Source organism: Selaginella moellendorffii, unplaced genomic scaffold (genome assembly GCF_000143415.4).
Source record: "Selaginella moellendorffii unplaced genomic scaffold, v1.0 SELMOscaffold_72, whole genome shotgun sequence".
NCBI classification, from domain to species: domain Eukaryota; kingdom Viridiplantae; phylum Streptophyta; class Lycopodiopsida; order Selaginellales; family Selaginellaceae; genus Selaginella; species Selaginella moellendorffii.
In genome coordinates, this window is record NW_003314333.1 from 92,245 (window position 1) to 359,736 (window position 267,492).

The window sequence follows — 267,492 nt, forward strand, 5'->3', positions numbered from 1 at the left end:
GACTTATGTGAAGTTGTTAGTAGGAGGAAGTTGGTTGAGTCTTGAAAGTTTGCATTCCTGGACTGAGAGTTATTCTTTCTCTAGGATGGAAAATTTTCCACAAATTTTCTTAGACTTTTCCAATGGTTAATCTATTGATCACTTTGCTCGAAAACCATTGCTTTTTCGTAAGCCAATACAAACTAGTGAAGGGGTTGGAGTTGACCTTGGTTAGCTTAGACCTTAGTAGGTGGTTTGTATGATGCGACCCGAAAGGGATGCTGACTTTTGAGGCTAAGGCAATTGAGTTGGATAGAGTCTGGAGTTGGTATAGAAAAGTGGCTGTTGCGCTTTTCTAAGAAATATGACCCTTGTACCTTTCTTCTGTAACGTTGTGCTTGGTGGCAGGTTGCACCTTGCATTTCATTAGGCTCTATGAGAGTAGTGAGCTCTCACTGATCTTGACTTGGTCTTGGTAACCCTGCGCCTTGGCTGAGGATAGTGATGTCCAACTTAGTTGTTTGCGGTTGAGATGTTGGTACCAGTACTATAGCCTTGTTCATGAGGAGGTTGTGTATCAATATGTGTCCATTTCATAGTCTTCACTTTAGTTTCGGCTGAGTGTTAATCATGCATAGTTAGCCTCTTCAAGGCATGCTCAGAGTTATTGGCTAAACAAGTTGGTGAGCTTATTGCGGTTAAGTTAGATTTGAGTGGTCATTTAGTTCGTGCTTGTCTATGAACCTTTATTTCGTACCTGGGGTATTACATTCATATTGGACAAGTATATGACTCGATGACATGAGTTTAGTGTTGGGTCTTGTGAAGGTAAGTTAAAGAGTGATTGTTAGTTGCTTTGCGACTAGTGATTACTTGTAGACTTTGCTAAAGACTATTGACATTTGCTTCACTCGATGATGATTTAGCAGTGATGGACTTGCTTTACCGAATGGTGTTGCAAAGGATTGTGTCATGGCTTAGATGGTTTTTCCATGTTGGCATGTCGATTCCTCTATTGATATCATTTGGCTACGTTTAGTCTGTGGTGTTAGATTTCATGGAGTCTTGGATGTGGTGAATCACTCCTTGATAATGTGTTATCTGAAACTGAGTATTTTTGGAGGATTAGTTTCGGATATTGACTAAGATATCTTCGACTTTGGTTAGCTTAGTTGCTAGGGAGTTTTGAGTGGTGATTCACTCTTGCTTTCTATTAGCTTTGCTATGGTGTTGATGGCATTGAAGTGATGCCCTATCATTGATATTATTGATGTTGAGATTCAAGTGAGATGAGATGTCTTTCCATAAGATTGATATTGAGTTTCATTAGTCTCAATGATGATAGTGTTAATGATTTAGCTATGGCTTTGTGTTATTGGCATTCATGCAATTGCTAGTTAACAACTGTATTGACGTTCAAATGAACTGAGTAGCAAGTTGAGTTAGTTGTGTTCTAGACAAGATTGTTTAGTAGAGGTTGAGCTTTGAGCCTTTCCTTGAAAAGTGATTTGGCCATGGACTATGCTAGTTTTACGAGATGAAGAGTTAGTGATCAATATTGATATGTTTGAATCTTTGTTGGATTTGAGTTGGGGATATATTGATCATTGATGATTCTTCTTGTGCTTGTTATGAAGTGAGTTACGTCTTGCTATAGATGAATTCATGGAGGATTGGTTTGGTGATCATTTGTTGAGCATAGATTTGTTATGCTTAGCTTTTGGATTGATGTAGATATGCTCTTCATTAGCTTTGGCATTATGAAACTTGGCTTATGGATATTTTGAGGAGGATATTGTGGGTTATACCATGATTTCTTCTTTAGCATTGAAGTTAGTTCATGCAAGACTCGTGATCATTGTTATGCAAGACTTGGCTATAGACTTCTTCGAGCTGTTGGTTCTTTGAGTTTTATGCTCATTGTTCCATTTGTTAGAAGTTGTTGGGGAAAGCATTTTGGCTCCTAGCTTCGATGATGAAGTTAGTATTTGCATCTAGCAATCATTCGTGATGATTGACTATCATCTAGGATAATTGATTATCCTTGTCAAAGGTTTTGCTTGATTATTGTTGATGTAGAATGATTTGCCATTCTTCGGGATGGTGAATTCTTTCTTTAACGATGATTATACATCTCTCTATTGATGGGATGATTGATGATCTTTCATGATAGTTAGTTGTTCTCTTTGATAGCTTTTGGTTTTTCGCATTACCACATATTCTTTGTGATTTGCTTTGGATTGGTCTCTTAGGTTTGAGATATCGATAGGATGTTGCTGACACTTGCTTGAGCAACTCTGGTTCCTTGGCATTGTTGACCGAGATCTATTTAGATTGGCTAATGTGATAGTTGGCATGACTGAGTGTTTGTTGGTCTTACTGCATTCATTTTATTCTGTTGATTATTGCTTAAGTTAGTTCTGGTAGATTGGGATGTTATCTCCTTTAAGTGATACATTCGCGAGCATTTTGCTTGCCAGTCAACGATATTTTGTGTTCTTTAAGTTCTCTTTCGTAAATGGTTTGGCATGTTATCTGAAATCTTTGATAGTTAAGTTTTATCATCAAGTATTATTGATGGTATACTTGCTATTGAATTTTATTGGATAGTGAATCCTATGTTTTCCAACTCTAATGATCTTGGTGGTTCTTATACTTTACTACTGGTTTATCGGATGATAACTTACTTGAAATACTTTTGTGTTCTAATTTAAGATTTAATCAAGACTCTAAGATATCATTGTTTATGACTTTGATATTGTCCATCTATTGATCTTTGAATTTAGGCCAGTATAGGCAGACTGGCTTCGGCACTTCGTGTGCATGCTGAAATCTCTAGTCATGGGGTAGCTACTATCAACTGGTCACATCACCCGCCTCTCTGTCGATGTTCCTTATGTTGTTAAAAGGGCATGATTGTGTAAACAACTCTAACTACCTGTTTACAGTAGTCTATCTAAACCTTACCCACGGGTTTGGTTTCTTTGCTTAGGAGGGTTGGGGCCTCTAGCTTCTTTCTCTATGTCCTTGTGGGCAGGGACGTATCACACTTTTGTAAGCTGGGTGACTCCCAGAGCAGTAAGGGTGGCTGACTCCGTTGGTCATTTCCTTGTTAGCGACGGCCGGAAGGTGTCTGAGCTGGTAGCGCATCCGCGTTAAACAAAGAGGTTACCCTTAACTCATTTAAGTTGGTGCATTTCTCACATAGTGTGAGTACCGTGAACTTTTTCTGGAGTTGTTTCCTTGGCTGTATTCTAGACTTGAGTATGCATAGACGAGGACGTCGATCTTCCCTAGGGGGGGAGAGTGTCGTGAATGTGACTTTGGGTATTGAAAGATACCTGTCGGCTAGTCCTTACGGACACTCTTACCTTACTGCCACGATGGCAAAAGATCGGTATTGCTGGACCCATTATCATTTTCCCACTTGAGCTAGTTGAGAAACTGGTCAATGAACATGCACTTAGATTGGATAAACATAAGGTAGAAACCCTATGTGTTTCTTGCTGAGCATACTCGGCCTGGTTTGAGAAACTTGTGTCATTGGTTTGCACTTGCTAGTATCAAGAACCACCGCGATATTGAGATTGGTCCCTCAACATCGCTAGATGATAGCTTACCATGTCTGCCAAACACCCTCACTATCATGCCCTTTGTGTTAGTCTCATTTCGGTCCTAAATGCTATTTATGGAAAGTGTCCAAATTTGCTCATTTGGCATATGTACGGAATGTAAAGATTAACTTGAACAAAGTTTCAAGCCTGTCCTAAAGACTAACTCCTGATAATAAGGGAGGCTTGGGGTGAAAGCCCAAAGCGTGTGTTCCATATGGGGGGGGGGGGGGGGGGGGGCCTTTGGGGGTTTCCAAATGTATAAAAGGGAAAGGGGGGGGGTCAGGCATGGCCCACCAACCCGAGGGAAAATCTAACCCCCCCTTGGAGGGCTATCCTTGTTCCGCGCCCAAATTGGGTTTAAACCCAAGTTCCCCCCCATGGTATTTGGGGGGGGACCCATATCCTCACGTTAGCCCACCGGTATGCCAAAATAGCACCAGACTCCGTTTGGCTCCGTTTTGTGTGCTGGTCCTAGCATTGGGATGCTGGTTGCTCTAGGACTGTTCCAAGTCGCTCCGGGCTCCTGTCCCTTCACTCCTTGGGCTGTATGCTCAGGAGTTGCTCCGTGGTCCGGTTCCGTCACTCTTTAGCTCCAAGCTTGGGAGTTCGGCACCGTTCCTTCATTCAGTGGCCCAAGGCCCTGAACCTTGGGTTCCACTCCGCTGTCCTTTGGACACATGGTATATGACACGTGGCATGTGTCACGTGGCATAAAGAGGGTTTAGGTTCTGCTTCGTGGTGTTATCCTATGGTAAATCACCATAGGATAAAGGGTAAAAACCATGTGCGCTACACATATGCTCGATGATGGGGTTGAGAAAGTTCATGTCCAGAGATTTGCTTGTGGCCACCTCTTCATGTGGTCTGTCTGCACTGGTTAGATCTCTAGAGCCTAGGAATCCACTTGCTTCCTGTGTTGCTTTGTTCAGCGCACAACTTTGCTGTACAGGGGAGCCATGCTATATGGTTGGTGAGGCCGGTTGAGACATCCCTGGCCTAGGTCCCTGTGCCCTTGAAGGCTCCTGCTCTATTGCTCTGTCCATGCTACTACACAGCTCCCCTTCTGGTGTCTTGTGCATCACCTTTCCTGCACTTCTAGGCAGGATCGCTTCTTCCAGTGTCATGTCTTCTTCCTGTTGGTTCCCAAGAAGTCTTGAGCTGGTCTCCACGATAGTATCTGGTGCTGGTATCCCCTCCTTGGTGGTCAAGCTATCTCTGTGTGCACCACCATCCTGTTCCAGTGGGACTAGCTTTTCCAGCGTGCCCATTGGTGTGTCCACAAGTCCTGCGAGGAGTTTGCAAGTGTGTTGAGCCCTGATCATCATCTCCCTTGTTCCCTGCACAACCTCTTTGTGGAGATCCATGGCTGTGCACTCTGCAAGGTGATCACTTACTGTGTGGTGTGATTTCTGCCTTGAGCCTGCTTGGTCGCTAATAGTCTGCTCACTACTTCCTGCTGTGCCACTCGAACCTAGCTGCTCACTATCCTCTAAAGAGCCCAGTGAAGCCCTCCTTCCAGTTTTGCTGTTGGCAGCTCTTCCCTTCAGCATCCCTCCCTAGGGCAGTCAGATGCTAAGGCCGTGGCCTCTAGTGCCTCTTCCAAGTGCGAATGGCTGAGGCTTGGTTCTCCCTCCACTGCTGCTTGGTGCAGGATGACATTCCATCCTACAGTGTAAAACAAAAAACAGAGAGATTTTGGAGCGATTCTTCCCTGAATCTCGTGGCAGATGCCCCCACTGTCGGTAGCAAGTGCAGGGAGATTGGGCACTCTCCCCTTTGCACTCTCCCTCTTCTAGCCATGCCTCTAATCACAGTAGCCATGGTGCTGGACACTGTGCCCCTCCACGCACTAACATGCCAATCATTTTTTTTTAGGTCCCCTTTGTAACACCAAATCGATGAAACATGTATGTACATTCCCCAATGTCCCATAGGGACTAATACAAAAACTGGGCATGCTGCCCGAAGCTCGTGCTACTTAGTGGATAACTCCCTCATCCAAAGTGTGACTAGGCCTGAAGTAGAAGTGGCTGCAGTCGCCCCCGTCATATCACATCCAGATCCAAGTCCCTGTAACACCAAATCGACTCTGTTTGCCATTGGTCCCAATTGTGGCAACAGTTCCTACCACTAAATCCAAAAATCCTCCCTTCCCGATCATCCTGAAAGCAAGAAACCATGCATGGTCTTCCAAAAAGCTCTATTTCGTTAAAGTGGGAATTGTCATTATCCCACTTGTAAAATAAGGTTTCCAAACCTTTATATAGTATATAAATATAACAAAATTCGAGGCACATTCCATTTTATTTTAAACAAGGAAATGTCTACTCAATCACTTCTCCTCCCCCTGCCACTGCTTCACCTCTCTCTTCTCCTTATCATCGTCGTCCAATTTCTTTCCATCCTTTTAATATTGGCTCAGTTGCTCCGAGTCTAGGTGGAGCCCAAGTCCCCATTCAATCTTTACTTTCCCCTTATTAATAAAACAACTTCGTAGACTTCCAATAACATGCTGAAACACTTCTAGTATAATGCAAATCCTCTCAAAGAATTGTCTTTTAATATTAATACAATGGCATGGAACCCCATGCCATAATAAGTTACATTTTTAAATAAATACATGCCATATCAGATTGTTATTTTTTGCCTCCAACGCCTATATAATAATCTTGGAATTTCATCACTCTCCACACTATTAAGATTTAAACCCAATAGTAATGCCATCTCTTCTCTAATATGTCCACGCTCATGTTCAGTGGTCGAAGAACCCATCCGGTTGAGCAGATTATGGAGATGCGGATAGTGCTTGGCTAGACAATATACATGCCATAAATGATGACTGATGTCTGTCCGATCAAATGGCTTTTGATATACCATTCCATCTGCCATTTGGTTGATTTTTGCAGCCACCTCCTGGTCTGGCCGGTTCTCTATCACCATCGCTCCAAGCCGTTTTGCAAGGTCCCCCAGAACATACGGTTTCTTCTACGACGATTCGGAGTCGTAGATCATATAATGGACTGAAGATTCCACCTCCGCAAGTCCCACCATTAAGTCAATGATGAAGCTGACTTCGTCTGCATGAGTGATCTCCTCGTTTGTGAAGTCCATCACATAAAAGATGTTCTTGACCTGCTCATCTCCGCGGGAAATGATGCTCCTCCACCTTTGATCCTCATCCGAATTCACGTATACCTGGTAAGGTTCTCGATAGGCCTCTGCTGCGGGGTCGAGCTGTTTCTGAAGCCGGCGGTCGACATCCCTCTTAATGAAATTTGGATACTGATCCAACTTCTCAGCTTTACTTTTTGTGGCATCCCGCAGCAGATCGATGAACTTGGGGGCCCCCTTCACGTACTCGTCGATGTCTTCATTTGACAACTCCAGCTCTTCCATCATCTCTTGCGTGGTGTCGATGCTCACCCTCTCCACGGCCACTTGCTTGAAGATCCAATCCTTCAATAGCGCACGAGCTCTCAGAGTCGTGCACAAGTCCTCGTATGTCACAATATGGCCGGGAGTCATTTTGGTCTTCTTGAAGACTACCTCACCACGTAGAAGAGCATTAGCCACTGTTAGAAGGTCGTCGTCGTCTAGAGACCGTGAGAAACGCAAGGCGTTGAGCTTCAAATCATTGGGCTTCCGGCCGTCCTCCACACCCATTAAGTTTAGCAACTCCCCGTCATGGTACCTCCTCAGCACATCTACCCATTTGTCAAAAACAACTTTTGTCGCGAGTAGAATGTTATGGATGCTGAGTGTGTCATTGACCCCCAGTGTTTTCGAGAGAAGACTCGAGAATTCCTGCAATGGAAATGGCGTGAGGCCACATGCTATGCCACATGCAACGAGGCTTACCTGCCAGGCGCTAGTTGCTAGTGCACGTCCTTGTCCTGGTTTTTGTGGCTTCTTCAGTTGAACCCAGAGCTTCCGTGTTCGTGCCAATATCTCGTGCAGACCCGATTTGTAGCACGTTTCTTGCTTGACATTCTGCGCATGGGAGATGTATATGATAGATCGGAGGGGCGAGTTGCCTTTTATCAGGCGGACAACTCTTGTCTTGAAGACTTTCTTCACCTCCTCGCCCACCATAATATCCACAACTATCTCTTGCATCGCCAAGCTAGAATGCTGCCTGGAGACGGCATAGAACCGGATGTTCTGATCGTCCAACACCTTCCTATTGATCAAGTCTGGAAACCTCGTCTCGCCCTTCATTGTTTGGTAGTAGCAGATCACGTCTGCGATGTCGGGTGTTACTGGACTTGCCAGCATCTTCTGCTTCAATTTCTCCACCCACTCATCAGATACTAGCCTGTGGTTGTATTTGCTTTGGATGTCGATACGGCTCACGTCGATTGTATATACTTTGTTGGAATAGTAATAAGTACTATTATCTGCGACGATTTTTGCTGCCTCTTCTTGCTCTTTCTGCTCTTTGCAGCTCTTCTTTTTGGTGGGTGTAGTGTTCGAACCCGAGGCAATGGCATCACCGAGTAGCTTCTTTTTTGGAGCAGGAGAGTCGGATGTCGGCTTGAGCTTGACCACCCTTTTCTGCTTCGGGGTAGTTTCCAGATCGACCCCCTTCCCCTTCGCTTCGCGAACTGGAGGCACTCTCAACGGCTCAATGTTGGAATATAGTTTTTGAACATCGCCGTAGGTGAGGTCCGTGGATTCCATGTGATCTTCATAGACCCGCAGCGTCTTTGAAATTGTGGGCCTCCTAGACAACCTCTCCCTAGCTCCCTCTAGGAATTCCTCATAGCCGCTGCCCCCCTCCGGAAAGCCGCTAGGATGTGCAAGGTGAATCTTGAAGGCGGATGCTGTTTCTACCACAAGTGCTAGTCCATATTCTTGCATGGAATTGCATGGAGTGTCTGTCACTTCGATGAGGATCCCCATGCATTCTTTTCTCCCACCATCTGTGTTGTACAGCCTCAGATCCTCGCCTTCCATCCCGAAAGTCCAACTGGTGAGCTCCTCCCCCTTCTCTGCATCCACATTGACAATGGCTGGAAGAAGAACGCAATTCCTCGCCTGTTCAGAAATGCACAACAATTAGAGCTGACAGATGAAAAGCTAGCAGCTGGAAATAATGTGAGGCCACACACCATTCACCACTGCATCAGATGTCTTGAGGCTACATCCTAAGATGGCGTGAGGCTACACGCCATCTGTAACCGAACTGCACTCGAGAGCCCAATCGGTGCATGCCAATGTTGCTACTGAATGGCATGTGGCCTCATGCCATTTTCTACTTGGCCTAAAAGACTTACCATTTGAAGCCGAATGGAGGCGTGACAACCGAACTCGCTGGCGAATGTGCACTGTGTGTGCAGCGGATCGTAGCAGCAAGGCTACTTTGCCACTTACAGTTGGAGAGTGGCACTGAAATCTCCCGGGACGCCAAGTGGGCTGCGTGTGGGTGGCGGAGTGGGCAGCGGAGTTGGCGGCGAAGTTACAAACTGGGTGTGTCTTGAAGTGGATGCCAATGCACACGAGCGTGATGCGAGCGCGAGTGTGATGCAAGTGCGAGTGGACGCTGATGCACACGAGAAACCTGTAGAGAAGGTAGATGAGCGCGAATATGAGCGTGATCGCGAGTGGGAGCGCGAGTACGAAGCAAAATGCAAAACCTAACCTCACACGCGTGAAATGTCACGACGGTTGGTAATCCCGCAACGTCATCATTCCTCGGACTTGGGCGCCACCATTAATTTCTGGATCGCCGCGCGCATGCATGCACGTGAAATCCAAAAGAAATCTGCAACGTCATCATTCCTTGGATTGCATGCATGCGAAATCCAAAAGAAAGATCATGATTGGGATATCATTTAATACCCTCGCTATATTTATACCATGCATGATTGGATATTCCAAAGCATCTTGTATTTCCAAAAATGCCAGATGTTCAGCTAAATAAAGAATGGTATACAAATCCCAAAAAATGCACCAAAAAATGCTTGGCGTCATCTGGCGTTATCTCTTGAATGGCGTGGGGCCGCATGCCATTTTCAGGGGCACATAAGAGTATATTCCTAGAATATTCTGACACGCACGAGATTTTTTTGAGTTTTCTGGAGATCCAACTATTAGATCGCAACTAGATTTTACAGAATGGTATACAATGTCCTTGTTGATGACCCTGCAAAGAAGCATCTCGATCGGACACCACATGAGACCACACGAGCCTTACAATGTTTCAGGGGCATTTGCCATAGATCCAACCGTTATTTTGCTCCAAGATTTTACAGTTTGGTGTGCATTGACCTTTCCATCGACACTGCAAAGGGACATCACAATCAGATGTAGGATCACAAGAAACTAACTTCACTAACTCTGGTTTCACCAAGATCTACGTAAAGAGTTATGAAATGAAAGGACCCTCTCTATTGAAATGTGTTTATGGTCCTAGGGGCATTGTGACATATCAAAGGATTTTGCATCAAGTTCTGTATTTGCATGTTTATCAAGCTACTGAATTGCTAAACCCTAAACCCTAAACCCTAAACATGTGGCAAATGCTGCGTGAAGAAAGATGCCCTTTCTGGGCAAATGCTGTAAGAGGCAGATGCCGAGCAGATGTATCTCAGGCTAGCGAAGGGGACAAACGAAAGCTAGCTATAAACATGACGGGATGCAAATAGATTACTAGGCTGGTCCTGCGAAAATCAAAAACCATAATTGAAAACATTGAAAATGCAAAAAGAAAGGTTTATAATATTTTTGAATTTTAAGCAACCAAAGGAATGTAAGTAGGGCATGTGTTTGTAAGTTTAAAAATGCCTCAACCACTTAAATTCCCAAGTAAATAAAGCTGTTTCTATTTTTGGTACAGGTAAACTTTATAGCGTGTGCAATTTTGAACCGAAAAATGCACCAAAAAATGCTCGACTAGCATTATTCTTTGAATGGCGTGTGGCCTTATATTGCCATAAATGGACGTACACACACAGCATAATTATTCCTTTACACGGCGAATAATCTTGGCGCGGATCGCTGACATGGCATGGCAAAGTTCGAATCACTGACATGGCACAGCTGGATCGAGGCAAGGACATGATGTGACAAAGTTCAACCTCCGACAGCAAAGTCTAGAAGCTACTCAGTTTGAAATTTGTCAGAGGAATCATAAGATCTGGTTTGTCAGAGCATTTGATGTGACGTTCAAGCGTGTGTTATTTTTGAATTCTCGAACTCATTCCTAGGTCTATCATTTTTGTGTGCTGTGTTCTTGGTTCCGCTGAGCGCAGTGAGCGCTGCTTGTGTAAGCGGCGTTGTGAGCTATGGTTTATGCGTCTACGAGCGGTTGCGGCATTGCAAGCGCCATTGCGAGCGGCAGTTTATGCGAGTGGCAGTTTGTGCGAGCGGCGCTACGAGCAGTTGCGGTGTTGCGAGCGGCGCTACGAGTAGTTGCGGTGTTGCGAGCGGTGCTACGAGTAGTTGCGGTGTTGCAAGCGGCACTGTCTTTGGTGTGGCTACCGCTTCCTCTTGATATTCGGCACTTGTGCTTCCTGGTATGTTCACCATGGAATGGCTTAGGACCACATTTAGAAATGGCATGAGGCCACATGCCATCTTAGGCCCTTGCAATTTCATGGCTAGCATATTGTCATGTATGTTTTTACTTGCCTGCAACTGTGTGTATATCAAGATGGCATGAGGCCTCATGCCAATTTTGTGAATGCGAAATTTCACGTGGGTGTCAATAGCATGTTTGAATAATGGCATGTGGCCTCATGCTATTGAGGTTGTTTGGTATGTTATGATTTAGGCCATTCTCCAATCATTTTTTGTATGGTCTTAACTTCTTTTTTGCACTTTCAGAATGGCCTCTGCAAGTGCGACGCATGTTCCCTCCGTGGATCTTAAGAACCGTGCTACATGGATTCAGGCAAAGGTGTTTCTAAACAACCCCGAGGGGGAGGTGGTAGCTGAGGGCTTAGCCACAGTTGTCGATCCAAGAGATGCGGTTGCTAATCAAGAATTGGGCTGGGATGATATTGGAGTTGCGATTTTAGAGGTTGTTGACACAGAAGAAAACAGTCTGACTATTGGAAGCATTGTGCGGTGGAAATTGAGGCACTTAGTGTTTGAGAATGTGAAGGATTCACAATCAAACACCACTACAACTGATGACAGAACATCTCTTCATGGGAAAAGAAAGTACACCTTCCTAAAGCGCAGCCAAAGGGATCTGAGCAACGAACCGAAAAGGCAGAAAATGGCGATGGAGGTTCGAATGGTCTCGACAGTTGCTTGTTGCAAAAGGAGGTGCTGTCAACATGCTGATTGGGATGCTATTGAAGAGGAGAGAGCAAGATACAAGACATTGTCCTGGAAGGCAGCTCGCAATTTTGTGTATGAGGCATTACGGTCATCTGTTGATGCTTCAAAACATCAGGTGGGGGGCATGGTCTTCTAGAGGGGTTTGGTCTGCATGAAGGCATGGAGAATCATTTATGGAGTCCCTCGAACCACATTCTACAGAATCAAAACTGAGTTCGAGGAACAAAGGGTTCAACAGGCAGTCCATGGGAATGATGGTACTCACAAAACCAGGGGTCATGTTGTATATGGAGAGGCAATCTTCAAGAGGTTTGTCGAGACATGTAGCAAGCAGCAACCACATAAAACCCGCCTCTTGGAAGATGGAACTCGAGACACCCAACGAGTTCTCCCTTCCATGTATACCAAGGGGGCCATATTGGAAGATGTGAATCGGGAACTCCAGAGTAATGGCTACAGGAAGCTGAGCCAATCTAGATTTAGTAGATTGTGGAGCAACAGGTTCAGGGATGTGAGTATAGGAAAGTACTCCAGCTTTTCAAAGTGTGACGAGTGCACTGCTATCAAAATGGCTTTGTCGAAGAATTCTTGCATCGCTCAAGAGCGAGAGATGTTGGTTAGAAGGCGGCTCGACCATAACATCGAGTAGAGAAGCTGCAAGACTGCATATTATCATAAAAGGATTCTCTCCATGGAGAGACCTGACTCTTACCTCTGCATCATCCACGACAAAATGGACCAGAAAAAGACGTGCTTACCTCGACTCAATCCTGCCCCCAAGGCAATCTCTTCATCCATGCAGCTGCCTATGTCTCTGTTTGGCCATTTACTTGATCACCAAATACCTTTTTCCCTTTGCACTAGTATATCTTAATACCAGTCTGAGAAATAGAATGGCATGTGCCCTCAGGCTTTTTACTAAATCACTTTTGAAAGAAATGCAAGCCTCTATGTCGTAAAAAAAAGGTACTAGAGAAATTCCTTAATAATATGAATGTTATTTAGTTTCATGAAAATACACTAAGGGTCAAATGAGTTAAATGACTTCTCCAGACTAGCAATGCCTCTTGCTACACCTTCACAATTAGATTCGTTAGAAAAAGATAACATTGAATAATATCTAAATGTTCTCATCATTAAGTTATATGTCTGGCTAATAGGAATGACGTTCATCTTGGAAAGCTCACCACACGCTCAATGAACAAACAAATAGTGTGTGCGCGCATGCCATCGCTCTTCTTTAGCTTCAGATTCGGCTTGTTCACCTTGACAATGAGATTTATTATACAACCAGATGGACTCAGTCTGGACACAAAGTCACCGCGCTAGTCACCATGCCCCAGATATGTCTAGCCCCTGGACAAAAAACATATAATTTCACGTCATTTTCAAATACTTGAAAATTTGTACCTAGTCCCATTTTACTGAATAAATCCCATTTTAACGAAATAGAGCATCAAAGAGAATCCAAAAAGCTGGGAACTTTTTCAACTCCCAACTGCTCCAAGTCACCCCTAAAGTGACATCTAGCTCCACCAATCCTTGACTACTACCGACTTCATCACATGTCAAGGCAAGCAAAATCACATAGATCTTGGCAAAGAGCTCCATTTCTAGAGCTTTTGCAACTATCTGTCCACCATCGAGATGCTTTAAGAGCCTCCTAGGACCATAGTGACCCACCAACCCTAGCCGCCAAGGAACCCTAGCCCTAGAACAGGGTGAACCCTAACCTTAGCTGCTAGAAACCCTAACCCTAGCCACAGCCCAAGAACCCTAATTCCAGAGCATGAGCTAGGGTCGTCTAGATCTCTTGGACCCCAGATCTGAATGAAGTGCCTCTTCTAGGAGTGCTTCTTGCCACTCTCTAGATGCTAGCCGTGAAGTCGAATTGGGAAAAAGAGTGAAACCAAGCCATGAGAGAGGAAAGAGGAGAAAACAAGTGGGGCATGGATTTCATAGGACCCATCAACCCTCCAAGCAGTCACTGCAACTCCTACATTTTGGTCATCACTGACTACGTTACCAAGTGGGCCGAAGCTATCGCATTACCTGACTATAAGGCATGACGAGTGGCAAACTTTCTCTACCAACACATCGTTACAAGGTATGGTGTACCGTTGGAAATCGTCAGTGACTGGGGTACACACTTCTTGAACGAGGTGATCAACCATCTCTTCACGGCGTACAACATCAAACAGAAGTTATCAGCACCCTACTATCCTCAAGCGAATGGACAAGCGGAAGCCACCAACAAAATCCTGAAGACCATTTTGGCCAAAATCGTTAACCAGTCCAGGAGGGAGTGGGATGACAAACTAACCTCTGCTCTGTGGGCTTACTGCACTTCTTACAAAACAGCTACAGGACAAACACCGTTCCAACTCACATACGGACTGGAAGCAATTACACCCATTGAGTTCATTGTTCCCTCACTTCGAATTGCCGTGGAGCATCAGCTCTGAGATGTCGAAGTTCTTCAACACCGTCTCCAACAACTCGAGGAGTTGGACGAGAAGCGCTTGGAAGCGTACTACCACGTCCACGCTATGCAGTTAGGGCAGAAGGCATGGCATGATCGTGCAATGCACAGTCATCAACGGGATCCTATTTGTGATGGTGACTAGGTATATCACTACCAGGGTAAGATCAAACCTATTAGTCATAAGTTTGTGCCCAAGCGGAAAGGTCCGTATGTTGTGCGTGAGGTTAACCTCAACGGCAATGTACGACTTGAGGAACCGAACGATCCTGATGCTCAAAATAGCACCAACATCAACAAGCTGACCAAGCTGTGATGTAACCCTCCGCTCTTACTGCCCGAGACGGACGGTCAGGTAAGTCTGGGAGAGCCTCTACCAGCGATAGATGAAGAGGAGTCCGAGTCAGAAAAGGAGTGAGAGGAAGAAGAAGCTGAAGTAGAAGCCTGGCGTACGGAAGTACACTAGGAGGAATCGAGCGATGAAGACACTGGTGAAATGGAAGTTAAGATGAAATTGTGGGATATGTACGAAAAACCAGAAAAGGAGTTTGATTGGCATTGGATCTGTTAGGGCGTGGCCATTGAGAGAGTGAGAGAGCGAGAGAGGGAATATTCTGATCCTCAGAATATTCCCTATCTTCCTTGTATAAAACCCTTGCCTCAGAAGGGCAAGGGGGGGCATTTTGCGAAGAGCATTGAAGCATTTTTCGTGTTTGAGCGAGCTTTGGGGGAGGCGCCCCTCCTTCCCCCAACAAATGGTGAATCCAGCGTGATGCGCAACACTTTTTTAGGTGTCATTTTTCTCTTTTTCTTTTGGGCCGCAGACTTTGGGAAGGAATTCCTTGTTTGTCTTGTGGTGGTTTTGTTTGATCTTGGGCGTGTTGGATAGATCTGGAACTCTTCTTTCCACTAAGGTATGGTGCTCATCAAGCCGTGCAGTATTTGAAGAGATACAATGTTTCTTGGCTCGGTCAGAGGAACATTTTGGGGTTTTCACTTTCTCACCTGGGTCCTCGACCCAATTTCTCAAGGTAGTGCATTTGGGCTTGTAGATCTAGCCTAGATCTACAAGTAGTGGTGATTCTTGGCACTAGATTTGGGCAAATTGGTAGCATGCAAAAGGATTTTCTTCTCCAGCTACATTGGGTAATCTTTGCAGCAGGAGTTCGTGCTTCTCTGGGCTTTATTTTGGCTGCCGTTTGTTTCTAGAGGTGCTCCTGGTCCCAGAATTTCCGAAAATACCAACGATGCCTTAGTATCGATCTACATTAGTGACATGGACATGTTTTTCCACAATATTGGTGTTCTAGGCTAACTCTTCATGGATTTCAGGGGATATTGAGGCAGCTTCTTCACAAATTCTTGTGATAAGAGGGTAGAAGAGGCTGAGCACTTTCCAACGAGCCCACCAACAGTGAAAATGGGGAAGGATCAAGACTAGAGGACTCATTTTTCTCTTTTGGGCTAAACTTTGTTGGAGGTTACTTGGGAACGAAACAATCTTCAAGGAATAGGTAGGCATAGAAATAAGAACAGGGGGGTGCAAGAACAAGGGTTGGCGTAGGAGCAGGGACAGTAGGAACAGGCATAGGAGTAGGAGTGAGAGCAAGTGATTACCGGTTACAGGTCCCCGGCTACTGATTACCGGTTACCGGTTACCGGCTACTCCAGTGGCTACCCCGGCTGTTCCTCCAGCAGCTACTCCAGCGGCTATAATGGCCGTTCCTCCAGTGGCTATACCATCTATTCCTCCGATAGCTACTCTGGCAGTTACCCTACGGGTCAATCGTTACGTGTGCTTGAGGCCTACATCTCCTTCCATTTCGACCCTTATTTCTCTTCTTCATAAGAAGTTTGGGCAATTTTGAGTAGCTTGGGCACTAGTCTATAGTCTTCTTGCTCCTGCCAACCCAGTTGCCTTGACTGGGCATTTGCAGTGTTCAGTTTATTTGATGCCGATACAAATTAGATGTGCAAAAAATTGGCACCCTTTTACCATACCTCAAGGCCCTAAGGTACGGAGTAAACTTTCCAACATCCAAAGGCAGCTCAGGTATGACACTACACCTTCTAGAGCCGAGTCCTCTTCATCCTCGACAGATTCTAGAGACTTAGATCTACGAGCTATGGCGCAGCCACCTTTAGCTTGACCTCAACTCCATGTTCTGCAGAGGGGGAGTGATCTGCCAACCTTTTCAGGTGTTGGAACAGTCTCTCCAACATCATATATCAGTCACTTTAATTACTACTGCACCACAAACATGATTGTCAGGAATCCCCCAATTCTTGCCACATTCCTGACTCTTGCCGGATTCCTGACCTGCAAACCACATTCCTGATTCTTGAGACACTTCCCTATTCCTGACTCTCGAGACACTTCCCTATTCCTGACTCTCTGATTTCCTGTACGATTCCTGAGTCTCGAGCCTGATATTGATGTGGCGCCTCCTCGACCTCAACTATATTTAGGCCGTCCTCGATCCAAGAGTGGTGGAGCTTCATCAACCTATAGTATATATAGGTTAGCCTTGTTCCATTTCTCCACAATCTGAATCAATGCCAGTCTAAGGCTTCTTCTTTGTTTCCACTAGCTTTTCTCTTTGTCTTTTGCATTTTCCAATCTTGATCTTGTTGGGGGTTTTGACAGTTTGATTTAGATTATGCTTTTTGCTTTTGCTTTAGCTCGTTTCGATTGTTTGATTGCCTTTGTCTTCTTCCTTTGTTTTTTCTTTCTTCTTGCCGATGGAGTCTCCAAGCCATCCTGATTTCTTTGCCGAAGTCCTTGCAAAAATCCAGTCTGAGAATACTGAGCTGAAGGCGACCCTTCTTCGCATGCAGCAGAAGCTTGCTTCACTTTCGGCTCAAGGATCCAGCAAAGTTCCTGAACTGAAGGTGAGTTTCCTGGCGAAATTTTTAGGCAAGCGTTCGGAGCTTCGCGGATTTTTTGAACCAAATGGAGCTGATCTTTGCACTTCAACATCGGCGGTACCCCACTCTCGAGTCTCAAATCGGCGCGATTGGGACGTTGCTCGAAGGTGCAGCTTTGTCATGGTTTTCTCCTCTTCTGGAGAAGAGCATGAAAGGGGTCATGGTTCCGGAGCTAATGGATCTTCAATTGTTCAAAGAGAAGCTTGAAGCATGTTTTGGCGAGACAAATCGGGTTCGGGCTGCTACCACAAAGATGAGACGTCTCTCTCAGGGGTCTCGTCCTGCCTCGATCTACACTGCAGAGTTCCAACTCCTTGCCTTGGACACTCAGTGGGATGAGCGGGCTCTGATTGACCAATTTCGTTTCGGCCTCAACAACGGTGTCAAGGATTTGTTGCTCACCATGGAGGATCCCAAGGACCTGTCGGACGCCATCAACAAAGTTGTTCGATGTGACAATAGTCTCTTTGAACGTCGTCAGGAAAGTCGCCGCACCGCTGTTTTTCCGTCCCAGACTCAGGAATCCCAGCTTGAGTCTTCGGGGCATACTCCTGAACTTATTGCTCCGGTCGCGATGGATATTTTTGGTACTCCCCGACTCATTAGAGGGAAGTTGAGTCCTACTGAGAAGCAACGTCGAATATCTCATAATCTTTGCCTTTACTGTGCTGATCCTAATCACAAAGCAGCTGTGTGTCCCAAGAAGCCTCCTTGACTGCTCGAGTTCACTTTGCCTCAAAGTCCACCTCTGTTGCAGTCGGGAAACGACCCTGTCCAAACAGAGTAGGAGTTGTCTGTTTGGACTCCCCGAATAAAAATCACTTTTCTTCTTTATCAAGCTCCTCACCAACTTTCATCAAAGCCACCACCAATTCCCGCAACTTCCGCGTCCCATGCCTCCTTTCTTTCACCGGACAATCAGGACTCAAGGCTCTAGTGCTACTGGACTCGGGTGCAACTTCCTGCTTCATGGACACGGACTTTGCTGCCCGACATCACGTTCCTCTTTCTCCTACCATACGGGATCTGAGGGTTGAAGGCATCGGCGGGCATTTTGTGTCTCCATCTTCTGGACTTAGGGAAACGTTGCCCGTTCGAGTACACATCAGGTCCACCATCACCGATATCACCTTCAACATCATCAACAACAAGTCCTCCTTTGTGGTGCTCGGTCTTCCTTGGTTCCAACTACATCAGCCTCAGATTTGTTGGAAGGAATTATCCCACGGCTTCCTCTGCTGTTCATCGAGTTCGAATCAGGAAAAGTTCCCTAAACTCAAATTGGGGTTTTGTTCCTGACTCTACGAAGTTTTCACCCTCTTCTTTTTCCTCTCTTCCATCTTACACTGGACAGTATCCTCGTCTCATCATTCCATTTAGTTGTACACCTCCTCCTATCTCTACAATCACTATGAAAGAACTCCTTCATGAAGAACCTATTTTCCTTTTTGCTTTGCATGTTTTTCCTGTCAGTCTTCCTGAGAAGTATCATGATTTTGGGGATGTGTTTGACAAGAAAAAAGCTAGTGTACTGCCTGTTCATCGGCCTTATGACTGTCCCATTGATTTATAGGAAGGAGCGTCACCTCCGTGAGGCCTATCTACGGGTTATCCCCATCCGAGCTTACGGCCCTCAAAGAGTACGTGGATGAGAACCTTGCCTCGGGGTACATTCAGCATTCGCAATCCCCAGCTGGAGCGCCTGTCTTCTTTGTCAAGAAGAAGGATGGGAGTTTGCGGCTAGTCATCGATTACCGAGGTTTGAACAAGGTGACTGTTCAGAACCGTTATCCGCTGCCCCTGATCTCGGACCTGTTGGAACGCCTCAGCGGTGCCCTCTTCACCAAGATTGACCTCCGTGGCGCATACAACCTGATCCGGATCCGGCCTGGTGATGAATGGAAGACTGCATTTAGAACCCGCTATAGCCACTTCGAGTACACTGTCATGCCATTTGGCTTGACAAATGCTCCAGCAGTTTTCCAACACATGGCGAACGACGTCTTTCGGGAGTTTCTTGATCAAATGGTGATCGTCTACCTCGATGACATCCTCATCTACTCAAAAAATCAAGAGGAGCACGACGAACATGTACGCAACGTGCTGGCGAAGCATTGAGAACACGGCCTCTATGCCAAGCTTGAGAAATGTTCCTTCCATCAGCAGTCTGTGGAGTTCCTTGGGTACATTGTCACTCCTGAGGGTATCACGATGGATCCTGCCAAAGTCAAGACTATTCTTGAGTGGGAGCCTCCACAATCAATGTCGGACGTTCAAGTTCTCCTTGGCTTTGCCAACTTCTACCGCAAATTCATTGATCACTACTCTGACATTGTCCTTCCTCTCACGCATCTCACTCACAAGGATGTTCCCTTCTCTTGGTCTGCTACTGCCCAGCATGCCTTCGACACACTCAAGGCAGCCTTCAATTCTGCTCCCGTTTTGATCCATGCTGATTCCTCACAACCTTTCTTCATCGAGGCTAACGCCTCTGACTTTGCCATCGGCGCTGTGCTGTCTCAACTCGGAGCGGATCAAGAACTTCATCCAGTCGCTTTCCTTTCTCGGAAATTCCAGCCTGCGGAGATCAATTACGAAATCCACGACAAGGAGCTCCTTGCCATCGTGGATTCCTTTGGAGAGTGGTGCCGTTTCTTAGAGGGGGCGGGCCATCAAACAACAGTCTGGACGGATCAGAAAAATCTCGAGTACTTTGCCACTTCCCGAGTTTTAAGCCGTCGTCAAGCAACGTGGGCACAATTCCTGAGTCGGTTTGACTTTGTTATCAAGTACAGACCTGGAAAGCTTCAAGGCCTTCTTGATGCTCTTTCAAGGTGCTCTTATCTCAGTCTCAGGCTTGGTAATCTTGCCTTCAATCAATAGGATCAAGTTATCCTCGGTCCTGATCGACTTCAAGTTATGGCAATTTCCCTGGCCCCTCAGGACTCCTCCTTGATGGATGCAATCAGAAACGATCTTCAATCCGATGATCTCACTAGCGACATTTTCCCCCATCTTTAGGCTGGACACCCAGTGACTCCCAACTGCCGGCAATTTGACGAGTTCGAGTTCTTAGATGGCTTATTATACCGTGGGGAGCAGCTTTACGTTCATGAAGGTGATGCTCAAAGGTTGGTCCTGATGGCGTGCCACGATAGCCCGACTGCTGGTCACTTCGGCATTGCGAAAACCTATGAGCTAGTTGCACGGGACTCTTGGTGGCCTGACATGGACGACTACATCAAAGCTTTTGTTACCTCCTATGACACTTGTGCCCGGAATAAGGTACCTCGCCACCTTCCTTCAGGTTTGCTTCGTTCCCTTCCGGTCCCTTCAGGTCCTTGGGAATCCATCTCCATGGATTTTTTGAGTGATCTTCCGAGTTCTGGAGGCTTCAACAACATTTTAGTCGTGGTGGATCAATTCACAAAGATGGCGCACTTCTTGCCATGTACCAAGGAGTTTTCGGGCGAGGACATGGCAAAACTGGTATTCAGGGAAATTTTCCGACTTCATGGGGTTCCTACAGATGTAGTTTCGGATCGGGGGCCTCAGTTCATCTCTCATTTCTGGCAACGGTTTTTGCAGCTGCTTGGAGTGAAGGCCAACCTCTCTTCGGCATATCATCCTCAAACTGATGGGCAGTCCGAGCGAACGATTCATATGTTGGAACAATTCTTGAGGTGCTTCATCAACTATCATTAGGATAACTAGTTTGATATCCTTCCCCTTGCTGAGTTCTCCTATAACAACTCTATTCACTCCTCTCTTCGAATTTCCCCTTCTTTGCAAACTCTGGCCGAAATCCCCGATTCAATCTCTCACTTCCTTCTCCATCCGAATCCTCTCATTCAAATCCCCGCTCTGAGGCATTTGTCTCCAACCTCCAGGAAATCCACAACTCCATCTCCTTCCACCTCCATTGTGCTTAGGAATCTCACAAAGCATTTGCCAATGTCCATCGTCAGGATTGTCCCCCTTACAATATCGGGATAAAGTCTGGCTCCTCAGGCGAAATATCTCCACCACCAGGCCTTGTCCAAAACTTGATTTCAAACGCCTCGGTCCTTTCCCTATCATTGCCGTCATTAATCCTGTCACTTATCGCCTTGCACTTCCCTCCTCATATCAAATTCACCCCGTTTTTCACTCCTAAGCTCTATTGTGGGAATTGTCATTATCCCACTTGTAAAATAAGGTTTCCAAACCTTTATATAGTATATAAATATAACAAAATTCAACTGCATTGAGGCACATGCCATTTTATTTTAAATAAGGAAATGTCTACTCAATCACTTCTCCTCCCCTTGCCACTGCTTCACCTCTCTCTTCTCCTTGTCATCGTCGTCCAATTTCTTTCCATCCTTTTAATATTGGCTCAGTTGCTCCGAGTCTAGGTGGAGCCCAAGTCCCCATTCAATCTTTACTTTCCCCTTATTAATAAAACAACTTCGTAGACTTCCAATAACATGCTGTAACACTTCTAGTATAATGCAAATCCTCTCAAAGAATTGTCTTTTAATATTAATACAATGGCATGGAACCCCATGCCATAATAAGTTACATTTTTAAATAAATACATGCCATCTCAGACTGTTATTTTTTGCCTCTAATGCCTATACAATAATCTTGGAATTTCATCACTCTCCACACTATCAGGATTTAAACCCAATAGTAATGCCATCTCTTCTCTAATACGTCCACGCTCATGTTCAGTGGTCGAAGAACCCATCCGGTTGAGCAGATTATAGAGATGCGGATAGTGCTTGGCTAGACAATATACATGCCATAAATGATGACTAGTGTCTGTCCGATCAAATGGCTTCTGATATACCGTTCCATCTGCCATTTGGTTGATTTCTGCAGCCACCTCTTGGACTGGCCGGTTCTCTATCACCATCGCTCCAAGCCGTTTTGCAAGGTCCCCCAGAACATACGGTTTCTTCTCCCTAGTTTCCATACTGCAAGAGATGGGGTGCACTGCATATGTGTGCGTGTTCGCTGCAGTTTTAATCGGCGAGTCATCGATGATAAGGATTTCACTTGACCTAGCAGTCCGGTTCATCACTACAGCCTCTGGCTTGACGAAGATGGGCTTGCTACCCCTCACATGGACCATAGTTAAGCAATCCTCCTGCGTTAGGAGAATGTCAAATGGTAATATTACTCGCGTCTAATCGTGCATCATCTGTAGCAACGTTAATGCATTGTGGCGCATCATGGATGTCCAAACTTTGGAGGGTGCAGTGACATTCGAGGACGAGCCACACTCATGGGAGAAAAGGACACCGTTCAGATCAAAAACGATACAGTACTTTCGCCATGACTCTGAAATGAAATGCGTCAGCATAAAAAATGGTACAAGTCAATTTTACCATCTACAATATTAGCGAATGGTGCTCCCGATGGTCGTTCAGAGGGTTTTGGTCGAGGAAACGTGAAGGGCGGAAATACTCTCCTCTGCAATGTGGGGTCAATCGCATCCGATGGCGTGTGGGCACATGCCATTTCAGCTGTAGACTCTGGTACAACTGGCTCAACAGTGGCATGGGGTGGTTCCGATGGCGTGTGATCACACGCCATTTGAGCTGGTGCCTCCGTTGGCAAAGTGGACATGACCGAACAGGCAGTAGGGGCGGTGTAGGGATGTTCCAACGGCGCGTAGTCAGACAATTGGGCACACGTTGAGTCCGTTGGAAATGAGGATACGACCGGCTCGGCGGCTGGGGCGGCCTCATGCGGGTCCAATGGCGCCTGGTCACCGTCAGTTGGATACGTGGACAAGATTGACTCAGTGGTATGGGCAGCATCAAGTGGAGCGTGGTCAGCTTGCTTGGCGTTGATATGGATAGTAGCCTCCACCAGCTCTGATGACTCTTGCAGGCAAGTAGAGTCCACTGGTGGATCCATATGCATGTCCAAATATCTCCCTTCGATTGAGATGGTATCCTCCCTACTGACTACTAAAAATAAACTCATTAGCACATCTGCTCTTCTTGCTCATTATCTTTCTCTGGCTCCTCATCCCCCTCCTGCATTTCTTCCATAGGCTGCTCAGGCTGGATGGCTTGTTCTTCCAGGACCATCTTGGGAAAATCATCTGGCCGAGTCTCCATCTCAAAATACAAGACATCCATAGCCTGTTTTAGTGCGTGACCTAGGACCGTATCCTCACCCGACTGTCTTAACATGGTTTCTGCACGTTCTTGCACCCTTCGAAGATGACGAGATGAGAAAAACATGGCCCTGACTTGAAAAGCATCCCTCATCCATTGTACCTCTCCATTAAGATTGGGGAAGGGGAGTCTGCCATAGGAATCTGAGTCAGGAGGTGGTGACCGCGAGGCATTACTTATCATCTTTTCGTTGCCCTTCTTCCTTTTCGAATCAAACGCCTCTGATCCCAACAACTGTCCAACGTGCTTTCGCTTTTTATGACCACTGTCAGTTTGAGCTTGGCTGGTGCTTGCCTGTTTTGCCTTTGAAGAAGTGTCTCCTGCAAGGAATGGCATGAGACCACACGCCATTGCAAATATAATTTGTACTTCCTTTTTTCCTATTGCTTGTCTGTTTGTCCTTCTTCGACGCGCCACCAGTGCGCTTTTCAGTCCTCGTGTCTGAATATTCACAACGATCTATAATCAAAATGGCGTGAGGCCTCACGTGACCTTACCTTGTGCAGGTTGTGAGCTCGGCCCAACAGTAGCTATTAACGCCGTTTCAGCATCTGGGGGTGGCCACGCTCCTGCATACAGAGCTTGTGAGATAACATTTAAACTTAAAGTGTGTACTCACCAGGTTCGCAGAGAAGATACTGTTTTTCTTTGGCAACTATAATTATATGCTTCATTGAAGTCACCTCTTCAATGGAGTTTGTCACCGCAACACACGGGACACCCTTGAGTAGTGCGGCTCGAAAGAATAGTCCGCCGCAGTTGTACTCGACAACGCATTTGCCCTTGGAGTCGGAAGCAGGTGCTATTGCGTTGAAGACCCAGCTGAGCATTTCCCATGCTGCACCTGGAGCTTTCTCTGGATTCGAAAGCTCCATAGCCGTCTTCAGTTCCTCAGGCACGGGTAAATTGACCTCCCTCAAATCAATTCGATCGGCCTTATCGAACGAAGCTGGGAAGTCACTCCAGTCCCACTCTGCTGCAGGACCAATAACAAGGGCGAGTGTGAAGATGCGGACATTCGTCGGTATCTTCTTCTTAGCCATTATCCCATGGATCTCCTGCATCTCCTTGCCTTTCAACCGACCCTTCACCTCATTCAAGGCCTTCCAGAACTTGTGATAGGATTCGGAGTCGTAGATCATATAGTGGACTGAAGATTCCACCTCCGCAAGTCCCACCATTAAGTCAATGATGGAGCTGACTTCGTCTGCATGAGTGATCTCCTCATTTGTGAAGTCCATCACACAAAAGATGTTCTTGACCTGCTCATCTCCGCGGGAAACGATGCTCCTCCACCTTTGATCCTCATCCGAATTCACGTATACCCGGTAAGGTTCTCAATAGGCCTCTGCTGCGGGGTCGAGCTGTTTCTGAAGCCGGCGGTCGACATCCCTCTTAATGAAATTTGGATACTGATCCAAGTTCTCAGCTTTACTTTTCGTGGCATCCCGCAGCAGATCGATGAACTTGGGGGCCCCCTTCACGTACTCATCGATGTCTTCATTTGACAACTCCAGCTCTTCCATCATCTCTTGCGTGGTGTCGATGCTCACCCTCTCCACGGCCACTTGCTCGAAGATCCAATCCTTCAATAGCGCACGAGCTCTCAGAGTCGTGCACAAGTCCTCATATGTCACAATATGGCCGGGAGTCATTTTGGTCTTGTTGAAGACTACCTCACCACGTAGAAGAGCATTAGCCACTATTAGAAGGTCGTCGTCGTCTAGAGACCGTGAGAAACGCAAGGCGTTGAGCTTCAAATCATTGGGCTTCCGGCCGTCCTCCACACCCATTAAGTTTAGCAACTCCCCGTCATGGTACCTCCTCAGCATATCTACCCATTTGTCAAAAACAACTTTTGTCGCGAGTAGAATGTTATGGATGCTGAGTGTGTCATTGACCCCCAGTGTTTTCGAGAGAACACTCGAGAATTCCTGCAATGGAAATGGCGTGAGGCCACATGCTATGCCACATGCAACGAGGCTTACCTGCCAGGCGCTAGTTGCTAGTGCACGTCCTTGTCCTGGTTTTTGTGGCTTCTTTAGTTGAACCCAGAGCTTCCGTGTTCGTGCCAATGTCTCGTGCAGACCCGATTTGTAGCACGTTTCTTGCTTGACATTCTGCGCGTGGGAGATGTATATGATAGATCGGAGGGGCGAGTTGCCTTTTATCAGGCGGACAACTCTTGTCTTGAAGACTTTCTTCACCTCCTCGCCCACCATAATATCCACAACTATCTCTTGCATCGCCAAGCTAGAATGCTACCCAGAGACGGCATAGAACCGGATGTTCTGATCGTCCAACACCTTCCTATTGATCAAGTCTGGAAACCTCGTCTCGCCCTTCATTGTTTGGTAGTAGCGGATCACATCTGCGATGTCGGGTGTTACTGGACTTGCCAGCATCTTCTGCTTCAGTTTCTCCACCCACTCATCAGATACTAGCCTGTGGTTGTATTTGCTTTGGATGTCGATACGGCTCACGTCGATTGTATATACTTTGTTGGAATAGTAATAAGTACTATTATCTGCGACGATTTTTGCTGCCTCTTCTTGCTCTTTCTGCTCTTTGCGACTCTTCTTTTTGGTGGGTGTAGTGTTCGAACCCGAGGCAATGGCATCACCGAGTAGCTTCTTTTTTGGAGCTGCAGGAGAGTCGGACGTCGGCTTGAGCTTGACCACCCTTTTCTGCTTCGGGGTAGTTTCCAGATCGACCCCCTTCCCCTTCGCTTTGCAAACTGGAGGCACTCTCAACGGCTCAATGTTGGAATATAGTTTTTGAACATCGCCGTAGGTGAGGTCCGTGGATTCCATGTGATCTTCATAGACCCGCAGCGTCTTTGAAATTGTGGGCCTCCTAGACAACCTCTCCCTAGCTCCCTCTAGGAATTCCTCATAGCCGCTGCCCCCCTCCGGGAAGCCGCTAGGATGTGCAAGGTGGATCTTGAAGGCGGACGCTGTCTCTACCACAAGTGCCAGTCCATATTCTTGCATGGAACTGCATGGAGTGTCTGTCACTTGGATGAGGATCCCCATGCATTCTTTTCTCCCACCATCTGTGTTGTACAGCCTCAGATCCTCGCCTTCCATCCCGAAAGTCCAACTGGTGAGCTCCTCCCCCTTCTCTGCATCCACATTGACAGTGGCTGGAAGAAGAACGCAATTCCTCGCCTGTTCAGAAATGCACAACAATTAGAGCTGACAGATGAAAAGCTAACAGCTAGACATAACGTGAGGCCACACGCCATTCACCACTACATCAGATGTCTTGAGGCTGCATCCTAAGATGGCGTGAGGCTACACGCCATCTGTAACCGGACTGCACTCGAGAGCCCAATCGGTGCATGCCAATGTTGCTACTGAATGGCATGTGGCCTCATGCCATTTTCTACTTGGCCTAAAAGACTTACCATTTGAAGCCGAATGGAGGCCGTGACAATCGAGGCCGGACTCACTGGTGAATGTGCACTGTGTGTGCAGCGGATCGTAGCAGCAAAGCTACTCTGCCACTTACAGTTGGAGAGTGGCGCTGAAATCTCTCGGGACGCTAAGTGGGCTGCGTGTGGGTGGCGGAGTGGGCGGCGGAGTGGGCGGTGGAGTTGGCGGCGAAGTTACAAACTGGGTGTGTCTTGAAGTGGATGCCGATGCACACGAGCGCGATGCGAGCGCGAGTGTGATGCAAGTGCGAGTGGACGCCGATGCACACGAGAAACCTGTAGAGAAGGTAGATGAGCGCGAATGTGAGCGTGATCGCGAGTGGGAGCGCAATGCGAGCGCGAGTACGATGCAAAATGCAAAACCTAACCTCACACGCGCAAAATGTCACGACGGTTGGTAATCCCGCCACGTCATCATTCCTCAGACTTGGGTGCCACCATTAATTTCTGGATCGCCGCGCGCATGCATGCACGTGAAATCCAAAAGAAATCCGCAACGTCATCATTCCTCGGACTACATGCATGCAAAATCCAAAAGAAAGATCATGATTGGGATATCATTTAATACCCTCGCTATATTTATACCATGCATGATTGGATATTCCAAAGCATCTTGTATTTCCAAAAATGCCAGATGTTCAGCTAAATAAAGAATGGTATACAATGTAATTTTGTGCTCATGCAATTTTGATCCCAAAAAATGCACCAAAAAATTCTCGGCGTCATCTGGCGTTATCTCTTGAATGGCGTGGGGCCGCATGCCATTTTCAGGGGCACATAGGAGTATATTCCTATATTCTAACACGCGCAAGATTTTTTTGAGTGTTCTGGAGATCCAACCGTTAGATCGCAACTAGATTTTACAGAATGATATACAATGTCTTTCTTGATGACCCTGCAAAGAAGCATCTCGATCAGACACCACATGAGACCACACGAGCCTTACAATGTTTCAGGGGCATTTGCCATAGATCCGACTGTTATTTTGCTCCAAGATTTTACAGTTTGGTGTGCATTGACCTTTCCATCGACACTGCAAAGGGACATCACAATCAGATGTAGGATCATAAGAAACTAACTTCACTAACTCTGGTTTCACCAAGATCTACGTAAAGAGTTATGAAATGAAAGGACCCTCTCTATTGAAATGTGTTTATGGTCCTAGGGGCATTGTGACATATCAAAGGATTTTGCATCAAGTTCTGTATTTGCATGTTTATCAAGCTACTGAATTGCTAAACCCTAAACCCTAAACCCTAAACATGTGGCAAATGCTGCGTGAAGAAAGATGCCCTTTCTGGGCAAATGCTGTAAGAGGCAGATGCCGAGCAGATGTATCTTAGGCTAGCGAAGGGGACAAACAAAAGCTAGCTATAAACATGACGGGATGCAAATAGATTACTAGGCTGGTCCTGTGAAAATCAAAAACCATAATTGAAAACATTGAAAATGCAAAAAGAAAGGTTTATAATATTTTTGAATTTTAAGCAACCAAAGGAATGTAAGTAGGGCATGTGTTTGTAAGTTTAAAAATGCCTCAACCACTTAAATTCCCAAGTAAATAAAGCTGTTTCTATTTTTGGTACAGGTAAACTTTATAGCGTGTGGGCTCATGCAATTTTGAACCCAAAAATGCACCAAAAAATTTTCGACTAGCATTATTCTTTGAATGGCGTGTGGCCTTATATTGCCATAAATGGACGTACACACACAGCATAATTATTCCTTTACACGGCGAATAATCTTGGCGCGGATCGCTGACATGGCATGGCAAAGTTCGAGTCACTGACATGGCACAGCTGGATCGAGGCAAGGACATGATGTGACAAAGTTCAACCTCCGACAGCAAAGTCTAGAAGCTACTCAGTTTGAAATTTGTCAGAGGAATCATAAGATCTAGTTTGTCAGAGCATTTGATGTGACGTTCAAGCGTGTGTTATTTTTGAATTCTCGAACTCATTCCTAGGTCTATCATTTTTGTGCGACGTGTTCTTGGTTCCGCTGAGCGCAGTGAGCGCTGCTTGTGTAAGCGGCGTTGTGGGCTGTGGTTTATGCGTCTACGAGCAGTTGCGGCATTGCGAGCGCCATTGCGAGCGGCAATTTATGCGAGTGGTAGTTTGTGCGAGCGGCGCTACTGATATGCACACAAAAATATATACAGTTGCAGCAAGGCAAAAGGAATATGGCAATAGGCTAGCAGGGGCCAAAGATGGCATGAGGCCTCATGCCATCTTGATATACACACAGCTGCAGGCAAGTAAAAACATACATGACAATACGCTAGCCATGAAATTAGCAAGGTAAAAGGAATATAGCAATAGGCTAGCAGGGGCCAAAGATAGCGTGAGGCCTCATGCCATTAGTGGTACCACTAATGGCATGAGGGCTCATGCCAATTTTGTGAATGCGAAATTTTACGTGGGTGTCAATAGCATGTTTGAATAATGGCATGTGGCCTCATGCTATTGAGGTTGTTTGGTATGTTATGATTTAGGCCATTCTCCAATCATTTTTTGTATGGTCTTAACTTCTTTTCTGCACTTTCAGAATGGCCTTCAGGGTTGGGGAAAAGGTTTACATTTTGAATGGTGGGAAGAGAGTTGCAAAAGGGACCCTTGTGTCTATGGATCGGAACTTTGTTATACACTGTCAAAGGCTTGGGGAAGGCAATGCTGCTGTATCAGTAGAGACTGTCTTCGATGGGAATGTGGTCGCTATTGAACGAGGAGAGATGGTCGTCGGGGTAAATATTGTTGTTGCCTTGAAAAATCTTCAGAAGAAAGCAGATGTTGGGGACAGCACAAGTGCGACACATGTTCCCTCCATGGATCTTAAGAACCGTGCTACATGGATTCAGGCAAAGGTGTTTCTAAACAACCCCGAGGGGGAGGTGGTAGCTGAGGGCTTAGCCACAGTTGTCGATCCAAGAGATGCGGTTGCTAATCAAGAATTGGGCTGGGATGATATTGGAGTTGCGATTTTAGAGGTTGTTGACATAGAAGAAAACAGTCTGACTATTGGAAGCATTGTGCGGTGGAAATTGAGGCACTTAGTGTTTGAGAATGTGAAGGATTCACAATCAAACACCACTACAACTGATGACAGAACATCTCTTCATGGGAAAAGAAAGTACACCTTCCTAAAGCGCAGCCAAAGGGATCTGAGCAACAAACCGAAAAGGCAGAAAATAGCGATGGAGGTTCAAATGGTCTCGACAGTTGCTTGTTGCAAAAGGAGGTGCTGTCAACATGCTGATTGGGATGCTATTGAAAAGGAGAGAGCAAGATACAAGACATTGTCCTGGAAGGCAACTCGCAATTTTGTGTATGAGGCATTACGGTCATCTGTTGATGCTTCAAAACATCAGGTGGGGGGCATGGTCTTCCAGAGGGGTTTGGTCTGCATGAAGGCATGGAGAATCATTTATGGAGTCCCTCGAACCACATTCTACAGAATCAAAACTAAGTTCGAGGAACAAAGGGTTCAACAGGCAGTCCATAGGAACGACGGTACTCACAAAACCAGGGGTCATGTTGTATATGGAGAGGCAATCTTCAAGAGGTTTGTCGAGACATATAGCGAGCAGCAACCACATAAAACCCGCCTCTTGGAAGATGGAACACGAGACACCCAACAAGTTCTCCCTTCCATGTATACCAAGGGGGCCATATTGGAAGATGTGAATCGGGAACTCCAGAGTAATGGCTACAGGAAGCTGAGCCAATCTAGATTTAGTAGATTGTGGAGCAACAGGTTCAGGGATGTGAGTATAGGAAAGTACTCCAGCTTTTCAAAGTGTGACGAGTGCACTGCTATCAAAATGGCTTTGTCGAAGAATTCTTGCAGCGCTCAAGAGTGAGAGACGTTGGTTAGAAGGCGGCTCAACCACAACATCGAGCAAAGAAGCTGCAGGACTGCATATTATCATAACAGGATTCTCTCCATAGAGAGACCTGACTCTTACCTCTACATCATCCACGACAAAATGGACTAGAAAAAGACGTGCTTACCTCGACTCAATCCTGCCCCCAAGGCAATCTCTTCATCCATGCAGCTGCCTGTGTCTCTGTTTGGCATAATCGCTCATGGGCAAGGTGCCCAAAACTATGGGAACTTCTTTGTACCTCTATGGGGTGGCGGGGGTGCAAACATGATGATTGCGTCCCTAGCAAAACACTTAAGGTCTCTGCAAAGTGCGCAGACTGAGCTGAACGGCCAACCCTTGCATAAGGCCCTTGTCGATCGAACCCCATACAGGGTTCAGCTGGAGGAGGAGCAAAGGCTTGTAGTATCGCGTGGGGCCCCATGCCATCCAAGTGAATATGTTGGCCGTCAGATTGTAGGGTTATCACGTGAGGCCTCATGCCATTCCGACAAGGCTGGTTGCCCGGTGAATGCACAGCCTCATCCAAACGAAGCAGAATCTCAAGGAAGTTCTTGCGGCCGATGTGGCCTTCCACCCCATCTTCTGCTCCAAACAGACAATGCTGGCAGTGAGAACAAAAACATGTACGTCTTCGCGTACTTGGCGATGCTTGTTGCCAAAGGCATATTTGAAACGGTTACACTTGGCTTTCTCATGGTTGGGCACACTCATGAAGACATTGATGCCATGTTCAGTCACCTGGCAGAGTCCCTCCGGCGATCCAATGTCCTCACCCTCCCACAACTCTACGATGAATTCCAAAATTGCATCAAAGGCACTGTTGAAGCTGCACTTGTGACAGAGGTTCCAGACTTTTAGGGGTTTGTAAGAGGCTACATCAGGGACGGATCTGAAACGCTGATTGGCCACTCCAAGCCTCTTCATTTTCATTTCAGCATGCGTGACGGTGCTCCAGTGATGAGGTACAAGATGAGAGAATGGGACACAGTGTGGCTGCCAGTGGACGGCATTGAACTCTTCAAGAGAGATCCCATAACTGGGGAACCTATGTTTCCTCAGGGTTCCCCACGGCCGATGCACCCGGATGGACTCAAAGACCAGGAAAGTATAGTGGCCGGGATTAGACAGCATATTGCCTTCTGGAAGAGGGGATTAGTGTTTGGTGGAGAATCCTATTTTCAGAGGTGCAAGACTTTGATCGAATACTGGGAGAAGATTATATCTGCTATCCAAAATGGGCCGGTTGTATATGAAGAATTGGAAGAGTCCTTTTGGCCAGAACCCAGAGCACTAGATAGTAGCGGAACAATGTCCTCTGGAAATGTAGTGACAGATAACGATGTTGAGGATCACTATTGTGGGCCGAGGAACAAGAAGCCGGATTCAGCATTCAATCCAGTACAGGTCTGCAAAGGAATGGTCGTGCTTGTCAGACCCAGTAATAAAAAACAAATGATATGGGTGGGGCGCTGCATCGCTGATGCAGAGGAGGACGTGGAAACTAACTCCTTCAATGTAACTATGGAGTGGTTCAAGCCAAGTTCCGGATGTACGAAGGATTGCCTAGAAAAGAGATGGGTGCTGAATCCAAGGGATCCCAGCATGAGCATATCGGTGGATAATGTTGTGCATGGTTGGATGCGGAAGCAGAGTGCCACCATCACCTTGCCAGACCATGCAAGAGATGCAGCAAGCGCATTCATAACCCGGGTTCAAGGTGAGATTCATTAATATTCCTTTACTAAGTTTCTAATGTATTTTATTTCAAGGTGAACAATCCGAATCTGAATCAGAGGAGGCGTGATGGCATGTGGCCTTACGCCATTCCTAGGTGAGATGATACAAATAACAAGTGTAAATTCTTAGTTGTTCTAGCAAATCTTACTTAAAGTTCAAGGTGAACAAGCCGAATATGAATTCATCGGATTGTTATAACAAATTGCGAGGTGATGGCATGAGGCAATATGCCATTTGAGAGTGGTAGCCATTCCTATATGAGCTGAGTGAAATATTTATTAGAAATACCTCATTCAATTGTGCACTTCTAAGTCTTGGTCCACTCAGTACTGTTTGCATGTTTTTATTTTAATTCTTTCTCTAAAATGTTATTTAGCATGTGGCTTCATGCCATTGCTCTCCTTTTCTATCCTTGCATAATACTTCTCCATATATATAGCATGTGCGCACATGTGATATGGTTCATTAGGCCTGATATAGTGTGTGAGGTAAAACAAAGATGATGTGACATATGCATTTACCAATCACACGTGCATAAATCTAATAATATGGCGTGTGGCCCATATTAATGGCACATAAACCCATATTGTGGGCTTACGTGCTTTATGTACCATCATTCCCTTGCAGCGTGTGTGTTGGTTTCCTTTTATAACACAACGAACTCCATATTTTAGGGTGAAGAGCGTTCTCATGGCAAGCACAAAATCTGTAAGTGAGGCAGAAAAGGAGACGGAGAAGGAGATAGGTGAAGATGTAGAATATATAAGTCTTCCAAACTCCCCGTACTATACTCCAGGTGATCATTTTTCTGAACAAATGGCAACATTAACAACTATCGAGAACGCCCCAGTAACGTCAAAGACAACAATTCAAAGCAAAACAACTGACCCGGAGAAGGATGATAGTACCGTTGAGAGTACCAAAAAGGAGGTGTCCACTAGCGCTTAGGCTTATAATGGTGTGTGCCCTCATGCCATTTACTTGATCACCAAATACCTTTTTCCCTTTGCACTAGTATATCTTAATACCGGTCTGAGAAATAGAATGGCATGTGCCCTTAGGCCTTTTACTAAATCACCTTTGAAAGAAATGCAAGCCTCTTTGTCGTAAAAAAAAGGTACTACAGAAATTCCTTAATAATATGAATGTTATTTAGTTTCATGAAAATACACTAAGGGTCAAATGAGTTAAATGACTTCTCCAGACTAGCAATGCCTCTTGCTACACCTTCACAATTTGATTCGTTAGAAAAAGATAACATTGAATAATATCTAAATGTTCTCACCATTAAGTTATATGTCTGGCTAATAGGAATGACGTTCATCTTGGAAAGCTCACCACACGCTCAATGAACAAACAAATAGTGTGTGCGCGCATGCCATCGCTCTTCTTTAGCTTCAGATTCGGCTTGTTCACCTTGACAATGAGATTTATTATACAACCAGATGGACTCAGTCTGGACACAAAGTCACCGCTCTAGTCACCATGCCCCAGATATGTCTAGCCCTTGGACAAAAAACATATAATTTCACATCATTTTCAAATACTTGAAAATTTGTACCTAGTCCCATTTTACTGAACAAATCCCACTTTAACGAAATAGAGCTTTCCTCTCTCCTTGAGCCTTATATTCCCAGTCCTATTCCCAATCGGGTCATTCCTCCACCTCCACCAGTGCAGCTCAAGGATGGGTCTAAGTACGAGGTTCAGGACATCCTTGATTCCAAGATTTCACAGTCTAAACTCTACTATCTGGTCGACTGGAAAGGTTACGGACCTGAAGAACGCACTTGGGAACTTGCAGACAACCTAATTCATTCTCCTGACCTTGTTCAGGACTTCCACCGCCGCTATCCTTCTCGTCCCAGTCCTCATTCTTTTTCTCCATCTCCCATCCCTCGCCGCTCATCTCATCCTCCTCATCGTTCTCATTCACATCCTCGTTCCACTCGTTCTTGAGGAGGGGGTGCTGTCAGGAATCCCCCAATTCTTGCCACATTCCTGACTCTCGCCGGATTCCTGACCTGTAGACCACATTCCTGATTCTCGAGACACTTCCCTATTCCTAACTCTCGAGACACTTCCCTATTCCTGACTCTCGAGACACTTCCCTTTTCCTGACTCTCTGATTTCCTGTACGATTCCTGAGTCTCGAGCCTGATATTGATGTGGCGCCTCCTCGACCTCAATTATATTTAGGCTGTCCTCGATCTAAGAGTGGTGGAGCTTCATCAACCTATAGTATATATAGGTTAGCTTTGTTCCATTTCTCCACAATCTGAATCAACGCCAGTCTAAGGCCTCTTCTTTGTTTCCACTAGCTTTTCTCTTTGTCTTTTGCATTTTCCAATCTTGATCTTGTTGGGGGTTTTGACAATGATTGTCAATGATGATCATATATGCCGTGACTTCTTGCAATCTCTCGAAGGCAAAGCGGCAACTTGGGCAGATTCTCTCCTTCCAAAGGACCGGACAGACTTCCAGATACTACTTGCTTCTTTTAGAGAACGTTTAGTGGAAGAAAAACCCACAAATCGGCTACTTGTCAACCTCTTTTCGTTCTGGCAGGGTGCTCACGAGTCTGTTCCTGACTACATCACCTAGTTTGGAGCATACTGGAAGCAGTCTTGGGATCGCAGAGTGGTCCAAGATGAGCAACAGGGGATCACAGCATTCATAGCAGATCTGCATGGGAACTTGCAGCGGAAACTTCTTAAGAAGACATTTAGGTCTTGTCGCGAGGCATTTTTGTTTGCCTCGAAGCTGGAAAGAGAGCTTCTTGTTGACCTGGGGATTGCTAGAGTTGATTTCAACCAACCCATCACCCCGTCAGAGTCACCTTGTGCAGTTGTTCGCCTGTCCACAACAAAGCCCATCGCTATTGAGCATACACCTCCGGCTATTGAGAACTTTGCCAACGAGATGCGGCAGCTGAAGGAGATCATTCTTCAGCAACAATCACACCAGGACAAACTTGTGAGACACAAAATCCCTAGGCCCAAAGTGGAGCTGGAAGGGTGCCATGTGGTGGTGGCCAAAGCGAAAACCAAACGAGCATAACACGTTTGGACTAAAAGCTCCGACTTGAAAGGTCGACAGCGGGAGTGGAACTCCCAACGAAGTGCTCAAGGAACGAGCACGAAGCGAGCAATAAGCAAGGCTCCAAAAAGGGACCCAAAAGGACCAACACGTGACACCTGGAAGTGTCCGAGATGGACCCGAGTTGGGGTCTGAAGTGGAGTCCGAGAAGGACCCCGAGATGGAGTTCGAGATGGAGTCCGAGATGGAGTCCGAGGTGGACCCGAGATGGACCCAAGATGGAGTCCGAGATGGAGTCCGAGATGGAGTCCGAGGTGGACCTGAGATGGACCCGAGATGGAATCCGAGATGGAGTCCGAGGTGGACCCGAGATGGACCCGAGATGGAGTTCGAGATGGAGTCCGAGGTGGACCCGAGATGGACCCGAGATGGAGTCCGAGATGGACACGAGATGGACTCCAAGATAGACTCTGAGATGGACCCGAGATGGAGTCCGAGATGGACCCGAGATGGAGTCCGAAGTCGAGATCGAGACCGAGATCGGGACCGAGACCGGGACCAAGACCGAGACCGAGACTGGGACCGAGACCGAGACCGAGACCGAGGCCGAGTCCGAGTCCGAGTCCAAGTCCGAATCCGAGTCCGAGTCTGAGTCCGAGTCCGAGTCCGAGTTCGAGTCTGAGAGGGTGAAAGCCCAAAGCGTTCGTCTCCCAGACCCTGGGGGGTTTGGTGAGCTCCAAAAGTATAGTAGGGGGGAGGACTGCAGTGGAGCCAGTTTGGCCAGGAAAGGCCAGTTTGGCCCAGGAAGGCCAGACCCAGTGTTGGGTGATGAGCTGCCCACTGGGAAGTCCAAGACTAGAGTGAACATGGACCGACAAGCGGGGTAGCTTGGTGAAGTGTTCAAGAGCCGGCTCTAGTTCCCCCGGGAGATCGACTGGCCGATGCTCCCAGTCCAAGTGTGGGTGGCACTACCTACTTGGATACCTGTCGTGGCTCAACGAAACCTCGCTCTAAGCCCATGGCTAGAGCACCTAAAGGCGAAAGGCGGGGAGAGTACCCATGAGGCTTGCATAAGGCCACGGTGTTCCAAAATGTTGCCCCAAAGTCCCAAACATTGAAAGGGAAGAGAAGTAGGCCTCTAATGCAGTGACCAAGGATATGGTCACATGGTGAGGAAGTCCCAAAGGATAGTGGGACTTAGCGGTCAGGCCTACAGGCCTTGATCCAGTGGCAGTGTTGGCGAACACGGTCATGGACTAAAAGGGACTTGGTGGGGACTGGAAAAGAGTTGTTGGGGAAGGCTAGTCCCCATGTCTGCGGGCATCCTAAGGATGCTAAGGAGTGGATCTGGGATGATCGCTCATGGACAGATGGCCCAGTCTTTGAGAGACGGGATTATGATGCAGGTGGCATTAGACCACCGGTGTGACCAAGGTGAATGGGCATGGCCTAGCGTAACGGGCTGGTATGTCGGTGGTACCTTGCGGTGTCGGTCATGGGATCAGACATGTGGAGCACTTGGACCAAGTGCAAAGGTTGAGTGGCATGGATGCCATTCTCAGGGCTGGCAAGCCCCAAGTCCTAACTGGGACTTATGGAGGTTGTGAATGAGACTCCTCCAAGTGGTCGGAGGTGCAGTGAAGTGACTAAAGTAAAAAGGAAAAATTAGTCACTTACAAAACTGCTCCAGGAGCTGGTGGAGTCCAGGAAAGAGGCCACTACAGCTCAAGAACACAGATTTAAGTCCCGTTGGTGCACTCACTGTGAGACAAACATACACAACACGCAGCGCTGCTTCAAGCTTCACCCAAAGCTTCGGCCTCCACCTTCCCAACATGTCCAATAGCGTCCCTTTGCTGATAATTCCACATCATCTCAGGGTCCCAAGACATATCAGGAGCAGTTGGAGCGACAAGCAATTGAGGCAGCCCCTTCATCAAGCAAAGGCAAGGCACCAGCCTCATCAGTCAACACGATTTTGGTAGCTGAGGAACTCTATAGGCAACAGCAGGAAACCGCAGCCACTCGAGCCCAAGCAAAGAAGAAGGCAGCCGCTTAGCCTGGGATCGATCCCCTGGCGTCGGTTGAGAGTGAATCTCTGTCGGCACCAAATCTAGTGACATAGAGGGTGGCTTGTAAACTCCCCTTCAAGTCACTACTCTCTTCTTCTTTTGATATCTCACCAACAGCTACTCCTATTCTGGAGCTGGTTCTTCAACAGTTGGTCGACACTCCCGTCACCTTTTCGCTCCGAGACATGTTGTGTCTTGTCCTAGGATTCGGCCAGCGTTTAGAGGAGTTTGTACAGTCAGGAACACTAGAGAGCACTCCCAAGAGGACTCCTCAAGAGATGCACATTGTCGACATAACAAGATATGGTGGAGATCCTGGTCCGTTCTTCGTCCCAGTGCAGATTGGTACTTCCTCTTGTAAGATGGATGTTTTGGTTGACTCTGGTTCTGGAAGCAACATTATCTCTCTCAAAGTTGCCCTTTCAGCACAACTACAGATCACTGAGAGCTCCTCCATCGTGCTCAAGACCTTCGCCAACCACACTATTCCTCTAACGGGCATTTGCTGTGGTGTCAAGGTCTCAGTGCAAGGTGTTATTTCTAAGGTAGATTTCCTCGTGGTTGACTACCAACGTCTAGGAACGTCCTCTTTGAAGGACTCTATCATCCTTGGCCACTCATGGCAAGTCACAACCCATTGCACAATCGACAGCGCAAAAGGCGAGATGGAAATTAGCGATGGAACCCATAGCGCCACCTTTCTCAACAACCACGGCAGAGCTCTTTCTCAGCAAGCCCAGTAGGCTCAGACTAAGATGGCCTCCACACCATACTTTCCTCCTGAGCTCACAGAGGCTTTTCCCGAGCTGGCCGTGGAGTCGACCATCTATAGGATGGATTCTTTCTCATGCAACGCGATTGACATGGTTGGAGGTGAGCCAGATAGCTCAAGAAATCTCTCAACCTCACTCTCTTTATTTGAGAGTAAGGCCGAGCCTCTAGCCACGCCCTCTTTATTTGATGGCGGGGCTTATAGAGTATGGTTTCCTACATCCAGCTTTCTGGAGTGTTTCTCGATAGAGGAAGGGCTTCTCGATTCATTCCTTGCATGGGACAAACTCCCTCTTATGGAGCTTGACGACACAGTCACTCCAGACCAGACCCATCTTTCGCAGGATACAACCGAACTCAATCCTCCTCAGCAACTATCTGAGGTGTCACACAGCCAGCATCTTCCTACTAAAATTGTGGTAGCTGATGACTCCAAGCATATTCTGTCATGCCTTTTGTTGGAGATGGAAGAAGACATCCAGACACACAACTGGCAGAAAGAATCAAGCCAATCAGACGTGCTGCATGCAAGTTATAGCACTTTGAGTTCAAAATTTCCTACCATGGAGCCCCCAGTACAGGTCAAAGTGTATTACACTGAAACTTCAGCACCAAACTTGGACTGGACTTCGGTGGAGGATCTTCACTTATAGAGTACTTGGCTACAGTCCTTGCATTGGACATTGAGGGCTCAGAGCATCAGAAGCAAAGAGAACAACAGCCAATGTCTCCGGATCCCACAGCAACGTTCTTACCAAACTCACCGTAGACGGTCTTGCCGGATGTGGTGTGCCCAGCATCTTTATTTGAGGAAGAGGACACTCCTATGATTACGGCTTATTTTGATGGTGCTTTCTGCCCCAAAAACCAGGTTGCCGGCATCGGAGTTTGGATGATTGATTCTGCGGAGAACAAAGTAGCCGACCTCTTTATCACTTTGCCAGCAACATCAACTAATGAAGTAGAGTATTTGGCGGCTATCAGTGCCATGAAGTTGGCCACAGATCTCAAGTTTAGGCGAGTCACTTTCATTGGAGATAGGCAACTCATCATACGCCAACTTACTGGAGAATACCAAGTCCGCAAAGAGAACCTGAAAGAGCTATGGCAGCGGGCGGTCAACTTGAAGGATGAGTTCTCTCAGGTGGCTTTTCAAAGTGTCCCTCGTGAAGAAAACTTTTGGGCGGACAGGTTATCACACCAAGCAATCACCATGATGTGAGAGGCAAAAGGCACTACCTGCTCTTTGGTTTCCAAAGTCAGGGAGGAATCTATGAGAGACGAGGTCCCTGAGCCCAAGGTGTCTCCAGACTCCAGGGTTCATGCTGTTTTCCTAGGTGATGACAAAGACCTGGTCTTTATTGCCACATTGCTTGATTCAACAAATGCAGCAAAGCTCTTGGATCTCCTCCACTGGTGGACGTGTTTGCTTGGGACTACAGCCAGCTTCTAGGAGTTCCCATGGACACAATCATGCATAGTATTGTGCTTTCAGAGAAAGCCAAACCAGTCCGTCAAAAGATGCGACGTTTCAGCCCGGTAGCTCACTTTGAGATGTAGTTGGAGATCGAGTGACTTTTGGCAGCCAGCTTTATTTACCCTTTGGAGAGCTCAAAGTGGGTAGCCAATCTTGTCCCTGCACGCAAGGCAAATGGAAAACTCCACCTTTGCATTGACTTTCGAGACTTGAACAAGGCAACTGCAAAAGATCACTTTCCAACTCCATTTATCGATGTGATTGTGGATGAGATGGCTGGACACCATTACTACTCTTTCATAGATGGCTTTTCAGGGTACAACCAGATCTTCATTCATCCCGATCATCAAGATCTTACGGCCTTTCGGACACCTTGGGGCGTCTTCGCTTTCAACGTCCTCCCGTTTCGCTTGTGTAACGCCGGAGCTACGTTTCAGCGCTTTATGACCCACGTCTTTTATGACTTGATTGGAGGCACCTTAAGGGTGTATATGGATGATCTGTGCACAACCTCTAACTCCTTTGAGGACCACCTTGTGCACTTGGAGCAGATCATCACTCATTGCCGACAACACAAGTTTTCATTGAACCCAGTAAAGTGTAAATTCGGGGTGACTGAAGGCCGGTTGCTGGGCTTTGATGTCTCATAGGAAGGGATCAAGCCCCAGGTAGCCAAGGCTCAGGAGATTCTAGATCGGAACCCACCAACCAACGTGAAGCAACTTCGTAGCTTCCTTAGGCAAACGGGTTTCTTTCACTGTTTCCTCCACAACTATGCTGCACGTTCACGGCCCTTGATAGCTTTGCTACAACACAATGTTCCATTTGTCTGGGGTGAGTCCCAGCAACAAGCCTTTGAATCACTGAAGCAGTCACTCCGCACGGCCCCGGTACTCCAACCACCAGAACGACAACTTCATTTTGACATTTACATCACAACGGGTACAGAGGCTTTTGGAGTATGCCTTTGCCAATGTTCACAGCATGGCAAGCCACCACATGCAACATATTATGCCTCACATTCGTTCAAGGAGACTGAGAAGAAGTACGTGGATGTAGAAAAGGAAGCAATGGCTGTTGTTTACACCTTGGAGTGATTTCGTCACTTTCTCGCTAGAGCCCGTATCCATTTCCTCGTCTATTTTAATGTGCTGACCTTTCTTTTACAGTGACCGGTCCACAGTCCTCGTACTTTATCCTGGATTGTGACCATCCAAGAGTTCTAGCCAACTTTTCACATGCGGCGGAAGTGTGTGATGGATCCGAACAAGTTCCTAGTTGCCGAAGCTACTTCCTTTGTGGTCCCAGCAGCATTACAGGACATTGTGGTGTACCTGGATTCAGGTCAGTTCCCAGCGGATTCCTCACCAGTACAACAAAAGGCATTGGAGATCCGAGCATGGGGGTTTTGCCTTCTCGACGGACACCTTTACAAGAGGACTTCTCATGAAGTTTTATTGCGGTGCGTGGGTGAACAAGAGGCCCCTGAGCTCCTTCACGCTTTCCACTCTTGTGCGGGGCATTTCTCGGGACAAGTCACAGCACAACTCCTCTTGCGCCATGGCTACTTTTGGCCTCGGATTCACTAGGATAGCTTGGCCTATGCAAAGGCATGTGAGCAGTGCCAACAGTTCAACCCCCAGAGCCATGTTCCATGTCTTCCTTTCCAACTTATTATTTCTCCGGGTCCCCTTTTCCAGTGGGGACTTGACTTCATCGGCCCGATCAACCCACCGAGCTCAAAAGGACAGCGATACATCATCGTGGCGATAGACTATTTCACAAAATGGGTTGAGGCCACCCCTCTATGACAAGCAAATCAACACTCTACAGCAAAGTTTGTCTACAAGTACATCATTTGCCGATTTGGAGTTCCTGCTGTTTTGGTTTCCGATCGTGGCAGCGGCTTCCTTGGACAGGTAATGCAGCATCTTCTCCAGCAGCTGCAGGTCAAGCATGTGAAGAGCAGCAGCTATTATCCTGAGTGCAATGGCCAGGCGGAGTCCAGTAACAAGATATTGAAGACAGTCATCTCAAAGCTTGTGGAGGATCACCCAAGTCGTTGGCACAAGCACTTGGTTACGGTGTTGTGGGCCTTTCAGACGTCCTTCAAGACATCCATCTCCGTGACCCCATTCTCCCTTGTCTATGGGACAGAGGCCGTACTTCTAGTGGAGATCCAGGTGCCATCACTCTCACTTTCACTTTGATACGCAGCAGCGATGCAGCTTAGCAATGAGAACAAGCTTCATGCACGTGACTTGGAGGTTCTTGCCTTGGAAGAGCAGCGATGATCCACATTGGAACATCTCCTTCGAGGCAAGCAGAAGCTCAAGTCAGTCATTGATCACCAGCAGTCTACCGAACCATTCGAGGATGGCAACCTCGTTCTACTCAAGGAGTTTATGCCACCTTCAAAGTTCTCCCCTTGCTGGACCGGCCCCTACTTTGTCCAGCGACACATCGGAGGTGGAGCATATGTGCTAGTTGATGCTAATGGACGTGAGCTCCCACATGCTCACAACCACTCTCATCTCAAACGCTTCATCCGGTGAGTCGGTGAGGCGTTTCTCTTCTCTTCTTTTTCTTCCTTTCTTTCATTTTACTTTCATGGCTACTTTTCTTACTTTCAGAAGGTGTTTCTCCATTGGACCATAGCCCATACCTTGGATTTCGCACTCAGGCTGCATTGCCGTTTGTATGAAGGTTCCTCGCTTGGCTCAGTCTATGTTCCAGGTTCTTTGGCCCTTCCCTTACCATTACTACACCCCACACATTCCCCTCACTCATTCCATATCATTTACACTCACAGTTCCATCACCAATCACTTCCAGCAGTGTTGCCCACTGAAATGAACAAGAGAGCGAACCCTAGGCCAACCTCCCAACCCTTAAGGCATTATGGCCTTAAATCCCACAGGCCATTCTCAGAATATTCCTGTGGTTCGTAGATTGCATGTGAGAAAGCCATATTGCTTTCTTTCTTTCATGGCCATTTGTCGCGACGTTGGTGTTGCCATTTGCACATCTTTTCTCCATGGCTGTATTGCCTTGGACTGCCTTCATGTGAGGCTCGTTTAGCTTCTTGAGGCTGCCGTATGTGGCTGGGTCATGAGGGAGGGGAGAATGACAGTACCATTCCATATTTAGTAAGTTTTGTGATTATCCCAAAGATTAACCCCTGGTAATAAGGGTGGCTAAAGGTGAAAGCATGTATTCCTCAAGGGGAGCGTTTCCAAATATATACAACTTAAGCCCAAGCTCCATGCTACTTTATTCAATGGGGTACTTTCCTTCCTGCATTAGGCCATCAGTATGCCAAAATTATGCTAGACACCATTTGACACTATTTAGCATGCAAGTGTTAGATATGGAAAGCTGGTGCTCATGGGATTGAAAGTGTACCAGATGTAAGCTCTTGAGTTTGAGCTTCCCAAAAAATCACCCAATTTAGTACTTTTCAAACCCAAGGATGTTTAACCCCAAATATTTCAAAACCCTTAACTAATTGGAAAAGGGGGTGCACTTTTGTTCATGGGCCTTTTCCTTTTATATTTGAACTTTTATGGATTCTTTTTCGAGTCATTCTCTTTGGTTGCTTACACCAGACCTTTGTTTCGTAACGCAACAGGCTTGGAGTTCAGCTCCAAATTCATGTGCACTATAGATAGGATCCTAACACTCTAGCTATACCTCTGATCATGGCACTAGATGGTATGCTCCTCCATGCTCTAAGTTGCTAATCAATGTTTTTTTTATAAAACATAATTTGGCTCACTATTGAGTATATCTATCTTTGTTTTACATCTGTATGGCATATGTGATTATAGGATGAGATTTGAATATACTATCACCATAGGTCTTAGAACTTTGGGACATAAATAGGGATAAAATAGCCATTAAAGGCTCTCTCATCAAACAATTACCCCTTTTACAATTAAGTTTAAGAAGAGAGAGATATAGTGCATTACAATCTGGCTTGGGTCTAAGTATAAGTTCTATACCATATTAGCTAGTGGAGTGCTTATATCTTCATGTTAGGCCACCATTATACTAAAATAGTATTAAACTCCATTCGGCTTTATTTTATATACTCCATCAATGAAATACCCACTGTTCTTATATTTGGATCTTATGATCCTTCGCGTCCTTCGTAGGGTATAATATACCTCAGTTTAAATGCTTCCATTAGTCTTTTAGGACTATTCCTTGACTCCACTCAAGTTATCTAGCTTTTTGGACTTTGCTAATTCAACGACTTATAAAGTGCTAGCCTCCTAGCTAGTTTTGAGGTGTCAGTTTACTAAAATACATCTCTTTGTATTTATGTCCTACTCATAAAGACTATTTTTTGCAAGTGTTACTCTAACACTTGATTATTCTTTGTTCCAAGTGGGCTACTTTTGCCCCTTAGAACTATCTATCCATATGATGAAAATACTGACTCATCTTCTAAGAACACCCCTAACTCCTTATATAAGCATTTATAAAAGGTAGCCCCGACTACCATTTCAAGGACTCATATCCTCATCTGTATTTGACCTCCCACGGTCATTAATTCTGGTCTCAAATTCATGAGCACTAACCTCAATTATATGAGGATAATTTTGTGACTCCTTTATTGTTTTGGAGTCTTTATCGTTCCTATGATCCCAACTATAGTTATTTACCACAACTACATTAACCACTTTGTTAAGTCAAATGCTCATTTGGGTCACATCCTCAACTCTCTAAAGAAAACTTTATACTGTTCCCAAGATCCTAAAGTCATTCCTTTATTGGCCCTTTTCTACCCACCACATTGCCTACAAATTCACACATGAACTGTAGTGGATAGCTATCTTCTCCCGACCTACTACTCTTCAAGGATAGTCTCACTTTTAGGACCTTCCAATGCTAACACAAATGGTGATATACTTGACCACTAATAAAAAGCGGACTAAGGAATAGCTCCGATACCAAATTGTAAGTGATTACTTTTTTCATTCTACTTTAATCACTTAACCACAATTTCAACCACATGGAGGAGTTTCACTTACAACCTCCATAAGTCTTATTCCGGACTTGGGGTTTGCTAGCCTCGAGAATGGCATCTACACCACTCAACCTTTGCACTTGGTCCGCTTGCTCTACATGTTCAATCCCATAACTAAAACCTAAGTTCCACACCATGCTAGCTGGTGGAGTACCTATATCCTCGCGTTAAGTCACTGGTATGCTGAAATAGTACTAGACTTCGTTTGGCTTCGTTTTGTATGCTAGTCTTAACATTGGGGTGCTAAATGCTCTAGGACTATTCCAAGTCGCTCCGTGCTCCTATCCCTTCGCTCCTTGGGCCGAACACTCAAGAGTTACTCTATGCTTCGGTTCCTTCGCTCCTTGGCTGCAAGTTTGGAAGTTTGGCTCCATTCCTTCATTCAGTGGCCTAAGGCTTTGAAACTTGAGTTCCACTCTGCTATCCTTTGGACACATGGCATGTGGCATGTTCAAGTAGTCATTGCCGCACTCTCTCATAAACTTTTCTTAGATTGGACTGAAGGCAATGTGAACGCAAACTTACGATTTGGTCAAAGATGAGACCGAAAAGAGAGTCCTCAGAGACGAAAGATCAAACACGTAAATCATTTTCTTTTCTTGGCTTATAAAGTGTTGGAAAGGGTTATAGCATTCACTTGTTAGTGCTTATTAGTTGATCTATTAACACTTGGAGTAGATTATTGTATAGTGAAAATGTGAAGTGAGGCATTGACATTATTAACACTTGTATTAGTGAAGGTGGCATTGTTGTTTTGAGTGATAAAGAATTTTCTTTAAATCTTGATTTTTCATGTCAATTTTTTTGTTAGTGTTTTAACCTCGTATTGAATCTTGAAGGTGATTGAAGAAAAATATTAGTGCAATATGGATATTCAAAGATATGGTTTTTGTGATTAGTCTTGGATGTTTATTTTGCATTTTGTGGATGTTAGTGTTGGATTTAAAAATGTGGGCATAATGTTCGATACTTAAGCATACTATGGTTTATGAGAATTTGTGTCGAAGTGAACCTATATGAAGTTGTCAGTAGGAGGAAGTTAGTTGAGTTTTGAAAGTTTATATTCCTAGATTGAGAGTCATTTTTTCTCTAGGATGGAAAAATTTCCATAAATTTTCTTAAAGTTTTCCAATGGTTGATTTGTTGATCATTTTGCTCGAAAACCATTTCATTTTCGTAAACTAGTACAAACTAGTGAAAAGGTTAGAGTTGATTTTAGTTAGCTTAGAATTTAGTAAGTAATTTGTAAGATATGACCCAAAAGGGATACTAACTTTTGGGGTTAAGGCAATTGAGCTAGATAAAGTCTAGAGTTAATGTAAAAAGTGGCCATTGCACTTTTTTAGAAAAGTGATCTTTGTGCCTTTCTTTTGTAACAATATGCTTGATAGCAAGTTACACCTTGCATTGCATTAAACTTTATGAGAGTAGTGAGTTTTCACTGATCTTAACTTGGTTTTAGTGGCCCTGCACCTTAGATAAGGATAATGATGTCCAACTTAGTTGTTTGAGTTTGAGATATTAGTACTTATACTATAACTTCGTTTATGAGGAGGTTGTGTACCAATATGAGTCCATCTCATAGTTTTCACTTTAGTTTTGACTAAGTGTTGATCATGTATAGCTAGCCTCTTCAAAGCATACTCAGAGCTATTGGCTAAATGCATTAGTTAGCTTATTATTGTACGATTGGATTCGAATGCTTATTTAGTCTATATTTATCCATGTTCCTATATCTCGTACATGGGGTATTACATTTATGCTAAACAAATATATAACTTGATGGCGCAAGTTTAGTGTTTAGGTCTTATAAAAGGCAAGTTGAAAGAGTGATTATTGGTTGCTTTGTGACTAGTGATTAATTGTAGATTTCATCGAGGACTATTGACACTTGCTTCACTCAATGATGATTTAGCAGTGATAGACTTATTATATTGGATGGTGTTGCGGAGGATCATGTCATGGCTTGCATGGTTTTCCCATGTTGGCATGTCAATTCCTTTGTTGATATCATTTAGTTATGTTTAGTTCATAATGTTAGATTAAATTGAGTCTTGGACATGGTGCATTGCTCTTTGGTGATGTATTATTTGTAATTGAATTTTGCTAAAGGATTGGTCTCAGATATTGAATAAAGTACCTTTGACATTTAGTTAGCTTAGTTGCTAGAGAGCCTTAAGTGGTGATTCACTCTTGCTTTTTTCTAACTTTGTCCTAGTGCTGATGGCATTGAAGTGATGCCTTATCATTAACATTATTATTGTTAAGATTCAAGTGGGATGAAATGTCTCTCTGTAGGATTGATATTGAGTTTCATTAGTCTCGATGGAGATAGTGTTAAGGATTTAGCTATAACTTTGTGTTTTAATATTTGTGTATTTGCTTATTAGCAACTGTATTGGCGTTTAAATGAACTGAATGGCAAGATGAGTTAATTGTGTTCTAGATGAGATTTTTTAGTAGGGGTTGAGCTTTAAGCTTTTTCTTGAAAAGTGATTTAGTTATGGACTATACTAACTTTACAAGAGAAAGAGTTAGTGATTGATATTAAAATGATTGAATCCTTATTGGATTTGAGTTGGGATATATTGATTATTGATGATTCTTTTTATGTTTGTTATGAAGTGAGTTATGTCTTGCTAAAGATGGATTCATAGAGGATTGATTTGGTGATCACTTGTTGAGCATAGCTTTGTTGTGTTGGCTTTTAGATTGATGCAATTATGTTCTTCATTAGCTTTGCATTATGAATTTTAACTTATAGATGTGTTGAGGAGGATATTATAGGTTGTACCATGATTTTTTCTTTTGCATTGAAATTAGTTCATGCAAGACTTGTGATCATTGTTAGGCAAACATTGCTTATAGGTTTTTTCAAACTTTGGTTTTTTGAATTTTCATACTCATTGTTCCATTTATTAAAAGTTGGTAGGGAACACATTTTAGCTCATTAGCTTTGATTTTGAAGTTAGTTTTTGCTTCTAGCAATCATTGATGATGATTAACTATCATTTAGGATAGCTAATTATTCTTGTCAAAGGTTTTGCTCAATTATTATTGTTATAGAATGATTTGGCATTCTTTAAGATAGTGGATTTTTTCTTCAACAATGATTATGCATTTCTATATTCATGGGATGATTGATGATCTTTCATAATAGTTAGTGGTCCTCTTTGATGGCTTATGGCTTTTCACATTATTATATGTTATTTGTGGTTTGCTTTGGATTGGTCTTTTAGGTTTGAGACATTAGTGTGAGACACAAAATCCCTAGGCCCCAAAGTGGAGCTGGAAAGGGTGCCACGTGGTAGTGGCCGAAGTGAAAGCCAAACGAGTGTAACACGTTTGGACTAAAAGCTCCGACTTGAAAGGTCGAGAGCGGAAGTGGAACTCCCAACAAAGTGCTCAAGGAGCGAGCACAAAGCGAGCAATAAGCAAGGCTCCAAAAAAGGACCCAAAAAGGACCAACACATGACACGTGGAAGTGTCCGAGATGGAGTCCGAGGCGGACCCTAGTTGGAGTCCGAGATGGACCCGAAGTGGAGTCCGATATGGAGTCCGAAGTGGAGTCCGAGATGGAGTCCGATATGGAGTCCGAGATGGACCCGAAGTGGAGTCCGAGATGGAGTCCGATATGGAGTCCGAGATGGACCTGAAGTGGAGTCCGAGATGGAGTCTGAGATGGACCCAAGATGGAGTCCGAGATGGAGTCCGAGATGGAGTCCGAGGTGGACCGAGACAGAGTCTGAGATGGACCCGAGATGGAGTCCGAGATGGACCGAGACGGAGTCCGAGATGGAGTTCGAGATGGAGTCCAAGACGGACCGAGACGGAGTCCGAGATGGAGTCCGAGATGGAGTCCGAGAAGGACCCGAGATGGAGTCCGAGGTCGAGACCGAGACTGGGACCGAGACCAAGACCGAGACCGAGATCGGGACCGGGACCGAGACCGAGACCGAGGCCAAGGCCGAGACCGAGCCCGAGACCGAGTCCGAGTCTGAGTCCGAGTCCAAGTCCGAGTCCGAGTCCGAGTCCGAGTTCGAGTCTGAGAGGGTGAAAGCCCAAAGCGTTCGTCTCCCAGACCCTGGGGGGTTTGGTGAGCTCCAAAAGTATAGTAAGGGGGAGGACTGCAGTGGAGCCAGTTTGGCTAGGAAAGGCCAGTTTGGCCCAGGAAGGCCAGACCCAGTGTTGGGTGATGAACTGACCACTGGGAAGTCCAAGACTAGAGTGAACACGGACCGACAAGCGGGGTAGCTTGGTGAAGTGTTCAAGAGCCGGCTCTAGTTCCCCTGGGAGATCGACTGGCCGATGCTCCCAGTCCAAGTGTGGGTGGCACTACCTACTTGGATACTAGGCGTGGCTCAACGGAACCTCGCTCTAAGCCCATGGCTAGAGCACCTAAAGGCGAAAGGCGGGGAGAGTACCCAGGTGGCTCGCGTAAGGCCACGGTGTTCCGAAATGTTGTCCCAAAGGCCTAGACTGTGGAAAGAAAGAGGAGCAGTCCTCTGGGGAAGTGACCAAGGACACAGTCGTGTGGTGAGGAAGTCCCAGAGGACCGTGGGACTTAGTGGTCGGGCCTGTGGGCCTCGATCCAGTGACAGTGTTGGCAAACACGGCCAGGGGCAGAAAGGGACTTGGTAGGAACTGACAAAGGGACTTTGGGGAAGGCGATTCCCCAGGTCTGTGGGCATCCTAAGGATGCTAAGGTGTGGATTTAGGATGACCACTCGTGGACAGATGGCCCAGTCTTAGAGAGACGGGATGGTGATGCAGGTGGCATTGGACCGCTAGTGCAGCAAAGGTGAATGGGCATGGCCTTAGTGTAACGGGCCGAGATGTCAGTGGTACCTTTGGGTGTCGGTCTTGGGACCGGACACATGGAGCACTTGGACCAGGTGCAAGTGTTGAGTGGCATGGATGCCATTCTTGGGGCTAGCAAGTCCCAAGTCCTGAATTGGACTGATGGAGGTTGTGAATGAGACTCCTCCAAGTGGTCGGAGGTGTGGTTAAATGACTAAAGTAGAATGGAAAATTTAGTCGCTTACAATTAGTAGGATGTTGCTGATGCTTACTTGAGCAACTTGAGTTCCTTCGTATTGTTGACAGGAATCTATTGAGATTGCTTAGTGTGATGGTTGGTATAATTGAGTGTTTATTGGTGTTGCCACATTCATTTTGTTCTGTTGATTGTTGCTATGGTTAGTTCTAATAGATTAGATATTATTTTTTTGGATGATACATTCACGAGTATTTTGAAGGGGGGCGGGGGGGGGGGGGTTGTTCCCTTTCTGGAATATACACCCTTGTCTGTTTATAATAAATAAATCTATTGTGTTTCACATAATTTGTTTTCTCTTTTGTAGGCAATTTGCTTATCTAGTGAGCATCCTGTGCCTCTTGGTTCCTTAGCAACACTTCTTATGCTAGACCATTGTTCTTATACATTGTCTGCACATCATCCCAAAAAGTTGTCTTGACAAATTTCCTAATGAAAATTCAAAGAATATATTCCCATTATAAGAAGACGGAAGCTCTTCACCTTTTATATACTCAAACTCCTTCAATTCCAACCATAATTATCAAGATTGTCAAAATGCTTTATCCACAACTTTAAAAACTGATCTAGAAGATATTAGGATCCTATTCTTTACACCCTAAGCCAACTGGCTAAAGAAGTGATCGCTTTATTGCAAGGCCCTTTTTATTCTATTATTTTGACTTAGTGCCTAACAATCCTTCCTTTGCAGGGAATGATCATCCATGATCATACTTAGGCCACCCTTTGGTCATCATCGTCCTTTGTTTAGGGTTTACCAAACCTTGGTTCTCCCTCTACATCCACCATATTAAATATTCCTTTAGAATATTTCTACCCTATTTGTTAGCCATGATAATGGAATTACTCTAATACCAATATTAAAATTTTATCACTTACACCCTAAGCCAATTAGCTAAAGGGGTGATCACTTTATTATAGGGCCCTTTCTTTATCAATGTTAAAATCCAATGCTAAGGAAAGTACCCTTAGAAGAGTGTCATAATGGATCTTTTGCAAAATATGGCAGAGTGCCTAAAATGATAGGCTTATTCAAGAAAAAGTATCACTAACCAAATATAATTAAGAACGTCCAAGCCTATATAAAGCCATGTTTAATATGTTAGCAAATCAAAGCCATAACTAAGGCTAGTGGGGGCTTGTTACAAAGCCTCCCAATTCTAGATCGTCCATAGAAATGTCTGACGATGGACTTTATCACAGAACTCCCCTTAAGAGGGGTTTAATGTAATATTCGTAGTGGTGGACCAGTTTTTTAAGATGGCACATTTCATACCCACCACAACAAAAGTGGATGCAAAAAGTGTGGCAAAGTTGTTCTTCAAATAAGTGGTTTGAGTGCAGGGAAGGCCAAAGGAAATTATCTCAAATCAAAATAAGATCTTCATTAGTAGGTTTTTGAAGAACTCTCCTAGAACAATATTACACAAAGTTGAAATTCAGCACAGTCTATCACCCATAGACATATATTGAGTATTTAGTCAAGTTTAATAGTAATAACACTTCTTAACAGATGGACAAATAGAAAGGGTGAATAGACAATTAAAAGATTATTTGCAATACTATATCTCAGAAGACTAAACTAATTGGGTAAATCATTTGGGATTTGTAGAAATGTGTTATGACAATTCATCACATTTGAGTATTGGGGTGAGTCATGGGAAGTCATCAATGGGCAAGCTATCAAAGGTCTCATAAAACTTGGCATAGCCAAGTATCATAGAGAGTTATCTACAGTTTAGGCATTTATGGCGAAAAGACTTAATATTTGGAATCTAGTGAGGGATTTCTTGGAATGGGCTCAATAAAAGCAAACTAAATTCCCAAACTAGAAGTGCCAGGATGTAGAGTTCTAATCTAGGGAGAAGGTATGACTGAACACCAAGAACCTAAGGTTATAAATTAGGATCAGTTGGAAGTTGACTTAAAGGTAAAATGCATGTATTCTTGGAAATGAATTGACATTGTCTTTGTCCTTATCCTTGCACTAGGGGAATAGTAGCGTCAACCCTCATTGAAACATGACCATCTCCCACAAAAAGTGGAATTGAAGGATGTGTAACGAGAAGTGGAATAAGCAATGTCTCAAAACATTGTGCCAAATGAAGAGCATCGTCAAAGGTGGTTGAAGCAAATGTATGCCCAAGTCTTACAAAATCTTGGTGAAGTGTTAACCACAACATATTAGGCTCCTCATGAAGCAAAAAGTTTCAGAAATGAATATCAAATTATATCACAGACTCAGGCAGCCCTTGACAAAGACAATACAATTATTAAAAGGCATCATCACAATTGTTGATAAGTCCAAATGCACATTTGAAAACATATAAGAGAATGCTCTAATCCTCACGAATGGCTGTGCTTAAACCATTGTACTATTGCAGTGCTATCCCTTGGAGACGTGTGGGAAATTCACGCAAATGTTGAACATCATCTCAAAAATGATATATGGCAATCACTATGAAGTGATTGAACTAATAGTACACATTGTTCTTAGGATTCCCACGGAAGAACTCCGGCCAAACTTTAAGATTGGTAGCAAGAGTAGGAGGAGCTTAATGAATGCCACTATCAATTGAATCTGATTGTTCAATTGCAACCATATAGCATTAGGCAATTGCACCAATTGCTACTCTATAGTCAAAGGGGGAGGAGGCTGCTGATCTGCCATGAAAATGAACGAAAAAGAAAAAAGCAAAAGAGAAGAAATTGAAAAAGCTATAAAGAAAGGGAGATTTAAACAATGCAAAAACTAGATTTATAAAATAATTCCAAATCTAAGTGCTCCTTAACTCCACTAATGTGAGTGTATAAAATATGGAAAGAGAATATAAAAATATGCATATCAATCAGCCCAAAAACCCTAGCTTATATATAAGAGTGAGAGGTCCGAATTGAAGCCAATCTGATAGCTATTAAAATCCCACTATGCTAATATTAGTATACAGCATCATAACTGTACAATTGAACGTCACACAATATAATAAAATTATAAATATATAATTTGTAAGTGCATGGAATATGGAAAGAGAATATAGAAATGTGTATATTAATTAACTTTAAAACCCTAGCTTATATACAAGAGCAAATTGTCCAGATTGAAACCAATCTAACAGTTACCAAAATCCCACTATGCTAATATTAGTATACGGCATCATAGCCATACACTTGGATCTCACAAATCTAAATATAAAAACTAATTCGGAAAGAAAAATATAAGAAAAGACATGTAATTCATATATTTAAAAGCTGGGTTTATATTAATTTTAAGATGGATGCTGTAAAAAACATCTTGAAGACTAAAAATAATTTAAAAATTTATTTTTACTTATAAAAAAAACTATTATTTCTGGATATCCTCAAGAATTTCTTGTTTCAAATGTATATATCACAAAATATTTTTCTAAATAGTAGAAATTAAATTACTTTTCCAATATTAATACTAAGATGTATTTCACAAGAGTAGCAACATCTTTATATTTTCTTTCTTGCTTCAAATACCAAATCCATTATCTGGTTTTTAACTAATAACCTTCTACAAGCCTAATTTTAAATTCTTATATTTTAATATTCTGATGCACTATTTGAGCTTTGCATTATTATTAAACCCACTAAGTAAATTTATCCAAATTGCTACCACATTTATATTAAACCTCATGGCAAGAGAGAATGGTTCTTGGTATCTAATAGGTATAAACTATCTCATACAAATACAAATATCAAATGCATTTCTAATAATATGTCAAAAAATAGCTACTTCTTCTATATTTTCTCAACTGGAAAAGGGGCAATTGTTTGATGAGAGAGCCCTTAATGGCTATTTTGTCCTCATTTTTCTCTCAAGGTTCCAAGGATCCATGGTGACAGTATATCCAAATCCTTATTGAGCCAAGGGGAATCAACACCTCCATTTTTGCACTGAATCTACTAATCTTTCTATTGTATAGACCAATTATTCTATGTAAAGCAATTAGTCATCCACCCGTATTGCAGTCCCACAGTGGATACTTTCATCTAAGATGCTTCAGAAGAAGAAGGCAGTCCCATGGTGGATACCTTCGTCTGGGATGCTCCACAAGAGGAAGGACATACGCATAGATGTCCATCCTCTTGTGGAGCATCCCAGACGAAGGTATGATTTTTCAAATTTAGGAGTAGGAATATACCTTGCTCAAGGGTATATTATATTTTAGGTAGCTACTAATCAATGGGAATTGAACCCATGCCATTTGCTCCAATATCAACTGTAGCACACTTTATCTCTCTCCCCTTAAGCTAACTAAAAAAAGGTAATTACTTGATGAGAGAGCCCTTGGTGGCTATTTTATCCCCATTTATCCCCCAAAGTTCCAAGGATCCATGGTGACAGTATATCCAAATCTCATCCCATGATCATATGCACTACATCTACCAATAGCTTTAAATAAATTTTATATTTTCTTTCAATATTGACACATAGTTTATATAAAGTTTTTGATATTGCTTTCAATATTTTCTGCAATTATATTATCTCAATCCCTAAGAGTCTTCCACGACTGAGAAGGAGTGTTTAGTAATAGTTTAGGGTTTCAATAAACTTCATGCATATCTACATGGTTTTTAAACGTTACTAGAAAGTAATCATGCTGCAATTATTTCATTATTGAAGCAAAAGAACTTGGTTGGTCGTATTGCTTCGTGGGCTTTAAAGTTTCAAATATATAATTTTAATGTTGTTTATCGTTTGGGGAGTTCTATGGCTGATACTAATGCCATTTCTTGAGTTCCTCTTCCTTTTTCACTCTTTTATTATATTTCTGACGAGTTTGTTATTTCAGGATTTGTGGATTTTTTGGACAAGGATTCTATGCCATCGGTGGTTATTATACTTGACGTTTAGTGTCCACAAGGTGATTTACCTCTCTTGATAAGGTTCGCAAGGCTCAAAAGATTGAGCTATGGATTTAAAGACTTCGTAATGGGTTTGAGAATCTTGCTAATGATTTATTATTTTAGCATTTACATTTTCAATATCACCTTGAGGACAATCTTCTTTATTTTGTGGGGATGGGTCCTAATGATCATTTAATGATTAGTGGGGTTTTCACTATTTATTCCATGCTTTCTCTATGCTACCATGATTCTCCTGTTCTACGTAGGCATATGAGACATCATCGTGTGACCGAGAAGTTGCATAGGTCTTTCTATTGGCCGAAGATGCAACGCGATGTTATTCAATATATGCATTCCATAATTAAGGTGCTTAATACTTTCATTCCTTAAGAAAACTACATCAGTTTCCATCGCATTTGAAATCCCTGGTGGCTAGTAAGAAAAAAACCAAAACCACAAACCATACTTACACAATCTAGAATGAACACCCTTGCTTGGGCCTCCAGAAGAAAACAAACCACCTCCTCCAAGAAGTGACTAAAGGACACAGTCATTCTTGCAATAAACTTGATAGAAAAGGGAAGCTTACTTGTAACACGGTCGCTGTGACAGCATCACATTTGTTTCTCCAGGATTTTCCAATAACTCTTCCAGATACTTGCGTTCTATCCCAAGGTGGAAAATTTTACAGCTTTTACTCTTGTTTGGAATTCATGCATCATCTGTGAGTAGCACTCTCTCACAGTAGTTTCTAGTTGCTAAACGCATGTTCCTGTGATCTTCTTCTAGGAGCACAAGTTTGTAGGCAAGCTTGTAGATCTCATAGGAGATGAGCTTATTTTTGTGGCAGAACCTGGAGAAGGTACTTTGAAACTTTTCTCTTCTCGCTTGTCTATGATCGCTCTTTTCCATTCCAGTCGACAAGATTGAATTGGAGCATGCAAAGAATGCAACCGTTTCACTTGTTTTGATGAATCTCGAGTCTCGGGTTTGTGAAGTAGAACAATATTTTCTTCAAAAATACTTTTGTCTTTCCATAGAAAAACAAAATGTTTTCTTTGTAGGTGGTCGTGAATGAGGACATTGGTCGGCAAATTCTCACCTATGACTGCAGGTTAGAGAGCTAAATGGTTTGTGAATCTATTTGTGACCAGTTTATTTGGTGACAGAAAACCCGCGAAGGAGTTTATTGACACCGTTCGTGAGCTGACTTTGGATGATATTTGCAAAGTTGCTGAGAAGATTATTTCCACCCCAGTAACCATGGCTTGCTAGGGCGATGGTAAGCATCACAACTTCTCTGTTTTTTTGCATAACTGGTTTAACAAAATCTCTCTCAAAGTTAAAAGAGTTCCTCTTCGCAACAAAGTCTCCTCGCAGTTTAAATAACAAATACTGGAGGAGAGAAGTTTTGAACCAACCTTATCGTTTGACCATGAATTACGAGAAAGCAGGAAATCTTATTCAATCCTGTAACAACGTTACTCGTTCACTGTTGAATTCATGCAGAATATGATTTAAGATGCTAATAAGTATATCTCAGTATGTTAGTCTATTCACAAGTGCTTAAAAGGAGCTTTTTGCATGATTGCTGCAAAGGACCTGTTATTGCTGGTACGTGCCATTGTGGCACATTTGAAACAACTCAGTTTGTGATATATTAGAATTCTGCTTGATCAATGCATCATCTACCATAAGCTTTCTTATATTACTACCATCTTACTAAACATAATTAGTATCAAAGCTTACTGGGAGCTTTGAGGCTTCCCATGGCTCTGGCCCTGTCTCAGAGCAAGAACTTTTGGACCTTACCAGTGGACGTCTTTGGAAGCTCTCCAAACACCACGGATTGAGGAACCATGAAGTGGGGCATCCGAGCCCGGCAGTAATCGATGATCCCTCGAGTGCTGGTCGCACCACCAATGTCCTTGAGCGTCATGAATGCACAGGGCGTCTCCTCCCAGAAATCATCAGGCCAAGCGACCACAGCCGCCTGAAGAGCTTCTGGATGGCCATAGAGAACCGACTCCACCTTGATGATACTGATGTTCTCGCCACCTGAGATGATGATATCCTTGGATCGGTCATGCAGCTGGATGTAACCATCCGGATGGATCACTCCCAAGTCACAGGTATGGAACCATCCTCCCTGAAACACCGCCCTCGTCACCTCATCGTCTTTGTGGTAGCCTTTCATCACAGTGCTTCTGCAGACCATCACTTCTCCCAGCGTCTGGCCATCTCGGGCAACCCACTCCATGGTTGCCGGATCCTTGACATCGGCCTGGTGAAGCCCAAGGTGGACAAAGCCTTGCCAGCTCTTGAGCTTGGCTCACTCCTCGAGAGGAAAAGAGTTCCAGTGAGGCTGCCACGCGCAGACTAAAGCCAGCCCGTAAGTCTCCATGAGGCCGTAAGCCTATGTCATGATGAAGCCGAGCTCCTCCATGCTCGAGAGGATCGCTGCTGGTGGAGGAGCGCCCCCGACGATCACCACCACCTTGTCCGGAAGATCTCTCCTCTCGCTGGGCATGGAGCTGGCGATCATGTTGAGGACCGTGGGAGCTCCAGAGAGGTGAGTGACGGAGCTCTTGGCTATTGCATCAAAGGTGGCTTTGGCAGTGACATTGCGTAGACAAATGTTGGTTCCGCCCTGGGCAGCAATCGCCCACGTAAAGCACCAGCCAGAGATAGACTGGAAAAGCTCCCATCTCCCACAGGAGAATGCTGGCTATGGAGTTGAGGTACGCTCCTCAGTGAGTGTAGAGAACGCCCTTGGGCCTGGAGGTGGTACTGGATGTGTAGTTCAAGGTGATGGATTGTTCTTCATCGTCAGGATAGATGAGAGGAAAATCCGGGCTGGAATTCTCGAGCAACTCCTCATACTCTAGAATTCCACCATAGCTGTGAGCTGCTTGAGAAGTATAGGACTTATCTTTGATAAGGACGAGCTGGGGGAGAGGCTTGGACGATTCAGCCAGGAGCTGGAGAGCTTGCATGATGGGAGGGAAGAACTCCGAGTCCACGAAGACCGTGGCTCTGGGCATGATCCAGCAGCAGCGCAATTGTGCATGCGTCCAGCTGGAAGTTGATTGTGTTGAGAATTGCCCTGGCCATGGGAACGCTGAAGTGCATCCCATAGATCGCAGCAACGTTGGGGGCTATGACAGAGACCTGGAAGGATGCAAGAACAAGAAATGACAACCAAGAACATGATATTTCAATGGATCAATTGGCCAATTTCAATCGAGAGCACTAAAATCTCGCATACCACAACACCAAGATTGATGTTGAGCCGGAGTGCCAAGCTTGTAATACTCCCCATCATCTTGTGGAAAGACAGCTAGAGTCAATTGTAATTTCCTGTGTGTTTGAGTTTGTGGTGTTTGATCTGATAGGGCCTTTTCCATGATTGACTGTTAGCAATAAATATGTCAAGGGCTGGGTAGTTTTTGAGCTAAGCTCAAGTCAATGAAAGTTAATATAGTCCACCAAATACAATATTTAATGTTTAAATGATTGATTTCAGGACAAACCAACAATTCTATTCAAAACTTAAGACATATATTCTGTCCAAGAAAAAGCTAAATAATATAAGTCTAATAAGAAAATAAATATCATAACTCAAAGAAGAAACTTTATATAACCACTAAAAAATTCGATTAAAAAAAAAAACTAAACTTAGTCTTCCTTGGCATCCACATCCACAAAAGGAGGAGTTCGTATAGTATTATGCTCTCTAGCTGTGGGCTTTTGTTGAGCTTGTGCCATTGCTTCTGCATAACATGGCAAATTATAGCCCACGTCATCGATCCACCTAATATATACAACCATGATGGAATTACTATAATGAGAAATTTATACTTTATTATCACCTGTTATGAAATGTCCCAAGAACACATTCAAATGCACTCTCTTTCTCTAGTGCAAAAACTGCATGGCCAGTCTCTTTAGCCACTAGCACCATCGAACCAAAACCTGTTATAGTATCAAGCACAATCCCTTTAGGAGGACAAAATAACTCTAGGAGGATTTGCATGGCCTTTGGTGAATGGTGTCGATAGCCAAGGAACTCTATATGATGGTCCTCGTTGATGACATTCGGGATGATATCTATTTAGCTATTATATCCTGGCAATGCTAAACCTGCATGCTCATCAGCTCATGTAATACTGTGACGGCAAGAGTAGTGGCAGAGAGCATGGTAGTTCCATGCTAAAACCTACAATGAAAAGAGGCAATCAATTTAAGATATGAAAAATAAGGAAATGCAAACCTTTTGGATTTGGCCACCAGCTCCTTTTGTTTCGACCGGGATGTTTGAGAGTAGGCAGCCTGATGTAAACTCAACCAATCTAGAGTCATCATTCTCCGCCATCGTTGCAAGAAGACCTCCCCAAAATAAAGAATGGGGAAGAATGACTAGCATAATACCCTCGTATCGCAACACCTTGGATGCCACATCCACTGCTTGAGAAATATGGTCCGGTCGAAGGATGTTCCAGGATGGAGTGTCGCCTTGTAAAGGTGGTAACCCATCAGGCAGGTCGAAGAATGCGAGGTTGATGCTGAAAGTATTGTTCATTCCCAATCCTCATATCCATCGATGGAACATAGAAGACTCTCGGCTCACATTTTTGGAAAGCTGAAAGTAGTCCCCAATAACTATTTCCATGTTGCCAACATTTCCTTTAGAAGAAAGAGGGTGAACCTGAATAGTGTTCAAAACTGGGAAATATTAAAGTTAATACATGTTTTTTTCATACCTGTTTATGTGAAGCTGATGAAGATAACTCTTGGAGGTCATCCTCTGTAGCAGTGGGGAGGGATGGAAAGAATGCATTTGTATGTCAATGTATAGAGTGCTGGCTGATTTCTCTGACATCTACAACCAAATTACAATAAGCAAGGTCATTGGAAATCAAGTTCTTACTCTCTTGGACATCCTCACTATGGAGCTGCCTTTGCACATTTCGAGCTGTCGGGGCTGGACGAGTAGCGGCAATAGGATCTGGGGAATGAGCAACTGTTGTAGGATGAGATGGGGCAGGAGAGTTTTCAGCCGGGTTCTCCACTCGTTCGTCTTCAGTCTGCTTAATATGAACCTCGTCCCTGTCTTGAGGCATCTCCACTCCCTCCAAAAGTGCCTCTACAATAAAGTAGAAACATATACTACTAGGAAATTTTACTCATCAAACCTAGATGGCACTTGAGGTAGAGATCAAGCTCAAAAAGTGATGATGGCATTTGCCTCCACAACTCAAAGTACCATGGACAAAGTTCTTGCTCTCGTGCAGTGGGACAATGGAATTCTAGCTCATACATGCTAAATTTCTTCCCACCAATTAAGAGCTTGAGAAAAACACTTGCTGTGTACACTGGAGCACTTGGGCAATGATTTAAATACCTATAAAAATAAGCAAGTTAATTTCTTGCAATATGACTATATGCCATGTGGTGCGAGAAAAATGGTTGGCCCGGCTAGTTCTTGTAATCCATGGAGCTTGAGCTGCCATCAGGAAGCCATCCATCCCCAAGCTCTTGAAGGGAAGCTCGGACATATTCTGGAAGTGTTATGCTAGTGGGAGCACTAGTAAGGAATTTTGTATCCCATGCTTGAAGTAGCTCCTTAGCAGCAACAATACTTTGAGTGATATAAAGCTTCTTCTTCATCACATTCTCAAGTTTGCTCTCCAACCTCTTATCATTGTTACAATGCCAAATGTTGAGGAGCTCCAAGCAAGAGGCTAGGGTTGGTGAGTCACTATGGTCCTAGGAGGCTCTTAAAGCATCTCGATGGTGGACAGATAGTTGCAAAAGCTCTAGAAATGGAGCTCTTTGCCAAAATCTATGTGATTTTGCTTGCCTTGACGTGTGATGAAGTCAGTAGTAGTCAAGGATTGATGGAGTTGGATGTCACTTTAGGGGTGACTTGGAGCAGCTGGGAGTTGAAAAAATTCCCAGCTTTTTGGATTCTCTTTGGAAGACCATGCATGGTTTCTCGCTTTGAGGATGATCGGGAAGGAAGGATTTTTGGATTTAGTGGTAGGAACTGTTGCCACAATTGGGACCAATGGCAAACGGAGTCGATTCGGTGTTACATGGACTTGGATCTGGATGTGATATGACAGGGGTGACTACAGCCGTTTCTACTTCAGGCCTAGTCACACTTTGGATGAGGGAGCTATTCACTAGGTAGCATGAGCTTCGGGCAGCATGCCAGTTTTTGTATTAGTCCCTATGGGACATTGGGGAATGTACATACACGTTTCGTCAATTTGGTGTTACAAAGGGGACCTAAAAAAAAAAATGAATGGCGTGTTGGGGCATACAGTGTCCAGCACCATGGCTACTGTGATTGGAGGCGTGGCTAGAAGAGGGAGAGTGCAAAGGGGAGAGTGCCCAATCTCCTCGCACTTGCTACCGACAGTGGGGGCATCCGCCACGAGATTCAGGGAAGAATTGCTCCAAAATCTCTCTGATTTTTGTTTTTCACTGCAGGATGGAACGTCGTCCTGCACCAAGCAGTAGTGGAGGGAGAACCAAGCCTCAGCCATTCGCACTTGGAAGAGGCACTAGAGGCCGCAGCCTTAGCATCCGACTGCCCTAGGGAGGGATGCTGAAGGGAAGAGCTGCCAACAGCAAAACTGGAAGGAGGGCTTTACTGGGCTCTTTAGAGGATAGTGAACAGCTAGGTTTGAGTGGCACAGCAGGAAGCAGTGAGCACACTATTAGCGACCAAGCAGGCTCAAGGCAAAAATCACACCACACAGAAATTGATCACCTTGCAAAGCGCACAGCCATGGATCTCCACAAAGAGGTTGTGCAGGGAACAAGGGAGATGATGATCAGGGCTCAACACACTTGCAAACTCCTCGCAGGACTTGTGGACACACCAATGGGCACGCTGGAAAAGCTAGTCCCACTGGAACAGGATGGTGGTGCACACAGAGATAGTTTGACCATCAAGGAGGGGATACCAGCACTAGATACTATCATGGAGACCAGCTCAAGACTTCTTGGGAACCAACAGGAAGAAGACGTGACACTGGACGAAGCAATCCTGCCTAGAAGTGCAGGAAAGGCGATGCATAAGACACCAGAAGGGGAGCTGTGTAGTAGCATGGACAGAGCAATAGAGCAGGAGCCTTCAAGGGCATAGGGACCTGGGCCAGGGATGTCTCAACCGGCCTCACCAACCACACAGCATGGCTCCCCCGTACAGCAAAGTTGTGCACTGAACAAAGCAGCACATGAAGCAAGTGGATTCCTAGGCTCTGGAGATCTAGCCAGTGCAGACAGACCACATGAAGAGGTGGCCACAAGCAGAGCTCTGGACTTGAACTTTCTCAACCCCATCACCGAGCATATGGGACTTAGAGTGGCTCTCAATGTGGGGAAGACGGTTTTTGGAAAAACCAAAGGCAAGACATGCCCTAATCCAGGCAGGAACAGAAGTGGTGTCACCACTAGGGCAGTGGCAGCAGTGATGAGGGCAGCCACGGTTGCTGCTCTACCAGTAGGTGGCCATGCAGAAGAGCTGAGGGTAGATCTGGAAGAAGAGAAAGGCTTGGAGACACCAAATGACCAGATGAGAGGTAAAGGATCAGGTCCAGGGGGAAGAGTTCAGACACTGTCTCACCAGAGCCACAAGTGAAAGCCAAGGCCAAACCAAGAGGGGACTACTCAGCCAAAAGTTTGCTCACATGTGCCTCTCGGATCTGACCAACAAAGTGAGAACATCACTGCATAGCTCTCCGGTGAAGTCAGCAGAATCTTGACTCAAGAGCAAGATTTCTCTCAGTCACCAGCTTGACTGTGAGCCCCAGCCACTGGTGCCGGAACAATGTATGCCACACCAGACAGAAGAAGGAATGCTCCGCTAGGATCCCCAAGCCTTTGCAATGGCTCTGCGAGAGGCCACTCAAGACGAAGTACAACTCCACCAGGACATACTCATTGCAAAAGTATGGCACTAGGAGAGACACCCCGAGGGGGAAGACCGTGCTCTTGGCCCCACTTTCAGGGAAGCCCTTGATCTTGCGACAGTGGCACTGGTGGCACCAAAAGAGCAAAAGAACACAAACAGCCAGGAGGCTCAACAAACTAAGGTGCAAGAGGAAGTGACAAGCACGTGGAAGGCACAAGAGGAGCAAGAAGTGGAACAGCAAAGGGACCAAGGCAAGGAGATCCCAGAAGCTAGCAAAAAGGTGGAGACATGAAAGAAGGAACCAATTTTGGGGAAATGAGTGAAGCCGCTAGCGATACTGCTGGAAGAACAAGAGGAGGAGATGAAGCAAATGGGACAGGAGGTGGAAATAGAGGCCAAAAGGAACAAGATGGAGAAAAAGAAAGAATGCAAGGTGGTGCACAGGAAGTTAAAGGCCCAAAGTAGCTCAAAGGAGGCCCTCGTGTGGGCAAAAGAGGTGGAGGAGTTCCTCCACGAGGAGGACATGTGCTTTGAGGAGGACCAGGAACAAGAAATGGATAGCGCACCAAAAGGAAAAGCACAGGGAGCCTCGGCAGGATGTGGTTGGAAAAGGTGGAAGCCAAGTGTTGGACCATATCACACTATGGCCCAGAGGGCCCAGGAGAGCAAGGTGACTTGGAAATTGAGCGAGAGCAAGGAGGCTGCTCCACACAAGGAAAAGTGGTGAAGGAAGTCCCCCAGACAGAAGACTCTAAGCCAGATCCCCACACCGGAGAGTCAGGGAAACGAGCTGGAATAGCACCAGATGCCAAGGTGATGGCGAAGACAGTCAAGCTGTGCATGGTACTCAGCCAGGTGGTGGCAGCCAGAGAAGAAGAACTATGCCATAGAGCAGTGATTGCAGTATTCAAGGGGAAGTTTCCCACTAGTTACATGGCCATGGACTGGCTGAACGCTACGCTGGAGTAGGGGATTACAATCAAGAACTTGCTCCCACACGGACATGGATGCTACATAGTGGTGTTTGAGGTAGAGGAGCCGCGGGCTTGAGTAGAGGAGCTACATGGCCTCATTGACGATAGCTGGGCGGTGTCCTTTCACCCGTGGATTCCAAGGTTCACGGCAGATGATCAGGCACGATTGAAGGGTCCCACTTAATGTGGCACTGTGGGACATATCAATGGAGATGAGGATTAAAGAGGTGATAAGAGAGCTTGTCAAAAGAAGCATTGGGCAAATTGCCTTGGGCCTGGACACTGTGGATGCGGAGGGCATCCTGGGCCCTATCAAGCTTAAGGTCTTTGTCTCATCCCTAGCAGAAGTTCCAATAGAGATAGCAGTCCTGGGATAGTACGTTTGAATCCAGGTGGAAAACGCAGCACCATGCTATCGTTTTTGCCTACAGCCTAGCCACAGTGAGAATGCATGCACTGCCAAAAGGCCCAAGCTTGCTCCAAGACGTCCCTTTGAACTCCCAGAGGCTGTGGAGAAGCAACTGAAGCAGCGCCCTCCAAAGCAAGCTCCACACATCCGATTCCCAAGTGCACCACCTTTCTCTAGACCTGATACATGGCCTAGAATGTTCGAGATCCTGATTGCTGAAAAGGATGGCAAAGGCTTTCAGCAGGTTCTAACTCGGACAGTGAACATGGCGGTCAAATGGATCCCACCCAGGAGAGAGCTGACAATTGTTAGGGCGTGGCGACTGAGAGAGTGAGAGAGAGAGAGGGAATATTCTAGTCCTCAAAATATTCCTCATCTTCTTTGTATAAAACCCTTGCCCCATAAGGGCAAGGGGGGGCATTTTTGTGAAGTGCATTGAAACATTTCTCATGTTTGAGCGAATGTTGGGGAGGCGCCCCCAACGGTGTGATGCGTAGCACTTTCTGAGGTGTCATTTCTCTCTTTTTCTTTTGGTTGTAGACATTGGGAACCAATTTCTCATTCGTCTTGCTGTGGTTTTGTTGGATCTTAGGCTTGTTGGATAGGTCTGGAGCTCCTCTTTCCAGCAAGGTATGGCATTCATCAAGCCGGGCAGTATTTGAAGAGATACACGTTTCTTGGTTCGGTTAGATGAACATTTTGGGGTTTTCACTTTCTCGCTTGGATCCTCGGCCCAATTTCTCAAAGTAGTGCATTTGGGCTTGTAAATTTAGCCTAGATATATGAGTAGTGGTGATTCTTAGCACTAGATTTGGGCAAATTGATGGCATGCAAAAGGATTTTCTTCTCAGGCTAGATTGGGTCATCTCTATAGCAGGAATTCATACTTCTCCGGGATTTATTTTGGATGCTATTTGTTTTTAGAGGTTCTCCTAATCCTGGGTTTTCTAAAACTATCAACAGCGCCTTAGTATCGATCCACATTAGTGATATGCACATGTTTTTCCACAATATTGGTGTTCTGGGCTACCTCTTCTTGGATTTCAAGGAATGTTGAGGCAGCTTCTTCACAAATTCTTGCGATAGAGGGTAGACGGGGCTCAGCCCTTTCCAACGAGCCAACCTACAATCAAAATGGGGAAGGATCGTGACCAGAGGACTCATTTTTCTCTTTTGGGCTAAACTTTGTTGAGGGTTCCTTGGGAATGAAGCAATCTTCAAGGAACAAGTAGGCGTAAGAACAGGAACAGGAGTTGGTGTAAGAATAAGAACAAGAGGAGCAAGAACAAGAGTTGGCGTAGGAACAGGGACAATAGGGGCAGGCGTAGGGATAGGAGTTGATGTTAGAGCAGGTGCAAGAGTAGGAGCGAGAGTAGGGGGTTACTGGTTACAAGTTATAAGTCCCTAGTTACTGGTTATTAGCTACTAGTTACTGGCTACTCCAATGGCTACTCCAGCAGCTACTTTGGCGATTACCCCATGGGTCAACGGTTATGTGTGCTTGAGGCCTACATCTCCTTCCATTTTGACCTTATTTCTCTTTGTCATAGGCACTTTGGGCAGCTTGAGCACAAGTCTACAATCTTCTTGCTCCTGTCAACCTAGTTGCCTTGACCAGGCATTTGTAGTGTTCAGAGTATTTGATGTCGTTACAAACTAGACATATGACAAATTGGCACCCTTTTACCATACCTCAAGGCCCTAAAGTATGGAGTAAACTTTCTAACATCCAAAGGCAGCTTAGGTACTACACTGCACCTTCTCGAGCCGAGTCCTCTTCATCCTCGGCAGATTCTAGTGTAGATCTAGGAGTTATGGTGCAGCCACCTTTAGCTCGACTTCAACTCCATGTTTTGTAGAAAGGGAGTGATCTGCCGACCTTCTCGGGTATTGCAACAGTCTCTCCAACATCACATATCAGTCGCTTTGATTACTACTGCACCACAAACATGATCGTCGATAATGATCATATGTGCCGCGACTTCTTGCAGTCTCTCAAAGGCAAAACAGCAACTTGGGCAGATTCTCTCCTCCCAGAGGACCGGACAGACTTCCAGACACTACCTGCTTCTTTTAGAGAATGTTTCGTAGAAGAAAAACCCACAAATCAGCTACTTGTCGACCTCTTTTCATTCCGGCAGGGTGCTCATGAGTCTGTTCTTGACTATATCACCTGGTTTCAACCATACTAGAAGCAGTGTTGGAATCGCAAAGTGGTCCAAGATGAGCAACAGGGGATCATGGCATTCACAGCAGGTCTTCGTGGGAACTTGTAGAGGAAACTTCTTGAGAAGACATTCAGGTCTTGTCGCAAGGCATTTTTATTTGCCACGAAGTTGGAAAGAGAGCTTCTTGTCGACCTGGGGATTGCTAGAGTTGATTTCGACCTAGCCATAACCCCGTCAGAGTCACCTTTTGCAGCTATTCACCTGTCCACACCAAAGTCTATCACTATTGAGCATACACCTCCGGCTATTGAAAAATTTGCCAACAAGATGTGGCAGCTGAAGGAGATCATTCTTCAGCAACAATCACACCATGACAAACTGCTCTAGGAGCTAGTGGAGTCCCAGAAAGAGGCTGCTACAGCTCAAGAATGCAGATTTAAGTCCATTGGTGCACTCATTGGGAAATGAACACACAAAACATGCAGTGCTGCTTCAAGCGTCACCTTGAGCTTTGGCCTCCATCTTCTCAACATGTCCAACAACATCCCTTCGGTGATAATTCCTCATCGTCTCGGGGTCCAGAGACATATCAAAAGCAGTTGGAGTGACAACCAATTGAGGCAGCCCCTTCGTCAAACAAAGGCAAAGCACCAGCCTCATTGGTCAACACAATTTTGGTAGTCGAGGAACTCTATAGGCAACAGCAGCAAACCACAGCCACTCGAGCCCAAGCGAAGAAGAAGGCAACTGCTCAGCCTGGCATCGATCCCCTAGCGTTGGTTGAGAGTGAACCTCTATCAACACCAAATCCAGTGACACAAAGGGTGGCTTGTAAGCTCCCTTTCAAGTCACTACTCTCTTCTCCTCCTGAGATCTCACCAACAACTATTCCTGTTCTGGAGCCAATTCTTCAATAGCTGATTGACACTCCCATCACCTTTTCGCTCTGAGACATGTTGTGTCTTGTCCCGGGATTTGGCCAGTGTTTAGAGGAGTTTGCATGGTCAGGAACACCAGAGAGCACTCTCAAGAGGACTTCTCAAGATGTGCACATTGTCGACATGACAAGATACGGTGGAGATCTTGGTCCATTCTTCGTCCTGGTGTAGATTGGTACTTCTTCTTGTAAGGTGGATGCTTTGGCTGACTCTGGTTCTGGAAGCAACATTATCTCTCTCGAAGCTACCCTTTTGGCACAGCTATAGATCACTAAGAGCTCCTCCATCGTGCTCAAGACCTTCGCCAACCACACCGTTCCTCCAGCAGGAGTCACAGCCCATTGCACCATTGACAATGCACAACGCAACATGGAAATTAGTGATGAAACCCATAGTGCCACCTTTCTCAACAACCATGGCAGAGCTCTTTCTCAGCAAGCCTAGTAGGCTCAGACTAAGATGGCCTCCACACCATACTTTCCTCCTGAGCTCACAGAGGTTTTTCCTGGTTGGCAGTGGAGTCGACCATCCATATGAACGGTGGTGTTAAGGATGTGTGGTTTGGAGAGGGAGTTCAACCTCCAGTTGTTATGCTCTCTATTACATCTTTGAATGTAGCACACCTTATCTCTCTCCCCTTAAGCCAACTGGAAAAGGCGCAATTGCTTGATGAAAGAGCCCTTAGTGGCTATTTTATCCCCATTTATCCCTCAAGGTTCCAAGGATCCACTGTAACAGTATATCCAAATCTCATCCCATGATCACATGCGTTACACTCACCCCCCCTTTCAGAGATGTCAATGTCCTTATTGACTATTGACTAATAATCCCTATTGAGCCAAGGGGAATCAGCACCTCCATTTCCGCACTAAATCTACCAATCCTTCCATTGTGTAGACCAGCTATTCCATGTGAGGCAACTAGTCATCCACCCGTACCGCAGTCCCACGGTGGATACCTTCGTCCGTGGATACTCCACACAAGAGGAAGGACGTATGTATGGATGCCCAATACGTACGATTTCAAATTTAGGGGTAGGAATATACTTTGTTCAAGGGTATATTATATTTTTAAGTAGCCACTAATCAATGAGAATCGAACCCATGCCATTTGCTCCGATACCAACTATAACGCACCTTATCTCTCTCCCCTTAAGTCAACTGAAAAAGGGGCAATTGCTTGATGAGAGAGCCCTTAGTGGCTATTTTATCCCCATTTATCCCTCAAGGTTCTAAGGATCCACGGTGATAGTATATCCAAATTTCATCTCATGATTACATGTGTTACATTGAAGCAGGCTTGTTGTAATGAAAAAGCACTTTCAAGTTACTGCTATTTATTCTTGACTTGGGGGACCAAGGCATGTGTGGGGGAGAAGTAAAAGTATGGGATGTACTCAACGAGTTTTTTTATGTTTTTCCATCTGAACTTCCTTATGAGTTGCCTCCATTATGAGGTGTGGAGCATGGGATTATGTTGGAGCGGGGGACATAACCAATTTACAGGTGTTCATTTCGGTTAAGTTATGTGGAGGAGCAAGAAGTTTAACGAAAAGTCAAAAAGTTATTTGAGTTTGGATTTATTTAGCCAAGTAAGTCTCCATTTGGTGCTTTTAGTGAGACACATTTAATACTCCACTTTATCTCTAGATCCACCTTCACAAACTATGGCATTCCAAGACTGAGATCCATACAATGGATATTCGTGAGATAAAAAGTCTCCTCAAGTGTGGTTTTGCTAACCAACACTTCCAACCCCACTACAGAAGTATCAAAATGCTGAGCAGAGGTAACTACACCTTCCACCATATATGGAAGAACGCCTTGTGTCACTAGGCCATGCTCCACAACAAATTTTGCTAAAACAAAGTTGTCATCACTCCCATTGTCCAATAAAATCTGCACTAGACCGCCATGGAACACACCCTCTAGCATTAAAGCTGATTTACGAGTATCCTCGAGCTCCATCTTGTTCCACACACAGTTGAGTTGATGAGCAACGATTGAAAGCCTCTTCCTACGACTAGAATGGTTGTCCCCATCATCTTCAAGCTACAAAGTTTACAACTTTTTAATATCTGACTTACCATCAATAGAAGATTGGCCATTCTTCTTGCCCTATTGCTTGTTCTTCAACTGTGGACAATCAGCCTTGTAGTGTCTAAGCTCGCTGTAATGATGACAGCCTTATCTATAATTCTTCACAAAGAACTTTTGCTTCTTTGACCCTTTTGCATCTACAGTACTCACCACAGACTTCAACTTGTGATGCTTGTTACTATCCTTGTGTCCACAATGATCATCATGATGATTCTCAACAAAAGGACTTAGTGAACGCTTGCGAGACTTGTGTTTGTCATTGTCAAGTTAATGAGCCATATCAAAGAGCTCCTCAAAATTGTTTGTAGGCTGAGAATAACACAAGTGTTGCTGCATGCTCTTGTTATAAAGGCCATCAATGAAGTAGGACTTATTCTGATTTGGATCCTTCATTGGAACACTACTAATCGAGTGAGTAAGCTTCTCAATATAGTATTTTCCCTTGTTGGAAATGTCGAAGTTTGGTGCAAGCTTTCTTCATATTGTAATAAGGGGAAAAACATAAATGGAAAGCAACCTCAAACTCATCCATAGTAGACACTGGTGGTTTCTTATCCGCAACACGAGACTCCTCAAGCCAATTCCACCACTGAAATCCCACATCACGTGAAACCATTGGAATAGCCACTAAAGCCTTTGCATCTAGAGTTCCCCTAGCAGCAAAGAACTTCTTCACATTAGCTAGCCAAGTGAGACACTCGTCCACACCACCATCATTGGAAAAGGTTGGAAGCTTAAGTCGATCTACCAAAGAAGGCTTACTTAGAGTGCTATTACGTCCAGCCTCGAGTGCCTCAACACGCCCATGCATGGTATCCATCATGCCATGCATCTCATCTTGCATCTCTTGTTGATTTCAGTTAAGGGCTTGCAACTCATGAACAACATCTTAAATGGTCCAAACCTTCGCAACTCCATCGGCACCATCATTAGCACTACCATTGACAATAGGATTCTAGCATTTAGCTTGGTTAGCTATCACATCCAACTGCTCTAATACTAATGTTATGATTTGGCACAAAAAGACAAAGATATAGTCTTCCTAGACTACACTACACCTCCTCTTGAGGTTCTTCACCATCCAACCACCTCTAAGTTACCTCAAAAGCTCCACTGTGGCACCACTCTATTGTTAGGTTAAATCCCTTACACTAACATGCCTTAATGTACCCTTGAGCCTCTCTTTGACTGACATTGACCATGTGGTCAAAGCTGGCGCCTAACATTATGGGACAAAATTTGTTTGTGGGATTAATTGGAGAGAGCTGCTTAAAGCTCTAGAGTCCACTGTGAACAATCCCAAAGCTCTTAAGCAATATATACCCCTATAACAGCATGTCTTGTAAAGTGGCCTATGTAGCATAAGATCATTCTTCTTACTAAGCTAAGAAGGGTAAATGATGTTTACTTCCTCTTTAGGGTCTGGGTAGTTTTTGAGTTGAACTCAAGTCAATGAAAGTCAACAAAAGTCAAAGGAAGTCAATACAATCCCCTAACTAGCAAAAGTTTAATGGCACTACCTTAGTTCATCTCAAACTAAGAATTTTTAACTTAAAATTTAGGTGTTTAAGATATTTCATAAGCTTATGTAGATTATTGGTTTGACACTAATCTTTTAGTCTATAAAGAAAGAAAATAATATATTAAACAACATAATTAATATTAAAATGAACATATTTAGTTTCCATGTCAAGAAAGGCAGAAATGGGTATAGTGAAATGCTCCTTCACTATAGGCTCGTGTTGTATGTAATGTTGTGCCATGCATTTAGCATAAATAGGTAAGTGAAAATTGACTTTGATCCATATGATCATCCATATCATCAGGATCAAATGTGTGGACTAAAACACCATGTGTGACGTGTGAACCTAATGACATAGAAACATTTGAGAATAAATATTATATATTACTTCAAACACTAACATCATCTATCTCAAAATCTCCCAAGAATATCCTTAAAGGCACTCTTTTTCTCAAGTGCAAAAACAGCTCAGCCTATCTCTTTTGCTATTTGCACCATCGACCCAACCCACCACAATGGAAGTGGATGTGGAAGGTGTAGCGAAGTTGTTCTTCAAACAAGTGGTTCGAGTGCAGGGAAGGCCAGAAGAGAATCCTACTATAGCATCAAGCACAATCCCCTTTGGCAGAAAAAATAACTCCAACAAGATTTGCATGGCCATGACCGAACAGTGTTCAATAGCCAGGGAACGTTGGGTGAAGAACTTCCAAGTCAATCACATTTGAGATGATATCTGTAGAGTTGTCACATCCTGGCAAAGCAAGAGCAGCATACTTGTCATCTCGTCTGGCCTTACAGCAATTCCCAATGTGGCAGCATGGTAGTTCCAGGAATAAACCTAGAAAAAATAATGAATAGAGTTAATTTGTAAATAAAGAAGTCACTCACCTTCCACTTCTGTGTTTTTTGTGTCCACCACCATACTCAAAAGAAGGCAGGTAGATGAAAACTCCACAAATCCATCATTGTTGTTGGCCAAGTGTATGGTTGGTCCCGACTGTTCCGAACGCTGACCTGCTGACCAGCTGACCGTGGTTATCGACTGGCTGTGAAAATGCTAAACGGCCAAACGGTTCACAAAATATTTTTGATAAAAAAACACATTTTTAGTAAAACCACATTAATAAAAGTTAGAAAACTAAAGCATTAAACCAAACCAAACCAACTACTACTCATTTTCTTCAACATTTTTGGCAAGTCCTTTGACATCTCTAGCATTTTTCTCAACAATTACATCCTCATTTGGAAGATCTTCTTCGGCTAAATCTTCTATACCAAGAGATTCAAACCTAGCTAACATACATTTTTCCACAATAATTACATTTTCAATGCCCAGCTCCTTTGCTGGAAGCATAAGAAGTGAGCTTGGTAACATGGGACCATGCCCAATCAGGTGCCATTGCTCAATTGTGCCAGAATCACTAGAATCAAATGGAATCATAATTTCCATTTTAGGGCAAAAATTTCAAGCATCACGGACTGGGCGATTTGTGAGGCCTCAGCGAGCTGCTCCACGCTCAATCAAAAGCAGAGGCTGACCAACTAGAGAGTGTCGCCTTGTAGAGCTCGGTACGCACGCAGCTCCTATAGGCTATAGCCCTCTTTCTCAGATTCTATGTAGGCTTGCTGGGCTGGGCATTCGTGGATGGATGGATCGCTCCATAGCAGTAGGAGAACAGCAAAGTAGTGGAGATGCAATGGCGATGGCGATAGCCACAGCAGCATCAGAAATCTAGCCCCTGCCAGCATGATCACCATTTTTTTCGCCGAACAGAATCACCAAATGGAGCTGTCCGACTGCATTCTGCCAACCGCGTTCGGCGGTGGTCGGGATTCCGGCTGAACACAATCAGGACCAACTATGGCCAAGTGTGTGAGAAGGCCTTCCCATATTAAAGAGCGAGGAAGGATCATGACAACCACACCCTCATATGTTATGAAGCTACTCACAACTTATAAGGCTTGGGAAATGTGTTAGACTTGCAACACATTCCATGATGGAGTATCCCTATGCGGTGGTGACATCCCATCAGGAAGATTGAAAAAGATGAAATTGATCTTCTCATAAGGCATGAGCTGACTTAAGCTATGGATCCACTGATCAAGCATGTAGAGCTCCCGATTAGTAGCATCTAAAAGCTGCGTATAATCTCCAATGAGAACAACAACTTCTCCAATATTGGCTGTTGGGGATAGAGGGCAAACTTGCAAAAATAATTATTAGAACTAGAAGTTAGAAATAAAATTCATGCTTACTAATATATTTGTGCATAGCTGCAGAGGAGAGCTCTTCCAAGTTGTTGTTGTAGCCATACTTAAGGATGGGAAGAACGTCTTAGTCCATTGAGAAGACTAGTAGCTACTCTCTACAATGTAAAAAAAAGTGAAGTAAAAAATGTTTTAAAAAATGTTCCAAATCAAAGTCTTTACTCTCATCAAAGGCTTTATCAACCAAGTTTTACTTATTTAGTCTCTATAAAGCCATAGAGTCCAGTTTTGATATGCTCAAAATTAGAAAAGAGCAAAAGAAGGCCAAACTGAAGCTCGAGTCTGTATCTGTGGTGGTCCATGTAGTCAAGGTCCCTAATCGGGAGTTTGAGGGACTCAGGGAGGTACATGTTCTATCACTCTAGGCCAAGTGATGCTAGAGCCACATTGGTGGTTTCCAAGTCCATTCATCTTCACCAACCTCACTTCCAAGTCTAAAGAACTACCAAAGAGCATATTCCTAGGTGATTTTCATTCGTTTCCTCTTTTTACCAGCATGTCCACTTTGGATGCTAGTGCAACAATCAATCAGGACCAGACCTTTGAGATTGTTGCCCGAGCCGACAGGTTCTTATCATTGAACGTCCTGGTGCAGCAAGCCTTCCAGATCTCTACTAAAGTACATCCTGGGAGTGTATAGTAGATAGTGTCATTTAGCTTCCACCATTGATGAGGTGATGTGTGGTTATTTATAATGTCTCAAGGCACGCTTGGCAGGCTTTGTGGAAGGCAATTTGAAATTTTCACATCCTATGTTTTGAAACATCCAAGCTATAGAAGGCTTTGATCTAGTCGCAGTTGTTGGCCGTTTAGTGCTCTTGGATCATGGTATCAGCCTCTACATATGTGCACAGGCCCGCTTTGTGTAGGTCCCTGTAGGTTTGGTCCAAGCCTCTATCTTCCAATTCACTTAGCATTTTTACCTTGACCTGGAACCATTTGCTAAGGAAAATTGGCTGTTGGTCCAGTTGTTCCTTGATCTGCAGCTGTTTGCATTATAATTTGGACTTAAGTTGATACTAGACCTTGAAAAGCTTCCCCGTGGGAAGTTTAATTCTTGTTGTGTGTTGCAATGGTTCGGAAGAAGTCTACTTTTGATCCTATAAGCTTCTCATATAAGTCTTTATTTCCATTTCCAATCTCAACCAATAATCCACCTTCACCTCTACGTAACAATTTTCCTTTTCATTTTGAGGGTTGTTGTGAAGATTTTCCATTTACGACCTCACGTGCAATTGAACAAGAATTCCTTTCTTATGATGTTGTTGAATAGTTGAACTGCCTCTAATACTCCAAGAGTGATATCAACATTTTCTTCAAGATCTTGTTTCAAATATGGCAAGAGTGCTTGATGTAAATACTTATTATCTTCAGTATCCTATGTGCTACTTTTATTTGAACAAGACAAATGATTGCATGTGTTTGGTAAATTTTCTTGAGCACTATTGCAAATGTCCAAGAGTAAGTTTGGAAGGTTTGCAAACATTGATGTACAAGAAAATCAAAAAAGAATAAAAAACACATAGCTATTATGATTTTATATTGAAGAACCATATTCCATTGGTGAACACCATTAGTGAGTGCTAAATATAAGATATTTAGGCCACCCTTTAATGTAATATGAAAGTCATACATAATTTTTTCAAAAGTTTAGTTCATAATGAGTAAAGTAGAGAATTTTATATTTTCAAAAATGATAGTATTCTAGCATGTGTAAAGACATTATTATGTATACAAGTGGTTCTAACATTGTTATAATTTTGAGGTCCCATGTTTTAGACTGATAATTTAAACTTTGAAGAACCCCTAGATCTTTGCTTAATATAAATATTGACAAGGGATGCTTTTAACATTGAAAATTCAGTTTGTTTAGAGTGTAGGAATGGTTAGTAAAATGTTATTACTACTTGCTCTTGGTCCTCATGAATTTTGTATAAATCTCCACCTCCATCTTTAACTTTTACTAATATTCCACTCCACATAACAATTGTTGTAAGGCTTTTCCTTTTGTAACCTCAAGTGCAACTAAGCAAGAGATCCCTCTTCCAGATAATGTTCAAGATATTGTTACTATAGATAGATTGCCTCATGTGCTTCAAGAGTAATGCTAGATATTTCTTTGAAATCTTGCTTTGGATACGGCTAAAAATTTTGAAAGAATGAACATATATTATTTTTAGTGTCCCATATGCTATTTTTATTTGGATAAGATGAAAGGTTGCATAGGTCTGAAAACGTTTCTAGAACACTATCACAACTGCCTAAAAATTGGTGTGGAAGATGTGCATACATAGATGTATAGGAAAATCAAGAAAGAGTTAAGAATACACAACCATATCGCTTTATGGTGAGGAGTAATATTTTGTTAATAAATACTACATTTACAAGTGCTGAATATGGTATTTTTAGGCCTACATATCAATGTGATAATGATAGTGACAGTGACAATGTTAGTGTCAAAGATATTAACAATGACAGTGTTAGTATCAAAGATAGTTACAGTGTTAGTCTATCAAATTTCATAATAATGAATATTATAAAGATGTATTACTTTCTTCTATGGGATGGAGAGGCTAGTAGAGCTATAATACATATTGGTACGCACACACATCCAATATAGGAAGGGATACAAAAGAGTTCAGTCAACCGTTTCAAAGATGTAGTGCAAATAAAGATTGTGAGAAACTCATCTGCAACTCCGAAACATGTTCAAAAGACAGTATTGAAAGATTTTATCGCAAGCACCCTACTCGATCCAAATGGCAAGAAGACTCAATTTGATGAGGCTAGCTTGTAGGAGTTACTACAAATCATGCAACATGAAACTAGCCTTAGGAGGTAAGAAAATAATATTACATACTTTTCAATAATATCTCTCTTACATTTTGTTTTATTTAGGATAAAATCTTATATATATAAATCTCGAGAGGGGAAACTCCAGTAAAAAATTGATCTTATCCTTGAACTAAAATGGACCTGTCCCTACGAGTTTATTTATAGGAGATTATTTCTAAATCAAGTTGTTAGTGAGTAAGGGTGCCAGCTCTTTGGCTATTCTTTAAATCTTGAAGCAAGGCTAGCAGATGAATGGACATGGAAACCACCACTATGGCTTTTGCACCATTTGTCCAAAAGCAACGGAATGTGTACCTCCATAAGTCCCTTGAACTCCCCACCAGAGACTTCGACCACATGGACCATGATGGATACGGACTCAAGCTTCAGTTTGGCTCTGGCCCCCTCACCCCCCATGATAAAGGAAAAAGTCAGATGGAAGGAATATTTGGCAGCACAAGTTCAAACATCAAAATGCTGCTAAGTCCCAAATAGTTGGACTCAAGGTCTAACTGCCCAAGTTCCAACCCAACAACTCCAACTTCAGTTTCTCAGTGATCTCTGTTCGACACTCTACAACAGCAACTCTACAATAGACTCGAACACCGGACGGGTACAAATGACCTGGAAGCGGTTACCAGGAGCGGTTGCCAGATGACGACATCCGTACTGCAGACACAAACCCGAAAGGACCATGGCAACAAGCATGGACACGGTTGCCAAGGACTTAGTATAAAAAGGCTAGTTGTGAGAGTGGGAATTTTATCCCATCTCTACTTTGCACAAAGGAAAGCTTTGTAAAACTTTTCTTTATCAACTGCTTGTGAGATTTGACTTCCTACTCTGTGTTTTGGGATCGACACCAAGATGCATTTAGTTTTCACTCAGTTTTACTTTCTGTTGTACCAATGCATTCACTTGTTCTGGGTTTTTGTTGATTCTGTGGCCTGTGCCATCCTTACCCACCTTCAGTTCTGTTGACGGCCAAATTCTTAGTGCGGATCGATAAGTTGTACGACCGGCCAATCGTGTAGCCTCTCTTTCTATTCTTGTCGGACTTGTAATCCGACTGGCGACCAAATACTCAACTGAGCCAACCATTTTGCGATTTCACCATTCCAACCCTTTTTCCCTTTTCCCCTTTGTTTCCTTCTTTTCTACGTAACACCCATTTTTCCATGTTAACACATGGCGACCACGGTGGGATGGTTGTCACAGAATCTGCATTTTCTTTTTCAGTTTTCTCTTTCATGCATGCTGAAAAATTCTGGAAAAATCTCTTTTACTGATCAGTCGTTTTGAGGAATCGGCGAGGAAAGCCGAAGACCTGCGTAGAAGCCCGAGGAAGGAGCAGCGGAGAGAATTGGATTGGAGACATTTGCAACAGAGCATCACAAGCACCGTGACAAGCAGTTCTGATTGCGGAGTACCTGGCGGCAATGTGGAACGTCGTGTCTAGCAGTCCCCCTTACACGAAGAATTATGAGGTATGCGGGAAATACCTCCTGAGGTAAAAGCTCGACAGGAAGATGAGCGAAAAGCACATTCGAAGAAGAGAGACGCGTTGAGAGAAGTTGAAGCTATCAAGCTCTGAGAGAGAAGGTGACTCAAGGAAGAGGAAGCCAAAGAGCAGGACAGGATAACTCAAGAACAAGCTCAGCTTGACCAAGAGCGAGCTCAGGGAAGAACCGAAACCGGAATTTTAGTGGGGCAAACCCTAAAGAATATTCAGGATTCCAGAAGAGGGAGAGGACTGGTATACGAAAGGTACAAGCACAATAGTGAAGAAAGGGAGCCCACCAGAAGAAGGAGCTTTGTAGATCGATTTAAAGATTCATCTTTGGGGAGGATACTCAGCTCGGTTGGAAGTATCTTCGGGAGTGTTGGGGGAAGGAGGGGCGCCTCCCCCAACACTCACTCAAACATGAGAAATGCTTCAATGCTCTTCGCAAAATGCCCCCTTTGCCCTTGTAAGGCAAGGGTTTTATACAAGGATGATAGGGAATATTCTAAGGATCAGAATATTCCCTCTCTCGCTCTCTCACTCTCTCAATGGCCACGCCCTAACATGCAACTACGGTGGATCGTGCTGGCTCCAGACGCGCAAGAACCCGTTGAAGAGTGTAGAGTGTACCTCTGCTACTGATGCCAAGTGCTAGTAGCTGTGTGAAATAGTAGAAACTGTAGAAAACAAAGTGGAAAAGAAAGAAAAGAGGTAGGTGTGAAGTTTGGAGATAGGGAGGAAAACCCGGTGGGAAACCCTGTAGTCAAACTGGACTCTGAAGTTGAAAAAAAAGTGTAGAAAAAGTGTGAAATGAGGAGGAAAATAGAGGAAAAAAAAATTTAAAAAATGTGAGTACCCAAAGAACTTAACCTGTACCTGGATTTTGGCTCAGGAAAGTGTAATATGCAAATGCAGCCTCTTAATGACTTCTAGTATGCTCGAAGGATTGGCCGACTTCGAGAAAGAAAGAGAGGTAGAAGAGGGGATGCATTGCCCAAGGGTGGTAAGTATGGAAATGATGAAAGATGGAGTGATATGGTGGAGCACCGACATGGTGGTGGCACTCTGAAAAAGGTAGCCATTGATAACTGTTGACCCGTAGAGTAAGCACTGACCACTCGGAGTAGTTGGTAACCAGTAACCAGTAACCAATAGCCGGGTACCTATAACCGGTAACCCCCCCTACTCTCGCTCCTACTCTTGCGCCTGCTCCAGCACCGATATGGTGGAGTGATATAGTGGAGCGTTGAGACGGTGGTGGCACTCTGAGAAGGTACGTCCAAATGAGGTGGGTGTCTGTTGCTGCTGGTGTATGTATGTGTGTCTGTGGTATGGTGTAAATGTGACCTCAAGCGGAGATGTGAATAATGGTGAAAGAATGAAAAATGCAAGACGGGCATCTAGAGATAAGTTTGGGCAACGCTGTTGGAAGTGATTGGTGATGGAACTGTTAGTGTAGATGATATGGAATGAGTGAGGGGAATGTGTGGGGTGTAGTAATGGTAAGGGAAGGGTCAAAGAGCCTGGAACATAGACCGAGCCAAGTGAGGAACCTCCATACAAACGGCAATGCAGCCTGAGCTTGAAATCCAAGGCATGGGCCATGGTCCAATGGAGAAACACCCTTTGAAAGTAAGAAAAGTAGCCATGAAAGTAAAGTGAAAGAAAGGAAAAAAAAGAAAAAGAAAAAGAAAAAGAAGAGAAGAGGAATGCTTCACCGGATGAACTATTTGAGATGAGAGTGGTTGTGAGCGTGTGGGAGCTCATATCCATCAGCATCAACTAGCACATATGCTCCACCTCCTATGTGTCGCTAGACAAAATAGGGGCTGGTCCAGCGAGGGCAGAACTTCGAAGGTGGTGTGAATTCCTTGAGTAGAACAAGATTGCCATCCTCAAATGGTTCAGCAGATAGCTGGTGATCAATGACTGACTTGATCTTCTGCTTGCCTCGAGCATGGTCCAATATGGATCATTGCTGTTCTTCCAAGGCAAGAACCTCCAAGTCACGTGCATGAAGCTTGTCCTCATCGCTAAGCTGCATCGCTGCTGCGTATCAAAGTGAAAGTGAGAGCGATGGCACCTGGATCTCCACTGGAAGCACGGCCTCTGTCCCATAGACAAGGGAGAATGGGGTTGCGGAGATGGACGTTTTGAAGGATGTCCGAAAGGCCCACAATGCCGTAACCAAGTGCTCGTGCCAACGCCTTGGGTGATCCTCCATAAGCTTTGATATGATTGTCTTCAATATCTTGTTGTTGGACTCGGCCTGGCCATTGCACTCAGGATAATAGCTGCTTCTCTTCACGTGCTTGACCTGCAGCTGCTGAAGAAGATGCTGCATCACCTGTCCAAGGAAGCCGCTACCACGATTGGAAACCAAAATGGCAGGGACTCCGAATCGGCAAATGATGTACTTGTAGACAAACTTTGCTATAGACTGTTGATCTGCCTGTCGTAGAGGGGTGGCCTCAACCCATTTTGTGAAGTAGTCCGTTGCCACAATGATGTATCGCTGTCCTTTTGAGCTCGGTGGGTTGATCGGGCCGACGAAGTCAAGTCCCCACTAGAAAAAGGGACCCGGAGAAGTAATGAGCTGGAAAGGAAGATATGGAACATGGCTCTGGGGGTTGAACTGTTGGTACTGCTCACATGCCTTTGCATAGGCTAAGCTGTCCTGGTGAATACAAGGCCAAAAGTAGCCATGGCGCAAGAGGAGTTGTGTTGTGACCCGTCCCAAGAAATGCCCGGCACAAGAGTGGAAAGTGTGAAGGAGCTCAGGGACCTCGTGTTCACCCACACACCACAACAAAACTTCCTAAGAAGTCCTCCTGTAAAGGTGTCCGTCGAGAAGGTAAAACCCCCATGCTCGGATCTCCAATGCCTTCTGTTGTACTGTTGAGGAATCCACTGGGAACTGACCTGAATCCAGGTACACCGCAATGTCCTGTAATGCTGCTGGGACCACAAAGGAAGTAGCTTCAGCAACCAGGAACTCACTCGGATCCATCACACACTTCTGCCACATGTGAAAAGTTGGCTGGAACCCTTGGATGGTCACAATCCAAGATAAAGTATGAGGACTTTGAACCGGTCGCTGTAAAAGAAAGGTCAGAACATTAAAATAGACATGGAAATGGATACAGGCTCCAGCGAGAAAGTGACGAAATCGCTCCAAGGTGTAAACAATAGCCACTGCTTCTTTTTCCGCATCCACGTACTTCTTCTCTGTCTCCTTGAACAAATGTGAGGCATAGTATGTTGCATGTGGTGGTGTGCTAGGCTGTGAACATTGGCAAAGGCATACTCCAAAAGCCTCTGTACCCGTTGTGATGTAAATGTCAAAAGGAAGTTGTCGTTCTGGTGGTTGGAGTACCGGGGCCGTGCGGAGTGACTGCGTCAGTGATTCAAAGGCTTGTTGCTGGGACTCACCCCAGACAAATGGAACATTGTGTTGTAGCAGAGCTATCAGGGGCCGTGAACGTGCAGCATAGTTGTGAAGGAAGCGGTGAAAGAAACCCGTTTGCCCGAGGAAGTTGCAAAGTTGCTTCACGTTGGTTGGTGGGTCCCGATCCAGAATCTCTTGAGCCTTGGCTACCTGGGGGCCTGATCCCATCCTGCGAGACATCAAAGCCTAGTAACCGGCCTTCAGTCACCCCAAATTTACACTTTGCCAGGTTCAATGAGAATCTGTGTTGTTGGCAGCAAGTGAAGAACTGCTCCAAGTGCACAAGGTGGTCTTCAAAGGAGTCAGAGGTCATGCACAAATCATCCATATATACCCTCAAGGCGCCTCCAATCAAGTCGTGAAAGCTGTGGGTCATAAAGCGCTGAAAAGTAGCTCCGGCGTTACACAAGCCACACAGGAGGACGTTGAAAGCGAAGACACCGCAAGGTGTCCGGAAGGCCGTAAGATCTCGATGATCAGGATGAATGAAGATTTGGTTGTACCCTAAAATGAAAGAGTAGTAACGGTGTCCAGCCATCTCATCCACAATCACATCGATAAATGGAGTTGAAAAGTGATCTTTCGCAGTTGCCTTGTTCAAGTCTCGAAAGTCAACGCATAAGTGGAGTTTTCCATTTGCCTTGCATGCAGGGACAAGATTGGCCACCCACTCTGAGCTCTCCAAAGGGTATATAAAGCCGGCTGCCAGAAGTCGCTCGGTCTCCAACTTCATCTCAGAGTGAGATGCCGGGCTGAAACGCCGCATCTTTTGACGGACTAGTTTGGCTGTCTTTGAAAGCACAATACTATGCATGATTGTGTCCATGGGAACTCCTAGAAGCTGGCTGTAGTCCCAAGCAAACACGTCCTTGAAACAGTGGAGGAGATCCAAGAGCTTTGCTACATTTGTTGAAGCAAGCAATGTGGCGATAAAGACCGGGTCCTTGTCATCACCCAGGAAAACAGCATGAACCCTGGAGTTAGGAGAAACCTTGGGCTCAGGGACCTTGTCTATCATAGATTCCTCCCTGACTTTGGAAACCAAAGAGCAGGTAGTGCCTTTTGCCTCTCGCATCATGGTGATTGCTTGATGTGATAACCTGTCCGCCCAAAAGTTTTTTTCACGAGGGACACTTTGAAAAATCACATGAGAGAACTCATCCTTTAACTTGACCGCCCACTGCCATAGCTCTTTTAGGTTCTCTTTGCGGACTTGGTATTCTCCAGTAAGTTGGTGTATTATGAGTTGCACATCTCCAACGAAAGTGACTCGCCTAAACTTGAGATCTGTGGCCAACTTCATGGCATTGATAGCCGCCAAGTACTCTGCTTCATTAGCTAATGTTGCTGGCAAAGTGATAGAGAGGTCGGCTACTTTGTTCTCCACAGAATCAATCATCCAAACTCCAATGCCGACAACCTGGTTTCTGGGGCAGAAAGCACCGTCAAAATAAGCCATAATCATAGGAGTGGCATCTTCTTCAAATAAAGATACTGGGGACACCACATCTGACAAGACCGTCTCTGGCGAGTTTGGTAAGAACGTTGCTGTTGGATTCGGAGTCTTTGTCTGTTGTTCTCTTTGCTTTTGATGCTCTGAGCGCTCAATGTCCAATGCAAGGACTGTAGCCAAGTACTCTGCAAGTGAAGGAAGATCCTCCACCGAAGTCCAGTCCAAGTCTAGTGTTGAAGTTTCAGTGTAATACACTTGGACTTGTACTGGGGGTCCATGGTAGGAAATTTTGAACTCAAAGAGCTATAACTTGCATGCAGCAGGTCCGATTGGCTTGATTCTTTCTGCCAATTGTGTGTCTGGATGTCTTCTTCCATATCCAACAAAAGGCATGACAAAATACGCTTGGAGTCATCAGCCACAACAATTTTAGTAGGAAGATGCTGGCTGTGTGACACCTCAGATAGTTGCTGAGGAGGATTGAGTTCGGCTGTGTCTTGCGAAAGATAGACCTGGTCTAGAGTGACCGTGTCATCAAGCTCCATAAGAGAGAGTTGGTCCCATGCAAGAAACGAATCGAAGAGCCCTTCTTCTATTGAGAAACTCTCTGAAAAGCTGGATATGGGGGCCTGTACTCTATAAACCCCACCATCAAATAAAGAGGGCGTGGCAAGAGGCTCGGCCTTACTCTCAAATAAAGAGAGTGAAGCTGAGAGATGTCTCAAGCTATCTGACTCACCTCCAACAATGTCGATCACATTGCATGAGAAAGCATCCGTCATATAGAGGGTCGACTCCACTGCCAACTCGGGAAAAGCCTCTGTGAGCTCAGGAGGAAAGTATGGTGTGGATTCCATCTTAGTCTGAGCCAGCTGGGCTTGCTGAGAAAGAGCTCTGCCGTGGTTGTTGAAAAAGGTGGCGCTATGGGTTCCATCGCTAATTTCCATCTTGCCTTTTGCACTGTCGATGGTGCAATGGGTTGTGACTTGCCATGAGCGGCCAAGGATGATAGAGTCTTTCAAAGAGGACATTCCCAGACGTTGGTAGTCAACCACGAGGAAATCTATCTCAGAAATAACACCTTGCACTGAGACCTTGACACCACAACAAATGCCCGTTGGAGGAACAGTGTGGTTGGCGAAGTTCTTGAGCACGATGGAGGAGTTCTCAATGATCTGTATCTATGCTGAAAGGGCAGCTTCGAGAGAGATAATGTTGCTTCCAGAACTGGAGTCAACCAAAGCATCCATCCTACAAGGGGAAGGACCAATCTGCGCCGGGATGAAGAATGGACCAGGATCTCCACTATATCTTGTCATGTCGACAATGTGCACCTCTTGAGGAGTCCTTTTGAGAGTGCTCTCTAGTGTTCCTAACCGTGCAAACTCCTTTAAACTCTGGCCGAATCCCAGGACAAGACACAACATATCTCGGAGCGAAAAGGTGATGGGAGTGTCAACCAATTGTTGAAGAACCGGCTCTAGAACAGCAATAGCTATTGGTGAGATCTCTAGAGGAGAAGAGATTAGTGACTTGAAGGGGAGCTTACAAGCCACCCTCTGTGTCACTGGGCCTGATGCGAATGGAGATTCGCTCTCAACTGGCGTCGGGGGATCTGTGGCAAGCTGAGTAGCTACCTTCTTCTTTGCTTGGGCTTGAGTGGCTGCTGCTGCCTATAGAGTTCCTCGGCTACCAAAATTGTGTTGACCGATGAGGCTGGTGCCTTGCCTTTACTTGATGAAGGGGCTGCCTCAATTGCTTGTCGCTCCAACTGCTCCAGATATGTCTCTGGACCCCGAGACAATGAGGAATTATCAGCGAAAGGATGCTGTTGGACACGGTGAGAAGATGGATGTCGAAGCTTTGGGTGAAGCTTGAAGAGCAGCGCTGTGTGTTGTGTGTGTTCGTCTCGCAGTGAGTGCACCAACGGGATTTAAATCTGCATTCCCGAGCTGTAGTGGCCTCTTTCCTGGACTCCACCAACTCCTGGAGCAGTTTGTCATGGTGTGATTGTTGCTAAAGAATTATCTCCTTCAGCTGCCGCATCTTGTTGGGAAAGTTCTCAATAGCCGGAGGTGTATGCTCAATAGTGACGGGCTTTGTTGTGGACAGGTGAACAGCTGCACAAGGTGACTCTGACGGGGTGATGGCTTGGTCGAGATCAACTCTAGCAATCCCCAGGTCAACAAGAAGCTCTCTTTCCAGCTTCGAGGCAAACGAAAATGCCTCACGACAAGAGCTGAATGTCTTCTTAAGAAGTTTTCGCTACAAGTTCCCACATAGACCTGCTGTGAATGCTGTGATCCCCTATTGCTCATCTTGGACCACTCTGTGATCTTAACACTACTTCCAATATGCTCAAAACCGGTTGATGTAGTCAGGAACAGACTCGTGAGCACCCTGCTGAAACGAAAAGAGGTCGACAAGTAGCCGATTTGTGGGTTTTTCTTCTACGAAACATTCTCTGAAAGAAGTAAGTAGTGTCTAGAAGTCTGTTCAGTCCTCTGGAAGGAGAGAATCTGCCCAAGTTGCTGCTTTGCCTTTGAGAGACTGCAAGAAGTCGCGGCACATACAATCATCATTGACGATCATGTTTGTGGTGCAGTAGTAATCAAAGCGACTGATATGCGATGTTGGAGAAACTGTTCCAACACCTAAAAAGGTCGGCAGATCACTCCCCCTCTGCAGAACATGGAGCTGAGGTCGAGCTAAAGGTGGCTGCACCATAGCTTGTAGATCTAAGTCACTGGAATCTACCGAAGATGAAGAGGACTCGACCCGAGAAGGTGCAATGTCGTACCTAAGCTGCCTTTGGATGTTAGAAAGTTTACTCCATACCTTAGGGCCTTGAGGTATGGTAAAAGGGTGCCAATTTTTCACACGTCTAGTTTGTATCGGCATCAAATACCCTGAACATTGCAAATGCCTGGTCAAGGATAGTGCTCAAGTTGCTCACATTTGCCCAACATGCCTATGATGAAGAGAATTAAGGGTCAAAATGGAGGGAGATATAGGCCTCAAGTACACCTAACCATTGACTTGTAGCTGCTGAAGTAGCTGCTGGAGTAGCCGCTCGGGTAACCGATGAAGTAGCCGCTGGAGTAGCCGCTAGAGTAGCCATTGGGGTAACTGCTGAAGTAGCCGCTGGAGTAGCTGCTGGAGTAGCCGCTGGGGTAACCGCTGAAGTAGCCGCTGGAGTAGCCGCTGGATTAGCCGGTAGCCGGTAACTGGTAACCAGTAGCGGGGGACCTATAACCGGTAACCACCTGCTCTCACTTCTACTCCTGCGCTTGTTTCAACACCAACTCCTATCCTTGCGCCTGTTCCTACTGTCCCTGTTCTTACGCCAACCCTTTTTCTTGCTCCCCTTGTTCCTGTTTCTACACCTACCTGTTCCTTGAAGATTGCTTCATTCCCAAGTAACCTCCAACAAAGTTTAGCCCAAAAGAGAAAAATGAGTCCTTTAGTCTTGATCTTTCCCCATTTTGACCGTTGGTGGGCTTGTTGGAAAGTGCTTAGCCTCATCTACCCTCTTATCGCAAGAATTTGGGAAGAAGCCACCTCAATATTCCCCAAAATCTAAGAAGAGGTAACCCAAAACACGAATATTGTGGAAAAACATGTGCATGTCATTGATGTAGATCGATACTAAGGCGCTGTTGGTATTTTTGGAAAGTGTAGGACCAGGAGCACCTCTAGAAATAAACGGCAGCCAAAACAAAGCCCGGAGGAGCACGAAATCCTGTTGCAAAGATTACCCAATCTAGCCAAAGAAGAAAATCCTTTTGCATGCTGTCAATTTGGCCAAATCTAGTGCCAAGAATCACCACTACTCGTAGATCTAGGCCAGATCTACAAGCCCAAATGCACTACCTTGAGAAATTGAGCCGAGGATCCAGGCGAGAAAATGAAAACCCCAAAATGTTCCTCCAACTGAGCCAAGAAATGTTGTATCTCTTCAAATATTGTATGGCTTGATGAGCGCCATACCTTACTGGAAAGAGGAGCTTCAGATATATCCAACACACCCAAGATCAAACAAAACTGCCACAAGACGAACAAGGAATTCCTTCCCAAAATCTGCTGCCCAAAAGGAAAAGAGAGAAATGACGCCCAAAAAGTGTTGTGCGTTCACGCTAGGTTCAACATTTGTTTTGGGAAGGAGGGGCACCTCCCCCAACGCTTGCTCAAACACGAGAAATGCTTCAATGCTCTTCGCAAAATGCCCCCCCCCTTGCCCTTGTGAGGCAAGGGTTTTATACAAGGAAGATAGGGAATATTTTGAGGATCAAAATATTCCCTTTCTCACTCTCTCACTCTCTCAATGGCCACGCCCTAACAGGAGGAAGGACAAAGAGGCTGTCATCAACAAAGCCGAAGACGAAGGGGAGGATAGCGAAAAAAGAAGTGACAACACTGGCAGAAGTTAGAAGAAACTTGACTTCGATCAGTATTTCCACGCATTAGGGAATCCACAGGTAGTACAACCCATGTTGGTTTCAATGGCAGGAACGTCCAACCCCGTCATCATGAAGAAGGCTCTTCCTCCTACCTTTCATGGAATGGAGAATGAAGACTATGAGTGGCACTTGAAGCAGTTCAACATGGCATGTGCACTCAACAACGAGATAATGGATGTCGAGAAGATTGCACTGTTTCCTTTCACTTTGAAGGGAGATGCGGCAGAATGGTTCTACGACCAGAATGATACCTACGCCACCTTTGCTGCACTGTCTCACGACTTCAAAGGATACTACAAGAAGAAGTACGAGTGCCGTGATCTAGTGGTGAGATTGCAAGAGATCTAAAAAGGGGATACGGAGTTGGCAGAAGACTATGTTAGAAGGTTTAGCAAAATCTATGGCCAATGTGATGCCACCACTGTTCCGGATGTCTTAGCTATGAACTAGTTTCTCAACGGACTTTGGTCTGAGATGCAGACTCTAGTATGGCTAGAAGCACCCACCACATTGGACACTGCTTGTGCGGCTGCAGAGAAAGTCGACAAGATACTGTGCAAAACACGCAATGCACTCAGAAGGGAGCTTCATACGAAAGGTGGTGTCGATCGGTCAGCTGACTTGGTGAAGAAAATGGGATAACTGGAAGATTTGGATATTTGACAGCCCAGAAGAAAGGATATATTCTGCTCCATCTGTAAGAATGAAGGGCACTATGCAAATGAGTGCAAAACCCCCAGATGTCAGATATGCAATCAAACAGGACATGGAGCAAGGAGCTGTCGATACTACGTAAGACCCGAACCAGCAGCTGCACAAGTGGAACTGAGCGATTACTGGCTGCAACAAGGTCAGCGGCAACAACCGCTCCCAAAAGATTACCCACGCATGACGAACCATCCGAGGCAACGACAATGGTTCGAGCGACAACAACAACAGTAGTTCAAACAGTGCCCTCGGCAACCTCAACGACAGCAGAACCAAGATCATCAACAACTTCAACTCTTTCCTTACTGCCATGATGGCAAGAGGTCGGTACTATTGGTTCCCTTTATTGGCCCCTCTTGTCCAAGTGTTAGTAAACTGGACTTAGCATCTGTACTTGGCCAGATGAGCATAAGGATGGAATTCCTAAGTGTCTATTTGGCCAAGCATACTTGGCCCGGCTTTTTAGTTCTTTTTTTCTCTGTCTAGCACTGGCTTGGCAAGAACCTTCGCGTATTGAGACTAATCCCTCAATATCGCCGGATGATAGCTTAGCGTGTTTGCCAAACACCCTCGCTATCACACCCTTTGTGTTAGTCTCATTTTGGTCCCAAATACTATTTATGGAAAGTGTCTAGATTTGCTCATTTGGCATATCTATAGAATGTAGAGGTCGGCCTGAACATAATGGTGTTTGTCCCGTGTCCAAATTCGCAATCTAAGGACATTCCATATTTAGTAAGTTTCGAGCTTGTCCCAGAGACTAACTCCTGGTACTAAGGGAGGCTTGGGGTGAAAGCCCAAAGTGTGTGTTCCTCGGGGGGGGCTATGGGGGGTTCCAAATGTATAGTAGGGATAATGGTTGGAATGCATGTCCGACCACCTGAGACATTAGTTTAGCTCCTGCTGGGCTGTGTCGCTCCTTGTTCTGCATCCGGCTTGGGTCTAAGCCTAAGCTCCACACTGCTCTAGTCGGTGGAGTACCCTCCTCCTCGCATTAGGCCACCGGTATGCCAAAATTGTGCCAGACTCCGTCTGACACCATTTTGGGTGCACGTGCTGGATACGGGGAGCTGGTGCTTGTGGGATTGTACCAGACCCTCGTTTCGTAGCGCAATGGGCTTGGAGTTCGGCTCCAAATTCAGGTGCGCTACATTTGGTATTGGAGCAATTGTTTCAGCGATTCCTATCCAACATTTGTTGGATTTTCTGACTCAAGTTGCATACGCAGAGACTTTTCTAGTAGATCCGAAGCGACCTGTGTAGGATTAGTTGGATTGCACCATTCGGTAAGAATGTTGTAGGCATGTTCAATTACTGATAGAGGCATGCATGCAACTAGCAGAATGGTGAAGAGGAACCGTGTTGATGACGTAGAAACCTCTAGACGGGCGAATCGAGAGGAGGAAACTCCTACTAGAGATGCTGTGAAAGAGGCTGAGGCCGAGTCAGAAGAGGAAGAGCCAGATGCGGCAGCGCTGCAGCGTACAGCTTAGGAAGTCGAAATCGAGAATTTGTGAAGGGAGATTCACAAATTAAAGAAGGAGAACAAGAAAAGGAAGAAAGAAGCTGAGGCAGCTAAACCAGCTAAGCCTAAGCAACCGGACTCCTCTTGGAGTTCTGAGGACGATGAAGTTCTGCAGCCGCCCCCGATTGCACGAGTTTCAAAGTTCAAGCCTCTGAAACCACCCAAATTCAAAGGCATGCGGGACTATCAAGTTTTGGAGGACTGGGTCTACGATATGGAAAATTATTTCATAGCGGCAGATGTAGATGATTGTACGAAAGTTGTGTGCGCGCAATCCTTTCTCACCGATCATTTTCTAGAGGGTTTAAGTTCATTTTCTCGCAATGAGATTTTGAAGTTTAAGCCGAAGACGTACCTAGAGTGTAAGGAGGCAGCATAGCAAGTTGCCTTTAGTCACTCGCTCATGGAACAATATTAGCAGCCGTATGTTGGTACCTCGGATAAGAATAAGAATTCTGGGAATAAACAAGGTGATCGGAAACAGAGGGTGGAAGGCAAGTTCTGCTTTGGAGGCTCATAAGCAACGGTTAACAAAGGTGGTGGTGGTTGGAGACCACCAGCAGCTTCTTCTGATCCTAGGCCCCTTGTTCCTCCTCCTGGTGGGTACAAGCAGTAGCAACCTGCAAAACCTGCTCCTAGCGGAACGGGTAGTGTGGGTCATTGCTTCTATTGTGGAGAGTCGGGACATAGGTCCTCGGAATGTCCCAACAAGCATAAGACAAGGTCTCGAGTTAATGTCATGAGGGAAGACAGTGGTGGTGAAGCTGAAGGGGTTGACGAATTGATCAATGCAGACTATGAGGAAGAAGAGGTGAGTAACTTTCGTTGCTTTCCTCAAGCTTTTCTTGCAGTCTAAACCCACCCAAGGCCCCTCGGTCCCAGTCTCAACCTCAAGTCGGTTTGGAAGCCCCACTGGAGAGTCCCTTCTAGTAGGCTTTGTCCGTGGACACCGAATCCGAGTGATGATTGACACGAGAGCTACGTACAACATGATATCCGAAGACTTAGTTAAGTTGTTAGGATTGAATGCTAAGCAAATGTCACCTATGCACTTCCGGTTTGCGGAAGGTGGGCAAGTAGCTAGAAATTTTGTGAGTGATGTTCCAATAAAGATATCCAAGTGGAAAGAAAGAGTGGACTTAGTAGTGTTGAAGATACCAGATTTTCAGATGGTGTTTGGTATAGACTTCTTCAACAAATATATAAGAGGGATTTATGGTGCTGGACAAAGTTGTATCACGTTGAAGTCAGAAGGACGTCCCGATGTGTCCTTCCAATTGCAAAAGCGTTCCTCAAAGGATTGGGGATGCAAAGTTCCTAACTGCAAGGGCCGCTCAAAAAGCAGCAAAGAAGGGATGTCGGATCTTTTGGGTTTAAGTGATGGAAGCTAAGAGTGTTGGTGACTCAATTCGAATTGGTGATGGGGTTGATCCTGTACCACAGAAGATATTGGAGTTATTGGTGTGGAATCAAGATATCTTTCCAAAGGATTTGCTGCTAGGGATACCTCCTAGCCGTGAGGTTGATCATTTGATTGAGGTTATTCCAGGTTCTAAACCACATACAAAAGCTCTATATTGGTTGAACATCAAGGAGATGGCTAAACTCAAGAAGCAACTCAAGGAGCTTCTTGACAAAGGTCATATCCAACCCAGCAAGTCACCTTATAGAGCACCGGTCCTTTTTGTTTTGAAAAAGGATGGAACCATGAGGATGTGTATTGACTATCGGGCACTTAACAAGATCACGGTTAAAAACAGTTATCCTTTGCCTCACATTGATGACTTGTTTGACCAACTCTTAAAGGCTAAGTATTTTATGCGACTTGATTTGTGGTCCGGGTATCATCAGATACGGGTGGCGGATCAGGATGTGGAGAAGACAGCCTTTAAGACTCGGTACGGATCTTATGAGTTCCTTATCATGCCGTTCGGGTTATGTAATGCTCCAGCAACGTTCAGCACTATGATAGATAGAATATTCAGAGATTATTTGGACGCATTTGTTGTCCTTTATATCGACGATGTTCTAGTCTTCAGCAAAATGTTGGAGGATCATTTGAAACACTTCGAGCTGGTGTTTCAAAAGTTGTGCAAACACAAACTGTATGCTAAGGAAAGTAAATGCGCTTTTGGTCAATTGTGTGTAAACTTTCTTGGACATATAGTTGGTGGTGGCGTGATTGAAGTCAACCTATAGAAGGTGGAAGCGGTGAAGTTTTGGGAAGTCCTGACCACTGTATCAGATGTTCGTTCCTTTCTCGGTTTGGTGGGATACTATCGCAAGTTTGTCCGCAATTTTGCAAGAATTGCTCTTCTGTTGACTGAGTTGACAAAGAGTAATATTCCATTTCACTGGACACCAGCTTGTCAGCGTGCTTTTGTACGGTTGAAGGAGATCTTGACTACAATTCCTGTTTTCAGGATCCCAGATCTTGATAAACCCTTCAAAGTGCATTGTGATGCATCTAGTTATGCTATTGGTGCGTGTTATAGCAAGATTATGACAAAGCAATTGGTGTTATGCTAAGGTGACATGGTTGTCCTGTTGTGTTCTATTCCAAGAAATTGGATGAAACCCAATGAAGATGGTCAACGCATGAGAAAGAGATGTTTGCTATAGTGTCGGCTCTGGAACACTGGAGACACTACTTGGGTGGACACACCAAGGCTTATACAGATAGTAACACACTAAGCTACTTTGCTATGCAACCTAACCTTACGCCAAAGCAGGCTCGTTGGCAAGAGAAGCTTGGTAGATATGATATTGAAATCATATATAAACCTGGTAAAGACAATATTATTCCAGATGCGTTGAGTCGTCAGGCTCAATTCCAGGCAATATCGGCAATCAGTTCGGACTGGTTAGAGGACGTTCGGGCTTTGTATGGAAGTGATCCATTGGCGAAGGCAATTTTATGCCGTGCGGGGTTGTTGAAGTAGAGCCCTGGTAGCGAAGCAGCAAAAGTTGCTAGTCGCACTAATGCGAAGCTTCACTTCTCAGTTCGGGATGGGCTTATATTCTATAAGAAAGAAAGATTGTATCTTCCCTCTAAGGATCTTCAGCAATTATTTCTACGGGAACATCATGATGTTCCAGCAGTGGGACATGGTGGACAGCAAAAGACTCTGACTTCATTGAAAAAGGGATTTTTCTGGTCTGGTATGGAAGGTGATGTAGTGGACTATGTCTGTTCCTACCCTATATGCCAGCAATGTAAGCGCAAAGCTAAGAAGCAGGCTGTAAAGTTGTAGTGCATTCCCGCACTGGCATGGCCATTTCAGAGTGTGACACTTGATTCCGTCACTTGCTTGCCAAAGTCTAAGGGTTATGATACTTTGATGGTGGTTGTGGATTGGTTGTCGAAGATTGCACACTTCATTCCAACTGTGGGAACAGTGAATGCGAAACAAGTAGCAAAGCTCTTTTTTCATGAAGTTGTGCGAGTTTGTGGTCTTCCCGAAGAGATGATCTCGGATAGGGATTCGAGGTTTACGGGGAAGTTTTGGGGCATGCTGTTCCAGTTGTTTGGTACCAAGTTGAAGTTTAGTACGGCTTATCATCCTCAAACTGATGGGCAGACCGAACACGTGAATGCTCAAGTTGAGGATTATCTACGGTACTATGTCGCGGCGGACCAACGCAACTGGGTTGAGCATTTGAATACAGCAGAAATCTGTTATAACAACACTTTTCACAGCACTATAGGTTGTTCTCTATAGGAGATGCTACAAGGGAATGCTCGTGGGGTTCCTCAACAGATCGTTGTACCGAAACCAATGACCAAAGTGTTGGTCCCAGCCGTTGAAACTTATGCAGAGCAGCTACGCCATGGTTGGTCTAGAGCTACTGAGGCGATGGGTAAAGCTCAGGATAGGTATCGACGTGATAAGGATCAGCATCATCGGGATGTATCCTATCAAGTGGGAGATCAGGTGTGGCTATCTTCCCGGAACTTGAACATTAAGGGATCTTTATCTCGGAAGCTGTTACTGAGATATGTTGGACCTTATCGGGTGAGTTTGTCACAGAGTATGAGAATAGTAATAAAGACTAGTTTTTGTAAAAAAAAGAAACCTTGTCATAAATCTTGCAAATCAATAAAGTAATATATTTCTATCAATCAAAGTGTCGTTTCTCTCATTCGTTCGTACTTGGGTCAGTTTTGGCAGGCTGACTTCGGCACTTCGGTGCATGGGTCCAATCCATAACCATGGGGATAACTATTATAGACTGATCACAAGTCCCTGCATCTCTCTCGATGACTCATTTTCAAAAAGGGGTGTGGTCATGTAAACAACTTAATCTGCCAATTTATAGTAGTTGTCTAAATCTTCCCGACGGGGTTGATTTCTTGCTCAGGGGCAGTTGGGCCTGCGGCCTTCTCCCTATATCCCTACGGGCAGGGATGTATTATTCCTTTGTAAGCCGAGTGGTACTCAGAGCAGCAAGGGTGGCTAACTCTGTTAGTCATTTCCTTGTCGGTGACAGCTAGAGGGTGTCTGAGTCTTAATGTCTTTGGATGTAGAAGAGAGGTCGTTCCATAACTCATTTAAGTCGGTGTGTTTCCCATATAGTGTGCTTTCCGTTAACTTTCGGAGTTATTTCCTTGACGGTTTGCTAGACTCGGGTATACATCAACGAGGACGTCGATCTTCCCTAAGGGGGGGAGAGTGTCGCAAATGTGACTTCGGGTATTGAAAGATACTTGTCAACTAGTCCTTACAGACACTCTTTCCTTACTGCCATGACAGCAGGAGGTCGGTACTGCTGGTTCCCTTTATTGGCCCCTCTTGTCCAAGTGTTAGTAAACTGGACTTAGCATCTGTACTTGGCCAGATGAGCATAAGGACGGAATTCCTAAGTGTCTATTTGGCCAAGCATACTTGGCCCGGCTTTTTAATTCTCTTTTGCTCTGTCTTGCACTGGCTTGGCAAGAACCCTTGCGTATTGAGACTAGTCCCTCAATATCGCCAGATGATAGCTTACCGTGTTTGCCAAACACCCTCGCTATCACACCCTTTGTGTAGTCTCATTTCGGTCCCAAATACTATTTATGGAAAGTGTCTAGATTTGCTCATTTGGCATATTTACAAATGTAGAGGTCGGCCTGAACATAATGGTGTTCGTCCCGTGTCCAAATTTGCAATCTAAGGACATTCCATATTTAGTAAGTTTCGAGCTTGTCCCAGAGACTAACTCTTAGTACTAAGGGAGGTTTGGGGTGAAAGCCCAAAGTGTGTGTTCCTCAAGGGGGGGGGGGGATATGAGGGGTTCCAAATGTATAGTAGGGATAGTGGTTGGAATGCATGTCTGACCATCTGAGACATTAGTTTGGCTCCCACTGGGCTGTGTCACTCCTTGTTTTGCGTTCGGCTTGGGTCTAAGCCCAAGCTCCACGCTGCTCTAGTCGGTGGAGTACCCTCCTCCTCGTGTTAGGCCACCAGTATGCCAAAATTGTGCCAGACTCCGTCTGACACCATTTTGCGTGCAAGTGCTGGATACAGGGAGCTAGTGCTCGTGGGATTGTACCAGACCCTTGTTTCGTAGCGTAACAGGCTTGGAGTTTGGCTCCAAATTTAGGTGCACTACAAAAGGTAAAGCACCTCAACCTACGGCACGAGTGGTGGAAGTCCAGTCCGACATTGAGAGCGAGGATGGGATCGAGGTCGAGGCATATGCAGTCACACATGCTTGAAAACAACAAGCCGTGGATGAGGATCGAGATTGGGAGAAAGAGAAGGCTACCGTCCGTCCGTAAGGTATCTTGTGAATTGAGGAATCTGCAGGAAAAGGTCGTATAGCGATTGTCCCCGAAGAAGTCGGACACGCTGATTACAATCAAAGATGAACCAATGACCAGTGGTTTACAATTGGAGGAATCGCAACAGCAAGGCAATCCTCTGAATGAAGAACTGGGTGAAAGACTGGTGGAACTCATCATGGAGAGACCCGTCACGCTCAATGTTGGAGAATTGATCACAGTAGCACCCTACCTATGTGATCATCTGTACAACACACCAGGTCAGCAAGTTAGACGATTGGCGGAGTTGGAAGTTCACAAGGTTGAGGTTGAACCGGATTGGGACGAGGAGGTACCCAGCATCACCCTAAACATCAGGAGGAACGAGATCCGCAATGTTCCAATTGACGGCAGATCAGGTGTAAACATTATCACAGAAGAGGCATACCGACGATATGGGCTGGGACCAGCAAATCCAGCACCCTTTTTGGTCCGAATGGCAGATCAAAGTAAGGTACGTCCAACAGGGATTCTCCGAGGGGTACAACTGAAGGTTAGAGGTTTCCACTATTCAACCAACCTAATTGTGTTGAGGATGAATAGTATGAAACACCCATACCAAATACTCCTTGGACAACCTTGGTTACGTCAGGCACGAGTCCTACATGACTGGGAAGCGAATGCCTTAACCATTCAAAAGAATGATCAGCGGTTACTGATATCCTTGAATCCGAAAACACGACTACCAAAATCAAGTACCCCGCGCGACATTGAGGATTACAACTGGCAGTCCGGATTGAGCGACGAGGATGAGGATGCTTTGTTAAAATGTAATCCTGATCTTGTGCAGATTGCAGAAGTGGATCTGTACCAGACGACGGTGGATTCCACGGATGCCATGAAGAACTTGGGTCTCACAGAGAAGTTTGTGAAACCAAGTGTGAAGAATGTGCGAGAAGAATCAGTGGAAAAACTGATTGAGCAATGAGACGAGAAGTGCTTGGAAGCGTACTACCACATCCACGCTATGCAGTCAAGGCAGAAGGCATGGCATGATCGTGCGATGCACAGTCATCAACGGGATCCTATCTGTGTTGGTGACTGGGTATATCACTACCAGGGTAAGATCAAACCTATTGGTCATAAGTTTGTGCCCAAGTGGAAAGGTCCGTATGTTGTGCGTGAGGTTAACCTCAACAGCAATGTACGACTTGAGGAACCAAACGATCCTGATGCTCAACATAGCACCAACATCAACAAGCTGACCAAGCTGCGACGTAACCCTCCACTCTTACTGCCCGAGACAGATGGTCAGGTAAGTCTGGGAGAGCCTCTACCAGCGATAGATGAAGAGTCCGAGTCAGAAAAGGAGCGAGAGGAGGAAGAAGCTGAAGTAGAAGCCTGGCGTACGGAAGTACACTGGGAGAAATCGAGCGATGAAGACACTGGCGAAATGGAAGTTAAGATGAAACTACGGGATACATACGGAAAACCGGAAAAGGAGTTCGATTGGCATTGGATCATGAGGACACCGCTGCACAAGTATGCACAACATCAAGTCAACATCAATCAGGAGATCACGGAGTATGCGATCAGAGGATTCCACGTGGAGCAAAGGATGTTGTGTTTTGAAGGAAGAGAAACACCAGTGACCGAAGCAAAAATTCGAAAGGCATTTGACATTCCTCAAGTAGGAGGAGAAGTCGATTCTACACGAGAAATTCCAACTGACACCAAGTGGTTGGAACCGTATTTACGGACGAAGGATCTGGGGGGTACAACCCATTTGTCCTATGGCAAGAAGGCGTTGGCACCTGGCTTCCAAAGACGGATAGTCACACTGGCACATGCGTTGGATTATGAGGATGGACTACAAGGAGTTAGACTGGAAGTGATGTGGATCTTTCACCACTTCCACAACGAATATCCTATTGATTGGGTGAGCATACTTTTAAAGCAGATGGTTAATGCAGTGTAGCGGGTGCAAGAAGCGAGAGATATCGGGGGACGCATCCCGATCCAATCACAGCTACTCTACATTATTATTACAACGGAGCCCAAATTAAGACGATTAATTTCACTGCACGGTGGCCAAGATATTAAGTCCCAATTATTTTTCTGTGGGCAACCAAAGTGGGACCTCAACCGTTGGCATGGTCAGGATGAATCGTCGTTTATGGGAGGAAAAGCCAAAAGAAGTTCCGACGGAGGAAAACACGATTAGGGTTTCTAAGTCGGAGCCAACGGTTGCATTTTTGACAGTGTTCACCATCAGAGAAAACACAACCAGGATGACGGCAATCGCAAGTTCTTCTCTCCTACCGCTCAAGGCGAAGAAGGCAAGGTGCGAGGGGAAGAACACCGACAGTGCCTGGTTCAACGACCGCAAACTGGGAGGTAACTTCAAATTGCTTAGAGAAGGGTTGATCGGACCATCTCCGGAGGAAGAGCGGTTTTACTCGCAGATGATGATGGCGATGGATCCAAGCAGGGGAACCATCTGATCCTGTTGAATAACAAGTTCTTCAGCAAGGTGTTCGAGTTCCCCAATGAGGTGTATGAGATGGAGGAGCCGCTGTCGAAGATCTACAACGAGTATAGGCCATACCTGAAGTAGGGGACGACCTGGGAGGAACATCTCGCAAGGAGAATGAAGACCAGGGGGCTGCAGCTATCCGAGTTCTGTGCCGAGGTGGTAGCAGTACTTCGCCCTCTTAGCGTGATCATGGGTTGCAGGAACAACCCGAAGAGCGTCCCCGTCAACGTGCTGTGGGCGTTCATCGCAGCGGATCGGAATTGGTTCATGAACTGGGCTATGATTTTTCAGGGGTCGTTTTTCCAAGTAGTCAAGACGGCGAGGAAGTTGATGATGAAGAACAATGGTGGCGACACCATCCTCTACCCATTTCTGGCTCACATGTCTACATTCCTTGATCTGAGGGTTGGGGACTACTACAAGTTTCGGCCCTACAGAATGCTGACCGACATCCCGGATCATCGGACAACTATGGCGTTCCTCAAGCGTGTGGAGACGGAGGAGGATGGCCTGTTCCGACTTTTAAAGCTGGGGGAACCCACAGACCGAGTGGTCACGGGGATTGAAGAGGAAGAGACGGACACAGGTGAAGAAGATGGACCAGCCGCAGGATCAGGATGGGGTGGACTGTACATCGACACCTTGTCCAAGGAGGGAGTTCAGCTCTACTTCGACGAGACGGCCCGAACACATCCGGTTCCGCGACTGGATACCCCACCACAGATCATCCAGATCATTATGACACGTAAGCAGCAGCATGGTAACCCATCCACGCCAACTCCAAGAACGGTGTTGATGGACTGGGATTGCCCACGTCAGCAAGTAAATCAAGAAAGGCAACTTGCACAAGAAGTTTGCAGGGCGAGGACAGGAAAAGCACCAGTGGAGCCAAGGGCCAAGAAAGCGGGAGGCTGAGGAGTAGGTGGTTCAGCAGCAGTGCAACTGCCCGCTACACCCCGAGGAGCTCACATCGAGGTAATACCTGTCCACCCCGCTTCTGCAAACTCCCCAACTCCCCTATGGAGTTCTGCACCACCTTTCGAGATACCGGTAGTCAGAGCCATGGAGGTGACGGATACGGAGCAAGAGCACCACCAGGGAGGACGGGAGGAGGAAGTTCCAGCGGACCCGTGGGGTGGGTTTGCTCAAGAACCGGAACCGGAGCCTGCCCAAGTATTGCTCCATCCAACCGACCCAAACGCCGAAGAGGAGATGGGACGACATCAGGTGTTGGAGCGTGTACCACCGGCACCACTGCCGGAGAACGGACAGCAGGAGGCTGTACCCAACGTGCGACCCATGGAGGTGGAGCGCTTGTCAAGTCGGCAGGATGAGACACGCAAGCGAGCACGTTCCCCACCCCACAACGGCAAGGGTGAACACCACAAACACCGCGGTGATGGAGAAGAGGAACCACGCCAAGAAGCTCGACCTTCTCGTCGCCAACCGTACAAGGACACGGCGCAGATCTTACTGACGCTGGCCCACGAAGAGGAGATCGGCCAGAAGTTGGAAGGAAGACTCCGTACGATGGAGGAGAAAGTGTCCCAGTTCGAGGGGCATCTGATTGGAGTACAGAAGTTCATCGAAGAACACCACGAACAGCTCCTCACAGCCATCACCAATCTGTCGGAGCGCGAGCGTGAGGAGTTGCGCCAACTCTGAGAGACCAATGCACGGTATGAGCAGTTTTTCAGCAACATGCTGCGCCCTCCTGTTCGCACCAAGGGACACTGAGAGGGGGAATTCACCTGGTACAAGCTCACTTCTGTCAGGTCTATCAAGTTCCTTTCTGCTCGAACCTAAGAGAAATAAAGAAAACTATTTACATGAGAAAATTGCTTCACATAAAAATGAAAAAAAAAGTACAAAAGGAAGGCACATCGATCAAGCAGTCGACACACTCCGAGGACGGAGTGTCGTTTAAGTCTGGGAGCGTGATAAAGGAAAAAGTCGGACAGAAGGAATATTCTGCAGCACAAGTTCAAACATCAAAATGCCGCTAAGTCCCAAACAGTTGGACTCAAGGTCCAACTGCCCAAGTTCCAACCCAACGACTCCAACTTCAGTTTCTCAGCGATCTCGGTTCAACACTCTACAGCAGCAACTCTACAATAGACTCGAACACCGGACGGGTACAAATGACCTGGAAGCGGTTACCAGGAGTGGTTGCTAGATGATGACATCCGTATTGCAGACACAAACCCAAAAGGACCATGGCGATAAGCACGGACACGTTGCCAAGGACTTAGTTGTGAGAGTGAGAATTTTATCCCATCTCTACTCTGCACAAAGGAAAGCTCTGTGAAACTTTTCTTTATCAACTGCTTGTGAGATTTGACTTCCTACTCTGTGTTCCGGGATCAACACCGAGATGCATTTAGTTTTCACTCAGTTTTACTTTCTGTTGTACTAATGCATTCACTTGTTTTGGGTTTTTGTTAATTCTGTGGCCTATGCCATCCTTACCCACCTTCATTTTTGTTGACGGCCAAGTTCTTAGTGTGGATCAAGGAGTTGTACGACCGGCCAATCGTGTAGCCTCTCTTTCTATTCTTGTCAGACTTGTAATCCAACTGGCGACCAAATACTCAACTGAGCCAACCATTTCGCAATTTCACCATTCCAACCCCTTTTCCCCTTTCCCCTTTGTTTCCTTCTTTTCTTTGTAACACTTGTTTTTCCATGTTAACACCCCAATTTGCTCTTTTCTAGTTTTGAGCATATTGAAATTGGACTCTATGGTTTTATAAAGAATAAATAAGTAAATCTTTGTTGACAAAATGTATCTATACATTAATAAAGTCACTCGACCCAAACATATCCATTCGAGAGACAAGATTTACACTAGAGGCAAAGCCTATAGTAGACCTTTTGAAGACAAAGGGGCACCCTTACTAACCAATGACTTGATCTAGAAATATACTCCTATTAATAAACTCACTCTTTTCCAATTTTGAGTATATCAAAACTGGATTTTATGATTTTATAGAGAATAAATAAGTAAATCTTGGTTGACAAAATGTACCTATACATTAGCAAGGTCACTCGACTTAGACATATCTATTCGAGAAACAAGATCTACACTAGAGGTAGGGCCCATAGTAGACATTTTAAAGACAAAGGTGTTCCTGATCAATCTTTCTTTTGTTCCCTCTTTTTGTTAGTGTGTGTAGTGCATGTGGTTTTCACCCTTTCTCCTATGGTAATTTACCATAGGATAACCATAAAGTGGAACCTAAACCCTCTATATGCCATGTGTTACATATTATATACCATATATCATGTGTTCAAAGGACAGTGGAGTGGAACTCGAGTTTCAAGGCTTTGGGCCACTGAATGAAGGAATGGAGCTAAACTCCTAAACTTGTAGCTAAAAAGCGAAAGAACTAGAGCATGGAGTGACTTTTGAACATTTAGCCCAAGGAGCGAAGGAATAGAATCATGAAGTGACTTAGAACAATTTTAGAGTATCTAGCATTCCAATGCTAAGACCAACATGCAAAATGGAGCTAACCAGAGTTTAGCATTATTTCAGCATATCGATGGCCTAACGCGAGAATGTAAGTACTCCACTGCTAACATGGTGTAAAACTTGGGCTTAAACCCAAGCCGAACGCAGAACAAAGATAAACACACAAGTGGGAACTAGATTATATCTCAAGTTGGTCAGCCATACCCACTATCCCTACTACTATACATTTGGAACCCCCCACAGACCCTTAAAAACAAGGATTTAATCTCCCTAGACTATGCTATGCCTCCTCATATTTTATTTATAATAATACTATATTATTCTTATAAAGACAATGAAAAGATTATAATTATTTTTTAAGTTAAATACTATATCATTATTAAGTATATAAAAAATAACCTGTAATTACTCAATGTTGCCATCCATACCAGATTTGAAGTGATCATTTCCAATAAAAATATTCCTAAGTGTATAGCCCAAACTAATGTATAGACCAAACTTCTCAGTATACAGCATATAAAACAAAACCAAATATAGTTTAACATAATTTTAATATACTGGTGGCCTAACACGAAGCTATAAGTATTCGAACAACTAATATAGTATGAAATTTAGGATTAAACTTAAACTGAATGTAGAACAAGGATATACAAGGTGGTACAAAATAATACAATATCATTCTATTTTATTTTAGAGAAAGGAAACTTGCCAACCATACGTATGTGAAGTTATAATAACCAAATGTGTACCCACTTGGTTCTTTGTGTATACACTAGATAATACTCATTGAAATGCATCCCAACACCAAGATTAATATGTAAAACAGAGCCAAACATAGTTTGGCATTATTTCAGCACTTAATACAAAAATATAAATACTCCACTAGTTAATATGGTACAGAAATTAGCCAAATCAAATGCAAAACAAATGTACTAAACCCCAAATAATACCCTATCAACCAGACCATTTGAAATGTCATTAACCTTTAGTTTCAATTGGGTGACTTATCCTAACTTTTTCTACATAAGTATGAAAAGAAGACTATCATAATGAAAGTTCTTGCAACTTCTTCGGCATAAATAGCATTGCAATACTCAATTCAATCCAACTCCAAGCATAAAACTGTGTAGAGCTTGAACAAGCAGCAATGGGCTTTCAATGGGTACACAATGGCCACTACCATCAATTCGAACTACTTTCAAAGCGCTCCCCTTATCAAACGTTTTGAAGGCATACACCATCTCGCTGGCAATGCTCACGAACTTTTCGTCTGCCTTGCCCACCACCACCAGTAATGGTATGCTTGCTGTGTGCAATTGCTCCCATAGGCAGCTAAAGGAAAGAAAGAAAACAGGTGAGCAAACATAACACAAAGCACAACAAACTCACGGTTGACGTCCAACACTTAGTTGCGATAATGCCCCAGCTAAGGCCACTTCATTTCCCTTATGCATCGCAAGTCTACTTGCTATCAAGTTTTTAAAGTCGGGATGACGCCTTAGGCTGCACAGTGACGAAGCCCGTGAGAGAAAAAGTATGAGTTCTCGTTCTCACCTCTTCCACAGAGGCCGTTTGTACCAATTGACAACGAAATTATCCAGTCCACCTAGGCGCAACGAAAGGGCCAAACTATCATCTTGCGTGGCTCGAATGATCCTGGCTTGCTTGTCTCGTAACCCGGGGCTACCAGATACGATTACAGCTGCTCTGATCTGACATAACAATCATAGAAACAGTGAGATACATATACAAGCTGTGACCACCTTTTGATGTTTGTGCAGAGCCATATATAGAGCTATTCTGGCTCCCATTGAATATCCAGCCAAGACAATTTCACTGCCTTCACTTAGCTGCTCCAGAAGCTCGGATAGCGCCGCTGATAAAACGTCTAACCCCCATTCCGCCTCCAAATTCCCTGTTACTGAGGAAGCCCTCCCGTGTCCAGGAAGATCCACAGCAAGGCACCGAAACGAGGACGCGAGCGAATGCATTACAGGCAACCAGTCTTCGGCACTTCCAAGGAAACCATGCAGGAATACCACAGTTTGCTTTTCCTGTATTCAAAGTTAGAAAGGCTCCGCGGCGAGAAACCCACCTGGAGCATACTGGCCACCTCCACAACGCGGAACGTGAAGCAATAACCTCCAAGGGCAACTGTTGACGTGAAGCTTCTGGCACGAGGCTTGGGTGGGTTGAACTGCAACAGTGTTGAAGCCACGGCGTTCACAGCGCCTGCGGAAACTATTCCCTTGTTTACAATCGAAGAGAAACTTCTCCCGACCGCGTCGCGTTCGATCCAGGCATATGTTCCAAGGCCGTGTGCCACTGACGGCAGCGGACTTTGGCCATCAACGAAGGCTGCAAACTGTGCGTAAGCTGCGAGAGAAAGAGAGCTCTCGAAGCAAGCGCTGATGACCGGCCTTATATTGTGGTTCAGCGATAGCCGACATAGCATATAAGCATTCTCAAAGCCTCCCAACCGTCCCGGTTTGATCACCTGCAAACGAACCCCAAATCGTGAGGGATACCACGAGATAAGAGAACACTCACCGCAGCAACTATATTGCCCAAAGGTGCGCTTTCCAGTACTTTTTCAAAGCATGAGGGGTTCAAATCGATCGTTTCGTCCAAGGCAACACGTACTTGAGTCTGTTTCAAGAATGCTGGCAAGCTGGCATGGTTGTTCACCGGTTCCTGTGTCAACCGCAGTTGAAAGAGAGCCAAATCAGCAACGACTGCTAATCACCTCCAGGTACTGGATGTCACACTCTCGCACAGCCTCCGCAAACTGCACAGCTTGCGACAGTGTCCAGCGCCTGTTTGCATCAACTCGGAGATGAATGCTGCGGCCAACTCTTTGTCTAACCGCAACCACGACAGCAGCATCTTGTGTGGGGAGCGCCCGCCTCGCAACCTGCCCAAGAATCAGTTGACAGGAAGTGACAGCAGAGTACGTACTTTCATCTTTAAAGTGGTAAATCCCTCGTGAACAAGCTGTTCGGCGACGGAAGCTACATCATCTGGGGTTCCTTCCGACATGTCAATCAGTCCACAAATAGATACGTCACTTGGACGGCCGTTGCAAACGCTCAAGAGACTGCAATTGTGAGATGCTGCCAAAGCTTCAAGCGCCGCCATCTCCAGACCACATCGAACACTTGGAAAAATTGTCTCGGCCTGAAAGTCAAGGAGAGACACGTAACCGGTATTTATTCTACAACAGCACGACAATATCTCGTTACCTGTGGACCCAAGTTTGTGCGCAGCCACTGAGAGAAGCTTCCGTCGAGAAGAGCCACATTTTCGGGAAGCTCGACCCCTGTTAGCTTCCCACACAATATGGAAAGCTGCATCTCCACATCCAAAAGATCCTCCTCGTGGACACCAGGCAGGGGTGCAACCTAGCTTATAACACATTAAGCGTATCTCTATGTAGTTTGCTTACCTCGCCATATCCCGAGAAACCATTGTTAAGGACGAGTCGGAGGAGAAAGCCTTGCCTGTAGAACTCTGCAGCTCCGGTGGTGAGACGGGAGGTCAGGGGAAAACTGCGGACAGCTCGGCCATGACAGAGCGCACAAGATGGAAAAAGAGACGACACTTACCTGTATGGGGAAGTCTCTACTGCGACTATGATTTTCTTGTCAGCAGATACATGCCTTGAAAGAACTGGTAAAACCCGGTCCAAGTGACAATGAATTGCTTGTTGCAAAAACCTGCAAGCTTATTATTCGTGATACAGCCAGAGCGATGGATTCTTACCTGTGGAAGTTGGCATTCTTCTGTATGTTGCTTGCTACTTCGATCACCCAGCTTGAAGTGCTTGTACGTGAATCTTGTAAAGCCCTCACAAGCTCCGCCTTGGACTGAACAAGTATGTGGTTTATCCTGAGCACAGAAACACAACAATGGTGCAAGGTCTTCTCAGAAAGACTGGTACCTGTGCGCATGACAGAGCTTATCCAGGTGAACGTCGTGCTCACTAGAGATGAGGTTGCGGAAGGTGACCGCTGGCATGAGGCCAGCTGCAGGCAGCAGACTGAAAATACCTCCACCACGGTTGTTTACCACAACCAGAGTCACTGGAGGCTGTGCTTCCCTGGATCACAAGACACTGTCAGTCAGGAGTGTGCCACTTTCTTCCTGCCAAGCAATGCATCAACTTTCAGCTTGATCTTTACCTCCCCGTCAAGAACATCAATCCATTGGTGTCGTGTAGAAAGGAAAGATCGCCTATTAGCAGAGTGACCTGTGCAGCACATCATCAAGAAGAATAAATGCACATACAAAGAGTAAAACACGCTTTGAGTACCCTCTTGTTGCTACCGGCTGCAAAGCCCACTGCCGTGCTTATAACGCCATCAATTCCACTTGCTCCCCTGTTTGCACCAATGCTTACCATCGCCGGCAGGTTCTGGTCGCCCAGGAGAGATTGCTGGTCCGTGAGACCATCCGCATACATGTCCACGTCACGAATCGGCATACTGTTGCCGAGGAACACTGCCGACTCGGTAGTAATGCTGGACGAGACAATTCGGGCGATACATGGTTCCGTTAGAGTCGCTTCCGCTTGGAGTTGGAAAAGAATCTCGCGCCGGACCTTTGCATTTCAGACAGATATTTAGAAGTTCGTCGAAAGAAGGTTCAATTACCGTATCAGACAGGACGTGCAGCCACATGCCATACGAATGACATCGCTCGGGAAACTCCGGCTCCGTCAGCTCTTTCATAACAAATCGCGCGAATTCGCCAGCCGACGACTTTATTCTGTGGGTCAACCTGTGGCCAGGATCATGACGGTAGGGATGCTCCTCCACCAGAATATAAGCACGTGGAGAGCACTCCTGTAGAAACTGCGACAGACGTTTGCTAGTGATCCGGCTGCCAATCTGCCAAAACTTCAGCAAGAAATGAAACCGGGAATTGCTTCTTACCTGCAGGATGATGTCGGGTGCCACGGATGGATGCAGGCTCGGGTTAAGCAAGACATGATCCAGGTTGTGGATTATCTTGACGTCCATGTCCTCCTCTTTCGAAGCCAATCTGAGGCCTGAAAGGACGTCAGGAACGAGCGGCCACCTGAGATGTTTGGCAAGCTTGAAAACTGCCCACGTTGTTTGTGACTGGTTAAGCCCGCCAGCCACAATCACCCCGCGGCTGGCACTGGCAATCAGGCTTGACACCTCCTTCATCTGGCTGCTTGTATACAAAGTGGCAGTGCCATCCAACAGACTGCTTGTGCTGCTGGGGATGTATGTTGTGAAAGGAGAAGCGCTTGCCATCCACTGACTAAGGCCCTCCAGGCACTCCAGATCCCACTCCGTACGTACAGCTTCCAAGGGCTCTCTGAATGGACAGTTGACGTGGACTGGGCCGTACGGGTCCGTGGTTGCACGGAATATGGCCGTGTCTAAAGTCGTGAGAACCATCCTTGCTGGAACTTCATCGGTTGCTGGAGGAAGATCAAAATCAAACCGAACAAAACTTCCAAAGTGTTTGACCTGCGTATCATTGATTCTTAAGCAGGGAACGCAAAAACAAGCCTTACTTGGTTGATGCTCTGATTTGCTCCCACATCTCTCAGTTCGTGTGGACGGTCAGCGGACAGTATCAGCAGTGGAACACAGTCTTGACTGGCTTCAACCACCTGCAGTCACAAGCGTCACTAATGACTCTATCCAAGGCGCTGCTTTGAAACACACACGAGAACAGTACAAACTTAACCCAAGGAGTGTTTGCTCAACACACAGCTGGGAGGAGGTTGGACATTGCTGTCCCAGAGGTGATGACGACGGCTGCAGGCCTCCTCGCACCTCGACCATATCCAAGTGCGTAGAATCCTAACGACCTCTCGTCGACACATGATATACAGGTTACTCGCGGATTTGCAGCCGCAGCTTCTGCAAGTGGGGATGATCGCGAGCCTGGAGCAACACAGAAGTACTGAAGGCCAAATTAGATGCAGCAAACAACAACTCACTGTCACGCCCAGCCTGCAGCACTCGTCGACTAGGAGCCGGGCCCAGACCATGTTGATGTTTGCCGCATCTTTGAGTTGCTTGCTCGGTTGGAGCAGCGCTTCAAACTGAGCAGCGTCAGAAGCATTTCGTTTTTACATATCAAAGGAACCTACCTGGCTTGTTTTCAGCTCTAGCTCATGCCATTCAGACGAAGAATTGGATCCTTCTACAATGCCGACACCAGCGTAGAGGAACATATCCTGTCAGCGGAATGCCAAAGGTATCATTGGCGCTTCAAAGAGAAGGGTAGCAACCTTTCGCTCACTGTCATTGTAGGCAGCATTCATTCCGCAACCAGCTTTTCCTTTAAGCTTTCTGACCAATGCCGACCTTATGCCCACGGCAAATTCAGCACCCTGACCACCAAACCACCCCACTGGTCCTGCATACATGCCTCTGTCGAACTTCTCTGCGACAGCACAAACGGACTACTTTTAGCTTCGAAATGATCAGCTTGTTACCCGTGCATGCTATAACATCTTTGGCAGCACCCGAAGGATGGCCACAGACTGCAGGTGTAGGATGCAACGCGGCTAGTAGATCGTACTGCAAAGCAAACGTCGAGCTCTCAGACAAGCAAGCAAACACCAGCTGACAGCATACTTCGTCACGTTTGTTGTTGAGCACGCCAAGAAATCGCGTGCATAGATGTTGGATCCTTGGCTGCTTGATTATTCCTTTTACAAATGCCAACTTGACGTCGTTGCAAACGCTCTGCACATGTAATAACGTTAGTATAAAGCGCCTATATTCGTGTAAACAGGCTCGTACCAGCATAGCAGATTGCACAGCCTCTTGCACGATTTGGAACTCTATGTGGTCTTTGCAGCTGCCACTAAAACGTTTCAGACATACTAAATGGTTGTCTTTAAGGGTATCGACCTTTGGAGAAGTTCAAGTCCTATCTGGTTGTCCTCCACGCTTGTTTCCCCACGGGGCCGAGTTGCAGCCACCGCTTCACTCGTAACAGACAAGCCATGTCTTGCAAAAAGCTGTTCGGGCTGTTGATTGACAATGGTAAGCACGATTCTTTTCTGTTTGTATACTAATGCCAACCGCTCACCGTGTTTCCAATGAATGCACTCCCATCTGGTAGTTGCAAACAAAACTGGTATGCTGAAGGATTTTGGTCCTGCAATTCTTTCACCGCGCGGCTCAGTTAAGTCACACAGCCAACAAAACCAAACTGACCTGCAAGGACGCCAGGAGAGTGAGTGGAGGAACTTCTCCGTCGATTTCTAGCCTCGTTTGACGTGCCATTACGACCTGAAGGCATCGAAGATAATTTCACCACGATGTATTGGATCGACTTACCTTTTTCATTGTTTCACTCTTTGTTTCGAGCTCTCGAAGGACAGTATTGACTTTTGCGTGCCAACAGCGCTCGTCGGGCTTGTGTGTTTTCACGACATTACTGAGGTGGAGTTTGTTCAGAGAAGCGCTGACCTGCACAGAGACCTGCGGAAAACACGAGGTTAAAACGTCTGAAACACTTTCTTTTGCGGTGGGTTTGGCTTACACTGCTTAATGCCGTCAGCAGCGTTTCTGCGGCCTTTTCGTATGCAACGTCCCCCCAGGAGAGATTTGCTGCAAGCAGAGAGTAGTTTCCAGTTTCGCACAGTTCGATCTTGGCAGCCAGCAAAACAATCAGATGCCATGCCCCGCTGCAAGGCTCTCCTCAAGTACCTGAGGTATGAAAAAGTAGAAGGTGCCGAAAGCTTGCCACTCCTCCGAGGCTTCAACTTCGGGGTTGAAGCGAATGGCACCATATGCGCGAATGAGAGGCGAGTCCTCGGAGAGGAATCTGACGAAAGAAAACGCGTCATTCTATGGAAGTGGTGGATGGAGTGACTGGTACCTGTTGATTGAATTCCAGTGTTTTTTAGAGAAGGGCTCGTCTCCCCGGAAGCTTGCAGCGGATCCAACGCCGGCCACAGTCACTTGGATGCTGCTGCCACCTGCGTGGGGTGGTGTGTTGCTCCTGGGCGAGAAATACATCCGAGGTAGCAAAAGGCTGCACTCGGGTTGACATTGCAGCCAATGCAACGCCTTGACGTTGGGAGGAAGCGGAACCTGTTTGTGAGATGGGCGACACTCTACTCTCGGCAGGGAGACGATGGAATAGACCAAAAAACCATACCTGGACCCGGAGAATGCCTTGGCCGAGGACTGGAGGACGAAGCTGGCACACAAAAGATTTGAGCGCCGTCAAGGCATCGTCCAAAGAGAGAACGAAAGGTAGCGTATGAGTTTCACATGTTCCCACGTAGTGGTGAGATTCTTGGTGGCCGGGCTGCTGTCCGAGGCCTTGAGCAATGCCGCCGGGTGGTGCTTTGGTCTTCTTGCACAAGCAAGCCAAAACAAGCAAACGAGACATTCCAGACATGAAAGAGCATTCTTCTTCTTACCGCTTGTGCGCAAACTGGACGACGAGCAGCGGAGATATCCACCTGGACCAACCTGCCAGCAATAGTCGGCGAATGTGATGGTGATGATGGTGGCCACCGCATTTGGCCCGCCGCCGCCACCGCCGTTAAGGTGGCCGCCATAGCGCGGGTCCTCTTATCCTATCCTCTTCTTCGTCAATAACTAAGAGGGACTAGGTTCGCAGGAGTCGAACTCGTCACCTAGGGCATTTTCCTAGGACAAAATATCTGAGCCGCCACGGACGAAGCTGAGCCGTTGATGGAGCATCTGAGCCATCGGGACCGCACGTTCTTTTAAAGACCAATGCGAGGGGGCTAGGGTTTTAGTGAGGGTTTAGAGAGCGCAGCGCAGGGAGGAGCGATGGCGATGAGAAGGTCGGGTGTCGTGGGGCGGCGTCTCCTGCAGAACGCGCTCCGCTACGGTGGGTATCCCGCATTGTCTCATTTTCTTTCGCTTTCTCCGTGACCACCTCTCTTTGTTTGGGTTTTGGCAGAAGAGGAGAAGAGGGTGCTTTTTGGGCCTCTCGCGGCGCCTGGCAAGCTCTTCGCTCTGCGCGGCTTCAAAACCCTGGGCTACCTCAACGCGGAGAGGAGCTGGCCAAGTCCCGATGACAGCGGCAGCGGCGCCACAGGCGCCACCGGTGGCGCGAGCACCGCCACTGGGCCGGTTGTCCCCGAAGGGAGCACGTCCAGCCGGGAACTTGATGGTAGCAACGCGGCGGCTGGCAACACGGGTGGCGGTGCCGCTGGAGGGGTGGGGACTTACGGCTCCACTAGCAGCTGGTCCTCTAAGCCAGGCACCGGCAAGACGTGGCCCAACCCGAATGCTCCCAGGGACATTCCCACCTACACCCCCAGCTCCTACAGCAGCAGCTCCAAGGGTGGTGGTAAGCTGTGGGACAATCCCAATGGCCTCCCCTACTGGGACTCCAAGTGGGATGATCCCACCAAGCCGGAGCTGAGGGCCAAGGGATGGACGTGGGATCCTAACCCGGCAAACTCCCACATGGGCACCTGGCCTGCCGATCAGCCACCTCCCAACCGGAGCCCGCTTGGCTTCTCTACTCCCAGGGGTGGCGGTGGCTCTTGGGACCGAGGGCCGAGGAGTAACTTTGGCGGCGGCGGCGGTGGCGGCTTTGGCGGTGGTGGCGGTGGCAACTTCAACCAGGGTGCCGGAGGGGGCCAGGGCTTCCCACAGGGTGGCGGTGGTGGTGGCTTCCCGCAGGGTGGTGGTGCTCCGGGCAACTTCCCGCAGGGTGGTGGTGCTCCGGGCAACTTCCCGCAGGGTGGTGGCCAAGGCGGTAGTTTCCAGCAGCAAGGGGCGGGAGGTGGTTTCCAGGGTAATCAAGGCGGTGGTAACTTCCCAGGCAATCAGGGTGGTGGTAACATCCCAGGGAATCAGGGCGGCGCTGGCGGCGGTAACTTCCCGGGTGGCGGAGCTGGAGGCAACTTTCCGGGACAGGGAGGGCAAGGAGGTCAAGGCGGCGGTGGTAACTTCCAAGGAGGCGGTGGAGGTGGTGGCGGCTTTCCGGGTGGCAGATAGATATGTTTAGCTAAGATATATGTGTGTTTGCCCTGTGGTTTGCTTTTATTCAACGCGTACACACTTAGTTTACACGGGGAGAATGTTAGATAGAAGCACGTAGGACGAGTCATGGAGCAATGGGTCCATGCGAATAAGTTGCATAGCGGCTCTAGATCCCCGGCCCGCATCCTTGGATGTTTGACAGGAAGCCAGGAGGGTTTTCCACGCAACATTGTCGGGCGCAAACGGCATGCCACGAATGACTTCTTCCGCCTCGGCTCCCACTCCTGCTCGTCCTAGGAGATCTATCAAGCATGCGTAATGCTCGGCAGTGGGTGCCAATCCAAAGTCATGCAACATAGACAAGAAGTAGTCGAGGCCGGTCGCAAGCAAGCCTGAGTGGCTGCAAGCGTGCAACATAACAGTGATGGTGATCCCATCCGGTTGTACATACGCCATTGTCATCACTCTGAAAAACTCCACGGCCGTGGCGCCGTGCCCGTGTTTTGCAAGAGCAGCGAGGATGGAGTTCCAGGCGGCCACAGCCAGCACCGAGTGCCGCTGCATCCTTTCAAACACCGTGGTGGCGTCATCCAAGCGCCCGCATTTGGCATACATGCACACGAGAGCAGTGCCGGACACGGGGTGGCCGTCGAGGCCGCGAGCAGCTACCTCGGTGTGCACGGCCCTCGACGTGGCCTCGTCCTTGAGCGCGCTGCACGCTGCTACAACCACAGCAAATGTAGCCGCATCCGGCATCACTCCCTCAGCTCTCATCCGCTGGTGAAGCCGGAGTGCTTCCTCCGCCTCCCCAGCCTCGACAGTGGCAGTGAGCATGGCGTTCCATGACACCACGTCTTTGGGCGTCAGCTTGTTAAAGACTGCTGCGGCCTCCAGCAGGCAGCCGCATCGGGCGTACATGCACACCAGAGCTGTTCCAACCACGGGGTTTTGGTCGTGGCCAGCAACTCGGATCCGTGTATGGACGCCCCTTCCCACTGCCAGGCCTCGGCCTCGATCCTCAAGCTGGCAGCACGCAGCACAGAGGGCAGACAGTGTCATTTCGTCCGGCTGCATGCCGTCCAAGTTCATGACCAGGAACATCTTCAGCGACTCGTCACCCCGCTCGTGCTGGGCATAGGCCGAGATGATCGATGTCCACGACACACGGCTCCTGTCTTGGATGTTGTCGAACACTCTCCTGGCCTCTTCTAGGCAGTGGCACCTTGAGTACATGCTGATGAGAGCGTTCTGGAGCACGGTTTGGGAGGCAAAGCCGGACGCAGCCGCTCGCGCGTGGACCGCCCGGCCTCTTAAGACGGTTTGAAGTCCCGGTCCCAGCTCGGACAAGGCACCGACGACCGCTACAAAGGTCACTGCGTTTGGCTGCACGCCTTCCAAGTTCATGCGGAGGTAGATGAGGCATGCCTCAACGTTGAAGCGGTTGTGGTGGTTAGCGAGAAGGATGGCATTCCACGAGATGAGGTTTCTCGCGGCCATGTTCTCAAACACCTGCCTTGCCACCTGAGTATTGCCCGACTTGGCATACATGGTGACGAGGGCGTTTTGTAGCGGAATGTCGAGCTCATATCCACACGCAACGAGACGAGCATGGATGGCCTGGCCCTCTGCGCCTGCCCCTAGGCTGGAGCACGCGCTGAGCACGCATGACAAGGTGAACGCATCCATGTCTGCCTGGGCTCCCTCCAGGTCCATAGTGTGGAACAAGCAGAGTGCTTGCTCTTGTTTGCCGTGGTCGATATAGGCAGCCAGCATCACCGTCCACGACACACTGTTCCTTCGCTCTATGCTGTAGAAAGCCTTTCTTGCTCGGTGCAAATCTCCGCACTTGGCATACATTTGCACCAGCAAGTTCCCAATAGCGGTGTCTTTGTCTTTCTCTATTGCTATCAACCGGGCATGGATGCGTGCACCTCTTTCTAGCGCCCTTCCACTGATGCACTCCCGTAGGAGCGAAGTGTAAGCCTCACGGTTGTACACTTCTGGCACTTGGCCCCACAGGTCATGGTTCATGAGCTCCTGTAGCTAAGATAGTATGCCCAGTTGGGGCAAATGCTGGAATTCTTCTGTGAATGGCTATTTAGCGCTTACGGAGCACCGGATGTCTCTTCAAGAGAAGAGACATGTGCCCCTTCACGTGCAGCTGAGGAACAAGGTATGTGACCTGATTGCATCGTTGAAGTCGTGTGGCAGGTCGCGAGATTTGGAGGGAGGGCGACGACTTCACCGGCAAGCAGCTGATTGCGGGCTGGAGCACAACATGTACGTTGCGAGCAGCCTGGTAGATATGTACGCCAAATGCGGTAGCATGGCAGACGCTCGCAGCGTCTTCGACGGGATGCCCCGGCCTCCTGACTTGGTGCTGTGGAATGCACTTCTGTGGGGATATGCTACCAATGGCGAGGGAGAGATGGTTTTGCTGCTTCTTAAGGTAATGCACGTAAAGCACCACTGCTGCCCCCTGCCAGATGCCCAAACCTTCACTGCGGGTCTCAAGGCGTGTGCCTCTCTGGCGAATCAAGAAGAGGACTCTCAGCTAGGGGCTGTGAAGATGGTGTCACTAGAAAAGGCGATGTTTATTTCCTCTCGAGCTTCCAGAATATGCAAGGACGATGACAGGCTCCTAGCCAACACACTCATCAGCGTCTATGGCAAGTGTGGGAGCCCAGTCGACTCCCACATGGTGTTTGATAGGTTGCTGCGGCCAGATGCTGTGTCATGGACCGCGCTCATTCTCAGCTATGCTGACAACGGGGATGGCCAATCCGCCCTCACACTCTTCCAACACATGCAAACAGATCGGAGCTATCCACCACCAAACGGGCGCACCTTTGTTGCTGTGCTCAAATCGTGTGCCAATTGCCTGGCAGCAAACGAGGAGGTGACGTTAATCGATGGTAAGCTCGTCAAGCTTGCGGCTCTGGAGGTAGGCATGGCTGTTCATGCCCAGCTGCTGCTCGTCATAAGCTCCAAGCCCGACAGGTACGTGGTGAGCTCACTCATGGATATGTACGTCAAATGTGGGAGCTTTGCCGATGCCTGTCTAGTGTTTGACGCTGCCTGGTCTAGACGTAACGTTGATCTCGTGTCATGGACCGTGCTGGTGCTGGGCTATGCTGGTGAAGGCAAGGCAGAGGCAGCTCTCGAGTGTTTTGAGCTCATGACGCGATGTGCAGGCTGTGATTCCATGGCTTTTGCTGCTGCGTTGAGAGCTTGCGCCAATGTGGCAGCAGCAACCATCGAGCCAGCAGGCAAGTTACGGGGCCTAGAAAATGGGATGGCTCTCCATGCTCACGCAAGAGAGAGGGGCTGCGAGGAAGACAAGGTTGTAGCCAACGCTCTTGTGGATATGTATGCCAAGTGCTGGAGTATGGTCGATGCTCAAATGGTCTTTGACAGGATGCGGCAACCTGATCTCAACGCTTGGACTTCACTCATTTTGGGCTATGTTGACAATGGCATGGCTGACTTGGCGCTGGAATCGTTTGCGTCCATGACTGCCACCTTAGATGCGGGGCTTGCAACTTATACAGCTGCATTCAAGGCTTGTAGCAGTTTGGCAGCGGCCAAAGTGAATTCGAGGGGTTGTCAGCGCCTAGCAATTCTGGAGAAAGGCATGGCGCTCCACGCTCATGCTGCCAGCCGCCACACCCTTGCTTATCACACAGTCGTCTCCAACAGCCTTGTCGACATGTACGCCAAGTGTGGCAGCGCTGACGATGCAAGCCGAGTGTTTTCCACAATGCTGCAACCGGACGTGGTGTCATGCAATGCACTCATGTCGGGAGCTGCAATGCCTCGGGTTGCTCTGCACTTCTTCGAGCTCATGCTACAGAAACAATTAGATGGCTGTCAGCCAGATGCGTGGACGTTTGCCGCTGCTTTCAAGGCGCTGGCACGTCTTGCGGAAGGAGAACAAGGGTCGGGCATCTCCGAAACAGGAAGGCCTGGCGGCAAACATGTGGTAGCAAAGCTGGTGTCTCTGGAGCGATGCATGGCCGTTCATGCGCAACTTACACAAACAAAACTATCGGACACGGTGGTTGCCAACGCCCTGCTGGATGTGTATGCCAAGTGTGGAAGCGTTGCAGACATGCGCCGTGTTTTCGACAGCATCAAATATCACACCGACGTGTCTTGGAATTCGCTCATCCGCGGGTGTGCCGTGAATGGCGAGGCAGAGCTCGCCCTGGCGCTTTCACGACAAAGAGATAGTAAGGCGTCCGATAGTGGGATCCCCGCGGCAAGGGCGTGCGCGGCACCTCTTTCGGCTTGCTCAAGTGTGGGGGACTCGGTCGCAACAAAGGCCATACACGCTCGCTTGTGCAGGTACCATGATCATGGCCCTCTCGACGATGGCGGGATCCTTGTCACTTGCCTCGTCGATGCGTATGCAAAGTGCGGCCGCATTGCTGACGCACAGCACGTTTTTGACTCGGCTGCCTCCGACAGCATTGACATTGCTGGATGGAATGCTTTGATCTCGGGATACAGCCGCTCAGGACATGTGAGCGCCGCGTCCGCACTGTTTGATCTCCTGGAGGAGAGCGGGCGTCCTCACCCAGACAGCGTAACATTCATCTGCCTTCTCACTGCGTGCAGCCATGGTGGATGCGTGGACAGGGCAAGGCACTACTTGCGAGTGATGCGTGATAAGTACGGCGCCTGTGCTGGCATTGAGCATTACCACTGCGTGGTTGACATGCTTGGCCGGGTGAACCAGCTGGATGCTGCTGTGGAGGTGCTCGAGGCAATGCCCTTTCAGCCCAATGCGGTGACTTGGACGCTGCTGCTAGATGCATCCTCCAGATGGAAGTGTGCTGGAGTGGGCCGTGCTGCACTCACATCGCTAGTTTCATTGGGATTAGATTATGAGGCTAGCAGCTACGTGCTTTCGGCCAACGTAAACACAGGCTAGCGACTGCAGGTGTCGCCGCAAATGCCCACACAGGTCATCTGCTTCAATGCCAGGGATCTGGACTTCCCTACATAGAAATGGATATCGATGCCGCACCTCCAACGTGGAGCAGCTGGTGGCGCCAGTGTGGAGCCTAATTGCCGCGTTAAAATCCGCGTGCAGCACAAAGAACCTCGAGTTTGGGAAGCGAGTCCATGCCACAAGTGAGGGGACGCAGCTCTTCGCCTCCAACATCTACGCCGCCAACACCCTTGTCAGCATGTATGCCAAGTGCAGCAGTGACATGGCCGATGCGCAAGCGGCGTTTGATGCCATAGCCGAGCAGGAGCGCGACGTTATCTCATGGACCGCACTCGTGCTGGGATATGCATCCAAAGGCATGGGCCGTGTGGCCTTGGACCTCTTCCAACGCATGCAGCTGGAAGGCGGCTGCGAACCCGATGCCCGGAGCTACACTGCGGCTTTGATGGCAGTGACCAGCCTAGCACGCGACGACGTTACTTGCAAAAGGTTGTGGCTCGACATCGGCAGAGACCTTCACGTCCAGTCCGTTACCAGCGGATCATGTGGCTCGGACGTGTTTGTGGCGAGTGCCCTTGTGGACATGTATGCAAAGTGTGGGAGCATGACGGATGCCCGAGCTGTGTTTGACGCAATGCCGCACCACGATCGCGACGTTGTCACCTGGACGGCCTTGATCCTGGGATATGTGGACAACGGGCAGCCTGCTCAAGCTCTACACGCATTTGCTCAGATGCATGATCCGAGTGCTCTGACTTTCGTGGCGGCGCTCAAGGCCTGTGGCAGCCTGGGGGACCTCCACCGCGGGATGCTTATTCACTCTCAAGTTGCCAAGACTGGTTTGGATTCCAAGGACACGTTTGTCGGGGGCAGCTTGGTTGACATGTACGTTAAATGCGGCAGCCTTGCAGATGCGTGGGAAACATTCCACAAGATGCAGCGCCGCGATGTCGTGTGCTGGACGAGCATCATCCTGGGCTATGCAGAAACTGGAGATTACAAGGTCGCATTCAGCCTGTTTGCATGGATGCAGCTCGAGGGTTGTCAACCGGACGCCCGATGCTTTGTCGCTGCGCTGACGGCATGCTCTAGACTGGCAGCCGTGGAGGAAGCACAACCAGCCTGCGTGGTCTCGGATGGCAAGCATGGCTATCTTGGAGATGGTGGTCTAAAGCCTTCAACTCTGAAGTTGAAGGCTTTAGAGAGAGGGATGGGGCTCCACTCCCAAGCCTGGCAATGCGGCCACGACGGAGATATGTTCGTTGCAAACGCGCTTGTGGATCTCTACTCCAACTGCGGAAGCCTTTTAGATGCTCGCGGGACGTTCGACAGGATGTTCCACCGTGACGTGGTGTCGTGGAATGCCTTGCTCCTGGGATGCGCGGAGAATGGACAGGAGCTATTGGCTCTGGATCTGTTTGCGTGTATGAGGCACGAAGGTTGCAAGCCGGATGCTCGAACACACGTAGCTCTTCTCGTAGCATGCGGCAATGCAGCTATCAGCTATGGGAGGGAAATACACGCAGAGACATGCCGGAGTGGCCTCGAGGTCGAGGCATTCGTTGCAAGCTGCTTGGTCGGGTTCTATGGTAAATGTGGGAGCATCGGCAATGCCGTGCGTGTGTTTGAGACGCTAGACAGTGTGAGCCTGGTTACATGGAACGCGCTCATGGCTGCTTGCAGCTGCAACTGTGGCTCTAAGCTCGAGCAACAAGTCACAGTGTTCACCCTGTTTGAAAGGATGCAAGCTCAGGGTGTAAAGCCAGACGGTGTCACTTTCCTGTGTGTGCTCACCGCGTGCAACCATGAAGGTCTAGTAGACAGAGGCATGGCCTGCTTCGAGTCCATGTCCTCTAAGCACGGCCTCGGCCCAGCCATTCAGCACTACCACTGCATGATTGACATGCTTGGGCGAATGAACCAGCTGCATGCCGCCTTGGACTTGGCTAAGACGATGCCTGTAGAGAAAACATTGGTGACCTGGACCATACTGCTGGATGCATGCAAGAAGTGGAAGAACTTGGCAGTGGCACAAGAGGCATTTGAGTCACTACTCAAGCTTCCTGGCGGGAACTTGCAAGCGTCCGCATACGTTGTCATGGCAGGATTGTATGGAAGCCTGGGCATGTGGCAGGAGCAGTCTAAAGTGCTAGCCATGGCTGTCAAGTGACGATCGAATTCCATCACAATGAGTATGCGCAGTAGCATTGTCACCTCCGCCTCCCTTGCTCATCCCCAGGGAGAACATGTCCGACTTCTCCTTCCACATGCCCACACTGCCGTAGATGTTGCCCATGAGAACGTAAGCGGCATCCTCCGAGTCGTCCAGCTTCATCACACAGTCGAACGCCAGCCTTCCCAGCGCAACCTCCTTCCACTTGTGACAGGCGGACAAGACGGTCATCCACGTCACGAGCTTCGGCTTGAACGGCATTGCCTTGACCATTGCCACCGCCTCGTGAAGCCGGTTAGCCCGGCCCAGCATGTCGATGGCGACGTGGTAGTGATGAACGTCGGGGTCAACCCCATACTCGGCCGGCATGCTGCGGAAGCATTTCATCCCCTTATCTACGAGGCCTGCGCGGCTGCATGACGTGAGAAGTGCCGTGAGAGACATCTTGTCTGGCTCGACTTTCTCGAACACCATTTGATGAAAGAGATCGAACACTTGAGCCGTGGCTCCCTGGCAGCTGTAGCCCGATAGCATGGAGCTCCATGACACCACGTCCTTTCTCACCATCCAAGCGAAGACGAGCTCGGCAGCAGTTAGGCTGCCACACCGGCTGTAGCAGTCCACGAGGCAGTTTGCCACAATGGTGTTGCTCTCCACTCCTTGCCTGCAGATAACGGCGTGAATCCTCTTGGCGGCATCCAGTGCAACGATGTTACCGCAGGCAACCAACGCCGCCACAAACGTCTGGGGCCGTGGACTGTAGCCTTGCTGCTCCATGCACACGAACATGTGAAGAGCACCCTCGGCTTCTCCATTCTCGGCATAGCCAAGCATCATGGCAGTCCAAGTAACAGCATCTCGCGCTTGAGTGCTGTCAAACACCTTCTTGGCATCAAGCAGGCTCCCACACTTGGAATACATGTCGATGAGCGTGTTTGCCACAAACGGGACTGAGTCACAGCCACTTGTTCTCGACTGAGAGTGGACGTCCATACCCCTCTCCAGGCATCGTAACTTCACAAGCCTTCCATCGACCAGCCGCCCTTCTTCCTTGGTTGCAAGGCTAGCACAAGCCATGAGAGCTGCGACGTAAAGGCGAGAGTTGGGAGCAAAGTCCTGTTGATCTTGCATGACACTGAAAAGCATAAGTGCTGTTTCGGGCTCCCCATTCTCGACATATCCCAGAGTCAAGACTGTCCACGACACAATGCTATGGCACGGAATCCTGTCAAAAACAGCGTGGGCTTGAGGCATGCTCCCACACTTTGACAAGAGGTCCATGAGCGTGTTGGCCACGAACACGTCCAAGCACCCGTTAGTTGACGCTTGCCAGAATATAGCCATGCCTCTGTCCATGCACCTCTTTCTGTTGTCAACTCTCTTGCCTTCCTCCTTGGCAACCAAGCTCGCACAGGCCACGAGAGCAGCAAGATAGGTGCGCCGGTCCGGCAGGCAGCCCTCGTCCGCCATGCGCGAGAAGAGTTCCAAGGCTTCCCCGCCTCGTCCAATCTCCGTATACGCCAGGATAAGTGTTGTCCACGACACGGCATCCCGGCGCTGCAACTTGTCAAACTCGGCACGAGCCTCCACCAGGTTTCCACACTTGGCATACATATTCACGAGCGAGTTTGAAGCGTAGCTGTCCTCTCCATCGCCCGTCAGGTGTCCCTTTTCAAGAGCATCAGCCTGGATCCTCTTGCCAGTCCCGAGTTCCTTGAGAGTGCCACACGCCTTGAATGCAGCTAGGACCGTCTGCCTGACTTGGTAGCAATGCTCCTGTGCAGCTTGCTTTCCTCCGAGCACCAGCGGGCCGTCATCTCCAGTCATGGGTTGCCTCCAACTCCATGTGTGGATCCGCGTCCACAAAGCCCTTGGCGGCCTGCATCCCTGCTGTGGAGCCAAGTGTGGGCACCGAGGCATACACCGCTCCTTCGCCCCCAACAAATAGAAACTTGAGCAAAATATCAGACCCCAAGAGCGGCAGCCGAGGTTCTCCGCCTCATGGCCACCAACACCTCGAACTGCTCTTGCCACATCCCAAGGCTGCCGTAGATGTTGGCCATCAGAGTGTAAGTGGCAGCATCGCTATCATCCAGCCTCAAGGACGCCTCAAACGCGAGCTTCCCCAGCGGCATGTTGTTCCACTTGCGGCACGCACCCAGCACGGTTGTCCATGTCACAAGTGTGGCTTCAAACGGCATGCTGGCAACCATGGCAACCGCGTCGTCGAGCCGGTTGGCACGTCCAAGCATGTCTACCATGCAGTGATAGTGCCTGATCTCCGGCTGGATGCCGTATTGAGCATGCATTGTGGCAAACAATCGCTCGCCATCGTCGACCAATCCTCCATGGTTGCAAGCGTTGAGAAGAGAGATAAACGTCACAGCATTGGGTTGCACGGCTTCGTTCTTCATGTCCTCAAAGAGTCGAAACGCCTGCTCGGTTCCTCCTTGGCAACTATAGCCCCCGATGAGTGCGCTCCATATCAGGACGTCCCTTGTTGTTTCCACACCCGACGCATCAAACACGAGCTGCGCGTCCAGCAGCCTCCCACATTTGCCGTAAAAGTCCACCAGCCGATGCACCACGAAAGCATTGCCCCTGTCCAGCTCCTCGCGACAAATAAGAGCGTGAATCTGTCTTCCGGCATCCAGCGCCACCAGGTTCCCGCAAGCCATGAGTCCGGCAACGTAACTCCTTGCATCGGGCGCACAGCTCGAACTCATCCTGGACAAGGTCTCGAGTGCCACCTCGTCTTCACCGTTCTCTACGTACCCCAGTAGGAGCGCATTCCAGGACACAAGGCTCCGGCCCTGCTTCATCGCATCAAACACTGCTCGAGCATCGGCCACACTCCCGCATTTGCAGTACATGTCGATGAGCGTGTTCGAAACAAAGACGTCCGACTCACACCCGCTCTCGGCTGCCTGCGAATGAATCCGTGCCCCGGTTTCCAGGCTCTGGGCCTTGACAAGCCTACCGCTGCCAACTTCTCGTTGCCATTCCTCCTTGTCTGCCAAGGCCGCACAGGCTTTCAGAGCGGCGACGTAAGTCTCGGCACCATGGCCTTGCATGCGCTGATACAGCTCCAAGGCGAGGCCACACTCCCCGTTGTCCGTGTAACCCAGCATCAGCGCAGTCGACGCTACCACGTCGTGGCTCGGCATGCGCTGGAAGACTCGACAGGCCTCCACAAGGCACCCGCACTTTGCATACATGAACACAAGCGTGCTTGCGACATAGACGTCAAACTCGTAGCCACTCGACCTTGCTTGTGCATGGACAGCCCGTCCCTTGCTCAGGCCCTCGTCTCGTGACGAGTGTTCCGCCACGCTGCAACAGGCCGTGAGAGCCGCAACAAAAGTCCGAGAAGTGGGAGCACAGCCGATGCGAGCAAAGAGGTCAAGAGCAGCGTCACCGTGCCCATTGTCTGCGTAGCCGGAGATCATCACGTTCCACGACACAACATCGCGGCGCACCATCCTATCGAACACGTTGCGGGCATTGACAAGGCTCCCGCACCTCGAGAAGACGTCGATCAGAGTGTTGGCCACGAAGGTGTCCGACTCGGCCCCAATCTCCACAGCTCCGGCATGAAGAGCGCAGCATTTGTCGAGGGACGCCACCTTAACGAGCTGGCCATCCATGAGCCGCCCCACCTCCTTGTCTGCCGAGGCCGCGCAAGCCACAAGCGCGGCCACGAAGGTCCGCGAGCTTGGTTGGCAGCCCCCCTGCGATGTCATGCTCGCAAACAGCTCCAAGCCCATGTCACCCTGCCCGTTCTCCGCAAAGCCGAGTATGAGGCAAGTCCACGACACGAGATCGTGGAGCGCCATCCGGTCGAAGACCGCCCGAGCATCGAGCAGGCTGCCACACTTGGCGTACATGTCGATGAGAGCGCTGCCCACGAACAGATCATTCTCCACCAGCTGCCCAGCCTGGGAGTGCAGAGACATTCCCCAGTCGAGGGCATCGAGCTTGGATTTGGTGGCGGCACTGGCAACACAGGCCCGGAGCGCGGCAAGGAACGTTGGAGCGGTGGGCGGGCAGCCGGAGGACGCCATGCAGTCGAGGAGGTGGCGGGCAGCGGCCGCATCGGCAGTGGCGGCGTATCCCAGAATGAGGCTGTTCCACGACGCCTGATCGTGGCAAGGAATGCGCCAGAACGCGGCGCTCGCATCCCTGGTATGCCCACACTTGGCATACATCTCGACGACGGCATTGTGCGCGTAGATGCTCCAGCCGCCCCTTTGCTCCGCGCCGCGGTGAATGCTTCGCCCCGCCTCTACCTCGCCTGTCGTGCCACACGCCTTGAGCGCCGCGATCACGCCCGCCCATCTCACCCCCTCTGCCGCCTCCCGGGCGGTCTGCTGCCTATACGAGAAGAAGCACCCGATCGAGCGGCGCATTCATCGCATCGCCCTAAAACGCGAAGTGGAGGGAGGACGAGGGCTGACGTGTACGCGTGACGCCACATTCTCCCGCCAGCTGGCGGCGAAATTTTGATTTTTGTGTGAATGAATCAAAGTCGGACAGGGCGGCTGGGGCTTTCTCCCTTCGATCTCGTGGCTCTAATTCTCTCTCTCACTTGGATTTGTCAATTCGATTCCTGGCAAGGGCTGCTCCAGCGGCCGCGTGATTGCAACGCGTTTACAACGAGCTCCATGAGTCACGCGAGATCTAAGCTGCCCTGGTGATTGATTAGGGTATCATAGGCCGCTATGGCCGGACAAGGTGAGTTCCAGGAGCTGGTGGAGACTCTCATTGGGCTGCTCAACGAGATATCATCCCTGGGGGACTACGCCAGATCGCACCGCAAGGAATGCACCAATCTCGCCCGCCGACTCAAGCTCTTGGCCCCGCTGCTGGAGGAGGCGAGGGAGGCCAGCTCGCTTGATTCCCTTCGCCCCTTCCACGACCTCAAGCTCGTTCTCCACTCGGCCAAGGACCTCCTCTCTCTCTGCCACAAGGGAAGCAAAATTTTCCTGGTAAGCCGCAAAGTTCTCCTTTGACTTGCCTGAACTGCGGATGGAAATCTAGATCATGAAAAGAGAAGGAATTGCCAGCAGCTTCCAATCCGTGACCGCGGATTTGGAGCATGTGCTAGATTCCCTGCCATACAATTCACTGAATCTCTCGGAAGAGGTCCGAGAACAGGTATGTCGACCAAAACCTGTCTTCCTTGGTGAGCTTTCGATGATGATTGTGATCCATGCGCAGGTGGAGCTGCTCCATGCGCAGCTCAAGAGGGCCAAAGGCAAAGCAGAAGTTATCGACACGGAGCTGATCGAGGACTTGATGCGATGCAGCACGAGTGACGAACGAGACTATGATAGAATGGCAGCGGAGAGACTAGCCGACAAGCTACACCTCAAAACCTGGTCCGAGATAAAGGAGGAGGAGTTTCGTGCGCAGGAGAGCCTGAAGCTGGACAAAGGTGGTGACCTTGACGCTGCAATCAAGATGGTGCTGGGAAGGCTCAAGGGCATTGCCATCTCGGACGCGGACGAACCTTATGTTTCAATCGACAAAGCACGAGTTGACTTCGCTATGAGAAATCCCTTGTCACCGTCACCGCGATCAGACAAGCTGAGCAACCCAGCCATTCCAGAGGATTTCCGGTGCCCAATCTCGCTGGAACTGATGAAAGACCCCGTCATCGTTGCAACTGGCCAGGTTACGTGCTCTCATCGTGAATTCTTTTATTAATTGTCGTGATTCCGCAGACTTACGAGCGCTCCTACATCCAAAAGTGGCTAGATGCCGGCCACAAGACATGCCCGATAACGCAGCAGACGCTCCCGCATCTGGTGCTGACTCCAAACTATGTTCTCCGGAGTCTCATCTGTCAGTGGTGCGAAACCAACGGGATCGAACTGCCAAAGAAAGTTGGCACGAGTCGGGGTGGTCACTCGTCCGACTTGGAAGCATGTGGAGACAGGGTGGCCGTAGAGGCGCTACTGCAGAAGCTTTCCAGCCCCCAAGTGGATGTGCAAAGGATAGCTGTGGCGGACCTCAGGCTGCTGGCAAAGAGAAGCATCGACAACAGGATTTGCATTGCAGAAGCTGGAGGTGTTCCGCTGCTGATTGGACTCTTGTCATCGACGGACACGCGGATACAAGAGCATGCAGTTACCGCTCTGCTCAATCTCTCCATCCACGACCCCAACAAGGCTCAGATCGTCCAGGCAGGTGCTATAAATCCGATTGTCGAGGTTCTCAAGTCAGGCAGCATGGAGGCAAGAGAGAATGCCGCTGCTACGCTCTTCAGCCTCTCGGTTGTGGACGATAACAAGGTGACGATTGGCCAGACGGCTGCGATTCCAGCTCTAGTGAACTTGCTCAGAGAAGGCACTCCCCGAGGCAAAAAGGACGCAGCCACTGCCCTTTTCAACTTGTCCATATACCAAGGCAACAAGGCCAAGGCAGTGAGAGCTGGCGTGGTTCCGCCGCTGATGGAGCTGCTGGATCCAAACGCAGGCATGGTGGATGAAGCTTTGGCTATTCTGGCAATACTCGCAACGCACCAGGAGGGGCGCGTTGCAATCGGCCAGGAGTCAACCATCCCACTTTTGGTGGAGCTCATACGTTCCGGCTCGGCCAGGAACAAGGAGAATGCAGCTGCTGTTCTCCTTGCTCTGGGCCAGAACGACGCAGCTCATCTTGTCACAGCGCAACAGTACGACGCCGGGGTGCCTTTGGCGGAGCTCGTGCAAAACGGCACCAGCAGGGCCAGGCGCAAAGCGAGCTTGATCCTGGAGCTGATGCACAAGCAACAGCAAGAACAGTTAAACAAGCAACAATAACAACGTAAGACGAAGAAGAGAAGCAGGCAGGACCAAACAACTCAATGTCGTCAACACTTTCTCTACATGCTTGCACACATGGAGGGTGGTGCTCTGTGCTCAAAGTTGCCCAGGAAGGTCCACCATCAATCAACAACACACGCAGAGCTTGGCGGTTTGTTCATTCACAGTGCTGCTGCGGCTCGGCTCAGAGACAAGATTCAACGAACGCGAGCTTGGTTTGGATGGAATGTTGCTGAGACATGCGGAGCTCTCGGCTCCTCTTGTTCCAACACAGCCGTGATGACCATGCATTTAGAGGACGCGGACACCTAATGATTGAAGAGGAACTGCCCTTTTAAGTGATTCACTTTGGCTTCGCTCTTTCACACATGAAGAGGCACAGATACTCCCGACTTCGTTAACATCAGGAGCAGCAGAAAGTCCACAATCAAGTAAGAACAATGCTCGTGACTTGGATTGTCCCACTGCCGCAATCGCGGCTGCTTTCTGACTCCTGGAGTTTCGTTTTCCGTTGGCTCAGGATAAATACTTGTAATCCGTTCCGGAAAACTGCAATGTACGACGAATACGGAGTTACCGTCTTTGTTTGGGACTCCCCAAGCTCCGTTTCTTCGCACTGTGTTGGAACGGAACTAGAGTTCCGTGGTGCTCGTTTGCTCACGGTGTTTGGGGGACTTGCAACCAAGTCCGCATTTGGCAGCAATGCTTCTGGGATGTCGTATCCCAAGTAAGCTGTCGATATGGGTCTGGCACATGCAAATGCCCTCGTCAACCTCACTTGGATACTTACAGCAGCAAATAACCTTGGGTGGCAATTGTGTGCCTGTGCTTTCTCCTAGAGAAGCTGCTCCAAAACTAGCGAGATTCTGCTTCTACACGGTCAATTTTGTGGCATGATTGCTCTCCGTTCTGGTTTTCTTCGAGCTGCCAAGAATCTTTGTGGCTTTGTACGATGGGAGCCTTCATCCTCTTCGGTTCTTGCGTACTTCTCCAGATGAACTTGCCTGATGAAGACTACATAATATAAATCTGTTGCCGCAGCTTACCTGGAGAGAGCTCAGAAAGAATCGGTATAACACACCTGGAAATTCCATGCGAGGTGGTGTGAAACAGCTTATAGAGCTGCGAGCAAGATCCAGAGCGACAGTGAAAGCCGCACAATAGTGGGAGCCGCTAAGATGGCAGATGGCAGTCTTCTAGATTAGCGTGGGACGCGATGAGGTCCTCTGTGTAGGCCCATAGCTCTTTGCCCAGCTCCATGTCGCTGGCATACTTGCTGCCTGAGGTTTCCTGGCAGTCTGCAAAGTATTTTCCGGAAATGCCCTCGACATCTGGGTGTGCCGCCACGTAGCATGTTGTAGCTGCTCCTTGTTCAATCGTCTTCAAGAATGGTTCAATCCACGAAAATGCCACTGGAACGGGGCAAAGATCAGAATCAATCCAGATGGAATATTCAGGTAAGCTTTCTCACAGCCTGCTGGTTCAGCAAATTTCTCAACGAAGCTGCTGTTGAATACTCCAGGGTGCAACGCGTTCACGGAGATGTTCACTCCTTGCTCCTGGAGAACGTTCAGACCAGAGGAGCAAAAACAAAGTAAACAGGACCAACCTCGAGTCTACGTGCCAGTTCCTTGGCAAACAATATGTTGGCAAGTTTGGTCTGTGCATAAACCGTGGACAGTCCATGAATGCTGCAAATTCATTGTAATGTGTAAGTTTTCTTTATAACCATACCATACTATACCTCTGCAAAACAGGGACTGCGAACATCCAACTTTTTCTGTGAAGATTCTTAAAATTAATTCCCCGAGCACTCTCGTGTTGGCTGGAAGCAACAACGACAATTCTGCCTCGGTTGCCGGATTGCGTTGCAGTCTCCTCTATCAAGTCGAGCAGTGAGTGAGTGAGAACGAAATGGCCAACGTGATTCACTGCAAATGTCATCTCCAGGCCATCCTCTGACAGGACGAACTGGCTTGAAGCGATTCCTGCATTGTTACTTCAGACATAACTTTGTCAACCATGAGCTTTAATTTGTGTGTATGAAGATACTTACATGAGTATGTGAAGTGGCAGGCCCAGAGCTTTGAACTTAGCCACGAAGTTTCGCACAGAGTACATCGACCCGAGATTGAGATGGAGCACGGTGACCTGTGCATTGGGTGTTTGCTCCAAAATCTTGAGTTTTGCTGCGTGTGCAGCCTTAAGGTTCTCGGAGGCAATGACGACATGAGCACCTCTTCTTGCGAGCACTCTAGATGTTTCGAATCCAATCCCAGCGCTACCGCCTGTACATGGAGGAAAGGTATGGTGTCGATGCCGAAACCGATCAATTCCCAGACCTGTGATGAGAACAACTTTGGAATCAAGGGAGATGCCATCCATGACTTCCTCTGCAGTCGATTTCGCGCGGCTCCTTGGGCTCTGTTCAACCTTGGGGGAGACAAGGCTCTGGAGCTCCTCTGTATAGCATTCATTCATTTTGCTGTTCGACCATACCCATGAATCTAGAACAGCACAACTGCTTACTCAGTGATCCGAGAAGGGCCTCTTGAGGCGGAGCTGCCCGTGCCACAACCTTGGATCTCGCACGTTTGCTGCATTTCCTGCTACTTCTGGGCTTCGCTGTTGGTGCAGCTGATGCAACTGGTAACTGGAGCTGGAGTGATGCAAAACGGGTTGCCATTTGTTCCAATACGCCACAGACTCCTACATGGTAACTCCTTAGCACACTCACCATTCATTAGTAACGGGACCACTGGTCCGTGGGTGGCTGGGAGGGATGGGTCACCTTGTCCTTTTGTTTTTCACGTGAATGAAGGAATTCAAGGGCTGTTAGGGACTGCAGATCTTGGGAGATCGCCATCATGACAATGTTTTCGTGCCTTATGGCGTATATCTGGCCATTTACCTCGGTGGAACGGAGGAGAGCTTCAAGTTCAAGGAGTGTAATACATTCTAAACACCATGTATCATTATTTTATTCGCTCTGAGCCAAAAGCATCCTCGCTGTCTTGCTACATTCTGCCGTTCTTTGCTCGCCTTGCTGTCTGATAGCGTGGCAAGTTAGGATGTAGGGTTATGTTACGTAGGAGACACTTCGTAGAACAATTCTAAACACAGAGAGGAGAATAATGACTAGTTAGAACTATTAGCTAGAGCTCTCTCTCCTTCGAACAATCTCTTGTGGACTTTAGCAAACAAAGATGGCTGCGGAGTGCAACTGTTGTCAGTCGTCTTGAAGTTGTCAAAATCCAAGCCGACTTTAGCAGCAGCAAGCCGCAGCTCGGGGACAATGGACTTGGGGAGGCTTGAACTCCGTGTGTAGACAACAGCCCCACCATAGCCGTCCCATGCATCGTTGGACCCGGTGTAGTACACGAAAATGTAGTCGTCCGGTTGCTTGTTGAGCCGCGCGGAGACGATGAACCTGCGCAAGAGCCCCCAATCAATCCATTAATTGCTCATGAAGGATTCGCAGCTATGCTGGCAATCGCGCACCGGACCCACGCACACGGAAGCTTTCCTTATAAGATTCATGGCGGTTGTTGGACGTTTGCTCACCAATCTTCTCTGTAATTGAGGTACTCGTTGTCATGATTGGAGAGGACTCCCGGGCGTTTGGGATTCTTCTGCACAAAATTTTGTGTTGCGTCGCGTGTGATGAAGCCGCCGTCGGGGGTGGTCACCCTCCACGTCAATTTTCCGGTGAGCTTGTTGGGGCTGGCCGAGAACTCATGGACTTGGCAATCGTAGAGATCGAACAAGGGATTGAGACCGCTGGTAATATACCATGTGCCTGTGAAGTCTTGGGTGTTGAACTTTTCCACCAAAGCGCAGTCTGGTACCGGGTAGGTGCCGTCGTTGGCACTTTGAGGGATGCACTTTTTTTTGCTCAGGAGGCATGTGTTGAATTCCTCTACGACCTTGTTCTGGAAAATGTCTCCACATCTGACCTATATTCGGAAACAAAACGAGAGAGAGAGAGAGAGAGAGAGAGAGAGGAACAGAAACAGAGTGAAAAACTTGATCCCAGAAAGTCTATAAAATCAAATAATACTTGGCACTTCAAGTCTCCTGGACTGCAAGTTTCCAGACAAACTAAATTGGCAGCGCATGAAGGATCTCCCACGCATCGAACCAGCTCAGATCTGAAGAACATGCGATCAGCTGGATTCACAAGAAACAACGAATCCCAACAAATGAGGAGGTGGAGCACAACAGCACCTGCATCCACCCAAAAGACATTTCCATGTTTTTTGAGCGGTCTCGATGTCCAGAGCCACAGCTTGGTTTGCTGGGTGCAAGAGCAAACACGTTCCCAGGATCAAGCCCCATGCATTTACTTTGAATCCCGGCCCGGTACTTCTTGTTGCTACATTCTCCACTCTTCGGATTCGTACAAGCCGGTGCGGAGCCGTGGTACTGGCAATCTGCTCCTTCTTTACCTGCACGCCATAGAACATCTTGCAACTCTTCTCCTTCAAGGCCCATCCTACGGCCTTGCAGTGATACATTTCAAGAAGCCTCCAAACAAACAAGGGACTGATCGTGAAACACCCGAGGTGGGGGGGCGTCGACACTGATCTTCCCCCTTCTGTAGGCAGCTCGAACCATGTCCTTTTTCTCAACATGTTGCTTTTGTGGGCCTTCTCAATCTGAGGCCTGGGACATTCCACGCCGCCAAGATTCCAGGCAAAAACGCACGTTTCTAGAATTGACACACACAGCTTGGAGGACGCGTGGGATGCCGTTACTTTTACGGAAAAGAAAACGAAATCCTATTGCGCTTGACACGTAATTGCGCCAGCTTACTGCTCCACCTACCGGCAACGAGTGTGTCAAAAGTCCCAAGGACAAACCGTACGGAACGCCGTAAAAAAGATATCTTCTGGAAGTATGGCACATCGGCCAGTGGAAACCTTTGGTGCACCAGGCCGTCTTGAACAAACATATAGGCCATGCTAAAGATGGTGATGCCCAGGCCCTGCAATTCGAAACTACATCCTATTACTTACTGCTCAAAAGCACAAACCAGGAAGGAGTCCGTGGTGGGAGAATTCGCAAGACATGAGAGCTATAGCGGGGACTGCGTTCATTGAGCTCGAATGGACCTTGGCGATGAGACTGTTGTAGAGAGGCTTGTGGTAATTAACTGTTGGAAATTTGTGTGTGCGTTACCTTGTGCATGCTCGACAAGCAAGAGTGCCATGGCGCTTTGTGTACCCATCTAGCCCAAAACTCCATACCGAGAAATAGCACAGTTGCACCTAATGCGAAAGACACCGTGCCAAGGATTTCCAGAGCAGGCAGTTCACTGCTGCCTTTCTGGACATAGTTAAAGATTTCTCTTTTGTGATCAAGTCTATGTGTGTCAAAAACATATTATGGCATGCCAAGAAGTACTGAGGTGGGTAGTGTGGCAACAAATTTTATTATACTGCAAAATATATGAAATTAAAACATATGTGTGCTTCAAGTGTTTAGCAAAATAATCTTTTGGTTGCCACTTTTTTTTCAAAGGCACATTGATTCACGGCCACACATGAATTCTTAATTCACATCAATTTACTTACCACATTATCATCTTCTTCAGAATGGCAGGAATGCATGATGAGATGATTTGGAAGCACAACTAAACCATACATTGTAGATGCTATCCCCAAAAGACTGTTGGCCATGAGTCTTCACATTCCACATGACTGTTGTATATTGTTGGTTGCATTAATTTGGCGCCATGTTAGACCACTTGATTAGGGCTACTGACATTGTAGAGGGCATTGAGCATGCACTCATGGCTACATGCATCTGGGTTGATTTAGAGTCTGGCCAATCTCTACCTTAGAATAGGCAAGAATTGCAAATGTCATATGTATTGTGACATGGCACTCAAGCTCTTCACCAAGAATGAAGTTTGATAAAGAATGGAATCCCATGGAAGAAGCAGACATTGGCTATTGGATGAGACTATTAATGGATTGATAGAGATTGTGCACACTGGATGAGCCAGAGTGTGATATCCTGCTGTATTGGGTAGTGTGCTGGACACAACTAAGCATCTTGGGTAGCAGAGTGTTGTGACCACAATCAAGGCACAAATAGAGATTCTTCTATGTTCTTGTTTCCAAGTTCCATAAATCATCAAATCACTTGTAAAAAAGTAGAAGACATGGTTTCACATGTGGCATGAAGTACATGAAGTATCTGTTTATGTGGTATATCCCATTCAAATATTACAATGGATGATTCATGATTGTGTGTATAATATTTTTATGTGCACCTGAAAACAAAATAGTATATTAGCACCTATGTAAATAAAAGATGCACCCTTGTGAAATCCCACCACTAAAATGCCACCAACTCGCTTACCATTATGATATCTTGTCCCCGTGCTTTTGGTGACCAGGGCATAGAGAGGGTTTGTTCTTGAAATATGAACAAGCTTTAGAACTAAATTTATAAGAAAGTGGCCCCTCAAGTTTGGTATATTTGCAAATATACATCTTGAAGGTTTGAAATGCAATTCTGAAGTTTAAGAGCATTTCAAAAAAATATTCTAATTTAACCTAGAAAAAATTACCCACTAAATAGATCTTATTAAGCTTATTTCAGGTAAAGTATGATTCAATTGATGATTTATGAACAACAATGAAAAATGTAGCTATTATTGGGCATTTTGAGTTGATCTTGATTTGATTAGAGAGGAAATTACTCTAAATGATATAAAGTCAAAGGATTAGGTAACTACATTTTTGGAAGGGTAACAATTTGAACATTTGATAAGTAATATTTTTGAGTGTTTGAATGTGTGGTTATCTAGAGCTTGAGACATGTCTATCCTTGAAATGCTTCAATGCATTTTGTGCAAACTAGCTAGGTTTTCTAGCATCAATTAAAAGGTGATGAGGTATATGGTAAGAGTGGAAAGGCACAACTAAAGTTAATCGACAATGCATAAAAACTTCTTTATGATGCAATTTTATGAGTTTGCTATTATATTTCAGATCCTATTATATTTGAAATACATATACAAAGCTATACTTGTGTGGTAAGCATACTAATATAGTTTTGCGTATGCTTTGGATAGCAAAAAATATGATTGATTTATGGTTATGCAATTTGGTATTAAATAAGTTTTGAGTCTGTCTCTATTAATTGGTTAAGGGAATTATACCACATATTGAGATTAACATTTAGTAATCCAATTTAGTCAGTGTGGTTGATTATAAACAACCAAAGAGAACGAGTAGAAAATAATCCATAAATATTCAAATATAGATGGAAAAGGCTTATAAACAAAAATGCACTTTATTTTCTAATTGGTTAATGGTTTTGGGATATTTACCTACACAACACTCATAACTATATAATATCATTAGAAAGGTGATCAATAAAATGATTGAGATATACTAAGAAAGTACTACACATCATTTATAAACTTCAACATAAAGAACTTTAGTTATAAAATTTTCATACATCATGAATATGCTTCTTTTATATCCCCTTTAGATCAAAATATTATCAATAAAATCAGTAGTCACTTTTGACATATCACAAAGAACTATATATTAGAAAATCACCAAAGTATCATTCAACCTAAACATTATAAAAAATTTGCACAAACCAAATAATATATAAAAAGTAGTTTTAGGATATCCTCTTCATCCATTGACACTTGCTAGTACCCAAAGGTGATATTGAAACATATGAAATCAATTGTCACTTTTGGCATATCGTAAAGAACCTCATTTATTATATATTGGCAAGTCATCAAAGCATCATTTAACCTAAATGACATCACTAAAAACTCATATAAACCAAATGATACATGGAAATAGTCTTAGAGATATCCTCTTCAACTATAGCACTTATTAGTACCCAAGATCTAATTAATGGCTTCATCCCAAATGAACAAACTCCGAGAGGGAAAGACAAGAGAGAGATACTCAAGGTCTCGATTTTAGTCTTGATTCTTTTAATTTCCTCTCGAACAAATGCAGCAAGTAGGAGATTTGTAGTATGCATACACATTTGGCATTGTCATAATATTCAATAGGTAATAGTTGATGCAAGATGCTTCTGTCATCACCAGATGAAGTTCATATACTTAGGGACTTCAATACTTTTGGATAATACCCTTTTCCAATAATTTTTTTGACATTGACTCATAAGATTTTAATCTCATTTGATGATTGAAACTAAATAAATTTTTTGATTAAGCATCCTTAGTTACAATAAAATGATACATTGCAATCTTAGCCCTAGAAAATAAGTCAAATTTAAAGAGATTAATATACTCCTTCAATTGATTAATTGTTATCTCACCAAGATCATCAAAAGGATTTGAAGAGGAAATAAAAAATCTTGAAGGAAAAATGGAAGGAAATACAAAAATAATTGAAATAAAAGTAAAACAATGGGATGGAGTGGAATAAAAGCAAAAGGAATGGAAAAAATATAAATAAGTATGAGATAAGAGGAAAGCCTCATAATTACACTTGGCATGATTGTATTTCAATTAATCTATATTAATAATAAAGTTAAAAGCTTGACTTAGCACCACTTACAAAGATTGATCCTTAAACTTGTGATTACCCATGCACACAATCAAGTTAATAGCTATTGCCATAGAGAATGAAGGTTAGCTTTATTATATGATATAAATGCACATGACAACATTTGGCAATAAATTGTCAAAAATAAATTTAAAACTATCAGTAAATATGGAAAGGATAACAAAGGACCTTCTATTATATAGCAAATTTAAAAAATAAACACTAAGTGAATTGGTGCCAAATGAAGCCTTTGATGATACTTTTAAAAGTGTCATTGACATATTCACACAAGAACCCTTTACTACTTGCATAACATTTAATTTCCTGAAAGAACTTTTATATCAAGGCCTTCTATTACAATAACATTAACATGATGTTATTGAAACTAAGATTTCCACCCAAGAAATGAAAAAAGTCAATCCAAAAAACGTTGATAATGCTAATATATATGGCCAACTCAATAATGAATGTCATGACCTTGTTTACATCTTTGTCCTCATCCTTGAATATGAGTAGAAATAACAACAACCTTTAGCAAAACAAAATCATCCCTCACAAAATGTAAAGGTAGAGTATGTGTAATTACAAGTGGGTGAGGTAATGTTTTATAACATTATATCAGCTAAAGAATATAGTCCAAGGTTACTGAAACACAAGTGTATGTATAAACCCCACAAGATTTTGACAAAGCATTAGCCATAATATGCCTAACTTGATTTACTTTTATATATTGAACTCCTCATAAAGTAAAAAACTCTAGAAGAAAATACTAATTAACTCAAATAGCCTTTGATGGAGAGAATGTAATTGTTAGAATGCATCATTATAATCATCAACATGTTTAAATACAAAATTGAAATATTTAAAAGAAAGTTATAACTTATATAAATAGGTTCACTCAAACTATTATACATACTATTATAATGCCATCCTTTGAAAATAATTGGGAAAGTTGAATATATACCCAACATTATCACATAAATAATAAATGGTAATCATTGTGATGTGATTAAACCAATAGTACACATCATCTCTCGGATTCCCACAAAATAAATATAGTTGGACATGAAGATTGGTAAAGGAAACTAAACTAAATGTTGTGAACACCACCATCAATTGTTCAATTGCATTTACATAACATTAAAAAATTGCATTAATTGTTGCAAGGCAGGAACAGCCAGCTACTGCCCAAGGCAATTGCCCATCCATGGATGGCAAAGAAAAGGAAAAGGAAAAATGTTCATTAATGGCAAACCATGCAAGAAAGATGGACTTAAACAAATAACTTATGGCTATATAAAAAAGAGTATGTAGCCTTGTGCCATTTAGAATATTTCTAGTATCTAGTGATCTTTACATCAACAATGATAAAACTAAATCAAGCAAAAAAAGCACAAATGCAAGCACTCCTTAGGGACTTAAAGCTGTCTACTGTATAGATTACATATATTTGTACTCACATATAACTTTAGTTTATATACAATGAATGATCCAGATTGAATCCAATCCACTATGCTAGTAATAATATATAGCATCATAGACCTTTCAAATATTATAAACCAAATATTGCTGTATAGTACAAGGAATTATTATAGAATTGAAATAGAAATTTTAAAATTTAAAGTTTGAAAGTGCACCTTTAAAATGTCAATGTGAATAGTATTCTGCTAGAAGGATTTCTCCTACTATAAGAGCTTGTGCTGGAACTTGGTCAACTTCCCTTCGTCATGATCAAACTCCAGCGGAGTAGCAGTGGCAAAGTAGGAAAATTTTGGATCGAGAGAGGATGAGCTTGGACCACTGCAAGTTCAGCTTGAGGTTGGCATAGTAGGCCATGGAGCAGGATGGATTGTTGAGTGCTCAATTGTGCATTGACAGGCTTACCTTTGTGAACAGTGCCTGGATTGTTCTTGGAGTATTAAAAGAACAAATCTATAAATTTGATTAGAACACAATAAAAAGCCTCATTAAAGCTGACAAATACATATCTACATGAAACATTGCATAATGGCTGAATGCATAAATTTGTGTTTTCTAACTTATTAGAAATCTCTTATCAAGATCTTGGTATGGTCTTTGGACCACCATGGTTCTCCTCGAGCAGCTTGAGGCTGGCCTGTGTATGATGCTCTTGAGGTCCTGGCAATCACCAATATGGTTTCCTGCCGCGAGCTCCTGGACCCCTCCTGAATCATGCATGATCCATCGTCCAGAAGTTATATGTCATGGGATTAGTCATTGATGCTCATATAATGGTAGGGTCCATCCAATGAACAATTGCCACGGACATGTCAGTAGCTTGTAGAACTCCCACAAAAACTAGAAAGTAACAGTTGCTGCTGAAGTCTGCCACAACTTGAAACAATTACTGCTTTTGCAAGTACCCAAAAACACATCACTGGAGACAAATACCCAATCTTGGAAAATGCTGCAATGCAAGCAATCCTTCCATGTACAAGCTTCTGGTGGTTGCCAAGCAGAGAAATAGCCCGAAAATGTCTCAAGCTGTGCTCCCCCATGAAAAACTAAATTAAACAAAAGTCAGGAAACAACACCAATGAGAAACCAGAGTAGAGAGGTGGCTTGGCTGTCTAGAAAGTTGCAGCAGGCTCCCAGCACCCAAATGAGCCTCAGAAATTAGTGCATTCTCATCTTCCAGGTGGATGTGGAGCATCACTAGCTGGCAAGCATGCGTCGCTTTGCTGCTTATAGCGAATGCCCTCGTGAGGTATTTGTTATAGACTAGGTAGTGCGGCTTTGGAGACCCGAGCATGCTCTATTGACGAGCTCTCCCATGTTGAGGCGCTAGTAGCAATTGCCGCACATGCACCTCTCTTAATACCCGAAAGACACACAAAAGCTACAAAACAATGCCTCATGAACATAAGGAGACGAAGGCACAGAATTGTAGCTCAGGGGATGCTGGGGACTTAACCCACTGAGCAACATTTGCCCTGTTGCAATCTCATAAGCATACAACTCCTTTGTCACACAACACTCTTACAAGATAACGGGCAAGATACAGAGTGGGGAAGCATAACCTCCACAGGGTTGTTGCTTGGACCCATACCACTCCATGGGAGGAACGCCACTGATATGCCATCGAGGTATCAGGCCCAGCCTACACCCGCTTGTGCTCTACTGCCTGGTACGCGTCTTGCGGTGTATGACGAAGCTCATATGTTCCGGCTTGGCAAGGAACAAGGAGAATGCAGCTGCTGTTCTCCTGGCTCTGGGCCAGAACGACTCATCTCAGCAGTACGTGCCTTGGTGGTGGAGCTCGAGCAAAATTGCACCAGCAGGGCCAGGCGCAAAGCGAGTTTGATCCTGGAGTTGATGCACAAGCAACAGCAAGAACAGTTGAGCAAGCAAGGAGAAGAGAAGCAAACAGGATCAACAATTCAATGCCGTTAATACGCTCTCGACATGCTTACACAAGCAGGGCAGACAGGATGGCGCTTCAAAGTGCTGTGCTGGGCGGTTCACCATCAATCAACGACTGTTCGTCCTCAGGCCAAGCTTGGCGGTTTGTTGATTCACTTGTCTCTGAGCATGAGCAGAGCCGAAGCAGCAGTTTTACACAGACTTGGTTTGGATTGACAGGGATGGCGCCATGGAATGTGGCAGCTCCTCTCGTTGTAGCGAGCATTATGATTCAGCTGCGCAGCCGGATGAATCGCATGCACTTGGAGGTGGATGGATTGGACGCGGACACTTAACGTGTACTGTCTTACACAAAGCAACGAGACGATCTTTAATGCTTGAAAGCAACTTCCCATAAGCCAAAATTTCAAGTAAAGAAGATCTTTTGTTTGTGGCGGTTCAACATCACGGGCACTCAATTCACATTCGCCAGGATCAGGCAGGATCCCTGCCGAAAATCCTGGTAGCTAAAGTTCATTGCAACATCCAAGGGCGATGCTTCACACACTGTTCGACAATAAAAATTGGCCATGGCAGGGAAAGAAATGACACGAGCTCGTTCGCCGTCCATCCGTCCGTCCTGCTCCTGCATTGCTTGTGATATACCAAGCAAGCTTTTAATACCACCAAAATAGCACTCATTGAATTGAGTTTGGTCAATCTGAGCGCTTGCTTTGCTTGCGAGAGATACTTCAGCTCAAGAAACAGAGTGACTGCGATGGTGCTGGCAAGGACGCCTTTGGCCACTGGATAGATTGTTGTTTGGAGTGGCGGGCCTCGTACCGGATCTTGCAGGAAGAGCTTCAAACTCATTAGTACTACTTGTGAATGTGGAGCGGTGCTGTTCCTCTTCGTCCACGTCGGTGGAGGTGGTGGTGGTATTGCTAACGTCATAGCACGCATTGTATTTGCCCCTCCACAAGCTCCCCAGCCCGAGCTTTTTAAAAGTCTTGAGCAGCCTGTGACCAAAGTTGATGCCGGCCCGTTGGCTGTGCAACATTTGGCCTATACAGTTTGTCGAGTAGGAGGCCTTCTTGTGAGCATTGGGGCCGCTTGCGTTTAAGTGCTCCATGCCCGGGCATTTGTTCTGTTGCAGCGTCTTCTTCACCTGCGCAAGCTCCTTCTCGAGGTGCTTGAGTCGCGACTTGGCTGCTTCAAAGTCACGGTTGACATACAAGGCCCTGGTGTTGTGCTGAGAATCCACGACGTAAGGGAAGTCGGACGAAGGGCACTTGCTACTATCATCGGGCTGCGCCTGGGTGGAGCCGCTGAACTGCTCGCGGTGGAACCGATGGCTGGATGATCTCTTCGGAGCTGCCTCGGCCGCGATCCTGCCGTTTGTGTTGGTGGTGGCTACGGAGGATGAGACACGGATGTCTTTGCAAGGCTCGGGACTAGAACAAGCAACAGACGTGTCGTGGCTGGGAAGCTCTCCGCTGGGGGGCACTGGCGGTGCTGGCGACGAGTGATGGCGGCTCTGAAGCTGCTCCATGAACATAGCTTGCACGATAGTCCTCAGGGGCATGAGCTCGTTTTGCACGGCGTGAATGCACGCCTCTTGGGACAGCTTCTGGCAATTGAGGCTCCTACACACGAGCAGTCGCTCCGAGTGTGTTACATGGGGATGGGACTGCGCAAAAGCGTTCGCAGTGATGATCATATTGATAGACATGACTTACCTTCAAGTAGACATGGATCGCCTTGTAGAGCTGGTCGTGGCTTGTCCGAGCACAAGCCGGGAAGACGTCAATGAGGTCAGACAAGGTGACAGGGTTGATCCCTGGATCATATCCCAGATACTCCAAATAACCATCCCAGATCTTGGAAACGGTATTCACTGCTTCAATGTTGGTGAAGAAAAGCAGTGTTTCGTCCCTGCTGCTGCTAAACACATGACTTCCACCACCACCTTGCTTACGATCATCTTGTTGTTGCTGCTGCTGCTGCTGCAAAAAGAGCGAACCAATCTGGCGGGCACTCTCCAGCTGAGCCTTTGACGTCCGACCATCCTTGAGTGGCAGCCCCAGTAGCAAATCGTCCACGCTCGCAAGCTCCAGCTGACAGGCAATCCGGGTCTCTATCTGGAGCCGGCATTCCGTGCTAGCGCCGACTCCCAGTGCATGCCGCAGAAGCCGGAAGAGGAAGCTCACCGGGAGCAGCTGCTGCTTCTCCACGGGCAGCAAGCGTACCATGGACTCTAGCAGCCGGCACTTGTCGCTCCTTTGCTCCAGCTTCTCCAGCCTCTGGCTGCCGCACCACAAGTAGTAGTCCCTGTTCTTGTGCTGCTGGTCCGCGTCGCCACGACCAAATATCCACCTCTCCACGCACTTGATCATGAGCTGCCCGATGACGCGCTCCGCCATCCCTTGCCTCCGGGTGGCAGCGACGATCCTCGCAAACAAGGCATATGGGAGCTCCACCAGCTGTTGCATCCACCACTCCGGAGCTGCAATGGATTCTTGGTCGTCCACCAGCTGGGTGCAAGCGATGGAGGCGAGTGAATCGACACAGCGGGTGACAATGAGGAGCTCGTCGGCGAGCGGGAGGAGGCGTTGGATGTCGGCGGCAAGAACACCGATGCTGCCCTCCCAGCTCTGGAGCGCCACTTTGGTGAGGTACATGTCGCACAGCTCCGCCAGGCTGCCCCGACCCATCTCCGCGCTCATCTCCAGGTACTCGGCAGCGCAGCGCAGCATGGCCACATTGCTCGGCTCCACCACGATGTGAGCGCCGTAGCAAAACGCCGCCGCCCACCCAAATGCCTCGGCGCCGCCAGGAAAGTCGCCACCCAGCTCCACCTCTACCACCTCTCCGCTCGCTTTCTTCGACTGGAGCACTCGCCGCAGAAGCCCACTCCTTGACACCAGCGGCAGCTGTAACGGATGGCCATTCGATCAGTATCTCGGTTTTCCAAAGCTTTGGAACTGTACCTCGTGGAGCTCAAAGGTCGCGCCTTGGACATGAACTCTCACCCTCGCTACCGCTCCGGTGGCCTCACACCTACATACCATCCAAAGCAATGAATCCAATGAATCCAATAAATCAGACCCACCATGCCAAGACGCTCTGCTGGAGGAGGAGTCTGGGCGAGGAGGAGGCAGAGGATGGTGAAGAACAGGATGTCGACGACGAGGACCATGTCGATGCCACATTGACATTGCCGTGATCATGCATCACTACCATGCCCACATCCTTGCTCTCCCGATCAAGCTCCTTCTCTTGGCGGGACGGATATCCCACAGCAGATGATCGATCATCTGCTGCTACCCCAGGGCTGGACAGCATCTCTGGCTCCACCGGCTCGTCTTCAAACGACTCGAAGATGGTCTCCATCCTCGCGGGCCTTGCGAACTCCTCGATCGCCGCACATAAATCTTCCTCTTCCAGTTGCATCAGCTCCTCCTGTGCCTGTGGATCACAGGAGGAAGAGGGGGACAGTAGCACACCTCTGGCCATGGCTTGATTCTTCAATCCTAGAGAAGTTCCTCGTTCTTCTTCAGACACAAAGATGGGAAGGGAGGGAGAAACACAAACACGTCCATCCCGGGCATTTTCAAGTGTGTGGAAAGCGACTAGCGCTGAGGGGAGAGAGAGAGAGAGAGAGAGAGAGAATATGCGATAATACGATCACTGGTTAAAAGCAAGTTGGCGTTGGCCCAGTCAAATTATCCAGTCGTCATCGTCAATCGTCATTCTCTCTCTGGTTTCGAATTTAAGAGGTTGGTTGGGCTCGATGAATCATTAAACTCGAAATCTTCCCTTCCTCTTAACTCTTCCTCGAGCCTCAAAACGAAACAATCCTCCTCGGTCTAGCTAAAACCCGTATTTCTTGAGTTGGAATTCCACACATGGAAAGATTACAAGCTTATACTCGCGAATAGCGCATTCAAGAATTAAAAAAACACCGGTCCGTTATTGTTCCATCGCCCGACTGGAAACTCAAAGCAGCTTCTCGACTGATCGAGCTCAAACGGATCACGGATGGATGAGACCTCGAGCGTCCAGCGGCTAGCTTGGGCTAGCACACTGCGCTTGCTTGTGTATATCACACATACATACCTTGGTTTTTATTCTCGCTGTAGCACCGCCTTTGGTAGCATACTTACGTAGAAGATAGACTCGTCCGCCGCTGGATGCGAGCGAGATGAGAGGATGGATCAACCACGCCGTTGCTCACGATGCCCGCTCCTCCACCCAGCTGCTGCTGAGAACTTGGACTTTCGCAGCTGCGGCTGGCTGGATGTAAACGAAGACGAGGCTCCCGTGCGGCGACAAGGAATGCAGCCACTCGGGGAAAGTGTAGGTAGTGGCGTCGGTCTTGGTGAGCCCCCACAGCGGGCCTTGGAGATTGTCAATGCGGAGGTTGAGGCTCGACAGCGTGTGCTTGGATGCATTGGTGGCATTCACCGCGTACTTGTAGTATGTCTGGCCCTTGAACAGCCAAGATGCCACTGTCTCGTGCGTTAACTCCACCGAGTCATCTGGATATGCAAACGCGGCTGGCAGTGTCAGAGAAAAGAAAAGCTTCCACCAGCACGTAATTAGCTACCTGGACGGCTTGCAGCACTGGTTGGAGGCAGCGGCAATGCCTCCACTGGGTTTGTGTTCAAGTCGGATCCGGAGTCGTCGCGGGAGTTGTAGTAGCCGCCGTGGAGCCTGGCGAGAACGCCCATGAGCGGGCCGTTTGTGTAGATTGCTGGTTCCGTTTGCTCAAAGTTGTCCCTCTCGTCCGCAAAGTTGTCGTTTTGATCCGGTCCTCCCACCACGGCACCCGTGAGAATGTTGGGATCGCGGTCTCGCCTCTTGTACCAGGTTGCATATCCACCGCGGCAACTCACGAACGAGGGGTTCACCTTGTACGACACAATGGACGAGGCTCGGTGGTGAACTTCCTGGGGAAAGTTGGCACCAAACCCAACCATGTAACTCGTCGCTCGAGGATTGTCTCCCAAGATGTAGTCCACCTGCGTCGAAGAACACATGAAACGTTGATCCAATCCAGGAGAGGGTACTCGACTAGAGTAATTTACCTGAGACTGTGCCATCCGAAGCAGCTCGCCTGACCCAACTCTCTGGCCCGGGCACTGGAGTTGCTGCCCGGAGCTTGCTAGATAATCCGAGTACACGGTGAGAAGGAACGCTGCGCCCGTCACATATTGCATGTTGTTCCAAGATCTTACGTAGAGCAAGCCACCTGCATGTGAAACGTAAGGTGACATTTGAGAAGTTGCAAAGAACACTCACCCGGTGTCCGCTGGACGTTTCCTCCGCCGCCGTTCTTTTGCAAGCAGGCGCAGAGGAAGAAATTGGCTTTGGACTGGTAGCTCCTCAACACCGATGCGTGCTGCCCTCCTCTCCCTTGAAGCAAAACCTGTCCGCATCCAAAGGGAAGAAATTTCAGTTCATGTAGTATAAGAGTCGCTTGGATACCTTGGAAGCAAGGACTTGCACACCCGCATACTTGACGTCCCAACTGAATTCTTTCATGTCCCAGCCTAGGCCCCCGAGAGTGCCCGCATTGTTGGCGGCGTAGCTGAGGTAGAAATCGTCGTGAGTTGCTTGGTGAAGCCACAGGGCTGCCCACAGCAGCTCGTCCTGCATTTGATGCATTGCTGTATCAAGTGGATCTTTGATGATAAGGGACGCTCACCGCATAGCCACTCTTGGAGTTGTAAAACTTTTGAGCCACCGAAATGCTGGCGTCGTACTTGCCGCGGTGTGTGTCGGCAAACTGGAAGAGCTGCACGACGCAAAAGCAAAGAAGATAGTAAGTATGCTACTTAGCTGTCATGGAAAAAAGAAAGCTCGTCTCTTCTTTACACTTGCCTGCTTGGAGTGAGCCAGGAGATTGTTTGCGTATGCCGCATTGTGCCTTCTAAAGACAATGGAAGCGGCAGCGAGAGCGGCGGCAGTTTCGCCCGCCAAATCCGACCCTGGGTTGCTCGCATCGATCTTGTAAGCTTTCCGGGGCGTTGTCATGTCCTCGGGCCTTTGCCAGCAGAAGTGATCCGTGAATCCATCACCCACCTTAGTGAAAGGAAGTTGTGAGATACACAAGTAGAGCATGGTTAACTTTTTTACCTCGCCCCAGAGCACATTGGGCTGTGGGTGTGCCTTGACGAGGTAGTCGGCCCCCCATTTGATGGCGTCGAGGGTGTAGCCGAGCTGACCACTCGACTGGAGCTGCTTGTGGAACTCGATGGCGCTCCACGACATCATGGTGATGGTGAAGGCCATGGGCAGGCCAAACTTGACATTGTCGCCCGCGTCGTAATACCCTCCAACCAAATCCACCTGGTAGTTCCAGCGCCACCATCAATCACCACAACGCAAAGTACTCAATTCGCAAAGGCACATCCGAAAGGGAAAGATATCCTCGAATGCAGCTATCTATAACACGCGAAAGTGCTCAAGCAAGCCAAGAAGCAACAACTAAGCTACAGCCGCTAGCTGCTGTTGGCACCACCACAACAACGACATCTCAGCCGACATATATATCCACACAAGACTGGAAGATCTAGCATCCTATCATGAGCTAACGACAACTATATAGATCAATCTCTCGACACCAGCATACCACATTCTCGCGCATTGCTTACCCCCTGAGATTTCCCATCCAAGAGTGCTGAATCGGAGCGCCAGGCCGCCCTCTGGTCCGTGGGGAGCCGCCCAGATCTCTGCGCCTCGTAAAACAGGATGCTCTTGCTCAGCGCATCCTTGTAATCAAAGGCCGACTGCCCGGCGCTGGCCAGGAGCAGCACGGCCCACCCCAGCACCCACATTCTGCCCGATCTTGCTGCTGCTGCTGCTGCCATCTTTGTGCTGGAGTGGAGGCTCTTCCTCCTCGGCCCTGGTACTGCGACCTCCACTCAATCGATATGTTACAACTCACAGCAGCAGTAGAAGGAGCATTCTAAGGAAAAGAGCGATGCGAGATGTGGATGCGCCTCTATGGTTAGCATGAGAGAGCTGCTGCTGGCTGGGTTTGCTGTGTTTCCTTGTTCTGTCTTGAATGCCCAAGCGAGAATGGGGGCCGAAGCGAGCTCGAACTCGTCAGCTCCAGACCATGGCAGCAGCAGCAGCAGCAGTAGCAGCAGCGGCGGCCAGGCAAAACAACAAAAGAAATGGAAAGCGACGCACACTCCTTCCTCTCTCTCTCGCGATGGAGTGTGTGTGTGTGTGGAGTGGCCTCCCTTTAAAAGCTTTAACAGTTAGTTATCCCACAATCAAGTTATTCGCCCTAACTTGGATGCTGATTTAAGCCCTAAATCGGCCGGCGGTTACCTCTCGGCGGCTTTGAATGCGGGCGGCATATACCCCGGTTCCCATCCGACGGCCCACATTCGCCCATCCCAGCTCACTGGTATACAGTCTTCAGACAATGCAGATTTATAAGAGTTGTTGCAAGTTGCAGGGAAGAATCGGATCAATCCCTTTGCTTTTCCTGCCCTTAGCGTTTTTCCCAACCAAGATCTTTCGAGCCGACTGACCTAATGTCACCGATTGCCGCCGCGTGTCGCGATCGGGACGCCAGGGATATTCCTCCCCGCGCTTAAATATGCGCTCTTTTGGCCAGAGAAGCAAGCCCTTCTTCAAGTTCTTCTGACATAAACCAGCAGCAATGGGCAAGAAAGACGCGGCAAAGGGCCACCACCATCACGGTCACGGTCACGGTCATGGCGGCTATCCCACCGGCTATCCTCCACAAGGTAGTAAGATCTCTCGAGTTTAGCTGGAGATTTTCCCCCTCTCAAATCCTTTTCTTGGCACCGAGCAGGCTACTATCCACAGCAGCAGTACTATGGTCCTCCGCCAAGGAGGCATGGAGGCGGTGGATTCCTCCGAGGCTGGTAAGTAAAAGCTCAAGCTTCTATTTCTTCCATTTTGCGGATCTCAGGAGTTTACTTTCATCAGCTTGGCTGCCCTGTGTTGCTGCTGCCTGGTGGACGAGTGCTGCTGCGATCCATCGTTCCTAGTCATAGATTAAGAAAGAAAAAAATGTCGTTTATACGAGCGACTCCACACATCCGTGTAATGTACATAATCATCCATGAACATCAAACCGGCCTATTGAAGCTATGATCCCACCTTTTTGACGCGCAGCGCGCGCTTTCTCTTGCTTTAATAGACAATGCGAATCGCATCTTTTTGCTTTAATCGCCCAAGTCAAGCACCCCATTTGTCTCCACCAGTGGCGTCCTTCCACGTAAACCGCCACAAGTCATCCGAAAGAGCCATCGCTTTTTAGGCTCCCGTTGGATAGTTTCTTAGAGCAAAGCGAAGAAACGATGGGGAAAGACTACGAGACTCCATATCCACCGCAAGGTTATCCTCCTCAAGGTACTCTCCAAAATTTCCACTTTGGGTCATCAAGGTCTCCTCCTCTGTGCAGGCTATTACCAGCAGCCTCCTCCTGTTGCTCCTCCTCCACAGTACTACTCTCAAGCACCGCCTCGGAGAAGCGGTGGATTCCTCCAAGGATGGTAAATCTCTTTCCAGTAGTCTACAGATCGCTTACATTGTGATTTGCAGTCTCGCAGCACTGTGCTGCTGTTGCCTGTTGGATGAATGCTGCTGTGATCCCACCATTCTTATCGACTGCTGAAGCAGTGCCTTCTCGTTGAATTCGCACCTGTTCTTATAATACAAGCCAAAGATTAAGGTCTCTCATCGTGTGATCATCGTGTGTGTGCGTCTGAGAGAAGCACATAGGCCGCTCCCTCGTTAGGATCCATGCCAAGAACATTTGTGGCGGCAATGGCTCCCTGCCGGGTGTTCTTGTGGTTCCTACACGCCGCGAGCAGGCACTTCCAGTCGAGAACATCGGGTGCGAAGGGCATGCTTGCAAGCAGTTCTCTGGCAGCATCCAAATGCCCCGCTCTCCCAAGCACGTCCAGCACGCAGCTGAAGTGCTGCTTCACCGGGCGCACTCCGTAGTCTGTAGGCATCGATACCAGGCAGCTGCGGCAATCTCGCAAGTCGCCAGTGTGACTGAGAGCTGCCAGCGCCGACACGAAGCAAGCCTCGTCCGGAACCTCGCTAGCTTTCATCTCCTCGAAGATCGCCACCACCGACGGGAAGTCGCCGCAATCCGCGTGAGCCGCCAGTACTGCACTCCACGACACTGTGCTCCGCTCCGGCATGGTGGCGAAGAGCTTGCGTAGCTCTACGAGACGCCCGCAGGCGGCCAACCCGGTGAGCATAGCATTCCAGGACACAACGTCCCGCTGCGGCATAGCGTCAAAGCAACACTTGGCATCTTCAAGCTGCCCGTTGTGCGCATAAGCAGTGAGCATAGCTGTGTCGGCAACGACGTCACTATACGGGATGCTGGCGTGGATCAGCTTTGCCTCCTCCAGGTACCCGGTGTGGGCATACGAGCACAGCAGGCAATTCCAAGACGTCACGTCCCTCTCGGGCATCTCGTCAAACGTGTGCTTGGCACTCTCCAGGTGCTCTTTCCCTTTGATGGAGTATGCCGACAGCAGCGCGTTCCACGATACGAGATTCCGCTGCTGCATCGCATCAAACACCTCCTTGGCCTTTCGGGCATCTTGCTCCCCAGCCGCCGCTAACATCGTATTCCACCACCCGATGTCCTTGCTCTGATTGTCATGCTCGTGTGGGAGCTCAAAGGTGTGCCGCGAGGAAGACTGGAGATGGAGGTGGAGGTGGAGGATAAGATTCCATGACACACTATTCCATCTCGGCATGCTGTCGAATGTCTTCTTGGCGTTTTCAGCGTCACCGGCTTGCACATACGATGTCAGCAACGAGTTCCATGACACAATGTCCCGCTGCGGCATGGAGTCAAACAGCCCCTTGGCATGCCCAGTGTGGGCGTATGCGGCTAGTAAGACGTTCCACGCCACCACATTCCGCTCCGGCGTCGCGTCGAACACCCGCTTCGCAGATTCTACATCACCGACGCGGGCGTACCCGGCAGCCATGCTCGCCCAAGACACCTGATTTCTCTTTGGCATCGCAGAAAAGACGAGCTCGGCATCTCGCAGCTCGCCAGCGTGAACGTAGCCACCAAGCAACGCGTTGTAGGAGATGACGTCCCGTTCAGGCATGGAGTCAAAGGCGGACTTGGCCTCAAGAAGATGGCCCCTGGAAGCCAAGGCCGAGATCATGGCATTGTGAGACACGAGATCGTGCTGTGGCATGGCAACAAAGCTCTGTCGGGCACTTTCCAGCTGCGGATCATTCAGCTGTGCATAGCCGGACAGCATCGCGTTCCAAGAGACTAGATCGTGCTGCTCCATCTCCTGGTGAAACAAGAGCTTCGCTCTGTCCATGAGACCATGTCTCGTGTACAATGCCAGCATCGAATTCCAAGAGACGAGATCTCGCAGTGGAATCTCAGTGGCAAACATTTTCTCCGCTCCATCAACGTCGCCATCGTGTGCTGAAGCCGTGAGCATGGCATTCCATGATATCAAGCTCCTCGCGGGCATGGTTCGAAAGAGCTCTTGTGCTTCCTCCAAAAGCCCGAGTTGGGCGTATGCAGCTAGCATGGCATTCCAGGAAACAAGATCTTTTGCAGGCATCTGGTCAAAACACTGTCGCGTTTTACTTGTGTCCCCCATTTTCGTATGAGCTGTGAGGAATGAATTCCACGAGATTATGTTGTGCCGGGGCATAGCGTCCATAAGCTTGCGCGCTTCACAAAGATCTCCGCTTTGGGCATATGCAGAGAGCATGGTGTTCCAGGAGATCAGATTTTTAGCATGCATGCGTGAAAACAATCTCTTTGCATCATCGTAGTCTCCGGCTAGAGCCAGCGCAGCCAGCATTGCATTCCATGAGATAAGATCCCACTCGGGCATACTAGCAAAGACCTGCTTGGCAAGATACAGTTCCCCAGCCTGGGAATACGCGGTGAGCATCACATTTCCAGACGCCACGTCCCGGTCGTTCATGGAATCAAACATCCTCCTGGCTTGCTGGAGGCGTCCAGCTTGGGTGTAGGCAGCCAGCATCGTGTTCTTACAGACCACATCCTTGAACTGGACAGGCATCCTCGCAAAAACGCTCTCCGCTTTGACAAGATGCCCGCTTCGGGAGAATGCCGTGAGCATCGCAGTCCACGACACCAGATTTCTCCCTTCCATCGAGTTGAACAGGCGCTCCATCTCTTGCAGTCGCCCATTGCCGGCATACGCAGCCAAGAGCGCATTGCTGGCGGCGTGGTGGTGGCCACGATCACCGGGGATGGCATCGAACACCTTGCGAGCTTCTTCTACGCTCCCGCATCGGCCATACATGGCGATGAGCCGAGAGGAGAGCTGGCAATCCTGATCATCGCGTAGCATCCCGGATCGACCGAGCTGGGCGTGGATCCGGCGGGCCGCGGTCACTTGCGTGCACGAGTGGATGAGAGCAATACATTCCGACCGCGACGGAGGCGGTGGCGACGCTACTGCTGCTCCTGCTGCTGTGTGGAAGGCGGCATCACGCTGTGTCATGCCTTGGCCAGTGCCATAGCTGATCGATCACTCGATGAAAAGAAAAACGAGTAAAAGTGGCAAGTCAAACATCGGTAGATGGAGGAAGGTCCATCGAAGAGCACTATTTGTGGCTCTAGCCTAGCCCATGATTCCCCTCCTCCTCATTCTCATCTTGTGGGCGATCGCGGGCGACGCTGATCCAGCAATTGCGCCACTGGGGATTCGCCGACATATCTCGAGCTTGCTCGGGGGCAGTAGCAGTGGTCGCCCTAGCAGCGGTGGTAGCAGCAGCATGGTCATGGATGTGTTCTACGTCTCTCACGGCTCGCCCAAGCTGCCGTTCGAGGAGCTCCCCGTCAGGGATTTCTTGAAGGGCATGGCCAAGCTGGTGAAGCACAAGCCCAAGGCGATTCTCATGGTGTCCGGCCACTGGGAGACCCGGGATCCGATGGTGAGCACCACAGCGCGCAACCCTACCATTCACGACTTCTACGGCTTCCCTCGCGAGCTCTACGAGGTGAGATCTCTTCGCCCAGTAGGAAAAGAAGTCTCACCAGAGGCACGATTGTGGCACAGCTCAAGTACGAGGCACCCGGTGCTCCCGACGTAGCAAGGCGAGCCAAGCAGCTCCTCCAGGACGCTGGATTCAAGCAAGCCGGCGAGGATCCCAAGCGAGGCCTGGATCACGGTGCATGGGTTCCACTGTGGCTGGCCTTCCCCGACGCCGACATTCCAGTCTTCCAGCTCTCGCTCCAGTCGCACAAGGACGCCGCCTATCACTACCGGCTGGGCCGCGCGTTAGCTCCGCTCACCCGCGAGGGCGTTCTTATCATCGGATCCGGGACTACCACCCACAACCTCCGGCACATGCTGCCCACCGTCCCGGACTGGGGGAAGGCCTTCGACGACTGGCTCTACGACTGCTTGATCCACCAGAGGTACGCGCACAAAAGCAAAGTTGGCTAGCAATGAATGAAGACCTGATGCTCTTTCTCACAGATATGACGAAGTCACGCAGTTCATGGACAAGGCGCCGTATGCCAAGCTCAACCATCCAACACCCGACCATTTCCTTCCATTGTTGGTGGCATTAGGAGCCGCTGGAGAGGGCGCTACGGCTCAAGCAGTCCACAGGAGCTGGCATGGAAGCTTCTCCATGGCTAGCTATGTCTTCAAGCCTGCTGTTGGAGCTCCTGGGCCACAACAACAACAAGAGCTATGACTGCTGGTACACAGTTGGGTGTGAGAAAGAATAAAACTCTCTTGACAGGGCGTTGGGCATTTCTCACCCCCGCAGCTTTTCAGCGCTACTAGACAGTGAAGAAATGCGAGCTCTTTGTTTGTCAAGGAATCGCGTGTTTGTCTATCCTTCCATGAGACCTCTCAAGGTGACGGGGCTGCTAACCGGGGCAGCAGCCTCGGCCGGGATGGCCAGAGACTGCACCAGCAAGTCCGACACGTCCCGCATGGAGGGCCGGCTTGAAGACTCCCGCTGCGTGCACAGCCGCGCCAGCTCGCAAACCGAGTAGAGCTCCATGGGGCACACGTTGCTCATCGACTTGTCCACCAGATCCATCATCCTGTCCCGGCTTTGTAGGAACTGCTGCGCCTGTTCAGCACCACAAACAGCATGAGCTCTTTCTTGCACAAGAGTGTGAGAGAGATTGCGTACCCATTCCACAAGCATGCCGGTCTCCTCGGAGAAGGCCTGCTTTCCCGATAGAACCTCGAGCAGCAGCACACCAAAGGAGAACACATCCCCGGCTCGGCTATACACTCCCCGGTGCACTATCTCCGGGTCCACGTAGCCACCCGTCTTGCGAACCAGTGCCAGCTCCGAGCTCCCAGCAATAGGCACCCTCCCCAGCCCTGTGATCTGCTCAGCTTCCCAAGGCATTCTCAATTTTCTCAGAAACTAAAGAAAGGAAAGAGTTCCCTCATTCACCATAGCCCATACCTTTGCGGCAAAGTCTTCAGTGAGGAGTATGTTGCGAGACCTCAAGTCACCGTGTATGACTGGAGGGTTGCATAGGTGGTGGAGGTATGCCAAGCCGTATGCAGCACCTACGATGATGCGCATTCTCTGCTTCCACGAGAGGTTCTCGTCTCCTGAAACCAGGGACTCGGGGGGTCAGTTCTTCCCCCGAGACTAACGTACGTACTTATCGAGTTGCCATACCCGTATGCAGGTTCTCAAACAGCGTACCATTGGGAGCGTATTGGAAGAGGAGCATCCTGTAGGACACAGCTTTCAGAAAAACGAGCTACAGTTTCCATGCCTACCTCTCTTGTTTCTCGTCGCAGATGCCCACGAGGTTTGCCAAATGCTGGTGGTGAACGCGTGAGAGAAGCTCCATCTGGAAGCAGCAGCCGATTTATTGGGCATCTGCGCGGCCGCGGCTGCAAGAGAAGGGAAGACGCTCGTACCTGGAACCGGAAGCTGGCTTCCACATCCGAGCACTCGGCAACATCTTGCTTGAGTTTCTTGACAGCCACCTCCATCCCATCCGAGAGAATTCCCTTGTAAACCCGGTTGGTGCTCCCCTGCCCGATGAGGTTACTAAACCCCTCGCTCAGTAGCTCCACTTCCTGGAGCGTGAAGCTCAGAACGTGTCCTCTAACAGCGCCCTTGACCAGGCTCTCCTTCCCCTTGGTGCCGCCGCCGGAAGCGACGGGAAGGACGTGGTGCTTGCCGGCCTTGAGCCTCCGGTGGATCATGATGAGCAGCTGGAAGATGGACACGACGAACACTGCCGCGGAGATGACAGACGCTGCTCCAACAATCCCAAATATCCATGTTGCCATAGCTAGCTCTCGAGCATCCCAGATCTACGTCTCACCTCTCCACATTCCCTGTCTTTTCAAAGCAGGTGACCATTGCAAATTCTCGAGAAAGAGTGACGTCTCGGCGAGCCTGCATTGCCTTCGCCCCTGTTCGTCACCATGAAAAACATTTAATCTTTTGAGCCATCGTCCATTCCAAAGATCACAGACCTGGCCGATGCGAGAGCAGCAGCAGCAGCAGCAGCAGCAGCACTGGACAGCACTACTGGTGCGATATTCCGATCATGAGAGTTATGGATCATGGACCACCAAACTCCCCAGAGGCGAGGCAGTAGTGAGGAGCATCCATCAGTCCCTCTCACTTTGCCTCGCCTTTCTCCACTGTGTGCCTGCCACTTCCCTTGTTTGCTTTGATTAGAGTATTCGCTAAGGAGACTACCTTGAGAAAAAAATTCCAGGAGACAGCTTCGCTCCATGTGTCCATCACTCTGGATGACGATGACCCACACCAACGTATAATTTATGAAGTGAGTTGCGCCCTTTCTCTTTCTCTTTCTCTTTGGAGATTTAACTCCATGTCCATGCTTTGCTTCACTTTTGTTCCAAAAGGAGAAGGGAAATGGCTGTATTGTCTGCTTGTCCGTGTCGTCATCGGCATTCATCCATAGGTGTACGTAGCCACCTTGTCTATTCCAACTTTTGCCAATGTACCACCTTTGCCTTTTTCCTGCCTCGAAACTTTATTTCCTGTCAAGCCAGCCTCAGAAGAAAAGGATTGAAAACAGGAGAAACGAACGCACCGAGGACGACGATCTAGTAGCTGGTTAGTTGGAGCAAGCCCGTGCTTTGCTTTGTAGGTGGAGCACGCATAAGTTGCATGGAGCCTGGCTTTTAAGCAGTAGCCAAGTGAGATAATCGCGCCTCTGGGATGCCATGAACAGCAGGAAAGTAATCTGGTACTCCTACGTGCTCTGGAGCAGCCTGCTCGGCGACAGCCAAGCACAAGGTGCGTAGAATTTTCCTCCGTTTCCTGGTCTTTGCTTGGTGGAGCCTTAACTTCATTCAAAGTTATGGCAGTAGCTCCTCCACAGTTTGGAGTGAACTATGGCCGCGTCGCCAGCAACCTTCCCAGGCCAAACGATGTTGCCAACCTGGTGGCCGGGGAAGGGATCAGCAGGGTGAGGATTCTGGACATAGAGCCAGCGGTTCTTCGGGCATTTGCACGCTTTGGATCCCCGGTGAGAATGTCCGTCACCCTGCCCACCGAAATGATCTTCGACGTGGCCATGAGCGAGAGCTGCGCGCGTGCGTGGTTCTACCAGCACATCTTCCCTTACAGAGCCCAGATCGAGACCATCCTCGTCGGCAACGAGATCCTCACGCTGCACCAAGAGATGGCCAGGCTCCTGGTCCCGGCCATGGAAAACTTGCACCGCGTGTTGGTCAGCGTCGGGATGAGCCGAGCCATCCGGGTTTCCACAGCTCACGCCATGGACATCCTGGACAGCACCGATCCTCCTTCCAGCGGATCGTTTGGGAGCAAGTACCGCGAGACCCTGCGAAGAATGCTCTACTTTCTGCTCGTCACAAACTCCTCCTTCACTGTCAACGTCTACCCATACTACGTCTACCAGCAGGACAAAGGCCGCACTGTCTCTCTCGACTACGCGCTTGGAAACGTGAGCGCCGACGCCATGATGGATCCACACACTGGCCTCAACTACACCAGCCTGCTCAAAGCTCAGCTGGACGCCGTCTACTCGGCCATGACCAAGCTGGGCTACGGCGGGGTGCGACTCGTGGTGTCCGAGACGGGCTGGCCGTCGAGCGGAGGATTTGGGGCCAGCAAGAAGAAATCCTGTCACTTCTTCTGCAACCTCCTTCAGGAGGTTTCTAGCGGAGCTGGGACGCCCTTGAGACCACACCACCCTATTCAGGCTTACCACTTTGCGCTCTTCAACGAGAACCTCAAGCGCGGCGCCGTGGAGCAAAACTTTGGTATCTTCTACCCCAACATGACCAGGGTTTACCCATGCATTTGCTCCGAGGGAGTTGACTAAATGACCATGCAGTCTACCATGGTCAAACGCACACTGATGACTAAGCGTGGAAATGAAAAAGCCTGTGCCCTGCGCGTGTGTGTGCGCTTGCAATGGATGTAGGATCAGCCACAAGGCATGGCCTTCCTAACAGCTCGCTCGTACACAGAGAAAACTCTTAAAGTCAGCGGCATGAGGAGAGCCAAGAGAAAACTCGCCACAAACTTGTAAGCATGACGGCTGTGCTGGCATCTTTGGCCGCAGTGGTGGTAGTATCGCTGCTGCTGATGAATGCCGGTGGACAACAGCGTCCGGAGCCAAATTGCGCGACGGGGCGGACGGCGACGATTCTGAGCTACTGCCTGCCCACTGTTATTCGCGAGAGCCCGCCAAACAGCACCGTCTCACGCCTCTGTTGCAACACTCTGGCTACTTACACCTGGGACTGCCTGTGCGCCCTTGGCCCGCACCAGTTTAGATGGTTCCTCGTCTTCATGGAGGACGTCACCACCTTGTGTGGAGCCCCAGTTATCGGCTGCAAGTAAGTACTATACTAGCTCCAGATTCTAGTTTAGTGTGATGCTTCATATTGTATTGGTTGTTTTTCTCAGTTTCTCCACACGCAAGAAAATCACAGGCAACGAGAGTACACAACACGAATGATCCGCTCAAAGTAACGCTAGTGCTCTCTAGAATCAAAATAAATTTCGGACTGAGAAGTTAGTGCTTGAATCAGAAAGTGATATCGTAGACCTTGGACATGTCCGGCCTAAACACCCCAAAGTTCTGCTCCGTCACGCCGGGCTTCTGGTTCTCGTTGAAGAGAGAGAAGATGTAAGCCTGCACGGGAGTGTTGGGCTTGAGAGGAGTGCCAGCGTTTGCAGCAACACGCTGGATCAAGTTCCTGTTAAAAGTGGCAGCATTGTCGAGCGAGGCACCAAAGTCACCCGCAGACGGCCAGCCGCTCTCGCTCAGCACGATGCCAACGTCGTCGTGGTTGAGCTTCCGCATGGCCGAGTAGACCGTGTCGAGCTGAGCGTCCAACAAGTTGGAGTAGTGCAAGCCCGAGTTGGAGTCATCGAAACCCGCGGCTCCCGGCTGGAGCAGAGAGTAGTCGAGCGCAAGGTTCTGTCCCTTGTCATCCCTGTAGGCGAAGTATGGATAGGCGTTGAGAAGGAGGTAGGAGCCTGTGCGTGCCAAGAAGTCGAGCACCGGTTGCATGACACTGACTCCGATGTCACTCCTAAACATGCCAGCCGACGGAGGGAACGCCGCATTAGCATCCAGAATGTCCATGGCGTGAGCCGTGGACACTTTGACTCTGGAAGCCACTCCCATGTTGACGAGCGACGTGTAGATGTTGTTCATGGCCGGGACGAGCTGCGGGTTGAGTTCCGGGTTGTACTTGATCACCTCGTTCCCAACAATGACGACCGAGACGATGGACCCGTACGGCATGACGTTCCCGGCGATCCATCCGTCGGCAGCGGCTTGAGACGAGGCAACCCCGGCAATCTCCCCGTTGCCAAGAGTTATAGCCACCGGAATGCCTTGGCGCGCGAAGGCTTGGATGGCAGCGGGATCGGCATCAAATATCCGAACCATGCCAATGTTTTGGGACTTGACCAGCTGAGCAACTGCGTCTGGAGCTGGAAGGTTGTCGGCGATTCTGCCATAATTGACACCGATCGCTTGTGTTCCTGCAAACACGGAAGAAACATTTGGTATGCCAGGCAGTACGTAAAAGAGAAATCTAAAATCTATCCTGTCACACACACCTGCGATCTTGCAGCAAAGAATAAACGCGGCCAGCACAAGCTCCATACTGACAGACGGTGCCATCTCCCCCAAAAATCAAGGCTTGCAACTCGAGCGAAAACATCGTGACTCACACGTCTACTTGTCATCGTCAAAAAGCGTGTCGGTGGACCCGGACAAGTTGGTAGCGGCCACAAATCTCTTTTGGACAGCCAGTGGCTGAAATGCCACGCACTGAATAAGTGCTCCACCGGCATCCTTGAAACTATGATATCAGCCCTGTGCATCCGTATAGAATGGATTCTCACTCATCTTGGGCATAGATCTAAAGACTAGATATGGTCTGGCTACCTGAGCAGCAAGCAAGCATCACACCGTTAGACAGACCAAAGCTCGTAAGTACCTTGAGTGCGGGGGGACCGCACAAAAACTTTTTAGAAAGACCTGGAGTACGTAGAAGACTGGAGCTACCAGTGCAAACTGGAGCTCCCCAAGCGAAGCAACGGGTGCGAGAAATACGCCCCCAAAGTCAGTGCTGTGATGATCAAGTAAGGTAGCCTCAGGAATTCTTTGTAGAAATCCCGTGGCAGCTTCTGTCGGCCTTGAGCTATAGCCACGAAGGGCACTACACTCGTTCTCTGCTTCACGGTCTCGAAGGCGTCGCCGTAGCGAAGGGAAAGTCGTCTGTCACCGTTCCACACTCCGAAAAGGTGGTGAGCGAGAAGCCCGATGGACGTGGTCAGCGTGAAGGAGCTGCCAATCCATAGCGTGTGAGCAAAGCACCACATGAACTGTCCAACCATCTGCGCGTCGAGCAGAGGAAAGGATCCATTTACAACATGAATTCGAGCTTGGACTGTGTAGCATACCTGGGGATGCCGTGTGATTCTCATGATGCCAGTCTCCCACATATGAAGCTTGGGCTTGTCGACAGCAGCAACTTCGAGCAGATTAAACGTGGACGGATAGAGGAAGAAGAATGACGTAAACGAGAGAAGCCACACCAGCTGATGAACTCCAGGAACGTCTTGGACGTGCCATAGCTGGGCACCTTCGTATCTATGGTTGATAAAATACACCTGTGCGAACAAGTGGAGCGTAAATAAGCGCACGACTGGAAGATGTTTCGTGCTTGGTGACTGACCACGGCAGAAACTGCCAGCGGAAGCGACAGTCCAGCAAAAACAACTCGGTACGCCCTCTCGCCGATGAGCTGCTCGCCTCGGTCGCGAAAACTGGCCAGGCCACTGTGGACCAGAGCGAAAATGGCGAGCATAGCGGTGATCACGAGCTGCAAAGACACTTATCTCATGAAGAAAGAAACAAGAAAGATAGAAGAAAGATGTACCTCGGGAGAATTGTTGGTGAGCGTGGAGAGCCAGTCGACGTAAGCGGTTCCATAGCCCGTGGTTGGATCGAGCCACGCGAAGTAGAGCACCACGGTGACGGCGGCAAGAATGGCTGTAAAGTAGAGCCAGGACGAAAGCTTCTGGCTCTGGAGCTCAAACACCGCAGAGTCTTCACCCACGAGCGGAGGAGGACTTTGGTCATCGGCGCTCGCCGACGGTAGCACCTCGGACTTGTTGGAGACGCGAGCAAAGACAAGAACTCGTCCAAGCCCATGGTAGCGTCGTGATATCGATGTTGGTGCTCCACCGATGCCAAAGCCACGAGCACCACCTCCTAGGTTATTTACCTTTGTGATGCGCTGTTGGGCGATGGAGGGGCGAGCTACAATGGGGCAGCGCAGGCACTGCGCAGCCACGGCCATGGCCTCCTCGCTCCTCCTTGCTCAGCTAGCCCGTGTTTAGCTCATTATTCCACTCACCACATTTTCTGGTGATAACATTCCAGCGCAAGAGATTCCTGGCGAATCGGACGAACGCGCCGCGAAGGGTAAAATAGTCGCCGTAAAAACTCTCAATGTTGACGTGGTAATTTCTCCCACCGAGAATTGCGGGAACATCCCTTCTTCTATCCAGGACAAGTATCTTCTATCCAGTTATCTCCTTGATGAGCAACATATGAGCTAAGTAACGCGGCATTGGCCGCGACCCTACAGCAACGTGCAGCCTGTTTGACTAGCCTCCTAGGCTTTTTGGATTGGATCCCAAGTTTCCGGATTACTCATCATTTTCTCCATCGCATCGATCCCAAGTTTCCGGAGCTCTACTCATCATTCTCTCCATCGCATCGATCATTCCATTCCACTCCATAGCTTGGGTCGGTGATGGTGATCGAGCACATAGATCTGGTGGCCGATGCGCTCAAGCTCGCCTATCGCATCGTGAGGAACTACCAGGATGTCCCCAAGCAGAGAGGTAAATGCCGGGAGCTGATTGACCAGGTGTGTAGGCTGGCTCGCCTCCTCCAGGAGCTCCAAAACTCGCGAACGCCGCAAGCGCCACTCACCCCTCAGGCCAAGGCATGCTTCGAGGGCCTCAACAAATGCCTCGAGGACGCCTACAGGTATCTTTCTTCCATCCGCACTCAAAAATCGCAAGCTCGAGTGGCTTGGCAGGGTTTTGGAGAAGACATCGAGGGCCAGCATTCTCCGCTACATTTTCATGAGCAAGGAGGTTAACGAAGATTTGAGCGTCGTGTCCGGCAGTATAGATGGCTTCCTCAAGTCCGTCCCGCTGGTGTGCTTGACGGTGACTGTACGAATACTAAGAACTGTGTGTTTGCAGATCCAATTCACGCAAGCAACGGCAATCCAAACCGACGTGAAGGAGCTGGCGAGCGCATTCTCCAAGCTGAGCACGGAGCTCCAGCATAAGAGCGCGTACACGCAAGAGCAGCAAGACCTTGCGGACGAGGTATGTTTTCCTGCCAAGTAGCGAGCGAGAGTGTTCGAGCTTTGGTTGCAGGTGTTGTCGATATTGCGGAGCAGGAGGACTGAAGATGAACAAGAGAGCACCTTGGACAAGCTTCTAGCGTGGCTCGCGGAGAAATTCGAGTCGGACATGGAGACCGTGCGCAGGGAATGGCAGGTAAAGTACTCTTTTGCCGATCGAAAAGTTTGCCAAATGGAAAGTCTCTTTTCACGCCAGGACATGAAGCGATCGAAGAGCGATTTGATGACACAAGTTGGCACGACTTCTTCTTCCAAGCAGAGGATCGAAGAAAAGCTCTTGGAGCAGATCATCTTCTGCATCGACGAGATCGAAGTTAATGGCAAAGTCTTGGAGGTGGACGCGGCTGGCATCCCAGGAGAGTTTCTTTGCTCCGTCTGTCACGACTTGATGAAGCGACCGGTCCTTCTCACGTCCGGCCACTCCTACTGTAGACACTGCATCGAGCGGTGCTTTAGCAACGGTCCTGCCGTCTGTCCAAACTCGAGAGCTCTTGTGCAACCCGACTTGCTCATCGACAACATTGCCTTGCGAAATGCCATCGCCAGGTTCGTGTCTCGCGTTATCTGACTTCATCTTAAAAACCACCCATACATGTCTTTCTAGGTGGAAGCAAACAGCTTCTCCTGCGCACGCCGAGGATGTTGACGAACCAGTTGTGGACGTGGTGGAGAGAAGCTACGACGAGGGCTTCGTTCTCCAGACGGTCTCGGAGCTTGAGTCCGACAACCATATCAAGCAGCTCAGGGCGCTCAACTGCCTGCTCGAAGTCGCGTCATCCACAAGTGGAGCAGCATCAATCCTCCAGTCCGGAGGCACAGCACAGCTTGTAAAACTGCTCAAGTCATCCAGGAGAATGGTGGTGGAGAAAACCGCAGCTATTCTTGCGCTCATGACTTCCAGACAAGCTACTGCCGATGATACAGGACAGGTTGTGAGCGAGATCTTTGAGCACTGCTTGGATCTGGTCACCACAGGAACGGGGACGGTTCGACTGAAATCCGCGGAGACCATCACCAACTTGCTATCGATTCCCGAGGCCACGGAGTTCCTCCTCTCTCAGGTGGGAATTATTTCATCCTTCGCGGCACTGGCTACCGAGTCTGAAGATGGCATGGACATTTCCCTTCGATGCCTCCGGAAGCTATCGAGAAACAAGGACGCAAGTTTTAGCGGTGACTCCTCTTTGGTAGCATGTCTCCTCGATCTTCTCAAGTCGGAGGAAGATTGCATTGTTCAAGAGTCGGTTCTGGCACTCAAGTCCGCAGTGTCTTCCGGATCGTCTCGAGCTTGCGCGGTTTTGAAGAAGAAGAATGCTGTATCTCACCTGGTTCGCTGCGCAGCTTCATTATCCGGGGACTCTCAGGAAGCCGCAATCACAGTACTGGAGCACTTTGCCAAGAACGAAGGCTTCAGTGACTTGGTCGAAGCGGGATACCACAGATTCATCGTGCAGCTGGTTTCGGCATTTCATCCCTCGGACAACGCGCTTCTGCTCGCGAGCATACTCCGTCTGTCGGCCGGCTGTCTAGACTTGCAGCAGGACTGGAGTTTCGAACTTGGTGACGTGCAAAGGCTGACGTCTCGCCTCATGGATACGCTCCAAGTCAAGGACTGCACGGCCGAGGCGCTCGAGCTCCTCAAAACGCTGTGTTCCAAGGATCCCGCATGCAAGGAGCTTGTGGTCGAAAACGATGGCGTCACAGTTCTGCTGGTGCTTGCAGTCTCGCCACGCTCAACGTGCAGGAAGGGAGCTCTTGCTGTGCTCACAACTCTCCTACGCTCGAGTGCATGCCAGGAGGAGTTTTCCAGAGCTGGAGGGATTGGAGTGCTTGGCAACACCATACAGACAGATGACAGTGCCGAGTGCGTCACGGAGGCTATGGTATCGCTGGGACTCTTGGCAGGCAACGGCAAGCTGAGGCATCTGGCACTCAAGAGCTTGGATCTTTACAAGCTCCTGTGCTGTTGCATTGACGAGAATTTCCCCGAGCAGTGCAGAGAATCAGCCGCGTCTCTTGCGCTGTGGTCACTGGCTGAGAGGAGCGATGTCATAGTGTCGAAGCCAAGCCTCAAGCAGCTTGGCTACGTGCTACAGCATGGCCGCAGCAAAACCATCAGAACGAAGGTGGCGGAGATATTGCTGGTGCACGCTAGCAGAGGAGGAGAGGAGGGACTGGCAAGCCTGGGCGGATCGAGCCGGCTCCATCTCGTAGAGCTGGCGGATGAAGCAGGAGAAACATACAGAGAGCTGCTACTCTCCTTTGTGAGCCGCAGCAGACCATGTACGCAGGAGGAGATCCCGCTCCTCCTTGAAGCGTTCTCGAGGAGCGAGTACATGGACGACGCGGTAGCATCGATCAGAATCCTGGTGGAGAGCAGCACCTCGTCTCACTCGGTGCTTTTGGCAGCGGGTTTCGGACACACCGGCTTGGAAGCTCTCAAGTCTGGCCGCTGCGGGGAGCCATGCATTGACGATATCTCTGCGTCGCTGGTTCTTCTTTATTCCTGCTGCAGCCAGCAGCAGTGCGAAGCGTCGCCCAAATACGTCCAAGCGCTGATGAAGCTCCTGACGATGGATGCCCCAGGCAGCGTGACAAGAGCAGCAGTGTGCTTACTCTCCTCTTTCGCCCACCACGACGGTGCATGCCTCCAGGGTCCGCTGAAAACTTCTTCGCACGCGATCAAGCCGCTCTTGTCCGTGCTGCCACAGGCGAGGCTCGAGGCTCTGGAGTTGCTCTCCATCGCCGTGGAGGATTCTTCCCTGAAGGTAGAGCTTTACAGGCAAGGTGCCATCCCAAAGCTGATAGAGTGCCTTTCTCCGGACAACGATCGGGTACAGGTACGCTGCCTGTTCGGTAGAACATAGGCTGACACTGACTTTATCTTTGCAGGAGTTGGCAATCTCCATTCTCTTGAAAATCGGTGCACTGAGCGAGGCCATGGAAGGTATCCGCGGCAGTATGATCTCCAACGGGATCATGAACCACTTGCTCAACATCCTCCAGAAGACTGGCGAGAGATCACAAGCCGCGGTCGTAAACAGTGCCTGTCTCATCCGCAACCTCGCCCGCAGCCTTAGTTCCGGAACCGATAACGCACTCAGGATCTTGCTGGCCGTCTACAAGTTCTGCCTCACTAACAGCCGCCGGGAAGGCTACGTTGAGAGGATAACGTACGTGATTTCCGCTCTGGAGACGCTCACCGTTCCGGGCACTCAGCAACTGAAGCTGCTGCTGAGAGACAGCATCCCCTTCCTCGTCAAGCCGCTGCAGGAAGACTACGCCAGCCAAGGTGACCACGACGAGAAGATCAAGAGGAGCGCCCTGGCAATCCTGGCAAGCCTGTTGCAGGAAGCAAGCCTGTGCAAGGAAGTGCGCAGCATGCTTCTCACCCGTGCCTCCGTGTCGGCCTTGAGGAATATCATGGACAAGTCCAGCAGCAACGAGTGCAAGACGCGCACTCTCAATCTCTTGGCCAAGCTCATGACCTCCGCCTCCAGCTTGAAGGAGGTAAGCAAGATGATGCGCGAGGATGACTGCATCAGCGTGGTGTTTAGACTCACGCAGCTACACGAGTGCTCCATCCCTGCCACCAAGTTAATCGAGTTGATGAAGCAGGACAGAAGTACGAGAACGTACATCGAGGGAAACTTGTTCCCATGGCAGAGAACCACCTCGGCACCGGCAATGAGCAGAGGTGTGTAGAGAAAGTAGACACAGTGTTGTACTGTCCAAATTGTATAAACGAGAATGTTTTCATTTTCTCGGCCTGAAGGGCAGCACAAAGGAAATAGACTTTCCTGGTTTGGTACCTGTGAAAAAATGGCTTTCCAATCAATCAATCAATGATCGAGACTAGAACAAGACGCTCACTTACATTCTTTCGAGCACTGGTTGACGCACGAGCCGATGACTCGCTTGGTGTCATCCGGATCTAGAACGTAGCCTGTTGTTTCGTTGACATGACGAAGGTGTCGAGCGATAGCAGCTTTGCAAACCATGCTACAAGGCTGTGAGCACGACTCCTCTCTCGATTGCCCCTCTCCTTTACCGCAGCAAGGCTCCCCCAGCAGCGTCACCTGCATTTTCCTGAGATGCCATCCACACTTTCTCAAACGTCAGACCTTCAATCCGGCTGGAACTGCCTGAAGCTCCGGGCTTTCCAAGCTGGCCTCCAAAACATTCATGCTAGATAGATTCATGGAGACAAGAAAGAGTAAGAATCAGCAATCTTCAAAGATAGAGCTTCTCCTACCATGCTGACGCCGTGAAGCCCTTTCTCCGAGCGACAATCTTCCCCTCCACAATCTGCTCGATAAAATACTTCTTGCTGACAAGACAAAGCTGAGAAAGACGAAAAAGAGGATTACCTACAAGATGCTTCCATAGATTGTGAATGGCTCCACCGGATCGCGCTCCACTCGCTGCTCTTGCTGCTGCTGCTGTTGCTGCTGGCCCCCAAGCCAGTCGAATGCAAGCGCTTGTGATGGCGGCGGATGGAGCACGAGTGCCGCGCAGCTGGCCAGAGACACGAGCGCGCTCCTGGTGCGCGGAGGAGCGCTTCGATGCCCAGGCCAAGGCACCGGATTGCTCGCCATGGCCATCAAATAATTTGAGAGAGAGAGATTAGGGTTCCCTCCCTAAGGAATTGAATGGCTCGCGTCGTGGATGCGCACCATCGTGTGTGGGCGCGAGCACGCTGCTGTAAGTATCTTGCTCGCGCATCGCCTCCCAGATCTTGCTGCTCGCGACGTCTCCACCAAGGCAGCAGGTCAGCTGCTGTGCGCGCTCAAGGCATGCGGCAGCATTGGCGATGTGGAGCTGGGGAGGAAGCTCCACTGCGATGCTGCCCACGACGCCACTGTCACCGGCATTCACGTAGCAAACACGCTGCTGAGCATGTACGCGAGATGCGGCAGCCCCGCGGATGCTCGCGCCGTCTTCGTGGCCATCCCGCGCCCTGACCTCGTCTCCTGGAACGCGCTCGTCCTGGGCCTGGCGATCAACGCTGGCTACCAAGCCGAGGCTCTTCACTTGGTGGAGGAGCTCATGCCGGCTTGTGATGCCAGGACCTTTGTAGCGGCAATGGTGGCTTGTGCGAGCCTGGCAGCACGACAAGGAGATCGCGATGGCCTGGAGTTGCTGGACAGGGCCATGGCTCTACACTCCCGGGCTCTGAGTAGCGGCAACATGGACTTGTTTGTGGCCAACTCCGCGGTGGATATGTATGCCAAGTGTGGGAGCTTGCTGGATTCCAGGATGGTCTTCGATAGGATGCCGTGCCATAGCTTGGTGTCGTGGAATTCCTTGATATCGGCCTGTGTCGACAACGAGGAAGCCGAGCTCGGGCACCAGCTCTTCCACACGGTGTCGGATCATGGATGGGAGCCGAATGCGCGGACGTTTGTGGCTGCTCTTTCCTGCTGCTCGTCACTCATATCCAAGCAAGGCAGTACTCCCGGAGAACCAAACGTAGTATGTTGGAAGGAGGAGGTTGCGAAAATCCACTCTCAAGCTGCTGGGACCGGCTGTGACTCGCAACTCTTTGTAGCAAACTGTTTGATCGACGTGTACGCGAGCTGCGGCAGCTTGCTAGAGGCTCGAGCGGTGTTCAACAAGATGCAAGTCCGTAGCGTCGTCTCGTGGACAGCTCTACTTTTTGGATACGTCCACAACGGGGAAAGCAGGGCCGGACTGGAGCTGTTTTCGCGCATGCAAGCTCAAGGCTCCGTGGCTCCAAATGCCTGCACGTTTGTAGCGGCTCTCATGGCTGTCTCGGCCCTGGCGGAAGAAGAAGCAGGCAAGCTTGTCCGTGGAAGGCTTGTCAAAGTGAGCAGCCTGGAGCACGGGATGGGCTTACACTCCCAGCTTTGCAAGGACGCGGCTGCAGTGACGGACATATATGTGGGAAACAGCATCCTTGTCATGTACACCAAGTGTGGCAGCTTGCTGGATGCTCGTAGCGTCTTTGATACCATCTCCACTTGGGACAACGCATCCTGGAACTCGCTTCTCCTCGGCTACGCTGAGAATGGAGAGGCAGAGCTATGCCTGGAACTGTTCGCAGCCATGAAGTCATCAGTCGTTGCAATCGCCCCGGATGCTCGGACTCTCGTTGCTGCACTCGTTGCTTGCGGGAGCCTTACTTCACTTCAAACTGGAAAGTTTCTCCACGGGGAGATTTGCAGGCACGGAATGGAGAGGGACGTGTTCTTGGCAAACAGCCTCATTGACTTGTACAGCAAATGCGGGAGCCTAGCCAACGCAGAACAGGTTTTCGATTCGACAAGCACCAAAAACTCGGTGACTTGGAGTTCACTGATTGCGGGATATTGTCAAGCAGGAGACGGAAATGATGGAGCCGCTTTCGCGCTTGAGCTCTTGTCCCTGATGCGTGAACTCGGCCTGGAGCCCAATGATGTTACCTTTCTGTCGCTTCTCACGGGATGCAGCCGAGCGGGGCTTGTTAACAAGGGAAGGCAGTGCTTCCGAGCTATGATCTCGCAACACAGGATCAAGCCTCGCATCGAACACTACCACTGCATGATCGATATGCTGGGCCGTGCTAATCGCCTGGAGGAGGCCATGTCAACGCTGGAATCCATGCCTTTCTGTGCAACTCAAGTCACCTGGACTATCATCTTGGCAGCGTGTCACAAATGGAACAACGTAGAGCTGGGGACAAGGGCTTACCACAAGCTGCTTGACATGGACGAGAGCCAGATCGCGGCATACGTGCTCATGTCCAACATCTACGGGATCAATGCAAGAGCTTGAGTCGGTCCGATCAGCAGCAAACAATGCAGCCCAAGCAACGGAGTCGGGAATGAATGACATGGTTATAGCTAGATGTTAAGGCTTGATGTGAATCGGCCAACTCCTGGATGCTTCCTTGAGAACCAGGATACTGTAAACTCTATGTTAGAACGCGACCTGCTGCAGTACAGGACTAATTGAACCGGGTGGGAGAGGGATGTGGCTGTCAAGTGGAACTACCCGATCATCATGCCAAGCAACCGACAAGAGTTCATGGCCATGAAAATGCTTCTCTCTCTCAACTCTTGATATGACTCTACCCTTTGTTCTTTCCTTTTTCAAGGAAATAAAAATGTGCGTCACGGCTGACAAATCGTTATGCCTTTCTTATGCAACTCATCTTCGCAGCGGGAGAACGCTTTTCCGCACGCTGGTGACGGCATACGCGTGTGCTCATGTCCAACATTTCCGGCATCAATGCCCAAGGAAAGAGCTTGAATGGATCCGATGAGCAGCAAACAATGCAGCCCAAGCAACGGAGTCAGGAATGAATGGCATGGTGTCAAGGAGCTCCTGTGCCATCTCTACACGTCCAGCTCGCCCCAAGAGGCACACCACGGAGCAGAAGTGCTCCATAGCAGGAGCTATTCCATGGTCGCCCGCCATGAGCAGGAACAAATGCCGGGCTTGTTCAAGAAGACCAACATCGTTGCTAGCAGCTAGAACACTCAACACTGACCTCTGGCTCACCTCCGCCCCTTCCATTGTCATGGTACGAAGCAGCTGGATCGATTGCGTGTAGCTGCGGCGTTGCGACTGTGCCGCTCCCATGATGTTCCAGGAAACTGTATCACGCTCGGGCATGGAATCAAACACTTGTTTTACAAACTCGACGTTTCCGCACTGGCAATTGATTTGGAGCAATCCGGTCCAGGACACCAAATCTCGCTCCGGCATTGAGTCGAACACGAGCTTTACGCCCTTCAAGTCGCCATTGCGGCAATATGCAACGAGGAGAACGTTCCATGTTACCAACGTCGACTCGGGCATCTTCTCAAAGGTGGTCATTGCCGCTTCCAAATGCCCAGCAGCGGCATAAGTGTAAACCATAGCCGTCCATGCCACGACATCGCACTGGGACATAGAAGAAAACACGCATGCCGCATTTTCTACGTGCCCCGCGCTTGCAAAAGCACGCAGCATGGTGGTCCAAGACGCAAGATCCTTTTCGGGCATCGAGTCATACGTGTGCTTTGCAGCGTGTAGATGCCTGTTTGAGGCATATGCCGCAAGCAAAGCGTTCCATGTCACAGTGTTGCGCTCCGGCATTAAATCAAACAGGGCTTGAGCCTCATAAACGTTACCTCGTTTTGAGTAGGAGTGGATCATAACTGTCCAAGAGACGACGTTTCTAGCCGGCATCCGATCAAACAGAACTCTAGCTTTCTCCATATGCCCATTACGGACATATGCCTCGAGCACAATGGTCCACGAGAACACGTTGGGTCCGGCCATGCAACAGAAGACACGCTCAACCTCGTCGAGGCAGCGACACCTACTGTACATCTTCATCACCAAGTTGATGAGATACGTGTCATCGCCAAGCCCGCTCGCCACCATCTGCCTGTGGAGCAGCCGAATGCGCGACGGCTCTGTGGAGCTCCCCAGAAGCGAGCTGAAGCGCCTCCGTGTGCAAGCGAGTTCCATGTACCGCTAAGCTAAGCCATTGCCGTGTGTCACGGCCTCTAAGAACGTGACAATCGTTTCCAAGGTGTCTGTCTATAGTGAACAAATGCCGCCACCTGGTATCGCTCTATAGAAACATCTGGACTCTTGTAATCTACAACTAGAAACAATGTTAAGGCTTGATGTGAATCAGCCAACTCTGAACGAATCCTGGATGCTTCGCAGTTCCCTGGCATGCTTCCGCCATTGGAGTCCTACACAAAGAGAGAGAGAGAGATAGATTGGAACACAGAACTTCGTGAGAAGAAAAACTTACCGCTCGCGTTGACAGACATGAGATAGAGCCTGTTCCCAGCGGCTGTTGCCGTGATGAGTACGTGTGGCTCCAGCTCGTACTGGTAGTAAGTTCTCCCATCGTACTGCTTCACTTCCATGTCCTTGACGCTGCCCTCGATGTTCTTGCCGGTCACCTCTGGCCCGAACGCGTCGATCACCTTCTCTGGTGGTCCGATCTCTTCGATCTTGGCATTGTCATCGATTGCTGCCACCATCCAAATCGATATGAGTCTAGATGCTTTGAGACACTCTAGCTACTCACTGTCTGAAAATCTCCTCACGGGAGCCACGACGACTGCGATGCTGCCTTCTTCGCTACTGGCAAACCGGAGGTCAATCTCGGTTCCACCCAGGTCCGCTATAGACACGGGAACCTGTGCATTACGAAAGTATGTTGCGGATGGACATGGAGAATGTTCACGGAGCCTACCTCTTGCCAGTTTTGTGGAACTCGGAAAGAGTATGGTATCATGGGACTCCAGCCCACGCCATGGCCGCCAGATTTCTCATCGGGTCTTCGGTACGTTCTGATGCCTGTACAATGAAAGATGTGATCTTGGAATCAATGGAAATTTCACTCTCACCATTCTCGTCAGGAAGGGAAAGGCCGGGAACGCGTCCCGCAAGGAGGGTTTGTGACACCGCGATTGCCTCTTGGTGGTGGACGCAGCTTTGGTGGAGAATGAGCGATCCTCCAGCCAGGAGGAAATTCCTGCGGTGGGTGACAAGAAAACCATTACCACACTCGCCTTGCACATCGCCCGAGGAAAGAGCTCGCGCTGGTAATCGCAATCGCAATCGTGGCGCCGGCACGCAGCCAAGGCGTCCACCACCGCAAGCCAGAGCCATCACTTGGACCTAGAATATGCGAATCTCGATTGCATTTGGTTGGAGAAATCCTGGATGATAAAGTTGCAAATTATAACGCTTGAATGAAATATCCAGGAGCGATCATTCCGCATGAATGGTGTTTTTTGAGGCAACGTCGACCTTCCTCCCTGCCATACTAAAGGTCGTCGCGCCAAAGACAGAGAGAAATCCGCATATAAAGTCAAAAGATCTCGCAGGGTACTTGTTATGGTTGTAGAAAATGAGCAAGATAGCATCCGCAATGGTCAGCTTGGCCAAAGTTCTCGCAGGGTACTTGTTATGGTTGTAGAAAATGAGAAAGATAGTGGTCAGCAACAACTTGTCCATAACTCCATCTCCCGGTTGAAAATATCTCGAAAACGCGCTCACACAGAAAGAATCAGGAGCGATCTCGGCCGTTGAACGCTTGAAGAATCCACGGCGAGGTGGTTACGCCTTTATATTGCTGACTTGGCACTACTGTGGTGGCGCCACGTGTCAGTCAAAGGCGCCAGGTCTGGTAGGTGTGAACGGTGGCTGGCCGCGTGGACTGGTTGCAGTAGTGTTGTGGAATTGTGGGCAGCGCAAATCCCCCATTCTTTTTGTGGAGGGCTCGCGGGGCTGGGAAGCGAATTGGAGGAACAAGAGATCAATCCCTCCTCCCTCCTCTGCTATTTCCGGCCCAGCGATAGCTTCATTCTCATCGATTTTTAGGTCTTCCTTTTAAGCGCGCTCGCAGCAAATGGAGCAGATGGGCGGAGGAATGGAGTCGTCGAGCCTGGATTTCGTGCTGGCGCTCTTGGGCGTCAAGGGGATGGCGTCCACCAACATCTCCCCGCTCACCCTGCTGCTGTCGGCGCTGCTCCTCGTGGCCGGGGCGCTCTTCCTCTGGTGGAAGGCAGCTGATGCCGGCAAGCGCGTGGCGGAGCCGCCCAGAGTGGTGACGCCAATTGTGGAAGCCGAGGAGGAGGAGGCCGATGATCTAGCAGGCTACACGAGCAAAGTGACCGTCTTCTTTGGCACCCAAACCGGAACCGCGGAAGGGTTTGCAAAGGTGTGGTTTTTGTTTGTATTTCTCGCTCCCTCTTTTTGGCGTCTTCGCTCCAGCCAGCTTCCGGGATTGATTTTTCGTGTTCTTCTAGGCCCTGGTCGAGGAAGCAAAGTCTCGATACGACAGGGTTCTCTTCAAGGCCGTCGACTTGGTAAACTTCTTTTCTTCGTTCTTTCCAGTCTTTCTAAAGGCTACTCTTTGTTCCAGGACAACTACGCAGCGGACGACGACCACTATCGCCTCAGGCTCAAGAAGGAGAAGCTGGCCATCTTTATGCTCGCAACGTGAGAATCTCGTGTGGAGTTTAATAATCTCTGCCAAGCAGCGTTTTGTGAACTGTGCATCTTTGTGTTCTTTGCAGGTATGGTGACGGAGAACCGACGGACAATGCGGCCAGGTTCTACAAATTCCTTACGGAGGTAGAAGACTCTTTTTCTTTTCCTTGGAATCTTTAAGTAAGATCGATCGACTTGCAGGGTGGTGACGAAAGAGGCTTGTGGCTGAACGAGATGACTTACGCGGTGTTTGGTCTGGGCAACCGCCAGTACGAGTACTTCAACAAGGTAGACCGACCGTTCATCCTTTTGCGATTGCTGATAGTTAAAACTTGATCTCGTCACAAGGTTGGAAAGGTCGTGGACGAGGAATTGGAGAAGCAAGGTGCCAAAAGGCTTGTTCCCTGTGGAGTTGGCGATGACGACCAATGCATCGAAGACGATTTCTCCGCCTGGTACGACTCTCTAAGTGCTAGTGCTTAAAGGCTTCCGCGTGTTTCTACACACAGGCGCGAGCAGCTATGGCCGGAGCTTGACACTTTGCTTCGGAACGAGGACGACGTTGCCATTCCTTCCACTACCACTTACACGGCAGCTGTCAGCGAATACCGAGTTGTAATTCATGAGAAGCTAGCAAAACTCGTCGAAGGGAGCTTTCTCCCGGTGGAAAACGGTGGGCCTGTCGTTATGGATATGAACCATCCTTGTCGGTGAGAGCCTCTTTTCATCTTGTTGCTTTTAGTTCTCCTCTCATTTATTGTGCCCGGGATTCCAGAGCCATCGTGGCCGCTCGGAAAGAGCTCCATACGCCCTTGTCCGACAGATCGTGCACCCACTTGGAGTTCGACATAGCTGCGACTGGCATCAGGTACGCTAAAGCCCTCTCTTTTATCTCCAGCTCAAACATATAAGTCTTGTGATTTGATTTAGTTACGAGACTGGAGACCATGTTGGTGTGTACGCTGAGAATTGTCACGACGTTGTGGAGGAGGCTGCCAATCTTCTAGATTATTCGCTGGACACAGTCTTTTCCCTTCACACAGACACGGAAGATGGCACTCCGTTGCCTGGTAGCCTTCTTCCGCCATTTCCCACACCCTGCACTCTAAGAACTGCCTTGGCTCGTTATGCCGACTTGCAAACTCCTCCTCGCAAGGTAATGCACATCGGCCACCCCAAGTTTTTGTTCTCCTAACCTTTGCTTCTGGTCTGTGTAGGCTGTGCTTGCTGTCCTTGCGGCATATACATCAGAGACTAGCCATGCAGACCGTTTGAGGCACCTAGCATCGCTGCAAGGAAAGGTTGGTTGTGATCGTTTGTTTATATTTTCCAGCCTGTGTTGACTTTGGTGTTTTTTTTCTGCAGGATGACTATTCGCAATACATTTCTTCGTGTCAAAGGACCCTGCTGGAGGTTTTGGCTGACTTTTCCTCTGTCAAGCTGCCCCTCGGGGTCTTCTTCGCTTCAGTGGCTCCACGTTTGATGCCAAGATATTATTCCATCTCGTCCTCTCCAAAGTACGTCCTTTCTCGCCTACTTCTGTGCTCACTGTCATTGCTGCGCAGGTTTGCGCCCACTAGGATTCACGTCACTTGCGCGTTGGTTCATGGACCAAGTCCAACTGGCCGCCTGTTTAGAGGAGTTTGCTCTACATGGATGAAGGTTTGAAGTTTTTTTTTCAAGTGTTTCCGAGCCGTCGCTAACTAGGAAACGCTTGCGTGACAGAATGCTCGCTCCGCCGAAGAGGCCGGCGATGACTGCAGCTGGGCTCCTATATTTGTGCGACAATCAAACTTCAAGCTTCCTGCTGACCCGAAAATTCCCATCGTGATGATAGGACCTGGCACGGGCCTGGCACCTTTCAGAGGATTCCTCCAGGTGTTTTTTTCGTGTGTGATTTATTTTATTCCTGGGAGCTCATTTCTGTTACTTTCTCAGGAAAGAGCTGCTCTACAAGATTCGGGTGAACAACTGGGGCCCTCGGTTCTTTTCTTTGGATGCCGCAATCGGAATCAGGTAAATGTGTTTCTCGTTTTTTGTGTTGTTTTGTCCGCAACGCCCAGTCTTGTGAGCAGGATTTCATTTACGAGCGCGAACTGAACGGGTATGTGAGCAGAGGAACTTTGACAAACCTGTACGTGGCCTTTTCGCGAGAGGGCGCCACCAAGGAATACGTCCAACACAAGATGCAAGACAAGGTGCGTTTGTTATCTCCTGTATCTCTCGTCTCATACTGCTTGTTTTTCTTGTCCCTTCTCTCAGGCTAGTGACTTGTGGAGGCTTTTGTCTAACGGGGCCTACTTGTATGTCTGCGGCGATGCCAAAGGAATGGCTCGCGACGTTCACAAGATGCTGATTACCATTGTCCAAACCGAGGTGAGTTTTTGTGCTTATCACCGATGCAAAAGTCAATTCTTTGCTTGGCAGGGCAACGTCAAGGAAGCTGAGGCTTTTGTCAAGCAACTGCAAAACGATGGTCGATATTTGAGAGACGTCTGGTGATTGCTTTACCTGCGAAGTGATTGAAACAAGCATACACTACGAATTTTGTAGTTAGCATTCATTGAGAGACAAATTGTCTCTTGCTGTACCCAACCGACTCCAAAGGAAAGAAACCATTTCACCCATTAATTAACGCAACTTCATACTTTGTGCTTGCGAAGTAAACGTGAATCAATCTCAATGCAATAACACTGTGTTCACTTGAGCTACTTGTGCTCATGGTATACGAGAAACTCCAGCTCGAAGATCCGTTCCTGGTGCTTCTTGTTCAGCTCTCGCAGCTCCGCCATGGCCTTGTGAAGATCTGCGTTGGCAAGCTGGAGTTGCTCCAGCTTCGCATTGCACTGCTCCAGCTGCTTTTCCAACTCCGCCTTACCATTCTTTGTCTCCGCCTCCAGCTTGGCCATGCGATCCATCACTTCATCTTGCTTCGCCGCCAAGAGGCCTTCCGCATGGACCTTTTTCTCCTTCGCATCTTTGACCTCGGCCTGCAAACTAAGCTTTTGCTCCCTGGTTTCTTTCACCTCGGCCTGCAAACTAAGCTTTTGCTCCCTGGTTTCTTTCACCTCGGCCTGCAAACTAAGCTTTTGCTCCCTGGTTTCTTTCACCTCGGCCTGCAAACTAAGCTTTTGCTCCCGGGCGTCTCTCACCTGGGCCTCCAACTCTTTAACCTCCCCCGACAAGGCAGTATACTTGGCCACCAATCCCTTCCCCGCATCCGTGGACACGTTCACCGTGGGTGGCAAACCTGGTGTCAGCTGCGCCCACTCCGCAACCGTGAGCCCCTCGAGACCATCTGTATGTAACAGGTTAGTTCACGGTCGAAGAAGACTCTCGGCACCTATGACATAGTGAACGAAGTCTTTGGGATCAAGCACGCTCCTAGTGGGGAGAAGCTTCTGTGCACTCCTCAGGCATTCCTCGACCGTGGCTTTGGCTGGCGCTGCCAACTTTGCGACCTTTGTGAAGGCTAGGTCCGGCTCCATAAACTCGACACATATCCTCACCTGTGCATCGTGTGTTACGTGGGAAAGTATATGAGAATTCCAAGCGTTACCTCATCAGGGCCAATAGAAGGGTCCACAGTAGCCTTCGCTTTACCTTTGTGCTTCTCCCGCTTCTTGTTGCCACCCATACTACCTCGTCAAAAACCCTACCCCCGACCCTCTTTATGGCGGAGAATCACTCCACAATGGGTTCCAGACCGCCACTGTCCTCCACATCATCTTGAACGTCTGGTACTGACTTTGGTTCTCCCAGTGTGTCACCTTCCTCCTGAAGAAGGGCCTCCTCGTCACCTTCTTGCATCTGCTGTGACGCTGGCTGCTCTTCCTCGTCTTGTCCACAGAAGCGAAGCACAAACTGCCTGAACGTCTGCACCGCGGAGTTGACGTCCACCTTCTGCTGCATTAAGTCTTGCAGCACCTCCTTTGAGAAATCATACTCGTCTTTGCTTGCGTTCACTTTTTCTGGGTCGATATCATCTTGGACCTGTGGACACGATGAGTTGATAGTAGTGAATAAATTTCCATAGATTTCTAGTTACCTGTGACCAGGTCTTCTTGAGAAGGTCGAATACAGTGCTGGCAGGTGCTTCAATGCCGTGGTTATAGGCTATTTGAGCAAAGGCCTGTGGACTGATGCTGTCTCCTCCATCCGGCATCATCAGCAGTGTCTCCCTGAACATCCTGATTGCACTTTGCTGCGAGATCGATGAATCTGCGGTAGTGACAATCTCTCGGAACTCGCTGAACGTCAAAACTCCATCTTGATTTGCGTCTCCGGCAATGAACAGATTCTCCAGCTCGGTTGCCTGAGATACTTTAACATCAGAACCACGTAAAATCAAAAGGCTTTACTACCTTATCCTTGGGAACTGGCTTGCTGACTTGAATGCTCTTTCTCCGTTCGTCTTGTATGGTGTCCTGGATAAACAAGAACAAGCGAGGACTCTCAGAAGCTGTATCTCCTTTTCTTTTCCTGTTCTTACCATCTTATGTGGATAGACCGCTAGTATCGCCTCCACAAGCAGGTCCCAATCAACTTTTCGTACTTCACTTTCCTTCACAAGCTTCCTGATCTGCAAAGTTTCACAACTTTTACTTTGAAAGGAAAACAGCAAAGACAAGACTTACCTCTGGTGACGCCTTTTCAGTCACTGCATTCTTTGCAACGTACTTCTCCACGAACGACAATGCTGCTCCCTGGCTTCCAAAGTAGGCAACGAGATTGGGCTCGTCGGCAATGAAAGCGTACTGGGATGCATTCAAGAATATAAGACCGTCGTCTTGGTCAGATGGAAGCAGCACTCCTGTTTTGCTTGAAGCTCGCTGAAGGATTTTAAGGTAGAGATAGAGATCGGGCTCGCTGTAGTTGTTGGTTTCGTCCATGCCGACAAACCGGCTGAAGACTCTGATCTGCCAGGACGTAGAAAAGCATATTAGAAACTTCTCCATTACGGCTTTAATGCCTGCCTACTTTATGATGCTTCTCAATCTCCTTGTTGGTGATGAGTGTCTTGACCGTCTTAAAAACACCAAAGATCGCTGACTCGCTGAGACCTTTGAGTCCATACTGATTAAGCATGAAATCATAGACAAACTCGCAACAAGTTTGCCGCTCATTATTGCACGAGTCATCGACAGAATCTGCGACAATTTTGCTCACGTACACCGACGCAATTAGCTTTGTTAGCTGCAGAACCGGGAGAGTATCTATAGATCAGGCCGAAGAAACAAAATAACAGAAAGAAGACGATGCTTTACCTGCCGAACGTTGAAAAATTTTACAGTCTTGGGCGGGTTGTAAATCTTCATCATCTTTGCAAACCCGAGAGGCACGTAAGACTTGAGCTGGGAACCAAATTTGCTTCCTTTGGATTTCCTGCTCTTCCTCATCTCACTGGGCCTGCCGCTGCTTGGTCCGCCCTCTATGAAAGAAACTTTTGCGCTCTCTACGGCAACAGAACCCCGCTTCCCTTGCATCAAGCTCTTGTGCCGCTGCATAAACTTCTCCCTGAACTTGTCGCCCAAAACTGTTCCAGTCATCTCGCAATACTTCTTGAGAAGGACCTCAATCTTCTCTGCCAATGCACCCTCCATCGGGAGCCTGTCGAGCAAGCCTATAGTGTCCACCGCAAGTGTCTCGAACTCTTTCAAGCGTTCGACGATTGGGGGGCCTTCGGCTTTGTCCTTGCCAGCAGCTTCGGGATCAACCCATCCCCCAGCTAGAGCTTTCAAGTCGTCAGCACTCAGCTCAGCTTGTGGAGCTGCTCCTCCTGCTTCTGCTTCTGCTCCAGCTCCCTCTGCCTCTGCCTTGACCTCTTTTTCCACCTCCTCGCCACCTTTTTCTTTGGCCTCGACTATCTTCTTTGGTGGAAATATACTTGGCGGCGCGCTTTGGCATCTTCTCAGTCCCTTGCTGGGATCGGTCTGTGTGTAATCGTCTCGTCGATTTGTCTCTGAAACAGGCGCCGCTGTCTGCTGCTTTTCACCTTCCTCAAGTTGCTGGAGCTCTTCTTCTGTCAGCTGTTCAGTAGATTCATCGGCTCCTGCTTTCTTGCCAGCTTCTGCTCCCTCGGCTTGTGCACCTTCGGCAGTAGCTCCTCCGGCCTCAAGTTTCTTGCGCTCCTCCTCCTGTCTCTTCAGCTCGAGTTGCTTTTTAAGTTCCTCCTCCTGCTGCTTCAGTTCCTCTTCCGTGGGTTCGTGCGTGTATCTGAACGATATCGACCGCTTTTTCAGGTTGACGAGATACTCGTTCCGAGATCTGGGTGACATGTTCTCCGTGCGACACAGCCGACACCTCTTGATCTTCCTCATCTCAATATCCTTGTCTTTGAGTTTGGCCCGTATAACGTCATACTGGTCCCTGTAAAAGTCATGATCGGAAAGCATCCGTGACAGGTGATCTTTCGCCCCTTCTAGATCATCTCGTAGCCGCTTCATTTCATCTTCTGTAGCATTGAGCTTTGGTTCCGCTCGCACAAGAACCTGAGCGTGCATGCAAATAGACTAGTTAAGGTTTGTAAAGTTAGCACGCTTTCGACTAGTACCTGATTGAAAATACGTAGCAATTGCCTCCAAAGATGGAGAAGGAGGTTTCCACGCTCTTCGCAATGGATATCCACCTGCCATGTTTATCTAACTCCAAGAGTAGAGCCATGAAAGAAGAATATTTGCACACATACCTGACGAACGATTTCTAGGAAGGCAATAGAATGAAGAACAAACGCGGCTTCCACGTTCTCAAAACGTCCATCCACTTTCTCACAATGGTTCTTTTGCATTGCATGCTGCAGCCAATCTCCGAGCAGTTGCACGTCCTCTCTTTTACCTGGCTGTTTGAATACAAATAATCACACCCGAGGTTTTTCGACTACTGCAAAGTGTTACCTGAAGAGCAGGAAAGACAACCGTATACCATCTCTTATCGAATGGACTGTAGGTGAACTTGCAGTCGGGTCTTCCCAGAAGTTCTGGCTGCCAGACAAAAACGTATCAACCGGTATGACTGACAGTGCGAAGAGTACCTGGACGACATACTTGTTCACAACATAGTCCTCGACGGGAATGTAAGAAGGAAGAGAAGAAGGAGGTGGAGCAGCGCTCTTGTGTGGTTCCAGGGACTGCTGCTGATCCTGTGGAGGGTTGTCCTTTGCCTGTTTTTCAACAGCTACAGGCTCGTTGTCGACTTCAGTGAGATGAGCAGCAGCAGGAGCAGCAGGCTCAGCGTCCTTGGCGCTAATATCTTCGTGCTTGCTTCCTTCGACCTCGTCAACATTCTTAGAGAGCTCGGTACCTTGGTCACCAGGGATTGGAGAGACGACTGGATTAGTGCACTCGACAAAACGGATTATGAGCTCCCTGACTTTCTCGAGTAGAAGCCGGTCCTTGACTAAGAAACCAGCCTCCGGCGGAACCCTGTTCACCCTGGCTTCCATGGCTTCCCACTCGGCTCTTATCTCGCGGACGTGCTCGCCTGCAAGTTGAGGGATGGATTCCATCTGCGTCAGACGAGTGCTGTGTGAAGCTGCTATAAACGAGGAGTCCAGTTAACGGTTCATCGATGCCACGAGCACACAAGAACGAAAACGAAAAGTTACCTGGATGAACATCTCGCGGATTTCCGTGTCTTTGAGACCAATCGCTTGGAGCAGCCACTGCTTTGCACTGATTGGAACAGTCGCCGAGGCCACAGTCCCGGACTTGGTCTTCCGTATAGCATGAGGAACGTTCGACTTTCTCCCGGCGCCATAGTCCGGAGGTCTCAAGTGAGGAACTGCTCGAACTCCTTCTCTAGAAGCCCCGGTGAGCTTGGTGAGATAGTCGGGAACTTTCATCAGGAGTCCTCTCTTGCAGAAGGTGTCCACCACCTCCTCTCTCTCCACGACTTTGTCGCGCGGCCTGCTTCCAGAGGAGTAGCCGCCGGGGATCCTCGGCGTCCTCACCGCAGCACACGCCTGGAGCCTCTCGCTCACAAGCTCGGCCATGTCCGCCGCCTTGGAGCTCCCGCAAGTGGAGCTCGCAACCTCCCTAGCGGCGGCAGCTCCCACCCTCCGCCCCCTCCTCTCCTCCTGGACGTGCTCCTTCCTCTGGAACCCCGTGTGCTCGTGGCTGGACAGGCGAGTGGGAGTGGTGGACGGACCCCTGTGCGATGCAATGCGGCCCAAATCCACCGACGCCGATCGCTTGAACACATCGTGGGAGAAGGCCGAGCGAGACGACGCCTGACCCACCTCGAATGCTCGCCTGCTGGGCGACGGCGATCGATGCGACACGGTCGCCCTTGCCAATGCCGCCCCTTCCTCGCCGCTTGGGAGGCATCGCTTGAGCTTCAGCACGGATCCGCGCAGCCACGACGAGTTGATGCCGCTGCCCTTGTCCTGCGGCGCCGGAAACTTGTCCAGCAGCATCGCGCATTCTCCTCCTCCTCCTCCACGCTAGGGTTTAATCCCTCCAAAACCCTAAATAACGACCGTATTGCCGGCTGAAGTGTCATCTTGCGGTTTGAACCCTGGACCTCCTTTTTGGTTTTCGCCCTAATCGTGGCCATGGCCGTCTTGATTTGTGTGCGTCATGGTGAGACGACATGGAACGCCAGCGGGAAGCTCCAGGTATGTGTGTGTCGATCGATCGATCGGCTACCATGGCATTGACGATTATGGATCCTATTTTTTTTCTTTTTCTTTTTTGTTGTTTTTTTTCTTCTTGTCAGGGACAATTGGAGACCGATCTAAACGACGCTGGAAGGAAGCAAGCATCCGCTGTATGTTGAAAAGACTAGAATGCAGCCAAGAGTCTGTGGAGGTCAGGATGATCAAAGCGATCTCTCTCATTTTTGTCTTTTGGTTTTCGTCTTCTCAGCTTGCGGAACATTTGGCTAAACAAAGCTCGCAGAAGATCACAGCGGTTTACTCGTCGGATCTTCGCCGTGCATCAGACACGGCCCAGACAATCGCCGAAAAGCTGGGATTGTCACAGGTAGAGCATGCTTCTCCCATGTGTTCTTGAGAATGTCAAACGTTTTCTTATGGCTTTTGCAGGTGAGCACGACACCACTGCTTCGAGAGCGGCATTTGGGCAGGCTCCAAGGCTTGACGCCAAAGCAAGCTCGCGAGAGAGAAGCCCACGCGTTCAAGATACTCGCCTCTTCGTCCGGCGACGAACCCATCCCGGTGAGAACTAAGGCTCAGTGTTGTGAGTGAGCTCACAGATGGTTTTCTCAGGGTGGAGGGGAGAGCTTCGGTGAGATGCGCGATCGCGCGGCAAGAGCGGCTCAAGACATTGCTCGGCAGCACGAAGGTATTCCCAGATCTTCTCCGATCGACACACCCGTTTGATGAGTGTGTGGTCTCTTCTCTTTCTTCAAGGCGAGAGAGTGGTGGTGGTGACGCACGGTGGTGTTCTTCAGTCCATGCATGTCACCGCGACGGGCAAGCCAGCGCCGGGCCGTGTCCCCAACGCGTCGATCAATGTCTTGAGCATCTCTAGCGACAACCAGTGGAAGTTCCAGTCGTGGTGCGACGTGGAGCATCTCAAGGGCGTTGGCTTCTTGTCCTCGGCATTTGGAGGTGGCGCCAAGTCGGGCTGACCCTCTCTTCTTTCTAATTGAGACTCTCCATTCTTTAGCAGCCTACGGTCCTGTGCTTGCACTGTCCATGCTCAAATCCTCTGCGTCTTTCTCGTCAATCTCTTGATCCCGGAAAAGGCAGAGATCCGAACATCACGATCCAGGCGTATGCCCGGAATGCGTATACTGCTCAAGCCATGAATTTCTTTCACCAAACAAGGTCACTTGGACTCCTGAAACGTTATCACTCGCAAATGAGTATGTGTATGGAAATCAACATCAGCATAAATTCTAAGAATATTCACTATCTTTGTTGGGTGATGGAATCTGTCGATGTTGATACGCTCGGCTTCACCGAGCTGGGTAAGGCTCTGGACAAGGAGTATCCAGTTTTCAATGGCGAACTCGGAGCTGCCATCACGAAGCACCAAATCACTGGGCGAGTGTTTCTTTCTCTCGACCGCAACCACTGGACAGCCTGTGGTTTGACATTCGAGGCTGCCCTGCAGCTCGAGCTGCTGAGAGATCTTTTTCTAAAAGGCAGCCGTGTTTTAATAGTTTTTCTGAAGCACAGCACAAATCAACATCTTTATCAATGGCAGCCAAGCAAGATTTTGTGGGTCGTGCAGAGTCGGTGAAACTCTCCATGAGAGGCTTGGTGATATGAACTTTTTCACTGTTCTGACTCGTCCCATCTAACTTCCACTTCAGGCCAGCAATCTGTTTGTTTAACCATCATTCGAGTATATGGGCCGTGACATCGCGCCGAGAGTGGAAAGCTTCATCATGAACAGCCTCCTTGCCGAAGATGGGCGATCAGTAGATGCACCAGCTTTCGCCGTGATCACTGGCACAGCGGGCTCCGGAAAGACAACTTGCGTAATGGCTGCTGTTGTGAACATGAACATGCATCGGAGGTTTGCAAAGGCTCGTGAGAAGAGCCCCGTTCCTCCTTTCTGGGAAGCTGTTAGACAAGTACCAAAGGAAGATGGAGAGGCTGATGGAGACGAGATGGAAGCGGAAGAGGAAGCACAGGACAGCTACTGTACGTGGATTGCTCACAGTTTGTCAATGATCCTTTCAAGACGCTGAGAAACAGTCTGCTCCTGGCTTACATAGACGACAAGCAGGATATGTAAGACTGAAGACTACAGAAACTTGGATGAATTTATTCGACTCGGGACATCTCGGGATCGCTGTAGTTGACGATGCCAACGCCACTGATGTGGACAAGGACGGTGGAAGTCAAACAGGAATTAGGAAGCCTTCAGTGGCGAAACGTACAGATGCCAGGGATAAGGTCGTGGCTCTGCTATCTCGTTGTCTGCTTTTCTGTGACGAGTGGGATCAGGAAGGGCCTTGAGCACGATAAACGGCCAGCGGACTTTTTATATGTGGAGGATACGAGCTAAGTGCACAATGATATGTGTGATCTCATGGCTGCGTTTGTTTCCTACTGTAGGCTCGTGAATTGTGCAAGTATCTAGACCACCAAAAGTTACAAGTTTCAGTCAAGGAGCTTGCGGACTTGATGTGGTGGACTGGTTTCGTGCCGAGTCTGGTCTACCGGTATCTCTTTGGAGACATGGAACAGGTGGTAGGGGTTATGTCATGGCGTTGCTGGCTAAGACGTTGAAGGAGAAAAAAGATACTGACGCTCGCACTGAGATTGAAAAGTGGGTCATGTTCGACAGGCTCGAATAGGATGGAACGCTGAGATGGCTACGATATTAGCTGCTGCGTTATACAGACCGCATCTCACGTTGAATAACGGGGCGCAGCTCGTTATAGATCCGGAGGTCGTTGTGACTGGGGAGGACATTTGTGAGGAGTACCCGAACAAGAGAGTTCTGATTATTCCCAAGGAGTTCAACCACCTCGGGGCGCGTATGTTTTATGTAGCTGGGGGACTCGTGGTTGTGATCCAGGTATCGATCAGGATCCACGCCAAGGCGAGGGAACTGGCTGGACAAATTTTCTGCGAATTGGCTGAAAAGTCCGCAGGTCGCAAGTGCTTCTGGCATGTGGTGAGACATGGGGATATGAAAAAAGGTGGGGATGTGTACGACGAAGTTGTGTCTACGTTCGGTGGTTTTAGTAGCGCTCTCAAGGCCGTCGATGGACATTGCGATGTTCTGAAAGGGAGGGTTCCAAGAAGAGAGGAGGTTTGCTTTGTTTGATTTCATGTAGATTGAAGACTGATTTGTTATTGTTTCAGGATTCGTGCGTCGATTGTTCTGAGTACCAGTGTTACTTTGGTGAAGAAGAGCTTCATGACTGGTTCCAGTGCAGTGTTTGCAAGTGCTGGGTTCACAGACGTTGTGCTGGTGAGAGGTACACTGGGCCCGAAAATATTTTCCAGTGCCTTTTCTGTGATGCGACACCAGTCGAAGAAAAGGGGTCCAGTCACGTCGAAGAAGAGGAAGGTGTCCGTCTTAGAGGGAGATGTTGGCAACAACGTCCGCATTAAAACCTGATGCGCATCACTGATCCACTTGTGATGGAAGGATCGGATCGCTGGCGACTCTGGCGACTCTGCAAAAAGTGCTTCATGTCTCAATCAAATTCTCTCATGCCTAGTTCATTCATTGTGCATTTGTCAAGTGTGCCCTGCAAACATTTCTCCAGGTGGTCCTCGCGACGAAAGACCTTCAAGGCATCCGTGAACAAGAGAGGATGCTGTGAGCAACATTCGTCGGAAAACAACTCGTAGAGCTTTTTTTACGAGCCCTGGGATCTCCTAATCCACATGCTCAAGAGGGAATCTTTGTCAATGGTACTTAGCGATCTCATCCCTCGAAGAAGCAATCTATGAAGGCTTAGCTTGCGTGAGAGAAGCACACGCGTTTCGGGTGAGAACTGCCTCTAAGTAGAGATATCTGTCACTGTGAGTGAGCTGCAAGAGCACAAATGCCCTACACCGAGTGTGGTATGTGTCTGTTCTTTAGTGGTGGTGACGCACGGTCACGGGCCAGGCAGCCGTGTGCCCAACGCTTCGTTCAATGTCTTGAGCATCTCTAGCGACAACCAGTCGTGGTGCGACGTGGAGCATTTCCTTGTCCTCGGGACCCCTCCATTCCATCCAAAGAATCCACACTCACAATTCCTTAGAATGAATGAGCATTGCCCGCAGCCTCCGGTCCTGTGCTTGCCTTGCGGAGGCACGGCAGCTCCACGCTCGAATCATCGGCAGTGGAAGCGGCTTCTTTCTCGTCAATCTCTTGATCCAGGCGTACGGCAGATGTGGCAGCCCGGAAGAGGCAAGGATGGTGTTCGACCACGAGATCCAAGAGCCCAACATCTTCTCGTTGAATTTCATGATCCAGGCATATGCCCGGAATGGGTATACTGCGGAGGCCATGGATTTCTTTCACCAGATGCCGCGGAGGGACGTGGTTACCTGGACGTCAATGGTTGCGCTTTTTATGCGTGCAAGGCACAAGCAAGAAGCTCAGACATTCTTCTTGAAAATGCCACAGCGGAATGCGATCACTTGGAATGTGCTACTCGCAGCAAATGCCCAGAATGGAGATGAGAGGTCTCTTGCAAAGGCTACGTTTGATGCGATGCCTGCTCGGACCATCATCTCTTGGAATACAATGCTACAGGCGGGGTCGGATCCGTCCGCAGTGAGTGATGTGTTTCACAAGATGCCGGCGCGTGATGGTGTTTCCTGGGACCTGGCAGCCTACCACAACCGCGATGCCAAACACTGGTTTGACAACAACCCGGAGAAATCCCATGTCTCGTGGAACATCCTCCATGCACGAACGGATGATTTGGAGCACTGCAAACTTGTCTACGAGAGAATGCCCGCACACGGGGTCCTGTCGTCCACTGCCATGATCCAAGAATTCTCTTTGAAAGGGGAGATCAGTAGAGCACAAGGTGTGTTTCATGCAATGCATGCGCGCAGCCTCGTCACATGGAACACGATGATCTCAGCGTACTCGCAAGCGTTTCAGGTACGTCATGCACAAGATCTGTTTGATCGAGCTCCGCAGCGAGATGTCATCTCTTGGACTTCCATGTTTCAGGCTCTTGCGACCTTTGGGAAACTTTCGGATGCCAAGGCGGCATTCGACGATATGCCGGAGAAGAATGTAGTTTCCTGGACGGGGTTACTACTTCTATACTCTCGTGCCGAGAGCCTCGACCGTTCCAAAGCAGCGTTTGATCGAATGCCCAGGCACGACCTTCCTGGATGGAACGCCATTATAGCAGCGTATGCTCGAAACGGGCATCTCAAGGAAGCGAGGCAGCTCTTTGAAGAGCTGATGCCGGAGAGAGGAACTTGGTCTTGCAGTTGCTTGATCGATGCCTACGCGCGACACGGCCAGCTGCAAGACGCGAAGAAACTCTTTGATGATCCTTTGAACACCAGAGACGTTGCCTCGTGGAACTCCATGATGGAGGCGTATGCCCTCGACGAGCACAGCACGGAGACCATCCAGCTCTTCCGTGAGATGCAGCTCGACGGTACCACCCCGGACGGCATATCGTTTACCACCATTCTGGCGGCATGCAGCCACCTTGGGCGTCCACAGGACGCGCAGCGCTACTTGGAGTCCATGGCCGGTGACTATGGACTAGAGCCGGAGCGAGATCACTACATCTGCGTTATAGACAACCTGGGACGAGTGGGAAGGCTCGAACACGCCGAGGAGCTCGTTACTTACATGCCATCTCTGGAGCTGGATGGTGGCCATTTTGCCTGGAAAACATTGCTAGGAGCTTGTAGGAACCATGGCGATCTGGGACGGGGATGTTACGTGGCCAAGCACGCTCTAGAGCTGGATCCGCAATGGGCATCGCTTTACTCTCTCCTATCAAACATTGTCGTTGAATCATTGAATGCTCAAGAATGAGAGAGATACACTACTTGTCAAAATCATCATCGTTATGATCGAGCTCCAAGACATCATCATCACTGTCGCTGTAAACTTCAATGTGATCAAGAGCTCCGTCGTCCCTGAGCTTCCGGAGTTCTCCTCTCACGTCTTTGGAAACCGCAAGCTTCCGGAGGATCTCGGCCACGTTAGAGAGCTGGCAGTCATCATCGTTATCGCCCTCATAGCTTTCGATCACAATGGCGTTATCCACAACATGATCTGGTACCAAATCCCGGTCGTCGTCCACCAGCACCACCTTGCTCAAATCCCGACCAAGCTTGGTCACGTCCTTGGTTAGATCCGCTCCAAAGTCCATGTTTGATAGTAAGTGCGAGAACTCGGATCCTTTGCACTGGAGCTGCCGCAACGCGTTGGCTGCGTAGTCACTAGGAGCGCTAGTCCACAACACAAGCTCGTAGATGTCCGCCATATCCTTTAGAAACTGATCCACTCCTGGCCGCTTGGATATATGCAATCGATCGCTAGTCAAGGGCCATAACAACGTCCCATCCATGTCCAGGACCAACGTCGCGGGCTTGGAACTTGGTGGAAGAAGAGGACTAGCTCGCCATTCACTCGCCATCGAATAAAACTCCTCCAACCTAGATTTCTCTCGCGGGGGCCTTATTTGTATGAGGCCGTGGCAACTGGTGCGCACGAGATCCATCCATGCTTTGAGCGCTCTCCAGGAGCAAGACGCGTTTGCGCAGCTCGTGCGATCCTGCCGAGACATATCCCAGGCGAAACATCTCCACTCTAGCATCCTCTCCAGCGCGCACGCTACCAACACCTTTCTCGTGAACCTCATCGTCCAAATGTATGGCCGATGCGGCGATGTAAACAGCGCTAGGCAGGTTTTCGATTCGCTTCGGCAGCCCAATCTCTTCTCCTGGAACATCATGATCCAGGCATATGCCCAAAACGGGCAACTCCACGATGCCAAGCTCGTTTTCGATGCGGTTCCTTGCAAGGATGTTGTCTCCTGGAACGCGATGATAGCGATTTTTGTTCTAGCTGGAGATGTCGAGGGAGCTCATTATGTCTTTGATTGCATGGACCACCGAAATGTGGTTTCGTGGAACACGATATTAGCAGCATATACCGAGTTTGGGCATATTGAAACTGTTCTTCTTCTCTTTGAAAGAATGCCTCAAACAAACGCGATATCGACGAATACTCTTATTCAAGCTCTTGCTTGCTCCCACCGTCTTGATGAATCCAAGTCCCTTTTTGATTTGATGCCCGTTAGAACGGTTGTTTCATGGAACACACTCCTGCAGGCTTATACCTACAGCGGGCAGCCGGAGCTAGTGATCATCATCTATCTCCGGATGCCTCATTGGGACGTCGTCTCGTGCTCGTCGTTGATCGCTGTGTCGGACAAAGACGATCGCTTGGGTTATGGCAAGCAGTCCTTTGATCAAATGCCTCACCGAAACATCATCTCCTGGACCGCCATGTTTCAGGCGTATGCCCAAACGGGACATCTCCATTCTGCTACAGAGGTGTTTTGCAAGATGCCCGAGTGGAATCTAGTGTCCATGAACGCACTGCTCCAAGCGTCCGCAGATCTAGATAGTTTAGAAGTTTCCCAGGAAGTGTTTGCATGGATGCCCGACAGGGATGCAGTGTCGTGGACAGTGATGCTCCAGGCAAATGCTCAAGCCGGAGACTTATCCACAGCAGCAACCATCTTCAACGAAATGCCGTGCCGGAGCATGGTCTCCTGGAACTCCATGCTGCAAATCTTAAGCCAGAGGGTCGACTCCATCACCTATGCTAAGCTCCTGTTTGATCTCATCCCCCAGCACGACACCATCTCCTGGACAACGATGATTGCGGCATTCGCCCAGGCCGGATGCGTGGACGAGGCCTGGGACGTGTTCGCCAGCATACCACAGCACAGCTCCATCTCCTGGACCGCCATGATCGCGGCTTTCACTCACAACGGATTCACGAGCGAGGCACTGCGACACTTCGAGTCGATGCCCGAGCAAGGGCTGGCAGCCAAGAACACCATCATCTCTTGCCATGCCGAGGCCACGGGCGAGATGAGCTCGAGCAAGCGCGTCTTCGATGAGATGAGCCAACGAGACGTGGTTACTTGGACGGCCATGATTGGGGGATACGGTCAGGTTGACGCTCCAGATGAAGCCACGGCGGTGTTTGAGCGAATGCCACAGTGGGATCTCGTTGCCTGGAACGCGCTCATCCAGGCCTACGCGCAAAACGGCGGGGTCGATGGTAGCAAGAGGCTGTTCGATGCGATGCCGAAGAGGAATCGAGTGTCGTGGAGCACGATGGTGCAACTGGTTGCCGGGGAGGATCCGGCGGCCGGGCGATTGATGCTGGAGAAGATGCCCCGCCAGGACGCCGTCGCCTGGACTGCCGTCGTCGCGGCATACGCGCAGCTGGGCCGACTGTTAGAGATCGGTGATCTCTTCGACAGCGTGCATTGCGTGGATGTGGTGGCGTGGAATGCGATGATCCAAGCCAACTGCAAGGACTCCAACCTCGAGGGCGCCAAGGCTGTGTTTGATCGAATGCCCAAAAGGAATGTTGTGTCTTGGAATTCAGTTTTGTCAGCAAATGCCCAGAGAGGGTATCTTGAGACTGCGAAACTGGTGTTTGACTCTATGCCCAGCCGAGATGTGGTGTCTTGGAACGTTATGGTTGCGGGCTATGCTCAGAAAGGGTTTCTAGAGGAAGCTCGGTTCTTGCTGGAGCAGCTTCCACAGGGCGATGCAACGTCGTGGAACACCATGTTTGATGCATATGCCTTGAATGGGCAATGCTCAAAGGCGCTGGAGCTCTTTCCACTCATGAACTTGGAAGGAGTTGTGGCCAACGAGGTGAGCTTTGTTAGTATTCTCGCCGCTTGCAGCCACTTGGGACTTGTCAAGGAAGGATGGCACCACTTCACTTGCATGACCGACGATGTGGGACTATCGCCCACTCGCGAGCACTACCTTTGTATGGTGGACATGCTCGCTCGCTCCGGGCGGCTTTGGGACGCGGAGAACTTGATAGGAACAATGCCATTCCCTCCTGATGGTGTGGCCTGGGGGACTTTACTAGCGGCTTGCCGAAACAATGTCGATGTGGAGCGCGGAGCTCGAGCAGCCGAGGAGGCACTCCAGCACGAGTACGACGTCTCCGGCCCCTACATGCTACTCTGCAGCATGCAGGCGGTAGCGGCTCACTGCACAGGCTCTGAGACAAGCGCTCATCGGCAAACTGGCTTAGTTTATCATGAGTTAGAGAGCTCGAGCTTTTACAACGAAGAACGATCAAGCACGAAAGTTACGAGCGTTCGATCATGACGACGACGAGGAGCTCAGCCCCTGCAAGCAATTGAAGTTGAAGCTGTATGCCTCGTAGCGCATGTAGCACACGTCGGTGCTCGTCTTCATGCACAGCCTAGCTCCCTTGGAGAGTGGCGCTGCTCGATCGAGATTCGCCTTGATAGTCTGCAAGCATCCCTTGCAGTTGCTGCCTTTGATGCAGAGGGCGAAGCCACTGACAGTGTTGGGCGACTGGCCGTGGCTAAACTCCGAAGAGACAGCCTGGGGAGCATGATCCAGCAGGACTTGATACACATCTAGCCAGTTCTGCTGGAACGGACTTCCCAAGCTCGTGTTACCTGTGTTGTAGTACATGAGGTTTGTTCCAATGTCGTCGGGACAACCGTCGGAGGCGTCTCCGAAGCTCATGGCGTGGATCAGCAGCAAGATGATGGCGAGGAGAGCCATCCTCAGATTTTACTAAGTACCACTTACTCGCTCGCTCTTCACAACGAAACTAGGCGAGCACCAATCTTTTATATCCACAAGGAAGCTTGACTTAGTCCCAAGTTGGAGCGAGCACCACTGAAAATGACTCGATGCAATAGCTTAATGCAAGCACATCCTTTTCTCCATTGCTAGAATCGTGCTTCTCATTCAGGTAGTTAGCAGTGGAATCGTGAAAAGAGCAAGCCTCCGACTGGAAACTTTTCGACTAGAGCTCCACCGCGACGCTGGGACTGTCCGGCTTGATCCATTCCACTTCAAGGTAGGCCAGTGCCTTGTCAACTGGGCCGGCATATGGCGGCAAGCAACGACGATGGAAGCGAGTACGGCACTGTCTCGGCCTTGTTCGTCATCCCGCATTTCATGGAAGAATTGAGCTCCATTGTCGGCTCTAGCCAGACACCAACGAACTCCGTGTAACCAAAATCTGCCGGGCATCAGCCATACAAACACACTTGGTGAGCGCTTCGATGATCCTGGAGCGGCAGACACGAGCGTGGTGGAGGGATATGAGAGACGAGGAATCCATGACAAGTTTGCCGCCCCTGATAGCGGCAACGAATGCGGCGGACACGACGCCAAATCCGTGCATGCCTGGAGGCTCGCCACCTTTCTCTTCCTCTTGGGATCGTTCGAGTAAACCGTCACGCTGGGACTCGATTGAAACTTGCCAAGAACACGAACTTACTTTTCTCCTAGTTCCGCCTGTGCTTGCGACTGAGATCGAGCGCCAGTGGCCTTCCAATGCTCCGGCGCATCCACAGGCACGCCCTGGGCGACGGATCCGAAGCCCCCAACGAATCCAATCGCTTGAGCGTCAAGGCGGCCGCTTTCTTGACACACACATCCACCGCCGCGGGCCGTAGGTGTTGCTCTTCGTGATATGATCGATCCTGCTCGTCGCCGTGATGGCGACGATCCGGTGCCAAATTGCTGGAATTGCTAGCGGCAGCCAGCGCCTGGCACACCTCGATTGCGAGCTGGCGGTGTTGGGCGATAACATCCGCGGCAGCAGCTGTACCGGTGGATCCCCTGCCGGTGGGACTGTTACTCCTTGAATCCGAGTGCTCCTCTTGATCTTCCTCCTCGGATTCCTCGTCCTTAGCTGCTGCAACTTGTTCTCGATCGTGATTTCCATCTTGGTCTTCTTTATCTTGGTGACTTGCAGCAACGTCGGAGCTCACAGGCGGAGGATCTTCTTCATGAATAGAATCCCTGGCAAAGTCCGTCAGATCGATCTCATAGCTGGTGTCTGGATCTTGGTCCTTGCAAGTGCTCGTCACCACAGATTCCTGGACTGCCCGCACGGCGGCATCAAACAGCTCGCCCCCTTTCCTACTCGAGTTGGATCTGGCGAAGCGAGCAGGGGATGCCAAGGGCGACGAGATGGACGACCTCTTGCTCTTGCTGCGCAGCAGCAATCCACCAGAGCTCCGGCCATTGCAGTAGATGGAAGAAGGGGCCGGCTGCGTTGCGGGTAGCGTTTTGCTGTTCTTGAGCTTCTTCTTCTTCTTGGAGGAGGAAGACGATGATCTCACCTTTACCTGTCCAATGCAAGTCACCTGTGGAGACGTTGGTTCGCTGTAGCTCCCTCGAGCAGAATCCGCCGGAACTCTCGAGAAAGTTGGCCCGCCTTTGGTACTGCCGCATCTCATGCTCCCTCCGCCGCCACCGCCGCCACCTCCTCCTCCGGATGCCACCATCATCATCTCCGCCACAGCGGCAGCACCATGGCCGGGATGATCCGCGAGAACCAGCTTGGGAATGAGGCCCAGCGAGCTCCTCGTCTTGCTACTCCGGCTCCCGGGGAAGCAACCCAGGAAGTGGTGGCCAAAGTAGCTCCGCTTGCTGGGCGCGGCATACCTGGCGCTCGACCCACCGTTTCGGATGCTTCCCTGCCTCTCCATCATCATCATCCCGCTGCCATTCATCGCCTTGGAGCTCAGCCCCCGCTGCTGCTGCTGCTGGCCGCCACTGCTGTAAGTGAGCGTTTCACACATGACCCGCGAGTAGTCCCGGCTAGACGATTTCTTGAGCACAATATGTGGATCATGGTCGCTGTGATTCACGACCTCTTCGTCCCCTCCGCCTTCGGATGCTCCGCCCGACGATCCTGCCGCCATGATAGCTTGTGCGAGTGACGGCTTCCCCGGCTTCTTGGGCAATGCGAGGGGGAGAGAGATAGAATCCAATGCTAGCTAGGGTAGGATCCACACCTCTCCAGCCTCCAGGCCTTCCTTCCAGCTATAGCTACTTAGCTATCTAACAACAAGTGAGTGATAGACTCCTCGCTCTCTCTCTCTCTCTCTCTCTCTCTCTCTCTCTCATTCTCAGCTCACACTCACACTAAAGCATGCTTGGCCTCTTTGTTTTTGCTCGCTCATCACTGATCAGGGCTTTCATCGTCCGAGTTAGTTGGAGCCAGTTCATAAACAGGCATCTCTCTACCTAAAAAACACTCGCTCTCGATCTCGATCGACGCCATCACTAAACAATTGGTAACCAGGCGTCGGGGATTGAGTAGGACATTAGATATTGATATTTCTATCTCTCCTCCATGTTGATGGTGGGGTGGAAGGAATTAGCGGCGAGGTTTGCTCAGGGAAAATCCCCCCGGCCACCTCCATCTCCATCCAAACACCAAAAAGCAAACAAGCGCAAACAAGGCACACAGCAGTGATCTTGTTTTGTCAGGCCAGGGGACCGACGTTGACACGCTGCATACACCCCCCTGTAGCCATATACAATACAATACAATATACACCTGTGTAAATATGCGTATAAAAAAGGTGACTGACTGCTCCTGGGCTTCGCTTTTGCTCTCGGTCCAACGATCGATTCCCTCCACCAGCAAAGAAATGCTTGCCTTGTGGACAAGTCGATCACACGGGTTAGGGAAGCCAGACTTGACCGGGGAAAAGGTGGCGCAACTCCTTCAAGTTGGTGACCTTGGCCTTCGGTCAAATCATTCGCGTTTCGGAGGAAGAGATTTGAAGAGAAAGAATATCAAATGCTGTGCCATGCTGGTGTTTGTCCAATGGTGGCGTACGCATGAGCGTAAATAATGTGGGTGGTGGTCAGACCCCGGCCTGGATGCGATCATGCGATGCGATGCCATGAGAAATTGTTTTGGACGTACAAGAAGAAACAAACAAACGAGAGGAGCTCTGCCAGATTTTACTTCACATAACATGGCCAGCTCAGTCTAAGCAGCGACTTTGACACGGTCTTCCACGTTTCGCCCTCGAATATTTTCAAACTTCAAATAAACCCCGCGAAGATAACTCTGTTCTTGATTGTCAAAGAGAGAAAGTGATCCGATCCATCGCTACGTTACCAGGAACATGATGCCGGTGATTTCTCGGTCGCGATCAAGCCCGAGCTTCTCTCCCTCTCGATCTCCCTGCCAGATCAACTCGGACAGCAGCGAATACACCGCGGTGTCCTCGTCGTCGAGCTCCACCACACGCGCCGCCGCGCGGCCGCCGCGATCGCTGTCACCGTGGTTCCTGCAAGCTCCCAGCAAGCTCCTCCATGAGACCGCATCGGGAGGCACCGGCATGGCGGCGATCACCTCCTCCGCCGCCGCCAGTTCCCCCGTCCGGCCCAGCAGATCCACGATGCAATTGTAGTGTCCCCTCGCGGGGCGGAGGTCCGAGTACTCGTTCATCAGTCGCAAGTAGCCGCAGGCCTCGGACACAACTCCGATGTGAGCACACGCGGCCAAGATGGACGTGAAGCTCGCCTCGTCCGGAACCATGCCCTCAAGATTCATGGCGTGGAAGAGCGCCAGCGCCTCTCTGCAGCCCCAGACGTTCCGGGCATACGCCTCGAGGACGACGTTCCACGACACGAGGTTCTTCCACGGCATGGCCTCGAACGCTTGCCTCGCCTCGGACAGGATCCCGTGGTGGGCATACGCCGACACCATGCCCGTCCACGAGATGACGGTCCTCCACGGCATGAGCAGGAACGTTCTCTTGGCCTCTTCCAGGAGCTTGCTCTGGGCGTAGATCATGAGCAGCGCCGTCCACGACACCACATCCCGCTCAGGCATTCCGTGGAATGTGTCCACTGCCTCGCTCAGTTGCCTGCGCTCGGCGTACGCTTGTAAGATCACGTTGCACGAAGGGACGCTCCACTTAGGGATTCTTGAAAAGGCCTGGATTCCCAGCTCCAGCTCCTCGTTCTGGGTATACGCGGCCACCACCGCATTCCACGAGACGATGTTCTTCTCTGGCATCTCGTCAAACACGAGCTTCATGTCCGGGGTATGCCCCTTTTGGGCATACGCCGTCAGCATTGCGGTCCACGCCACCACGTCTTTGTAGGCCATGCTGTCAAACGCCGTCTTGGCCTTGTCAAGATGCCCGTTCAGGGCATACGCGTGGAACATGGCGTTTGTGAGCGATCGCTCCTGCCGGGCAGACGCAAACGCCAGCTCCGCCCGTCTCACGTCCCCGCACTCGCCGTAGGCCTGTATCATCACCTGCCACGTACGCCAGTCCCGCTGGGGCATCCGCCACGCGACCCCCATTGACCGCTCGTATTGACCGTTGACGGCATAGCCGTGGATGAGCGCGTTCCACGTCACCACATTTCGCTGCGGCATGGCGTCAAACATGGCCTTCGCCTCATCAAGCCGGTCCTCCTCCACGTACGCCGCCAGGAGGGACGTCCACGAGACCACGTCCCACTCGGGCGCCAGGTGGAACGCCACGCTGGCCTCGTTAAGATGCCCAAACTGGGCAAGCCCGTGCATGATCACATTCCACGACTGGATGTTCCTCTCGGGCATGACTTGGAAGAGCCACGAAGCCTCCTCTACGAGGCCAGCGTTAGCTTTCGCCGACACAAGGCAGTTCCAGGCGCTTAGATCCCATTGCGGGGTCTTGTGAAAGATTTCTGTAGCTTTCTCCAAATGCCCATATTGGTGAAATGCGGTAACCATAGTATTCCATGAGATAACGTCCCTCTCCGGCATACCCTGGAAGCTCGCGAGCGCTTCGCCCAGATGTCTATTCTGTGCAAGGAGGTGGATCATCGTATTCCATGCACAGACGCTTGGATTGTCTAGTTGCTGGAAGAGCGAGCGTGCATCGTCCACACTGCCGCATCGCCCGTACATGTGGAGAAGGAGATTGCTCAGCTGCTTGTCCTGCGCAAACCGGCTGGCCAGAATTTGCTCGTGAATTCGTCTTCCCTCGGCGATATCCCTGGTTCGCGTGCATGATCTCACAGCTCCCACCATGCACATCCATTCCTTCTTGGTCGCTGTCTCAGCCGCGAGCCATCGTAGCATGAATCACTCCTTCCTCCGTGATCGATCGCTCACTAGCCACATTGGCTGGAGATCGTCGAGAGCAGCAAATAGTGAGATGGGTTACTGGAATCTATCTCCATGGCGCGGCCAGCGGCAAATCTCGCCCTCTCCATGTCCTGGTGGATCCGGCAAGCCCCCAAGAGAGCTCCCCATGCTATAGTGCTCGGGGAGATGGGCATGCTCGTCACTATCTCCTCGGCCAGCTCCATCTTGCCGGCTCGTCCAAGCATATCGATCACGCAGGAATAGTGTTCCTTGGACGGAGCCACTCGAAAGTCATCCACCATCGACACGAAAACCTGGCGAGCTCGGCTCATCGATCCGACATGACTACAAGCGGACAAGACCGTCATCAGCGTGATCTCGTCGGGTGGAGCGCCCTCCAAGTTCATCGTCTGGAACGCATCCAGAGCCTCGGTGTGGAATCCATTCGAGTCGTAGGCCTTGATCATCGCGTTCCACGACACGGCATTCCTCTCGGGCATCTCCTCGAAGAGACTCCTCGCCTCGTCCATATACCCCTTTTGGGCATACACGGAAACAATGGCCGTCCACGTTATCACACTCCTCTCCGGCATCTCCTCAAAGAGAGCTCGAGCTCGATCCAAATGCCCATGCTGGGCATTGCCTACAATCACCACCGTGACCGTCACGGTGCTCCACTCGGGCATTCGCTGGAATCCAGCCTCGGCCTCCTGGAGCCGATCGTTCTGTGAGAGCGCTGCAATTAGCGCAGTCCAGGAGACACCATCTCGCTCCTCGGCGGCATCAAAGAGCTCCTTAGCTTGCTGGGGGCATTCAAACCGAGCGTAAGCGGAGATCATCGTGTTCCAAGACAGAAGCGCGTTGCTGGGCAATCGATCAAACACGAGCTTCGTCTCGGCGAGCTCTCCGGACTGGGACAAGGAGTGGAGCAGCCACGTCCAGTGGCTTCTCCCGCGCTCGGGCATGGAATCAAAAACTTGCCTGGCTCTTGCAGTGTCGGATCTCCTCACCAACGCATTGAAGAGCGCGTTCCAAGTCGCCACCCTGTGCTGTGGCATCCGCTGGAACATGAGCTCCGCTTGATCCGCGTGACCGGCCTCGGCGTGAGCTTGCATCATGCACGTCCACGACACCACGTCCCTGTGAGGCATCGAATCGAACAAGCTCTTGCAGTGGGCTTCGTGGTGCTCTTGGCCATCGCTGCTGATATTCTTGGCATCTGCTGCGAGGAGAGAATTCAGCGTCACCAGGTTCATAGCCGGCATTCGATCGTATAGCGTCTTGGCCTCGTCGGTCTGCCCGGCTTCGACGTAAGCTTGCATCATCGCGTTCCAAGACAAGAGGTCGCGCTTGGCCATCCTCTCGAAGAAGAGGCTCTCGGCCTCTCTCACCATGGTGCCAGTGTGAGCGTACGCTGCGATCATTCCATTCCACGAGGATAGATCTTTCACTGGCGCTTGGTGGAACAGGCTCTCGGCTTCGTCGATCATCCCATTCTGCGCGTAGGCCTGGATCATGGCGTTCCACGACACAACGTCCCGGTAGGGGATCTTGAGAAAGAAACTCTCGGCGCCCTCGACGCAGCCATCGTTCGCAAAGGCCGCTATCATCGTTCCCCACGAGACCTCGGTCCGGCAGGGCATGCTGTCGAACCCGGCCTTTGCTCCCTCGGGATCGCCCTTGAAAGCGTGAGCGGCCAGCAAGACATTCCACGACACCACGCTTCGATCAGGCATTACATCGAAGATCTCTTTGGCCTTGTCGTAATGCTCGCTGTGAACGTAAGCAGTCATCATAGTCGTGCTTGCAATCGGGCTCCAAACTGGGATCTTCTCAAACACTTCGCGAGCGTTGTGCACAAGCCCGTTCTGGGCAAATGCTTGTATCATCCCGTTCCACGACACAATATTCCTCTCCAACGAAGAATCAAACATTCTCTTTGAAGTATCAACTTCGCCATTCGATGCATACGCAGATATCATAGCATTGCACGACACCAAATTCCACTGAGGTGTCAGAAAGAAAGCTCTTTCACAAAATCCCAAATGCCCACCTTGGGCAACTGCTGCGATGATGGCATTCCAAGAAACCACGTCTCGCACGGGCATCCGATCGAAAATCTTCTGCACATACTGGACGGCGCCATTGTCGGCGTAGGCCTGGATCATGATATTCCAGGAGAAGACATTGGGCTCCTGGGTCGCTGCAAACACGGCCTCGGCATCTTGAGGGCGGCCGCATTTTCCATACATCTGGACGAGGAGATTGCGGAGGAAAGTGTTGTGGGCGTGATCGCTGGCTTGGATCTGAGCGTGGATGCGCTTTCCCTCTGCCAAATCCTTGGCCGCCGCGCAATGCTTGAGGCTCCTGGCAAAAAGATCTTGCTGTTGCTTCCGCTGCAACAAAGCTAGGCTCATATCCTTCCCGGGCCATGGGCGCGGCTACAGGTGTGCCGTGGGACGTCGCAGACCCATGGCGCGATCAACACACCGTGTGCGCGGGAATAAAGGCCATAATTTGAAAAGGGGCCCTAGGGTTCGTGGTCAGTGGCGATGGCGAAAGACGTGGGAATTCTCGCAATGGAGGTCTACTTTCCGGGCGTGTGCGTCAACCAGGTACTGTGATCTTTCATGTCGATCCATGATCCATGATTGACGATCGATCGAGCGATCGCTTTTCAGGTAGACTTGGCGAAGTTTGACAAAGTGCCGCCAAAGTACTACACCGAAGGCTTGGGACAGGAGCGCCTGGCTTTCTGCGAGGACACCGAAGATGTGATCTCCATGAGGTGCTACGATCGCACAAGTTCTCTCAGGGAACGCAAGCCTCTTCACTAGAATTCTCGTTCTAAGTTTGTTTGATAGCTTGACAGTGGTCAAATCGCTCTTGGAGAATTATAACATATCTCCTTCAAGCATTGGACGGCTCGAGGTTGGAAGCGAGACCGTGATTGACAAGAGCAAGTCCATCAAAAGCTACCTCATGCCTTTGTTCGAGGTGAGATGAGACTGAGATCGTCATTCGTCTTTGGTCTATGTAACGTTGGTTAAAAACCTGGACAGGAGAACAGTGGCATTGAAGGCGTTGACTCCACCAATGCTTGCTATGGAGGAACCGCAGCGCTCTTCAACTGTGTCAACTGGATCGAAAGTCGCTCATGGGACGGAAGGCTTGCGATCGTTGTAGCCGCAGACATTGCGGTAAGTTTTCGATCATGGAGCTAAACCGGTGACCTGCATGTCAATTGCAGGTTTATGCTGAAGGCGCTGCTCGTCCCAGCGGCGGTGCTGGTGCAGTTGCCATGCTTGTAGGACCGAACGCGCCGCTTGTTCTTGATCGAAGCTATACCGGAACGTACATGGCTCACGTCTATGATTTCTACAAGCCTGACTTAAGCAGTGAATATCCGGTACATTGCTACGTCTCCGTTGTTTTTCTTTTTCTTTTCTCACTTGGAATTGTGCTGTCGTCCAGGTGGTTGACTCCAAACTATCCCAAAAGTGCTACCTCAAGGCACTAGATGTGTGCTACAAGAGATACTGCGAAAGGTGTGAATCGTGTTTCGTTAAAGCGCATGCTTCTTAAATATGGATGCAGATACGAGAGCATGGAGGCGAGACCGTTCACTGTCCAGGAAGCACACTTTCTAGTCTTCCATGCACCTTTTAACAAGGTTTGGATCCTTTGGCGATTTCCGATGTATTCATTTAGTCTATTCCAGCTCGTTCGGAGAAGTTTTGAGCGGCTGCTGTGGAATGACTACCAGCGGGACTGCAGGTATCTCTTTACAAAACCTTGTTCTTGACTATGGCGTATTCACCGTAGGACCTTGTGTACAGTTCTCTGGGAGAAGATGGAGAAAAACTCAAACCGTTTCAAGGATTGACGGCAGACGACATCGTCAGCAATGCAAGTCTCAAAGAGGTGAATTACAAATCTGTGGAGTTTTTTCTCACAGGCCGAATATCTCTTACAGGTCATGAAAGCTGTAGCGGAGCCTGGATATGATGCAAAGGTTTCCCCTTCGACGCTGATTCCGAGACGAGTCGGCAATATGTATTGCGCATCACTGTATGCTGGCCTAGCTTCCCTGGTCCACAACAAGGCCAGCTTACTCGACGATGGCCAAAGCATTCTCATGTTCTCGTATGGAAGCGGGCTGGCATCGTCTCTCTTTTCCATCCGCGTCAGAAGAGTGGAAGGTGTTCACAGCTTGGAGAACGTGGCCAAGACAATGGCAATCTCAGAGAAACTCGATTCTTGTGTTGCGGTACGCTGTCTTTCTTCGTTCTTATCACATATAAATTGTAATCTATGTTTTGCACGGCAGGTTTCTCCAGAAAAGTTTGTGGAGACGATGAAGCTAATGGAGAGTCGATATGGTTCCAAAGACTTCGTCCCATTGGGCGATTTGGCACCTGTTAGGCCGGGAGCATTCTACTTGGCTCGAGTAGACTCTCTATATCGCAGAACCTACGAACGACGAGCTCTAACTTGAGTTAGAACTTCGAAGAGATTTTGTCACCGAAAACTTCGTATTAAAAGATCTCAGAAATGGTAGTCCGATAACACCAGTAACGAGGATTCTCACGCTCGAATTCTCATCTGTTCTAGCCGGATCACGGCGCCATAAAAAAATCGTGTCAAACAAGTCTCTAGCGCCAGGCATTGCATCTATGATCTTTCGCCTCTCAGGCAGTCCAAACTGGGATCTTCTAGCCTTGTGCACGAGCCCGTTGCGGACGTATGCTTGAATAGTCCCATTCCACAATACGATTTTCCGTTCCAACACCGAATCAAAACACAGAGATCGCAGCTTTACTACTTGATGCGTTGGCAGAGATCATTTGTGACACGACACCAAGTTCCATTTCGGTGTCAACCCGCTCTTAAGAACACAAATGCCCCTATTGGGCAGCTGCTGCAACGATAGCGTTTCAAGAGACCACGTCTCGCACGGGCATTCGATTATACTTCGCAAATGTCTGGAGACATGCAGAAAACACGCCCTCGGCACCTTGAGGGCAAGAAGCGCTACTGGCGACGTTTAGGCGGTTTACTCACTTGATCTAGACTCGGCGTTGCCTGTGCAATCAGGACAATAATCGCCACTAGAAACACAAAACACTATGTGAGATCTGGTTGGAATTGCAGGGATCATGTAAAGGCTTTAAAAGGCCAGGAAACACAGCTAGAATTGCGAAATCAGTCTGTCGCGTCCCCTGGTAAGAAAGGGCCCAATTGTTGGCACCACCTTGCCGGCCACTGGAGTATATTCTTCTGCATATACCAGCTGATTCCAACTCCAACACTAAATTTCATTGCAATGATGTTTAAAGACAAACCCTAAGAAGCATACAAACGCCCGCTCTATAAAGGTGGCCAGTGCGTTAACATTGGGCTCGCGGATTGTAGCAAACAAGCCCTGGGCAATGTTGAGGGCACTTGCCATACGAGATTGGCAAAGGAGCCGGCGAATCCTTGGCCGCCGCGCAACGCCTGTCAAAAAGATCTTCCTGTTAAAGTATCGCATATCCTGTCATGGTCATCGTTGTCACGAAACCAGAGGAGGAGATCCGGGCCATCCGATCCTGATCTAACGGCTCTAACTGACTGCTTCTTCATTTACAAAATTGTACAAGCCACTCCTTTGTCTCTGTAACAAAAGATAGCGCCCCTTTTCCAGGCCAAGCGAGCGAGCTAGCTGCCTATAGCCTTCTACCTAGAACTGGCACGAAGTTCCCAGTCTCATCTGCTGTAGCCGGATCATCGCGCTCCCCTTCTCCGCGTTGTGTCGCTCCAAAACTTGGCCACAAACGCCGTGGAAGCATCGCATGAAAGCGTTCCATTCCCTGTCGCACAGGCTCGACAGGGCCAAGGACGTCTCCGCCGGCCGGGCAGTGCTGCGCTTGTGCGCGGACGCCGATGCAAACCCCTTGGAGGAGGCTCGCTTCTTCTTGGCTTTCTTCTTTTTAGAGTTCATCCGACCGATGCTGCTGCTGGGTGTGGTGACGCAGCTGGAGCAGCAGCCTCTGGATCGATCCAGGCCGAGATCGAGATCGTCATCGTCATCCCCTTCGTCGTCGTCATCACCGTCCTCCTCCTCCTCCTCCTCCTCCTCCTCTCTGACTGGCTGCATCTCGGACACCGACCGGAAGAGCTGCTTCTTCACCGGCGAAGTTCGTGGCGAGCTCTTCGCGTCGCTAGCAGCTCGCGATGGAGAGATTAGCTGCTGTTGCTGCTGCTGCTGCTGCTGCTGCTCGTCCATGTCGATCTCAAACACCTGTTCCTCGTCGTCGTCATCTTCTTCATGTCCGCCACCCTTCTCGTTCTCGGACTCGTCCGTCACCAATTGCGATCCGGCTAGCGCTGACTCCTGTGCCGCCTGATCTCTGGCCACTGTACACATCTTCTCCAGCTCGCTGCTGCACGTCTCGCCACTGTCGTCCAGCTCCCTGCTCATCATCGACCCGACTTCCGCCAGGCACAGCCCGGCCTCGGCCGCTCGCTTCAGGAAGCTCGTGCACAGGATCATCATCCGGATGCACGCTTCCTTGAGCATGGGGAGCTGCTTCCTCAGCATGTCCGCGTCCTTGGCCGGATCCAACACCCGGATGTAGTCGAGCTCCTCCTCGGAGAACGGGAAGGAAGCCTGCGGCCAATGCAGCCACTCAAAGTATGGATCTTCGATGCTCTCCGGGAGGCACAGGCCGTGATCGATGGGGATGAGCTCCACCGAGTTACACATGTTGGTGGTGGCGGCGGTGGTGGTGTTGTGGCGGACGAGGATGTTCCCGGCATGGCGATCCGTGTTGAAGAGCCGGACGTCGAGGATTCCCACGCGGTGGACTGCCGAGGCCGGGAAGCGCGAGCAGCCGCATTCGCTGGCCTCGTAGTCGTGCTCCACGAACTCCTGGAACGATCCAATCTTGGCGGGCTTGCTCCCGGACCGACTCCACGCCGAGTTGATGTGGAAGATGGGATGCACGGCCTTGACAAGAACAGTGGCCGGCACCTGGGCGAAGTGGCCGTGATCCAGGAGATACGCGGCCACCTCGCGAATGCCAGTCTCGCCGACGCGGATGGATCGACTGAGCCCGGCCTGTCCGAGGCGGCGGCCCACGAATCCTCGCGGATTGTTGGGCGCCAGTGGCTCCTCGTCCGCTGGCTTGACGATGGCGATCTTCTTGCCGTGGCGATCTCGGAAGTAGTAGGCTCCTCCCAGTCCTCCCTGCGCTGGGAGCGGCTCCACGCCACGCTCGATCCCGGCACAGCTCTCCTGGATGAGGCGCTTGATCCTGGCGCAGCAGCTCCATCCGCCCACGATCTCGAACGGGCCGCGGCTGTCCTCCTCCTCCTCCTCCCCCCCGAGAAAGATTGCCGCATTGCTCTCTTTCTTGGACGGGCAGAGGCACGGCGTGGAGAAGCTCCGGTGGATGGTGCTGCTGCGCGCCAGCAGCACGGGCGAGTCGCAGCGCAGCTCGCTCACGTCGTCCTCGAGGACGTGATCCCCGAAAGAAAGATCGCTGTTCTCCGTGGAGATGCGCAGCACCGCCTGGATCTTCTTCTTGATCGACTGGACCTTGTCGCTGCGGTGGACCTCCATCCCCAGCACGCTGCCGTTGTCCGTCTGGACAAAGATCCGCCGCCTCCATCCCTGCTGCTTCTTCCACTGCTGCTTACCTTGCCCATCGCCCCCGCCGCAGCCGCCCCCTCCATGCAGCAGCCGCGCCTCTTGCTCGAGCTCGGGCATCGCCATAGCCAGGGATGGAGCTTCCGGCGGCATTCTCGATCGATCTCTCCGCGCCGGGAGCTGGGAGGCGAGGGAGGAGGATTGAAAGAGAGAAACAAGAAGAACGCTCTCCTCCGCCTCTCTCTTTCTCTCTCTCTCCTTTTCTTTCTCGCGTCCTCCTCTCTGCAGCGTAGCAGAGGTAGGTTGGCTGGCTGCGTTGGCCGGTCGGGGGTTCGAGTCTCGCCGGCTACGCCCGACGTTAGAGCTGCCGCCATGCATCTCGGGATCGATTCCTCTCCCACTCGCAAATCTCTCCTCTCTCTCTCTTTGTTTGCATGAGAGAGAACGAATTTTGGATGAGGAGGATGGGTCCAATGTCGCTGTCACCATTACGACAAAGTACGCTCTTACGATGTGATTGCATTTGCCAATTTTTTTGTATGGTGCATTGGTCCATCTGTCTAAATGCCAAAGTGCCCTTCCCTCATCTTTAGGAAAGGGGGAATATCTTTCGAATTACTACCGGGTCAAACCTTCTAGCTAGCGGGGACGCGTTCGATTCCCGGGACTGGCAATTCTCAAGAAGCTTGGCTATGGCGTTTGCCCTCGCAGCGTCCCCTCTTCCCTCCAGGCCCGGCAGTCTGCCGCGGCTGAGGAGCAATCGCAATGTCGTCGTGGTGCCAGTGCGATGTCGGTCGCAATTGCAACCGCAGCATCGCCGCCTGGTGCTGCGGCTGTGCGCCACCACAGACACGAAAGAAGCTGAGAAAGAAGAAGAGGACGCGCTCGCTGCTGATGAATCCGGAGGAGTCAGTGGCGGCATTGGCGATGGCAATGGAGATTCCGGCGATGGCGGCGGGGGTGGATTGAGCTGGCTGTTCAATGCGCCAGTGTATGTTCTATGGGCGGGATTGATTGGGTACGCTTTCACCATGGCTCCAAATCAAACGCCGGTAAGAGGATAGCTTAGAGGATTGGAGTTTTCCTTCCCTTCTCGATGGTTTCCACCACCAATTCCATTCAGTACAGGGATCAATTGTTCGTGGAGAAGCTGCTGCTCTTGCGAGGCGACGAAGGTTTCTCGATCAACCCGGTGCTTGTCACGGTCTGGTTTAGCATGGGCCTTCTTCCACTCATCTATGCGATGCTTCTCATCCCCACTGGAAGAAGGTAGGTACTTGAAGTTTCGATTTGGAAGAACAAAGCTCACGAAACTTTTCTACTTCCAGTGCGAAAGGTGGCGTTCCTGTGTGGCCGTTTTCTCTCGTTTCTTTCTTCACGGGGGTTTTTGCCTTGTTGCCGTACTTTGGGCTGTGGAATCCACCGCCACCCCGCGTAACCAAGCAAGAGCTCAGCACCTGGCCTCTCGTGGTGCTGGAATCAAAAATCTTGTCTTTTGTAAGTTTGTCTCGATTTCTTCCTCAAGTGTGATTTTGATTTTTTTTTTTCCTTCTCGATCGATGTGTATCCAGTTTGTAGCCGCTTGCGCGCTTGGACTGGCCGCGAAAGCAGCGCTTTCCAACAGTGAGAGCTGGAGTCAGTACTTCGGATTTTTCCGAGAGAGCCGATTTGTAAGGATTTCAAGTTGCCGAGTTTGGCGTGACTTGGATCACCGGTTTTTTGTGCAGATTCACGTGATGAGCATCGACTTTGTCTTGCTTAATCTGCTCGTGGTCTTCTGGGTGTTCAACGATATCACGTTTCGGAGGTAACTCGAGTCGAGTCGAGCTTGTGATCACTGATAGGATCTTCATCTTCATTGGTGCTTTTCCAGGTCCAATAACTCATGGCTGATTCCAGTGTCCATCATTCCACTCGTTGGTCCTGCATTATATCTCCTCTTGAGACCCGGCTTGCCGCCGCAAATGGTCGACGAGTAATGTTTTGTGTCCAGGCAATCAATCTTTTTCTGGTCGGTCGAGATTTCCGGGAATTCGTTGGGCTTGCCGCTTTTGCATTCGTTGTCGGCACTGTCATGTCAAAGTGCACGTCTTCAATCGCCAATCAAGCTTCGAGTTGATCGCGTCCACGATCACGGGACACTTGCAGCTCACACGTATTGGTTTTGGTCTTTTGCTTTGCTTCAAGACAAACTTGGTTTACCTGTGCTCTCGTCAATCCGGAGTTCCTGCAATGAGTTTCGATCGAATTTTACTCCCAGTTGAAAGTTCTGAGATCGTGCCGTGATCTCTGGCATATGGCCCCCCTGGGAGCAAACTTTCTCAATCTTTCGTAAGTGCTATGACAGGGTCCACCTAGAGGAAATTTTTCAAGGGGGAGAATTTTTAACCTCTTGTTCCAGAATCTATAATTTATAAATTATTCCCATGGTCTCAATAAGGTGAATTTTATAACAGCTTATAAAAAGTCTATAGTGTCCATTAACTTTCTCTTCGGATACCAGCGTGGGCACTCCACACTGACGGAGCTCTTCACCCCCGCAGTTCATCGATTTCATCGATTCTCTCCTTCAGTAAAACTTCCTTCGCTTTGTCTAGCAGTCTCCGCCAGGAAATCCTGACCGTCCGTTTGTCATTTGTATACCGTATAAAGTCCCGAAGAACCCTAATTCCTTTTCCGTAGGGCAATGAAGCAACTCGTGGGCAGGGAGAGGGAGCTGCGCGACTTGCTAGGCTACGTGGAACGGCGCATAGATAAGATTGTGCTTCTGCAGGGGCCGGAGCTCTCCGGCAAGACGGCTCTTCTGCGGGAGCTTCGGGCAGTCATGGCTTCCAAGTATGGCAGAACGATCCCCGTCTACCACCTCGATCTCACTTGTTTCAGAATGACGGATGTTCTCGAGTGGATCCAAGGTAACGACAATTTTCTCATGGAAGAGTCCAAAGACTTGACAATCCTAGAGGTGATAGAGGAGATACTAGCTAGTGAGCATCAACTCCAGCCAGTGTTTATCATCGACCAGGCTGAAAGGATCCCCGAGATCTTTCCGCAGCCACGGGCACTGATAGAAGTCCTTGCGAAGATTGCACGGGAGAGGAGAGGAGTGGTGATCCTGGCGAGTCTAGACGACTCTTTGCGGGAGGATTGGCAAGACCAAGTTCTTCCCTTTCACTTGGGATACTTCAGCGAGAAGGCCGCTAGGGCGTTTCTTCGTAAGCGAAGGGCAGCGGAGGACAGGAGATCGTGGTGGCAGCGGTGGTGGTCGAGGAGAGATCTAGTTAGTGACGAGGAATGGCGCGAGATATACCCCATTTGTGGTGGCTGCCCCAGGTTGCTTGGATTTTGCGTCTCCCCATACCCGAATCTTAGCGCAATAGTTGGCTCCGTGGTTGGGGGCGTACACACCGGACTGGAAGGCAGGGATGGCGAGTAAGTGATAGATATCTTGTTTCTAAGAAGTGCTTGGATCTAATCATTTGTGTTTTTGATGGTGATCATCTAGGTGGGAGGGGGACAAGTACCGAAGGGTGGCGGAGCTGCTCGTGGAGAATGGAGGGAGCGTGGAGTGGTCTGTTGTTCTGGACAAGGTGTTTGGCAAGGATGTGAGCGAGGGGAGCTCTCAGCTCCGTGCCATGGCTTCTCGCAACATGATAAACGTCGAGTACTTGCCCGAGTCCAAGACCAAAGTGGTGATGGCTGGAAGTCCTGCGTATCTTTACGCCATGAGACTCGTGCTGGAAGGGAGAGATGAGCCGGATGTTTGACAATTCCTTCGTTCTATTCTTAAGTTTGATTTGATCTGGATGAACAAAACTATTGTTATTACAAAAACAGTAGAAAGGTGTGGCCCTTTTCTCTCGCGAATGCTGGGTAGCCAAGCAAGAACTCAGCACCTGGGCTGCTCGTGGAGCTCGAATAAAAAATCTTGTCTCGACTGTTTTAGATCTTTGTGAACATCACGATCGATACGCGTACGCTTTATAGACACTTGCGGGCTTGGACTGGCCGCCAAAACAGCGCTTTCCAACAGTGAGAGCACGAGCTTGTGAAAAATCCGACTCTTCTCCAGTAATCTCATCTCAGCTTGCATCTTTGGAGATTATTGTCCGGAAAGATGCCTTTTCTGCGATCGTTGTCAACACTAGTGCACGTCTTCAATTGCGAATCAAACTTCAACTTCGCCCACGATCACACTTGATCACGGGTATTATTCTTTTACTCTTTTCGCAAAAACTGTACTGGTTATGCCTAACTTGTGCTCTCGTCGATCCGGATTCCCTGCAACCACATCAGTCAGCCAACAAGGAGGAGAACAAGAGCTACAAACTTGAGGTGGATCGAATTTGGCTCCCAGTTCACTCAGCTTGGCATGCGCTTGAGCATAGTCCTTGAAGAACGCATCCTGATCCTTGGCGTAGAGCTCGGCATGCTCCTGGAGATACACATTGAGATAAGTTTTTCTAATTTTCTTAAGTTGGTCTATTCTTTACCTTGAATCCTGGATCTTCGAAAAGGACTGCGTCCGTTGGCAAGACGAGAAGATCTTCGTCTCTTTTCTCCTTGATATCCTGCATACGATACGACCAGCGTTCACTACTATCCAAATTTTCTTTTGCCGGCCTTGAAATAAAGTCTACCTTGAAATATGAATTGTCAAATTTCAGCCATTCCACAGTCCAGGACTGGCCTCCTGGAGCTCCAGGTCCGTCTTTCTATCATGTTCTCAAGCATCAAAATGTCATCGAAGATGCTGAAAGAACCACTTTCGTTACCGTGTATTTCGTTTCCTTTTTTCCCCAGCCACTCCGTTCTGGTCTAGATCGTCCCAAGGTATGAGCACCTGACAGGGCAACAATGTCCTTGGTATATCAAGGCGATGAGTAAAAGTCTGCTCAAGCCAGGAAAATTCTTCAAAGCGGAAAGCGCACCTTGTCATCCAGTCCCATCCTGTGAAACACTTTGCGAAGGTGCTCGGAAGGATTTGGGGGTCCGGCACCTGGAAAAAAAATTAATTCCAGGCGTCAGAGGAACGGACACCATTTGTCGAAGTCCAAGTTGGCTAGCGCTTGGAAAACTCATTCTTACTTGGAAGGTTACCCTCCTTCGGGCATTGCTCTGGGCCTACGGTATCAACTCTTCCATATCGCATTGGAATCCGGGGTCCTCCAGCCATCTGATTCCATCACCTTTAGAAGTTTAGGCCAGCTTCTTTGTTCTTTCTTGATAAGTTTACCTCTATGGCGGTGGCGCTTGCAAGCTGGAAAAGATCGGCATAGCTTACTGCGGTGAATTTCTCCTTCACGGGATTAAGCAGCTTGAGAGCATTTATGAGTCCTGCCGTAAGTTCGAAGGGATCGTTACAAGCTTTTCGCAAGTTGCTAAAAGTTACCAGCATTCGCTCCATGTTCCAACTCGATAGAGAAGCGCAGGCTTCCATTGGCACCACCACACTTGGGCCACTCGCTGATGTTCTTGTCATACGTTCCAGCGTCGTGCCATCCCAATCTAATCTGTCGATTCGAAAGAGCTCACAAGGTTTGATCGTTGAAAAAAAAAGAAAACAGTTTTTTGTTACTTACTAGTATAGGATTGCAATGCATTTTCGTGATCACTTCCTTGATCGCTTCCCTCGCTCCCACTAGCTGATCGAGCTGAGACGCGATCCTCTGGGACGATTCCACGGCGGCGGCTCCACTCCCAGACATGGCAAAAGTTCTGATCCTCCGCGAGCAGGCCTGATCGGTTGCAAACACGATCCATCGACATCGAGAAAGAGAGGAGGCAAACACTCACCGCACGGAGCGACAAACCCGATGATGAGAGCCGCCGATGAGGCGCCGCAGCAATGCTGAGCCTGGCAGTGACAGCAGGGAGAGATTTGCAGAGAAGCGCCCCGGAGAAAACGATCGACCTCGCCGACGCCATCGCCATTCTTTACTACTCCTGTTTCAGAGAAGGGACTCTTTTTTCTCTAGAGATAGCAGAATATTCACTAAATATTCCGGCAAAGAGTTTTAAATTACACGACCGGCTAGTCCATTCAACGTTGTTTGAACGCTGACTCTTCGATGAATCCCATGGCCTCCACCGACATGTACTCCTCGTCCCTGAATCGCAGCAAGAACTGGACGAATCGATAGGCATCCTGGAAATTCGACACGGTACCCAGCGAGATTTTCACGGCCCTGAATGTGGCGAGTGGATGCGCCGACGATGATCGCTGGGAAATCGGCGCCACCAGTGGATGATTCGCGAATCCGCAAGTCCCGAGCTTGATGTTCTGCTTCTCGGCCAGGCTGCGAACAATGTGAGGCGGGAAGAGATTCCCAGTGGAATCCACTAGATTGAACACCACCATGCTCCCTCGCTCGCGCTCCTTGCTGCCGTAGACCTTGATCATGGGCCGCGAGTTCTCGCCGACGTGGTTGATCCTCTTGAGATTGGCGTGCAGCCACGCTGCCAGGCATTCGACCCTCTTCCCGATCCTGTCCATGCCGATCGATTCCAGATGATCCAATCCCGTCGCTACTGCCGCCAGCGTGAGCCCATTGATCACCATTCCACCGTCCTCGCAAGCAATGTGAACTCCCGCGGCCTCCACAAACGCTGGGCTTGTCCTGGATTTGAGCTTCTTCATCACCAGAGCCTCCACATCCCGCCTGATCGCCAGGAATCCCACGCCGGGAGGATACCCCAGCGCGTGATGCAGCGAGCCCACCACGAATTCGGGCCGCTCGATCGCGACGTCCACTACTCCAGCCGCGGGGAGGGCGATCGAGACATCCAGCAGCGCGTGCCACCCCTTGGCGTGCGTTTGTTTGATCCAATCCACACCATAGCGAGTGCCGGTGAGGCCGGATTGCGCTGGAATGACGACGACGCCGCCGCCTTGGCCGATGACCAGTCTCGACGCCATCTTGTTTAGCAGCCGTTGGATCTCGCCCCGGGGAGCGGCGAGGTCCGTCGATCGCAGCCCGGCAACGCTAACTCGGGTGCCCGACCTCGCCGCGGCCGAGACGAGGTGGCGGATGGACTCGTGCGCGTCCTGGCACACGAGAATCTGGCTGCTCCTGTCCAGTGGGTAGATCTCTGCGAACAATCGGAAGCTGGCCGACACCCCAGCCGTCAAGACGAGCGTCGGGTAATCGTCCTTGGATGCGTTGAGCATGCCAAGGATCCTGTTCTGGAGGCCGACTATCCGGTTTCTTAGCCGAGAGCTGGATGGGAGAATGGATGCCGAGCAGGGAGCCTCTTCCAGAAGAAACTGCGTGTGTTCCTCCACCTGAGGAGATCCCAAAGATCAGGCTATGCGCGTTCCAGCAAATGCCGTGTGAAGGCAAAATACCTGGTAGCTCGAGAAGAGTGGATTGTTGGCGTAGTCAAGGTGTACCACGCGCTGGAGGTCGAGATTGGAGTACTGCTCCTTCCTCACATTGTCCAGGGACAGGTTCTCGAAGTAGTCCTCGTAATCATCCAGGAATTGCTCCTCGGCCTCGACGTACTCGGGAAGAACAGCCGGTCCCACGTTGATCTCCTCCTCGGGCACCGACGAGGATGTCGGCCAGCTTCTCTTGGAGGCCTGATCGTTGTCATCGGACGAGGAATTGAAGGAAAGGCTCCCCAGGAACTGATCGTTGGTGGAGGCCCGAGGATCCACCGCCTGCTCGCCGCTGGAATCAAGCGGGAACAGGCTCTCGGCGTGGAAGGCACTGTACGAGTCTAGGCTCTCCGTGTCGTCCCAGTTCGCCGGCGATGATGGGCGATTCCCATTGCGAGCAGCAGGGGGCGATGATGCTGGCCGTGAATCGATCTTCTTCTGCGAGGAGAAACAAGCGAGTGAATTCCTGCGACCCAATTCAGCCTCTCACCTTGTTGCTGTGGCCGTGAGCTCCGGAATTGCGCAGCCTAGAGCTCAAGCGATTAAACATTCTTCTTGCCGCAAATCGATCTTATCCAGGGCGAGGCGAGAATTCCTTTTCTTCTCTGGTGCTCGTCTTATGGTCGCGGGGTTCACTCCTTTTTGTGCATTTGGCGGCTTGCCGTGTTGACGCCAACGAATTGGACAGAAGCGCATCCACGCCACTCAAATTTGACGGTAGCGATCGCCTAGGGTTTGTAGGGCTTTTTAGGGTTTACGAGCAGCAGCGATGGCGGAGGTCGCCCTCCCATACCGCTACGATCCACAGCCGCCGTCGCCGCAGCAGCAGCCACCCAGGCCTGGCTTGAACATCGACTGGTCGCAGGTGAATCTCGATGAGATTCAGCTCCCTCCGGGCGAGGATTTTGGAATCAAGAGGTAGGCTTTCTTGTCGAAATCGCTCCACTTAGCGGATCTCGGTTGTGGCTAGTGAGGATGAAGAGGAGGAGGAGGAGATTGTGGAGAGCGAGTCTGGTTTCGGGAGCATAATTGTCGTAGACAATCTCCCGGTGGTGGAGCCTGCCAAGTATGAGAAGCTCGAAAACGTGGTACGCAAGATTTTTGGACAAATGGGAATCATTAGAACGCTCTTCATGCCGAAAGACAAAGCGACTGGCAAAACGGCGGGCTTTGCTTTCATCGAGTACTCCAGTCCCCAGGTATGCAAGATGTGGTGGAGTTTTTCTATCGTTTCTCAATCTACTTTGCAGGAGGCCCATACCGCTCGGGAACAAGCCGATGGGTATAAGCTCGACAAGTCTCACGTCTTTATGGTGAGGATGTTCGATGACATTGACAAGTACATGAAAGTTCCCGAGCAGTGGGTAGCTCCAGAGATCAAGAGCTACGTGCCAGGGGTATGTCTTACTTTGTTGCTTATGTGCTTCTTTCTTTTCTTAAACACTATTTGCTTTGCATCAGGAGAATCTTCTCGAATGGCTGATGGACGAGAAAGGACGCGATCAATTTGTGATACGATTTGGCACGGAGACAGAGGTGTGCTGGAACGATGCCCGTCTGTTGAAGGCCGAGACGGCATATCATCGATCGGTAGGCCGAGCTACTGTTATCTCTATCTGGTCTGATTCTCTTTTAAATAGTTCTGGACGGAAAGCTTTGTTCAATGGTCTCCCCTTGGAACGTATCTCGCAACAATTCATCGGCAAGGTGCTGTCATATGGGGTGGATGCACTAACTTTAGCCGGATCACTCGATTCATTCACCAACAGGTCGGAACTTCGATCTTAAATTTTGCTTCATTTTGCTTCATTTTGCTTCACCGTGTCAAACGTAGGTGCGGCTAATTGACTTCTCCCCATCCGAAAAGTTCCTCGTAACGTACAGCAGCCACGAACCAAGCAATCCCCGCGAAACACAAGTAAGTTCGATGTTGCAACCGGTGTTGAGCTGGTCTGAGTACTTGCTATGATTTTGCAGAAAGTAGTGCTTAACGTTTTCGACGTACGAAGTGGTAAATCGCACCGAGAATTCAAGGGCAGCGCCGACGAGTTTGCTACTGGTGGGACTGGAGGTGTTGCCGGAGTGTCTTGGCCAGTGTTCAGGTTAGTTCTGACTGGATGATTACCATCTTAACTTGGACTCAAATGCTACTTCCTACATCTAGGTGGTCTGGCGGCCGTGATGACAAGTATTTTGCGCGTATAGGAAAGCACTGTATAAGTGTTTACGAGACAGAGACCATGGGTTTACTGGACAAGAAGTCGCTGAAAGTTGACAATGTTATAGATTTTAGCTGGTCACCAACCGATTCAATTCTGGCCCTTTTTGTTCCAGAAGGCAACGGTGGCAATCAACCTGCGAGGGTATGTATTTGTGTTTGATTTCTCTACATGTGACCTGGTTTGCTCTCAACTTCAACAGGTCAGCCTGGTTCAAATTCCTGGCAGGGAAGAACTGAGGCAGAAGAACCTTTTCAGTGTCAGTGACTGCAAGATGTACTGGCAAAGCAACGGAGACTATCTAGCAGTCAAAGTTGACCGGTATACAAAGACGAAGAAGAGCACGTATACCGGTTTTGAGCTCTTCCGGATCAAAGAACGAGACATTCCTATCGAGGTCTTGGAGCTTGAGAACAAAAACGACAAGATTATCGCCTTCGCATGGGAACCAAAGGGCCACAGATTCGCCATCATTCATGGAGATGGTCCTCGTCCCGACGTAACGTTCTACTCGATGAAAAGCCCAAACAACGTGGACCGTGTAACCAAGCTTGCCACGCTCAAAGGAAAGCAGGCAAATGCTCTCTACTGGTCGCCTGCGGGGCGCTTCATTGTGCTGGCGGGTCTCAAGGCGTATAACGGGCAGCTCGAGTTCTACAATGTTGATGATCTCGAAACTATGGCAACGGCAGAGCATTTCATGGCAACTGATGTGGATTGGGATCCCGCTGGAAGGTAAGCTCTTCTGAAACGAACTTATCCTTACCACTGGTCGTTTGCAGATATGTGGCTACTTCTGTTACTTCCGTGCACCAAATGGAGAACGGCTTCATTATCTGGTCTTTCCATGGGAAGCTGATATACAAGGTTTCAAGGGACAGATTCTTCCAGGTCTGGAAATTGTCAGTGCCATCCACTGCCGCCGACTGACGGTTGCTTGTGTTTCCTTACAGTTCTTGTGGCGCCCCAGGCCTCCATCTCTCCTTAGTAGCGAAGAGGAAGCCGAGATTTTTAGGAACTTGAAACAGTATTCCAAGAGGTATGACCAAGAGGACATAGAATCGTCGAGGTTCCACAGCACCCAGGAGTTGGAGCAGAGGAGGAAGCTGATTGAGGAGTGGAACGGGTGGCTGTCTTCGTGGAAGCAAATGCACGAGGCGGACAAGCCTTACCGGCAGGAGCTTCGTGATGGCGAGCCCAGCGACGACGAGCAGGAGTACGAAGACGAAGAGGTTGAGATTGAGGAGGTGATTGATGTGGAAGAGATCAAGGAAGAGGACCTTGAGGCGTAACGTATCGTTGTTGAGTGAGGAATATACCTATATCTAGGTATTTAATTTCTTGCTTTACAAGTGTATTGATAGGGGTGGCGGGGATGCATATACTTTGGTATCCCAGGTACCTTTATCTAAATCAAACGAAAAGGATGCTTTATCACCGTTGCCCGAGACACAAGCAAAATTCATGAAGTTCCCGGCCTGCCCAATATAACTCAAGTCTTGACAATTTTCCATCTTGCGCAGGCCCACATCCCTCTCAAGAAATTGCCTCCACAAGGACTCCGAGATTATGATCTCGTACTGTAGACCTCCAACATTCTTGAGCACCAAGTAATAGAGCTTCCCCCTCCAAGGAGCCAGGACATACTCTACACGCGGGTTGTCGATTAAAAGCCTATGTGACACACTCTTCCTTGCCAGATCAAAAAAGGCCACCTCCATACCCTTTCTACAGAGAACAACGTCTTGTGTCACCACCAGCAGCAGCGATCCATTGCGCAAGGCCCCCGTCACACTGTGCCACTCCGCTTGTCCGCGAGTGAAGCTCCAAACCACGCCATCCGAGCGCCACACCACAAGCTTGTAATCCCAGGGAGGGGACGAAGAACGAGTGGCAATGAGGCGGACCCTGGACATGTCCCCAAATTGCAGGTAGGGGATCTCCTCCCAGCGGTTGACGAAGGGACTCCCGACGAAGAGCCGCCTCACCTGTGTGGAGCGCGCGAGGAAGAGGCGCTTGTCTTGAGACACGGCGCACAGCCAGTCGGGAACGTCCTCCTCCACGTCCTCGAAATGCCGGGGCGCCCAACGCATCGCCTTGCCGCTGCTGTCCTGGATGCAATTGGCGTCGGGGAAGAGGCAGGCGCTGTCCCTGTAACATCTCCGGAAGGTGGGCTCGTCCACCACTGACCTCCACACGCGGCACACGCACCTGGCGCTTAGAACAGCCGAGAAGGGGAGCCTGGCGAGGATTTGAGCCACAACCTCGGGCATAATGCCCGATATCCCTGTGCCCCAGCACCCCTTCTTTGGAGACGCCATTAGCCCTTGCCTTTCCAGTCTCGATTTCTCGACTCAAAGGGCAATTTTTCTAGAACCTTTTCAAGTTCGGAAATAAACCTTTTGTCCAATACGATAGTGTTAGCACCATCATGATGTCGAGTTTAATCCGCCAGTGGCGCTTCTTCATCTGTCCCACTGCTTCCCGCCTATCTGGCACCTCTCAATAATCTGGGTCCGGTGTTGCTCGAAAGAAATTGTATCTGTGAATGGGAATCGAATCGTGATGAGCTTCCTCGTGTTCGCGCAGCTACTGCTCTGATGCTCATGCTCTTTCCTTAAGAAAAAGCTTGAATACACTTGGAACTTTGGTCTCTCTATCGCCACTGCCGCAATGTTAGTTTCTCACGATCGTATCCTGAACTTTGGCAGATGTGAGCTGCTGGAGCATCGACAGGCTCGAAAGCTCCGACTGCTGTATATGAGCTCGCGACTTCCAAAGCGTCTGCGGTGTTAACAAACTCACCTCTGTAGAACTGAGAAAATATTTCATATTCCGCCACGTCAGCATTAGGTCACGACGGTTGGGGAAGCAAGGAGGGAATAAAGAGTTACAATGCTGCCAAGAAGAATGCCGAGAAGAATGGACTTCGCTTGCGTTGAGAGGTGAGAGAGCGATAGGTGTCCACTTGCGAATAGACTCCTGGGTTCCCTGGGTTCTTCACTGGTACATTGTCCAAACCCAATTTCTCAATAAACCTACAGAGTTTGAGCGAGAGGCAAACCAAGTAGTGTCGTTGTAAAATTGGGACTAAACAGCAGTGTAGTTTTGTTGAACCGATCCAAATATAAAGATTATCCAGACAAAGATGCTCCTGCTCGCTTTGCTCAGCCTTCTCTCGTCCCAGACTACAGCCTTCTCTCATCCCAGACTACAGCCAAACTTCAAAATTGGCTTATCTGTGGCCAAGAGCTAGCAAAAAAAACTGGCAAGTGCAGTGGGGGCCCAAGTCTGGCCAAACAGGATCATAACAGGAGTATGCTCTAGAGGAGCTAGAAGGATGGGAGATCAATGAGAAATCCCACAATCTTCAACTCCTCTTCACCAAAAGAAGCAGAAACTGGAAGATCAGGAAGTGCCTTGTGGGGACAGCCAAGCCTGGGAAGAGCAGCATGGTGAATATAAGTGGTGGGTAAGGTGAGATCTGCCACACAGGTGTAAAGCACAATCGTGAGGTCCAGCAGAAATGGTGGTAGAAGCTCGAAACACCAGATTGGAAGGTGGATGAGAGAGGCTCACCACACATTTCTGTTGGACCTTGGAACTCCCCTGGCTTGTCCATTTATGTGAGTGGGCACTTTTATGCCTGTGTGGCAGATCTCACTTTACCTACCAATTATATTGACCATGTTGCTCTTCCCACACTCTGTTGTCCCCTCAGGGCACTTCCTGATCCTTTGGTTTCTACTTCTTTCAGTGAAGAGGAGTTGGAGATTGTAGGATTTCTCACTGATCTCCCATATACCCTTCTTGGCAAGTCTTAAATGGCTAACTTCTAGCTCCTCTGAAGCATGCTCCTGTTATGATCCTGTTTGGCCAGACCTAGGCCACCATTGCACTTGCCAGTTTTTTTTGCTAGCTCTTGGCTGCAAAAAAGCCACTTTTGAAGCTTGACTGTAGTTTGGGATGTGAGAGAAGGCTGAGTAGAGCGAGCAGGAGAATCTTTGTCTAGATAATCTTCATCTTTGGATCAGTTCAACAAAACTTTAAGCGTTCACACTGCTGTATAGTCCCAATTTTATAATGACACTACTTGCTCTCGCTCAAAATCTGTAAGTTTATTGAGAAATTGGGTTTGGGGAGAAATTGCCTCTCAACGCAAGTGAAGCCGCTCATTCTTCTCGGCATTCTTGGCAGCATTGTAACTCTTTATTCCCCTCTTGCTTCCAGATCATCAAGTTTGAGCATGTCATCCAGGACCCATTCTTCAACTGGAGGAGGAACCGTAGTGTCTTGAGAAGTCTCACTATCATGACAGATTTCCACATCACCACTCTCATCTGGAGCATCATGATCAGCTACAAAAACCTGGTGCAAAGGTGGTGGTGGCTCAGCTGCCAAAAAGCCAGGTTTGAAGCTCAGTTGTAGTCTTGGACGTGAGAAAAGGCTGAGCAGAGAGAGCAGGAGCATCTTTGTTTGGATAATCTTCATCTTTGGATCGGTTCTACAAGCATCTTCATCTGGATCATCTTCATCCCCATTGTGGAAGATGTTTCCACTTGCAAATAGACTTCTAGGTTCTTCATTGTCAAAGTCACGAAACTGTTGCCGAATCAGGAACATTATCTATAGCATTGCATTTATTTCTTGAAGGCTACACAAAGGTTGATTTCTCAGCAAGTTATCAAGGTGGAATGGTTTGAGAACTCAAGCACATGAATTACACCCGCAACTCCAGCTTTGGCTTTGTTACGAGTCATTGTGAGAGTGAGCCTCTCCAGGAAAAACAAACAAGGATGGAATCATTACATTCACCAGGCAACAAAGAACTCTCTAGGGAAACAAAACTTCTAAAGAAAGCTGGCCAAGCAGGTAGGGCATAGTAATCTCTTGAGCAGCCCTGGACATAGAGGTTTTGACAATCCAGCAATGGCCTTGATGCATGCACCCAAATTGCTGCTGGCAAGTGAGTCAGCCATCTGGCCCTCACAACTGGCTTATCCTTGAGGGAAATACAATAAATGGATCATCTGAATTGCAAAAGCTTACCCCTCATTGCTGCCTATATTGCTAATGCCCATGCTTGAATAGCCAGCCATCATGAGCTCCTCCAGCCTAGAGCCAACCATCCGGCCCTCGCAATTGGCTTGTACTTGATGGGAGCTAAGAAAGAAGAAAAAAAATGGGGGAAAACTTACCCCATCAAAGCCCTCATTGGCAGCCACATTCTTGCTAGTTGGGATTGCTGGGCGTGCAAGCTAGCAATCACAAGAATTGTAGAAACCTTGGCAAGATCTATAATAATGTTGTATGGAAAGCCAAAAGCTCTACCAAATCTTGATCAGAATAGAATTTCTCCAACTTTGAAAGAAAACCATAAAGGTGCAAGAAAATAATACAAATATGATAATAAAATTCATTGGCTTTAGTTAAGTTCCTTTGCCAAGGCTCTTGCCTATAGTACTAGCTCCTACTTAGTTTTACTTGGTTTCAACAACTCACTACACGAACAATGGAGAGTTAGCTATTCATCCATGGATTGCCAAATCTCTCCCAATCCCCCTCCTTGGGTTAGATTGAACTTAAGGTTCGGTTATACTCCCCACAGGCACAAGCGACTAAACACACCAAGCTTCCAAGTTCTTAACATCCCTTGGTACAACAAAACTTAATCATAGTACCCTTTAAATCCCAAGCTTTGGATGCAACACTTGTTTCAAGACACCAGGGGAAACACTGTGGCCTAACAGTCCGGTATGAGTACCTCTACTCCCCCACACCCATCCCGAAAGGAAGGCCCAAGCCCTTAGGAAGGGTGAGGACTAATGAGCCATAAAATACTTAAGTGGGGCACCACACCATATAAGCTGAGAGCACCACAGTTGGTTTCCCTTCCGGGAGTGGGAGCTACTCTTGAGCACTTCTTGGGGTGGCCCCTTCGGCACCACCCAAGTCCATGTTCACTCCCACCCAAGGCCCCTTGGCCCTAATTTCAACCTCAAATCAATTTGGAAGCACCACTAGAAAGTTTCTTCAAGATTATTTTTTAGACCTCACTACCCCTACAACCCCCCCCTCCCCCAAGGGAGACACACACTTTGGGCTTTCAGCCTTCGACCTGTATTAGTACTTGGACTCGGACTCGGACTCGGTCCCGGACTCGATCTCGGACCCAACCTCAGACTCGGTCTTAGATTCGATCTTGTATTCGACTTCAGACCTGATCTCAGACCCGACCTCAGACTCGACTTCGGACTTAGTCTCGAACCCGATCTCGAATCTTGGACTCTATCTCGAACTCAGTCTTGAACTTGATCTTAGAGTCGGCCTCAGACTCGATCTCGGACTCTGTCTCAAACTCAGTCTTAGAATCGGTCTTAGACTCGATCTCAGACTTGGTCCTATTTGATGAACTCTTTATCATTTCGATCATGCTTTCGGGGATCCTTTAGCCTATGACACCTCGGGAGTTGGTTCCTTACAGCAAGGTTATCAAGGTTAGGGAGTAATTCTCACATGTTCAAAGGGATAGCTTTAAACAAAAGCTGATATTTAAAGATTTACAACTTATGTATAAAATTATATGCTGACTAATTGATTTGCTAAGGGGGATTGGCAAGTTGGAAGAATGAAATTTCTAGCAGAAGTATTGACTTCAAAAAAGAAGCTTGGAGGAGCCCTTGCACAATCATCAATTAATCACTTAACTTATGAAGTGAGAGGATTGGAAACTTAGATGAGCTAGAATCTGTAGTGTGTGTATATAAAAAAAAGCTAATTAATATAGATATAAATTTAGTGCATAATGTGGGGAGTTATGCCTAGCATTCTAGGTGATAGTGTTCATAAATGCATATATGGAGGTTGAGTCTAACCCTTTAGTGCTTGTTTTAATGCAATGTATATATATATTTCTCAAGGTCCTTTAGGGACTATTACAAAAAAAAACACTCACTACTAGCCTATTTTTTGCGGTGATTTCCGCCCTTCAAGAGGGATTGTTGTGTCTATAGAATATCCCAAATCTATCATATGGCTTGCATGAGAAAGTTCCTCCATTGTAAATATTTTTCAAAAAAGAGTAAAACCTTTCTATCGTGGCCAAGCTGAGGTAGCTAGTGGGATCATTATTGCTCTAGCTTTAGCTTTGAAATTTATTAGAGAGATTTTGAAAGGATATATCTATTGACACAGTTTGTGTTACAATTTTTTATCTTACTCAAAATCTCTCCCAACATTGCAAAGCACTTGTTATAGCTAGGAAGACTTGTCCATGGCTGATTGATGTTAGTGGACTTGATAAGAGTTTTTCCACCTTACATTAAGAGTGTTTTGAAATTTTCGAGAGACTAGTGTGATTATAAAAGCCATGAAGCATTACTTACTTGGATACCTTGTGTGGCTCATCAAAACTTTGTTCTAGCCATATGACTTGGTGGTGAAGGCAATAGGAGTAACCCCAAGGGTGGCCTCAAAGCTATATTAACTTTATATTTAATCATTAAACACCCAAAAGCATGTTTATGTTATTAATAGTTTATACCCTCTCTCTAAAACCAAACCATCCAATTGTGAATGGACATGCCTCAATTTAACTGGGGGTCAGCTGTAGCAAGAAGGTGACCCCCAGTTAAATTGAGGCATGTCCACATGGAAGGGGTGATGTGGCAATGGAAGGAAAGAAACAGCTTCTTGTAGAATAACCATGCTGGGTGAGCTAACCCTATAACATGTGTTCATCTCTTCTCTCAAAGAAACAAGTGGGGTGGTTTGGTTGCAATCCATGGCATTCAGATCCAAGGTTGGTGACAAACAAACAAGGGATCTCGTGATCTTAATTCCACTTGTGGTAGCAAATCGCAAATTATAAGGGTCAATTGAACATTCTTCCAAGGACCATAGACTAGATGGAGTGTGACCAGGTGTGTAGGAACCATGACACCAGAAAGAAATCAAACATCGTTCGATTCCTTTCAGGCGGGGCGTACGGATGCCCCTAAAATCTTTGACCGTGAAACTTGTTTGTTGATGACAACAAAGAACCCTAACCAAAACTTCGCTTGACGGATGCGAAATTCTCAATCGCTACTCATAGATGATCAACGCCACCCTCTCTCTCTCTCTCTCTCTGTGTGGCATCGATCCCCTTACCTATCGCTTGCGAAGCGATTGCTCTACATCTGAGCTACATCCCCTTCCTCGCCCCAGTCGAAATGGTGGTGGTGCTCAGATCAAGATATTGTGGAAAAATTGGTCGCCAAGAGAAGATAGTGGCTGGCGTCATTGGAGCTGAGCTTGGCAGCTCGGCCCCCGCGCTCCAAATCACTGTGGATCCTGCACGAGTTGAGGAAGGAGGCCCACACCACCTCGTCCGGAACAAAAGGCATGGCTTTTAAAAGCTCTTCCGCATCGCCCATCCGGCCAGCGCGGCCCAGAATGTCCACCACGCAGCAGTAGTGCTCCCTCGCAGGCACCAGGCCGTGGTCTTGGCTCATGGACTGGAATTGGAGCCGAGCTTCTGCCAGGAGCCCGAGGTGGCTACACGAGTTCAAGATGCTCACGAACGCCGCCTCATCGGGACGGATGCCTTCCATGGCCATGAGCCGGAAGAGCTCAAGAGCTTCTTCTCCCAGGCCCCGCGCCGTGTAGGCCGCGAGCATCACGTCCCAGGTTATGGTGTTGTTGCTCCCGGGAGTTTGCTCAAAGATCTCGCGAGCTTCTTCCATAAATCCACTGGATGCGTAGATGGTCACCGTGGCGTTCCAGGAAACCGTGTCTCTCATTGGCATGGTGTGGAAAACTTTGAGAGCTGCGGCGAGATCGCCATTGTTCGCATATCCAATGAGCAGGGTGTTCCACGAGACTACATCACGCCGGGGGATGAGATCGAAGATGGTTTTGGCCTCGAGCATGTAATGCCCGTGCTGGGCATAGAGGTGGACCATGGTGTTCCAGGCAACCATGTCCTTCTCGGGTATTTCGTCGAAGAGGATCTTGGCTTGCTCGATATCGCCCCGATGAGCGTAAGCCACCACCATGGTTGTCCACGAAACCACGCTTGATTCACCAATCCCATTATCATCAAACACTTGCTTAGCCTCCCCCATCTCTCCCATTTTCGCCTCGAACTCCATCACCACCGTGACACTCGACATTGTTTTGAGGGGCATCTTTTCAAACGTCATCCTCAATTCGGTGCCATGCCCGGCCGCTCCATAGCCTTGGAGCAACGCGTTCCATGAGACATGGTTTCTCTCCGGCATAGCATCGAAGGTTTTTTTCGCCATTGCCAAGTTGTTGCTCCCGGCATATGCCACCAGCATTGCTGTCCATGAAACTACACTTCGCATTGGCATCTTGCGGAAAATATCTCTCGCTTTGGCCATATATCCACTCTTTGCGTATCTAGGAACCATGAGAGTCCAAGATATGACATCCTTCTCGGGCATTCCAAGGAAAAAATTCTCCGCATCACAAACTTCGGAGCCTTGAATGATTGCGTTCCACACAATGAGACTCACCAAAGGCATTTTCTCTACGAGCAGCTTAGCGGCGTTGATACGTCCTTTCTGGGCATTTGCGGTCACCATTGCGTTCCATGACACCTCGTTGCGCTCCGGCATTGCATCAAACACCAACTTTGCCTCTCCGATCTCGCCATTCTGTGCATAAACAGTAATAAGCATTGTCCAAGTCACAAAGTCCGTCTGAGGAGTCCTCTCCAACACCATCTTTGCCTCCTCAAGGTAACCATTCGCGGCATATGCTTGACACATTGCATTCCACGCAACCAAGTTTCTGTCGGGCATGTCAAAAAACACCTTCCTGGCGTCCGCCACGAAACCCTTGAGCGCATAAGCCCCTAGCATTGTCGTCCAAGCAACAGTATCTCTCCGTGGCATGCGATCGAAAAACCCTCTCGTTTTTTCTTGATAGCCATTCTGGGCATATACTTGCATCATGTTGTTCCAAGAGAAGATATTGTGCTCTGGTAGTGCTCGAAACACCTCCAGGGCACACGCAAGGCGGCCACATCTTCCGTACACACGGATCAACTGGCTGAAAAGCTTCTTGTCGTGTCTATACTCAGAGCTCGAGAGAAGTAGAGCCTTTAGCATGAAATTGTTCCATAATTTAAATAGGCTTTTGGATGACCTATATTTCAAGCTGAAGCACTACGCCGATTTCTAGCCTGATTACTCCCTGCTCCCTCCTGCTCACGAAGCTCAAGCTCCAGTCCCTTGAAACATAGAAGAGTTTGCTCCATGGGAGAGCATCCAAAACGGGATAGCTGTCTAGGAACGGCAATCATTCAAGTTTGTGATTGTTTCCTTGGAATGCCCGAGAAGGATGTCATGATCTGTACTCTTATGGTTCCTTCATATATGGAAAGCAAAGAGCAGGTATATGGCAAAAGCGAGAGATGTTTTCCGCAAGATGCCCATGCCAAGCACAGTTTACTTGGGAGCAACAGGGCGAAAAAAACCTTTAATGCTCACCATCTCTCCCACTTGAAATCTCATCACCCCCGTGACACTGGACATGGCATCTTCACAAACGACAACCATCGGAATCCCACGATCCACGCCCGGCACGGCCATTACATGGCAATCTCATCGCAGCTTTCATTTTTAAATGAGAGCTTCTGACGCTTCCACACTGGACAAACCCCACATATGGGACGTGATGGCGATTGAAGTTCGTCCCTGGATTTTGTTTAGGTTAAAAGTGTTTTGGCGCAAGCGCGAGCGACGAGCAAGACGGAACCGGAGATCTTCACAAGAGCAATATCTTCGGAGATCGTCACGGTGTTGAAGTCGTTCAATGACCGGCTTCAGAGTCTCAAGCAGTCCATGCAAATTCCCTATCCCGAATTCCCTAGGATTGTCAAAGAGAGGTGGATCTTCAGGCCGCTATATGCGCTTGACAAATTGGTAGTCATATCGCGTGGAGGACTGGGTCATAGAAATCCTGGTTTAAGAGGCTAGACGAGACTTTACATCGTTCCTTGCTCTAGGCCAAGGATCTCCATGGTGAATTGTTTCCTCCACCTAGGTTAGGTATATAGATTTTTGGACTACCATTGCCAGGTGCGTGACCTGGAATGGCATCCCAGTGTTGCTGATCTTGCTCGGCTTCTTCAACTTGCCAGTCAGAGTGCTTCAACTACATGGAAGTTACTGGAGCTCGAACCGGGGTGATGACAAACTTCAACTCTTTGTGGCTGTGCTGAAGAGCGAGCAGGCACTCGTTGCTGGTTTCGCCTGCGATGCAGAACCCGCTCCATGCGTTCGGTTTTGTAATCGATGTGGCGAGGAAGTAGGAGCGGAAGAAGATGGCGAGGAGCGTGTTGCTCAAATTCGACTCTGTGCCAGTTATGGAAGACTTGAGAACCGTCTGCGGGCTCTGCGACCTTGTGGATGCGCGCAAGATTGTCGAAAACTTGGTGACGGACGGGTTCAAGTTTGAGGATCTGGCTCACGTGCGCATGCTGCCGCTGCATCGTGAGGGAGACGCCAACAACTCCGTGGTGGCGGTGCGAGCAAAGTATAGAAACCAAGAGATCGTCGTCAAGATCAGGGACACACTCATGTACATGAGGCTCAGGTTCTGCGGTTCCCAAGCTTCTCTGTAGGGTGCAATGTTTGTGTACATCATGATGACGGACGGAGGCACGAGCATACTGAAGGAGATTTTAGGTCACTTGCGCGTCAAGCTGGTTGGTTTGGCCGATGGCAAGGTGGTGCAAGTTTTTATCTCAGGAGTGGTGCGAAGGTATTGCGTGGCAATCAGATCTTGGAATCTTCTGCACAAAAGAAACGATACAGCTTCACAACTCGGAACAACCACAGCCTAAGGGGTACTCGAGACACCTCAGCGAAACGTTGTGGGTTTTCTAATGTACAACTTCTATTCCCTCTTCAAAGGGCAAAGCAGCATTTTATGATTCGGTATCAGTGCGTGGCTTGACAGCAAAACCTTCAGTACTCGAGACACTCAACACGGAAACTGGCAGTTCCGAGCTGGAACGGGCTGGAACCGAGGAAACCATGGTGTATCCCTGCAGCATGGAAACGCTGGTGATAAATGGACTTTAGCATTGGTTGGACGCAGTGACGCAGTCATCTAGAAGAATTCTGTAGAATCTCTCTGCTTAAGCCGCTCTAGTAGGAGTATCAGAGACAACATGACCTGAAAATGAGACTGGCATTCACACACATTACACTCATCAAAGCAAAAGTCCCTGGCTCGATCGATAATTTTAGAGACCAAAACGGGGAAATTTTTGTTTTAGCAGATAAGAAATTGGATCACATTCAGCCACATTGTACGAATTCCCCACGAAAATCTCTCAAGTGACCACCTTTCACTGCTCGGACAAGTATGCAATGTGTGGGAGCGCCCTAACAGTGTTGATGTTTTACGACGATGGAATTCTCCTGCGTCGAAAGAGGTGAGCTCGATATGTTCTCTTCTCCATGCTATGAGCTGCTTGTAAACTCGAGCGTCTACATGAGACACAACGTGCTCTCACAAAGAAGATGGGAGGGATCCCCTACAAAAGGAAATAGCCGTTTAGAAGCCCTAGAATGGTGGAATTTGACAATATTTAACTTTTTTTTAATAATATCTAGTGTTTCTTTTGCTTTACAAACTTTATTAACACTTTATTTGGGATTTCTCCAAAATCACTATTTCTTTAACATGAGTCAGTACAAAAAATATCCCCTTCTTTTGTTGCTTAAACTTCTTTGATCTTTTAAAATTTAGATTCACATTTTATCTATATAAAGCCATATTTCATGAAGGCAAATGCTTCATATTTTACATTGGGCATTATTTTGTTGTAAGAAGGACTAAATAACAAGCTTCATCTAATTTTTTTCCACTTCTCAAAATTATATAACTGCAAAAAAGTAATTATGACACATTTAATAAAGAACTTTTTTTATAATTATGGATATTTTTAAATATAATTTTTTGAAGGTTTTTCCCACATGAAGACTATTTATAATGATCATAAAAACCTTAAGTATTCATTTTTAGTATGTAAACTCAATTGGCATTTATGTAGATTATCTTATATTTTGATTTATGATTATGCATCATAGTTAATGCACTCACATGATGTAGTTAACTCACTTCCTATCTTGAGGACCATCTTTTTTACTTTTAGCATTAAATTATTTTTGATTCTTCTTTTGATCATTCCCTCAAATTGTAGATTAAAAAAAACTTAAGCCACTAATTCATTCCAATTACATGGCATTAGAATTGAGGGGAAAGAGGGAAATTTGGTGTCTTGAATGAAAATAAGTAAAATTAGATTATGTTTAAAAATGATAACTATTACTTATAAAAGGCTAAAATATTTTAGCTGAGTTGGCATAAGTGTTTTTAAGGGGGTTAAAGGAGGTTATTTTTTTATGAAGAAATTTCTAAGTGGGGGATAAATAGAACCCCACACCCTATGAGGCCTAGGTAAGGAAGAACTTTAGTAAGGTGGTGGCTATTCCAAAATTTAGAAAATTGTGTTAAAGATTCTAGAGGGCATTTATAAGGTTGCAAATTGGATTTTAGTCTTAAATGGGAGAAAACATGTATTTAGAGCTAAGATGATAGCATAGATTAAGTAGCTCTAGGTGTTATTATATGATAAAGGGCCAGAGGGAAAAAGATATTGACAAAGAATCCTTGAGCATGAGGGAAAAATTTGTGAAGGATTGTTATAAGTATATGATGGAGATCTAAAAGGGATCATATTTGTTGTGAAGATTCCATAAGGGAGTCCTATAATGAGATGGTTAGTGAGATAATGTTGAGAATTCTAGAAAGGTGGCAACTAGGGAATTTGGCAGAAGTGTTGTTATAGGAGCTGCTTGTGGGGGATGGATTGTGTTTAGGTAGTACAGCCAAAAGATGTGAAGCTATTGATTCTAAAGTAGTGATAAGTAAGTTGATGTCAAACGTTCATAGGTTTGTGTAGCAAGGAGATTCTAAAAGGGAATCCTCTTATTTTGGTTACAAACAAAAAGAATAGTATGGTAGCCATATTTTGTAAGGATGCATTTTGGTTGTGGGTAAAGGTAGTATAACTATACTATAAACTTGTGATCAAAGAGGCAATTAAGGCATTAGTATAGATTGGGGCATGTGAGATGTAGATATCCAATGGAATCTCAAAGGGATGTTGAGCCTCACCCCACCCCTAAGAGATTCTACATTTACTAGTATTTCATGTCAAGACCCCCAACAAAATCAAAATTAGAAAATGCAGAAGACAAAGAGAAAAGCTAATGGAAACAAAGAAGCAACCTTAGACTAGTGTTGATTTAGATTGTGGAGAAATGGAACAAGGCTAACCTATATATACTATAGGTTGATGAAGCTCCACCACTCTTGGATCAAGGACGGCCTAAATATAGCTGAGGTCGAGGAGGAACCATGTTATCATCAGGAATGTGGTTCAAAACTTAGGAATCGTATGGGAAATCAGAGAGTTAGGAATAGGGAAGTGTCTCGAGAGTCAGGAATGTGGTTTGCAGGTTAGGAATCCGGTGAGAGTCAGGAATGTGGCAAGAATTGAGGGATTCCTAATAGCACCCCCTCCTTAAGAACGACTGGAACGAGGACTTGAATGAGAACGAAGAGGAGGATGAGATGGGCTGCGAGGGATGGGAGATGGAGAATGAAAAGAATGAGGACTAGGATGAGAAGGATAGCAGCAATAGAAGTTCTGAACAAGGTCAGGAGAATGAATCAAGTTGTTCGCAGGTTCCCAAGTGCGTTCCTCAGGTCTGTAACCCTTCCAGTCTACCAGATAGTAGAGTTTAGACCGTGAGATCTTGGAATCAAGGATGTCCTGAATCTCATACTCAGACCCATCCTCGAGCTGCACTAGTGGAGGCGGAGGAATAACTCAATTTGGAATAAGATTGGGAATATAAGGTTCAAGGAAGTGAAAAATGGGGTGAATTTGATATGAGGAAAGAAGTGCAAGGCAATAAGTGACAAGATTAATGATGGCAGTGATAGGGAAAGGATCGAGGCGTTTGAAATTGAGTTTGGGACATGGCCTGGTGGTGGAGATATTTCGCCTAAGGAGCTAGACTTTATCCCCGATATTGTAAGGGGGACAATCCTGATGATAGACATTAGCGAATGTTTGTGAGATTCCTGAGCATGATAGAGGTGGAAGGAGATGGAGTTGTGGATTTCCTGGAGGTTGGAGACAAATGCCTCAGAGTGGGGATTTGAACGAGAGGATTCGAATGGAGAAGGAAGTGAGAGATTGAATCGGGGATTTTGGCCAGAGTTTGTAAAGAAGAGGGAAACTCGAAAGGAGGAGTGAATAGAGTTGTTATAGAAGAACTTAGCAAGGGGAAGGATATCGAACTAGTCATTCTGATGATAATTGATGAAGCACCTTAGGAATTGTTCCAACGTCTAAATCGTTCGCTCGGACTGTCCATCAATTTAAGGATGATATGCCGAAGAGAGGTTGGCCTTCACTCCAAGCAGCTACAAGAACCATTGCCAGAAATGAGAGATGAATTGAGGTCCCCGATCTGAAACCACATTTGCAGGAATCCTATGAAGTCGAAAAATTTCTTTAAATACCAGTTTTGCCATGTCCTCGCCCAAAAACTCCTTGGTACATGGCAGGAAGTGCGCCATCTTTGTGAAGTGATCCACCACAATTAAAATGCTGTTGAAGCCTCTAGAACTCGGAAGATCACTCAAGAAATCCATAGAAATGGATTCCCAAGGACCTGAAGGGACCAGGAGGGAATGAAGCAAACCTGAAGGAAGGTGGCGAGGTACCTTATTCTGGGCGTAAGTGTCATAGGAGGTAACAAAAGCTTTGATGTAGTTGTCCATGTGAGGCCACCAAAAGTCCTGTGTAACCAGCTCATAGGTTTTTGCAATGCCAAAGTGACCAGCAGTTGGGCTATCATGGCATGCCATCAGGACCAACATGCGAGAGTCACCTTTAGGAATGTAAAGTTGCTCCCCATGGTACAACAAGCCATCTAAGAACTTGAACTCGTCAAATCACTGGCAGTTGGGAGTTGCTGGGTGTCTAGCCTGAAGATGGGGAAAAATGTCGTTGGTGAGGTCATCAGATTGAAGATCATTTCTGATCGCATCCATCAAGGAGGAGTCTTGAGGGGCCAAGGAAATTGCCATAACTTAAAGCTGATTAGGACCGAGGATAACCTGATCCTGTTGATCGAAGGCAAGATTACCAGGTCTGAGACTAAGATAGGAGCACCTTGAAAGAGCATCAAGAAGGCCTTGAAGCTTTCCAAGTCTATACTTGATAACAAAGTCAAACCGACTCAGGAATTATGCCCACCTTGCCTGACGACGGCTCAAAACTTGGGAAGTGGCAAAGTACTCGAGATTTTTGTGATCCGTCTAGACTGTTGTTTGATGGCTCGCCCCCTCCAAGAAACGATGCCACTCTCCAAAGGAATCCACGATGGCAAGGAGCTCCTTGTCATGGATTTCGTAATTGATCTTCGTAGGTTGGAATTTCTGAGAATGGAAAGTGACTAGATGAAATTCCTGATCTGCTCCGAATTGAGACAACACAGCACTGATGGCAAAGTCGGAGGTGTCCACCTCCATGAAGAAAGGTTGTGAGGGATCAGTGTGGATCAAGACAGGAGCAGAACTGAAGGCCGCTTTGAGTGTGTCAAAGGCTTGCTGGGCAGCAGCAAACCAAGAGAAGCAAACATCCTTGCGAGTGAGATGCATAAGAGGAAGGACAATATCAGAGTAGTGATCAATGAATTTGAGGTAGAAGTTAGCAAAGCCAAGGAAAACCTGAATGTTTGATATTGATTGCACTTGAGTCTAGTAGCGCCAGAGCCTTTGAGTCCTGATTGTCTGGTAAAAGAAAGGAGATATGGGATACGGAAGTTGCGAGAATTGGTGATGGCTTTGATGAAAGGTGGTGAGGAGCTTGATAAAGAAGAAAAGTGATTTTTATTTGGGGAGTCCAAACAGACAGCTCCTCAAGGTCATTTCCTGACTGCAACAAAGGTGGACCTTGAGGTAGAGTGAACTCGAACAGTCGGGGAGGCTTCTTAGGACACACAGCTGCTTTGTGATTAGGATCAACATAGTAGAGGCAAAGATTATGAGATACTCGACATTGCTTCTCAGTAGGACTCAACTTCCCTCTGATGAGTTTGGGAGTACCAGAAATATCCATCAGAACCGGAGTAGTAGGTTCAAGAGTATGTGCCGAAGACTCATGTTGGGATTTCTGAGTTTGGGACTGGAAAATGGCAGCATGGTGACTTTCCTGACGATGTTCAAAGAGACGATTGTCACATTGAACAGCTTTGTTCATGGCGTCCGACAAGTCCGTGGGATCCTCCATAGTGAGTAACAAATCCTTGACACCATTGTTAAGGCCAAAACAAAATTGATCAATCAGGGCCCACTCATCCCACTGAGTATCCAAGGCAAGGAGTTGGAACTTTACAGCATAGATCGAGGCAGGACGAGACCCTTGAGAGAGACATCTCATCTTTGTGGTGGCAGCTCGAACCCGATCCATCTTGCCAAAACATGCTTCAAGTTTCTCTTTGAACAACTGAAGATCTATCAGCTCCAGAACCACAACCCTTTTCATGCTCTTCTATGCTTTATTTCGTTAAAGTGGGACTTATTCAGTAAAGTGGGACATTAATTAGTATGTGTCCACATGCCATTTCCTAGTACTTAATTAATATTTATTAATATTTCTATCAGTTTTTTAATTTATTTTTTTATATTTCACAATATTATAACACAAAATCATATGAAAAGTTTTTAATTTATAAATTATAAAGTTAAAACTTTAATTTTTTATTGTTGTTATAAAAATGGCATGTGGCCACACACCATAAGTGGGATAATGAAAAGTCCCACTTTAACGAAATAAAGCATTTCTCTAGGAGAGGAGAAAACCATAACAAAGCTACACCTTCGAGCAATATCCCGATCGCACCGATTTGAGACTCAGGAGTGGGGTACCGCCGATGTTGAAGTGCGAAGATCAACTCCATCTGGTTTAGGAATCCGCAAAGCTCCAAACGCTTGCTTGAAAATTTCACCAGGAAACTCACCTTTCATTCAGGAACTTTGCTTGATCCTTGAGCCAAAAGTGAAGCAAGCTCCTGTTGCATGTGAAGAAGGGTCGCCTTCAGCTCGGTATTCTCAGACTAGATTTTTACAAGGACTTCGGCAAAGAAATTAGGATGGCTTGGAGACTCCATTGGCAAAGATGAAAGAAAAGGGGGAAAAAGGCAAAAGTAGTCAAACAATCAAAATAAGCTAAAGCAAAACCAAAAAAACACAATCTGAATCAAACTGTCAAAACCTCTAACAAGATCAAAATTGGAAAATGCAGAAGACAAAGAGAAAAGCTAGTGAAAAAGAAAAAGTGGCCTTAGATTGGCATTGATTTAGATTGTGGAGAAATGGAACAAGGCTAACCTATATATACTATAGGTTGATGAAGCTCCACCACTCTTGGATCGAGGACGGCCTAAATATAGCTGAGGTCGAGGAGGTGCCATGTCATCATTAGGAATGTGGTTCGAGACTCATGAATCGTACAAGAAATCAGAGAGTCAGGAATAAGGAAGTGTCTCGAGAGTTAGGAATAGGGAAGTGTCTCGAGAGTCAAGAATGTGGTCTGCGGGTCAGGAATCCAACGAGAGTTAGGAATGTGGCAAGAATTGAGGGATTTCTGACATTTCATGTAGTGTAATTTAGAGTCTATTTCTTTGAGAGCATTATGAGTGTGGTTTGGAGTGGAGTGTACTTATATTTGTTTTGTGGATGTGGGTTCTTATATTTGAACAATAAGTATGTTTTTATTAGTGTTCTAAGTACCTCAAAGTGAGTGTTTTTGAAGATCTTGTATCAATATTTATACTGCGCTATAAGGTTGGGTTATATGCACATGCTTGTTTCATATCATGAGGCCACCACTAGTAAGCAAAGAGTGGCAAGGTTAAACATCACCAAACTGATATGTCAAATATTCCACCTAACACAATATTTATCCATGTGTAAAACTAATATAAGTTCTAGTAAGAGGAAGTCCTAAACTAATATGTTTTATTTGTACTTAATAGTTTACAAATGTTTTACTTTATAGTTTATTTAGTTTTATTTGTGGTTTTTACATTTAAACTTTATAAGATACTTCAAATATTATTGTGTAGGGTATGCACATTAAATGATCTTTGATTCCAACAAGAAACCCATCCTAGGAAAGCTTAAGATATACCGCTCTAGATCCACTTAACAGCATCCAAAAATGTTAGACAAATTTTGAGATCTAAGCTCCCAAACTTGGTGGTGTTAAGCAAGATGTTGTGACACAGAAAAAGGATCTCCTTATTCCTTGCTCAAATATGAGTGTGTCTATACTCTTAAAAAAGCCCTGGACATAAGGAAAAGAATGCAAGTAAAATCACTCTAAAATTCCTTTCTTACTGCTGGAGACATGACTCCAAACAAGACATCTCCTCTATAGTATCAGGAAAGAGGGAAATATCCATTTTTTCTCTCTCTTTGTTCTCTAGATTTACAGGTTAAGCATGCTTAGAAGACACTCCCTTATCTAGCGTGCCAAAATGTGAACTCTCTCTAAGTGCTCTCACTCCATTATGCTTTGCCTATCACAAACCCTAGAATATCCTCCTATATATATTATAGAATATACTAATGTGCATGGGTGGATCCTAGTTTTCTACCTAGCTTAGGGTATTAGAGTACACATCAACCATTAAGGAGTTGGCACAAGAATGATCTTCAACAAGTTTTGAGATGTTGTGGAGTTTGTAAAGGTGGATTATGGCTCTCAACCTCTCTTGGATAGTCAGATGGAACTTCTTTAGATGCTTCCTATGCTTTGACACATTAGTAAGCTTGTGAGAAGGAAATGCTCGATCAATCGGTCCCAACACAAATAAAAATGGCATATAAGGAGTAGATTCCTCAAATCGTTAGATACAACTCTAGAGTCGGAATAACAGCCTCTCTTGATGACTCTAGGTGTTGAAGATCCATGCATTCCATGGATAGGACTGTCTTGTACTTTGCAACAACACCAACCGTACTCACTCATTGAAGATTTGAAGTTGATGCAACCAAGCCTCAATCTTCTCTAGCATCTTTAGCTTGCTCCACAAGTGTTGGATTAGTTTGTTAGTGTCACCAACAAGCTGCCTCTTTTCCAGTACGTTTGACAAGAGCTCTAATGCACAGATATGCACATTATTGATGAGACAAGGGAAATTGATTCTGGAACATTCTTTTGCATGGCTAACATTGGACTCCATGTGATCCATTCACTCTAGCTTTGGAACCAATATCATTCCAGCACATATACATCAAGAGCTCAACTTGCCCATAGTCAAGAGGATATGAGTGATTGTCAAGACTTTTATGGATTTCCTGGTTGTTAAGATTTTAGGAGGATGTGATGCTACAACTCAAACCTTTATGGCGCTCCTTGGACAAATTCAGCTGGAGAAAATCCATACTCACACATATTAGGACACTAGAGTGATGGAGATTTCTGATGGACAACATGTGGAGAAGCTCTACAATGCTACTGGACACTGTTGTCTTTGTGAATCTCCAACTACGCCAATGGAAGGTTATAATCTTGAGGATGACATCACCTCCTTCATAATGCTTCACTTGGATGAGAGCATTCACCAGGATGAAGATGGAATACTCCTTGATTGGCTTCAAACCATTGGAGATCTACATACTCAATTGAAACTGCTACTCAAATTTCTTAAAGATCTAGTGCCCAAGTTGGTAACCATCAATTAGACAGCATTGCCATAGGCTCTTCCTTCTATGAAAGAGAGCTTTTGGAGGCTTGTCAACATTTAAAGGTTGAAGAATCACACAAAAAACAAAAATCTCCATCTTGTTTATGGAGTGAACACCTCAGCCTCTTTATTTGAGGACTAGGATTCTAGTGAGTCTGCTGTTCTCTCAATAGCTGTAGATCAACTCTTGGATGAGCTTGAGGCCATGGATAATGCCCAAGATGTGGATGACAACACTCTCAATGTTCCAGAAGTTGCTGGGGCAACTTTCAGTGATCAAGATACTATAAACAATATGGAATCATCAGCCTTAATATTGGAGAGACAACTTATTCATCATCCACAATCTGAATTAGTTTGTAAAGAACTAAACTCCTTAAGGTATCATAGGTTAAAGAATCCCAAAATTATGACTAAAATGATAAAGAGTTATCAAATAAGATTGAGATTGAACTTGAAACTAAGAACTCCCACTCCCGAAAGAGAAACCAATTGCAATGCTCTTGGCTCATGTGGAATGGTGCCTCACTTGAGTACTATGTGGCTCATTGGTCCTCACTCCTTCCTAGGGCTTGGACTTTCCTTTTGGGACAAAAGTGGGGGAGTAAAGGTACTTATATTGGGTTGTTAGGCTATAGTCCTTGGGGTCCCAAAGTAAGAGATGCATCCAAGGCTTGGGATTTGGAGGGTCCTATGATTAAATTTTGGATGTTAAAAACCTGTCTAAAGAGAGTGTAGTTAACTTTAAGCCTAGTCTAACCTGAAGAAGGGGATTGGGAAAGAATTTGGGAATTTGTATATATTTGGGTGTTATGATTTCATATTTGTTCCTTGAGTATAGATTTGCTTACCTTTTTGTACCATATCATGTGAGCTTGCTCTTGGGCTCATAGGAAGGATTTGAGTTGTTCCTTTTATATGAGTTTATGCTTGGGCTCGTGAATGAGGCATATTAGCAACTCAAGGCTACATTTTGAGTTAGTAAAATTTATGTTAGCCTATTGGTGGTTCCATGAGTTGTTCTATGTATTATAGGTAAAAGTAAACCTTCCTTGGGTTTGCAATGAATGGCAGATAAGCTAGTTTGTAATTGTTTAGCATGGCACTAGTGGATCTTTCCTAGGCATGATTATAAGTGGATTAATCAAGACTATAAGGACTAGTCTATTGGTTCAAATAGTCATAACTATGCTCTTTTATAAACTTTTATTGGATTATACTAAAGGTAGTACAAATGCAATCTTGAGGTGTAGTCAAAGTTGAGACCGAAAAGATAGTTAACAGGGACAAAATATCAAACATGTAAATCATTTTCTTTTCTTGGAGAGATAATTTGCAATAAGGTGTGAACTCATTACTTATGTTCATATCATGCAATTATCTTGATGCATATTGGTTATGATGGTCTTACAAATGGTGAGTTGTGGGATGGATAGCAATAAAACACTAAACCATTTTATCTATGCTTGCTATTAAAGAGTTAGGTTATAATGCTTAATTCTTTTCCAAGGAATCTTGTTATTACTTCTTAAGTAGGTTGGTGTAGAATTAGTTTTGAGTTTGGTCCAATAGAGAGTGGCATGAGCTTGTATATATTGTGAACAAAGTTGGTGGAGTTTGGTGTTGTAAACCTTTGTTGGCGAGGTGTGTATTTATGTTATATTTTATCAAATAGAGCTAGTATTTGATACTCATATAAACCTTTGAAGTAATAATATAGGCTTGCTCATAGTGTTGTTCAATTAATGATCAAGTTATTGTGATTTTTATATTATGTCCACGTGATTGTGAGCAATATATTTATGAAATTGTTTGGCTAAATGATGATTAAGCCCAAAGTGGTTAGTGGTGAAGATAGTGTATTTGCAAATAGTAGCATTAAAGTAGCTTTGACTTAGTTCTCAATAGTAGTTTATTATGCTAAGCTTAAGTCGGTACCTTGGTTTCTTGAGTTTGCCCATTGAGGTGTTTGAAAACATTATAACATTTATTTGTTATAGCTTGTTGGTTTATCCATTAGCACTTAGAGTAGACTATTGGATGAATGTGTGAAATTAAAGCATTAACATTATTAGCACTTGTGTTAATGGAATGACATTATTATTTTGAGTGATTAGGAGTTTTTACTTAGAGATTGATTTTTTAGTGTTTTAACTTCACATTGGATCTTGAAAGTGATTGAAGAAGAGTGTTAGTGCAATATGGATATCCAAAGATATGGTCTTTATGAAGTCTTGGGTATTCAATTGCATTTTACAGATGTTAGTGTTAGATGTCGGTTTTATGAGCATGATGTTCAATGCTTAGAAATACAGTTAGGTCATGAGAATTTGTGTTGAGGTGAACCTATGTCAAGTTGTAAATAGAAAGAAGTTGATTGAGTCTTGGAAATTTGTATTCCTAGATTGAGAGTTATCTTTTTCTAGGATGAAATTTTTTTTGTAAATTTTCTCGAAGTTTTCCAATAAATAATTTGTTGATCACTTTACTTGAAAACCATTCTATTTTTGTACGCCAATTCAAACTAGGGAAAGGGTTAGAGTTTACTTCGGTTGACTTATACCTTAGTAGGTAATTTGTATGATGCAATCCAAAAAAAATATTAACTTTTGGGGCTAAGGTAATTAAGTTGGATAGAGTCTAGAATTGATGTAAAAAGTGTTTGTTGCGCTTTTCCAGAAAAGTGACCCTTGTGCCTTTCTTTTATGGTGTTATGCTTGGTGGTAATCTACACTTTGCATTTCATTATACTTTATGAGAGTAGTGAGCTTTCATTGATCTTGATTTGGTCTTGATAACCTTACTTCTTGGTTGAGGATGATGATGTCCAACTTAGTTATTTGAAGTTGAAGTGTTAATGCCTATACTATACCTTTGTCTAATAGGAGGTTGTGTACCAATATGAGTCCATTATATGGTTTTTAATTTAGTTTCGGTTGAGTGTTGATCATGCATAACTAGCCCTCTTCAAGGTATTCTCAAAGCTGTTGGCTAAATGTGTTGATGAGCTTGCTGTTGTACGATTAGATTCGAATGGTCATTTAATCTATATTTGTTCATGTCGTATATGAAGTGTTACCTTTTTGTTGGACAAGTATGTGATTAAATGATATAAGTTTAATGTTTGAGTCTTGTGAAGGCAAATTAAAAAGTGGTTGTTAGTTGCTTTACAACTAATGATTGTTTGTAAACTTTATCAAGGACTTTTGATATTTACTTTGTTCAATGATGATTTAGCTGTAATAAGCTTCTTTTACCAAGTGGTGTTGCGGAGGATCGTGTTGTAGGTTTGCATGGTTTTTTTATCTTGGTATGTTGATTCCATCTCTGTTGAAATTATTTGGTTGCATTTAGTTTATGGTGTTGGATTATATTGAGTTTTAGATGTAGTGAATCACTCCTTGATGATGTGTTATATATAATTGAGTATCGTTGAAAGATTAGTCTTGGATACTAAATAATGTATCTTCGACTTTGGTTAGCTTGGTTGCTAAAGAGTTTTGAGTGGTGATTTGTTCTTGCTTTCTTTTAGCTTTGTTTTAGTGTTGTTGGCATTGAGGTGATGCTTTAATATTGATATTAGTGATATTGAGATTAGAGCAAGATGAAATGTCTCACTATAGGATTGATATTGAGTTTCATTAGTCTTAACACAGATAGTGTTGATGAATTTAGTTGTAACTTTTTGTTATTGGCATTCATTTATTTGCTAATTAGCAACTCTATTGGTATTCAGATGAGTTGAATGACAAGTTGAATTAATTGTGTTTTAGATGAGATTATTTAATAAGCTTTATGCTTTATTTCGTTAAAGTGGGACTTTTCATTATCCCACTTATGGTGTGTGGCCACATGCCATTTTTATAACAACAATAAAAAATTGAAGTTTTAACTTTATAATTTATAAATTAAAAACTTTTCATATGATTTTGTGTTATAATATTGTGAAATATAAAAAAATAAATTAAAAAACTGATAGAAATATTAATAAATATTAATTAAGTACTAGGAAATGGGACACATACTTTAAGTTGTATTCTTTAAGTTGTATTCTTTAAGTTGTCTTTTGTAAGTTGTTTGGCATGCTATTTACAATATTTAATAATTAAGTTTTATCATTGAGTATTTTTTATGGTATACTTGCTATTGAATTTTGTTAGATGGTGAATCTTCTATTTTCCAATTATAATGATCTTGGTGGTTTCTATACTATAATTTTGGTTTATCAGATGATAACTTATTTGGAATACTTTTATTTCTAATCTAAAATTTATTCATTAATAGTTACATCTTTAAGATATCATTGTATATGACTTTGATATTGTTTATCTCTTGATTTTTGGGTTTGGGCCAATATAGGTAGACTAACTTCGGCACTTCGTGTGTATAGTGAAATCATTATAAATTTAGCTTATGGATGTATTGAGGAGGATATTATGGGTTGTACCATAATTTATTTTTTAATATTAGTATTTATTTATGTAAGACTTGTAATCATTATTAGTTGAGACTTAGCTATAGGCTTCTTTGAGCTTTTGGTTTTTTGAGGTCAAACTTGTTGTTTCATTTGTTAGGAGTTGTTAAGGAAGGTATTTTTGGTTAATTAGTTTCAATGTTAAAGTTAGTATTTACATCTAACAAATATTAATGATGATTGACTATCATCTAGGATAGTTGATTATCCTTATCAAAGTTTTGTGTGATTATTATTAATGTTTAATGATTTGCTATTTTTTGGGATGGTGGATTCTTTTTTTTATAATGATTATGCATCTCTCTATTGATGGGATGATTAATGACTTTTCATGATAGTTAGTATTCTCTTGATGACTTATGGCTTTTTGTATTACTACATGTTCTTTGTGGTTTGCTCTAAATTGGTTTTTTGGGTTTAAGACATCAGTAAAGTGCTGTTGACGCTTGCTTATAAAACTTGAGTTTCTTAGTATAGTTGACTAAGATCTATTTAGATTGGTTGGTGGGATAATTGGCATGAATAAGTGTTTGTTTGATTTACAACATTCATTCTATTCTGTTGATTATTTCTAAAGTTCGATCTATTAGATTTAGATGTTGTTTCTCTCAAGTGATACATTTGTGAGCATTTTACTTGCCAATTGATGATACTTTGTATTCTTTAAGTTGTCTTTTGTAAGTTGTTTGGCATGCTATTTACAATATTTAATAATTAAGTTTTATCATTGAGTATTTTTTATGGTATACTTGCTATTGAATTTTGTTAGATGGTGAATCTTCTATTTTCCAATTATAATGATCTTGGTGGTTTCTATACTATAATTTTGGTTTATCAGATGATAACTTATTTGGAATACTTTTATTTCTAATCTAAAATTTATTCATTAATAGTTACATCTTTAAGATATCATTGTAAAGCTCTATTTCGTTAAAGTGGGAATTGTCATTATCCCACTTGTAAAATAAGGTTCTCTATCACTGTCGCTCCAAGCCGTTTTGCAAGGTCCCCTCGAACATACGGTTTCTTCTCCCTAGTTTCCATACTGCAAGAGATGGGGTGCACTGCATATGTGTGCGTGTTCGCTGCAGTTTTAATCGGCGAGTCATCGATGATGAGGATTTCACTTGAGCTAGCAGTCCGGTTCATCACTACAGCCTCTGGCTTGACGAAGATGGGCTTGCTACCCCTCACATGGACCATAGTCAAGCAATCCTCCTGGGTTAGGAGAAAGTCAAATGGTAATATTACTCGCGTCTGATCGTGCATCATCTGTAGCAACGTTAATGCATTGTGGCGCATCATGGATGTCCAAACTCCCAATTGCAAATTGAACCCGGCCCTCTGTTTTAAGTGTCGCATGGTCATTATTAGATCCCACAGTTTCTCCCGTGTGATTAATGTGAATCTGTCTCTTTTGACCAACTTGCGACCGCAGGCTTTGGAGGGTGCAATGACATTCGAGGACGAGCCACGCTCATGGGAGAAAAGGACACCGTTCAGATCAAAAACGATACAGTACCTTCGCCGTGACTCTGAAATGAAATGTGTCAGCATAAAAAATGGTACAAGTCAATTTTACCATCTACAATATTAGCGAATGTTGCTCCCGATGGTCGTTGAGAGGGTTTTGGTCGAGGAAACGTGAAGGGCGGAAATACTCTCCTCTGCAATGTGGGGTCAATCACATCCGATGGCGTGTGGGCACATGCCATTTCAACTGTAGACTCTGGTACAACTGGCTCAACAGTGGCATGGGGTGGTTCCGATGGCGTGTGATCACACGCCATTTCAGCTGGTGCCTCCGTTGGCAAAGTGGACATGACCGAACAGGCAGCAGGGGCGGTGTAGGGAGGTTCCAACAGCGCGTAGTCAGACGATTGGGCACACGTTGAGTCCGTTGGAAATGAGGATATGACCGGCTCGGCGGCTGGGGCGGCCTCATGTGGGTCCAATGGCGCCTGGTCACCGTCAGTTGGATACGTGGACAAGATTGACTCAGTGGTATGGGCAGCATCAAGTGGAGCGTGGTCAGCTTGCTTGGCGTTGATATGGATAGTAGCCTCCACCAGCTCTGATGACTCTTGCAGCCAAGTAGAGTCCACTGGCGGATCCATATGCATGTCCAAATATCTCCCTTCGATTGAGATGGTATCCTCCCGTGCTACTAAAAACAAACTCATTAGCACATTGAATTGACTATACTGTATTTACCATCAACTGCTATTGAGGAACTAGGACCGATATCACTTGGGCGCACTGCTGATTCTGAAGGATTGGACATACGTTTTGACCCTTGCTTGGCACTATCCTTCCTTGACACTAAAGGCTAGAGTTTGTAAATTCAACTGAATAATCTCTACTTACCATTTGCTCTGCGACCTACATGGACAATGTTAGAAATGGTAAAAGGTTAGGAATGGATGTACTATTATTTACCTGATGGTTTGTCTTGTATGACCTTCCTCCGCTGCTCTTTGGCCACCTCAGGCTGGCCATCGTCGTCATCATTGTCGTCGTCGTTATTGTGATCGTCACCATTGTGAGGACCATCCAAGTCCTCTTCGTCCTCCTCTTCTTCGTCCTCCTCTTCTTTGTCCTCCTCTTCGTCCTTCTGCTCTTCCTGCTCATTATCTTTCTCTGGCTCCTCATCCCCCTCCTGCATTTCTTCCATAGGCTGCTCAGGCTGGATTGCTTGTTCTTCCAGGACCATCTTGGGAAAATCATCTGGCCGAGTCTCCATCTCAAAATACAAGACATCCATAGCCTGTTTTAGTGCGTGACCTAGGACCGTATCCTCACCCGACTGTCTTAACATGGTTTCTGCACGTTCTTGCACCCTTCGAAGACGACGAGATGAGAAAAATGTGGCCCTGACTTGAAAAGCTTCCCTCATCCATTGTACCTCTCCATTAAGATTGGGGAAGGGGAGTCCGCCATAGGAATCTGAGTCAGAGGTGGTGACTGCCTGCTTTCACTCAGCCCTTGATCTGCAATGAATGGCATGAGCACACACGCCATAACCGCGAGGCATTACCTATCATCTTTTCGTTGCCCTTCTTCCTTTTCGAATCAAACGTCTCTGATCTCGACGACTGTCCAACGTGCTTTCGCTTTTTATGACCACTTGTAGCGCACGTGGTTTTGACCCTTTATCCTATGGTGATTTACCATAGGATAACACCACGAAGCGGAACCTAAACCCTCTTTGTGCCACGTGACAGATGCCATGTGTCACATACCACGTGTCCGTGCCACGTGTCCATAGGAACCCGAGGTTCAGGGCCTTGGGCCACTGAACGAAGGAACGGTGCCAAACTCCCAAGCGTGACGCCAAGGAGTGATGAAACCGGACCACGGAGCAACTCCCGAGCATATAGCCCAAGGAGCGAAGGGACAGGAGCCCGGAGCGACTTGGAACAGTCCTGGAGCAACCAGCATACCAATGCCAGGACCAGCACGCAAAACGGAGCCAAACGGAGTCTGGCGCTATTTCGGCATACCGGTGGCCTAACGTGAGGATATGGGTACTCCACCAACTAGCATGGAATGGAACTTGGGCTTAGACCCAAGCCGGACGCAGAACAAGGACAGGCACGCAAGCGGGAGCTAGACTATGCCTCAGGTTGGTCGGCCATGCCCGACCTACCCACTATCCCTACTATACATTTGGAACCCCCCATAGCCCCCCCCCCTTGAGGAACACACGCTTTGGGCTTTCACCCCAAGCCTCCCTTAGTATCAGGAGTTAGTCTCTGGGACAAACTCGAAACTTACTAAATATGGAATGTCCCTAGATTGTGAATTTGCACACGGGACGAACACCATTGTGTTCGGGCCGATCTCTACATTCTGTAGATGTGCCAAATGAGCGAATCTAAACACTTTCCATAAATAGCATTTGGGACCGAAATGAGACTAACACAAAGGGCATGATAGCGAGGGTGTTTGGCAGACACGGTAAGCTATCATGTAGCGATATTGAGGGACTAATCTCAATACGCGAGGGTTCTTGTCACTAGCAAGTGCAAGACAAAACGAGACGAGAACTCCTTACCGGGCTAAGTATGCTTAGCTAATAACACGTAGGAATTCCGTCCTTATGTTCGTCCGGTCTAAGTACACTCGAAATGCCCAGTTAACTCCACTAGCACAAGAGGGACTGATAAAGGGTCCAACAATACCGACCTCCTGCCATCGTGGCAGTAAGGTAAGAGTGTCCGTAAGGACTGGCCGACAGGTAACTTTCGATACCCGAAGTCACATTCGCGACACTCTCCCCCCCTTGGGAAGATCGACGTCCTCGTCGATGCACACTCGAGTCTAGAATACCGCCAAGGAAACAACTCTCGAAAAAGTTCACGGTACTCACACTATGTGAGAAATGCACCAACTTAAATGAGTTAGGGGGCAACCTCTTTGTCTAACGCGGATGCGCTACCAGCTCAGACACCTTCCGGCCGTCGCCGACAAGGAAATGACCAACGGAGTCAGCCACCCCTGCTGCTCTGGGAGTCACCCAGCTTACAAAAGTGTGATATGCCCTGCCCGCAGGGACATAGAGAGAGAAGCCAGAGGCCCCAACCCTCCTGAGCAAAGAAACCAAACCCGTCGGTAAGGTTTAGATTGACTACTGTCAACAGGCAGTTTAGAGTTGTTTACACGGTCACGCCCTTTCACGGAACAAGGAACATCGACAGAGAGGCGGGTTATGTGACCAGTCGACAGTAGCTACCCCATGACTAGAGATTTCACCATGCACACGAAGTGCCGAAGCCAATCTGCCTATACTGGCCCAAACGCAAAGATCAATGGATGGACAATATCAAAGTCAGAGACAATGATATCTGAGAAGCTTAATGACTAGTGATTATATCTTAGAGTAGAACACAAAAGTATTCTAAGCAAGTTATCATCCGATAAACCAGTAGTATTGTAGATAGGAACCACCAAGATCATCATAATTTGGCAAACACAGGGATGACCATCCAACAAAATTCAATAGCTAGTATATCATCAAGGAAACTCAATGATGAAACTTAACTATCGAAGATAGTAGATAGTAAGCCAACAACTTACTAGAGAGAACTCAAAGAACACAAAGTATCATTAACTAACAAGCACAATGCTCGCGAATGTATCACCCAAAGGAAATAACATCCAAATCTATCAAAACTAACTCGAGCAACAATCAACAGAAGAAAATGAATGTGGTAAGACCAACAAACACTCATTCTTGCCAACTATCACAAAAGCCAATCTGAATAGATCCCAGCCAACAATACCAAGGAACTCAAGTTGCCTAAGCAAGTGTCAGCAACATCCTACTGACGTCTCAAACCCAAGAGACCAATCCGGAGCAAACCACAAAGAACATGTGGTATTGCCAAAAGCCAAAAGCCATCAAAGAGAACAACCAACTATCATGAAAGATCGTCAATTAGCCCATCAATGTAGTGATGTATAATCATCGTTGAAGAAAGAATCTACCATCCCGAAGAATAGCAAATAATTCCAAACCAACAATAATCAAGCAAAACTTGTGATAAGGACAATCAACTACCCTAGATGATAGTCAATCATCACCAATGATTGCCAGATGCAAAATACTAACTTCAACATCGAAGCTAATGAGCCAAAATGCCTTCCCCCAACAACTTCAAACAATTGGAACAATGAGCATAAAACTCAAGGAACCGAAAGTTCAAAGAAGTCTATAGCCAAGTCTTGTCTAACAATGATCACGAGTCACATAGAAGCTAACTTCAATGCTAAAGAAGAAATCATGGTGCAACCCACAATATCTTCCTCAACACATCCATAAGCTAAACTTTATAATGCGAAAGCTAATGAAGAGCATGTCTGCATCAATCCAAAAGCCAAGCATAATGAAGTTATGCTCAACAAGTGATCATCTAATCGATCCTCCATGAATCCATCTGTAGCAAGACGTCGCTCATATCGTAACAAGCACAAGGGGAATCATCAATGATCAATATATTCCAATTCAAACCCAATAAGGATTCAAACTTTCCAATATTGATCACTAACTCTTTCGCTTGTAGAGTTAGCATAGTCCACAACTAAATTACTTTTTAAGGAAAAGCTAAAGCTCAACCTCTACTAAATAATCCCGTCTAGTACACAACTAACTCAAACTTGCCACTTAGCTTTGTTTGAACGTCAATGCAGTTGCTAACTAGCAATTGCACGAATGCCAACAACACAAAGCTACAGCCAATCATCAACACTATCTTCATCAAGACTAATGAAACTCAATATCAATCCTAAGGATAGACATCTCATCTCACTTGAATCTCAACATCAATAATATCAATGACAAGGTATCACTTCAATGCCATCAACACCAGAACAAAGCTAGAAGAAAGCAAGAGTGAATCACCACCCAAAACTTCCTAGCAACCAAGCTAACCAAAGTCGAAGATACTTAGTTAGTATCTGAGACCAATCCTTTAGCAATACTCAATTTCAGATAACACATCATCAAGGAGTGAATCACCACATCCAGGACTCAATGAAATCCAACACTATAGACCAAACGTAGCCAAATGATATTGACAAAGGAATTAACATGCCAACATGGAAAACTCATGTATGTCTAATGACACGATCCTCCGCAACACCATCCAGTAAAGTAAGCTCATCACAGCTAAATCATCATCAAGCAAAGCAAGTGTCAACGGTCTTTTTGACAAAGTCTATAAGTAATCACTAGTCGCAAAGCAACTAACAATCGCCCTTCAACTTGCCTTCACAAGACCCGAACACTAACTCATGTCATCGAGTTACATACTTGTCCAACATGAACATAATACCCCAGGTACGAGATAAAAGTTCATAGACAAGCACAAACTAAATAACCACTCGAATCCAACTCAACCGCAATAAGCTCACTAATGCATTTAGTCAATAGCTCTGAGCATGCCTTGAAGAGGCTAGCTATGTGATCAACACTCAGTCGAAACTAAAGTGAAGACCATGAGATGGACTCATATCGGTACACAACCTCCTCATAGACAAAGCTATAGTACGGGTACCAACATCTCAACCTCAAACAACTAAGTTGGACATCACCATCCTCAGCCAAGGCGCAGGGCCACCAAGACCAAGTCAAGATCAGTGAGAGCTCACTACTCTCATAGAGTCTAACGTAATGCAAGGTGCAAACTATCACCAAGCACAACGCTACAAAAGAAAGGCACAAGGGTCACCTTTCTTAGAAAAGCGCAACAGCCACTTTTCTACACCAACTCTAGACTCTATCCAACTCAATTGCTTTAGCCCCAAAAGTTACCATCCCTTTCGGGCCGCATCATACAAACTACCTACTAAGATCTAAGCCAACCGAAGTCAACTCCAACCTCTTCACTAGTTTGTACTGGCTTTCGAAAATGGAATGGTTTTCGGACAAAATGATCAATAGATCAGCCATTGGAAAAGTCTAAGAAAATTTGTGGAAAATTTCCATCCTAGAGAAAGAATGACTCTCAGTCTAGGATTGCAAACTTTCAAGACTCAACCAACTTCATCCTACAAACAACTTCACATAGGTTCACCTTAACACAGATTCTTATGACCCAATAGCATGCTTAAGCATCGAACATCTTTGCCCATTTTCCTGACATCCAACTCCGACATCTGCAAAGTGCAAAATGAACATCCAAGGCTTGATCATGAAGACCACATCTTCGGATATCCACATTGCACTAACACTCTTCTTCAACCACCTTCAAGATCCAATGTGAAGCCAAAACACTAACAAGAAAAATGACATGGAAAAATCAAGGTCCAAGGAAAATTCCTCATCACTTGAAATAACAATGCCACTTCCACTAACACAAGTGCTAGTGACGTCAATGCCCCAACTCCACATCTTCTCCATCCAACAATCTACTCCAAGTGCTAACGGATCAACCGACAAGCTTATAGCAAATGAATGCTACAACCCTTTTCTAACACCTTAGTGGGCAAACTTAAGGAAACAAGGTACCAACTTAAGCTTAGCATAATGGACTACCATTGAGAATCCAGTCAAAGCTACTACAATGTTACTTCGTGCAAGTAGACTAGCTTCTCCATCCACCACTTTGGGGGTTGATCATCATTTATCCAAGCAACTTCGTAAACACATTGCTCATTATCACATGGATATGATATATAATCACAATGACTTGATCATCAATCGAGCAACACTACGAGCATCACCCATGTCACTACTACAAAGGTTTACGTAAATATCAAGTGTCAACTCAATTCAATAAAATGTAACATAAATGCTACACTCCCCTGATAGAGGTTTACGACACCCAACACCACTAACTTTTGTTCACAACACGGACAAGCTCATGCCACTCTCTCTTTCCGACCAAACTCAACACTAATCCAACACCAAGCTATTCAAGGAGCAATAGCAAGGTTTCCTGAAAAAGAATTGAGCATTGCAACCCAAGTCTTCCAATAGCAAGCCTAGACAAAATGGTATAACGTTTCACCGCTATCCATCCCATGACTCACCACTTGTAAGACGATCATTTCCAACATGCATCAAGGTAGGGACTCTTGATTGCATAATGTGAACACAAGCAATGAGTCACACCTCGTTGCAAATCATCTCTTCAAGAGGAGAAGATGATTTACGTATTTGATCCTCCGTCCTCGATGACTCTCTTTTCGGTCTCATCTTTGACCAAACCTCAAGCTTGCTTTCGCACTGCCTTCAGTTCAATCCAAGAAAAGTTTATGAGAGAGCACGGCAATGATTACTTGAACCAATAGACTATTCCCTACAGTCTTGATTGATCCAATTATAATCATGCCTAGGAAGGATCCACTAGTGCCGTGCTAAACAGCTACGGACCAGCCTATTTGCCACTCATAGCAAACCCAGGGAAAATTTACTTTCACCCATGGTACATGGAACAACTCACAGAACCAACGATAGGCTAACATTAATCCTGCCAACTCAAAGTGTAACCTCGAGTTGCTAATGTGCCTCACTCACGAGCTCAAGCTCAAACTCGTGCAAAATGGTACACCTCAAATCCATCCTATGAGCCCAAGAGCAAGCTCATATAATCTAGAACGAAAGGTAACCAAAACCTATCCCAAGGAACGATTGCGAAGTCTTTGCACCCAAACGTGTACCCACTCGGATCATCGTTTTCATCTCTGCGTATGCAACAAGACTAGTTGCCCAATCTCATTGAATATTACTCGCTGAGACTCATTCTCTGATACCAAATGTAGCGCACGTGGTTTTGACCCTTTATCCTATGGTGATTTACCATAGGATAACACCACGAAGCGGAACCTAAACCCTCTTTGTGCCACGTGACAGATGCCATGTGTCACATACCACGTGTCCGTGCCACGTGTCCATAGGAACCCGAGGTTCAGGGCCTTGGGCCACTGAACGAAGGAACGGTGCCAAACTCCCAAGCGTGACGCCAAGGAGTGATGAAACCGGACCACGGAGCAACTCCCGAGCATATAGCCCAAGGAGCGAAGGGACAGGAGCCCGGAGCGACTTGGAACAGTCCTGGAGCAACCAGCATACCAATGCCAGGACCAGCACGCAAAACGGAGCCAAACGGAGTCTGGCGCTATTTCGGCATACCGGTGGCCTAACGTGAGGATATGGGTACTCCACCAACTAGCATGGAATGGAACTTGGGCTTAGACCCAAGCCGGACGCAGAACAAGGACAGGCACGCAAGCGGGAGCTAGACTATGCCTCAGGTTGGTCGGCCATGCCCGACCTACCCACTATCCCTACTATACATTTGGAACCCCCCATAGCCCCCCCCCCTTGAGGAACACACGCTTTGGGCTTTCACCCCAAGCCTCCCTTAGTATCAGGAGTTAGTCTCTGGGACAAACTCGAAACTTACTAAATATGGAATGTCCCTAGATTGTGAATTTGCACACGGGACGAACACCATTGTGTTCGGGCCGATCTCTACATTCTGTAGATGTGCCAAATGAGCGAATCTAAACACTTTCCATAAATAGCATTTGGGACCGAAATGAGACTAACACAAAGGGCATGATAGCGAGGGTGTTTGGCAGACACGGTAAGCTATCATGTAGCGATATTGAGGGACTAATCTCAATACGCGAGGGTTCTTGTCACTAGCAAGTGCAAGACAAAACGAGACGGGAACTCCTTACCGGGCTAAGTATGCTTAGCTAATAACACGTAGGAATTCCGTCCTTATGTTCGTCCGGTCTAAGTACACTCGAAATGCCCAGTTAACTCCACTAGCACAAGAGGGACTGATAAAGGGTCCAACAATACCGACCTCCTGCCATCGTGGCAATAAGGTAAGAGTGTCCGTAAGGACTGGCCGACAGGTAACTTTCGATACCCGAAGTCACATTCGCGACACCACTGTCAGTTTGAGCTTGGCTGGTGCTTGCCTGTTTTGCCTTTGAAGAAGTTTCTCCTGCAAGGAATGGCATGAGACCACACGCCATTGCAAATATAATTTGTACCTCCTTTTTTCCTATTGCTTGTCTGTTTGTCCTTCTTCGATGCGCCACCAGTGCGCTTTTCAGTCCTCGTGTCTGAATATTCACAACGATCTATAATCAAAATGGCGTGAGGCCTCACGTGACCTTACCTTGTGCAGGTTGTGAGCTCGGCCCAACATGGGTATCTTCAACAGTAGCTGTTAACGCCGTTTCAGCATCTGGGGGTGGCCACGCTCCTGCATACAGAGCTTGTGAGATAACATTTAAACTTAAAGTGTGTACTCACCAGGTTCGCAGAGAAGATACTGTTTTTCTTTGGCAACTGTAATTATATGCTCCATTGAAGTCACCTCTTCAATGGAGTTTGTCACCGCAACACACGGGACACCCTTGAGTAGTGCGGCTCGAAAGAATAGTCCGCCGCAGTTGTACTCGACAACGCATTTGCCCTTGGAGTCGGAAGCAGGTGACCCACCCGCTATTGCGTTGAAGACCCAGCTGAGCATTTCCCATGCTGCACCTAGAGCTTTCTTTGGATTCGAAAGCTCCATAGCCGTCTTCAGTTCCTCAGGCACGGGTAAATTGACCTCCCTCAGATCAATTCGATTGGCCTTGTCGAACGAAGCTGGGAAGTCACTCTAGTCCCACTCTGCTGCAGGACCAATAACAAGGGCGAGTGTGAAGATGCGGACATTCGTCAGTATCTTCTTCTTAGCCATTATCCCATGGATCTCCCGCATCTCCTTGCCTTTCAACCGACCCTTCACCTCGTTCAAGGCCTTCCAGAACTTGTGATAGGATTCGGAGTTGTAGATCATATAGTGGACTGAAGATTCCACCTCCGCAAGTCCCACCATTAAGTCAATGATGGAGCTGACTTCGTCTGCATGAGTGATCTCCTCGTTTGTGAAGTCCATCACACAAAAGATGTTCTTTACCTGCTCATCTCCGCGGGAAACGATGCTCCTCCACCTTTGATCCTCATCCGAATTCAAGTATACCCGGTAAGGTTCTCGATAGGCCTCTGCTACGGGGTCGAGCTGTTTCTGAAGCCGGCGGTCGACATCAATCTTAATGAAATTTGGATACTGATCCAACTTCTCAGCTTTACTTTTCATGGCATCCCGCAGCAGATCGATGAACTTGGGGGCCCCCTTCACGTACTCGTCGATGTCTTCATTTGACAACTCCAGCGCTTCCATCATCTCTTGCGTGGTGTCGATGCTCACCCTCTCCACGGCCACTTGCTCCAAGATCCAATCCTTCAATAGCGCACGAGCTCTCAGAGTCGTGCACAAGTCCTCGTATGTCACAATATGGCCGGGAGTCATTTTGGTCTTGTTGAAGACTACCTCACCACGTAGAAGAGCATTAGCCACTGTCAGAAGGTCGTCGTCGTCTAGAGACCGCGAGAAACGCAAGGCGTTGAGCTTCAAATCATTGGGCTTCCGGCCGTCCTCCACACCTATTGAGTTTGGCAACTCCCCGTCATGGTACCTCCTCAGCACATCTACCCATTTGTCAAAAACAACTTTTGTCGCGAGTAGAATGTTATGGATGCTGAGTGTGTCATTGACCCCCAGTGTTTTCGAGAGAAGACTCGAGAAATCCTGCAATGGAAATGGCGTGAGGCCACATGCTATGCCACATACAACGAGGCTTACCTGCCAGGCGCTAGTTGCTAGTGCACGTCCTTGTCCTAGTTTTTGTGGCTTCTTCAGTTGAACCCAGAGCTTCTGTGTTCGTGCCAATGTCTCGTGCAGACCCGATTTGTAGCACGTTTCTTGCTTGACATTCTGCGCGTGGGAGATGTATATGATAGATCGGAGGGGCGAGTTGCCTTTTATCAGGCGGACAACTCTTGTCTTGAAGACTTTCTTCACCTCCTCGCCCACCATAATATCCACAACTATCTCTTGCATCGCCAAGCTAGAATGCTGCCCGGAGACGGCATAGAACCGGATGTTCTGATCGTCCAACACCTTCCTATTGATCAAGTCTGGAAACCTCGTCTCGCCCTTCATTGTTCGGTAGTAGGGGATCACGTCTGCGATGTTAGGTGTTACTGGACTTGCCAGCATCTTCTGCTTCAGTTTCTCCACCCACTCATCAGATACTAGCCTGTGGTTGTATTTGCTTTGGATGTCGATACGGCTCATGTCAATTGTATATACTTTGTTGGAATAGTAACAAGTACTATTATCTGCGACGATTTTTGCTGCCTCTTCTTGCTCTTTCTGCTCTTTGCGGCTCTTCTTTTTGGTGGGTGTAGTGTTCGAACCCGAGGCAATGGCATCACTGAGTAGCTTCTTTTTTGGAGCAGGAGAGTCGGACGTCGGCTTGAGCTTGACCACCCTTTTCTGCTTCGAGGTAGTTTCCAGATCGACCCCCTTCCCCTTTGCTTGGCAAACTGGAGTCACTCTCAACGGCTCAATGTTGGAATATAGTTTTTGAACATCGCCGTAGGTGAGGTCCGTGGATTCCATGTGATCTTCATAGACCCGCAGCGTCTTTGAAATTGTGGGCCTCCTGGACAACCTCTCCCTAGCTCCCTCTAGGAATTCCTCATAGCCGCTGCCCCCCTCCAGGAAGCCGCTAGGATGTGCAAGGTGGATCTTGAAGGCAGACGCTGTCTCTACCACAAGTGCCAGTCCATATTCTTGCATGGAACTGCATGGAGTGTCTGTCACTTGGATGAGGATCCCCATGCATTCTTTTCTCCCACCATCTGTGTTGTACAACCTCAGATCCTCGCCTTCCATCCCGAAAGTCCAACTGGTGAGCTCCTCCCCCTTCTCTGCATCCACATTGACAGTGGCTGGAAGAAGAACGCAATTCCTCGCCTGTTCAAAAATGCACAACAATTAGAGCTGACAGATGAAAAGCTAGTAGCTGGAAATAACGTGAGGCCACACGCCATTCACCACTGCATCAGATGTCTTGAGGCTGCATCCTAAGATGGCGTGAGGCTACACGCCATCTGTAACCGGACTGCACTCGAGAGCCCAATCGGTGCATGCCAATGTTGCTACTGAATGGCATGTGGCCTCATGCCATTTTCTACTTAGCCTAAAAGACTTACCATTTGAAGCCGAATGGAGGTGTGACAACCGGACTCGCTGGCGAATGTGCACTGTGTGTGCAGCGGATCGTAGCAGCAAGGCTACTCTGCCACTTACAGTTGGAGAGTGGCGCTGAAATCTCCCAGGACGCCCAGTGGGCTGCGTGTGGGTGGCGGAGTGGGCGGCGGAGTTGGCGGCGAAGTTACAAACTGGGTGTGTCTTGAAGTGGACGCCAATACATACGAGCGCGATGCGAGCGCAAGTGTGATGCAAGTGCAAGTGGACGCCGATGCACACGAGAAACCTGTAGAGAAGTGGGAGCGCGAGTGGGAGCGCGATGCGAGCGCGAGTACGAAGCAAAATGCAAAACCTAACCTCACACGCGCGAAATGTCACGACGGTTGGTAATCCCGCCACGTCATCATTCCTTGGGCTTGGGCGCCACCATTAATTTCTGGATCGGCGCGCGCATGCGTGAAATCCAAAAGAAATCCGCAACATCATCATTCCTCGGACTGCATGCACGCGAAATCCAAAAGAAAGATCATGATTGGGATATCATTTAATACCCTCGCTATATTTATACCATGCATGATTGGATATTCCAAAGCATCTTGTATTTCCAAAAATGCCAGATGTTCAGCTAAATAAATTGTCAGAGGATTTGATGTGACGTTCAAGCGTGTGGGCTCATGCAATTTTGATCCCAAAAAATGCACCAAAAAATGCTTGGCGTCATCTGGCATTATCTCTTGAATGGCGTGGGGCCGCATGCCATTTTCAGGAGCACATAGGAGTATATTCCTAGAATATTCTGACACGCGCGAGATTGTTTTGAGTTTCCTGGAGATCCAACCGTTAGATCACAACTAGATTTTACAGAATGGTATACAATGTCCTTCTTGATGACCCTACAAAGAAGCATCTCGATCGGACACCACATGAGACCACACGAGCCTTACAATCTTTCAGGGGCATTTGCCATAGATCCGACCGTTATTTTGCTCCAAGATTCTACAGTTTGGTGTGCATTAACCTTTCCATCAACACTGCAAAGGGACATCACAATCAGATGCGGGATCACAAGAAACCAACTTCACTAACTCTGGTTTCACCAAGATCTACGTAAGGAGTTATGAAATGAAAGGACCCTCTCTATTGAAATGTGTTTATGGTCCTAGGGGCATTGTGACATATCAAAGGATTTTGCATCAAGTTCTGTATTTGCATGTTTATCAAGCTACTGAATTGCTAAACCCTAAACCCTAAACCCTAACACTAAACATGTGGCAAATGCTGCGTGAAGAAAGATGCCCTTTCTGGGCAAATGCTGTAAGAGGCAGATTCCGAGCAGATGTATCTCAGGCCAGCGAAGGGGACAAACGAAAGCTAGCTATAAACATGATGCAAATAGATGCAAATAGATTACTAGGCTGGTCCTGCGAAAATCAAAAACCATAATTGAAAACATTGAAAATGCAAAAAGAAAGGTTTATAATATTTTTGAATTTTAAGCAACCAAATGAATGTAAGTAGGGCATGTGTTTGTAAGTTTAAAAATGCCTCAACCACTTAAATTCCCAAGTAAATAAAGCTGTTTCTATTTTTGGTACAGGTAAACTTTATAGCGTGTGGGCTCATGCAATTTTGAACCCAAAAATGCACCAAAAAATGCTCGACTAGCATTATTCTTTGAATGGCGTGTGGCCTTATATTGCCATAAATGGACGTACACACACAGCATAATTATTCCTTTACACGGCGAATAATCTTGGCGCGGATCGCTGACATGGCATGGCAAAGTTCGAATCACTGACATGGCACAGCTGGATCGAGGCAAGGACATGATGTGACAAAGTTCAACCTCCGACAACAAAGTCTAGAAGCTACTCAGTTTGAAATTTGTCAGAGGAATCATAAGATCTGGTTTGTCAGAGGATTTGATGTGATGTTCAAGCGTGTGTTATTTTTGAATTCTCGAACTCATTCCTAGGTCTATCATTTTTGTGCGCCGTGTTCTTGGTTCCGCTGAGCGCAGTGAGCGCTGCTTATGTAAGCGGCGTTGTGAGCTGTGGTTTATGCGTCTACAAGCGGTTGCGGCATTGCGAGCGCCATTGCGAGCGGCAGTTTATGCGAGTGGCAGTTTGTGCGAGCGGCGCTACGAGCAGTTGCGGTGTTGCGAGCGGCGCTACGAGTAGTTGCGGTGTTGCGAGCGGCACTGTCTTTGGTGTGGCTACCGCTTCCTCTTGATATTCGGCACTTGTGCTTCCTAGTATGTTCACCATGGAATGGTTTAGGACCACATTTAGAAATGGCATGAGGCCACATGCCATCTTGGGCCCTTGCAATTTCATGGCTAGCGTATTGTCATGTATGTTTTTACTTGCCTGCAGCTGTGTGTATATCAAGATGGCATGAGGGCTCATGCCAATTTTGTGAATGCGAAATTTCACGTGGGTGTCAATAGCATGTTTGAATAATGGCATGTGGCCTCATGCTATTTGGTATGTTATGATTTAGGCCATTCTCCAATCATTTTTTGTATGGTCTTAACTTCTTTTCTGCACTTTCAGAATGGCCTTCAGGGTTGGGGAAAAGGTTTACATTTTGAATGGTGGGAAGAGAGTTGTATGGATCGGAACTTTGTTATACACTGTCAAACGCTTGGGGAAGGCAATGCTGCTGTATCAGTAGAGACTGTCTTCGATGGGAATGTGGTCGCTATTGAACGAAGAGAGATGGTCGTCGGGGTAAATGTTGTTGTTGCCTTGAAAAATCTGTAGAAGAAAGCAGATGTTGGGGATAGCGCAAGTGCGACACATGTTCCCTCCGTGGATCTTAAGAACCGTGCTACATGGATTCAGGCAAAGGTGTTTCTAAACAACCCCGAGGGGGAGGTGGTAGCTGAGGGCTTAGCCACAGTTGTCGATCCAAGAGATGCGGTTGCTAATCAAGAATTGGGCTGGGATGATATTGGAGTTGCGATTTTAGAGGTTGTTGACACAGAAGAAAACAGTCTGACTATTGGAAGCATTGTGCGGTGGAAATTGAGGCATTTAGTGTTTGAGAATGTGAAGGATTCACAATCAAACACCACTACAACTGATGACAGAACATCTCTTCATGGGAAAAGAAAGTACACCTTCCTACAGCGCAGCCAAAGGGATCTGAGCAACGAACCGAAAAGGTAGAAAATGGTGATGGAGGTTCGAATGGTCTCGACAGTTGCTTGTTGCAAGAGGAGGTGCTGTCAACATGCTGATTGGGATGCTATTGAAGAGGAGAGAGCAAGATACAAGACATTGTCCTGGAAGGCAGCTCACAATTTTGTGTATGAGGCATTACGGTCATCTGTTGATGCTTCAGAACATCAGGTGGGGGGCATGGTCTTCCAGAGGGGTTTGGTCTGCATGAAGGCATGGAGAATCATTTATGGAGTCCCTCGAAGCACATTCTACAGAATCAAAACTGAGTTCGAGGAACAAAGGGTTCAACAGGCAGTCCATGGGAACAACGGTACGCACAAAACCAGGGGTCATGTTGTATATGGAGAGGCAATCTTCAAGAGGTTTGTTGAGACATGTAGCGAGCAGCAACCATATAAAACCCGCCTCTTGGAAGATGGAACACAAGACACCCAACGAGTTCTCCCTTCCATGTATACCAAGGGGGCCATATTGGAAGATGTGAATCGGGAACTCCAGAGTAATGGCTACAGGCAGCTGAGCCAATCTAGATTTAGTAGATTGTGGAGCAACAGGTTCAGGGATGTGAGTATAGGAAAGTACTCCAGCTTTTCAAAGTGTGACGAGTGCACTGCTATCAAAATGGCTTTGTCGAAGAATTCTTGCAGCGCTCAAGAGTGAGAGACGTTGGTTAGAAGGCGGCTCGACCACAACATTGAGCAGAGAAGCTGCAGGACTGCATATTATCATAACAGGATTCTCTCCATGGAGAGACCTGACTCTTACCTCTGCATCATCCACGACAAAATGGACCAGAAAAAGACGTGCTTACCTCGACTCAATCCTGCCCCCAAGGCAATCTCTTCATCCATGCAGCTGCCTGTGTCTCTGTTTGGCATAATCGCTCATGGGCATGGTGCCCAGAACTATGGGAACTTCTTTGTACCTCTATGGGGTGGCGGGGGTGCAAACATGATGATTGCGTCCCTAGCAAAACACTTAAGGTCTCTGCAAAGTGCGCAGACTGAGCTGAACGGCCAACCCTTGCATAAGGCCCTTGTCGATCGAACCCCATACAGGGTTCAGCTGGAGGAGGAGCAAAGGCTTGCAGTATCGCGTGGGGCCCCATGCCATCCCAGTGAATATGTTGGCCGTCAGATTGTAGGGTTATCACGTGAGGCCTCATGCCATTCCGACGAGGCTGGTCGCCCGGTGAATGCACAGCCTCATCCAAACGAAGCAGAATCTCAAGGAAGTTCTTGCGGCCGATGTGGCCTTCCACCCCATCTTCTGCTCCAAACAGACAATGCTGGCAGTGAGAACAAAAACATGTACGTCTTCGCGTACTTGGCGATGCTTGTTGCCAAAGGCATATTTGAAACGGTTACACTTGGCTTTCTCATGGTTGGGCACACTCATGAAGACGTCGATGCCATGTTCAGTCACCTGGTAGAGTCCCTCCGGCGATCCAATGTCCTCACCCTCCCACAACTCTACGATGAATTCCAAAATTGCATCAAAGGCACTGTTGAAGCTGCACTTGTGACAGAGGTTCCAGACTTTAAGGGGTTTGTAAGAGGCTACATCAGGGACGGATCCGAAACGCTGATTGGCCACTCCAAGCCTCTTCAGTTTCATTTCAGCATGCGTGACGGTGCTCCAGTGATGAGGTACAAGATGAGAGAATGGGACACAGTGTGGCTGCCAGTGGATGGCATTGAACTCTTCAAGAGAGATCCCATAACTGGGGAACCTATGATTCCTCAGGGTTCCCCATGGCCGATGCACCCGGATGGACTCAAAGACCAGGAAAGTATAGTGGTCGGGATTAGACAGCATATTGCCTTCTGGAAGAGGGGGTTGGTGTTTGGTGGAGAATCCTATTTTAAGAGGTGCAAGCCTTTGCTCGAATACTGGGAGAAGATTATATCTGCTATCCAAAATGGGCCGGTTGTATATGAAGAATTGGAAGAGTCCTTTTGGCTAGAACCCAGAGCACCAGATAGTAGCGGAACAATGTCCTCTGGAAATGCAGTGACAGATAACGATGTTGAGGATCACTATTGTGGGCCGAGGAACAAGAAGCCGGATTCAGCATTCAATCCAGTACAGGTCTGCAAAGGAATGGTCGTGCTTGTCAAACCCAGTAATAAAAAACAAATGATATGGGTGGGGCGCTGCATCACTGATGCAGAGGAGGACGCGGAAACTAACTCCTTCAATGTAACTGTGGAGTGGTTCAAGCCAAGTTCTGGATATACGAAGGATTGCCTAGAAAAGAGATGGGTGCTAAATCCAAGGGATCCTAGCATGAGCATATCGGTGGATAATGTTGTGCATGGTTGGATGCGGAAGCAGAGTGCCACTATCACCTTGCCAGACCATGTAAGAGATGCAGCAAGAGCATTCATAACCCGGGTTCAAGGTGAGATTCATTAATATTCCTTTACTAAGTTTCTAATGTATTTTATTTCAAGGTGAACAATCCGAATCTGAATCAGAGGAGGCATGATGGCATGTGGCCCTTTGCACTAGTATATCTTAATACCGGTCTGAGAAATAGAATGGCATGTGCCCTTAGGCCTTTTACTAAATCACCTTTGAAAGAAATGCAAGCCTCTATGTCGTAAAAAAAAGGTACTAGAGAAATTCCTTAATAATATGAATGTTATTTAGTTTCATGAAAATACACTAAGGGTCAAATGAGTTAAATGACTTCTCCAGACTAGCAATGCCTCTTGCTACACCTTCACAATTAGATTCGTTAGAAAAAGATAACATTGAATAATATCTAAATGTTCTCACCATTAAGTTATATGTCTGGCTAATAGGAATGACGTTCATCTTGGAAAGCTCACCACACGCTCAATGAACAAACAAATAGTGTGTGCACGCATGCCATCGCTCTTCTTTAGCTTCAGATTCGGCTTGTTCACCTTGACAATGAGATTTATTATACAACCAGATGGACTCAGTCTGGACACAAAGTCACCGCGCTAGTCACCATGCCCCAGATATGTCTAGCCCCTGGACAAAAAACATATAATTTCACGTCATTTTCAAATACTTGAAAATTTGTACCTAGTCCCATTTTACTGAATAAATCCCACTTTAACGAAATAGAGCTTTGTATATGACTTTGATATTGTTTATCTCTTGATTTTTGGGTTTGGGCCAATATAGGTAGACTAACTTCGGCACTTCGTGTGTATAGTGAAATCTCTAGTCATGAGATAACTACTGTTGACTAATCATATCACCCACCTCGCTCTTAATGTTCCTTATTCTGTTTAAAAGGGTCTGACTATGTAAAAAACTCTAATTGCCTATTTATAATAGTCTATCTAAACCTTATCAACAGGTTTGGTTTGTTTGCTCAAGAGGGTTAGGGCTTTTAGCTTCTTCTTTATATCACCTGCAGGTAAAGACATATCATCTTTTGTAAGTTAGGTGATACCTAGAGTAGTAAGGGTGGCTAACTTCATTCGTCATTTCTTTGTCGGCAACAGCAGGAAGGTATCTAAGTTGTAGTGCATTTATGTTAAATAGAGAGGTTACCTTAACTCATTTAAGTTGGTGCATTTTTCGTAAAATGTGAATACCATGAATTTTTTCTAGAGTTATTTCCTTGGTAGTGCTCTAGGCTAGAGTATTGTGAGACACAAATCCCTAAGCCCCAAAGTGGAGCCGAAAGGGTGCCACGTGGTAGTGGCCGAAGCAAAAGCCAAACGAGCATAACACGTTTGGACTAAAAGGCTCCGACTTGAAAGGCTGAGAGTGGGAGTGGAACTCCCAACGAAGTGCTCAAGGAAGGAGCATGAAGCGAGCAATAAGCAAGGCTCCAAAAAGGGACCCAAAAGGACCAACACATGACACGTGGAAGTGTCCGAGATGGAGTTCGAGATGGACCCGAGTTGGAGTTCAAGATGGAGTCCAAGGTGGACCTGAGATGGAGTTTGAGGTGGACCCAAGATGGAGTCCGAGATGGACCCGAGTTGGAGTCCGAGGTGGAGTCCGAGATGGAGTCCGAGATGGACCCGAGATGGAGTCCGAGATGGAGTCCGAGATGGAGTCCGAGATGGATCCGAGATGGATCCGAGATGGAATCCGAGATGGAGTCCGAGAAGGACCCGACATGGAGTCCGAGGTCGAGACCGAGACCGGGACTAAGACCGAGATCGGGACCGAGACCGAGACTGAGACCGAGATTGGGAGTTCGAGATGGAGTCCAAGGTGGACCTGAGATGGAGTCTGAGGTGGACCCGAGATGGAGTCCGAGATGGACCCGAGTTGGAGTCCGAGGTGGAGTCCGAGATGGAGTCCGAGATGGACCCGAGATGGAGTCCGAGATGGAGTCCGAGATGGAGTCCGAGATGGATCCGAGATGGAATCCGAGATGGAGTCCGAGAAGGACCCGAGATGGAGTCCGAGGTCGAGACCGAGACCGGGACCGAGACCGAGACCGAGACCGAGACCGAGACTGAGACCGAGATCGAGACCGAGACCGAGGCCGAGGCCGAGGCCGAGACCGAGCCCGAGCCCGAGTCCAAGTCCGAGTCCGAGTCCAAGTCCGAGTTCGAGTCCAAGTCCGAGTCTGAGTCCGAGTCCGAGTCCGAGTCCGAGTCCGAGTTCAAGTTTGAGAAGGTGAAAGCCCAAAGCGTTCGTCTCCCAGACCCTAGGGGGTTTGGTGAGGTCTAAAAGTATAGTAAGGGGGAGGACTGCAGTGGAGCCAGTTTGGCTAGGAAAGGCCAGTTTGGCCTAGGAAGGCTAGACCCAGTGTTGGGTGATGAACTGACCACTGGGAAGTCCAAGACTAGAGTGAATACAAACCGACAAGCGGGGTAGCTTGGTGAAGTGTTCAAGAGCCGGCTCTAGTTCCCTCGGGAGATTGACTAGCTGATGCTCCCAGTCCAAGTGTGGGTGGCACTACCTACTTGGATACCTAGTGTGGCTCAATGGAACCTCACTCTAAGCCCATGGCTAGAGCACCTAAAGGCGGAAGGTGGGGAGAGTACCCACAGGGCTTGCGTAGGGCCACAGTGTTCTGAAATGTTGTCCCGAAGTCCTATACGGGGGAAAGGAGGAGGAGCAGTCCTCTAGTGTAGTGACTACGGATACAGTCACATGCTGAGGAAGTCCCAGAGGACAATGGGACTTAGTGGCTGGGCCTACGGGCCTTGATCTAGTGGCAGTGTTGGTGAACATGGCCATAGATGGAAAAGGGACTTGGCAGGAACTGACAAAGGGATGTTGGGGAAGGCTATTCCCCATGTCTGTGGGCATACTAAGGATGCTAAGGAGTGGATCTAGGATAACCACTCGTGGACAGACAGCCCAGTCTTGAAGAGACGAGATTGTGATGCAAGTGGTATTGGACCACCAGTGCGGCAAAGGTGAATATGCATGGCTTTAGCATAACGGGCTGATATGTCAGTGGTACCTTTGGGTGTCGGTCTTGGGAGTGGACATATGGAGCACTTGGACTGTTAGGATCCTATCCCTTACACCCTAAGCCAACTGGCTAAAGGGGTGATCACTTGATTGCAGGGCCCTTTCCTTATCCTATTATCCTGACCTGGTGCCTAACAATCCTCCCCCTTGTCAGGGAATGATCGTCCGCGATCATACTTAGGCCACCATCCGGTCACCATGGTCCTTCTCTTAGGGTCTACCAAACCTTGGTTCTCCCTCTAGATCCACCATGTTGAATATTCCTTCAGAATAGTCCTGCCCCACTCGTTAGCCACGAGAATCGAACTGGGCTCCGAGACCAATGTTAGGATCCTATCCCTTACACCCTAAGCCAACTAGCTAAAGGGGTGATCACTTGATTGTAGGGCCCTTTCCTTATCGTATTATCCTGACCTGGTGCCTAACAATCCTCCCCCTCGTCAGGGTATGATCGCTGGAGTATGGTGGCGTTAAAGATGTGTGGTTTGGCAAGGGCGTTCAACCACCAGTTGTTATGCTCTCTGCTACATCTTTGAAGCGGGCTTGTCGTAATGGAAAAGCACTTTCAAGTTACTTGCTGTTTGTTCGTGACTTGGGGGACCAAGGCACGTGTGGGGGAGAAGCAGCAGTACGGGATGTACTTGATGAGTTTTCTGATGTTTTTCCATCTGAAATTCCTCATGGATTGCCTCCATTACGAGGTGTGGAGCATGGGATTACATTGGAGCCGGGGACGCGGCCAATTTACCAGCGTCCATTTCGATTAAGTTATGCGGAGGAGCAAGAAGTTCAACGACAAGTCAAGGAGTTACTTGAGTTTGGATTCATTCAGCCAAGTAAGTCTCCATTTGGTGCTCCGGTCTTGCTTGTGAAGAAGAAGGACGATTCAATGCGAATGTGTATTGACTACCACGCTTTGAACAAGAAGACAGTGAAGGATAAGATGCCGATGCCACGTGTGGATGATATCCTAGACAAGCTTGGTGAAGCACGAGTGTTTACCAAGATTGATCTGAGGAGTGGATATCATCAGATTGCAATGGATAATGTATCTATCTCCAAAACGGCATTCAACACAAGCTTTGGATATTTTGAGTTTACAGTTATGCCGTTTGGTTTGACGAATGCACCGGCCACATTTACTCGGTTGATGACGGAGGTATTTGGGCGTTATCTTCATGAGTTTGTGGAGATTTTCTTGGACGATATTCTTGTTTTTAGCAAGAATATGGAGGAGCATAGGGTGCATTTGCGCAAGGTTCTTTTGTTACTTCGAGACAGCAAACTTTATGCAAAGAAGAGCAAATGTGAATTTGCAAAGTCGGAGGTGGAATATCTAGGCCATATTGTGACATCTAAAGGTGTCAAGACGGATCCAAGGAAGGTGGCTGTGGTGGAAAACTGGCCTACACCGACTACAGTGGCCGAGTTGCGCAGTTTTCTTGGTATGGCTAGTTACTACCGACGTTTCCAGCTTAAGTTTGCAGAGGTGGCTATTCCTTTGACGCGGATGCTACGCAAGAATGTGCCATTCGAGTGGAAGACGCCATAAGAGGAGAGTTTTGTGGCGCTGAAACGATTGTTGAGCGAGGCTCCAGTGCTTCGCATTGCTGATCCATCGAAACCTTACGAGGTGACATGCGATGCGAGTGGTTATGCACTGGGAGGAGTTCTCATGCAAGAGGGACAGCCTATTGCATATGAGAGTCGAACTTTGAATTCCGCGGAGCAACGCTATTCTACATATGAGCAAGAGTTACTCTCTATTGTTCATGCTTTGCGGACGTGGCGGCACTATCTTTATGGTGCAGTGTTCGTGATGTTGACAGATCACAAACCACTTGTGTATCTTTTCACACAGAAGGAGTTGAACACTAGGCAAGCTCGTTGGATGGTCAAACTCATGGAGTTTGGGGAGTTTCCTATTGAGCATCGTCCGGGAAAATCAAATGTGGTGGCGGATGCTTTATCTCGTGTTCGTCATGTGACGACGTTACGAACACGAGTTTGTCATCATTTGAGTAAGGTGGTCAGCGAGTTTGGGCAATTGGTTGAGCATGCTCAGGCTCAGGATGCTGAGGTGGCCTCTTTGCGAGACCAGATGGAAGCTCCTTTCTCATTGGTGGATGGGATTCTCTACTACAATGGCCGTGTCTATTTGCCACGGGTGGATGCATTAATTACTCAAGTTTTATTCCACTATCATGATCGTCCAGAGGCCGGTCATTTTGGGGGGAAGAAGACGTATGAGTTGATTAAGCGCAACTTTTATTAGAGGAATATGAAGGCTGATATCCTCAAGTATTGTAAATCATGCGAGCTTTGTCAGCGGGTTAAGGTGCCACGGGAGAAGCCAGGGGGACTTTTGCAACCTTTACCTATTCCTCAGAGCCGTTGGTGTAGTATCTCTATGGACTTCATCACTTGTTTGCCACGAACACAGAGGCAAAAGGAGCAAGTATGGGTCATAGTGGATCGGTTGACAAAGTATGTGTGGTTGTTGGCTCTTCGGAAGACTGTCACTGCCTCAGACTTGGCTGCGGTTTACTTGGAGAAGGTTTTTCCTGATTTTGGTTTATCGGAGGAAATCATTAGTGATCGAGATTCAAAGTTCACCAGTGGATTTTAGAAAAGCTTTGCAAAGGCTATGCAAGTGACTTTGAAACTCTCGAGTGGAGATCATCCTCAGACGGATGGGCAAACTGAGCGTGTGAATCAGGTGGTGGAGGATATGCTACATTGTAGCATTGGTCAAAGGCAAGGACAGTGGGATCTATATCTTCCGTTTTGTGCAATTTGCTTACAACAATAGCCAACACAGTGGAACCAAGCTAAGTCCTTACTTTGCCATGTTTGGAAGGCATCCTCGAACAGCGGTGGAGTTGGGATTGCATTTGAGTAAGGACGTTCAAGATAAGCTTGATTCCGAGGCAACTGATCTGGCCACAAAACTTGATGAGATTCTGGTGGTGTATAAACGGAATTTGCAAGCAGCTCAGGATAGAGTGGAGAAGTTTGCCAATGAGCATCACCAATTCTGGGAATATAAGGTGGGTGATCTCGTCTTTGTGCGAGTGATCTTTCCGTCAAGTGAGCGGCAGAACACCTTGGTGCCTTTACGGACAGGGAAGAGTGATAAACTTTCCCATCGATATGCTGGTCCATATGAAGTGCTGGAGCGCATTGGTAAAGCGGCTTATCGGGTGCAGCTGCCAGTTGGGGTGAAAATTCATCCGGTATTTATGTCAGCCAGTTGAAAGGTGTACTATCTCGGAGTGACGGGCCCAATGCCTCCTTGATGTATACGGCTGTGGAAGATGGACCAGGAGCTTGAGCAGGATTCCCCAGAAAGGGTGATCACCGGTACAACTCGTCCTTGGGACAAGAACTTTGTTGGGGGGAAAGAATTGTTAGGCACCAGCTTTGACTACGTGGTCAACGTCGGTCAAAGGGAGGCTCAAGGGTATATTAAGGCATGTTAGGGTAAGGGACTTAACCTACCCTAGGGCTCACAGGGGAGCGGTGGCGCAGTGGAGCTTTTGAGGTAGCTCGGGGGTGGTTGGGTGGTGAGGAACCTCAAGAGGTGGCGTAGCATAGTCTAGGGCAACTAGATCTTTGTCTTTTTGCGCCGGATCATAACATTGGTATCAGAGGAGTTGGTTGCGATGGCCGACCAAGCTGAACGCTGGAATCCTATTGTCGATGGTGGTGCCGACGATGGTGCCGACGAAGTTGCGGAAATTTGGACCATTCAAGATGTGGTTCATGAGCTGCGAGCCCTTAATAAAAATCAGCAAGAGATGCAAGACGAGATGCATGGCATGATGGATACCATGCGTGGGCGTGTTGAGGCACTCGAGGCTGGACGGGGTAGCACTTGTCGCGAATGTGACTTCAGGTATCGAAAGTTACCTGTCGGCTAGTCCTTACGGACACTCTTACCTTACTGCCGCGACGGCAGGAGGTCAGTATTGCTGGAGTCGTTATCAGTCTCCGCCTAAGCTAGTTGAGAAACTGGTGTGCACTTGACCAGATGGGCATAAGGACGGAATTCCTAAGTGCTATTAGTCAAGCATACTTGACCTGGTTAGAGAAACTTTTTGTTGACTTGCACTTGCTAGTGTTTGGAACCCCCGCAATATTGAGATTGGTCCCTCAATATCGCTAGATGATAGCTTACCGTGTTTGCCAAACACCCTCGCTATCATGCCCTTAGCGTTAGTCTCAATTCGGTCCCAAACGCTATTTATAGAAAGTGTCCAGATTTGCTCATTTGGCATATCTACAGAATGTAGAGATCGTCCTGAACACAATGGTGTTCGTCCCGTGTCCAAATTCACATTCTAAGGACATTCCATATTTAGTAAGTTTCAAGCTTGTCCCAGAGACTAACTCCTGATACTAAGGGAGGCTTGGGGTGAAAGCCCAAAGCGTGTGTTCCTCAAGGGGGGGGGGGGGCTGTGGGGGGTTCCAAATGTATAGTAGGGGTAGTGGGTAGGTCGGGCATGGCCGACCAACCTGAGGCATAGTCTAGCTCCCGCTTGCGTGCCTGTCCTTGTTCTGCGTCCGGCTTGGGTCTAAGCCCAAGTTCCATTCCATGCTAGCTGGTGGAGTACCCATATCCTCACGTTAGGCCACCGGTATGCCGAAATAGCGCCAGACTCTGTTTGGCTCCGTTTTGCGTGCTGGTCCTGGCATTGGGATGCTGGTTGCTCCAGGACTGTTCCAAGTCGCTCCGGGCTCCTGTCCCTTCGCTCCTTGGGCTGTATGCTCGGGAGTTGCTCCGTGGTCTGGTTCCATCACTCCTTGGCTCCATGCTTGGGAGTTTGGCACCGTTCCTTTGTTCAGCGGCCCAAGGCCCTGAACCTCAGGTTCCTATGGACACGTGGCATGGACACGTGGCATGTGACATGTGGCATCTGTCACGTGGCACAAAGAGGGTTTAGGTTTTGCTTCGTGGTGTTATCCTATGGTAAATCACCATAGGATAAAGGGTCAAAACTATGTGCGCTATATTTAGTATCAGAGGAAGAGTCTCAGCGAGTGGTATTCAATGAGATTGGGCAACTAGTCTCGTTGCATACGCAGAGATGAAAACGATGATCCGAGTGGGTACATGTTTGGTGCAAAGGGTTCACATTCGTTCCTTGGGTATGGTTTTGGTTATCTTTTGTACCTAATAATGTGAGCTTGCTCTTGGGCTCATAGGATGGATTTGAGATGCTCTGTTAGCACGAGTTTATGCTTGGGCTCGTGAGTGAGGCACATTAGCAACTCAAGATTAAACTTTGAGTTGGCAGGATTAATGTTAGCCTATCGGTGGTTCTATAAGTTGTTCCATGTACCGTGGGTGAAAGTAAACCTTCCCTGAGTTTGCTATGAGTTGCAAATAGGCTAGTCCGTAGCTGTTTAGCACGGCACTAGTGGATTCTTCCTAGGTATGATTACAAGTGGATCAATCAAGACTGTAGGGATTAGTCTATTGATTCAAGTAATCATTGCCGTGCTCTCTCATAAACTTTTCTTGGATTGAACTGAAGGCAATGCGAATGCAAGCTTGAGGTTTGGTCAAAAGATGAGACCGAAAAGAGAGTCATCGGGGACGAAGGATCAAACACGTAAATCATCTTCTCCTCTTGAAGAGATGATTTGCAACGAGGTGTGACTCATTGCTTGTGTTCACATTATGCAATCAAGAGTCCCTACCTTGATGCATGTTGGAAATGATCGTCTTACAAGTGGTGAGTCATGGGATGGATAGCGGTGAAACGTTATACCATTTTGTCTAGGCTTGCTATTGGAAGACTTGGGTTGCAATGCTCAATTCTTTTTCAGGAAACCTTGCTATTGCTCCTTGAATAGCTTGGTGTTGGATTAGTGTTGAGTTTGGTCGGAAAGAGAGTGGCATGAGTTTGTCCGTGTTGTGAACAAAAGTTAGTGGTGTTAGGTGTTGTAAATCTCTATTGGTGGAGTGTGGCATTTATGTTGCATTTTGTCGAATTGAGTTGATACTTGATACTCACATAGACCTTTGAAGTAATGACATTGGCATTGCTCATGGTGTTGCTCAATTGATGATCAAGTAATTGTGATTTCCATATCATATCCATGTGATAATGAGCAATGTGTTTACAAAGTTGCTTGGTTAAACGATGATCAACCCCAAAGTGGTTGATGGTGAAGCTAGTCTACTTGCACGAAGTAGCATTGTAGTAGCTTTGACTAAATTCTCGATAATGATCCATTATGCTAAGCTTAAGTTGGTTCCTTGTTCCTTGAGAGCTTGCCCATTTTGGTGTTGGAAAGGTTATAGTATTTGTTTGCTATAGCTTGTTAGTTTATTCGTTAACACTTGGAGTAGATTGTTGGATAGAAAAGGTGTGTAGTTAAGGCATTGATAGCGCTAGCACTTGTGTTAGTGGAAGTGGCATTGTTGATTCGAGTGATGAGGAGTTTTCCTTAGAGCTTGATTTTCCATGTCATTTTTCTTGTTAGTGTTTTGGCTTCACATTGGATCTTGAAGGTAATCGAAGAAGAGCGTTAGTGCAATGTGGATATCCAAAGATGTGGTCTTCGTGATCAAGCCTTGGATGTTCCATTTGCATTTTACAGATGTCGGAGTTGGATGTTGAAAGTATGGGCAAAAAGATGTTCGAGGCTTAAGTATACTATGGGTCATAAGAATTTGTGTTGAGGTGAGCCTATGTGAAGTTGTTTAGTAGGAGGAAGTTGGTTGAGTCTTGAAAGTTTATATTCCTGGACTGAGAGTTATTCTTTCTCTAGGATAGAAATTTTCCGCAAATTTTCTTAGACTTTTCCAATGGCTGATCTGTTAGTCACTTTGCTCGAAAACCATTCCGTTTTCGAAAGCCAGTACAAATTAGTGAAGGGGTTGGAGTTAACTTCGGTTGGCTTAGACCTTAGTAGATAGTTTGTATGATGCAGCCCGAAAGGGATACTGACTTTTGGGGCTAAGGCAATTAAGTTGGATAGAGTCTGGAGTTGGTGTAGAAGAGTGGCCGTTGCACTTTTCTAGAAAGGTGACCCTTGTGCCTTTCTTTTGTAGCATTATGCTTGGTGGCAGGTTGCACTTTGCATTTCGTTAGACTCTATGAGAGTAGTGAGCTCTCACTGATCTTGACTTAGTCTTGGTGGCCCTGCACCTTGGCTAAAGATGGTGATGTCTAACTTAGTTGTTTGAGTTTGAGATGTTAGTACCCATACTATAGCTTTGTCTATGAGGAGGTTGTGTACCGATATGAGTTCATCTCATGGTCTTCACTTTAGTTTCGGCTAAGTGTTGATCATGCATAGCTAGCCTCTTCAAGGCATGCTCAGAGTTAGTGGCTAAATGCATTGGTGAGCTTATCGTGGTTGAGTTGGATTCGAGTGGTCATTTGGTTTGTGCTTGCCTATGAACTTTTATCTCATATCTGGGGTATTACGTTCATGTTAGACAAGTATATGACTCGATGACGTGAGTTTAGTGTTTGAGTCTTGTGAAGGCAAGTTGAAGAGTGGTTGTTGGTTGCTTTGCGACTAATGGTTGCTTGTAGACTTCATCGAGGACTGTTAGACACTTGCTTCGCTTGATGAAGATTTAACAGTGATGGGTTTACTTTACCAGATGGTGTTACGGAGGATCGTCTCATTTGACTTACATGGGTTTTCCATGTTGGCATGTCGACTCTACCTCTGTTGATATCATTTGGTTGCGTTTAGTTCATAGTGTTGGATTTCATTGAGTCTTGGACGTGGTGATGCACTCCTTGAGGAAGTGTTATCTGTACCTAAGTAATGTTGAAGAACTAGTCTCGGATACTGACTAAAGTATTTTCGACTTTGGTTAGCTTGGTTGCAAGAAAGTTTTGAGTGGTGATTCACTCTTGCTTTCTTTTAGCTTTATTCTGATGTTGATGGCATTGAGGTGATGCCTTGTCATTGATATTATTGATGTTGAGATTCAAGTGAGATGATATATCTATCCTTAGGATTGATATTGAGTTTCATTGCTCTCGATGAAGATAGTGTTGATGATTTGGCTATGGCTTTGTGTTATTGGTATTCGTACATTTGCTTATTCGCAACTATGTTGACGTTCAAATGAACTGAGTGGCAAGTTTGAGTTAGTTGTGTTATAGACGAGATTATTTAGTAGGGGTTGAGCTTTGGCTTTTCCTTGAAAAGTGATTCAGTCATGGACGATGCTAACTCTACAAGCAAAAGAGTTAGTGATTGATATTGGAATGTTTGAATCCTTATTGGATTTGAATTGGAATATATCGATAATTGATGGTTCTTCTTGTGCTTGTTATGAAGTGAGTTACGTCTTGCTAAAGATGGATTCATGGAGGATCGTTTGGTGATCACTTGTTGAGCATAGCTTTGTTATGCTTAGCTTTTGGATTGATGCAGACATGCTCTTCATTAGCTTTGGCATTATGAAGTTTAGCTTATGGATGTGTTGAGGAGGATATTGTGGATTGTACCATGATTTCTTCTTTAGCATTGAAGTTAGTTCATGCGAGACTCATGATCATTGTTAGGCAAGACTTGGCTATAGGCTTCTTCGAGCTTTTGGTTCCTTGAACTTTCATACTTGTGGACCATTGGTTAGAAGTTGTTGGGGAAGGCATTTTGGCTCATTAGCTTCGATGTTGACGTTAGTCTTTGCATTTAGCAATCATTGGTGATGATTGACTATCATCTAAGATAGTTGATTATCCTTGTCAAGGGTTTTGCTTGATTATTGTTGGTATAGAATAATTTGCTGTTCTTCGGGATAGTAGATTCTTTCTTCGATGATGATTATGCATTTCTCTATTGATAGAATGATTGATGATCTTTTATGGTGGTTAGTTGTTCTCTTTGATGGCTTGTGGCTTTTTGCAATATCACATGTTCTTTGTGATTTGCTCTGGATTAGTCTTTTGGGTTTGAGACATCAGTAGGATGTTGCTGACACTTGCTTAGGCAACTTGAGTTCCTTGGTATTGTTGGCTGGGATCTATTTGGATTAGCTTTTGTGATAGTTGGCAGGAATGAGTGTTGTTGGTCTTATCGCATTCATTCTCTTTTGTTGATTGTTGCTCAAGTTTGTTCTGATAGATTGGAATGTTATTTCCTCCGGGTGATACATTCGCGAGCATTTTGCTTGCCAATTGATGATACTTTGTGTTCTTTGAGTTTTCTTTGGTAAGTTGTTTGGCATTCTATCTGCAATCTTTAATAGTTAAACTTTATCATTGAGTTTACTTGATGATATACTTGCTATTGAATTTTGTTGATGGTGCATCTTATGTTTACCAACTATAATGCTCTTGGTGGTTCCTGCACTATTATACTGGTTTATCGGATGATAACTTGCTTAGAATACTTTTGTGTTCTACTCTAAGATATAATCACTGATAATTAAGCTTCTAAGATATCATTGTTTCTGACTTTGATATTGTCCATCTATTGATCTTTGAGTTTGGGCCACTATAGGCAGACTGGCTTCGGCACTTCCTGTGCATGGTGAAATCTCTAGTCATGGGGTAGCTACTGTCGACTGGTCACATAACCCGCCTCTTTGTCGATGTTCCTTATTCCGTTTAAAAGGGCGTGACCGTGTAAACAACTCTAACTGCCTGTTTACAGTAGTCTATCTAAACCTCACCGACGGGTTTGGTTTCTTTGCTTAGGAGGGTTGGGGCCTCTAGCTTCTCTCTCTATGTCCATGCGGGCAGGGCATATCACACTTTTGTAAGCTGGGTGACTCCCAAAGCAGCAGGGGTGGCTGACTCCGTTGGTCATTTCCTTGTCGGCGACGGCCGGAAGGTGTCTGAGCTAGTAGTGCATCCGCGTTAGACAAAAAGGTTACCCCTAACTCATTTACGTTGGTGCATTTCTCACATAGTGTGAGTACCGTGAACTTTTTTTGGAGTTGTTTCCTTGGCGGTATTCTAGACTCGAGTATGCATCGACGAGGACGTCGATCTTCCCAAGGGGGGGAGAGTGTCGCGAATGTGACTTCAGGTATCGAAAGTTACCTGTCGGCTAGTCCTTACGGACACTCTTACCTTACTGCCGCGACGGCAGGAGGTCGGTATTGCTGGACTCGTTATCAGTCTCCGCCTAAGCTAGTTGAGAAACTGGTCCTCGCGTGTGCACTTGACCAGATGGGCATAAGGACGGAATTCCTAAGTGCTATTAGTCAAACATACTTGACCTGGTTAGAGAAACTCATTCGTTGACTTGCACTTGCTAGTGTTTGGAACCCCCGCGATATTGAGATTGGTCCCTCAATATCGCTAGATGATAGCTTACTGTGTTTGCCAAACACCCTTGCTATCATGCCCTTAGCGTTAGTCTCAATTCGGTCCCAAATGCTATTTATGGAAAGTGTCCAGATTTGCTCATTTGGCATATCTACAGAATGTAGAGATCGTCCTAAACACAATGGTGTTTGTCCCGTGTCCAAATTTGCATTCTAAGGACATTCCATATTTAGTAAGTTTCAAGCTTGTCCCAGAGACTAACTCCTGATACTAAGGGAGGCTTGGGGTGAAAGCCCAAAGCGTGTGTTCCTCAAGGGGGGGGGGGGGGGGGAGAAGTGTGTCT

The 267,492-nt window shown here is 47.7% G+C and overlaps 39 protein-coding genes, 1 long non-coding RNA gene and 2 pseudogenes across 51 annotated transcripts; 16 read left to right on the forward strand and 26 right to left on the reverse strand.

Annotated features, from left to right (window-relative positions):
- The first annotated feature begins 55,751 nt into the window (after window positions 1-55,751).
- LOC112340923 lies at window positions 55,752-55,951 on the forward strand. Its single transcript, XR_002990351.1, has 2 exons — window positions 55,752-55,836; window positions 55,913-55,951. It is a non-coding gene; the product is annotated as an uncharacterized LOC112340923 (long non-coding RNA).
- A 581-nt stretch (window positions 55,952-56,532) lies between these two features.
- LOC112340890 lies at window positions 56,533-57,844 on the reverse strand (annotated as a pseudogene).
- Window positions 57,845-101,887: 44,043 nt separating this feature from the next.
- LOC9639812 (protein PHYLLO, chloroplastic) lies at window positions 101,888-109,457 on the reverse strand. Its single transcript, XM_002986167.2, has 34 exons — window positions 109,269-109,457; window positions 109,001-109,198; window positions 108,719-108,933; window positions 108,547-108,664; window positions 108,380-108,487; window positions 108,175-108,318; window positions 108,052-108,126; window positions 107,924-107,992; window positions 107,743-107,861; window positions 107,632-107,689; window positions 107,464-107,574; window positions 107,322-107,406; window positions 107,115-107,269; window positions 106,974-107,060; window positions 106,821-106,925; window positions 106,589-106,783; window positions 106,389-106,487; window positions 105,775-106,341; window positions 105,493-105,729; window positions 105,153-105,440; window positions 105,022-105,089; window positions 104,781-104,939; window positions 104,603-104,728; window positions 104,446-104,556; window positions 104,286-104,388; window positions 104,083-104,241; window positions 103,799-104,017; window positions 103,587-103,754; window positions 103,391-103,534; window positions 102,936-103,337; window positions 102,604-102,894; window positions 102,395-102,552; window positions 102,230-102,343; window positions 101,888-102,172 (listed from the first exon to the last, which is right to left on the reverse strand). The coding sequence occupies exons 1-34, from the start codon at window positions 109,407-109,409 to the stop codon at window positions 101,935-101,937; spliced, it is 5,634 nt and encodes a 1,877-aa protein (XP_002986213.2). The 5' UTR covers window positions 109,410-109,457; the 3' UTR covers window positions 101,888-101,934.
- Window positions 109,458-109,588: 131 nt separating this feature from the next.
- LOC9639888 (glycine-rich cell wall structural protein 1.8) lies at window positions 109,589-110,901 on the forward strand. The gene is made up of 2 exons (XM_002986092.2): window positions 109,589-109,708; window positions 109,781-110,901. The coding sequence occupies exons 1-2, from the start codon at window positions 109,648-109,650 to the stop codon at window positions 110,827-110,829; spliced, it is 1,110 nt and encodes a 369-aa protein (XP_002986138.1). The 5' UTR covers window positions 109,589-109,647; the 3' UTR covers window positions 110,830-110,901.
- On the reverse strand, window positions 110,899-111,732 carry LOC9639813 (pentatricopeptide repeat-containing protein At4g21065). The gene has a single exon (XM_002986169.2). The coding sequence runs from the start codon at window positions 111,730-111,732 to the stop codon at window positions 110,899-110,901; it is 834 nt and encodes a 277-aa protein (XP_002986215.2).
- A 100-nt stretch (window positions 111,733-111,832) lies between these two features.
- LOC112340891 (pentatricopeptide repeat-containing protein At1g15510, chloroplastic-like) lies at window positions 111,833-112,845 on the reverse strand. The gene is made up of 2 exons (XM_024660070.1): window positions 111,981-112,845; window positions 111,833-111,882 (listed from the first exon to the last, which is right to left on the reverse strand). The coding sequence occupies exons 1-2, from the start codon at window positions 112,843-112,845 to the stop codon at window positions 111,833-111,835; spliced, it is 915 nt and encodes a 304-aa protein (XP_024515838.1).
- A 22-nt stretch (window positions 112,846-112,867) lies between these two features.
- Window positions 112,868-115,750, forward strand: LOC112340892 (pentatricopeptide repeat-containing protein At2g13600-like). Its single transcript, XM_024660071.1, has one exon. It carries the CDS (start codon window positions 112,868-112,870, stop codon window positions 115,748-115,750), a length of 2,883 nt encoding a protein of 960 aa, XP_024515839.1.
- Window positions 115,751-115,774: 24 nt separating this feature from the next.
- Window positions 115,775-117,967, forward strand: LOC112340914 (pentatricopeptide repeat-containing protein At1g11290, chloroplastic-like). Its single transcript, XM_024660105.1, has one exon. It carries the CDS (start codon window positions 115,797-115,799, stop codon window positions 117,939-117,941), a length of 2,145 nt encoding a protein of 714 aa, XP_024515873.1. The 5' UTR covers window positions 115,775-115,796; the 3' UTR covers window positions 117,942-117,967.
- Window positions 117,968-117,981: 14 nt separating this feature from the next.
- Window positions 117,982-119,864, reverse strand: LOC112340893 (pentatricopeptide repeat-containing protein At5g16860-like). The gene is made up of 2 exons (XM_024660072.1): window positions 118,140-119,864; window positions 117,982-118,047 (listed from the first exon to the last, which is right to left on the reverse strand). The coding sequence occupies exons 1-2, from the start codon at window positions 119,862-119,864 to the stop codon at window positions 117,982-117,984; spliced, it is 1,791 nt and encodes a 596-aa protein (XP_024515840.1).
- Window positions 119,865-119,908: 44 nt separating this feature from the next.
- Window positions 119,909-122,353, reverse strand: LOC112340894 (pentatricopeptide repeat-containing protein At4g33170-like). Its single transcript, XM_024660073.1, has one exon. It carries the CDS (start codon window positions 122,351-122,353, stop codon window positions 119,909-119,911), a length of 2,445 nt encoding a protein of 814 aa, XP_024515841.1.
- A 54-nt stretch (window positions 122,354-122,407) lies between these two features.
- Window positions 122,408-125,626, forward strand: LOC9639889 (U-box domain-containing protein 13). Of its 2 annotated transcripts, XR_002990338.1 has the most exons (5): window positions 122,408-122,932; window positions 122,985-123,101; window positions 123,165-123,620; window positions 123,671-125,184; window positions 125,274-125,626. XR_002990338.1 is itself a non-coding variant. In XM_002986093.2 (4 exons), exons 1-4 carry the CDS (start codon window positions 122,666-122,668, stop codon window positions 124,748-124,750), a joined length of 1,920 nt encoding a protein of 639 aa, XP_002986139.1. In that variant the 5' UTR covers window positions 122,408-122,665; the 3' UTR covers window positions 124,751-125,334. The 2 variants fall into 2 exon arrangements, 1 of the variants encoding a protein (XP_002986139.1); XM_002986093.2 differs by having other exon boundaries at window positions 123,671-125,334.
- LOC9639814 (short-chain dehydrogenase TIC 32, chloroplastic) lies at window positions 125,186-127,585 on the reverse strand. Its single transcript, XM_024660106.1, has 8 exons — window positions 127,283-127,585; window positions 127,096-127,215; window positions 126,810-127,041; window positions 126,498-126,752; window positions 126,363-126,444; window positions 126,225-126,312; window positions 125,557-126,165; window positions 125,186-125,499 (listed from the first exon to the last, which is right to left on the reverse strand). The coding sequence occupies exons 1-7, from the start codon at window positions 127,491-127,493 to the stop codon at window positions 125,927-125,929; spliced, it is 1,227 nt and encodes a 408-aa protein (XP_024515874.1). The 5' UTR covers window positions 127,494-127,585; the 3' UTR covers window positions 125,186-125,499; window positions 125,557-125,926.
- A 222-nt stretch (window positions 127,586-127,807) lies between these two features.
- LOC9639890 (violaxanthin de-epoxidase, chloroplastic) lies at window positions 127,808-129,387 on the reverse strand. Its single transcript, XM_002986171.2, has 4 exons — window positions 128,981-129,387; window positions 128,814-128,904; window positions 128,318-128,709; window positions 127,808-128,183 (listed from the first exon to the last, which is right to left on the reverse strand). Exons 1-4 carry the CDS (start codon window positions 129,385-129,387, stop codon window positions 127,892-127,894), a joined length of 1,182 nt encoding a protein of 393 aa, XP_002986217.2. The 3' UTR covers window positions 127,808-127,891.
- Window positions 129,388-129,503: 116 nt separating this feature from the next.
- On the reverse strand, window positions 129,504-136,376 carry LOC112340895 (annotated as a pseudogene).
- A 615-nt stretch (window positions 136,377-136,991) lies between these two features.
- On the reverse strand, window positions 136,992-140,291 carry LOC9639891 (BTB/POZ domain-containing protein SR1IP1). The gene is made up of 4 exons (XM_024660137.1): window positions 139,784-140,291; window positions 139,662-139,731; window positions 138,411-139,604; window positions 136,992-138,361 (listed from the first exon to the last, which is right to left on the reverse strand). Exons 1-4 carry the CDS (start codon window positions 140,185-140,187, stop codon window positions 137,429-137,431), a joined length of 2,601 nt encoding a protein of 866 aa, XP_024515905.1. The 5' UTR covers window positions 140,188-140,291; the 3' UTR covers window positions 136,992-137,428.
- A 250-nt stretch (window positions 140,292-140,541) lies between these two features.
- On the reverse strand, window positions 140,542-143,848 carry LOC9639892 (endoglucanase 6). 2 transcript variants are annotated; one of them, XM_024660045.1, is made up of 9 exons: window positions 143,331-143,847; window positions 142,813-143,025; window positions 142,558-142,758; window positions 142,382-142,471; window positions 142,162-142,326; window positions 141,976-142,102; window positions 141,762-141,925; window positions 141,281-141,695; window positions 140,542-141,212 (listed from the first exon to the last, which is right to left on the reverse strand). In XM_024660045.1, the coding sequence occupies exons 1-9, from the start codon at window positions 143,544-143,546 to the stop codon at window positions 140,905-140,907; spliced, it is 1,899 nt and encodes a 632-aa protein (XP_024515813.1). In that variant the 5' UTR covers window positions 143,547-143,847; the 3' UTR covers window positions 140,542-140,904. The 2 variants fall into 2 exon arrangements, with proteins under 2 accessions (XP_024515813.1, XP_024515812.1); XM_024660044.1 differs by having other exon boundaries at window positions 142,558-143,025; window positions 143,331-143,848.
- Window positions 143,849-145,409: 1,561 nt separating this feature from the next.
- On the reverse strand, window positions 145,410-148,202 carry LOC112340896 (pentatricopeptide repeat-containing protein At4g02750-like). Its single transcript, XM_024660074.1, has 2 exons — window positions 147,473-148,202; window positions 145,410-147,334 (listed from the first exon to the last, which is right to left on the reverse strand). The coding sequence occupies exons 1-2, from the start codon at window positions 148,200-148,202 to the stop codon at window positions 145,410-145,412; spliced, it is 2,655 nt and encodes an 884-aa protein (XP_024515842.1).
- Window positions 148,203-148,231: 29 nt separating this feature from the next.
- LOC9639815 (extradiol ring-cleavage dioxygenase) lies at window positions 148,232-149,535 on the forward strand. Its single transcript, XM_002986095.2, has 3 exons — window positions 148,232-148,701; window positions 148,761-149,122; window positions 149,184-149,535. The coding sequence occupies exons 1-3, from the start codon at window positions 148,330-148,332 to the stop codon at window positions 149,404-149,406; spliced, it is 957 nt and encodes a 318-aa protein (XP_002986141.2). The 5' UTR covers window positions 148,232-148,329; the 3' UTR covers window positions 149,407-149,535.
- LOC9639816 (protein MALE DISCOVERER 2) lies at window positions 149,498-151,519 on the reverse strand. The gene is made up of 8 exons (XM_002986174.2): window positions 151,408-151,519; window positions 151,179-151,357; window positions 150,612-151,115; window positions 150,468-150,541; window positions 150,364-150,419; window positions 150,142-150,293; window positions 149,857-150,060; window positions 149,498-149,793 (listed from the first exon to the last, which is right to left on the reverse strand). The coding sequence occupies exons 3-8, from the start codon at window positions 150,987-150,989 to the stop codon at window positions 149,548-149,550; spliced, it is 1,110 nt and encodes a 369-aa protein (XP_002986220.2). The 5' UTR covers window positions 150,990-151,115; window positions 151,179-151,357; window positions 151,408-151,519; the 3' UTR covers window positions 149,498-149,547.
- A 519-nt stretch (window positions 151,520-152,038) lies between these two features.
- On the forward strand, window positions 152,039-153,028 carry LOC9639894 (glucan endo-1,3-beta-glucosidase 14). The gene has a single exon (XM_002986096.1). It carries the CDS (start codon window positions 152,039-152,041, stop codon window positions 153,026-153,028), a length of 990 nt encoding a protein of 329 aa, XP_002986142.1.
- Window positions 153,029-153,577: 549 nt separating this feature from the next.
- Window positions 153,578-155,236, reverse strand: LOC9639817 (glucan endo-1,3-beta-glucosidase 14). The gene is made up of 3 exons (XM_002986175.2): window positions 155,169-155,236; window positions 154,786-155,116; window positions 153,578-154,707 (listed from the first exon to the last, which is right to left on the reverse strand). Exons 2-3 carry the CDS (start codon window positions 154,847-154,849, stop codon window positions 153,740-153,742), a joined length of 1,032 nt encoding a protein of 343 aa, XP_002986221.2. The 5' UTR covers window positions 154,850-155,116; window positions 155,169-155,236; the 3' UTR covers window positions 153,578-153,739.
- On the reverse strand, window positions 155,166-156,711 carry LOC9639895 (15-cis-zeta-carotene isomerase, chloroplastic). Its single transcript, XM_002986176.2, has 4 exons — window positions 156,114-156,711; window positions 155,910-156,056; window positions 155,635-155,844; window positions 155,166-155,568 (listed from the first exon to the last, which is right to left on the reverse strand). The coding sequence occupies exons 1-4, from the start codon at window positions 156,534-156,536 to the stop codon at window positions 155,233-155,235; spliced, it is 1,116 nt and encodes a 371-aa protein (XP_002986222.1). The 5' UTR covers window positions 156,537-156,711; the 3' UTR covers window positions 155,166-155,232.
- A 33-nt stretch (window positions 156,712-156,744) lies between these two features.
- Window positions 156,745-161,384, forward strand: LOC9639896. 3 transcript variants are annotated; one of them, XM_024660040.1, is made up of 6 exons: window positions 156,746-157,234; window positions 157,287-157,407; window positions 157,456-157,584; window positions 157,636-158,168; window positions 158,227-160,462; window positions 160,515-161,384. In XM_024660040.1, exons 1-6 carry the CDS (start codon window positions 156,996-156,998, stop codon window positions 161,325-161,327), a joined length of 4,071 nt encoding a protein of 1,356 aa, XP_024515808.1. In that variant the 5' UTR covers window positions 156,746-156,995; the 3' UTR covers window positions 161,328-161,384. The 3 variants fall into 3 exon arrangements, with proteins under 3 accessions (XP_024515806.1, XP_024515808.1, XP_024515809.1); XM_024660041.1 differs by having other exon boundaries at window positions 156,747-157,234; window positions 157,287-157,584; window positions 157,636-157,758; window positions 157,819-158,168; XM_024660038.1 differs by having other exon boundaries at window positions 156,745-157,234; window positions 157,287-157,584.
- Window positions 161,343-162,255, reverse strand: LOC112340884. Its single transcript, XM_024660043.1, has 5 exons — window positions 161,997-162,255; window positions 161,878-161,952; window positions 161,747-161,810; window positions 161,500-161,701; window positions 161,343-161,434 (listed from the first exon to the last, which is right to left on the reverse strand). Exons 1-5 carry the CDS (start codon window positions 162,224-162,226, stop codon window positions 161,379-161,381), a joined length of 627 nt encoding a protein of 208 aa, XP_024515811.1. The 5' UTR covers window positions 162,227-162,255; the 3' UTR covers window positions 161,343-161,378.
- A 35-nt stretch (window positions 162,256-162,290) lies between these two features.
- LOC112340897 (pentatricopeptide repeat-containing protein At4g38010-like) lies at window positions 162,291-164,399 on the forward strand. Its single transcript, XM_024660075.1, has one exon. It carries the CDS (start codon window positions 162,291-162,293, stop codon window positions 164,397-164,399), a length of 2,109 nt encoding a protein of 702 aa, XP_024515843.1.
- A 284-nt stretch (window positions 164,400-164,683) lies between these two features.
- Window positions 164,684-167,323, reverse strand: LOC9639897 (psbP domain-containing protein 4, chloroplastic). Of its 2 annotated transcripts, XM_002986178.2 has the most exons (5): window positions 166,985-167,323; window positions 166,831-166,934; window positions 166,663-166,774; window positions 166,381-166,605; window positions 166,125-166,318 (listed from the first exon to the last, which is right to left on the reverse strand). In XM_002986178.2, exons 1-5 carry the CDS (start codon window positions 167,247-167,249, stop codon window positions 166,254-166,256), a joined length of 771 nt encoding a protein of 256 aa, XP_002986224.2. In that variant the 5' UTR covers window positions 167,250-167,323; the 3' UTR covers window positions 166,125-166,253. The 2 variants fall into 2 exon arrangements, with proteins under 2 accessions (XP_024515810.1, XP_002986224.2); XM_024660042.1 differs by lacking the exons at window positions 166,663-166,774; window positions 166,831-166,934; window positions 166,985-167,323 and having other exon boundaries at window positions 164,684-166,318; window positions 166,381-166,597.
- A 474-nt stretch (window positions 167,324-167,797) lies between these two features.
- Window positions 167,798-171,222, forward strand: LOC9639898 (NADPH--cytochrome P450 reductase). Of its 2 annotated transcripts, XM_002986098.2 has the most exons (17): window positions 167,801-168,303; window positions 168,392-168,451; window positions 168,508-168,584; window positions 168,662-168,719; window positions 168,777-168,863; window positions 168,924-169,030; window positions 169,085-169,285; window positions 169,351-169,443; window positions 169,506-169,731; window positions 169,793-169,876; window positions 169,941-170,092; window positions 170,141-170,237; window positions 170,301-170,453; window positions 170,514-170,591; window positions 170,651-170,773; window positions 170,838-170,951; window positions 171,003-171,222. In XM_002986098.2, exons 1-17 carry the CDS (start codon window positions 167,992-167,994, stop codon window positions 171,075-171,077), a joined length of 2,097 nt encoding a protein of 698 aa, XP_002986144.2. In that variant the 5' UTR covers window positions 167,801-167,991; the 3' UTR covers window positions 171,078-171,222. The 2 variants fall into 2 exon arrangements, with proteins under 2 accessions (XP_024515832.1, XP_002986144.2); XM_024660064.1 differs by having other exon boundaries at window positions 167,798-168,303; window positions 170,838-171,222.
- Window positions 171,112-172,248, reverse strand: LOC112340888 (myosin-15-like). Of its 3 annotated transcripts, none has more exons than XM_024660067.1 (4): window positions 172,135-172,248; window positions 171,919-172,084; window positions 171,644-171,873; window positions 171,112-171,559 (listed from the first exon to the last, which is right to left on the reverse strand). In XM_024660067.1, the coding sequence occupies exons 1-4, from the start codon at window positions 172,210-172,212 to the stop codon at window positions 171,284-171,286; spliced, it is 750 nt and encodes a 249-aa protein (XP_024515835.1). In that variant the 5' UTR covers window positions 172,213-172,248; the 3' UTR covers window positions 171,112-171,283. The 3 variants fall into 3 exon arrangements, with proteins under 3 accessions (XP_024515835.1, XP_024515834.1, XP_024515833.1); XM_024660066.1 differs by having other exon boundaries at window positions 171,602-171,873; XM_024660065.1 differs by having other exon boundaries at window positions 171,183-171,873.
- On the reverse strand, window positions 172,248-176,602 carry LOC9639819. 2 transcript variants are annotated; one of them, XM_024660062.1, is made up of 12 exons: window positions 176,179-176,602; window positions 175,606-176,105; window positions 175,469-175,555; window positions 175,264-175,413; window positions 175,129-175,203; window positions 173,843-175,066; window positions 173,556-173,771; window positions 173,213-173,494; window positions 173,068-173,157; window positions 172,940-173,002; window positions 172,624-172,890; window positions 172,248-172,568 (listed from the first exon to the last, which is right to left on the reverse strand). In XM_024660062.1, exons 2-12 carry the CDS (start codon window positions 176,077-176,079, stop codon window positions 172,260-172,262), a joined length of 3,237 nt encoding a protein of 1,078 aa, XP_024515830.1. In that variant the 5' UTR covers window positions 176,080-176,105; window positions 176,179-176,602; the 3' UTR covers window positions 172,248-172,259. The 2 variants fall into 2 exon arrangements, with proteins under 2 accessions (XP_024515830.1, XP_024515831.1); XM_024660063.1 differs by having other exon boundaries at window positions 175,606-176,108.
- A 503-nt stretch (window positions 176,603-177,105) lies between these two features.
- LOC9639899 (metal-independent phosphoserine phosphatase) lies at window positions 177,106-178,209 on the forward strand. Of its 2 annotated transcripts, none has more exons than XM_024660100.1 (6): window positions 177,106-177,189; window positions 177,291-177,382; window positions 177,440-177,556; window positions 177,619-177,750; window positions 177,802-177,877; window positions 177,946-178,209. In XM_024660100.1, exons 1-6 carry the CDS (start codon window positions 177,165-177,167, stop codon window positions 178,164-178,166), a joined length of 663 nt encoding a protein of 220 aa, XP_024515868.1. In that variant the 5' UTR covers window positions 177,106-177,164; the 3' UTR covers window positions 178,167-178,209. The 2 variants fall into 2 exon arrangements, with proteins under 2 accessions (XP_024515868.1, XP_002986145.1); XM_002986099.2 differs by having other exon boundaries at window positions 177,291-177,341.
- A 3,052-nt stretch (window positions 178,210-181,261) lies between these two features.
- LOC112340898 (pentatricopeptide repeat-containing protein At4g02750-like) lies at window positions 181,262-183,013 on the forward strand. The gene has a single exon (XM_024660076.1). It carries the CDS (start codon window positions 181,262-181,264, stop codon window positions 183,011-183,013), a length of 1,752 nt encoding a protein of 583 aa, XP_024515844.1.
- A 10-nt stretch (window positions 183,014-183,023) lies between these two features.
- LOC9639821 (mitochondrial import inner membrane translocase subunit TIM50) lies at window positions 183,024-183,620 on the reverse strand. The gene has a single exon (XM_002986180.2). It carries the CDS (start codon window positions 183,618-183,620, stop codon window positions 183,024-183,026), a length of 597 nt encoding a protein of 198 aa, XP_002986226.2.
- Window positions 183,621-184,182: 562 nt separating this feature from the next.
- On the forward strand, window positions 184,183-186,642 carry LOC112340899 (pentatricopeptide repeat-containing protein At4g02750-like). Its single transcript, XM_024660077.1, has 2 exons — window positions 184,183-186,339; window positions 186,457-186,642. Exons 1-2 carry the CDS (start codon window positions 184,183-184,185, stop codon window positions 186,640-186,642), a joined length of 2,343 nt encoding a protein of 780 aa, XP_024515845.1.
- A 3,514-nt stretch (window positions 186,643-190,156) lies between these two features.
- LOC9639902 (pentatricopeptide repeat-containing protein At4g02750) lies at window positions 190,157-192,130 on the reverse strand. The gene has a single exon (XM_002986183.2). The coding sequence runs from the start codon at window positions 192,128-192,130 to the stop codon at window positions 190,157-190,159; it is 1,974 nt and encodes a 657-aa protein (XP_002986229.2).
- A 32-nt stretch (window positions 192,131-192,162) lies between these two features.
- Window positions 192,163-194,553, reverse strand: LOC9639903 (pentatricopeptide repeat-containing protein At4g02750). The gene has a single exon (XM_002986184.3). The coding sequence runs from the start codon at window positions 194,551-194,553 to the stop codon at window positions 192,163-192,165; it is 2,391 nt and encodes a 796-aa protein (XP_002986230.2).
- Window positions 194,554-194,688: 135 nt separating this feature from the next.
- Window positions 194,689-196,705, forward strand: LOC9639904 (hydroxymethylglutaryl-CoA synthase). The gene is made up of 11 exons (XM_002986101.2): window positions 194,689-194,751; window positions 194,818-194,924; window positions 195,001-195,133; window positions 195,199-195,336; window positions 195,387-195,545; window positions 195,611-195,684; window positions 195,734-195,809; window positions 195,858-195,913; window positions 195,976-196,060; window positions 196,113-196,406; window positions 196,467-196,705. Exons 1-11 carry the CDS (start codon window positions 194,689-194,691, stop codon window positions 196,632-196,634), a joined length of 1,353 nt encoding a protein of 450 aa, XP_002986147.1. The 3' UTR covers window positions 196,635-196,705.
- Window positions 196,706-197,733: 1,028 nt separating this feature from the next.
- On the reverse strand, window positions 197,734-200,013 carry LOC9639822 (phosphatidylinositol 4-kinase gamma 6). The gene has a single exon (XM_002986185.2). It carries the CDS (start codon window positions 199,920-199,922, stop codon window positions 197,859-197,861), a length of 2,064 nt encoding a protein of 687 aa, XP_002986231.2. The 5' UTR covers window positions 199,923-200,013; the 3' UTR covers window positions 197,734-197,858.
- A 391-nt stretch (window positions 200,014-200,404) lies between these two features.
- On the forward strand, window positions 200,405-202,025 carry LOC9639905. Its single transcript, XM_002986102.2, has 6 exons — window positions 200,405-200,821; window positions 200,893-201,038; window positions 201,098-201,266; window positions 201,341-201,439; window positions 201,497-201,576; window positions 201,643-202,025. Exons 1-6 carry the CDS (start codon window positions 200,462-200,464, stop codon window positions 201,746-201,748), a joined length of 960 nt encoding a protein of 319 aa, XP_002986148.2. The 5' UTR covers window positions 200,405-200,461; the 3' UTR covers window positions 201,749-202,025.
- A 1,875-nt stretch (window positions 202,026-203,900) lies between these two features.
- Window positions 203,901-205,748, reverse strand: LOC9639824 (probable L-ascorbate peroxidase 6, chloroplastic/mitochondrial). Its single transcript, XM_002986186.2, has 11 exons — window positions 205,563-205,748; window positions 205,349-205,504; window positions 205,159-205,279; window positions 205,003-205,103; window positions 204,855-204,942; window positions 204,698-204,765; window positions 204,542-204,628; window positions 204,407-204,481; window positions 204,260-204,337; window positions 204,097-204,201; window positions 203,901-204,047 (listed from the first exon to the last, which is right to left on the reverse strand). The coding sequence occupies exons 1-11, from the start codon at window positions 205,698-205,700 to the stop codon at window positions 204,018-204,020; spliced, it is 1,047 nt and encodes a 348-aa protein (XP_002986232.1). The 5' UTR covers window positions 205,701-205,748; the 3' UTR covers window positions 203,901-204,017.
- LOC9639906 (molybdenum cofactor sulfurase) lies at window positions 205,748-207,853 on the reverse strand. Its single transcript, XM_002986187.2, has 3 exons — window positions 207,638-207,853; window positions 207,115-207,585; window positions 205,748-207,051 (listed from the first exon to the last, which is right to left on the reverse strand). The coding sequence occupies exons 1-3, from the start codon at window positions 207,695-207,697 to the stop codon at window positions 205,810-205,812; spliced, it is 1,773 nt and encodes a 590-aa protein (XP_002986233.2). The 5' UTR covers window positions 207,698-207,853; the 3' UTR covers window positions 205,748-205,809.
- A 12-nt stretch (window positions 207,854-207,865) lies between these two features.
- On the forward strand, window positions 207,866-210,721 carry LOC9639907 (eukaryotic translation initiation factor 3 subunit B). Of its 2 annotated transcripts, XM_002986104.2 has the most exons (11): window positions 207,867-208,065; window positions 208,118-208,346; window positions 208,398-208,544; window positions 208,609-208,737; window positions 208,788-208,916; window positions 208,982-209,065; window positions 209,125-209,249; window positions 209,312-209,510; window positions 209,569-210,101; window positions 210,149-210,257; window positions 210,320-210,721. In XM_002986104.2, the coding sequence occupies exons 1-11, from the start codon at window positions 207,917-207,919 to the stop codon at window positions 210,656-210,658; spliced, it is 2,172 nt and encodes a 723-aa protein (XP_002986150.1). In that variant the 5' UTR covers window positions 207,867-207,916; the 3' UTR covers window positions 210,659-210,721. The 2 variants fall into 2 exon arrangements, with proteins under 2 accessions (XP_024515822.1, XP_002986150.1); XM_024660054.1 differs by having other exon boundaries at window positions 207,866-208,065; window positions 208,118-208,544.
- A 6,876-nt stretch (window positions 210,722-217,597) lies between these two features.
- Window positions 217,598-219,484, reverse strand: LOC112340900 (pentatricopeptide repeat-containing protein At4g02750-like). Its single transcript, XM_024660078.1, has one exon. It carries the CDS (start codon window positions 219,482-219,484, stop codon window positions 217,598-217,600), a length of 1,887 nt encoding a protein of 628 aa, XP_024515846.1.
- Between the last annotated feature and the right edge of the window lie 48,008 nt (window positions 219,485-267,492).

Excerpts from the sequence above, each read along its gene's own strand:
- LOC112340896 (XM_024660074.1), bottom strand. The coding sequence starts at position 148,202 with ATGACACAGCGTGATGCCGCCTTCCACACAGCAGCAGGAGCAGCAGTA. Across the intron at positions 147,335-147,472 it reads TGCAAAGAGATTGTTTTCAC|CTCATACGAAAATGGGGGAC; the intron begins GCATGCATGCTA and ends CATTCCTCACAG.
- LOC9639819 (XM_024660062.1), bottom strand. The coding sequence starts at position 176,079 with ATGGAATCCATCCCTCAACTTGCAGGCGAGCACGTCCGCGAGATAAGA. Across the intron at positions 173,003-173,067 it reads CGGTCTATCCACATAAGATG|GACACCATACAAGACGAACG; the intron begins GTAAGAACAGGA and ends TTGTTTATCCAG. Across the intron at positions 172,569-172,623 it reads TCAAGAAGACCTGGTCACAG|GTCCAAGATGATATCGACCC; the intron begins GTAACTAGAAAT and ends TCGTGTCCACAG.
- LOC112340891 (XM_024660070.1), bottom strand. The coding sequence starts at position 112,845 with ATGAACCATGACCTGTGGGGCCAAGTGCCAGAAGTGTACAACCGTGAG. Across the intron at positions 111,883-111,980 it reads CAACATCCAAGACAGGAGCC|CCGGACGAAATGACACTGTC; the intron begins GTGTGTCGTGGA and ends GACGGCATGCAG.
- LOC112340914 (XM_024660105.1), top strand. The coding sequence starts at position 115,797 with ATGCCAGGGATCTGGACTTCCCTACATAGAAATGGATATCGATGCCGC.
- LOC9639816 (XM_002986174.2), bottom strand. The coding sequence starts at position 150,989 with ATGGCAACATGGATATTTGGGATTGTTGGAGCAGCGTCTGTCATCTCC. Across the intron at positions 150,542-150,611 it reads AAGCCAGCTTCCGGTTCCAG|ATGGAGCTTCTCTCACGCGT; the intron begins GTACGAGCGTCT and ends TGCTGCTTCCAG. Across the intron at positions 150,061-150,141 it reads CTGAAGACTTTGCCGCAAAG|ATCACAGGGCTGGGGAGGGT; the intron begins GTATGGGCTATG and ends GAAGCTGAGCAG.
- LOC9639817 (XM_002986175.2), bottom strand. The coding sequence starts at position 154,849 with ATGGCACCGTCTGTCAGTATGGAGCTTGTGCTGGCCGCGTTTATTCTT. Across the intron at positions 154,708-154,785 it reads TCTTTGCTGCAAGATCGCAG|GAACACAAGCGATCGGTGTC; the intron begins GTGTGTGTGACA and ends CCGTGTTTGCAG.
- LOC9639822 (XM_002986185.2), bottom strand. The coding sequence starts at position 199,922 with ATGCCGCCGGAAGCTCCATCCCTGGCTATGGCGATGCCCGAGCTCGAG.
- LOC9639897 (XM_024660042.1), bottom strand. The coding sequence starts at position 166,085 with ATGGAACTCGCTTGCACACGGAGGCGCTTCAGCTCGCTTCTGGGGAGC.
- LOC112340892 (XM_024660071.1), top strand. The coding sequence starts at position 112,868 with ATGCCCAGTTGGGGCAAATGCTGGAATTCTTCTGTGAATGGCTATTTA.
- LOC9639894 (XM_002986096.1), top strand. The coding sequence starts at position 152,039 with ATGGCAGTAGCTCCTCCACAGTTTGGAGTGAACTATGGCCGCGTCGCC.
- LOC9639824 (XM_002986186.2), bottom strand. The coding sequence starts at position 205,700 with ATGGCGATGGCGTCGGCGAGGTCGATCGTTTTCTCCGGGGCGCTTCTC. Across the intron at positions 205,505-205,562 it reads CGGGTTTGTCGCTCCGTGCG|GCCTGCTCGCGGAGGATCAG; the intron begins GTGAGTGTTTGC and ends GCAACCGATCAG. Across the intron at positions 204,766-204,854 it reads GAAGGAGGGTAACCTTCCAA|GTGCCGGACCCCCAAATCCT; the intron begins GTAAGAATGAGT and ends TTTTTTTTCCAG.
- LOC9639899 (XM_024660100.1), top strand. The coding sequence starts at position 177,165 with ATGGAACGCCAGCGGGAAGCTCCAG. Across the intron at positions 177,383-177,439 it reads GCAGCCAAGAGTCTGTGGAG|CTTGCGGAACATTTGGCTAA; the intron begins GTCAGGATGATC and ends TCGTCTTCTCAG. Across the intron at positions 177,557-177,618 it reads AAAAGCTGGGATTGTCACAG|GTGAGCACGACACCACTGCT; the intron begins GTAGAGCATGCT and ends TGGCTTTTGCAG.
- LOC9639898 (XM_024660064.1), top strand. The coding sequence starts at position 167,992 with ATGGAGCAGATGGGCGGAGGAATGGAGTCGTCGAGCCTGGATTTCGTG. Across the intron at positions 169,877-169,940 it reads TAGCATCGCTGCAAGGAAAG|GATGACTATTCGCAATACAT; the intron begins GTTGGTTGTGAT and ends TTTTTTCTGCAG. Across the intron at positions 170,774-170,837 it reads AACACAAGATGCAAGACAAG|GCTAGTGACTTGTGGAGGCT; the intron begins GTGCGTTTGTTA and ends CCCTTCTCTCAG.
- LOC112340884 (XM_024660043.1), bottom strand. The coding sequence starts at position 162,226 with ATGGCCATGGCGAGCAATCCGGTGCCTTGGCCTGGGCATCGAAGCGCT. Across the intron at positions 161,953-161,996 it reads ACAATCTATGGAAGCATCTT|CAAGAAGTATTTTATCGAGC; the intron begins GTAGGTAATCCT and ends TTGTCTTGTCAG. Across the intron at positions 161,435-161,499 it reads CAACCAGTGCTCGAAAGAAT|GTACCAAACCAGGAAAGTCT; the intron begins GTAAGTGAGCGT and ends ATTTTTTCACAG.
- LOC9639903 (XM_002986184.3), bottom strand. The coding sequence starts at position 194,553 with ATGAGCCTAGCTTTGTTGCAGCGGAAGCAACAGCAAGATCTTTTTGCC.
- LOC112340897 (XM_024660075.1), top strand. The coding sequence starts at position 162,291 with ATGCGCACCATCGTGTGTGGGCGCGAGCACGCTGCTGTAAGTATCTTG.
- LOC9639888 (XM_002986092.2), top strand. The coding sequence starts at position 109,648 with ATGGCGATGAGAAGGTCGGGTGTCGTGGGGCGGCGTCTCCTGCAGAAC. Across the intron at positions 109,709-109,780 it reads GCAGAACGCGCTCCGCTACG|AAGAGGAGAAGAGGGTGCTT; the intron begins GTGGGTATCCCG and ends GGGTTTTGGCAG.
- LOC9639814 (XM_024660106.1), bottom strand. The coding sequence starts at position 127,493 with ATGGTGAGTGTGCTAAGGAGTTACCATGTAGGAGTCTGTGGCGTATTG. Across the intron at positions 126,445-126,497 it reads GCAGTCCCTGTTTTGCAGAG|CATTCATGGACTGTCCACGG; the intron begins GTATAGTATGGT and ends ATGAATTTGCAG. Across the intron at positions 126,166-126,224 it reads ATTTGCTGAACCAGCAGGCT|TGGCATTTTCGTGGATTGAA; the intron begins GTGAGAAAGCTT and ends GCCCCGTTCCAG.
- LOC112340894 (XM_024660073.1), bottom strand. The coding sequence starts at position 122,353 with ATGCGCCGCTCGATCGGGTGCTTCTTCTCGTATAGGCAGCAGACCGCC.
- LOC112340893 (XM_024660072.1), bottom strand. The coding sequence starts at position 119,864 with ATGCCTCGGTGCCCACACTTGGCTCCACAGCAGGGATGCAGGCCGCCA. Across the intron at positions 118,048-118,139 it reads CCTGTCACAAGTGGAAGGAG|TGTGGGCATGTGGAAGGAGA; the intron begins GTTGCGCTGGGA and ends CATCTACGGCAG.
- LOC112340900 (XM_024660078.1), bottom strand. The coding sequence starts at position 219,484 with ATGCTAAAGGCTCTACTTCTCTCGAGCTCTGAGTATAGACACGACAAG.
- LOC9639891 (XM_024660137.1), bottom strand. The coding sequence starts at position 140,187 with ATGGCCAGAGGTGTGCTACTGTCCCCCTCTTCCTCCTGTGATCCACAG. Across the intron at positions 139,732-139,783 it reads CAGCAGAGCGTCTTGGCATG|GTGTGAGGCCACCGGAGCGG; the intron begins GTGGGTCTGATT and ends GATGGTATGTAG. Across the intron at positions 139,605-139,661 it reads CGACCTTTGAGCTCCACGAG|CTGCCGCTGGTGTCAAGGAG; the intron begins GTACAGTTCCAA and ends CATCCGTTACAG.
- LOC9639902 (XM_002986183.2), bottom strand. The coding sequence starts at position 192,130 with ATGCTACGATGGCTCGCGGCTGAGACAGCGACCAAGAAGGAATGGATG.
- LOC9639895 (XM_002986176.2), bottom strand. The coding sequence starts at position 156,536 with ATGGCCGTGGCTGCGCAGTGCCTGCGCTGCCCCATTGTAGCTCGCCCC. Across the intron at positions 156,057-156,113 it reads TCACCAACAATTCTCCCGAG|CTCGTGATCACCGCTATGCT; the intron begins GTACATCTTTCT and ends GTGTCTTTGCAG. Across the intron at positions 155,845-155,909 it reads CGCTGGCAGTTTCTGCCGTG|GTGTATTTTATCAACCATAG; the intron begins GTCAGTCACCAA and ends TTGTTCGCACAG.
- LOC9639821 (XM_002986180.2), bottom strand. The coding sequence starts at position 183,620 with ATGGCGAGTGAATGGCGAGCTAGTCCTCTTCTTCCACCAAGTTCCAAG.
- LOC9639889 (XM_002986093.2), top strand. The coding sequence starts at position 122,666 with ATGGCCGGACAAGGTGAGTTCCAGGAGCTGGTGGAGACTCTCATTGGG. Across the intron at positions 122,933-122,984 it reads AGGGAAGCAAAATTTTCCTG|ATCATGAAAAGAGAAGGAAT; the intron begins GTAAGCCGCAAA and ends ATGGAAATCTAG. Across the intron at positions 123,102-123,164 it reads CGGAAGAGGTCCGAGAACAG|GTGGAGCTGCTCCATGCGCA; the intron begins GTATGTCGACCA and ends ATCCATGCGCAG.
- LOC112340899 (XM_024660077.1), top strand. The coding sequence starts at position 184,183 with ATGCCTCAAACAAACGCGATATCGACGAATACTCTTATTCAAGCTCTT. Across the intron at positions 186,340-186,456 it reads AAGAACGATCAAGCACGAAA|CCTAGCTCCCTTGGAGAGTG; the intron begins GTTACGAGCGTT and ends CTTCATGCACAG.
- LOC9639812 (XM_002986167.2), bottom strand. The coding sequence starts at position 109,409 with ATGGCGGCCACCTTAACGGCGGTGGCGGCGGCGGGCCAAATGCGGTGG. Across the intron at positions 107,407-107,463 it reads TCAACAACAAACGTGACGAA|TACGATCTACTAGCCGCGTT; the intron begins GTATGCTGTCAG and ends TTTGCTTTGCAG. Across the intron at positions 105,441-105,492 it reads TGCACGTCCTGTCTGATACG|GTCCGGCGCGAGATTCTTTT; the intron begins GTAATTGAACCT and ends TGAAATGCAAAG.
- LOC9639905 (XM_002986102.2), top strand. The coding sequence starts at position 200,462 with ATGGCGTTTGCCCTCGCAGCGTCCCCTCTTCCCTCCAGGCCCGGCAGT. Across the intron at positions 201,039-201,097 it reads CTCATCCCCACTGGAAGAAG|TGCGAAAGGTGGCGTTCCTG; the intron begins GTAGGTACTTGA and ends TTCTACTTCCAG. Across the intron at positions 201,577-201,642 it reads AACGATATCACGTTTCGGAG|GTCCAATAACTCATGGCTGA; the intron begins GTAACTCGAGTC and ends GTGCTTTTCCAG.
- LOC9639815 (XM_002986095.2), top strand. The coding sequence starts at position 148,330 with ATGATTCCCCTCCTCCTCATTCTCATCTTGTGGGCGATCGCGGGCGAC. Across the intron at positions 148,702-148,760 it reads TCCCTCGCGAGCTCTACGAG|CTCAAGTACGAGGCACCCGG; the intron begins GTGAGATCTCTT and ends ATTGTGGCACAG. Across the intron at positions 149,123-149,183 it reads GACTGCTTGATCCACCAGAG|ATATGACGAAGTCACGCAGT; the intron begins GTACGCGCACAA and ends TCTTTCTCACAG.
- LOC112340898 (XM_024660076.1), top strand. The coding sequence starts at position 181,262 with ATGAGCATTGCCCGCAGCCTCCGGTCCTGTGCTTGCCTTGCGGAGGCA.
- LOC112340888 (XM_024660065.1), bottom strand. The coding sequence starts at position 172,212 with ATGGGTGGCAACAAGAAGCGGGAGAAGCACAAAGGTAAAGCGAAGGCT. Across the intron at positions 172,085-172,134 it reads CTTCTATTGGCCCTGATGAG|GTGAGGATATGTGTCGAGTT; the intron begins GTAACGCTTGGA and ends CACGATGCACAG. Across the intron at positions 171,874-171,918 it reads CTTCGTTCACTATGTCATAG|ATGGTCTCGAGGGGCTCACG; the intron begins GTGCCGAGAGTC and ends TGTTACATACAG.
- LOC9639890 (XM_002986171.2), bottom strand. The coding sequence starts at position 129,387 with ATGTTGAGAAAAAGGACATGGTTCGAGCTGCCTACAGAAGGGGGAAGA. Across the intron at positions 128,905-128,980 it reads TGTCTTTTGGGTGGATGCAG|ATCTGAGCTGGTTCGATGCG; the intron begins GTGCTGTTGTGC and ends CATGTTCTTCAG. Across the intron at positions 128,184-128,317 it reads CTCAATTACAGAGAAGATTG|GTTCATCGTCTCCGCGCGGC; the intron begins GTGAGCAAACGT and ends GCTCTTGCGCAG.
- LOC9639892 (XM_024660044.1), bottom strand. The coding sequence starts at position 143,546 with ATGGCAGCAGCAGCAGCAGCAAGATCGGGCAGAATGTGGGTGCTGGGG. Across the intron at positions 142,472-142,557 it reads TCCTGGCTCACTCCAAGCAG|CTCTTCCAGTTTGCCGACAC; the intron begins GCAAGTGTAAAG and ends TGCGTCGTGCAG. Across the intron at positions 141,696-141,761 it reads TTCGGATGGCACAGTCTCAG|GTGGACTACATCTTGGGAGA; the intron begins GTAAATTACTCT and ends TCTTCGACGCAG.
- LOC9639906 (XM_002986187.2), bottom strand. The coding sequence starts at position 207,697 with ATGTTTAATCGCTTGAGCTCTAGGCTGCGCAATTCCGGAGCTCACGGC. Across the intron at positions 207,586-207,637 it reads CTCACGGCCACAGCAACAAG|AAGAAGATCGATTCACGGCC; the intron begins GTGAGAGGCTGA and ends TTCTCCTCGCAG. Across the intron at positions 207,052-207,114 it reads CACTCTTCTCGAGCTACCAG|GTGGAGGAACACACGCAGTT; the intron begins GTATTTTGCCTT and ends GGATCTCCTCAG.
- LOC9639896 (XM_024660038.1), top strand. The coding sequence starts at position 156,996 with ATGGTGATCGAGCACATAGATCTGGTGGCCGATGCGCTCAAGCTCGCC. Across the intron at positions 157,235-157,286 it reads TGCCTCGAGGACGCCTACAG|GGTTTTGGAGAAGACATCGA; the intron begins GTATCTTTCTTC and ends GTGGCTTGGCAG. Across the intron at positions 158,169-158,226 it reads TTGCGAAATGCCATCGCCAG|GTGGAAGCAAACAGCTTCTC; the intron begins GTTCGTGTCTCG and ends ATGTCTTTCTAG.
- LOC9639904 (XM_002986101.2), top strand. The coding sequence starts at position 194,689 with ATGGCGAAAGACGTGGGAATTCTCGCAATGGAGGTCTACTTTCCGGGC. Across the intron at positions 195,685-195,733 it reads TACAAGAGATACTGCGAAAG|ATACGAGAGCATGGAGGCGA; the intron begins GTGTGAATCGTG and ends ATATGGATGCAG. Across the intron at positions 195,914-195,975 it reads GACTACCAGCGGGACTGCAG|TTCTCTGGGAGAAGATGGAG; the intron begins GTATCTCTTTAC and ends CCTTGTGTACAG.
- LOC9639907 (XM_024660054.1), top strand. The coding sequence starts at position 207,917 with ATGGCGGAGGTCGCCCTCCCATACCGCTACGATCCACAGCCGCCGTCG. Across the intron at positions 209,511-209,568 it reads GTGGCAATCAACCTGCGAGG|GTCAGCCTGGTTCAAATTCC; the intron begins GTATGTATTTGT and ends CAACTTCAACAG. Across the intron at positions 210,102-210,148 it reads GATTGGGATCCCGCTGGAAG|ATATGTGGCTACTTCTGTTA; the intron begins GTAAGCTCTTCT and ends GGTCGTTTGCAG.
- LOC9639813 (XM_002986169.2), bottom strand. The coding sequence starts at position 111,732 with ATGTACGCCCGATGCGGCTGCCTGCTGGAGGCCGCAGCAGTCTTTAAC.